The 212,053-nt window shown below is 42.1% G+C and overlaps 10 protein-coding genes and 1 long non-coding RNA gene across 31 annotated transcripts; 6 read left to right on the top strand and 5 right to left on the bottom strand.

Moving 5' to 3' along the window:
* Positions 1 to 4,884: 4,884 nt before the first annotated feature.
* Positions 4,885 to 63,428, bottom strand: IMPG2 (interphotoreceptor matrix proteoglycan 2; the record flags this gene model as incomplete). Its single annotated transcript, XM_083500628.1, has 22 exons — positions 4,885 to 5,215; positions 6,780 to 6,847; positions 7,399 to 7,478; positions 7,725 to 7,923; positions 9,144 to 9,332; positions 9,726 to 9,936; positions 11,422 to 11,641; positions 12,189 to 13,522; positions 13,778 to 14,105; positions 16,603 to 16,667; positions 17,799 to 18,043; positions 18,388 to 18,405; positions 19,555 to 19,613; positions 23,177 to 23,335; positions 25,205 to 25,290; positions 25,779 to 25,828; positions 40,377 to 40,400; positions 40,508 to 40,539; positions 50,123 to 50,289; positions 59,414 to 59,674; positions 61,427 to 61,484; positions 63,351 to 63,428. 21 exons carry the CDS (start codon positions 63,426 to 63,428, stop codon positions 6,805 to 6,807), a joined length of 3,906 nt encoding a protein of 1,301 aa, XP_083356754.1. The 3' UTR covers positions 4,885 to 5,215; positions 6,780 to 6,804.
* A 1,028-nt stretch (positions 63,429 to 64,456) lies between these two features.
* SENP7 (SUMO specific peptidase 7) lies at positions 64,457 to 102,922 on the bottom strand. 10 transcript variants are annotated; one of them, XM_083500722.1, is made up of 25 exons: positions 102,646 to 102,909; positions 102,091 to 102,208; positions 99,264 to 99,313; positions 97,866 to 97,964; positions 95,768 to 95,865; positions 90,915 to 91,106; positions 89,141 to 89,335; positions 83,905 to 84,008; positions 82,880 to 83,058; positions 80,742 to 81,090; positions 80,492 to 80,664; positions 79,864 to 80,001; positions 79,138 to 79,171; positions 77,672 to 77,848; positions 76,287 to 76,549; positions 72,917 to 73,050; positions 71,935 to 72,051; positions 71,647 to 71,766; positions 71,321 to 71,413; positions 70,592 to 70,809; positions 70,009 to 70,061; positions 69,690 to 69,730; positions 69,433 to 69,501; positions 68,392 to 68,539; positions 64,457 to 67,219 (listed from the first exon to the last, which is right to left on the bottom strand). In XM_083500722.1, exons 2-25 carry the CDS (start codon positions 102,095 to 102,097, stop codon positions 67,082 to 67,084), a joined length of 3,189 nt encoding a protein of 1,062 aa, XP_083356848.1. In that variant the 5' UTR covers positions 102,098 to 102,208; positions 102,646 to 102,909; the 3' UTR covers positions 64,457 to 67,081. The 10 variants fall into 10 exon arrangements, 9 of the variants coding, with proteins under 9 accessions (XP_083356848.1, XP_083356845.1, XP_083356843.1 ...); XM_083500719.1 differs by having other exon boundaries at positions 99,264 to 99,315; positions 102,047 to 102,208; positions 102,646 to 102,730; XR_014525507.1 differs by lacking the exon at positions 102,091 to 102,208 and having other exon boundaries at positions 69,471 to 69,501.
* Positions 93,762 to 106,951, top strand: LOC310705876 (putative protein ARB2BP; the record flags this gene model as incomplete). Of its 10 annotated transcripts, none has more annotated exons than XM_083500736.1 (4): positions 93,762 to 94,315; positions 97,999 to 98,155; positions 105,296 to 105,360; positions 105,902 to 106,951. In XM_083500736.1, exons 3-4 carry the CDS (start codon positions 105,355 to 105,357, stop codon positions 106,949 to 106,951), a joined length of 1,056 nt encoding a protein of 351 aa, XP_083356862.1. In that variant the 5' UTR covers positions 93,762 to 94,315; positions 97,999 to 98,155; positions 105,296 to 105,354. The 10 variants fall into 10 exon arrangements, with proteins under 10 accessions (XP_083356862.1, XP_083356860.1, XP_083356866.1 ...); XM_083500734.1 differs by having other exon boundaries at positions 93,762 to 94,512; XM_083500740.1 differs by lacking the exon at positions 93,762 to 94,315 and having other exon boundaries at positions 98,054 to 98,072.
* On the bottom strand, positions 105,956 to 111,585 carry TXNL4B (thioredoxin like 4B). Its single transcript, XM_083500743.1, has 3 exons — positions 111,367 to 111,585; positions 110,506 to 110,657; positions 105,956 to 108,060 (listed from the first exon to the last, which is right to left on the bottom strand). The coding sequence occupies exons 1-3, from the start codon at positions 111,565 to 111,567 to the stop codon at positions 107,895 to 107,897; spliced, it is 519 nt and encodes a 172-aa protein (XP_083356869.1). The 5' UTR covers positions 111,568 to 111,585; the 3' UTR covers positions 105,956 to 107,894.
* A 143-nt stretch (positions 111,586 to 111,728) lies between these two features.
* TRMT10C (tRNA methyltransferase 10C, mitochondrial RNase P subunit) lies at positions 111,729 to 117,923 on the top strand. Of its 2 annotated transcripts, none has more exons than XM_083500730.1 (3): positions 111,729 to 111,826; positions 114,403 to 114,458; positions 115,890 to 117,923. In XM_083500730.1, exon 3 carries the CDS (start codon positions 115,933 to 115,935, stop codon positions 117,217 to 117,219), a length of 1,287 nt encoding a protein of 428 aa, XP_083356856.1. In that variant the 5' UTR covers positions 111,729 to 111,826; positions 114,403 to 114,458; positions 115,890 to 115,932; the 3' UTR covers positions 117,220 to 117,923. The 2 variants fall into 2 exon arrangements, with proteins under 2 accessions (XP_083356856.1, XP_083356857.1); XM_083500731.1 differs by having other exon boundaries at positions 111,800 to 111,966.
* Positions 117,924 to 118,788: 865 nt separating this feature from the next.
* PCNP (PEST proteolytic signal containing nuclear protein) lies at positions 118,789 to 127,249 on the top strand. Its single transcript, XM_083500742.1, has 6 exons — positions 118,789 to 118,985; positions 121,420 to 121,640; positions 123,120 to 123,194; positions 124,165 to 124,220; positions 124,981 to 126,038; positions 126,077 to 127,249. Exons 1-5 carry the CDS (start codon positions 118,931 to 118,933, stop codon positions 125,105 to 125,107), a joined length of 534 nt encoding a protein of 177 aa, XP_083356868.1. The 5' UTR covers positions 118,789 to 118,930; the 3' UTR covers positions 125,108 to 126,038; positions 126,077 to 127,249.
* A 4,454-nt stretch (positions 127,250 to 131,703) lies between these two features.
* ZBTB11 (zinc finger and BTB domain containing 11) lies at positions 131,704 to 150,362 on the bottom strand. 2 transcript variants are annotated; one of them, XM_083500726.1, is made up of 11 exons: positions 149,253 to 150,362; positions 146,206 to 146,441; positions 145,825 to 146,056; positions 143,522 to 144,390; positions 141,668 to 141,847; positions 140,237 to 140,470; positions 138,697 to 138,841; positions 137,244 to 137,361; positions 135,538 to 135,696; positions 134,999 to 135,174; positions 131,704 to 134,074 (listed from the first exon to the last, which is right to left on the bottom strand). In XM_083500726.1, exons 1-11 carry the CDS (start codon positions 149,560 to 149,562, stop codon positions 133,566 to 133,568), a joined length of 3,168 nt encoding a protein of 1,055 aa, XP_083356852.1. In that variant the 5' UTR covers positions 149,563 to 150,362; the 3' UTR covers positions 131,704 to 133,565. The 2 variants fall into 2 exon arrangements, with proteins under 2 accessions (XP_083356852.1, XP_083356853.1); XM_083500727.1 differs by lacking the exon at positions 149,253 to 150,362 and adding an exon at positions 148,247 to 148,421.
* Positions 150,363 to 151,872: 1,510 nt separating this feature from the next.
* Positions 151,873 to 158,120, bottom strand: RPL24 (ribosomal protein L24). The gene is made up of 6 exons (XM_083500744.1): positions 158,054 to 158,120; positions 157,848 to 157,923; positions 157,044 to 157,154; positions 155,835 to 155,971; positions 152,893 to 152,956; positions 151,873 to 152,000 (listed from the first exon to the last, which is right to left on the bottom strand). The coding sequence occupies exons 1-6, from the start codon at positions 158,056 to 158,058 to the stop codon at positions 151,920 to 151,922; spliced, it is 474 nt and encodes a 157-aa protein (XP_083356870.1). The 5' UTR covers positions 158,059 to 158,120; the 3' UTR covers positions 151,873 to 151,919.
* Positions 152,968 to 154,329, top strand: LOC310705880. Its single transcript, XR_014525508.1, has 2 exons — positions 152,968 to 153,987; positions 154,058 to 154,329. It is a non-coding gene; the product is annotated as an uncharacterized lncRNA (long non-coding RNA).
* A 193-nt stretch (positions 158,121 to 158,313) lies between the features above and the next one.
* On the top strand, positions 158,314 to 170,866 carry CEP97 (centrosomal protein 97). The gene is made up of 11 exons (XM_083500728.1): positions 158,314 to 158,446; positions 160,052 to 160,194; positions 160,940 to 161,098; positions 161,935 to 162,036; positions 162,579 to 162,692; positions 164,278 to 164,444; positions 165,928 to 166,092; positions 166,357 to 166,490; positions 168,133 to 168,910; positions 169,369 to 169,444; positions 169,769 to 170,866. Exons 1-11 carry the CDS (start codon positions 158,380 to 158,382, stop codon positions 170,486 to 170,488), a joined length of 2,625 nt encoding a protein of 874 aa, XP_083356854.1. The 5' UTR covers positions 158,314 to 158,379; the 3' UTR covers positions 170,489 to 170,866.
* A 4,149-nt stretch (positions 170,867 to 175,015) lies between these two features.
* On the top strand, positions 175,016 to 197,385 carry NXPE3 (neurexophilin and PC-esterase domain family member 3). Its single transcript, XM_083500729.1, has 8 exons — positions 175,016 to 175,593; positions 179,300 to 179,486; positions 179,880 to 179,997; positions 180,970 to 181,192; positions 183,012 to 183,763; positions 190,493 to 190,566; positions 191,949 to 192,155; positions 193,907 to 197,385. The coding sequence occupies exons 4-8, from the start codon at positions 181,100 to 181,102 to the stop codon at positions 194,506 to 194,508; spliced, it is 1,728 nt and encodes a 575-aa protein (XP_083356855.1). The 5' UTR covers positions 175,016 to 175,593; positions 179,300 to 179,486; positions 179,880 to 179,997; positions 180,970 to 181,099; the 3' UTR covers positions 194,509 to 197,385.
* Positions 197,386 to 212,053: the final 14,668 nt, after the last annotated feature.

Raw genomic sequence — 212,053 nt, 5'->3', positions numbered from 1 at the left:
AACAAACTTCTCTAGGAAATGTTCATGCGCGTGTCCAAGTGAAATAAATAAGAGCTCAGCATCTACTGCACTTTTGATCAATTATGGCTTCTCTGAAAGAACTTCCTGGTTGGAATGGAGAGGAAACTCAATTCACTTCACATTTAAAGATGAACCTCCTTAAGTCACACTTTGGGAACCAATATGTGGACTGAAACACTGCTATCCATTGAAATTCGCATTTCTCTGAATTTTACGTTGCAATTTTCCTGCCAGGTAATGTGTACAAAAATGCCTGCACTAGGGTGACATGTGCATATTAGTGAAAATAACATCTGGAAATGCATTATATTGGGGAAAATTGCTTTGCAAAAATATGTAAGGTAGGCAAAATTGCATACACAAAGATGCATATTAGAAGAGGTTTGCACTAAAATCCAGTGAGGACTTTAAAACATAATACTTCACAAACTTATGTGGAAATGTGGGAGACCTAAACTTAAAATTGGGGAAAAGGAGAAACTGAGGAAAAAAACGAAACTGAAAAATTAATGCACCCCTGATGGATTGTGTTAACCGTGTTCTCCATTGGATCTTGGGGTGTAAACTTCTAAAGTTCTAGACATATAACATATTTTTAATGGAAGTAATATTACTGGTCACAGTATGACTTTTGAATGAATGCATATAGGTGCTGGTGCGATCAGTTTTTCTCAACTTTAGTCCATAGAATAGTCTTTTTATTTTTAGGTGTGTTAGCTTTGATGTCTTGAGTGTACTTTGGAGTTATATATAAACATTCCTGTTTAGTCATATAAACCTATTAGCGTTATCTCTCTTTCTGGAAAGAGCAGAATGGAAGAATGGAGGTGCTCACTTCCTCAACAAATGATTATAGATGGATGCAATGTGTAGCAGGAAACCACTACCTGCAGGTCAAACAAGGAAAAGCCCCTTCATTTAGTCCTTTGCGAGGCTTGAGCTGCCTCAGGAAGTGCTCTGTGGTGCCCTCTTTCTCTGCAAGACGCCACTAATCTTTTGCAATATTCTTTCAGCTAATCCTCTTTCATCCAAGCTGAGAGGGCTCTTTTGTAACTGCCTCTGCGAGACTGTGCTGCTATAAGACTGCAGGACCTTTAACATGGACTGGGCATTTGCCCATATTGAGCACATTCCGCAGTCCCCTTTCACAGTCGCATTCCTCCAGTTTTACACATAGTAGAACTAGCTGCTGCTGCCTTGGTGCATTTAGCTCAGAATACCACACTTGGTCTACTATAATCTGTCTTTCAAACAGTGCATCAAGCTGAACAGGTCTTTGACTCTCGTGATTTGGACTATTTTTCTCCTTTTTTCAATTAATTGCAGCCATGGAGAGTGGGGGGTGGGTATCGTGATCAGTGCCCCAACTGGTGTGAGTGGGTGAGTTAACCCTTTCCTCCCACTGGTGGAGGAAGGGGGATGTGGTCAGTGCGGTCTGCCCTGGGTGTCATTCTTGAGGGGGTGACATCACCAAGGGCAGCGCCCCCTGGGATGCTCACCCTGCCCCCACAGGTGGCTAGCCCTGCCCCTGGGGGCCAGAGCAGCTAGCTCTGCCTCTGTTTCCTCCCATACTGTTTTCCTGCTGAAAATTCCCTCTCCCAAGCCACGGACAGTAGCAAATAGCAGCTTCATATACGCAAATAATAGCTTCACTTCAGAGGCAATGTTCAGTAAATGGTGCAGGGGCTCCTAGATTTTGCTGCGTGCTATTAACACTTATTAGCTGACCCCAAGTTATACCTGGTCAACACCCTCTCCCCCAATTCTGCCAAATTAGATGGACTCCACTTGTAATGTTGGATCCAACACTGTCGTTGGAAGCTCAAGTGGCCTCAGCGGCACAGTGTCTCTTCTACCAGCTTTGACTGGTTGCCCAGCTGCAACCCTAACTGGATGGAGAAAGCATGGCTTCAGTTGGCTAGACTACTCCAATGCACTGCACATGGGGCTGTCTTTCATGAGTGCAGAATGTGATGGCTCGATTAACTGGGACAAGAAGACATGAACATGTAGCACTGGTTCTGGCCTGACTGCACTGGCTACCAAATTGTTTTCAGGCCAATTTCCAAGTCCTGTTTTTGACTTTTCAAGCCTTACATAGTTCAGGAACCCTAAACCTAAAGGAGCAGCTTCCCATATGAACCTGTCCAGACCCTGTGACCCTTCACTGGGTGACATCTATGAGAGAGGTTTGGAGGGCTGTGGTGAAAGAATGAGCCTTTTCTGTGATAGCACCCCCTCTATAGAATGCTCTCCTGAGAAAGGCTCATCTTGTGTTAGCTTTGTCATCATTTTGATGCCAGGCAAAGGTATCTTTGTTTCCCCCAACATCTGAATAGCACCTGTTGGATGTTAGATATTGGATGTTTTTACTCTGGTTACATTTTTAATATGTGCTTGTATTTTCAGCTGTATTTTTTTGTATTTTATTTTTGTAAATCACTTCGGAACTCTCTGTTGTGTGAAGCAATTCAGAAATTCAGTCAGCTAAATTAACTAACCTACAAGCCTTTAGGGCTTCTCAACAATTATACTGTTGCATCATTGCTATATAAATGATAAATAATAATCTTGGGAATTCTTGAAACAACAAAAAAGTTTTATTGCAGTGAAAAATAAACAGATAATATTATGTACAATAAGAAAAACATTTCCTGTATACACAATGAAATATTCATTTTTAGCATGACCAGAACCTCTTCAAGGCTAGCATTCAAGAAATCAGAAGCTGTTGTTGAAGGATGTGCACAGAGCCACATCACACAGAGTTTGCCTACACGCTAGAGAGTTTTCTCTCAGACTACATGATATATTACTTGTCAATCTCTAATGACAACTAAAATATTATTCATTTCTATAACGGAAGCTGTGTCTGCACTGCAGATTAGTTTGCTTGCTTTAGTTTTCATTGCTTTCGGCACATTTGCCTATGCAGTATCTCTTTTCCTGTGAACCCATTAATTAAATTTCCTTTCTCCACATGTTTTCATTAATTATATTGCGTTGTTGTAACTGAGCTGTGTTTTAAGACTGGAGGATTATCGCAAGGATTTCTTCACAAGCGCACACGTAGCAATAGCAAAAGTCATATGAAAAGCTGCTAATTAGACAAAAGTGTGCACTCAGCTCCACCCAACTGTGACAACCTTGACGACAGTGTTTTGTTCAGATGACGTAATATGGCCCCTTTTTATACTGGGATGATTTTTAAGTAAGATTAACTAGTGCCTCGACTCCAGCTGTGCTCCCTGCAGATGCCGCAGGGAAAAGGCACTTCGGATTCACCCCAAGAGAACATTTGTGTGCAGCAAAGCAGCAGTGCAGACCAGCCCTAAATGGCAAATTATTGGTAGAGTATGAAGGCAGGAAAGAAGCATGAAGAGGTTGGTTCCTCTTGCACCATGTTACACAGCAATGCATTTCAGAGCTAGATCCTAGGATGTACCTCCAGCTGCAAAGAAATGGAAGCTGGAGGATCGAGCCTTTCACTTATTGGACCTCTGCTCCTCAAATGGATTGCAATGGCCTTGGGAATCCCAAACTTTGCATAAATTGCATGGAGGAATGTTAAGGCTGCAGGGTAGCATTGTACATGTGGAGACAATGAATACTGATCACAGTTAAAACAGGCTGCTTCTGGGAGAGGGGGCAAGCATATGGGTTGGAGAAATAGTTTTGGATTTGCCTTGATCCTCCAGAAGGAACAGAATTACTAGAATCAACAGTATGACTCAAACTAGAGGAGTAACATGGTGTGCTGGATTTCAGCCAGCATTGTCTTTAGCACAGCCCCCCCCCCCAAATCCTGGGGTCATCACCTCTAAACCATGCAAAACTGCATCAAAACTGCGAATATCTGTCACTAAGAAAAGCTAAGCACCAGAGAGAGACACACAAATTGTGTATGTGAATTCACATGAGAAATATTTATCCCCTATTGCTATTTATTAAGAGTTACCCAAACAAGGCAATTCCAGGAATTACCTACTACCCAAAAGTATTCATTCTTGCCTTGTTAGGGGCAAGACAAAAATTATTCTTCAGTTCAGAATGATCTCAGCCAAGAAGAGACAGTATGCAGATACAGCCAAGAAATAGTGGGGAGGGCAAATCCATAGCAATTCCAAAGAATTAAGAACTTGACTGGTATCTCTCTAGTGGGATATTTGAACCCAGTACAAATCATAGCATACAAAACCATTATCATGAATCCATTAATGAGAAAAAAACAAGATGCACAGAAAATACACTAAATTAAAACAAAACATTTTTTTAATTAAAAAAATCAGCAACAACAACCATACACTTAATCAAGCTTCTGACAAAGGGGAACCCCTATTAGTTTAAAAAATCCTTTATTTAACTGTAGCCCTTCTTGCCTTCAGTAACATGTGCCTGTGATATATGTAAAAAAAAAAAACGAGTACACAGCCACTCGTATTTCTTTTGGTGGAGAGATAACTTCCTAGATGATTCAGGCCATCTTATCTAATAAGTGTAGCATGAAAGCCAACAGTCAGGACAACTTTGAAAATATGAGGAAACTTGCAATCTGAAATTCTTCATTTGAAAGGCTAAATATGCCTTACGTGCAAAACAGCTAGATAACTCTCTTTTACCTTGTTCCTGTCAATGGACTAAATAGTTCCTTTTTAAAAAAAAATGCTTGTGGAGAAACAGTCGTTACCTATAAACCTGTCACATGCAACACAGCATTTTTTCTCCCTACTAACACTTTTTCAACAGCAAAAATTAGCCCTCCAAAGCAGGGGACGCCATCACTTTATTTTATTTTTTATTTATATAGCCCCTCCCCACCAAAAAGAAGATGTGAGAAAAAAGATTTACAAAACAAGAAAAGAATCATGTGTACAGTGGCCAGTAGCCCATTTAATTAAAACCCGCCCCTTTTTGCAAATAAATCAAACTAACTTTCATGGTTGTTACAGCTTTGAGTCATCTTCAGTGATATCCATTGCATTTGAAAATCCAAGGATAAAGAGCCTTTCTTACATTTTTTTTTCATTGATTTCAAGGTCAAAGGAATCCATTCATGAACCATGAATATCCATATGCGTCACTGAAAAGACTATAAGAAATTCTGAAGCCACATCAGTGCCTCGTTCCTGTAGCAACACCATCCATCTTCATCTTATGTGATTCTTGTACTGGATCCACTTTTAAGAGCAAATTCCTGAAAACAAAAAAAGAGAAGTCTGCCATAATTATGTAAGTTCTTATCAAAGGTTGTGTACAGATTACAAAAACACCTGGAGCACAGGTTGTTCTTACTCATAGCACCAAATTCATGTTTTATGCCCTGCCATTTTAAAAAGTTTTTCAGGAAGCATCCTGGAATCGTGGGGATGAGCCCCCAGAAAACAACAATGTTAACTAATGCAAAATTTTGATGTGATTGGAATGTGATTGACACAACTCCAATAAAGACAAAGTAAATTTTTGAAGTAGTTTAAAACATATGTGTGGTTCTTTTTTCTTTAAAAAAAACATTGTGTTTTAATTGGAAAAAGGATGGTTGCATATCTACACATACACTCATGTAGGCCTGTACAATTTTTACAAAAGTTCATTTTCCTTTTGGAACAAAATTGACTAGACCAGCCCCATAATTTCTTCCAAATTAATGAAACTGTACAATGTGGCTACAATGAGAAACTAGGAAGACAAAGAGACTTCATCACTTGCAGAGAGGCTCTTCCTTTTCCATTCCTTTAATTTAGTTATCATGGTTACTTGGTTGCTGAAGAATGGACACCCTGAATGTGCTCAGGGGTAACCTGTAGTATTTCCCCCTAATGTTTCAGAAGCAATAAGGAGTCTCAAAGACTAACACATTTATTATGGCATGATCTTCCATAGACTAGCATTCACTTCATCAAATGCATTGAATATGATGGCTAAAGTATTTAAAATGATAGTCTTCAAAATGCTACAAGAACCCTTTCTGTTTCTGCTGAAAAAAACAGTCTGAGACTTCTGGCATTAATAACATGTTCTGGGACAGAGCAACAGTACACAGCACCTGTGAAACATCATCCTAAACTGAGGAAACACATGAGCTGTATCCATTCCAAATAAATAAAATATTTATTTCTTGTAAATAAAAATGTTTTATGTAACAAAATCTTCCTTGTGTATGACATTCATGTCTTAACTCCAAGAACACTGGTTAGTGCGGCTTATGTTAGAGAAAGGCATTTAAAATAAAATAAGCACTGTGGATTTTCGGTTGCTGCCTTTTGCTAAATACTAACATAGAATAGATTTGAATGCTACAGTTTTCCTTGCCCTGCTAGATATGCCAATAGATGTCATGACGACTGACCATATACCCAGTTAAATTATCTACCTAATTTGGCTTCTTCAAGTTGAGAGCAGCAATAGACAATTAATGTTTTACATTGCACTTTAATGTCCCTTCTAGTATATGAAAAGTAGTTTGAGCAACTCAGAAAGTTTGCAGACAAAACCTTATGGTCTAATATAATAGAACAATCAGAATCAATTCTACATAATTTCCATCAAAGATGCCAAATATGGTTGAGCTTCAGGCACCAGCTGACACAACCTTTGTAATTATATAAATGATATAAATGATATTACGAACAAGCTTTGTAATGACAACTTAGCATGATAAGTTTGCAATCTCATGGAACCCACAGTAGCAGACATTACATTCTACTAATGTTCTTAGTCTACATATTCTACTAATAACTACTAATATTCTTAGTCATTACCTTGTTGAATGTGTAGAACTCAGGACTAACTTGTAGTAGGATTTGTGCTTCTGACAGTTTTCAAACTCCTATTTTAAAGGGGAAGAAACTATTGAATATTATCTGGTCTTAAACAAAGATACCGAAAATAATCTCTCTCTCATATCCATTTGATTCTGCTTAACCTTAAGCTTTTCAGCAGTGAATAATGGTTCTAGACTGGCTCACTTTTACTACCTCCTAAACATTTAACTGCTTTTGTAATATGTTGAGATAAAGTAACAATAATTTGAAGTTGCAATGGCACTGAAATTGCAGTTGTCCTTACAATATGGGATTTAGAGTTACAGTATTAATTTTCCATTATGAAATATAAATAACTGGGGAACAGCGAGGAATTCAATTTTAATAATTAGGGAAATAAATGCTATTGACCTAAGGCTAATAATTAGCTCTTTTGAACAGTTTTATACTTTCAATATGCTGTATAATCATGAAGGTTTTGTATCTACTTTCTTCCTTGCACCCTACAATATGATAATTTAGCTGATCACTGAATGAATCAACTGTTGCTTGAACACAACGAGTGGGTTCAATGAAAAAAAAATCTACAGAAGTAGTTAAGAAACATTTAACTCACATTTGATGCTGCCTTACAAATTCCGCAAACTGCCGATCTTTGGCATAGAGTTCCAGAATCCTAATTCTGTCTTGAATTTCCTGGAACGTTAGAAAATAATACATTACACAATTGTCCTATATAAAACACAACAGTTCCAAACGAAGGTGTTCTGTACTTAGTACAATACAGAGCAGCATAATGTACAAATGTTATATTTTCAGTACTTTTGACTATGCTTTCATCAAATTAGTCTTCCATATTTAGCACTGAAATTGCACACTGATGTGCTATTAGCAAGTCATTCTGATGCGATAGAGGTCACATCAAAACAAGTAGTTACCCACCTCCTTAGTTAGCTCGCTGTGTTCATAAATATGCCTGATTTCTTCACTGCTGTACTCAGTGGATGTCTCATTGCTTGTTGAACTATAGGAAGTAAGCTGTGGATATCTCCGATAATAGTGGCTGTGTCCAGTAGCGTCACTTTCATACATTGGGTTGTATTTCACTGCATTTTCAATAGATGAAAGGCTGTCTCCTTGCCTGTAAAGAAAGTAAAAAGAACTTATGTCAAACACAGGAGTCTTCTCTTTGCAAAATATTTTCCAAAGATAAGCTGACAATGTTGTCTGACATTCCAGGGAATAAGCTAGACGATGACCAATGTTCATGCTGCAAAGTGGAGCAACACCTCCAACAGGTAACTGACAGTTGTGCACTTCCAGAAGCTGTGTTCAACTCTTATTGGGGATACTTGTCTAACATGAATAGAGCTTCCATGTCTGAACCGCCTGAGGGGGTTGACTTTAAAGCTAAAGGTAAAGGGACCCCTGACCATTAGGTCCAGTTGTGACCGACTCTGGGGTTGCAGCGCTCATCTCGCTTTATTGGCCGAGGGAGCCGGTGTACAGCTTCCGGGTCATGTGGCCAGCATGACTAAGCCGCTTCTGGTGAACCAGAGCAGCGCACGGAAACGCTGTTTACCTTCCCACAGGAGTGGTACCTATTTATCTACTTGCACTTTGACGTGCTTTCAAACTGCTAGGTTGGCAGGAGCAGGGGCCAAGCAATGGGAGCTCACCCCGTCACGGGGATTCGAACCGCCAACCTTCTGATCAGCAAGTCCTACCTAGGCTCTGTGGTTTAACCCACAGCGCCACCCGCGTCCCTGGAGTTGACTTTAGATCTTTTCAATAGGCTATCACTTTGCAGCAGTCACAATGTATGTGCTCATTCCTCTTCAGGCTCCTATGCTTCCCTCCCATGACCAGGTTGATATTGCCTATTGCTGCTTCCAGCTCCCACTTATCAAGCTAAAGTTACCCACTAGGATTTTTTTGGCATTTAGTAACAAGAAGCAAACTGAAAGTCAATTCAAAAAAGAACTGAATTTAAGATTGGAAAAATGAGATACTGAGAGAAACCAAAAATCAACAGATTTGTTCATCTCTAGTATTTGTCTGTTATCTGGCTCCCCTTCAATGCTAATGGAGTCTCCAAGATTAAATAATAAATAAATTGCTGATATTGTTATTATAAAGAACGCAATGTTGGGAGGACGTGAGGAGGTCTAATTGATAGTGACTTATGGAAAGATGATTTGAAACATATCTAATTTTTTCTTTTTTTTACTTTTGTTTATTTCTAAAATCTGTTTCTTGTTTCCTGCTTCGTAGCTGAATCTGTGAACCTATGGAAAGAAACGCAATAAAAAATTTATAAAAAAAAACAACAAGATTAAATAACCTACAAGTTATAGTTACCCTAACGAGTCTTCAATTTCGCTCTTTGTGTACTGATCACGAAGAGTTCTAGCCAGGAAGAAAATAACAGCAGATGCTACGAGAAGGAAGCCAGCTACCGAAGCAATTGCGATACCCACGACTAATGGCTCCGAGACGTACTCTTCGCAGTGCTCTCCTCTGTACCACCAGTTCTCACCCACACGACATCTGTGATCCACCCATGTCAAAAGGGAAGTGATAAAGAAAATAGTTATTCTATTGTCAACATGAAATGGCTGGAGCTCGTATTGGATGCTAATCTTCACCCGTCTAAGATAGCAGCTGAGTGAAATGCTAAAATATTCTGCAATGGGTCAAATTGAATTATGTGAGAAGAGGCATGGAAGAAGCTAGTAGAGACATTTAAGGCACAAAGTTTGAGCAGGGAAAAAGTCTGTATAGCTGCACCTCTTCCTGATCTTGGGAGGGTCACTCTTCAGGGAAGTATTCTAGGTTTCTTTTGTTTTGAAACCAGATTCAATGTTAAAACTGGATTATCACATAAATAGGCCTATGCCTCTGATCTTCTGCATTTGAAATGTTTCACAAATGTTCACTTACCTGCATATTGCCCCTTGCCCTGGGATTATATCACATTTGCCATCATTTTGACAGAAGTCAGGCTGTAGATCACAAATGCTATTACAAGGCAATCCTTCAATGCTTAGATAGCCAGGATAACAGACACATTCCGCCTCTCCACTCCACTGGTTCACAAGGCATTCAGAGAACTCATTGCATGCTTGGAACTTGCAAGGATCAGCTTGATCTCCTGGAGGCACCAGCAAAAAGAGAACTTTTACTGCAGTGGCACCAGCATTTGGGGAAACTATTCCTATAGAATTCAGACAGACACCTACAGTTTGTATATTTCTTCCCCTCCTGAAAACATTTTTGTTTCACCAAGCATTTCTAGAGAATTAATTTGATTCAATGGCAGTCATTTGTTTGGCATTCGCTCAATCTCCTGGGCACAGGAATCACCTACACCCACTGCCTCCATCTTCCCAGGGTTCAGATACCGTTTATCTGGACTCATCCAGTTCACTATTGTGCCCAGACAATGATCCAGATATTGCACAGCCCCTTCCAACATCAATATTATGGAGAAATAGAGATATGGAGAAACAGAGCTGTGTGTCTTGCTGGATGAGGCCAAAGGCCTTCTGTTATCACAGTGGCCAACCAGATTAGCAGGACAGGATTGCAACAGCACTCTCCCCACTTGTGATTCCTAGCAGTAAAGGCACAGCTTATTCACCATGGCTAGCAGCCATGGGTAGTCATATCCTCCATGAATTTGTCTAACCCTTTTTTAAAAGCCATTTAAGTTGGTGGCCATTACTGCATCTTGCAAAAGCAAATTCCATGGTTTAACTATGTGCTTTGTGAAGAAGTGCTGTATTTTGTCTGTCTCAAATCTTCCAACATTATGTTCAACTGGCCATGAGCAGGAGTAGCTCACTGGGTGAGACAGTCACTATTTTCCCCATAGATGGCTCATTTTTGCTTACACCAGTGGAGAGGAGGAGGGGGAAGATAGAGGGGAGGCTCCACAGTGCAAACACACCACTGGAAACAGCCAAGTGCTCCTACTCCTAAATTTGTACCATGCTGACCTGCCACCACCTTGCCCTCTATCCCCCCAATAAACAGCAACTCATCTGCCTGGAAGCAAACATAGCAGCTCTGCTCCCCACCTAGTGAGCCACTTCCAGCCACAAGAAAAACCTATCCCTATCTACTCTCTTCACACCAAGCATAATTGTACACGGGTGGCGCTGTGGTCTAAACCACAGAGCCTAGGGCTTGCCGATCAGAAGGTCGGCAGTTCAAATCCCCGTGATGGGGTGAGCTCCCGTTGCTCGGTCCCTGCTCCTGCCCACCTAGCAGTTCAAAAGCACGTCAAAGTGCAAGTAGATACATAGGTACCACTCCAGCGGGAAGGTAAACAGTGTTTCCATGCGCTGCTCTGATTCGCCAGAAGTGGCTTAGTCATGCTGGCCACATGACCCGGAAGATGTACACCGGCTCCCTCAGCCAATAAAGCGAAATGAGTGCCGCAACCCCAGAGTCATTCACGACTGGACTTAACGGTCAGGGGTCCCTTTACCATTACCTTCTTTGTGTGTGTGTAGCCTTCAAAATGATTCTGGGTGTTTTAGCTCGTGAAATTAACTGATTCGTCACTTCAGTGAGAATAAGACTTTACTCCTGACTCACTGACCAAGCAGCAAATACTCCTTCCTTATCATACCTGATTCCACATCGAGGGAGTACTTGTCAATAGCCAGGTTCATGGTCTGGTAGGCAGTGTTGCAAAAGTCTTCGAGAATCATGTATACAGCATTAGTAACGTTGCGAGGCACAGGTCTTGCAAACTTCATTCGGCTGTTCACCACAATGCTACCATTTCTGAAGTTCAGAATTTCCAAATTCTGGAAGCCTGTTAGATTGGACTGTAGATAAGGAACCAGCTACAAAACAGGAGAAATAATATAACAAGATTATATCTATTTTTCTGTGTTTGTGTGCCTATCCATCTATATGTCTGCACTTGTATGCACATAAACCTAGTTGTCTAATTTAGCTGGGTTTAATTCTGAGTAAACAGGCATAAGATATGTGATGTTAATTCTGTTGAACTCATTTGAACCTGAAGTTTGAATTTTCCTGTGTATGCCTTAATGTTTAGTTAGCATGCAAGCGGAATGAAGCTTGCAACTCTGCCATTAGTATGGGCAGGAATAAGTATTCTTAACAATTTCATTTGATATTTTGTTTTGCCACATAGGTGTAGTCTAAAAGAGGAAATAATAGATCTGAATAGAAGTATCTGAATGCAAACTATCACAGCAGATCAAGGTGCATTTTAGTCACTGTAGTAAACAAAAATATAATGTGATGTGACTGGCTTGTAATCATTTGTGCAAAAAGTGTTTCGAACAACCCTGCGCCTCTGGGCTGCTGCTCACATACTAAATGCGCCCTGGCAAAAAAACTCAGTTTGAGACTATATCTTACCAGCTCTAAGAATCTCTGTTCCAGGGCTTTATATTCAGGGGAATTTTTATTAAACAAGTCCTCTGAAAACATCATGTTGGTAACTCGAAGACTAAAGAATACCACTAATGCACGTGCAGGGACAGTAACGTTGCTGAGGTTTTCATGAGTTGCCCCAGCTACACTGGCCATCTCTGTGGAATGGGCACTTGTAGAAAGCTCCACATGACTTTCAGTCATATGTCTTCCTTGGTCCTGTTCTGTAACTTCCAGATCTTTTGCAATCAAATCTTTTTCCAATTCTGCTAGGATAACTGTGGATTGAACTACAGTTGGCTGTGTGGTGGGCTTGTCAGAGAGGGCATGGACAGAATACTCTGTAAGAGTCAGAGTTGAGGAAGAGCTTACTTCACTGTCAAAACTGCTAGGAGGAGTATTAGTGATTAGGACTGTTCCAAACTCTCCAGTGAAGTCACTGGGGCCAGTTGTCATGTCTTTTAAATAAGGTACCAAGGTTGAAATTTCAAAATCAGTTGATGCTATTGAACTTGTGACTTCAGCTGCAGGCTGATGGGTAGAACTTTCAGCAGAAGGAGTAACAACAGGCTTCAGAGCAATTGATCCAGAGGCCTCTTGAGCCGTTGTGTCAGGGATCTGCTGTTCTACTATAAAATTATCCAACACTGGGCTTTCCCCAGAAGGTTTTGCTGTTAAAATTATTTCTGGTTTATCTAGCGCACTCCATGGAGAGAAGCTATCAGGTGGTGTTATTGTAATGGTTATAGGTGGATAGTCTGTTGGTGACAGTTCTGTTATGCTTTGGTCTTGAATTCCAGTTATTTCAGAAACGATTTCACGATCTTCACTGGAATCTTCCAGTTGTATTATGCTGTAGGTCTCAGTCAATGTTGCCATAACACTTTCTACTGTAGGGCCTTCTATTTCAAGAGGTGACAGAGATATGACTTCATCTGGGAGGTCTTTAGATGTGTAGTCCTTTAAGGAAGGCAATATATAATCTGTTTCCTTGTAGTCATATACACCCGATCCCTCTGTCTCCAATGTAGGTCTATACCAAGGCCATATGCTTGTTTGTGGTTCTTGTCCTGAACCAGAAGCATAGTCATCTACGTGGTCTTCTATATATACAGTGGGTTGCAGAGTTTCCTTTTCTACAAAAATTGTTGGTAATGGTTCTTTAGTGCTAGGCTCTATGGCTGATACAGAGGCCACTGGTGACAGAGAAGCAAGAGGAGTCACAGAATCACTTGTGGGTGGGATGTCACTTGGCACAATGTGAGGGGCAGGACTTGAAGGCAAAAGGAGCTCTTCCAACTCTTTAGAATCCTCAAGCCCTACAAATAAACATATGCAAAGTTAAGTAGTTCTTATAAATTAAGCTTATTGGATTTTATTTACTCAAATTCTCTCCCCCACCCCACCCGGGCAGATTATTATTATATGCTTTCTCCAGTAAATGCCACCATCTCTTCAGGTTACAATGACTCTTGCTTACACAGGGAGGGGGCCCTGGAAAGGAAGTAACTCCCCAAGCTTTCTAAGATCAGACATGTAACTCTGCTGCTACCAAGCAAGACAAAATAACATACCATCTTCTAATGAAGACAAATCAGAAATGCTTTCTAAGTCCACAAGTGAGTCAATCTCTAATGCTGTTGGCGTGACAGGATGCAATTTCTGCTTTTCATCCACAAAGAGCAGATCGTCTGGGGGAATGGTGATATCAGATTTTGAGAGGAAAGTATCTTTTGGTGTTGAACTGAAGTTGCCCAGAAATCCATCTGGTCTTAACCAGATTTCATTGCCATTGAACTGCTCGATATCAAAGATGAAACCTGGCTTGGTAAAATCAAGTGGCAAGATGTTGCTTACAGTTGACTCATCCGCAGAGGGCCATTCAGATACCACAACACGATCCTAAAATTCAGATCCATAATGGTTATAAGCCATTATGATTGCCCATATTACCTTACAAATCACAGTGCATAAACCCCAAGGCTTAGTCCCACATTCCACCACATCAATAAGCTACACACCAAGACCATAAGTGACCTATGAAGTTTACCACACAATAATTTCAAAATTACTGATCAGAAGTTGTATCTAACATTAGTCTTACTCAGAGTAGACTCACTGAAATTAATGGACACGACTAATTTATATCCATTAAAATCAATGGGTCTAGTCTATGAATGTAGCCACCATCTATAAATTTGTGTTGTCCCATCTGGAGAACCAGGTGTGGCAGGCAACTGATTAGAGGCACACTGTGTCTAATTACCATTCTGTTCATTTATATCCATCCATCTCCATGTAGCCTTTAGTTGAATGCCATTGAGCATTGTTGATGCAGTATTAGAAGGAGAAAGTGCTAGATTCTCCAAGCTTAGAGATGGGAGCAGAATATACTTCTGATCAGGGGTGGAGGAAAGGGGGCAGTGGGGACGGGACGCCCTGGGTGTCATCACTGAGGGGGGTGACATTCGGCGTGATGCCTGCCCGCGACTCCCAAGCCTACCCTGAGCCATCAGGGGAAAGGGGGGAGCTGCGCCGCTTTGCCGGCGGCCTTCCCCCCTTCATTTTCACAGCTCAGGGGAGACTTGGGAGTTGCGGGTAGGCAGTGTGCCATTGTCCCCTGCTCCCAGATTGCTTCCGGGGGGGGGCTCCCCCAAGCTGTCAAATGGGAGAGGGAAGGGAGAAAGGCTGCTGGCAAAGAAGCATAGCTCCCTCCCCCCGCCCAGGAAGCAGTCTGAATGGGCAGCTCACTCCACACACACCCCACGGGTGGTTCACTCCGCCCCCATGAGTGTCTTGCCCCCGGGACGCTCGCTGCAGCACCCCCTGGCCCCGTCCCTGGGTGCACAACATGTGTGCCACTCTGGGTGCTGGAGCAGCTAGCTCCACCTCTGCTTCTGATCTGCATGTGGTTAAATCAATCTCCCATTTTCAACAACCTGTGCTGTCTTAGTGGCAGAGATGTCACACAGTAATCAGACAAAGCTCCAACAGCTCTTTTTTGTAAAGTGCTCTCCAGAAGCAACCACAGTGTGCAGAGAAGTTACAGGAAGTTGCTTAACCCTTTCCCTACCCACAATTGCTCCAGCTCAAATTGCTCATTTTCCGTGATTAGAAAAAGTCTATAGATGCATGTTTACCTTCAATCATGCACCCGGAGCTCTGTGGGGTGGGAAAGCAGCTGGGGAAATTCAGAGAATAAAATAGCCAGTGGGGAAAAGGTTCAGCACCTACACACACTCCTCTACTCAGAACTTCCCAATCATATCACTGCTCTTCATTGAAAAAGCTGTGGGGCTTCACTGTAGAAGACAGAAGATGATCTGTCTTAATGCCTGACTCCCACCCTTCTCCCAGTCTTCATTGGCTGTCATATGAGTAACTAACATTTTAAAGGAATGTGAGCAAAACCATGAAAAGATAATACTATGTAACCTAGAGAAATGTACACAAGTAGCAAAATAAACACAAAGACTGGGAGCAATTACTTTTCAATAGAAACATTTGCAGCATTTGCATATGTCTGCCAGGAATTAAACTTCATCACTTACTTAAATTCAGAGAGATGTTCCTGTGGCATCTAATATTATTCAACAATTCTCAGAATGGTACACTACATTAAGAAATGCAATATGATGCTGGCAAGTTTGGATTTTTATGCACAAGCTATTTGAAGAATCTACAAAATATGATAGAAATACCACCCTGCAAAAACAAATTGTTTTCCAAAGCTTTCTGCCAGCAAGACAGCATATTCAGTCTAATATTGTACCTGTTTCATGGATATATCCAAATTGATTTAAATGACTAAGAAAGGACTAAACCCTGTATGAAGTACTTATTGTTACATGAAGGATTTGAGAATATTTTGATTCCCCCCCCCCCAAAGAAAATATTTGAGTTTTACCTTATTGTACTTGAATTATTCAGTTAACTTCATAAGTGGCTAAAGGGCAAAGAACTGCTAGAACAAAAATGGCTTAGTGCAAATGGCTGAGCCTCTTGGCTTTCTGAAGAGAGATTGTACCTCCTTTGACCCTCCCCAGTTATTTTGCTGCTGCACCACATTGAACTTAGCCATAGTTTGGTCCAGCATATCAACCCAATTCCTGTTCATGCTTTAACTGTTTACAGACGAACCACGAGTTGTAATCAAGGTTCGTCCTATGGTTTATGTCATGTGGTTTTTACAGGAGAGTTAAACCATGAGCTCAGGTTTAAACTAACTGTTAGGCCAAACTACAGATTAGCTCAGCACAGGCTGCAGCAAAGTGACTGGGGAAGAGCAAAGGGGATGTGGTCTCCTCTTCGGCAGCCAGCATGCTTGTATGTTTGCACGAAGCCAAGGTTTGGCTTAGCATGATGTTTGAACCAGGCCAATACAAGAAAACGAACTTACATCATCAATGGGCCTAGCAGTAATTCGAGTCGGGTCTTCTGTTACAGAAGAGAACACTTCCTTTACTGTGAAAACAAGTAACAAGGAAGACAGTCATGTATCTTATATAGAGTTCTAAATTGCTTGTGATCTTAAGTGCACTGATTTCATTTCCTATCTCACTGAAGAAACACGCATGCTTCTAAGCAACAATACTGCTAGTAGGAGTTCGGAGAATGGCAAATGTGCACAACTCAGCTTGCTCTCTGGGGCAAGTGCACGACTAAACTCTACTCTACTTGAAGAGTACTCCATGTACATTTTGTACTCTCTAAATTGATGATCACACAAAACAGTTACAGAATATGATTGCCCAGTTTTACTTTTCTTGAGATTGTGGTCTCCTCTGGCAAAGCATTAGGTTATTTTCAGAACAAAGGTTCATAAAGGTTCTGAATATTTCCTGAGACTTAACGTGTAGTACTTTCTCCAGAAATGCTAGAGTAATGCCCAAGTTGTGGCTGCAGCAAACAGAATAGATACATCCACTGGCATGAAGAGACTGAGGAAAGCAGCCACAGGATGCAAATTAGCTTGTTTCCCAGGATCCACTGTGGTTTCAAATTATACTAGAACACATTTGGTTCATTTGCAACCTTCACTGGAATGAGTTGCCTAAAAGCCAAACTAGAAGTGATGTTAAATGTGTATTTGCATCTAAAGTGTGTTTCTATGAGTGTGTCAACTGAGGGATCCATCAACTGAGAGGACTGATTAATTATCAGGATGTTTGCAGTTTTAAAAACCAGGAAATGGAAAGAAACATTTAATGTCATATACAGATTGGTTCTAAGGGCAGTGGCTGCAGTGAAAAGCAACACATGTTAGGCTTCTCTGCAGTGCTGTAGAAGATTCTTTAATGAATAATTTTGCTTGCATCCTGAATTCATTTCCCTTGCTCAGTTTTTTATTCTGTAGCTCACTTCTCAGCCACCCATCCTCATAATCTATGGACTGCATATAATGGGAACATGGGCAAGGACTACGTGGCCATAAATTCAAATACATGAGGCTTGATCTAGAGAGACAAAATAGTGGCTTTGGTTTAAGAGCTTGAAGAGGAAACCCATAACAAGTCACAATCCATTAAATTCCTGGGGGCAGACGTTGCACATTTTTAAAGTGGACAGAAATGACATTTCTTATTTAATACACACCATTAATGAGCTGGAGAGAGTCAGGATCCAAGTTCAAGGAGGCATTCTCAAGTAAAGCATTCTTATGAAGGATTTCAGCAATATAATTTCTGAAGTCACTGACTGTGTAAACAACGGTGGGATTATCTTCCATCTCTAGAAAGGCGTTGTCTTCCACTTTGTTGGACTGGAGGTTAATCAGGTCCCAGGTGGCATTGCTGATGGCTTCCCCATCAAAAACCACAGTGTACAGAACTTCCACACCACTAAATGTTTAAGAAAGGAGCTGTTAGAGAGAAGGATGAATGGTACTACTGTTCTATTCTTTCAAAGATTCCATACCCAAGTCACAAATTATATTTCATTCTGATCTTTCTCTCCAAATCTGATAATGGCTAAATAGTTGGGAACTGAACTTTCACAGGCTAAGTGGATTTGTTCACATGAACAAACATAAAGAACCTTGAAATGCATTGATCTCAACAGCTTTCAAACAATATCCTGCTGCTATAGTTTGGCTCCATCTTTTCACTGGAAAGGGATGCTACTGCATATAAGGCAGGAAATTAATTAGCTATCACACAAGTAAGCATTTGAAGGTTTTGTGTACCTTTCATCCTGAGAAGATCTAAAAGTGAGGGGAGAAGGGAAGACAAGAAGTTAAAATGAAGTGAGGAGGGGAAAAATATTTCATATGTAAGCATTACTATTCAGTGCACCTCCCTAGCCCCTGATAAGCTAAAGAACACATATTTGAAAATATTTGTTCCTGGTTCATCATTATTCTACTTCCATACTGCAGCAAACTTGAATTAAAATACATCTCAGTTCATTTTTATCGGTTTATATGAAGTCAGAATTATGCCCTTGCCTACAGTATGTTGTGTTATACAGAACATTTTGAATTTAGACTGTGTACAGTATGCTCAGTGCAGCCCTGAAACTCTCAGCGTGGCGTTTGGATATCTCCCAAACTAACAAGCTGATTGTGGAGAAGGCACAACATCATACAAATGTGAATTATTATTACTATATTCCCCCCTTCACCAGAAGATTCCAGGCCACGTCACAGCAGTGTAAAATAAAACATTAAAAACAGTTTAAAACAGTTTACAACCACAACCAGTCCTAAAAACAATGTAACACAGTATCAAAGGCCAGAGCAATTGATCATGAGAATGATTCGTTCTGCTGTAGACAGAATTATGTCATCCACTAACATTTTTATAATTTTTAAAAGGAGGAGAGAGAAATAAAGCAATGGACTTGCATGATTTAAAGCACATGACTTTCCTCAAAGAATTCTAGGAACTATTGGTTGTTAAGGGTGTAGTATAGCTCTGAGAGGGGTAAGCGACTGTTCCCAGAATTCTTTGAGGGAAGCCATGTGCTTCCCACATGATGTGCATGCAGCCTATCGTTGGTCCACTTAAGTGCATTTAGGTCCACATAATGCTGTGCTCGATAGTGGCCAGTGGAGGATTGTGTAAATAATTAGAATTACTGTACTGAAATCTGTACCAGTCTGAAGAAAGGCCACATTTCCCTCATATAAAAATTGTGGGTTTTTAAAAATGACATAAATGGGGTGTCACTTTTCTACACGTTGGAAAATGTAACATATGAAGACACCTTCAGTCTAACAAAGGAAACCAAACTAACTCATAACGCAAAACAAATTAGTAAGTCAGCAGCGGCAGTATAAATGTGAAGTTTTGTACCAGCAACTTTGGCAACATTAATAGAAGAAAAATGTTTTTATTACATGATATCATACCTGAACTCAGTTACATGGATATTCTTGTATCCAGGCAGCCCTTCATATGCATTTTGAATCTATTTGAAAGACAAGACAGAGATTATAGATCCTTTCCACTGCCCAAACCCTTTGTTGTTCCATCTAAATATTCACTTATTGCTCATTGTAGTGCAGGTTCTGGAGGCTAAGTCTCTAGGAATAGTTGCATGAAAGATATCATTTTCCCTTTTGCAGTGTGTCCTCCTTTATGTGAGGGCTGGAGTATACATCTGCCCCTTTTTTTCTTTTCTTTTTTAAGCAGCAAATGACTGTAACCTCTGCAATAAAGGATAATGTATAAACTGTGTGAAGGGATATCAAGCTACCAGTTGGTCTTCAATACGCTAAAATACTGGGATGTATTCAATGTCGTGCAACCAAACAATTCCCCCTTCTCCTCCCCCCATGAGCCCCCCAAATGTGTTCCAAGGACTCCCCAACTCTCCAGAGCAGATTTAGAGGGGGTACAGGATGTGCATAGGGGTGCACCGGGGGAGGAGAGGGGGAAATTCCCTTGCACTAATCCTTGTGCTAGTGCAAAAATGCCGTTTAATACTAGCCAATGCTATTTCTTCCCTATGTACATAGTGTTGTAAGTTTGCAGAGGGCAGCTAGGCTGATTCCCTTCTAATTGCTGAATCCAACAAGAATTCAATTGTTAGAGTAGCCAGGCAAGTTTCTTGGTAATAAGCTAAGTATGGGTCGTCAAAGTAACAAAGGAAGTATCTCTGTGCCAGAGGAAAAATGGGTGGGGCCTGCTCTGTCAAGTGTCAGTTAGAAAGACAAAAGGCAAAGCTGAGGTGTGTGAGCTAGAAGCAGGAAGCAGGCTGGGCAGCTGAGAGGCAGAGCCAATACCTGATTCCTGCTGAGATCCAAGGTCATGGCCATGGGAGAAGTAAAACCTTCTTGGGGTGTTAATGCTGTGAGCCCCTCCATTGTAGGTTTGGGTTGTATATATGTGCAAATAAACAATATCTCATAAGACACCACAGTCTCCGCTGCCCCTCATTCTGAGGAAACCGAACCCTGGAAATCCTTAGTCATTATACATGACTAAGCCATTTTTCACCTTCTCACCCCTTGCCTTTTCCTGTAAGACCTATTACAGTCGTTAACAGTCGTCAACAGGCTCATCTCAGCTATCTGCCAATCTCCCATTCCCACCACCCTTCTGAGTAATACCCCTCCCCACCATCTCACTATATAGAAGGATCTGGCAACTTCTGTTTCAGTGTATCTGAAGAAGTGTGCATGCACACGAAAGCTCATACCAAGAACTAACTTAGTTGATCTTTAAGGTGCTACTGGAATGATTTTTTTTATCCTGGAAATCCTGCACCACTAGATTTGAGAGGTGTGCAACAATATAGTACAGTTTAGAAAAAAGGCAGGTTTACTTAAATAGAATGTAGGTTATGCACAGCTATGAATCCTAAAAGCAAAGTCTGCTAAGGTTTAGAAACGAAAAGCAAAGGAAGTGTAGAAATGCATTCCACGCCTCGAAGAACAAGGAAAAGGCTGCTTCATGTGCATTCACAATAAAGCAGAAAGGCAATTTGATCCTTCATCTCAACAGAATAATTCCTTTCCATTTTAAAAAAAATCTTCTTTTGAAACACACTTTGCCCAGAATCAAAACCATCCAAGTGCTGCAAAATAGGAAGGGTGTCTTTGTCCAAGCACAGAAAGAACTAGGCAAAGGATGAAAGGGCCATTCAGATGCCAAGTGGCCTTTGTCCGATCAGACATTTCTTTCGTTTATAGTATGGCACCGTTACTTGGCCACGTATGTAGGAAAATCAAGACGTCTCTCCTAATCTGGCCATGTATAACAGTTGCAGTGGTTCTCTTTGGCTGTGGGATAGAATTTATCTATTCCCCATATGATACAGTATCTGTCAGAAGATGAGTCCCAGCATATCGAATTCAAAAGGGTTTGCCAAGGCATGATCCAGGTGAGTTCGGGGGGGGGGGGTGTACTGTAATTGTTACTGTTATTTCACAGATCTCACAATAACAGCTGGGCCAAGGTGGTTAGAGAGGCAGTGGGGATCAAAAGCACTATTGGCAATTTAAGGCAGGTCCAAGCGAAAGAGACATTTGGAAGGTGGCCAGTCGTGCATGTGAGCGCCTTAAAATGATCCTGTCACCCAGACCAACATGCTTTTATAAGGAGGGAAAGATCAAAACCGATCATTCATGTCGCTTATAATATAAACAGATGTTAGGTTATGAGAAAGGGCAACAATTGTGAGATGAGGAAGGTTTGGTTTCAGTAATAATATGAGGTCACAAAGAACACACCAGCATCTGTGAGCTCAGATCCTGTGAGAGCAGGGGAAGTCAGGAAGATTTCCAGATTCCAGAGGGTTTGTTTTCCTCCAGTGCCAACCTCTCTCAGCAAGGATGCCAGATGCAGAGAAAAACAAGTCTCAGCTCACAGAACTTCCTTCACTGGAAGGTAGAAGAAAGGGATGAGAGACCTTTCTGTGGTTGGTATGTGGATGGGTGTGACAGAGAAAGAGTGGGGCAAAGCTCAGGGGCAGAGCGTCTCCTTTGTAGGCACAAGGTCTCAGGTTAAATCCCCAGCATCTCCAGGAAGAGACAATTGCCTGAAATCCTGGAGAGCTACTGCCAGTGTAGACAGTACAGATCAAGATGCACCAATGGTCTCACTCAATATAAGGCAGCTTTCTATGTTACTAAAGGTTTCAGTACTGAAGAGCTGGAAGGATTAGAATAGAATCATAGAATCATAGAGTTGGAAGAGACCACAAGGGCCATCGAGTCCAACCCCCTGCCAAGCAGGAAACACCATCAGAGCACTCCTGACATATGGTTGTCAAGCCTCTGCTTAAAGACCTCCAAAGTAGGAGACTCCACCACACTCCTTGGCAGCAAATTCCACTGTCAAACAGCTCTTACTGTCAGGAAGTTCTTCCTAATGTTTAGGTGGAATCTTCTTTCTTGTAGTTTGGATCCATTGCTCCGTGTCCGCTTCTCTGGAGCAGCAGAAAACAACTTTTCTCTCTCCTCTATGTGACATCCTTTTATATATTTGAACATGGCTAGTCTGCTCCTGGTGCATGCCACATTCCTAAGTCCCCTTTCCACTCTATTTCCTCATGAATACAAAAATTCGTAAACATGTACATACATACATATTTACATATATCAGTGTATGCATTTCTAAATGTATTTCATTGTAATATATTGTACATTTTAGTACTTTTCTGAGTTTAAAATTAAACTGCAAAAATTTTGAGAAGTGTAGTCTGTAGTGTATATTTCAATCCATATATTGGACTATGTACACACTAAGCCCGTAGTTCCCAACGTGGGGCACATGCCCCACAGGGGGGCAATTTGATTTTTCAGGAGGGCAATTTGAGAATGAGTTATTTACAGTTAATGGCCTTTTAGGCTTCCTCCACGTGAATAGGAGTTTAATTTCTGAATAATAAAAATTAGGTGGGGCATGGCCAAAAAAAGGTTGGGGACCACTGTACTAAAGCATTAAAGCACATTCAAAGCACATTTCCCTTCTCAAAGAATTCTGGGCATATACAGCATATCAAAAAAGTACAAGTAATGCAATTACTTCAGAAATAAACTGCAGTGAGAGTTGCTGGGATTCTTCAGTAAAGGGGTCGCTCAGCTCATTTGTGTATTTCTCCTCAGGAAGAAGAATGCTGAACTCAACCATCTGTTCATGAGCTGGGGTCACCAGTTTCTCATCTCTCTTTATCTCATTATTGATCTGATGAAAAAGAAATTAATTTTACTTAGCGAATTGTGGTTAGAAACCATCCTTTCACCAGTACAGGTTAAACACCAACTTAAATTAGTAGGAAGGGGGCTATTCCTCCATTATACATGCAAAGGGTTGCTCATGCGATTACTGGGCAGCAAGGCTGAATTGCTGGCTCCGCCTTCAAGGCTGGGTGGCTTCCACCAGCTCCAGCCCCAACTTTCCATGTTAGGCTTTTCACCTGCACATAGATCTCTACGCTAGTAGGCTTCACAAGGACCTGAACCCCTGGGAAACCAGGATTCAACTTCCTGGGGAAGCATACTTACATAGACGGTCCTTCAGCAGAGGTCCCCACCTATTTCAGTGATGTTAGTGGAGAGAAAGTCATGTGATCTTGGGAGTGGAGCCAGCAGGGCAGTAATTAAGTGAGGACCCTTTCACATAGGAAGGCACTATTGTGCCACTTGTTTCTGGTGCAATGCTTTTCAAATTTCTATCTCTTAGGCATAGGAATGTGGTTGAAGATAAGACTCCACTGCACCTCGACTAGAAACAAAACAATTGTTTCTTAAAAAGAGTCAAAGGTGCTATGGAAGTGTCATAGTCTCCTATAATGTACTTACTCATTTATTTCATTCAGCTGTCATTGCTAGTCAAACACTTCTTATATGTTTTTGAAACAATGCAAAACTTTGCAAAACCTGCTTACCAGAATAGAAAGTGAGGCAAGGAAGATATTGGGGAGTGGCGATGTCAGGACATATTGGGGAGTAGGAATCAGGAGAGATGGGGCTAAATCAAGGGAGGGAGGTGGGGTTAGGAGAGCAGAAAGAAAATGTATTTGTATCTCTTATTTGTCTTGTAGGCGTAAGGACCAACCAATTTGGATGACTTTTGTCTCCCTTCTAGACTTTTAAGCCTATGAAATACTATCAAACACTGAATAGAAATAGAATTCTTTTGCTGCATTTTCAAAAGTGTCAGCCTTCAAGGATTTGGAAATAAAAACATATGTTACACATCATCTTGGTTACACTTCTGTCATCATCATTGTGATCCCACCTTTCCCTCTCCTCAACAGAGACTCAAGGTTACAAGCTAAAATAGAAACAGCTTCGAAACATATAAAAAGCAACCACTCCCCCCCACACACAATGATCACATAAGATAATTACAATAAAATCACCACAGCACCAACTCTTGCCTTAAAAGCAGTCAGTTTCCCAAAGCCTGTTGGAACAAGGAACACAACAAGGAGCCAGTCTTACTCCTCTAGGTAGGGAGGAAGTTCCAAATTATGGGAGCAGCCACCAAGAAGGCCCTCTCCGAGGTCCCTACCAAGTGTGCCTGTGAGGGTGGTGGGATAGAGAGAGGAACCTCCCCGAAGGTCTCAGAGCCCAGGCAGGTTTGTATTAGGCAATACAGTCTTTCAGATAGCCTTGACCTAAGCCATAAAGGGCTCCATAGGTCATAACCAGCACTTTGAATTGTGCTTGGAAACAAACTGATAGCCATTGGAGAAGTTGTAACAAGGGAGTCATATGCTCACTATAATTTCTAGAGCAGGCTTCCTCAACCTCGGCCCTCCAGATGTTTTGAGACTACAATTCCCATCATCCCTTACCAATAGTCCTGCTAGCTGGGGGCCTGAGGTTGAGAAAGCCTGTTCTAGAGAGTGCCTTAAACATGAAAGACATTTTTACTAAGAAGCATTTTTATTGGTTGGAGTTATTTACTTATTTGTTTTGTTATTTCAGTTTGTGTGCTGTTCTTCCACATAAACTGCTTGACAAATCTAGAAAGGAAAAGTGAATGAAAAGTGAATACAATTTCTTATCCCCAGAACCAGTCTAACAAGGAGCTCATTACACATACTTCTGTGTCTTCAATTTTGTCAGTGGTACTCTCTGAAGGACTCTCAATTGAGACCACATCAGGTGGTGGAACATTGGCAGCTGCATCTAAGGTGGAAAACATGCAATATATACCCTTAGTCAATTAATTCATTGGTAGACGGTATAAACAAAGTTGGAAAAAATGAAATCTGCCAACCTGGGGGGAAAAATGTCTTGAAATGCTCGCAAAATTTAAAAATGGTGTCACTGTGATTCAGTAAAGCTACATCAGACATTTTGTGTTATTTTTATGGCTTGCTTCATGGCAATGTGGCAGGAATAACACTGACTCGAACCTGAGCCACAACAACACAAATACTGACTTGCCCTACTGCAGCTTAATCATAGCTTTCTGGACACACGCAAATATGCCCCTTCTAATTTCTGATATGGCTAGAGCAGCTCAGTGTCAACATGTACCCACAAGACACCAAAGAAAGGAAAGTGATGAGACCCTGCAATCCTATGAATAAGGATGTCCATCACTAATTGAAAGCCTCAAGTCTTCTTACTCATTTACTGCAAAATTAACATATGAATAAAGGAAAACAGACCTCTCAATGTGGTAGCATCCCCAGTCGGAGAAGGTGTTGGCAGCCCAAAACTGAGAACCAAAGACAACAAAAGGATTAAGTGTAAAAATTGGATTAAGTTTTCTTTCAAAAACAATCTTGCCCTTAACATGTGTAAGCCTCAGGGACCTTTTAACAAGCTGAGGAGAACTGCTGAATAAAATCCTCACAAAACTTTGCTGGTTCAGGTTGTGTGTGGGGGTATATGTGCATCACTGGTAGGTTGTATTCAGTGGACCCCATAAAACACGAGAGATGCGTGCAGATAAAATATGAGGAGTGCGGAGTTTGGCAATCTCCCACAATGTTTCTGGTACTTTTCCAGCCCCAAAACTTAAGTGTGAAAGAGGCAGTGGCCTCTCACTATCCTAGTGTAATAATATCTCACCAGCCACCATTCCATGGTGAGGTGTACTCTGCAACTTGTTCTTGACATAATAATAATAATAATGATAATAATAATAATAATAATAATAATAATGCATTAGTGGTGGATTTATTCTGCTTGAATTGATTATGTGATGCTTCCCCAATGCTACCCACATTATTACTGCCCAGAGAGGCTATCGTACAACATAAACAGGTCAAAAATGAACCAGAACATCTATGTTATGAAAAGTTATGGGATTTCAGAAGGGAGTTACAGGATACGAACTGACTGGAAGGAAATGAAGCAATGTGATTGTCCCAAAACTTTTGTAGGTGCAAACTTTATTGACAGCAAGACCGCACATGACCACTCTGGCAGCATGTGAATAGGGAATAACAACCAGACGTTTGGAGGGGCCCATAGTTCTTTGAATTAATCATAAGAAAGAATTCACTAGCAACAGAAACCCAGTTAAGATTCTCACATTGGGACTATAAATCCCACCTCTTTGTAAGATGGGGTACGGTCCTTTTCCCACGCTGAACACCACACGTACAGAATAACATGATGCATTTTGTCCATGCAATAAATATGCTTGATAGAGATGGCTGCCACAATATTTCCCTCTAGCAACAGGAATTGACCATATTGTCTCCTGACATCTTTAAGTAATAATAATAATAATAATAATAATAATAATAATAATAATAATTTATTATTTATACCCCGCCCATCTGGCTGGGCCTCCCCAGCCACTCTAGGCGGCTTCCATAAAATCCAAAAATACAATAAAATATCACACGTTAAAAACTTCCCTGAACAGGGCTGCCTTAAGATGTCTCCTGAATGTCAGGTAGTTGTTTATCGCTTTGACATCTGCTGGAAGGGCGTTCCACAGGGCGGGCGCCACTACCGAGAAGGCCCTCTGCCTGGTTCCCTGTAGCTTTGCTTCTCGCAATGAGGGAACCGCCAGAAGGCCCTCGGCGCTGGACCTCAGCGTCCGGGCAGAATGATGGGGGTGGAGACACTCCTTCAGGTATACTGGACCGAGGCCGTTTAGGGCTTTAAAGGTCAGCACCAACACTTTGAATTGTGCTCGGAAACGTACTGGGAGCCAATGCAGGTCTTTCAAGACCTGCAGGTCTTTCAAGGCGGCTTCCATAAAATCCAAAAATACAATAAAATATCACACGTTAAAAACTTCCCTGAACAGGGCTGCCTTAACGTAAGTCTACGTTACAGTTCTGCATATATATTGTCATGGCCAATCCCACTTAGTGCAAATGATGGTTAGATTTGCCAACATGTAAGCCAACTCCAGGAATAAATTTATGGAATGTCATGTATAGTCATCATGGAATTTTGGACTTGGAGAAAACTGTTTGAATTTAGGAATCCAGTACTAAAACCACTCCCCATAAATGTTTATCTGGCACCTTCTTCCAGCAAATACATTGCACAACTCCAAGAACAGAGGAAGCTGTGTCGTATTATTTGTCCATCTAGTCCAATACTCTCTGACTGCCAGTGACTCTCTAACATCTCAGGCAAATGTCATTCCTGCTGCCTTATCATCTTTTAACTGGAGGTTTCAGGAACTGAACCTGAGATTTTATACAGCATATTCTGTACCATTGAGTTGTGATCCCTCCCTCTTTAAGGGAACTTTTCTGTTGTTGAATTCCTAATAGAAATAGGACCTATTTCCATATTACTGTATTAGATTAAATCTAAACAGCCATAATTTAAGCACATTTATTTCATGAGTTTTTAAAATAGCATAAGAATATAATAGCTGTTGGGCCATTTCTTAATGGCAGCCCCGTAATTCTTTTTTCTTTGTCAGCAATAAATTAAGCAAATATTCAACCAATTCCTAGAAGGAGAATTAAGAAATATGGCAAACAAACCAGTCTTGTTTGTGGTTTATCCAGGTTGGATGCTAAAGAACAGCTTTGCGGCAAGATGCACAAATTTAGGACATGTTGATACATGAGACAGTATGATACAGCTTATGGGAACACCAAGATAGGTTAAGTGAGATGTGCTTTCTCCAAATAAAGGAACACCTTTCACATTTTACTGTGAGGAGAGATGAGTGGTTTTTTACTTCATACATTATAAAGGAATGCAGAGCGGAAATGCAAGGGATCAGTACTTCCTCTGTCTCTCCTAAAACCAACCAAGGCACTCCTGATTGAGCTGTGATTTTGAATGGTGTTGTTCTTGTCTAAATCAAACACTATCTTCATCTCTGCACCACACTATATGTGGTTCAAGCAGGACCAGAACAGGCTAAAAGACAAGAAGACACAGCTATTACAAAGTTCACAGGCTGTCATATTGCTGCTGTTTATACATTAGCTTTGATTATTATGTCATTGCAAAACCTAATCATTTATTCTAGCGACCTATTTTCTATTTAAAGAATAGTTTTGATCAAATTACAGCCTTCTCTCTATTAGCAATTTCACTATTAGTTATATAGATGAATGTTGGATAGGAAAAGATTATGACAGCAATTGAAGACTCATTAATAGTTTGGAAAAGCTTTTCCTAGAAGAAATGGTAAAATACCCTCTAAATACAGGAGCATGTAATCATGCCTACACCTACTAAATAACAAAGTATAATTTCCAGTGTGACAGAGTAGGGCCAGCCATTAGGCAAAAAGAGGTAGACCAGTTCAGAGTTTGGAGAACCACTAAAAGGCAGCAAATTGTCACTTGTTATATTTTTACTACCATGGAAGCCATTTGGATTTTCAAATCTAGATAGAAATTTTGAACTAATTTCACCATGCCTCTGACCCAAGAGGATTCTTCATATTTTTAGACATCTTTTTCTTTCTTCCACATGATTATAGCCTTGTGGTTAAAAAAATAAATGCACACCACCACTTTCTCAGAGAGAAAAACCATAATTCACCACTAGCTACTTCTCATCTTTAAATGATAGTATTAGAAGCTATGTATGGTTCTTGAAAGAATGATAATAGCTATATTACTAGGAACTTTTTTAATGCAGCAGTCAAGCAGGAAGAGCTTGATAGTAGCCTTAGTTAGGATGTCATTGCATAAACAGTAACCCTTTTTGAGGGAGGAAATAGTTACGTTTGCACAAAATGAACCACCACAGTGTGCATTCTCTCCTGCCATTTGTTTCCTGTTTTCCCGAAGTTTCAAATTTATGGAGGTTTTAGAGTATCCCCAGCTTGCTAAGACCCCTAGATGCACGAGCTGGATCCATGATGCAGAGAGGGAAGACCAAAAATGGTGAATACTGGGCAGAGAGGGGAGAAGGGAAACAGCAACCCTGCCACGGAAGTAGGTTCGCCCAGTCAGCCATCTTTTGTTGGCAGAGGGAGTGAGACTCTCTCACTAGGAGGCCTAAAATTATTCTCCTGGTCCTGAGTGAGGCCTCCTCGTGAGTAGTGGCCTGCTTGTGATTGAAGTAATAAAGACAGGGAATTGACAGGACAGACACATATAAAATAAAAAGGAAGGGGAAAGCATAGAAGGAACACCCTCCATGTCGCCTCATGGCCAGAGAGGGAACCAGGAATCTCAGAGAAGAAATTGAGTGATGATAACTTCCCTGCTACTGAAGCAAATGGGGCCTGAGCCTTGTTCTACACTTCCTTTCCTCACAATATGTAAAAGACAAATTACGTAAAATGAAATCCAGTTTGGGAGGTAACTTATGCTAAGGGCATTTTCTGAACTCTTGCTAAAAAGGTATTTTAATGTTGATGAAATATTTTAAATATTCCTATCCCACCTTTCCAAATAAAATTTCCAAGGTGGCTTTCAATATAGTTTTAAACAAATAACAATTTATTACAACTGCAGCTGCTGAAGGAACAACACCACCTTTTCCCAATAGCAATGGATCCCACATAAACCATTTAACAACCACCAAATCACTGAAAGCCACTGAAACCATAGGAAAACACTTTTTTTTTAACCTGCTGCCCCCCACCCCACATCATTAAAGGTGTTACTATGCAAACTGATTGGTACAACTAAGGTACCAGCACTGAGAAGACCTGATTAGCCATCCCATCTCTCCACAGAAAATAATATAGAAAAACAAATGTTTACAGTCAAATAGTCTTCTTTGTTTTAATTCACAATGAAGGAGAAGAGAGCTGTAGGGTTTTAAAAAATCAACAACAAAATAACAACTAGAAGTGTTTATGTAACTTTTAGTATTACGCAATGTAATGTTGTTATATTTAAAGTAAAAAAAATGTTAAGGGGGAAATCACATGGAATGTAAGAGGTAACAAATTTATCCCTAAATGCATCCTGAAGCCAGTGACGTAATTTCTGGACAGAACCTGGTCTATTTACCGTAATTGCCTAATTTCTCTCTTTAGAGTTCAATTATATTACAAAATTAAACAGTGGTGCTTTATTGGTTCAGAGGGGACATAACACACCACAAACTTTTATAACTCTTGCAGAATGGGAATTCTTTTGAAAGCTCAGATCAAGGTATAGGGTCCCCAGATATTGAAAATGAAATATCTACTACCTGTTTAAATTAAAATATGGATAAACATATATTTTCTTTTTCCTTTGTTCTACCCTTGCTGCAGAACACAGAACTGGTGAGGTGGATTTCACCTTCAGTTATGTTTGTCCAACCCAACAACTTCAGTGAGAAAAATTTGGTCCATGGAGTTCCTATCATAACTTACTTATAGATAAAATGATAAATAACAATACTATAATATCTATTGCCTACCTGCATAAATGAAGCTCTGGATCAGCTTGGCTGAGTATTAAGCAAAATATTAAAAATGTATTAAATGTATAAGCAGATTTTTGTAAACAATAGAGACCTAAGTACAGAGAACAGAGAACTTCAGTCACCTAGGCGTATGCAACACTGTTAAGGTTTGGAGCTCAGGCAACCTCACCAATATACAAATTCCATAGTAAGTGTAGCCATGCTTCTACTGAAAACCTGAAGGAATCTGCATGTTGATTTTTATAGAGATTTCCAGTTATGAGGTAAAAATATTCTCTTCAAAAAGGAAACAGGCAAACTGTCCTGCAATGTCATTGTACCCCATTTACTTTACCAAGGGTGAAACAACTCAGGTAAATGCATAGTTTGGACTATTAGCATGCTTAATATTTCTATTTTACATACCACCTTGAGGGGAACTAATTGGGACTGGGACCTTCATGAGGGCAGAGTGGTCTTCTAACACTTCAACACCATAGCAAAATCCTGACAAATATCCTACCTCCAATAGCTGCTATTTGTGTTGGCAGCTTCCCTCACAACACAAAAAGCAGCTTTTGAAGAGGGATTTTCCTTACGATCACATCATGAAGGTAAAGGTTTTTGTTTTGTTTCTAAAATCTCCTTCATCATGACTCCACCTTGATTTTTCTCCTGCTGCTATTTAAAGTAGAGAAATTTAGCATGAAAGTTATACTCTGCTCAACAATTATTTTCAGAGTAGATAATTGTTTTATTTTTATGATATGCCAGTCAGGTCAGCAAGGGCTGTTTCCCACACTGGCCCTAATTTATCCAAAACTAGGCTGCAATCCTAAGAACACATGTGCTTGGGAGTAAGTTCCATTGAACTCAGTGGGACTTACTTCTGAGTAAGACGCGCACAAGATTGCTCTGTCAGTCTAAAATTTTGCTTGCCACTGATTGTCCGTTGAGATTCCTGCATTGCAGGGAGTTGGACTGGTTTGGTCCTCAGGGTCCCATCCAACTCTACAATTCTGTGATTCTAAAAGGGGAATGTACTGTACCATGAAAAAACACAAGTATTTAAGCTAGAAGCATATTTTGGATCTGTACTGAAGTCTCCTGGGGTAAACACTGTACAGTAAGATTAAACACATGTGATAGAGCTTCAAGGTTCTAACTTTAGGTGGATCAGAGCCACAGTGTAATATTTTTGGGAAGCCACAGAAAGGCTTCACACCTTTGTTTTCTAGAAAGGCATTTCTAGGCTGTTTCTGGATTCTCATGGAGAAAACAGCTGTCAAAAGCATAGGGGAAGGGCCAGGGCTCAGTGGCAGCTGCTCTGCATGTAGAAGGTTCCAGATTCAATCCCTAGTATTTCCAGATAGGCTGGGAGAAAGCCCTGCCTGAAATCCTGGACAGTCGTTGCCACTCAGTGTAAAGCAGATTCCTATATTCCTTAGCTCCCAGACTGCTGGAAAATATAAATTCAGTTGGTTCAGTGCTGCAGGGTTACTAATTGCTCTGGATTACTGGCATTGTCGGGGTTACTGACAATGTGTGATGCACATTGTCAGACAGAAGACATGGGATCATTATTGAACCCCACCCTATCAGCAGAAGGCCTGTACAAGGACTGCCACTTGTGCAACAGGGCTTTTCCCACTCTCCTTCCCCTGTACCCCCAAAATTGGCAGGGCGGGGTGGGAGACCCCTCAGAACAGTGAGGAGGTTAGCTGAGGGGAATTGTTTCATTGGGCAACCTGCAATGCTTGTGCAGACGAAGCATTCATCATAGCACAATGTTTAATTTTACCTTTAGCCTTTGTATCTCCTATTATCAAAAAGTGGTAAGATACTTTGAATTTGCAATGTAAGGTGCATTCCAGGTTGCCATATTTCCAAAAAACTGGCTTGCCATACATCTGGATTTCCCCAGACATTTTTTTGGCGATCGGACACTGCTTCTGACTACAGTATTCTGAGTATGTCCAGGAAATTCCAGCCATATGACAATCCTTAAAGCACCTGATATCCTTTGTAATTAAATGAATGGGAAATAACTCATTTTTGCATTGGGCTTATCAACTATTAAACATTACCTTTCAAAAATCTGAGATATAAATAAAAGAGCCCCCAGCCCCTCTTTTAAGATTAGACAATACTTCTCTTAAGTTTACATTCAATTATAATAAGGGATATCCAGTGTTAGTTGGCATTTAGGTCTGAGTATTGACTAACTCTGGATTCCACACACTTAGCCATTTATATTCCATTTTAATCCAATGAATTTACAAGGTGGATTGCAATCAAAGAAAACAATTATAAATCAATGAAAGAACATGCAAAGTTCCAAGTAAAACAACTACAACCAATAACATGAGCAGCATCAACAAAACACCAAATAAAACAACAGCAGAAGCAGTATATTCATTAAAATCTGACGTGAATAAAGCCGTTTTAGGCTTGCCAAAACCTCAAAAGAGTGGGCACTAGTCAGGCCATGGTACAGCTATCTGGTAACGTATCTTGCATGCTGTTTTCGCCGTGTGTTGCATGTGGGGCTGCCCTTGAATACAGTTCAGAAATAGAGTTAGCAGTTAGCACACAACTCCTAAATTAATAACCAAGGCCAGATGTACAGAGCACATCTAGCCAGACTTGGAACAGCAGTTCTAGCTCCTAATCCTTTCCCAGGCCTAAGTTAAGGTGCTAGTTTTTATCTTTAAAAGGACTATACAATATTAACTGCCCTTCTCCCACATGATTCTGCCAAATAATGGATTTCTTCTGCAGAGACATTTCTTCAGTTTTCCCCACCTACTGTGGTAAGAAGGTTGGTGCAAGGTGCTCTCCATATTTACCCAAGCTTTTATGCTGTGGAGTCTTGCATTGTTTCAATATTATTCTTGCCTTCTGTTTTTTTACCTCTACTGCTATTGGTTTTTTATGCCGGTTTATATGGTTTTTATGTATTTATTGTAATATTTTGTTTTTGTTTTTGTTAGCTGCCCTGAAAAACTGACATAGAAATAGTACAAAAATAACCATGAGCGTAGAAGCTAGCCATTTTATTATCTGCTTAAATTCTATAATATAATCATAAGGGCAAAATTTGAAAAGCTATGTGTTGGAGCATAAAGTCAAAAATACCTCAGCATATACACATTAAACACACATCAACAACAATAATAGATGAAAATCCTCAACTGCTATTTCAAGATCCCCAAGAAAATCGGAGGCTGCAAACAGTAAGTTAAGGAACTATTTGCCATTTGCGAGTAAGCCACTAGTACTCTAGGTTACTTCAAAGGGAAACAGCCATAGCTCAACGGTAGAGCAAATTCTTAGAATGCAGAAAATTGTTGGTTCAACCCCTGACGTATACATGTGGGGCTGAGAAAGATGCCTGTCTGAAACCCCAATGAGTTGGTTGGGATGTAGACAATACAGTGGTACCTCAGGTTACATACGCTTCAGGTTACATACGCTTCAGGTTACAGACTCCGCTAACCCAGAAATAGTACCTCAGGTTAAGAACTTTGCTTCAGGGTGAGAACAGAAATTGTGCAGCGGCGGCGCAGCAGCAGCAGCAGGAGGCCCCATTAGCTAAAGTGGTGCTTCAGGTTAAGAACAGTTTCAGGTGAAGAACAGACCTCCAGAAGAAATTAAGTTCTTAACCTGAGGTACCACTGTACTGAACTAGGTCTGGACCACTGGTCTGAGTCAGTATAAGGCACTTCCTATGTTTTGCAAATCAGGAAAGAATGAATGTTTGTTGATGTTTGTTTGGCTTATGTGGTGTGAGAACCAGGACACTGAATTGTCCAAGGGAAGGCCCAATTTTAACCTTCGCCTCCCAAAGTTTCATAGTATTTGTTCTGAAACAAATGTACCCTCCTAGCATTTATTACCCATACATAACATTCTAAAATCCCACACCTGATTTTTCTAATTATAATTGCAGAGGGTGGGGTTGTATTTAATAGAATTCTTCCATTCTGGCCACAATCACAATTTTGCGACATTACGCAACATTTAGAGGGCTAACAACCTATGTTTCCCACGCTTTGCAAATGCTGCATAGATCTGTGTTTTAAATACGCCTGTTTTGGTTAAATAGTGAGTCAAGATCTATATGCCTTTCTGAATTCAGGCAGTCAGCTGTTTTTTGTTTGTTTTTTGTTTTGTAGTTCCTTACATAGGTAGGATTTTGGGGTTAATTGGCATTCCCCAATTATTTCCCAATGACATCTACAATCTCCTATAGTGCAAATCCATTTCAGAACAAAGAAGTCATAATCAGCTGCCCATGTTGTTATTTATTTAAGCATCTTCAATGTGCATGGTGTTTCATACAGTATAAAAGGGCAGATCCCTGCCCCAAGGAGCTTATAACAAGAAATGTCAGAGCAGTCTTGCTGGATTAGACCAAAGTTCCATCTAGTTGGTGATCACAGTGGCTAACCAAATGCCTGCAGGAAACCCACAGGAAGACATGAGCTAAATAGCACTCTTCATCTAAAATTCAACACAGAGTAAACAACAAAGGAGGAAAGGGGAGGCTGGACCTTCCTAGGTAGGGCATTCTAGGTGGAATGTGCCACTGCAGAGAAAACCCTGCTCTTCATCACAGACAGCAGCAGAGATGCTCTGAGGATCTTAACTGAAGAGGAAGCAGGTTTTCTTTCAAGAAGGGCTGGACCAAGACATTTTGGTGCTTGAGGCAAAGCACAAAATGGTCCTCCCTCCCCACTAGGGAAGAAGGGATGAGTGAAGAGATACATCAGGAACAACGGATGGGGGAGAGAAAGATCTCCATTGGGATCTGCTGCCCCTGTGGATTTTGCTGCCTGAGGTAGTAACCTCACCTTGCCTCACAGGTGGGCCAGCCCTGCCTTCAAGTATCTCAGGGCCAGATCGGTTAGAAGCTAGACAACCATCATATGAGTCAGCACTCTTGATCTTTGGAGTAAAAACAAAAATTAAGTCAATTGCTTCCCACTCCCCACAAGAATCCACAGGTGCTTATTTGATTTCAATAACAATTTCGAGCTTTCATTATGACATAGATTATATATCAAGGTATGAAGGCAAAGTTTATGATTTGGTGTGCAGTACTGAATATATTGCCATTTTTTCTTTTAAGTTTAAGGCTTTTTTTTACCCTGAACACCATTTCCCATTTAAATTATACATGTGTATAGAAGGATACAAAGCCTAATTAAAAATAATAATAATCAATACTGATTTAAGGACTTGGTCTTCTACAACTTTTAAAGAGCCAAGTCTCTTTCTACATTCATGAAACATCAGTTATATTGGAACATACTTTCATCCCAGTGTTGCGTAATAGTCAGTAAAACCAACCGAGCTATTCCTGGAAGTAAGTTATGCAATAAAAACAAAACATCTTCATTTTCTAGCTACTCCAAAACTATCCAGTACACAATAATTAGCTGAAATCACCTATGCACAACTATTTTCCCAAGTCCGGGTGAGATTTTATGAGGTGCTAAGGGAGACATAGCCAAAGCTGTAGTTTTATAACATTGTGCCAGACTTTTTTTTTTTTTGTAGAACAACTGTTTTAAGATTATGAAAACAAGGTGAAAACAAAGGCTTTCCACAAAGCATTTTAAGTTGATTTGCCACCTTAATTTATATGTCCTTTAAGTTTGAACCCTTCCCTTTGATCTCTAGAAGTTAAATATTTGAGTGGCAGGTTGGGTACCTCTCAACTCTCATGCACAAGGCAAAGTGAAGTGGCTACTTTAAACAGGAGACACTGGTGTGTGGCAGCAAGGAGTCGAAGGACAGATCTGTGAGTGCCCCACACAACCTGACCCTTCTAACCCTTCCCATGGCTCTCAGGTGCAGAGGAGGATGCTGTCTGGCCACCAGTGTTGAACTAAAATTCAACTGCCATTGAAAGGGGGGGGGGTGCACCATCTTGTCCTTTGAATCGGGCATAAAAATATCTTGGGCCTGCCCTGCTCATTCATGTATGTCATGGCTGGGCAACCTTTTTGAAATTGAGGACTGCATTGTGTCAGGGGGAAAGTCGTTGAGGCCATTTAGAAATGGTGAGCAGAGCCAAAGTGCATGTGAATAACTGATTTCCCTCCTTATCTCCCTCTGAGACATCACCCACCCATTCAGAGAGACACAAAAGCACACAAGCAAGATCCATCCATTCAGGCACATAACCCATTCATCCATTCTCTCTCCCATTCTTCTTTCTCTCTCACACACACAGCCACCAGGCCTGTGTGGGGTGGGGGCAGCCAGTTACACTTGCCCCGAGCCTTGGAGGGCTAAGCTGGCTGGGGATGAGCACCAGGAGCCTGCCAGACTTACACTATCATGCAAAGAACACCCTGGGCCTTCCAGCCGACTGGGGACATCTGCCTCAGGCAAGCTCTGTATGGGCCTGTCCTCATCCCTTCACAGAAACACAAAATACCAAGCCAACTTGCCCATGCACAAGATCCTCACTTTCCAAATCTGAAGCCAGCCTGAGAGCTCTGCCAGCATATTTCAGGTCACTAGTCCAACCACCATGTTGCCACTGGAGAAAGAGAAGAGCAGGCAGGCAATGCAGGACCTCTTCCCTTTGTCCTCTCCATAGTCTGCCCTCTGAGAGTGGTAAGGGAGCAATCAGTCTTGAAATGTTCATAGTATTTAAGAGTGCAGTTGGCCATCTCTGCTCTGTGGTCGGCATTCTTGAGCATGGCTGTTGGAGCATCTCTTTGGCACCTGCACTCAAAGGGCAGAAAAAGGAGTGTGCACAATACCTAGACACCTTCTCTTTGTAACCCCCATATTTTAGTTAAATATTCTCATTGGAAAACTTCTAAATGCATTCATGTGGACATCAAATGCCAGTGAACTGCTTCCTTTCCATTCCATCTCCCCAATGGCCTATCCACATAGGATTGTATCCAATGGTATCACTGTTGACAATCAGAACAGCAGAACAGGGTCAGAGTCAGCAGAACAGGGGGTGAATAAATTTCCAGCTGTTCTGTTTTCCCCAAGCTTCCCAAATGTGCTCTTCAGGGTCCTCCAACCATCTAGAACAGATTCAAGGGTGTTAGGGAGCTTCAGTGGGGAGGGGTATCTAAAAAAATGGCCTCTTTCCCCATTCTGCTGACTGTCAGCTGAGCAACACTGTTGGATACACCCGAAAGTAAATTCTTGTGGAAATTGCATCAGTTGTGAAATTATAAATATTCTTAAGGGGTTCCTTGCCCCAAAGGAAACTGATATATTGTAGTCAGTGGCTTCAAAAGCCACTACAGGACAGGCTACTGCTGAGTAAATACATCAGAGTAAGGTAAGACAGGAAATGAAGCTTTTTGTGAAAATAGATGTGTTACAAGCACACCAAGTGCATCTCTGTTTTCTTCAATGAAATGTTGGAGAGTATGGTAGCCACATTTGGCACCTGCCTAGCATCTGGTGTAAGAAGTGAAAACAACACATCTGCTAACACTTGCACATGCTTGGAGATGCATGCATCCCCTTCACACTTGGTGCATGTTGGACACATAATACAGCTGCCACACAGCATGTGAATCTGCTGCGATCTCAATTATTGGAATGGCAACTATACTGAAGTTAATTCTACTTCAGACATATTTGTTTTCTTCTCTTAGCTGCTCTTTGAAAAAGAGCAGCTTTTCCTGTCATGTTTAATAGAAAGCAGCATGATTTCTTGACATCTAAATGCAGTTCTGATTCCTTAGTTACAATGCCAGTTTATTGCTCCATGGAATGTCTGGACTTGGAAGCCATCCCTGGCTGCCTCCTGATTTTTGGGGGGTGGGGATGGACCAAGTATTGGAATTTCAGCCTTGCAAACAGAGTCCAACCTCTCAGCACTTGAGTACACATGTCCCAGTACTTCAAAAAATAATGACACTATAAAAATTCCTTTAAAAATTAGTTAAAGTTGTTTCTCACACAAGAAAAATAGCTGGTTTCAAACAACTCAGTGTTTGAAGTGCTCTTGTTCTCTCCAGGACAGGCCTCAACTTAGACAGATCTTTTGTGGTCAAGATTTAAAAGCACATCCAAAGACACGCCAGGTTTATATAAAACAATGCAGTGTTGAAATGCACAGTGCAGAAAATTCTGTTCAAAATTAAAGACACTAGTGCCATATAGAATCAGAAGAAATCTAAAATAAAGGAGTTTTGGATCTCAAAACTTGATATGTCCAAACCTGGACTTGGAGACAGATGTTGCATGCAACTGTAATTACTCTTCCAAAAAACCCCCACACAAACCCAGATTTTGTTCATGCGGAATTCCACAACTGTGGTCAAACCCCAGCCTTGCTATTTAAACCTTTTACATGGACAGCATAGTCAAGAAGGTATCTCAGTAGTTGTGGTGATTTGGGGGGGGGGGGAGTAAATGGTCTCTGGATATTTAAATACCAAAAACATTATAGGTAATAAAGCACACAGCACTTTTATCTATGGCCCTTTGAATGTTGTTGGACCACAGCTACCACAGTCCCTTAACACTGGCCATGCTGGCTGGGAGTCCAATAACCACTGAAGGACCACAGGTTTACTATCCCTGGTTTAGAACCTAAACTAGTCAAACTCTTAGAATGTCATTTTTTTTATTTTAAAAAAGTGCTATTGTAGTTATGCAGTCATTTTATAAGAGCATTTATATTCTGTTTAAGAGTATTTTATGTTATCTTTCCAGTGAGTGCATTGCTTACATTTGCATTCCCAAATCTACCTGCAGAATTTATTTGTAATGATGGCCAACGGCAGCCACACAGCTAGTTCTAGCCCTTACACACAGTATCTACACAGGAAACCAAATAGTTCCTTGGACCCACCTAGCCCAGGAGGGTTTTTAAAATGCTTTTCTTCGAATAGCAGGCCTCCGTACCACATCACAAACTGCTTTTGAAAATCGCCTGCACTTTTGTCACATGGGATGAGCGGCTGCTATTCCAGAAGCACAACTGCAAAACTCCCTTGAGTGTGAGGAAACAGTTGCACACAGTTCTTTGATTAACAAATTGAATCATTTCGTTATCTTATCTTTTAGAACCCTGGGTATCAGAAAAGTGCTTTAGGGTTTGAATGTCAACCCTTCATAGGTATGAAATTGCTAGGCTACAAGCCAATGTCAACAAGTTCATTTCTAGCTATTCTAATTAACACATACATTTTCATGTGGCAGCATGAAGCCTGGCATAATGTCTGAGAAGGCGCATATATATATATATATATATATATATATATATATATATATATATGAATGACACATGCCAAACATTGGGTCGTGAGTCTGCTTTGAGGTTTACACATGGGACCTTCAGTCTGTTTAAGCCTCTAGTGCCACTTTTTGATATTTATATGAAGCATATTCTTACGATGCTTTCATAAAACTGAACACCAGGCAGAGCGGGAAAGGGAGTAGACTAAAGCTTTAAAATTGTATAAGTGACTTACCCACACGCCCAGTCGCTGCAGGGGCTGACAAGAAACCAAAATTTTAAAAGAAGCACAAATGGTTGAAATGCTACTTCATATGTCTAATGATATACACTATTTGTAAAATGCAGGGTAATGTTGATACTCACCCACCCATTGCGTCTTTAGCATAGGACAGCTTCTAGAAAAATAGAAAACCAAATTCCGGGTAAGTACTTCCATTTTGCAAATTTAAAATTTATATTTTTGCACCCTCTGTGATCCCATTCCCATTCTTGTCTAGCACAGGTGAGACTACAGAGAGAAAGCCCCTTGCGAAGATCCTTGGCTACATCTATTCAGGTGAACAGGAAAACTTCAGATGGATTACTCAAATCAAATGACCACATTGCTAGGTTTTTTTGTGTATATTAAATGATGCTTTGCCACATTGCCTACTGTATATTATATTCAGAAAATTCAAGGGGGGAAGGGAAAGGTTAAATAGAAATCCACTTTCTTTATGTTGCTTCAGAAAACATATGTGGTCTTGTTAATGTGATCAAACTCCATTCAAGCTTTCTGAGAACCACCAGCAAAACTGAACGCAAACAACTGGAGGGATCTGACTGGGTAACTGTTGAACAGCTATGCAGAAAGCCATCCACAATTAGTGTGGCATACATCACTACAGTTCTCTAGAACCATTATAATACAGGCAAATTCAGAATAATAGAATGACAGATTTTGGTTGCTCTGTGTGCATGTGTGTGTGTAAGCAATATCATTTTGTGTTTTTAATGTATTATATGTTTGGTGTTAGCCGCCCTGAGCCCGGTCTTGGCTGGGGAGGGTGGGGTATAATTCTTTTTTTTTTTTTAGAAACTATTATTATTATTATTATTAAAGGGGCAGCATAAAAGCAAGCTATCAAGGGAGTGACAAGTGTACAATACAAAATTGTACTTTTATCATAGGCATGTGTACAGGCTTAAAAAAGTACCAAAAAGTTTATGCCTCATTTTTTAAGTTTTTATTTTTAAAGTAACATAGTTGGAATTTTTTTAGTAAATTTTAGTTTCTTTGTTTGATGAACAAAAATTAATGTCCTTTTTAATTATGTGTTCAATAAATGTTCACTTTTAAAATAAATGAATAAAATTCGCTGAGTGCACGCCCTCATGAAATTTTGCGCAAATGCCTATGACTTCGCTAATAAAATCCAATAAAAGGTTAAAATCAGGAATATCCCTTGAATGAAGGACACTTTAAAAGTGTTTGTCTGACTTCATAACACCTTAGTCCTATGATTCTGGATGACCAGAGAATATTATTACAATAAATTGCTGCATTCTGGACACCTTTCTAAAACCACCAATAAGGCAAAGCATCAGTAGTCCATATGCTCCCTGAATAACAACCAGGAATGATCCTTTTTCCCGCTCCATGGCCATACAATTCCTCTAAGTAGTAAACTTGAATAAGGAAAATAACTATTTCCCCAAAACACATCTCTCTCTAAATTGCTTAGGCAGGTGACCCGGTCAAGACCAGCAGGCTTAAAATAACACTTACCAGAAGTGTTTCGGTTTGATGGCACATGTAAGCGTGCTGTCACCCTGGATATTGTGGGATTAGGCACTCACTCCTGCTGTCTGGGCTTAGGACTCTGGGCAGGTGGCTTTGAAAGAATGCACGAAACACACTGCACGGGATCAGAAATACTGGTGCTCCTCCCTTGGCTTTATTTTATTCTATTTATTAAATTTATGTCCTACCCACAGGAGCCCAAGGTGGCAAACATCAAAATGTTAAAACAATACAATTTAAAATATGAACAACGGCAGACAACTGCTGTGTCTGGAGACAGGCAGGCAGGTTGTGTACTCACAGCAGCGACCAGATGAGGAATAACCATTGAGAAGAGCACAGAGAGAAGAAATACTGTGGTGCCCCAGCGGCAACAAAACATGTCTCTCCCGCATCACTCTCTACAGCCACAGCAAGTGCTGCAACCTTCCAACCGTTTGCCTTCACCCCCTAAGTCTCACTCCTCCACTGTCTCCCGAGATGGACGGATGCCAAGAGCATACCAGTTAGAAATGAATTGTATTATGTCTGCCTTCCAAAAGTTTCCTTCAAGTCGAGCAATTTCCATTGCTCCCTCAGTGCATGAGTTTCAGGCAAACTCGGGATTTCGTATCTAAGGGCATTTTCCCAGCACAGTAACAAAATGCTTTGTGCTCCCTTCCTTGGCCCAAGATGCACAGAGAGCTTCCTTGCCTGCAAGGAATTCCCAATTCAGTGGTGGGAGCAGATGCATGCAAAGGCTTATGTGTGTGTGGAGGACCTGCTCTGCCTTTAGGCTGAGTGAGGCAGCTGCCTTAGGCAGTGAGAGAGCATGGAATATTAGTGAGGTGTTAGAGAAGAAAGCTTGAGGCCTTGCCACTATACCCTCTAAGCTAGCCTGTTGCCCTCAAGCGCAGTCAAGGATGGTGTTCTGCTGCCGTATTTAGATTAAAACTCAATTGCCAGTCTGATTGGTTTCTGGCTGTGGGTGTGTGATGGGGTAAATGTAAAGGGACCCCTGACCATTAGGTCCAGTCGTGACTGACTCTGGGGTTACGCCGCTTATCTCAATTTATTGGCCGAGGGAGCCAGCGTACAGCTTCTGGGTCATGTGGCCAGCATGACTAAGCCGCTTCTGGTGAACCAGAGCAGTGCACGGAAACGCCGTTTACCTTCCCGCCGGAACGGTATCTACTTGCACTTTGAGGTGCTTTCAAACTGCTAGGTTGGCAGGAGCAGGGAATGAGCAATGGGAGCTCACCCTGTCGTGGGGATTCGAACCACCGACCTTCTGATCGGCAAGCCCTAGGCTCTGTGGTTTAACCCACAGCGCCACCCGCGTCCCTTGTAATGGAGTAGGGGTGACTAATTCTCTCTTGTCTAAGGCAATCCTATGTCTCTGTGTGTGAAGCTTCCTTTTCCACTGAAAAGATTCCGGTTGGCTGAGTTCTTAGTGTGCTTCTCAGAGGCTCTGAATTGGCAGCGAGAATACTAAAGTAAGCTTGCAACTACTTCACTGGACCTGCCAGTGCCTTGTGTCTAATTCCATAAAATATACAGGGTCACAGTCTAAACAGGCCTGTTAAAATCATAATCAATCCCTCTTCACAGGGAACTGCTATCATTCCTGTATTGCAGAGGGCTGGACTAGACAATCCTATGGGTGCCTTCCAACTCTCCAACACATATAAAAACCATTCTGAAAATGCTTTTAAAAAAAAGATTAAAAAAATACATTGGATTTTCCATATGGTTCACCATCACTATCTAGTGTCACATTGTGTATTGCATTTAAAACATACTTAAAATGTTTTATTTGCAGCTGTATAGCTGAGTCCTATGACTCCCCTAAAAGAAAGGGAAGGCTGTCTATGCTTTTCAATATTAAAAAAAACCAAGTAACATAAAGTGCTTCACTAATAAACAAGTAACAGATAATGCTACATGATTATTACGCATGCAGTAAGTACATAAACTAATATGTTTCAACCATAAGCTGTAACAAAACTGGACAGGGTTTACTAGTAAAAGTGAAAAAGACATATCTAGAAAACCTGTGTCTGCATAATATAGTACTAAGTGCCTGGCTGAAAACTAGAGTTGCAAGTTGAGGCAAATTAAGCTGCTTGGGTTGATGAATCCCAAGTAAATATAACTGTGAATAAACAACAAGACATCTGCACATGTTGTTAGTTAAAAAGAGGGAAAGGATAAAGTCGTGCTTGTTCATATCTAACTTGAGCCTTGGCATACTTGTCTGAAAGTCTTTGCCAAAGACTTCCAAAAGAAGCCACTTGCAATACTAATGTGATAACAAGCTCAAAGTTATAGGGAAATGTCTGGAAAATCTTGGGCCTCTGCTCCAAAGTCTGGAATTAAAGATAATCTTGAAGTGCACACAAATGTGCCTTAAAAACAGGAATCATTGTTTTTCTCTCTTCCACAGAGCAAGCACCACTTCTCCCCTCTATTTTACAATTTTTATTTGACAGAGGTAGTAGGCACTATGCTTCAGGCTACTTCTGTTTTTTAAAGAATTGCTTGTATGTTTGTTCATTTGTTCATCTGGAGCCTTCTTTATTTACTTTTAGCACACACGCACACAAAATTGAAAAACTGTTCCCAGGGTGATGGGAAGATGGGTTTGTGACATCATGAGCCTCCAACCAATCAGCACTGTGCTCTGCCAGTTTCTGACCCAATTACACATAGTTTTCTCTGAGGTTGATCCTGTGTGCAGTGACTGGAGTACATTAGAGACATTTCCTTACAATAAACATTATGGAGAGAGTTTAGAGATGACCCCTTTCGAATGGTGTGAAGGTGGATTTGAAGAAACTCCAGCAGAAAACTGGCTGTTGTTTTCTGCTAATTAATAAAACCACCATGTTAATTCTTGTCTCAAGATATTGAACCCAAACTTATTGTACTGAGTATGAATAAAATGCAGTGAGTGTGCATCACTAGGCAGAGAGTGGACAAGCCAGGAAAGCAAACATTCTTGAAAGAGGCACAATAAAACCCAAGAAACCATATGGAATGGAGAAGAAAAGCCATTTCATTTGCTTATTTCAAGTTCTGGTGGAACTGTACGTAACTAAGGATAGAACTATACATTACAAAAAAATGCAAAACCGCCACTGCCAACTCTACGTTGCATTCTCCACATCTCTATTTGAAATGTCTAATTCAATGTACCATATACTCTGACATCACTACAATGTTTGTTTCTCTTCCCCCAGTTTTCTCCATAGGCTTCTGTAGGGACACACTCAGCATAATGATACCAGAACATAAGGGAAATTGAACTCAATAGAAGGTAGGCAAAGGAGGGAACAAGAAAGAGGGCTGCCATTTCCTACAGCAGTCATTTGGGTAATACCCCTACCGGAACTACATATTAATAATCAAGGGTTAAATTCCAAACACTAACATTAATTTAGTTTGAGCTTTACTTAAAACTGCCACACCAAAGGGGTTTGAAATTAGAAGGGACCCTGAGGGTCGTCTAGTTCAACCTTCCGCAATGCAGGAATCTCAACTAAATCATCCATGATGGCCATCCAGCCTCTGCTTCAAAACTGCCAATGAAGGAGAGTCAAACACCTTCCAAGCTTGCTGCATCTTCCTTGCGACAGACCTTTAGATATTTGAAGATGACTATCATGCCCCCTCCCAGCCTCCGCTTCTCCAGGTGAAACATACCCAACTCCCTCAACTGTTCCTTAGAAAACTTGGTTTCCAGAACCTTGCAGAACCATATTGGTTGTTCTCCTCTGCACACATTCCAGCTTGTTAATATCCTTCTTAAAGATGCTGAACAACAAGGGGCCCAGGACAGAACCCTGCAGCACCTCACTTGTCACTTTTTTCCAGGATCATGAGGAACCATTAGTGAGAACACTTTGGGTTTGGGTCAGTCAACTAGCTACAAATCCACTTAACAGGTAACTCGTCCATTCCACATTTTACCAGTTCATCTGCAAGAATATCATGGGGGACTTTGTCAAAAGCCTTAATGAAATTAAGATATACTACATCCACAGTATTCCCCTGATCCCCTCATCCTCCAAAGCTTGTAACTCTATTAAAAATAATAAAGAAAGAAATGAGATTCATTTTGCATTACTTGTTTTTGAGAAATCCATGCTGGGTCTTAATAACCACAGCATCCTTTTCGAAGAGCTCACATACCATCCATTAAATTATCTGTTCTAGGTCCTTTCCTGGTATGGACATCAAGCTGACCACTCAGGAGTTACCCGGGTCTTCTTTTTTCTCCTTTTTGAAGATGGGCACAACATTTGCCTGCCTCCGGTTTGCAGGGACCTCACCTGTTCTCCAAGAATTCTCAAAGATTATAGAGGCTTTGAGATTACATCCACAAGCTCCTTTAGTATCCTTGGGTGCAGCTCATCAGGCCCTGGAGATTTGAATTCATTTAACGTAGCTAAGTGTTCCTTTACTACCCACTTTTCCTATATTGGGCTGCAGTAACCAACAGGTTGGGCACTGTTTTCCTATTGGGTGAAGACAGAGGCAAAGTAGGTGTTGAGCAATTCCCCCTTCTCTCTGTCACCCAATAGCATTTCTCTGTCTTCTCTATACAGAGAACCTATCACCTGCTTGTTCTTTCTCTTGCTTTGAAAATAACCAAATAAACCTTTTAAAATTATTTTTAACCTCTCTTGCATGTCTGAGCTCATTCTCAGCTTTGGTTCACCTGACCTTCTCCCTATAACTGTTGGCAACTTGTCATTGTCTTCCTTTGTGATTTCCCCTTTCTTCCATTTCTTTTACATGCCCTTCCTAAATCTCAGCTCATCTGTAAGCTCTTTAGGCAGTCACACTGGCTTCTTTAGATGCCTTCCACTTTTCTTTATTGTTGGAATTTTCTGCCTTCGTAGCTACAATATTACACCTTTAAGAAATTCCCATCTATCTTACACTCCTTCCTCTTTGAGTACAGTGGTACCTCGGTTTAAGAACAGCCCTGTTTACGAATGATTCGATTTACGAACTCTGCAAAATCGGAAATAGTGTCCCAGTTTTCAAACTTTACCTTGGTATAAGAACAGAAGCCGAACAGTGGAAGGGCACCGGCGGCGGCAGGCCTCATTAGGGAAAGCGCGCCTTGGTTTAAGAATGGTTTCAGTTTAAGAACGGACTTCCAGAACGGATTAAGTTCGTAAACCGAGGTACCACTTTATTTCTGACCATCACCCAGTAGTTCCTTAAGCTTTTTGAAATCAGCCTTATTAAAGTCCAGAGTGCATGTCTGACTACACTCAACTTTCCCTTGCCTCTGTATCATGAAGCCCAAGAGTACATAATCACTTCCTCCCAAGTTTCCCAGTACTTCCACTTCGTCGATCAGTTCCTCCCTGTTGGTGAGGATAGATAGATAATCCCCTTGTTGGTTCTTCTACCTTCTGGGAAATGAAATTGTCGGCCAGGCAGTAGGGTGTCACCTACCACCACATTTCTCTTCCTCCTAGGGGAGTAGCAGGAATCATTCTGTACATTGTACCTTCCACAGCCACCTGGGTATATTCTGAGGTCTACAACCACTGTCCTTGCTCCATTGGCCCAGAATCAGTGTCTGGGGTGAGGGCATGGAATCGATTCTGCAGCTCCAGTAACATGGCTCCCAACAGTCCTGCTTTGGTGTGCCACATTCCTCCGAGGATTTATCTCTTGCAATGGGTTATCTCCCTCCTCTCTAGGGGCACCCCACGTGCATTGCAGTTTCAGGACAGTCCACTCTGCTCTATCACTAATTTCCTCGTCTTGCCCAGCAGCTCAAAGTGTGGGTAGGTGGACCTCAAGTTGCCGTACTTTCTCTTCCAAGAAGGCTTGCACTTACTGCAGGTGTGGATTTGTGTACTCTCACACAGGAAGACAAACATGGTACAGATGTTGCAAGTCACTGAAGCTGCTCCCTCGCCATCCATGTCTCTTGGTCCTAGGTACACCACGAGACAGCACTCTGGGCCTCCCCTTCAAAACACCCCAGCAAAAACCCCTATTTACAAGTCCTGGTCACAAGCTCCCGGAGGCTGCAATCAGCTAAATAGAACTGCTGGCTGCTAACTCCTCCTGCAATATGTTCTTTGACAATAAATCCTCTAAGGATTAGGGAAACCCCCTTTCTGATCCCGTATTACTTTAATCTTGCGCATCTGAACATTGAAGATACGTGATTAAATATTTCTATGAGCTACAAATATCCAAGGAGCTGTAATATACATACCGATCATGCTATTAAAAATATTAACTGTTTTCAAAATGCAAAAAAACCCAAAAAACTTCAGTAGTTAGTGATGTGTTATCATAATAATGAATATTTCTATTTAATATAATGCCCACATGCTCATATCTTAGTTTGGTGCTGAGATCTTTGGCTAGGTAGCCCTCCACCCCTCCCTACCCAGTTTCATTCCTGGGCTCTGTGTTAGCCGAAATAACATTAGAACATCACCAAAATGTTCCCATTGAAAAAAGCACCAGTCTTCTCCCCCCCCCCCGCCCAGTTTATGCATGCCATGTCCCACACCCACCCAGTGCTAGCTCAGCCAATGATTGGGTGGTGGACAGAAGCAAGTTTTGCATTGGCTGATGAGAAAGTGGGCTGGTTAGTATAGCCCTTTGGAAGAACTTCAAATCACTGCCAAATATTACTAATTCTTTGGTTAGGCTTTTGGACACATGCAAAAATGATTAAAAAATACCCCCCTTTGCATGCCATGCTATCACTTTGCAAATCCGGATAATGCCATAACATTATTTTTCTTACAAATGTAGCTGACTGGAAGGTAAGCTTTACCTTTTCTTTACTTCCTTGCCACACAAGGCACTTAGAATTATTGTTTTTTGAGCACTAAGAAGAAAGTGGAAAAACTTAGTGGAATAACAAAAGCATGGAATCAGAGTTGGAAGCAACCACAAAACCTGTTAAGTTTGAACCTTTGTCTAAATGCCAGGACCAACAATCCCTAAACCAATTTGTCTCTATTCCCCATAGATCAACCCAAGCATGCTATGCCAGAAAACAAGAATAGCTTATTGTCTGAAGGTGCCTGAAAGGCAAATTAGGTACAGATGATTCAAACCAGCTTGGATTATTTATCCCCACCCAGGTTCACACATAGTGCTAAGCCAGTACGTTTCCGAGCACAATTCAAAGTGTTGGTGTTGACCTTTAAAGCCCTAAACGGCCTTGGCCCAGTATACCTGAAGGAGCGTCTCCACCCCCATCATTCTGCCTGGACACTGAGGTCCAGCACCAAGGGCCTTCCGGTGGTTCCCTCACTGTGAGAAGCAAATCTACAGGCAACCAGGCAGAGGGCCTTTTTGGTAGCGGCGCCCACCCTGTGGAACACCCTCCCATCAGATGTCAAAGAGATAAACAACTACCTGACATTTAGAAGACATCTGAAGGCAGCCCTGTTCAGGGAAGTTTTTAAAGTTTTTAATCTTTGTTAGAAGCTGCCCAGAGTGGCAAACAAATCAGTGTACTGACTGTGAACATCACTCAGGTGGTCCCCTGCATGGCTGAAGATGGTTGAAGATGGGAGCACATCCATTGCATTAAATACTCATATTTATTTTAATTGCACTTTATTGCTTTTACTTCTTATGCTGTATGACAATGTGAATTCTATGGAATTCAAATTGTAATGCAATAAAATACAATATACAAGCAACATTGAATTCTACCCAGTATCTCCAAAATCTTCATTAGATGGCTTAGGCTCCTTCACCCCCATAATTGGGGATCTTCTCCTTTGCTTTGGTTATGTATCTTTTGGCAACAATAATTTTTAATACATAAATCAATATTGAAACAGCAAAAAAATAACAAAAATCAATATAAAAACATTGGGGAATGGAAACAGACCAGTTTGCGGATTGTTAGTCCTGGCATTTGTGAAGCCAGTTTTTTTGGGGGGGGGGATTTGTGTATAGGGAGGTATACTACTACTACTACTACTACTACTAATAATAATAATAATAATAATAAGCAATAAGCTAAAGAGGAAAGACATCTTTGTAAAACTTCAGAAAGCTAAGCAAGCGTTACTGGAATTTAATTGTGTGAACTACTTCCATTTCAAGGCGTTTAATAAAAGTCGAACCAGCAAAATAACATTTTGGTCTTTCTTACTAGTCAAAGGCTTCTGGCTGAGAGATTTTTAATCTGTTCCCTTACCTACCTTCATTATGAGGCTTTGATGCTCCTCAGACTGGCTGAAGTTGGTGCCCATCTCAAATATACTCATAGTTTCTTCTTCACAGAGATGCAGCCAATTTTGGTACTCTTCGTGTCCTGGGAGCCTATCCCAGAATGTTTTGAAGACTTCCCATACTGCTTCCTGGCACACTGCAAAAGAAAAAATTAAAAGTATTATTATTGTGCACTACCATCACAGGTTGTCATGCAGACAATGAAACAGACTTGAACTTGGTTGCTCTGGGAGGCAAGAATGGCCCCAATGAGCAGAAACTGCGAGGAAACAGTTCACCCAAACGTTAGGAGAAAGTTCCTAATGGTAAAAACTGTTCAGCAATGAAACAGACAGCCTTGAGAGGTAGCGATCACTCGTTCACTGGAGGTATTTAAGCAGATGCTGGGGAACCACCTCTCAGGGATAACATAAGTCCCATAATGCATTGCAGATCCTGCACTGAGCAGGGCTGGACAAGAAGACGTCTAAGATTTCTCCCAACTCCCAATTCTATGATTGATCTGCTTGATCAGACCACTCATCTAGTCTCACATCCTGTTTTCAGCTGGGGGGGGGATGTCCAGGGGTAAAATCCATTGTCTTTTACTGCAAGAAGTGGGAAAGCAGACACTGCTGTGCAATATATGTTTGTTGTGCAAGCAGAAGTAGCATAGCAGTACAAAACAGTGCATGATCGGTTAAAACAGCAGAACACTTCAGCTGGCCCAAGCTGCCTGTTGGATCCAGCTATAGCCCTATAGGACGTGGGTGGCGCTGTAGTCTAAACCACTGAGCCTCTTGGGCTTGCCGATCAGGAGGTCGGTGATTTGAATCCGCATGACAGCGTGAGCTCCCATTGCTCTGTCCCAGCTCCTGCCAACCTAGCAGTTCGAAAGCACGCCAATGCAAGTAGATAAATAGGTACCGCTGTGGCGGGAAGGTAAACAGCATTTCTGTGCACTCTGGTTCCTGTTACACCAGAAGTGGTTTAGTCATGCTGGCCACATGACCTGGAAAGCTGTCTGTGGACAAACACCAGCTCCCTCAGCCTGAAAGTGAGATGAGCGCTGCAACCCCATAGTCGCCTTTGACTGGACTTAACCGTCAGGGTCCTTTACCTTTTTTATTTTATTGCCCTGTGCTAGAACAGGGCTCTTCCTAGCAGTGTAGCTGCTGCGCTGGTGGGTTGCCACAGTTAAATCCCACTCCAGGTCTTACACCTCTTCATTCATTGAATTGTTAACTTTTATTATAAAAAAATCATTTCGGAGCAGCAGTATACTGCCTCTGAGCATAGAGACCATGCTTCAAATCCAATGGTGGGTTGGATCACTTTTGTGAGGGGGGTAAACCTGGTTTTTAGTGGTTCCACCTTCCTGATACAGCCTCACTACTACTTCCTGCCATTCTAATCTAGAAGGTCGCTCAGCCCCTGGAAATGGGGGGCTGCAAAGTTGTTTTCTCACGTTAACAACTGCTAGCATCAGGACCTATATTCAGTGTGCGGGATTTGGATTGGGGAGCACAGATCGTCTAAGTCAGAGCTTGGGCCAGTCCACCACATTTCTGCCTAACTTACCTAGTAGAACTGTTGCAAGGATAAAAAGGGGTGGCCCCCATGAATGCTTCCTACATGCCTTTCTGGAGAGGGAGGACAGAATTACTCTAGAGAGTCCAGGTACAGCCATTGAAATATTCCTCTTGCACTTCTCAGCAGAATGGATCGGAGTTGTCCAGTGGCTACAGGAGCGTAGTGAGAAGGGAATGAAACTGCAGCAGCACTCAGCACTGAAATGCTCTCTTAGCAGGCTCTTGTTAGCTCTGCGGTTTGTAACCGCAAAGCTCTCTCTCCCCCACCTCTACCTACCCCTTCCGCCATTCATCTGAGCACATTATAGTTGGTCGCATTATGCTCTGCAACCTAAGATTAAAAAAAGAAAGAGGAAGGTTCTTTCTTGTTGCTTAGAGGAAAGAGGGGGAGAAATTGGAAGGGTGGGGAGAATGAAGAGGATTTAGCCTACAAAAATCAAGTACAGTGGTACCTCGGGTTACAGACGCTTCAGGTTACAGATGCTTCAGTTACAGACTCTGCTAACCCAGAAATAGTACCTCGGGTTAAGAACTTTGCTTCAGGATGAGAACAGAAATCACGCGGTGGCAGTGGGAGGCCCTGTTAGCTAAAGTGGTACCTCAGGTTAAGAAGTTTCAGGTTAAGAACGGACCTCCAGAACGAATTAAGTTCTTAACCCGAGGTACCACTGTACTGTACCAACATTCCAGCATGCTAGCCACAACCTTGTTCCGAGGTTACACAGAGAAGGGAGGACAAGTGGGATGGGGTTTGTTTCAGTGAAAGTCTTAAGAGGCAGAAGCAGGCCCTGGCAGAAAAGGATGACCTTGAACTAGTCTCAGGAAAGTGGTTTTCGTCAATCAGCTTAGAAAGGTGGGGGTTGGGACAACTCTATGCTGGATACTCCCTGGACTTAATTTCAAAGACAGTGCAAGCCTTTATAGTATCAACGACCATAAAACCCAAATTTTATTCAACACAAAAAATTATACCGCCTATATTTTTATGTTCATTTACATCAATTGTGCTTTTCCTTCCTATTTTCCCTAAAGATAAGGAGCTTTTGAAATTAGCTTATACCATTTTATTTTAAATAAACATAGACATTTACATTACATCTTTACTGTCTGCATCAAGTCAGTCATGTATTAGTAATTTATTATTGTTATTTCTGTAATCTTTGGTATGTGCTAAATGTAGCTCACATAACGATGAGTCGATAAATGCCGCACTCTTCTTCCTTATTAAGCAGTTATAAACAGACTGCTTTCATTAACTTGACCTCCAGACAGATAACTTGGGCCTGTTGTAGATGGGTTTGGCAACTGCAATAAATTTCCTGTAGGAGGTTATAGATTGAAGTAGTGTTTGAAATAGGCGCTGTAAGGTATCTGCCTCTTTATATTGGCATTTGAGGAGGGACTGTGGCTTCCTATTTGAAAGCTATATTTTTGTCGCACTGAGACTGATACATCACAGGCAAATTTGAGTTGCAATAGCTGAAGAGTAGAACTGAAATACAACTTCAAAATCTGGCATTTCAGAAACTGGAGGTTTTTCATTTTAAACACTTATTTTAAAAAAACTTGTTTTTGGGATTTAACTTCACGGGACACTGTTCAAAAATTACTCTTGTGGCTGAACTCTGTGGCAATATGAAACCACAGAAACCAAACCTTAATAAAATCATTATTACCCCCCCCCCCATATATATATATCCCTCAAACCAATAATATCATTAATGGTAGAGGAGAATACAAATGCAACAGTTTGCAAGTAACATGCTCAGGAACATTTTGATATTCTCTAAAATTTCTTTCAGCGCTAATGCTGATGCAATGATACCATCAGGGCCAGACTTTGGGGCTGAAGGCCAAGGAAGGGGAGAGCAAGCGGCATAATGAGGCACCTCCTAAAATAATGTCATCCACTACACAAATCCTAAAAAGTACAGGGGCTCTGATCTCCTCACCTTCACAGCGGAAGTAGCGCTACCTTCAAGAAATAGTCTTGCTCAACACCAGCACCTCCTTTCCAAGGTGTCTCATGTTTGGTTCTATACTGAACGGCGGCAATTTTCAATCATCGGGGGGGGGGTATGTTGTGACAATAATTAAAGAAAGACAGGTAGAGAACAGGGCTTCAGTGTGTGGGAATAGTCCACCAGAAAAGTTTGGGAAACCAAGGCTTTAAACACACCCCTGTTTACTCTGCATCAAGTGCACTCTGACTTCTGTTTTGGGAAGCGATGTACGCATGACATTAGCCACAATCCACATCCATCTAATATCTATCCTCTTGCTTCTTATGAAATACTCCATTTTGATGGGCTTTCCCCCAAAACAGCTTTGATCCAAATTGAGAAAAAGAACAACAAAATGCATTTTACGGCAGTAATGTGCATGCAGCCCAAAGCTCATCTAACAAGAACAGAAATTACTACAGTATATGAGTGCTCACTGAGTGCTCACAGGAAGGACAGATCCTGAAGTTGAAGCTCCAATACTTTGGCCACCTCATGAGAAGAGAAGACTCCCAGGAAAAGACCCTGATGTTGGGAAAGATGGAAGGCACAAAGAGAAGGGGACGACAGAGGACGAGATGGTTGGACAGTGTTCTCGAAGCTACCAGCATGAGTTTGACCAAACTGCGGGAGGCAGTGGAAGACAGGAGTGCCTGGTGTGGCTCTGGTCCATGGGGTCACGAAGAGTCAGACACGACTAAACAACAACAACATGTCTTATATGGCTGTTTCTTTGTATATATTTTAATTTTTTTGTATATGGATGCTTTAAGGTGGTTTATATCTGCAATGCCTAATAAAGGTTTGGAGAAAGAACAATATAAGAACACTAAATAATATTTGGCTTCATCTGTTTACAATTCTAGCAAGTGATCCAGTTCGTCTTACGGGGAGGGAGCAATATGGACAAACAGGGCACTGAGTGCAGGAAAAAGGGAATGATATGGAGGTGAAGAGAAGACTGTGGTAAAGGACTGGTGTCTGCTTCTGCTAAGTTTTCAAATGCCAGTAGACAATGGTCTGGCTACTCTGACACTTGCAGTAATTGCAAATGTTAATTAATGGCAATTTTATTTAACACAGACCAATTTTCTTGCTAAGGACCCCTGTTGTTTTCTTTAATAGTTTCATGCTCCTAGTCCTCTTGATTACGATGCCTCATCCCCTTTTAATTGAGGTTTCATTTAAAAAATGAATTAGGCAAGGCTACGGTATCTGAATGCAAGCTGTTCTTCCTTTTAACTGCCTCAATCAGCTCTTGCTAGCTTAGGGATTTAATATCCGTCCTTCCAGTTAGTTAGTGTGACAGCAGCCACCCCACTGAGTCCAGTCTCAAAAGCTCGGCACCATCTGTAGGTTCTTATTGCATTAGCCAAACATGAACTTAGCAAGGTATGTCCTCTCTGGTGGACAGAAAGGATAAAGCTTCAGGAAGTCAGTGCACCTTCTGCTGTGCCAGGGAAACCCACAAAAACCAGACTTATATGCTTCCACCACACGGGAAAACGAAACACGTTATCGATAGAAATTCTTATTGTGCACACTGAGCAATACTGAAATATGAAAGAGAATCTTATTACTCTAAGGATGTTTAAAGCATTAGCATGGTTGAAAGAGGTGCAATTAGCCACTTCCCTGCTTACCAGCAGTCTGTGATTTTGCAAACCACTGAACCCCACCTTAAAGAGAGTTGTGTGGTATCATGAAAACCACAACCAGTTCAACACAGAAGCATATTTTGAACCTAAGCTGCTGAGTAAACTTCTGTAGCATTCTACTCGGGTGGTTGGACATACAGCGGACTTAATTCATTCTTAACCTGAAACTGTTCTTAATCTGAAGCACCACTTTAGCTTATGGGGCCTCCTGCTGCTGCCACCGTGCCACTAGAGCACGATTTCTGTTCTCATCCTGAAGCAAAGTTCTTAAACGGAGGTAGTATTTCTGGGTTAGCGGAGTCTGTAACCTGAAGCGTATGTAACCTGAGGTACCACTGTATATAGTCAACAAGAGGTAGGTATCAATTAGCACTATCAGCTGTTGAAATAAAACATACTGGTGCCTGAGTAGGGCCTCCAGGCCACAGAATGCATTTGAGCAGCTCTGAGGGGAAAACCGGTGGGTTTCAGTGGGTCAGGGGCTCAAGCCTAGCTCATACTCTTTCTGTGCACCTAAAGCAGGGTTTGGGAGATTGTGACCCTCCAAATGCCGTTAGACTCCAGCTTCCATCACCCCTGACCGCCGGCCATAGTGGCTGGGGTTGATGTGAGTTGAAGTCCAACAATATTTGGAGAGGCCTTGGATTCCTCATTTCTGATGTAAAGCTTGAAAAACAGCAGAGGAAGAAAAGGAGCTGGCTTTGCATCTTCCTCTGTCAGCAGCTGGTCCAAAAGCAACACCCGCACCACCCACACATGCACAAACCCTGGCCAGGATTAGTAAACCCTAAAGCTGATTTTGCAGCAACTTGTCTCACATATTGGCTAATAATGGATAGCTAAAGCATCTATTGCAGCTGGATCCCTTTGAACAGCCTAGATTGTCAGTATTTATTTATCTCTTTAACAAAATTTATATACTGCTTGATTGTAATAAGACCTCAAAGCAGTTTACAAAAAAGTTAGCAATGCAAAAGTTAACATGTTGGTACAAGCTATATAAATTGACTTTGTTGGGCTGAAATACACAGTCTAAAGTCTACTGTACATCTACTACAGTAGATGAGGACTTTCACATGGGAAATGTGAAGTTGTTTTTCATTGGCATGACAAGCTTCTGTTTCAGATACTACATTTTGCCCATTACTCAAACCTCAGTATAGTCAATAGGAAAATATGATTTTTTCCCCCAGCTATTAAGGCAATCAAAAATTGGAGTACTATTTGAAATATGTTTCTGCAAGAATCACAAGCACCTATTGGACAGTGCCCATGACACTCACCAAGGATGTATAATACAACTCCCTCTCATCGATCCTGAACTCTTCTGTGACCTGTTCTTTTTCATCTTTACATCTATGAGTACCTTATTTGAGAATAGTTTTCTGTTATAAATATTGTTGTTTCTACCAAATGCTTTTATCACATTCTCTTTCTGAAACTGTACGACTGATTTTGTTTCTTACAAGAGGCATGATTGTTTTCAGGAAGCGCTCGTTTGGCATGGGTTTTATTGTTCCAAGAGCTATTTATCTTTCCCAGCAGTAAGAGTGATTTAGCCTATTACGTCTCATTCTATAGAAAGGGATTTGCTAGGTTAACTGGAGGGACAGCACATGACAGGTATGGGATGCTTACATGGGGGGTGGCGTAGCTTGCTTGGTCATTTGTGTAAATGAGCAGTGCTCAGATGTAATCCAGCCATAATCCCATTTGTACTTCTTAAGGGTTGAATCATGTACGGCAACTAGTAGTATATTGACTCAGGCAAACTATCTTCTTTTAAAACCCCACAGACAAATGTGCAATTGTTGGTTACTCAAGAGGGTAGTGAAAAAATTAATGCGGGATGCCTCTACAATTGCCAGCTTTAAGGGGGTGGGTTGCTTAAATTAGAAATTTTAAACCAATAAGATTAACTTTTCTGGCAGCACATATGAATCCTCTAGCTCTTGACTGCGTGTGTGGGTGGATGTTAAAGAATGCTGGGAACTGTAACTCTGTGAGGGGTAGACAACAGTGCCTGGAATTCTTTGAGGGAAAGAATGAGAGATACTTTAAAGGTACAGAGTGTACGCAGAAGGAGAAGGGGGTGGAATAATTCACCTAAGATGAAAAGTTAAGTTAAGAGGAGTGCATAAACGGTTTTTACTCCCTCTTAGTTCTAGAACATGAGGGCATCGAGTGAAACTGAATGCTGTAAGATTTCAGTCAGACAAAATAAAGCACCGCATCATACAGTGCAAAACTAGAACTATGGAATTTGCTCCCATAAAGTGGTAGTGCCAGCCACCAGCTAGGATGGCTTTAAAAGAGGAATAGGCGAATTAATGGGAGGGTACGGCTGTCAATGGCTGCTAGCCACATTGGCTACATTCTACCTCCAATATCAGATGCCGTACCAGTTGCCTGGTACTCACAAGTGAGGAGAATGCTGCTCTGCTCAGGTCTTGCTTGCAGGCTTCCCACAGGCATCTTGATTGGTCACTGTGAGAACAAGATGCTGGACTAAATGGGCTTTAGGCCTGATGCAGAAAGGCTCTTAAAGGAGCCTCCCTCTAACCTTCCCCACCCATAGCAAGGCATTCCTCTACGCAAGAAAGGAAAACCTTGTCAGCATCCTTAAGCTTATCTAATAGTAGTGGCAGAGAAAGAGGACTGGTAGGAGGTGAAAGGTGCATAGTTCAAATGCTAGACTATACAATCCTCCTTCGATTAAAAACCCAATGTTGAGTGAGGAACTTTGTTCAATATACTTTCCTACAATCATAATGATTCCTTGTGGTTTAGTTTATGTTACCCATTTTGAATGCATTCCCCACAAAATACGCATTTTTCAAAACATGAATTTTAAAGCACATTTTGGTATGCTTTTTGTGTCAAGAACTGCACTGCAAAATCTAGAGAAGCATGGGATCTCATGAATACATCCCAATGTATGAGGGCAGGAGGTTTAGATCATGCCATTTCATACCAGAATTTTGCAAAGAACACATATCTTAAACATGCTAACCGTAAGTACATGGGAGTGTCCATAATTTGATATCCGAAATGTTAGAGGGAAATAACCCTGCAAATAGGGGCTCTTGACAAATAATGTTATGTGGCCTGAAATTCAAGAGCAAATGGATTCCCCCCCCCCATGCTCCTCTCTAAATGGTACCCCTTGCTGTGTGTTGTCCAGTGCTCTGCTTCTGTGGGGAGACTGACAAGAGATTTGCAAATTGGTTCCAGCTGTGAGGCTACCAGGGAACAAATATTTAGAGCAAAGGCCAATTTCACACAGGCAGGCACAGAAGACCAATTGTCACTGAGATGTGAGCTAAAATAAACCTTGTTGAGGTCAGTTCTCATATTTCAATGTGTACTCAATTGCATTTTACCCTCTCAACAGCTGGCAGTGCATTATGGGTTGCCTCTGAAACTTCTCTGATCTGTACAAGTGACATATTGGGCGGCATGGTGAGGGGTTTGATTTTAGCGAAGGGAACTTCAAAAGTGCTGTTGCATGCCTGACGTTTGCCACGTAAAGACAGCTTTCTTAGTCTTGCAAAGGCCTTTCACAGTGGACCCTGACATTTTGTACACTTTACAGCAACAGTATGATCACAAACCACCTCCAAACTGGTTACACCTCTAGCCGTAGCAGACATGTTAACCTTAAACACCCACATAAAGACTTTGAGCCTAGTCTGAACATTTCCAATGCTTGTACAGTTTCAGTCTGTATCTACGATCTTTTCTATCTCCATCTTCTCCTTGCAGGGATGGGTCTAAACTCACTATCTCTACATATTTTATGACATCATTTCCTTGATAAGCATGCATGGGCCTCTTTTAGTAAGCTTACAATTCCCGGAGACAATAGGTTTGCACATGTATCTAATTGATCAGAAGTCTCAAGAAACTTCTTGAAACTTTTAATTCAGTTTTTTGATCAGTTATTCACCAGACATCTAGGGTTCGCCTCCCTACTAAATGCACTGATTTGCAAGAAAGTTGGTCTCCACCTTACAACACTCACTTACCTCTGAGTTTGAAGTATTTCAGATGGTTAGCAATAGCCTGCTCAACAGACTCATCTGGACACACTTTAACTCCAGTAGGAAAGAAAATTGATCTCTTTCTTCGCAACAAGCGTCTGCTGAATTTCTCAGATTCCCTGAAATCAAGAAGATGCTTAGAATCTGGAAACTGGGGAAAGCTTCTAACTGATCGCCAGCCATTTGGTGGAAGATCTGATGTAGGCTCCTTGGCTTCTATGTCCTCTGTAGCTGAATAGGTTTCTTCTGCAAAATTACATCACAAACAAATCTCTTTAAGTAGCTGCACATATATTGCACAATACCACTGAGTTTCAGTTAAATAAATAGATGCAGAGATGGATCTAGACTAAAGTTGTTAAGCATACTCAAAATCAGACCCATTTAGATTAATGGGTCTACTCTGAGTATGATGAACATTGGACATCATCCTCAATAAGTTGAACTAAAGTCCCATTGAAATTAATGGCACAAATCAATCCTGACTCAGCTTAAGCCCCAATAATTTAAATAGACCTAAGTTCAATTAACTTTGTATGGATCTGATCCATAACATTTAACCAAACTAATTTGTTTTGTGTATGCTTATTTCTATATTCATTCAAGTAACATAGGTGCTAATAAAGACAGAAGGTTCTGGCTCCTGCCCTTCCTGTTTGGTGCTATATTTTAATAACTATCCAACATGCACCATTATTCTCTTGTTCTTACTATGTCACTCTAAGGTGGTTGCAAATAAAAAAGTAAATCTTCAGTGTAAGCCTAGCTAAAGAAATCTAACTCGTTCGTTATTGTTTTCACTTAGCACACCAATATAATGGACAACACCAAATAATGGTCTATATTTCAAAGGAGGCTATCTTCACTAAGTTTGTTTTCTACATTTCCCCCAAATATATTTTAAGGTTATATTGGTTGTATTGAGTGAATGCTACACCAGGAAAGTATAAATGCAACTGCTTTACCCTATTGCAAAGACATTATATCATTGCTTAGGTGTAGATACATCATGTTCTGCCAAGTCCTTTCTCACAGAGACATGGACTAGTGTAGAAGTCTTCAACTTTTGCAGACCCAGGAGGACCCACCTTTAATATATTTGATGGGCCATTTCTTTTTTTCTTTACTATATATTGGTAAGTTGGTAGCACAGCTGCTGTGACCCATCTTAGATCAGGCTGTGACTCTGAAGTGGGTCCCAACCCAACAGTTGAAGACCAGTGATCAAGTGTCACATCTCACACATTGTAAGACAAAATTACTCCATGTTACAGGGCTTGCAGCAATTTATTTTAAACCCGTTTACAACATCCTGCGACTGACAAAAGACAAAAACACATTAAACCTGCCACCATTTTTGTATCTGATTTCACAAAGGAGTTATTATCAAGTGGACGGCTGATGTGTTCAAGTCATGTTGTATTAAATTTTGTATCTGGGAACCAATCACATTTTTTTCCATTCATGTGATGCACCTCAAATGACTTCCTTCTACAAGTGCAGGAATAATCATTTTAACTTGGAAAATTAGATGGGGGGGGGGTATCTAAACAGTTGAACAGTCCAGTAACTGAAAGACAGCAGCTACGGCCAATATAAAAGTGTTATGTGATATCAAACTGAATAGATAACTGTAACTGCTTAAAAGACCATATAGCAGCCTCGTGGGTGAAAATCTATAGGCAGATGGTATGGGAGATGGGAAACATTATTAATTGTAGAGTGAAGCCCTATTGCCACAAAAGTTGCTACATTAACATTAATGCAAAACAGATACTCAGTTTTTCAATTACCTCAGCATGTATATATTTCAGTGAAATATGCTAGATGTGGACATATAATGGCCCATTACTAATTTCCAGCTACAAACCTTGTTGAAATTGGTCTGACTCTGTATACATGTAACCCTATTTTCTCTCACTCTAAAACATTTTTTTTTGTAAACATAAGATTCAAAGACAGTTCAGAGGATGGCAGAAAACAGGAGTATTTTCTTACCTGCAAATGCTTGAAATTCCCCTTCAATCAATATGAATATCCAGACTCCTAAGTAGATCTTCCAAGAAAAGTCACACATATTTCTTTCGGAATTTTTTTTTAAAGGCAAAGGGAAAATAACCAAGTTCCTTTTTAGCAGTGCTAGCTGACCGGAACGTGTTAACCATCCAGTAACAGTCTGTTCTTAGAGAAGGTCTGGTGTCTCTGGTAATTGTCTTGGATTAAAAAAAGGATTGATTTCTGCAACAAAAGTGAGTCCCAAATGTCTACAATTGTTTTGTTAAAAGAAATTATTCCATTTTCATTTTGGGAATCACAAGAGGCGGCGAAGAAGAGGCTCCTTGATGTTAGCCAATAGACCAGAGGGATAATTTTTCAGTTTTAAGCTGGCCAGCTAAGCCAGATTTACCAGAGCTTGTCATGTCGTTAACTGGCAGTCCACACAAGGACAGTACCTTTCACACTTAATTAAGAACAATTTTCATTGACTGTCTTAAAAGAAAAGCAGCAGCAGCTTGCTGTCCAAACAATAACTTATGTTAGCATCATGGTCATTGCTTGGAGATTCTCTTTCGAGGGTGCTTTTGCTATTGTCATAAGAGACCACAACTGATCCATTTTAGCCATGTGACAACCCTCAGGTATGCTGATGCAAGGTCCTGTCTATTGTTCTTCCTGGCAATTTCTCCACCCCTACCCGTTTTGAGGAGACAGGGCAAAAAGAATACACCCTCCCATCAGGTGTCAAACAGATAAACAACTATATGACTTAGAAGACATCTGAAGGCAGCCCTGTACTGGGAAGTTTTTAATGTTTGAGGTTTCGTTGAGTTTTTATGATTTTGTTGGGAGCTGCCCAGAGTGGCTGGGGAAACCCAGTCAGATGGGCAACATATAAATAATAAAATTATTGTTGCTGTATTAGGTAGTAGAAACTGATTCTCATCCTTTCCGTTTTGCATAATCGCACTAAACAAAAACATGTATTTTATACATGCACATATTGTGCATACAAGCGGCAACTATTTGGCGGGGGGTTCCACGGGTCAGCAGAGCACATATAAGCATGGCCTGCCCCACTTCTGTTGTGCCCTCGTCCGGGTCCCAAAGGGCCTGCATATCAATTGGATGTGCCTAAAATGGTTGCTGCCTATACTGGAAATGAAAACTAACTAGAACACAGAATACACAGCATACGAAATTGCACAATACCAGGGATAGACAATGTAATGCTTATGGGCCCCATTGAATCCAGCTAGAATAGTAGCCAACATGGTGCATTTTAGATGGAGTTGGAATCCCAGCTCCCATCAGCCTCAGCCAAAATTGTCAGTGGTCACGGATGATAGGAGTCAATAGTCCAACATTAGGAAGGCACTGTGTTGGCTATTCTTGACCTAGAATACCTCCCACCAAACTCACACCCTGGAACTACCAGCACAAAAGATATCACAGGTTGGAGAGAAAGTCCAGCCTTTATATTGCCCAACCTCTGCATTTTGTTACAGGAAAGGCATTGGCACAGCTCTCTAGCACTGGTTAGCCATGAAGGCAGAGGCTGAGTGGTGTAGTGGTTCAGAGCGGTGGACTCATAATCTGGTGAACAGGGTTCGCTTCCCTGCTCCTCCACATGCAGCTGCTGGGTGACCTTGGGCTAGTCACACTTCTCTGAAGTCTCTCAGCCCCACTCACCTCACAGAGTGTTTGTTGTGGGGGAGGAAGGGAAAGGATAATGTTAGCCGCTTTGAGACTCCTTGGGGTAGTGATAAAGCAGGATATCAAATCCAAACTCTTCCTTCTTCTTCTTGTAACAAAAGCAACTGTACAACCGAATAGCAAATAAAAATCTATATTCTGCACAGGAAACACCTATTTAATATACTCTCCACAAGGGCTCCTAAACTAGTGGCTGTACACTTCTTACCATCAGCTTGTAGCCTTTAGGACACTGAATGATTTTGGGGAAGGGACATGATTTGCATGGAAGAGATCCCCAGTTCATATCCCGACATTTCCAGGTAAGGCTAGGAAAGATTCCCACCTGAAACTCTGGAGAGCTGCTGCCTGTCCATACAATCCTTATAGACCAGGGGTCTGCAACCCGCGGTTCCGGAGCCGCATGTGGCTCTTTTACACCTTTGCTGCGGCTCCGGGGTGGATACTAGCGAGGGGAGGAGGTGCATTGTGCGCCCCGACACTCCCCACTGTGGTGGGCGCTGTACTGGCTGTGACGTCGCATGGGGGCGGTGCGTGCGTTAGTCACACACCATCCCAACGTCACCTTCCCGCCCGCCCGCTACATTGTAAGGGGCATGTACGCTGGTCACTGCATTGAAAGGGGGCATGTATGCTGGTCACTGTTTTGAAGGGGAGTGAAGAACACACACACAAAAAAAGGTAACTTGTTAATTTAACGTTTATTTCTATGAGGAGGAGTAATTCTGAGGGGTCAAACAAAGTAATAAAAAAAAAGTGACAAAAAAGTTATTTTTATAATGACGAGTTTTGCGGCTCCCAGTTTTTTTTTCTTCGGAAACGGGTCCAAGTGGCTCTTTTTGTCTTAAAGGTTGCAGACCCCTGTTCTAGACAATTGCATGCAGAACTTTAAAGTTTGCATACTGATGTGGAAAATGGGGCAAACTGAACTTAAAACTGAAAAAAAAAACCCTTAACTGTATGCATGTAAGATATGTGGCCAATATGGTATAATGTCTTGGTAGACATGCATCAGAACAACCGCACGCCTTCATCTGCCCCAGCTGTAACAAAGCATGCCTCTCTTGTACTGGTCTCAACAGCCACAGCAGGCGCTGTAACTCTCCAACAGTTGGTCTTCATCCCTGAAGGCACACTCTTCCATTGTCTCACGAGACAAACAACTGGACAGCCAGGGACACCAAAGTTTAGTCATGTGAAGCTGGCCAAATTATTACCTCACAGGATTGTTGTGAAGATAAGAGAGGAGGTAGGGAACCCGGTATATGATCCTGAGCAAATGGAAGGGTAAAAAAAATGCAACAAACAATTATGTTCTAACAAAGTTGCTGCTTCTTTTAATTTGGAAAAAAAAACCCATACAAATGAACTCAAGATCCAAAACAGGCAGGTAATTTTATGGAAGAAACTTAAAACAGACGTTACAATTTATAAGAATTAAACACCCATCCACTCCAATATGCCATTCAATATAAACAATGTGACCATTCTTAATTAATAAATAAGTTTGGAGGCATTTATTGCTGCTGGGTTCTTACTGAGATGCTTTAGATTCTGGGGGAAGACAGCCCTGCAAGCTTTATCACCTTGTGCTCTAGAGATACTAGGGCTGAGATGGTTCTTCTTTCCTCTGGTATTCTCATCGATATGAGAGACAGACAGTGTGGAGCTCATATGAGAAAGAATGAAGATCTGGCTGAACACGAAACATGTAAGCCCCATGAAAGTTACACCAAGACGATTCACATTCGAATGGCAAAGGACATGGGAGTATTTTCAACAGAAATGTGAGCAGAAAATCCAATTAAACAGCCATAGGCCAAGAAATATATGTGTCAAGTGCCCCTGCTAGGAACCCCTGGCTGTAGTGAAAATACTTAGCAAAGTAATTTCTAAGCAACTTTTTCTTCTTTCTGTGACACTTGTTTTGGCTCAGTGCCACACTTCACACATACTTAAAAATAAGGGGGGGGGGAAGATAGTTATTATGTGCATACAGAAAATGTACATTTGAGGGCAACATCAAATGTCTATTTTGCTGTGATTCCAGATATTTTGAAACAAAATTTCCAATACATGTAATCAGAGCAAAGTACACAATCTTACCATGTTCACAACTGGCAGTGTATGTAGTCTCTCCCTTGCCCCTCTTATCTCATGCAGGAAAAAGGGTATGCGACGCGAGTCTTCAAAAGTATTTGTACTTGATAGCCATTACAATTTCAGTAGTCAATGCAAAGAAACAAGTATTTCTGTGCTTAAAAGAAATTTTCACTTCAAGTTTCCGGGCTTCGTCTTGTTTGTCCCAAGTCATTAGTGGTGGTTCTAGTTTATAATATAGGAATTCTGGGTCGCTGTTGTTTGAAACACAATTTTCAAACACAGTAATGATATACAACCCCTTCTCTAACAGGTCTCTTATTCCTTCTGTTATGAATTATGGCAGAAGCATGTCCGTGAGAAAACTCACATCTTTCTGAAAAAAGGAACTATACTTATTCAGTCAGTGCTTGTAGCTTATCAAATACATGATCAATCCAGATTTAAATATTTGACAATGTAACACAAATGACTTTTACTTCAGCTGAACCTCTTGCATGATTAGCTCTTCCTACAAGTATAGGTACTTGGGGGAATCACAAGCATTCAGTTTTTCAAAGTATATTATGTCTCTATAATAACTGAGCCAGTGCCTGTTTTAAAAACAGCAGTTTCCCCTTCCATAGAATTTGGTTACATTATTCACAACGTAACCCTGCGCATGCTTACCTGGTTCTAAGTCCCATTGTGTTCTGTGGGACTTAACTTGCAGGTAAGGGTGACAACCAGTGGTGCCCACCTGATTGTGCAATGGAAATGCAGCGGGGCTTCCGGTTTCTCTTCTCCTTCAGTTCCTGCCACCCACATACCACAAATTCTGCCAAAGAGTCCCAGAGTGGGCGGCTGGGGAAGCAGAAGAGGGAGAAGCCCCTTTGCACAAGCAAATGCCTGCTCATGCTACATGGGCTTCACCCTAAGTGAAAACAGGATTTTAGCCCAAGTGATTAACAATCACATTTCTCTCCCCACTCCCCACAAACAAATACAATTACTGAAACACTAAAACAACTCTTGCCAGGGTGATGCCCTGTCAGATGTAAGCTACAACTGTATCCAGTACAGCAAAGACCATATGGCCTTATATATATATAGTGAAATACATAGTATTCATAGCATTCGTTTAACTGCTGCACAGCAGAGAACGATTACAGCTCTGAATCTGGTTTAAGTGATCAAGTCAGACACAGAAAGAAAAAAAAGAACACCTCTTTCTAAATTTCAGGAATGGTTTTACATTCCACTCTTGAATTCCAAAAATGTAACAGAGCAAGGTTTTAGGCATGTCAACTTCTAAAAAAGAGCAAGGTATGTCAGAATAATAATAAAAAACAAAAAACACTGAGACCAGTAGCATTTGTGACCTATTCAAAGCAACCAGAATAAACATCTGTTCAACAATACCATTTTTGACATGGGAGAGATGTCTGCAAGAGCATACACTATGACTTTAAGACATCACATGGGTAGAATTCCTACCTAAAATGGGTTGTTAATGTTTCCCTTTCGTGTAGTTTCACACAGTTCCAGATGTATCTGGAAACTAGGAATGAACCCTTTAGGGCTAAAATGTTTTCCCATCTCTGCAGCACATTCCAGTTATGCTGCTTCTATATTCCAAATAAAATTGGTCGATGTCACAAATATTTACTTTAAGTTACATAATTGCTATTTTGTAGTTCCATTTTCTCACAATGACCTACAGATCAACTTGGATATAAAATGCACACAATTTTATCTGCAGTTTTTCTTCTCTGCAAGAATAGAGGCACAAACGCTGCCGATCGGATTTCCAGTACGCCTGGGACAAAGTTCTTTTGCAAAATCGGAAGGAAATTCAGGCTAGCTTTTGGTGCCACTCTGCTGCTGCAAGTGAAGCTGCAAGACTAAGTCTCTAATTTCTTCCCGCTTGCTTCTCACCATCTGGCGAGGGAACCACCGCTCCAGGTGCATTGGAAGTTCAAAGTTAACAATAGGATTCTGGTGATTAAAAAAGAGAGAGAAAAGGGTAGTGTTACATTAATTTAAAAAGGCACAAAGACACAAAATATCCTGCTCTCCTGGCAAAAAATCCCACTTCGTATTAAACAAGCTATAATTAAGACAAACATACGTTGTCAATGAGTTGGAGCAAAAAAAGGGAGGGGGTGCGTGGAATGAGTTTGTGCATTGTTGCTCTCCCGAGAACTATTGCACGATGCTGGATAGAACTGCACTTTCAGGAGCTGCCTAGAACAGGCATAGGCAAACTCGGCCCTCCAGATGTTTTGGCACTACAACTCCCATCATCCCTGACCACTGGTCCTGTTAGCTAGGGGTGATGGGAGTTGTAGTCCCAAAACATCTGGAGGGCCGAGTTTGCCTATGCCTGGCCTAGAGCAAGAGCAAGCCCAGATTGGTAGGTCATGGGGTGAGATGTCCACACCCATCCAACTACTGCTAAACATTATGGATACTTAAAGTTCTGTTTATGCTCTGCCTCTTAAGATTCCCCAAGCCTTGTCCTCTTATTGTAATATGAACCTAATAAAAACCTGGGTGCAAACGCCTGTGTTGATTACTTCCTTGATTTCCTTTCGTTGTTGTTTTAGTGTTATGACACTAAAATATGATAATTTCTATTACTGTTCTTTTTTTTATTCTTAAGCCTCTTTGGATCCTTTTGGAATCTATATCCATATCCATACAGATAAGTATTTAAAGTAAGATGAATAAATGAAAAGGGTTGCTCGCTCAGAGTTTTCGCATAGAATGCCAGGACTGCAGACCAGGAAGGGGATTCAGAATAATCAGAGTCCCCTGCAAAGAGACAGGGAATCACAAAACCCCACACATATTCCTGAAACAGGAATAAACTTATGTTATTTGCAAATTTAATCAAAGGTTAAATCTTTCTGCAAGCAGAATAGTTACTACCAAGTAGATAGGTCATCCTGCACCAGATACCGAACATAAACTAAATCCAGAAGCAGTAACAAAAATACCTAAGAATGAAAACACTACACACACACACACACACACCCTGCCCCAAGCAGGCACCGGAAGCTATCAAATCGGCCTTCCCATTCCTCAAGTTGCCTATGGAAGGATTTGAAAGTTCTATCCAGAAAATTTAAAACAGCATCCCAAAGGACCACTGAAATGCTTTGCACCTGGAAAAAAGTTTCCACGTATTGGAGTAAATATACTCCACAGTCGCTATTGTTATGCTGCTTGGGGACTCTCGGACAGAAATCCACCATTGTTGATTTGTCGAACACACGAAATGTGCGTTTTGCTTCACACTCTGCTTCTAGATATCTGAAATAAAAACAGAGAAAGATATGGTGGGTGGATGCAGGTTAAGACTGCAATCCTAAACATGTCTACGCTAAAGTAAGCCCTAAAGGTTCCAACGGGGATTACTTCCTGGTACGTTGTAACCTAAGTTAGCTGCATTTATATCCTCTTGTCAATGTGGAAAGCTAACCATCGTTGATTTGAGTTACACTGATTTTAATATTGGGGCAGTATCTTTATTAGGTCTAACTAAATACAGTATCACAAAATAGTACGCAAGCTACTGAGTTCTCCAGAACTCTTCTTTAGGTTAGATGGCAAACAGAGCTATGTAGGGGGCAGAGAGGGAAAAACCTGACTGACGTTGAAGCCATGGAGTCTCCATCTGGCCACGGTCTTAAGATGGATCCTATTTGTTATCAGACTCCATGAGCTTCCCACCCACCTTTCCATCTGGCTTGATGGAACTTGAAAGCTAGCACACTATTTATTACGTGATATTCTGGGGGCTACCCAGGTCTTTGGGTCTACTCAGTGTTGGTTCTGGAGCAGATTGTGTTGGCTGTCCACTGCTGCTTATTGGCAACGTAATTTTCAGTTGAAATGCGCAACTTAAAATGTTCAAAACATGCAGTCTCTCATCTTGATTTACAAAGCAAAATTACATGCAAACATTTATTGATTCGGTTGCAGGGATCTATAAGAGTAAGGCTATAAGAAATAGAAATGAACATACTAAAATATTAGAGCAACACTCTGTATTACATACCGTTTTAATAGCATATCCTTCCTTCAAAATACAAGAGCACCAGGTTGCTCACAGTATATACAATAAAAACAGACTTAGAGCAACATCACTTTAAACACAATTATCCGTTAAAAAGCAGAATCAAATGAAACACAGCTTTACTCACTCTCTCAAGACCTGAACTGTATTCTGCACAGAACTTGCCTTTAGGGAATCTAAGATGAGGATACATGGCCTATACAAAAGAAAAATTATGTTCATTTTCCATTATGCAAAGGATCAATGCTTGTTTTAAGAATTTCAGGAGAAATTTCAATAGAATAGTTTCGTACCACTAGGAAAAACTAATGACTATTATTAGTATGTGTAGAAAAAGTGAATATGGCCCCATATTGTAGTATTATTACAAATGTAAATGCCCACCTTTTGCAAATTTTCTTCATTTTAGAAGTGCTTGAGGAGCTCTGAAAAACACATTCACAAACTATGATCAGAAGAAGCAAGACCAAATAAGCAAATATGACCCTTACCCAATATATTAGCAGTTAAACAAAAGCACTTCTTGTTCAGTTTAATTAATGTATATCCTGCCTTTCCAAACCACAGTTCACTGTAAACTTCCTGCTTTCACTGGTCACATTGCCAAGAAAGGAGGGAGCTGCAGGTGTGAGCAAAAGGCTCATTTACATCACAGCTTGTTAAGCTGAGATATGATCATCCAAACATGGCCAAAGTCACTTACTTTGAGAGCTTTGTGATCCAATCCTGGGGACACAGTTGCTTGCGGAACATTATCTAATACGCCAAAGACAACAGAATATAGTTTAAAATAACAATGACATTGGAGGAAGGGGGTTTATACTGAAAATGTGTGGCATGCAAAAGCCCTGGTCATAAGCTGAAGCAAATCATCTGCTGCAAGGTAATTCTCAGTGACAGAATAATATGTAAAAGAATATTATTTCATCTTTGCCAGCTGGTTACCAACACTTCCACTACATTAACTCAAGCGCTCGGTTAAAATGAAACATTTTTTCAGAGCTACTTCTACCATTGCAGCATTGATGAGCAAGTGCTGAGACTGTACGCCTTGTGTTGACATTCAGAGATAATTTTATCAGTGAGCGATTCATAGAACACTGGTGTACTCTTAAATTTGTTAACTTGCTGATGTTAACTGTTGTTAACTTGCATGGGTAAGTAGTCTACAAATTGTTCTCTGGAGCCAATTAGCTTACCTGCAAATTCATTCGTCCAAGAGGTTTGTATATAATTATATTTCTAAACCATATATCATCATCTAGCATATGTTCTTAAAACATTACCTTTGGGCTGTAGGTTGCTATTTAAGTCTTGCTGCTCTTTATCACTCCTGGTATCATTAAAGACCAAAACTGACTGTGTTCTAATAGTGCCATGTTTAATTTCTGGCTGACGTGGAGATTGCTGGGCGCATGACTGCAGTGAACCTTGATCTGGACAATCCTCATATACAACTTCTTCCAGCCAAGGGAAGCAAATAACTGCAATGTACCAATGAGACCTGGAAAGGAAGAGAAAGTCAGTAACTGATACTTTAAAAGAAGAGAGAGAGAGAGAGAGAGAGAGAATTGAGACTATGAGTGCCTTTTCCCACTGTGATATCCATTAAGATCTGATAACAACTATGCTCAATACAATCAAAAGAGTGCTTCCCTCTTTCTGCATCGTGCCTAAATAAAAACTAAATTACAATAGAGGATGAATGCAGACATTAAGCAATTTCAGGGTTTATACGCACTTTTAGAAACACCTACCCAAGCTCTAGATATCAACTGCACATACACCAAGTACGTAGACCATTTCTATTTTAAATCTGTAAGCAACATCATAATTTCCCCAATAGCAAACTTGGGCAACTGAGTGCTTATCAGTTAGGAAACTAAACAGATATAGGCTTCTATATACACAGGCAACTCTTTGAGTGTGCAGAGTATAAATGCAAGCTAAATGTTCTGCAATTGAAGTTACAAGTTGAGAAAAGACTTAGATTTCAATTAATGCAGCAAACTTACTCTTCATTCACAGGCACAAAAATGTAGTCTTTACTAAAAATGTTTACATGTCGAGTCCATCTTTTTACTCTTCCGTGTCTTCTTTGTGCTATCCTGTGTGGATAACAAACCAGTTAATTCTGTCTGTCAGAACCAGAAGAAGCATTTTCTTCAGTCCCTCCAAATCCAGCAAAGGAGGATATAAATTGTTCATATTGATCCTTAATATGCAAAATAGGCAAATCCATTATAGAGTATTAGTTGGCCCACGCCACGTATTAGGAAACACCTTTTTCCAGAAGGATGTGACTGCAAGGCAGACCAGAAAACACTGAATGATAACTTACGAAAGATTTGGGTTTTCTTCAGTGCTTGCCTCTGTCCTTGTCAGGCACTTATAGAAGAAGCTGCTAAATATATGGGACCGCTCAGCAAGTTCTTTGGGGGCTTTTTCCAACAACAGATACCTACCAAAAACGCAAAAGATGTGCAAATATTATGCATGTGTAAATTTATCTTGCATTCATTCATGTACAAAGGGAGGGGTGAAAATGAGTCTCCCCCCAGGCGTTAGCACCACGTAACCAGAGTGGAACATATTATATACTATACTTATTTTACTCTACTACACTTACTTAAGGTAGAAGTCAATGATCACATCATTGAGGAATTCTCCATACTCTAAACACTCCAAATCTTCTCTTGTGACACCCAGTCCCCCTTTGGCAGGTGGGGGAGGGTAAACGATCAAGCTAGAAAGCAAAAGAGACATTAAATACCTTCTGATAATTCAATGAAAAGCAGATCTAGTTCTTATTAAGTTATAATGAATGACAGGAGAGTACAACAAGCTGTTTTCTCATTTATCTATAAAGGTGGACAAGAGATAAATGGCTCTGTTCACAAGTAACACCAAGCTAAGCCATAACATAGCATGTGCTAAGCCATAGAACAAATCTTGGCTATACCTCATGCTTTGTCTGGGGATAAAACCATGAACAAAGGTTTGGATGACCTGCTCAGCCAAACCACAGCTTAGCTCACAGCAGCACCACGGCAACAGGCCACAGGAGCAAAGCAGCCACAATCTCCTCTCTGGGAGCCCATGTATTCATGCTAAGCCACTGCTGACTCAGCATTCCATGCTAACCAAAAATCAAACGAACTCAAAAGACCATCATTTATCTCCTGCTTTGTCTACAATGCTTTCCTGGTTTGGAGCTAGAATGATGAATGAAGAAACACGTCTTCACCAACAACTTTATATTTCTGCAATGTATTTCATTTCAGTCTTTCAAGGTAATTCTTAACAACTAATGAAGCCAGTGGGTGTTTCCCTACACAGTGGTACCTCGGGTTATATATGCTTCAGGTTACACACTCCACTAAGCCAGAAATAGTGCTTTAGGTTAAGAACTTTGCTTCAGGATGAGAACAGAAATTGTGCTCCGGCGGCGCAGCAGCAGCAGGAGGCCCCATTAGCTAAAGTGGTGCTTCAGGTTAAGAACAGTTTCAGGTTAAGAACAGACCTCCAGAACGAATTAAGTACTTAACCCGAGGTACCACTGTATAATTTCCTTCTGGACATGTCAGTATCATGTAACCAACCATACATACTTCCGAACGGGTCCAGTCGCTTGCAACTCTTTCCACTCGTTCTTCTGCACGGAAGTGATGGAAAAGGAATAATGACCATTATTTGGCTTCTGCAGTAGCATGTAACTGGGCTTATTGAGGCTTGGTTTTGATTCCTGCCAGAGAGAAAGGCAAAATCATCTTTCTTTGTCTTTGTTAAAGGCTCCAATAAGGATAAGAAAGTTGCAAGTATGTCAGGGTTAAAGGCTGAAACTTGAAAGTTGGCTTCAAGAAATCACATATGGTGACTTAAAATGCACTTTCCCATCCCCCCTCACTAAATCTATTATTTGGCATGTAAGTTATAGGAAACTGTCAATTCAGAATCGAAATCTCCTTAGAAAACTTTATCCTGCGTACAGTGGTGCCTCGCAAGACGAAAAGAATTCATTCCGCGAGTCTTTTTGTCTTGCGATGTTTTTCGTCTTGTGAAGCACGGTCCGTCGCAACTGCGCCTCTTCAAGCGGCTTAAAAAAAAAAAAGCACAAGACGTTTTCATCTTGCAAAGCAAGCCCATAGGGAAATTCGTCTAGCGAAGCAACGCAAAACCGAAAAACCCTTTCGTCTAGCGAGTTTTTCGTCTTGCGAGGCATTCGTCTTGCGGGGCACCACTGTATAGGGACAACGTCTACACAGAAAAGACCTTCTCCTTCAGCACCTTGAAATGTTACCCTATTCCTATTGAAGTATATTCAACATAGAATTGTTACAAGAGCAATATCAGACAGAGTTAGAATATGTTCCATTAAATACATATTCAAGGGACAGGTTCTAAACTAATGATGCCTACTTGTTACATAAAAGCTGATTCCAGTCAAACAAAATTTTTACACAAAGACTGAGAAACCCCATAAGGATATAGGTTCTTGCCTTTACATGGCACTTCCTCTTGGGAATGTTTTATAAAGGTTGCTGCCTTGACCAGCCACCCAATGGAGATGGTTATCATCATCAATTTACAGAAAATGGAACAGAGGTGCACAAGGATGAACTGCCAAGTGTTAGGGCCCCAAACAGCTTGCATAGAAGCTGTGGGTACTTCGTACCACGGAAAACCTGGCCTCTAGAGACATGCCTGGGGACAAAGAGTCCGTGTTAGAGATAAAAGCATAGTTGGGAGTTCCTAGTGCCCAGCATCACATTCAAATGAAACCAATGTCCAGATATCTCATTGACTGGAATATGCCACCCCTAAACAAATGATATAATCCATAAAAATACTTTTATTGCATACATTTCTCTCAATATTATATTGGGACCAGTTAATTATGTGAGTATACCACACCAAGTTACACTAACTTCCCTTGTTCCTGGTCAATGTGAAATTTTTTTTGGCTGCTGCAGTGACCAGCTGAGAAATCTAACCCCTGCTCCCTCTCTCCTGATACTGGAAGCAGAAGCTGGTCTGCAACAGGGAGGCAGGGCAGATGATACAGTATTGGTCTCTAGGAGCTGACATCAAGGGAGCGAGCTATGGATGTTTATCTCACTTTGATTATGGTGAACTCCACCTGGGGGAACCCTTGAATTGCCAACAAGCAAGAAAGAGGGCTCTCTCTTCAAATCAGCTCTAGACCCAGGAACTAATCCTATAATTCTGAAAAATATGAATGCCCCAAGGCCAGTGAGACCCTCACATTTTGCACAATATAGAAGGGAATGGTAAAATAGAGCGGGGAAGTGGCCATTGCCCATATAGGGAGTTGCTGGAGATGAGAAGAACACATAAACGCAAAGCTTGGCAACCCGGAAGTGCAGAAATGGCTTAGAAGATACCCTAGTAGCTGGAAGATAAAACAGCGGCTGGTGGCAAAGGAGGTGCCGGTGGCGTCCTGGACAGGAAAGGGAGGGAGAGAGCATCCAGGAAGGACTAACAAGAGTAAGGGAGTGAATGAAAGAAGGTGTCGAAGCAAGTGTCTGAGTTGGCGAGAGGAAAAGCAGCCTGGAGGGAAGTGAGTTGGCGTGCGAATACTTGAGAGAATAGGGCTGGGCAAATGACAGAGCAAATGGAGGGGAGGGGAAGGGCAAATGAGTGGGGGGAGTAGAGGAAAGACGAGGGATGCAATGAAGCACCTGCAGCTCAAAGGAATGGCTAATGAGAAAGTTTGGTAGATTCTGCCTAGAAGGAAATCTGTAGAGAGGTAACACGGTCAGGTCTGTTGTTCTGTCTCACCGGTGGAAAGTCAAGGGAACATCAACAAAACAGTGCAATTACGGAAGAACGTACAGGGTATGCTGGATGGCAACACCCCTGACTCTAAACTGATGTGTCTGATCATAGTAAGAGCTCTGAACTGGTGCTCTGAAGATATACGGGTGCCTAGGTATAGAAGGCAGGGGAGGGTTAAAGACCTTATAGCAATAGTAAAGGCTTCATAAAGGGAGCCAGTGTGGTGTAGTGGTTAAGAGTGGTGGACTCGTAATCTGGTGAACCGGGTTCGCTTCCCCGCTCCTCCACCTGCAGCTGCTGGGTGACCTTGGGCCAGTCACACTTCTTTGAAGTCTCTTAGCCCCACTCACCTCACAGAGTGTTTGTTGTGGGGGAGGAAGGGAAAGGAGAATGTAAGCCGCTTTGAGACTTCTTCGGGTAGTGATAAAGCAGGATATCAAATCCAAACTCTTCTTCTTCTTCATAATATGTGATAATATATGACAATCCTATATGGTCTAGTGGAGATTCCTGCAGGCCCGTGCAGAGGGTGAGGGGCGGCAGTCAGGTACAATTGCCCCGGGCCTCTGAGGGAACAGCTAGCTGGGCGGGGCGGGGGGGCTCCACCAGGGACCAGCTGCTTTTTTGTTTGGGTTTATAACTTTAACAAGACTCCTACCCAAGGCCTCAGATGACCTCTGTATGGGCCTGGATTCCTGCACTGCAGTGTGGTTCTAGAATCAGCGGTTCTCAACCTGTGGGTCTCCAGATGTTGTTGGACTACAACTCCCACCATCCCTGAGCTCTGGCCTTGCTAGCTAGGGATGATGGGAGTTGTAGTTCAACAACATCTGGGGACCCACAGGTTGAGAACCGCTGGACTAGATGATCCTGAGGGTCCCTTCCAACTCTACAATTCTGTCATTTGTGGGTGGGGGGGAGCATGCATGAGGCTGCAGTGGGGAGGAGAGGATGATGAAGTCTTCTCAAGCGTCTCTGGATTCCACTCTCAGTCTTTCAAGGTGCCGCAAGATTCTGTTGTTTCTACTGCAGAAGACTTAACACAGCTACACCTCTGGAAAGTGTTAAAATTAATGGTAAAGGTTCTGAGCTTTAAATGCACTGTGTTCTCTCCTGGAAACTGTTGTTTTCCTTCCCAGCTCTGGTAACTCCAAATAAATCATTTGAGAATAACTGATTTACCCGAGGGGGTGGTTCCATCAGAACTGAAGTGCTGTCCTTCTGCAAGTGCTGCTGGGATGCTTCATAGCACTGATCAAGAAAGGCGTTTTCTTCACGTGGGATTTCTTTAAGAAACTCAACAGCGTCCTCCCACAGTAAGTAGTCACAGAGGTCTGGAGAGGCATTCTTCTTGCTCACTTCCACAATTATTTTTTTCAGTATGACCTGATCATCTTCTGTGAGCAGCTGAGGCAGCTTAATAAAAATGAACTCAACACTCTTAGCTGTAAGAGATGAAAAAGCAGTGTGTTAGCAGCGACTTACAGGAGGCACTATGGAGCTGCAATTATTCACTTATCTATGCAATTCAGTCAGTAGCTTAGGCAGAAGGGAGAGCAGAAAGAATACAAAACAAGTCTGTGAGACAAAATCTAATTAATTTAAAGGTGTGCCCACTTTCCCTCTTCACAAAAATGAGTCGATCAAAGCAGCTTGCAAACAGAAGTGCAAACATGACAACAACAACAACATATTGCGATGTCTTTTTAAACTGTTATCTTCCACTGAAACAGTAGATTTAAAATATTTTCTTTCTTTGCCTATTCATCTGTTTAATACTGCTCTCTGCGGGGGAATCAACAACAAAAATTAAGAACAGAACAAAAAGAAAACTGAAAATATACAAGTAGCAGATGCAAACAGGACATAAAAGCATTGCAGGTGAAAAGAAGAGCAACCAAGTGGCAGAAGTTCTGAGAGCATTAAGAAGTTCTGAGAGCATAAAAAGATATCCGACTGATGCACGAGGGTGACTGCTATGAGGCCATCCACAAATTGGGATTACAGCTGGTTGCCATCAGTTGCCACCTACTGAACTTGGGCTCGGTGGTGGTGGTGATGGGGTTGCTCTCCCAACACTGTAGCTTACACGGATGGGAAGTGGGAGTAGGGGCGTCAAGGTTGTGGATATGCACTTCAGCATGATTCTTTGCTCCCATGGAGGACCTGGTTCACACTGGAAGCTGTCTACAGGTGACTCCCCACTTATTTGGGGGTTACGTTCCGGTGCTCCGCAAGTGTTAAGGGAAAAGCACCCCCTAAGCGCCATTTAAATGCCCTCTCTGCGGCTCTCCAATCCAGATCAAAAATACTGTACCAAAAATATCCACAGCTGGAATAGAAGCTCTGGGACCGGCTGGAGGCTGCACAGAGAGGCAATGGCAGTGGCTGTTGCGCCACCATGCACATCAGCTATTAGATGGGGAGCCTGAGCAGCTGAACAAAGCCCCACTGCATCTTCAGTCCCTTCTCCGCTCTCGCCAACGTCCTCTTCGGGCTCACGAGCCACAAGCTCTCTCCCTCCATTTCTGAGTATGAATCAAATTATTTAATTATTTCCCAACTACCTTGCTTGTTTAATATAAGTGTTCCAATTTGTTTTTCAATCTGCTCCACATAATCCGATGAGAGCCAAAGAAAAATGGTATTGCAGCTCCTTGAAGTTGAAGAATCTTTATTCATCCACAGCCCCAACTTTCTTAAGTGCACGGAATCCACTGACAGTTCAATCTTCTTATGAGCCACTGCAGGGAAAAGAATTTGAAATACACAGGATGATATACAGGATTGACTTGCACCAGCAACCACAGCTTCACATTACCATTTTTCAAGGAAATAATCACTAAGCAAGATGCAAAACCATGATTCTCAAGAACATGAAAGGATTTCTGAAAAATGTGAACAGTCATTCATTCAAAACTTGTCATGCTTCTGGTATATCAGATATCCTAAGCTTGACTCATTATCTCTAGCAGTCAACACTTATTTCCAAAACAACCTATTATGTGAAATTGAAGGGAGACTGACTTATACCAGGTCAATTTCTTTGTCCGTTTAATTCAGTACTGTCCATTCTGACTGGAAGCAGGGTCTTTAAGGCAGAGTTCTTACAGTTCATATTTTTAAAACTGGAGATGTTTTAAACCTGAACCTGGGTTACTCTACTACTCTTTTCGCTGGAATTGTGAATTGTATTCAAAATTGCCATCCTGCCCCAATACATGTAGATACTAGACACTTCTGAAAAAGCTGAGGGGGTATTAGACGTTATTATTATTATTAGCAATAGGCAATGCCCTGGCTCCTGCCCAAGACGAAACCACTGGTGTGTTTACTTGTAAGTAACAAAGTGGACATTTATTACAGCAGTCTAACAGTACAAATTCAGTGGTCAGCAAAGAGCAGAATCTAGTCCAGGTGTTTCTGCAAGGCAAAAGAATAGCAAAAATAGAGGCCTACAGGAAGGGCCAAAGTTCAGGAGTCCAAGATTTTTCACTAAGTTGCAAGACTGGATGGGAGCTGTGAAGTTGTTCAAACAAGTTCCTCTGCTGGCCTGCCTAGCTGTTAAGCAGAGACAGAGAAAGCTTAACTACTGGCAAGAATCCCTATGTCTGTAGGAATTCCTGACCTGAAGTCAGGAACTTCTTCCAGGGCGACAAGACTCTAATCTTCTCTTGAAGCATCATCTCTCCGCAAGAGAGATCGCTGGGCGAACCTCCTCCTCTGAACTCTCCCACTCTGTCCCAGCTTATTGTGCCTCTGAACCCTGTTCATCGTCCACAGCCTGGGAAGGGACAGCCCCTGGGACTCCCACCATGTCAGTTGGGGGTTAATTGGTGGCCAGGGGGGTGGGTTATCAAGAAGGCTCACTCCCCTTTCCTCATATTCTGAGCTCTTGTCCTCACTCCTGGTCTAAATAAGAGAGAACCGTGATATGCAACACTGTAAAAACATAGCGTACTTCAATCTTCTAAACATAACTGTTATTTATATAAATGGCTGACCAAACTGCAATAAAATATCATAGACTTACCTTCAAATGGGATCTGAATGTAGCTGACGGTAAACTTAAAAAGAAAACAGAGAAAAAAAGTATTTTCAACAGTACTGTTTGGAAACACATTCTGCTAATACATTAGAAATTAAATCAGAGGAAAGTAAATAACTGAGTGTTTTGACCAAACTTTATGTTGCAAATTTTGAATTTAAAATTAACACTTGCCTGGCAATCTTAAGTGCATTCACCTCACAGTATGTTCTACTCAAAAGGTGAACATTTAATAAACTTATTTTTAAGAAAGTAGCTTATTTTTAAGGTAAATAGCAGCATCCCTACTTCGTGTCACAAACCCTTTTTTAAACTGAGGGACTTTCAAAATAAGATGGCATTAACATACAATGAAGCAAGCTAATGTATAACACTTAGGCTGCAGTTTTTGCACCTTTTTTCCAGCATGTCTACATCTCAGCAGGATATATATACTTGCAATTGAAGGCTGGATGCTGGCCAGAGACAAAGCTCATGAGCCAAAGAGCTGCTTAGGCACACATTAGGGGCTACTATTGGAAGCTCAGTGGAATCTTTTCACTTTTTTCCTTTGGATACCAGACTTCAGTGCTATATTCAAAAAATTATTCTGATGCCTTCTGCCCCCAGTTTCTGACTCAGAATGAGGGGAGGATGTTGTTCAAGAAAGGCAAGTTCAAGAGCTTTATGGAAAAGCTCCCGACCACCATGGATCAGTAGCATTAAACTTACTCTGGCACAACCTGTTGCTTTTCCTTTGTATTTTCCAATATAAATTATTTCAAAATTTATATCTAAGGCAAGACCCATCTGATCGCCGAAGGTGCTATGATCTGCAGAGGAGCACGGTTTAAGTGGTTCAGCTGAAACCTATAAAATAAGCAACACACACATGTTGAGGCTGTCTCCTCTCCCCTCTCCTCCAAATTTCAAACTTCTAAGAATGTTTTTTTTAAAAAAAAAAAAAAGTAAAGAGTTTTTAAAGTAGACATTCCATATCCCCAGTTTTACATGTGTCATGCACAGATAATGATAACAATCAAGTTTCTACTGCTTGAAGCAAATGATAAGGTACCATACTGAATGTACCAGGCTGATAATGTACTGAATCCCTGGTAATCATTTTTTGCCACACGGTGGTGCCATTTATGCAGCTATTACCAAAGGAATAGAATTCACTGTGAGGCCGTAATTCTAAGAAGAGCTTTGAGAAGTAAGCTCCACTGAAAATCTGGTTAGAAGTGCTGTGCACTATCCTTTTGATATCTATGGGGATGACCAGATCATACAGGAGTGATACATGATATGGCTTCTAGCATGATAAGGGGAGGGAAAAGCTCCTATAGAGCTGATTGTTTACCTGTTCTGTTTCACCTTCAGCTGCAACCTGTGATAGCTGCCCTTCTGACAAAGGTAACACAGCTTCTTGTTCTGTTTCCTTCTTCTCAGGTCTGAGGCTTTTCCCAGTCCGCAGGTCTCCCTCTGGATCTTCTGTCTCTGCGTGTCCCTCTTCTTCATCACTAGAAAGCACAACTAAAGCAAAATGAAAGTGGTGTAAGGCTCTAACTCCAAGTGACTGGAAACAAGGGAAGGGAGTTACAGTTACATACTTGGTTCAGCTGAATCAGCCGACTTTTTATTCCTTTCAGATCTATTCAATGGCTCTTTGGGAGGTAGAGTTGTATTCGCTTGCTTCTTCTGAGCAGAGCCGAGGAGTGGGGAAACCGGCTCATCCTTGCTGGTGACAGAAGGCTGCTTTCTCTTGGGAGAAGAGTAGGACCATTTTTCCCCTGGACAGTGAGCAGCAGTGTTCTCATGAGTGCTGGCAAATGCTTCACTACAGTCCGTTTCCAATGGTTGGGGAATATTTTCCTGCTGAGGGCTGTGCGTATGACTCTGGCAATTCTCACCTGAGCTCCTGCAGCCAGGTGACTGAATTGGTTCTGTTCTCTGTTCTTTCTGCAAAATTAAAATGAAATGAAAAAATCAGGATGACTCTGGGCAGTAAAAGTGAAGTTTCTTCACATGTGGAAATTTACGAATAAGCTTTCAATTAAGTCCACCACTGTGTGAACTCAAAGGAACAGTGGGAAGAACCCGATTAAGGTTAGGAGTGGGAAAAGTTGCACGGAAGCACCTGAGCCTCAGATTGCCTCGAATGAGACCACAGAGACAGTCGCTGCTACGGGCCTCCTAGCTGTTCTCCTCCTCATAAAATCAAGTATCTCCTTCCTGCAAAACCTGCCACTCTGATCGAGTAAACCCGGACCGCTATGGGAGGAACATGAGCTCCACCAGAGGTGGGAAGCTCAGAAACATCTAGATCTCTCTTTTTTAATAATTTTTATTAATCACATTATCACATTGATTCCAAATTATACAGCCAAATTTTAAATTTTGTTGGGGGTACCCATACATCAAGCTCAGCTCGAGTCCAAAACAGCATCACTTATCTTACTGCATTAATTAGACAGTTTCTCTCCGGAAAGTCCTTTGTTACTTCTTTTCTCTTCTTGTTGTTATCATAAATTCCTTTCTTTGCGATCTCTGATGATTTTCACAAGCAGGTTAACAGCTGGCATTCTATGTGGATTTTGTACTTTTCCAAAAATCCTATCGATCTGGGACAGCCTCTGTACAACGCTTCCATAAACAAAATTAATCTGTGATCTGTCTTTTATTTTTCTCAGGCTTACCAAATAACAAATGGGTCTGGGGGTTCTGTCAGGTCAAAGTTACATTCCAGCATTCCTTCTCTTTCAAACAATCCTGATTCTCCTCCCCCAGTCCTTCTTCCTCGGTAAACCTGTCATGGTGGGACGCCATTTTTTAACTGCGTCATAAAAAAAATTTTCTTTTCCCACCGTTCTGCAGTCTTCTTTCCTTATACTCCGTCCCACATAGTTCTTAAAATCCTGCCTGTGATTCATAGAAACGCGACGATCTTGTTTCTATCTGGGGTGAAGGGTTATTAATATCACATCATGCAAAGAAAAAAAGAGTTTTTTCCTCCACCACCCCCCTCGTTCCAAACATACAGTCTCCTTATGGTGATTCATCAGAAGATATACTTATCCATCCGTCACTCCTGGTCGCAGAGATCCATTAATCAACAGTCTTATCTTCGAGCTTTACTTGATGTATGTGCTTTCAGCTTCGTTTCCAATCGTATGTTTCCAATTATAATTCCAAGCTGAAGCAACCAGCACGCGCTAATTGGAATCGGCGTCAGGAAGATCTGACTTCACTGAGGGCCTTTTGCCAAGTGTTCGGCACCCCCATCACTCGTTTCAGGGGGTGCATTGTGAACACCGCTGGCAGGGCAGTTCTCCTCCACATCCTGGAGGAGTTCAGGAAGGCTGCAAACTTCCCATAGCAGCCCCTTAGTACCTCGTATGGGTCAGAGAGATGTTATTGTCGGCCATCTTCCAACGCGCCACCTGGTGGCCCTCAGAAACATCTAGATCTCAACATGGCCTTGAGCCTAGAGGCCTCTGGAAAATCTAGATTCTTCTAAACCCTTTACAACCCCATTTTTGAGTGCAAAGCTTTTCACATAAGACTCGAAACCAGATCGCCTTGCTTATGTATCTAAGCCTTTTTATTTTCAGAGCTTGGTACAAACACTATAGGGATTTATATCTTACTTTATACTGACGTATGTATGCATTAAATGTAAAATGACTTATAAGCCACTGGCACAATTTCTCAATCTTTACTGCTACCAAAACATGCAAAAGTTACTTACACTTGGTAGTGGTGATTTCGGTGAGGAATATATGTTCCATTGATTTGAGAAAACATCACTCCTTCTTTTTCTGCTCTCATTGATTTGAAAGGATGCTTCCCTCAATCTCGGATAGAGATTCTTGGAATCTTTTCTTGTTTTCTGTGGCCAATCTCTTTCTTTATTCTTTATGTTACAGTCTTTTTTAAAAAATAAAGGAATTAGCAAATTAATATAGGCATACTCTTAGCCATGCATGCTTGTTTTACTGCTTTAGACATAAGCAGAAAACCTTACATTAAAGGGGATATTAACAGAGGAACCCTATGCATGTTGCTCAGAGATAAGACTTACTGTGTCTGCTAAGCCTCGATAAGACTGGAGTCCAAACTTTTCTGCAACCTCACATGTTCCAAGCTAAATTCTGACTCTGAAAACTATTCCTCCCTCTCTTTATATATATGTTCTCTATGTTTCACAATCATGGTAAGAAATATTTAAAACTTGCCTTGTTCCTCTAAAAAAAACACCTTTTATCCCTTATTGAAGAATCTAAGCATCTGAAATAATTGGCACCTTCTGTATTCAGTTATTCAACAAATTGGAATTACCACTCATTCATATATACAGGAAAAATATATCCATGCTATATCATTCATTAACTGAATTTATGAAGGAGTAGTTAACTGTGCTAAACATTAGGGCAAACTTGAATTTCCAAGGCCCTAACCCTAAACTCGTTACACAGAAATAAGTTTCATCAAGTTTAATGGAATTAGCATGCTTACAAAATTTGCATTAAGGCACAAAACACATTTCATGCCCTGAAATCTGTCGAACTTATTTCAAGGATGAAATGATCAAAGAGCTTGGATTTCTATTTTGTGGAGATAAGAAAACTTTCATAAGCTGTACTGCATAAAGTTTCAGAGATGGAGAACCATGTCTTAAGTTTGGACGAAGGAGAACCCTATCTCACAAACCCCATTAGTTCAAATGCCATATCCAAATATTAAAATATATTACATAATTTCTAAAATACTAACCTTCTAGAACCACGTCACATCTTTTTAAAGGCAAAAAAGTGCTATGAGTTTCTGCATCTTTATATGGTTTCTGGTCATTCAGCCTTCGTTGAGATGTCCCATGCCTGTGGAAAAAAATACACCAAAACATTAATCACCCATATGTTTTCAAGAACAATGAGCACTGTTTAGGTATATTTCACGATGCTACAACTGCTTACCTGGTTTATAACCTTCACAATGGTCACTAAAAATAAAACCAATTCATGCTCCTTCAAACAGATCTCAACAAGACTCATAGTCCATCTCTGGCAAATAATCTTAGCCTAAGTCCTTTTGTCATGTCATATCTGTGACAACGTATGGTTTCAAGTTAGGCTCACTCTGTCCCTCCTTCCTTCTATACTATAAGAAGGGAGGAAAAGGAAAGTTGGGGAAAAGAAACATGTTCCATTTCCCCTGATATATGTAATCAGAAATATGTTTATGTACACAGGGGCTGCAATCCTACCTTCCTAAATGCACTTAATAGGTTGTAAGCCCTACTGCACACAATGGAACTTACTCCTGGGTAAAACCATGTACAAGATTGTGCTGTTATTAAACAAGTTAACTAGACTTATGTATCAAGTAATGGGTGTTACATGCAGGCATATTAAAAAATACAAATATAAATGATGTATATACCAGAGGTCGGGAGGGAGGGAAGTCAGGACTCAGCAGAGTCAAAGGGATTATAATGTGACAATAAGGATTGTTGGAAAAAGAATTACATGTTGAAAACAATAAAAAATTATTTTGGAAAAAAATACAAATATAATAAATTGCTCTTGATTTAGCATATCAATCAGAAAGAAGCCAGCAGACAATCTCACTATGTTTTCACTGCTTTAGCAAATTAAAGGAATATAAATGAGATCTATCTATCCATCTCCATCTCCTGTGATTATATTTCCATTAACAGTAATAACTAGTTGGACATAGCCAATCCTGATTTTCCACTAGCACAGCAGACTTCTGCTTGCAGAATGGAACTTTCTCTTCTTCTCCCCCACAGCCCCTCGAACCCTCACAATCTGCTTCAAAGGGTGAGCAGGGAGAGAAGACATTCTGTTGTGTGAGTGTTAGACCCACATGCACAGCGTTAGACATAGCCCACAGAAAAAGAAATACAGAAATCAACAGATATTGCTCAAGGATCACAATTTTACTATATATTCTATATATTTACTATATATATTCCTATGATGCATTTTCCTGTGATATAAATATACCGTACCTTAAAGTACTTTGAGACTTCCCTTTGACTGAGAAAGTAATGTATAGTCGTACCTTCCCTTATGTATCCCTCTGGATACGTAAACTTTGGGGTGCAAGCGCAGCAAACCTGGAAGCATTTTTCTGGGTTTCACTACACCGCACGCATGCGCAGAAGTGCTAAACCGCGCCATGCGCATGCGCAGAAGCAGTCCTCCAGTTGCGAATTCCTTGGGATGCGGCCAGACCTCCGGAACAGATCCCGTTCGCAACCGGAGGTACCACTGTATTTATTTAGAAATACTCAGGAAAAGACTTCCAGTTAATATGAAATTATTATTTTTCCTTGTACCCATAAATGTCTGTTTGGCCAGTTAGAACAAAACCCCTCACCTTTCCTAACCATCCTTTTACAGATGGTATTTTCTGTAACCTCCGTTCTTTAGCATACAGTGTTCTGCTGCTCAAGGCGGCGTACGTAGTTCTCCCCCCTCGCCCCTCTTTAATGCCCACAAGAACCCTGTGAGGTAGTATCATGGGAATTGGGGTTGCTTGTGTGTAAACCTCCAGCCGTTCCAAACTGCTTGGGGTGGTTGCGTCTTTCTGTGGCTGAGCAGCCCTTTTGCGCTGCTGCTCAGTCGCTGGCAGAATCCGTCAGTGGGTGGCTCCTAAATTTCCTCCAGCATAAGAATTCCTTAACGGACAACCTTCGCCTCGCCTCTCTGCGCGGAAGCCTTCTGCGCAGAGTGGGCGTGCCAAGCGGTGGTCCTCCACCCTCCTCACTGACTTCACTGGAAGAGTCTCGGAGCCTCCCCTCCGAAGTGCTCTCTGCCTCTCCCTTCTTCCTGCTGTCACCTGGACTTCTTTCCCCAGAGGACGTTCTCTCTCTTCCCTTACTAGTTCCCTCTCCTGCAGAATCTGGGAGCCTAGCCTCTCCACTCTGCTCCGTTGTCAGTTCCCTGACAGGTAGGTTAGCCTGAGAGGCAGTGACTGGCCCAAGATCACCCAGTGAGCTTTGTGGCCACCTGGGATTTTAAACCCAGGTCTCCCACCACACCACATTGGCTCTCATATTCTTATGTCCAAAGCTTGTGCCAAGGAAATGAACTCATTGACAAACAACAACACTTTGAAATGTGGCCAAAAATTTTTTTATTGGATCTGACTTGCTGGGATATTTTCAGTGAAATAAAAGAAAGAAATAGGAAATAATCTGTTATGTTGATTCAACTCAAACACACTGAATTTTGAAAGTTAAACCAAGTGCAAGTATCAAAGACCCACATTTCCCCTCTATCATCTCCGGTATCAGTCTTCACACATTTCGCAAGAGTGTAAAATGCAAAAACTACTGATATAGTAATTTTTAAAGTTGGTTACTTGTACAGTGGTACCTCGGGTTAAGAACTTAATTCATTCCAAAGGTGCGTTCTTAACCTGAAACTGCTCTTAACATGAAGCACCACTTTAGCTAATGGGGCCTCCCGCTGCCTCTGCACCACCACTGCGCGATTTCTGTTCTCATCCTGAAGCAAAGTTCTTAACCCGAGGTACTATTTCTGGGTTAGCAGTGTCTGTAACCTGAAGCGTCTGTAACCCGAGGTACCACTGTACTTACTCCCTATAAAGCTTAATATGTTGGTTTTCAATACCCAGAAGTCCCCCATTTCAAGCAATCACACACAAATATTTCAAGTGCTATATACAGGCATACTTCATTTTGCTGTGCTCTGCAGATATTGTTCCTCACAAGGATGCGGGTACAGCTGCAGGCAGCCAAGCCCCCACGGCCCCTCTTCTGGCCTCTGAAGTGGAGCTGGCTAGGGCTGAAGCTGGGTTTTCCCCCTCCTGCCCCTTCAGCCAGGGGGGGCCTGGCTTAATAGACCACAGTATAGTGTAAACATAACTTCTATATGCACTGGGAAACACTATAAATCATGTGACTCCCTTTATTGCGGCATTTGCTTGATTGCAGTGGTCTGGAACTGAACCCGGAATATCTCTGAGGTACGCCTGTATTCTGAAGACGCAATAACAAATACTGTCTGTTCCCTCTATTATTGTTTGTCCCCCCCTTCTGTTTTCTAGTAAAGGAAATGCCAAATAACCCATACTGAGTTTGAGTGTTTCTGCTTCAAAGTAAACCATATTTTTCCTCCATCTTAAAATAACTGCTGGCCCGTTTGCATAGCACCGGCTTGCCACATACTATGCCATAAACTTATGGATTTCCAGTAGCCGTACCCCACCCTTCCATAGTCAAGATGGCTTACAAAAACCAAATGTACATTTAGTGTAACATTATTGAAATAAGCAAAGCAAAGCAAAGCAGAATCGGAAGCAGCAGTAGCTGCAAATTAATCTAGTACCCCACAAAAAGTCTGCTGAAATAAGTGAGTCTTTGCCACCTGGGATGGAAACTCCCTAGGAAAGTTGTCCTAAATTCTGAACACTCCTGCAGAGCAGACCGTCTGATGTACAAACTCATCACACATCTGACAACAGAGGAACCTGAAGAAAGGCCTCTTAAAGTGGCCCATATGAGCTGCCATCTTCTTTTGGAGGAGGGGAGAGAGGACTCTTAAGAAAACTGTTTACAACTTTCAAGGGCAAAGCTAGCACCTTGAATAAAGGTTGAAAACAGATAGCCAGCTTAGATAAAACATGATTGTGGTGATGTGCTCCAATTTACCAGTTCCAGTCAGCATCCTAGCAGTCACATTTTGTACCAAATTCATTGCCACTTCAAAGGCATCCCACATAAAGTGAGGAGGCAAGTAATGGGACTGCAGAGACCCCATCATGTACATCCTTCTGCTGCCCAGCTAATAAGCACAAGGAATAGCTAGAGAGCCCCTCTCTGTTAGAAACTCAGATATATAAGCACCTGAAACCTAGGCTACGGTTGCCACAACCGATGGTCTAGTCGCCATTTCTTTTTTACAATGGAGCTTCTTAACGTTATTATTATTATTCATTTCATTTTATGCCACTTTACATTTTAAAGAAAAAAATGGCCAAGTGGTTTACAACACATTAAAATATCAAGTAAAACAATCCAGAATAAAACAGCGACAAGACATCACGGATTGGCTGACTGGCTGACAGCAGTGTATTTTGTTGCTGGGGTGCATGCAGCAGCAGCAAACGCTGCTGCGTGCCAGCCAGGTGGTGGAGATGTCAGTCGCAAAACCTGGCAACAAGACATCTTCGCTTGGTCACAGTTGGATTCGCGCCAATCCCAAAAGGTGCCTGGGGGATTTTGAACACTATCTCTATGGCTAAACAGCTGGGCAGCAGAGGTGGGGGGAATCGGTTGGGAAGAGAGGCCTGAGGGCTGCCCAGAAGTTGACCACTGCTGGAAGTGGGCTGCCCAGATGCACAACTTCTGCACTAGCTTAACACAAAGGGACGAAATGAGTTCCAGGTCTTTAGTATGACAGCTCCAGCATATAGCTACAATTTTATATTAAGTGCTATGATGGAAAGAGTTGAATTCCAAATACACTATAGCTTCCATCATGCTTTAAAAAGAACCTCTAAGCTTCAAGTTTTATATTTTAGGTAGTATGTAGGGATATTATGCTGGCTTCTGATTTATTTCCATGTTGGCAGACTAAAAATTATGAAAAAATGCTTTCTTCCATAAAAGTCTTTTTGGAGGAATAGAGGTGAAAGGCATTATTCTACAGGTAGTGTTACCTCCATGGCAATCATTGCAAATCATGTCTATGAATGAAAACAAAACATAAGCTTGCACAAAAACAAAGGGTCAAAGTTATTCAAAATCCTACTGATTTCAATTAGTGAATTAAGCATGTGCGTAGCTCTCCAGCTGAAATCAATGGCATTTAAAAGTAATTAACTTTGACCAGATTGTGACCAATGGCGATTACGTACATTCCTGTATGTATTGTTTTCAACCAAATCATAGTTTTAGTGATAAAGTAAGGACCAAAAAATAAATTAAAAAAAATCAATAAATTGCTGAATGACGTACCTTTTAGGTAAAATACGGCTTTCTTGAGAGCTTATTTTTTGACATGACTCTAGGCTGGCAATGGTTGAGGAGGTCTGTTCATCTGATTGCAACTTGTTAGCATCAGATAGACTAGGATCAGTTAAAAGGTGCCTTTGAATGTATTTTCTTCCTGTTTTCGTCCTCAGAACATCTGTCAAGGTAACTTTGGGTTGCCTGCCATACATATAATAATTAGCATTCTGAAACCCATCAAATGAATGTTTGGTTGAATTATTGTATTGAAACTGTTTAAGTAATCCCGAGTTTTATTAAACATAACTATCAAGACGTTTACATTAAAAGTGAAGAAAAACAGATGATGGCAAATAAGTGAAGGGTCCCAAAGGACAGATTCAGATAAGATCTATCAGAAGAAGTGTTACCGATAATTTTAAGCTCCTGTTGGCGTCTTGGCACTGTTTTATTAAATGTCATGCAAAAAATGTAAATCCACTCTCAACAGAAGAAAAAATGATCAACTATAGCAGATCTTACTGTTTAAATAGCTATAAGCTGACAAACTACATATACAAAAGTGAATGACAAAACCCTGATTAATTGTGGTCTTTTGCCATCATTTCAGAAGCCACTGGCTGATATTCTTGGATGTGCCAGTCATATCTGCTGACACTGAAGAGAAGGAGCAGCAAAAATAGACCTATAGATGGCTATCTGTTCAAAAGTACAAGACTATTGCAAAATTATTTTTCAACCAACTTTGTATGCATGAGTAATGGTGCAAACTATGAACATGCTACTGAATATGGCAGGCACTGCCTTCCTATGGTGATGATCCAGGCTAGATCTTTTAAAACTTTATTGTATTATAGTTGAGATGGCTCCAATTTGTCTACTTTTTTATGTCACTGCATCTTATGTTATGGCCTGCATGCAGGCTTCTGATTTAAAATTCAATTCCTTCTGCATTCTAATGCATCTGTAGCAAATGAAGAGAAGGGGAAAGTGTAGCTTTGCTAATCATCCAGTAGACACTACAGTACTAGGTTTCTTGCTTACATCTTGCAAGTCACTGACACATAAGTCAACCAGAATACTACAATTCGGGGATGAATGCTTTTTTCTTGATGTTCAGTATAGCTGCACTGAACTATAGGTAAAGTTAAACTATTACCTCTCCACGTGCCTTATCTATCAATCAATTATTTTTCATGTCAAAGGGTATTTTCAATGCAAAACACAGTGTTTGGTTGGGAGGAGTATAAAAGTCCTATGGGAAAGCCAAGGGGCTCACAAAGGAATGGACAAGTTGCTATTGGTAACATAATTATGTTTTCATTGCAAAGAGAAGGACTGAGAAAATAGTCCAAAGAAGATTCAGCATGTGCAGGGGTGGGGTGGGGAGGGGAATAGAGGAAAAACTGCAACTCACTCTTTTCTGAGGGGGAGGAAGAGGCAAGAATGAAAATTCATGTCTCCTGCAGATGTTAATGATGCTAAACAAAAGTTAAGCATTACGAGAATAACTCACTATTGAATAATCCAAATAGCGTAGCTAGAATTAGTCCCACTGTTAGAAAGCAACTAGCTGAAGTTTTACAAGAGACATATGTAGACATATTTAATCTCATTCTAAACAATCCCAAAATGGAAGTCACAAGGGTGCTTCATAATGATGCATTGAAAAGTGAGAAATGGCTAACGTAACAGGGAATACAATCGCATGCAATTTATTTTAATAATATGTAGGCAAAGCTGTATTATGTCTAAGACAGCCAGACTTAACAAAACATACCTTCTAGATATAAAAAGGTTTTGCTGAAGAAGACTTAATATTTCCCGTATCTCTACACTGTCAACAGATGGTGAGGTTTGTTGATCTGACTGCAACTGGACACCATGAGTTATATCAGTTATAAGCTGTGTCTTTATGTATTTTCTTCCTATTTCCGTCTTCAGGACATTCGTCAAGATAACTTTGGGTTGCCTGTCATACATATAATAATAATGATGATGATAAATAAGGTAACTAAAGTCTAAATAAGATACACGAGTTCAACTAAGATTCTTCGGAGGATGTAATAATCCCAACATTGTATTTTCATTTTAGATGCCCTCAGCCAAGAATGTATATTGTATTTTATTTTAGAGAGATGGAAGTAAATGTTCTTTCCACACCTAATCTTTTTACATATTCTTCATTGAAAAAGCTTTGCTTTACTATATATTGTGTGCTTGGCCACTGAAGCCTTCTTTAAAGTGAACCTAGTGAATCATGCCTTAAAAGTTTACCAACGCTTGTTTCAGAGGCACCTGCAGTGCGCTAATTTATGTCTTCAGAAGTGACAAATGAAAATTAGATGACTTCACTGAAAGATCATGAATGGCAATGTAAAACTCTGCAAAAGCCAAGGTTGGAAATTTTCTGATACAGAATAATCCTAAGGAAGCCAGAGAAATCAGGACTTCAACCTAGAAAAGAAATTGCTGTACTAGAAGAGAACCAGCCAATTCAAAATCCTGGCTAGAAGTGCCTCACAGCTGTGTAACGTCTTCCACTGGGTTCAGAGATGCCAGGAAATTGGAGCAGTCGCTTCTTGTTCCTTCCGAGGTCACTTCAGAAAATCAGCTGGCGTCCAGGACTGTTTAGCAGTGTTGAAATGTCTTTTTTTTAAAAAGAAACTCTAGAACTGTACAAACCAGCAGCTGCTACGCTGGCCAACCATAAACCAAAGAAGAGACATGAACTCTGCACAGAACAATAAAGAGGCTTCCCTGGAGACTATCATGCCTTTATCGCAAACACAGCATGTAAACATGGCCTCAGAGAGATTATATATGGCTGCTCCGGATTCAAGTCTGCACAGAGAAAACTGTCACATGCTAATGTATTCAAGATACTTCTTAGATATTTTCCACAAATGTGTGCCTATATAAAACACAAGCACCAAATAAAGGAAGTTGCATTTACTTTAGTTTACTTAAAGTCACAGCTACATGCATTTTTAAACAAATTGCATCTCCCACAGAACAGCTGCTAGTTCTGTTGCCTGAGAAACGCTAATAGTCACAGTGATGTAGACATGTATTCACTTCACATTTAAGAACCGGCCTGTTTCTTTTACTACTGCTGGCAACAGAGACAATGGTATCTATTTTATAAGATTATTGACTCAAGCCTAAAGTGAAAGTAAAATGAAAGCAGTGCAAGCTGGGCTGCACAAAATAAAATCAGTACATTTATGGAAACATTCTTTGCGTAGTTATACCTATGATCTACATAACTGGCCATTAAAAATAATATCTGCTTTGTCACAGGCTTTGAAGGCTCCACTGCACCGACTTGAAGTCAAGAAGCAGAACCCTGAGCAAATCTTCAAGGGTCCCCAATTACATACTGAAGGGGACAGGTTAGGACAGGTTAGGTTACCCAAAAACCTGTGTAGTCACCCCCCCCCAACCAGGCCTCAATTACTTTCTCTGAAGAGTCAATAGCTAGAGAAGCATTAGCTAGCATTAGCTTCGCTGTAACAAAAAGGCTGAGAAAACAATGCTTTATTTTCCCCAGGTCTCCAGTGGCCTTGCCAGCGCGCATCCAGCTTATCTTACCCAGTTGCAACAAATCTTGGACACGCTGACGCGCAGGCTTCTCAACCCCCTTTTCCTCGGAAGGGCGCCAGGAGTCCCAAGACAGGAGTTTCTGTTCATGCTCAGGGAAACTCATGAGGAAGGGCTCCTGGGTCGGGGGGGGGGGCTGGAGGGAATATATGCTGTGTGCAATGGCTGTAAAAGTTGTACTTGCTTGTGAATTATCACGCAGGTTCCTTCTGCTACCCGGATGGCAGAATAAAAGCTCTTTCTCTGAATTAACCCCTCGGTGTCTGTACTGGCTCCTTCTTCCTTCCCCGGGAGCAATGCTCTTCCCACCCGTAGGCAAGGCCTGAAAGGCTACAATACAAGTCCTCTCCTCAGCTTCCCTTACCCCTCATAATTCTAGGCATAGCACCAGCCAGGTAGAATAATTTCTATAACAACCAAGAAGCATCATTATATAAGGATGAAGCACCAAAGCCAACCTTTTTTTAGCCTCTAAGAGTTGTTCCATGGGTAAAATGAGACAAATATATACTGTAACGTGTACTGAGTCCATGAGACACAGCAGGGTGGGAATCTAAAACAGTCCCGTCCTAAAACCCACTGCTCCAGCACATAATTGCTTGCCATGGGGCATATCAACAGTCAAACCAGTGCAATCCCAAATAACGTTTGTTTGTCACCTTTTAGAGCTGGGGTGGGGAACTTGAGCTCCCCCCATCCCACACCAGAAACTTCTTTGAATTCTGTGGTTTTAAATATCAGGACATAATAACAATCATCTGTTCCTTAGCAGGTCTTAAAATTAGGTTAATACAACCTCAGATGAACAGAAACACATGACATATTACACTGTGTCATGTGAATGACAGAATTCAAATGAGGCTGTGCTTTCTTTTTCCCATGACTGTGTGTGTGTACACCCACACACCAAGAACAAAAAAATACTGGGGAATTAATAATAATAATAATAATAATAATAATAATAATAATAATAATAATAATAATAAATTGTTTGTTTGTTTATACCCTGCTCATCTGGCTGGGTTCCCCCAGCCATTCTGGGCAGCTTCCAACAAAATATAAAAAATACAATAAAACTTCAAACATTAAAAACTTCCCTAAACAGGGCTGCCTTCAGATGCCATCTAAAAGTCAGATAGTTGTTTATTTCCTTGACATCTAATGGGAAGGTGTTCCACAGGGCGGGCGCCACTACCGAGAAGGTCCTCTGCCTGGTTCCCTGTAACTTCGCTTCTCGCAGTGAGAGAACCGCCAGAAGGCCTCGGAGCTGGACCTCCAGTATCACAGTAGTGATGGGTGAGCTGGTATGCTTGGCAAAACTGCTAGTATCTGCTGTGTTGTGATAGAGATGGACCAGGGATTCCTTCCATTGCCTTCCTGTGCTGAGAGGCAGCAGTAGAGGTTAGAGTGCTGTAGCCAACATTGTACAGGGACATGATGGCTGGGGATATTGTTGCTCCTACTGATGTCAGCAACCTGCATCAATGCTGGCACATCTATCCAACATAGCAACAATACACTTTCACATCTCTGACTGTGGCAGCATCACCACCCTCCACTGCTATGCAGTGTTGAAATGTAAGGGCAAAGTTCCCCTCCACCTTCTGTTGCCACGTGGTTGACCACTGGTAGTTTTGCCTAGCATACAGCCTCACGGCTCGCCACTCCATTTGAACTAATGGAAATCAAGGTAGTACCCACAATGAACTCTCTGAGGTGTCCAACCATCAGCCTGATTTTACTAAGAGAGACAAGAAATATTCATATAACAATATGTAAGAGAAATAACAGAAAATCTGGAATAATCCTTTAGCAAATAGCAGGACCAGGCATCTGCTTCCACCCATTATGGTCTAATAATTGGTATAAGATTTTCATTGCATTCTATATTATAATATGGAATAATCATTTTTACTGTCATATAAATTGTTACGGGTCTGTCTAAGCAATACATAGAACTTATGATTATATTTATGCTTAGACCATGTATATGTGGAAACTCACCTGAAAATCATTTGGATATCCATGTAAATATGCTTGATATTGAGGTTTTAGATGTGCAACAAGCCATTAAAAGTTTATAACATTCAAGGTTGTGTGAATCGTTACAAACACAACTTACAAATAACTTGACTATGAATGTATGTCAGTATTAGTTATTGTAATAATCTATCTCCCACGAGTATAATCTCAGGTATGTTCCTATATAAATTAGAAGTCACCCCTTGCCTTGAGAGCAAACAGAGGAGCACTCTCAGTGGATTATTCAATGACATACAGTCATGGTATTCTCCTCTTGGAGATTCATCAAAGTGAGCCAATAATTTCCCACAAGTGTTGCAAGATTTGTTTCTTTGTACTGGCATTCAAACCCAAACTGGTGGAGATTAAACTTCTATGAATATTTTTGTTGTGGTATAGACAATTTTATATTTTGCTGGTTTCATTGCTTATTTTTAATACTGATCACCACAAGGTTGGTGAGGTTAGAAGCCTAAATCCCCTAAAAATTCAACTTTGAAGACTAAGGCTTCCTAGTCAGGCTGTCTTCTGATTAAAGATGCTTGAACAATCCTATGACTTGCAGGCTGCAATTCCACTTCCCTGGAAGTTACCGTAAGTCCCAATGACCTACTCTGAGCAGACAGATACAGGATTCAACTACATTCTACTAGATTAAATCTGCATACATTTGCATATGAATAAAAACTCTCTTTCTTTTTCTTTGTTTCTAGATCGCACACACAGTACCATAGCAGGAATCACCTTAGAAAATATACTCGTTTCTATGTGAAAGAAAACAGAATTCTTCTAGGAAGGCACTTGCCATCTAGCTTTGATAATTTACAAAAAAAATTAAAAAACTACTACCAGATTAATCAGGAGCACTATTTTAATTTTTCCCCTTAATTGATCAATCTAACTAACTAACTGTTTAATAAGCTAAACACTGCTGTCCTACATCATAGGCTGGCAGTACCCAGAATACTTGGCACTGTGGCCTTCAGTTCTGAAGCATCCTCCACTTACCCAAATGTTGGTCCTTCATCATCGATGTAACGTTTCTCAAAAGGTCTTTTTCTTCCCCAGTTTGCGTTAAAATTTTTATTTTTAGACCTTGATGTCCACTGAAGTTGAGAGTCAGACGGCAGAGTGTTTGAACAAGGGGGGGGGGTGTGAAAAGAGGACAGAAAAAAATGAAGGAAAGCCACTGCCAGCAAGTATTGACAATAATGGGCTAGATGGACCAATGGTCAGATGCAATATAAAGCAGATACCTAAACAATTTCATTTATTTCAATTACAGTCTTGAGTCTGTGGTCCTTCTCACTCCTTAGACTTTACCCAAAGGGCTGCACAAGCATTCAGCAAATGAACCCAGTTTCACAGTGGATGGAACTCCTAACTCTCTTATCTCGCTATTATAACAAGTAATTCAATCTGCTCCATGTCCCACAAATCTATGGAAATTATGGAAATGGAATGCTATACAGGCAGACCCTCCCCCACCTACACACTTTCAATATGTTTGCGACCATGTAAACACAAATTGCTCCAAACCAGGAAGTGACATGGAATCATAATAAAGACGTCGCTGAAACATCTCTGAAAGGATGGAATTGGGGCAGGGGTGGAGCGGGGTATTTGCAATTTTTTTCAATGGATTCCAATTATGCGCAATTTGGCATATTGCATCCCTGAAAACTAGAAATCTGCACGTGTAGCCAAAGGCTGTGATCTCAGACCTTGCATGCATAGTGCAGGGTGCAGAATGATCTCTTTTAAGGATAGCCTCCCTTCTCCCACCAGGTCTCTGTGCTTAGTGTACCACCAAAAACACTGTGGAAGCTTGGCATACCTGCCCTTCCCAATAAAGGATTGGAAAACTATGACCCTCCAGATATTGTTGGACTGTTAACTTCCATCACCTCTGACCACTGGTCATACTCTGTAGGGTTGATGGGAGCCCTGTAACTCTGGAAGACCACAGGTTCCCCACCTCTGCTCTAAGTGGAGGCCTCTCCTTATAGCAGTAGGTTCCTTAGTCAAGCCTCCAGCGCACAGATGCTCCCAGCAGAAGCAAAGTCATGCATGTGAGGAGGAGCAGGCTGCTGTATGAGCCAAGGCATCCTCCAGTCCATGGGCTGGATGCAGCCAGCAGGCCTCTCCCCATGCCACCCCCTCTCTCAGGCTCTTTTGTCCTGCTGGTTCCCTCTGATCAGCTGAGCATGGCAGAGAGGGGGGACAAGATTGCAGGGTGGGGAGGTTTCCCTTGTACAATTTGCCACCACCACAAGTAGGGAACAGCTCAGCAGCAGGGAAGAGGAAGCATGACTGAGTCCTGCTATTCTTTCGCAAGGGCAGTTTATTGCCTTTCTGTGGCGTACACTGAGAAAGGAAACCCCCTTTCAGTACGTAGCACCGAGATGCTCTCTTTCTCTCTGGACACTTGCTGCCTTTTTGTCTGTGTCTGAATGAGAGAGAAAGGGGTGTGTATGAGATGTCTGTCTGTGTTTCTGTCTCTCTGCTTCAGACCTGCCCATTTAAATGGATGGGCTTGCTGAGATGCAGTGTTCTTGCAACAAGCACATGGGAAAGAGAGGACATAAGGGCTTCTTATGAGAGACCCCTCCTCCGTATCTTGCTTTTATTGCATAGAAAACTGCAGTCAAAATGAAGAAATGAAAGGTGTTAAATAGTTTCGTCCTTCTTCATTTTTCATAAAGTGTCAGCTCAATGTGTTATTTATCATAAAGTGCAAAACTAGATATTTAAATACAGTGGTACCTCGGGTTACATACGCTTCAGGTTACTGACGCCACTAACCCAAAAGTAGTACCTTGGGTTAAGAACTTGGCTTCAGGATGAGAACAGAAATCGCGCGGCAGCAGCGGGAGGCCCCATTAGCTAAAGTGGTGCTACAGGTTAAGAACAGTTTCAGGTTAAGAACGGACCTCCAGAATGAATTAAGTTCTTAACCCGAGGTACCACTGTAGCACACAACATCTTGTGGGATACCACTGTAATTACAGAATATTTAATTTTCAAAACATGAATAATGCTTGCCCTAAAATAGCTCTTCCCAAGCCCTTCATAGCAGTGCAGAAAACAATAAACTTCTGTTTACCTTTTGCAATGTGCGATCCCACGGGTGGGAAAGTCTAGACAGTGGGGACTGAACATGGACATCATCTGACTGTGAGGATTTCTTCTTTGGTATTCGAAACTGGAATGAAACATTGCATTTGCATTTTTTGCAGCAAAAGAATGGAAAAGAAAACAACAAAACAACATTGAACTCCCCACACTAACATTCAAGGAAAAAAGAGTTAAGGTACAGAAACTAGTAAATCATGATATTCGCATTTGGAATTCTGGGCACTGAACTTGTGAGACTTCCAGTGAAGATGGCAACAAGTAAGGCTACTTATCTGTGAACTCTGCAGACTGTTCTGGTTTTAGTTTGCTTTTATTCTGAATACTGTTAAAGACAGCATGTTCAGCAGCATTTAACAACAACAACAACAACAACAATTAAATTTGTATACCGCCCTTCATCCAAAGATCACAGGGCGGTTCATGACATAAAAATATAAAATGAGAACACAAAATACATAATACAGCAAAAACCAATAACCCTTCCCCCACAAACACATTTAACAGAATGTTAATCAGGCCTACTCAAAGAGGAACATATTCACCTGGTGCCTAGATGGGTAGAGAAGGCATCAGGCAAGCATTCCACAAGAAGAGGAGGAGTTTGGATTTGATATCCCGCTTTATCACTACCCGAAGGAGTCTCAAAGCGGCTAACATTCTCCTTTCCCTTCCTCCCCCACAACAAACACTCTGTGAGGTGAGTGGGGCTGAGAGACTTCAGAGAAGTGTGACTGGCCCAAGGTCACCCAGCAGCTGCATGTGGAGGAGCGGAGATGTGAACCCGGTTCACCAGATTACAAGTCTACCGCTCACAGAAAAGGGCCACTCTTGTATTGCCACCCTCCTCATGGAGGAGACACAAGAAGAAGGGGCTTAGATGATGTTCACAAGGTCTGGGTTGGTTCATGAGAGCCATTTAAGGCTTTTTAAGTCTAAACCAGCACTGTGAATTTGGCTAGGAAACTAACTGGTAATCAGTGCAGTTGGACCAGGATCAGTGCAATATGTTCACACCGTCTTGTCCAGGTGACAAACCTGACCACCAAATTATGCACTAGCTGAAGTTTCCAAACTGTCTTCAGATGCAGCCCCATGTATAATGCAGTAACAGTACAAACATGTATCAATGTTACGTAAATCAAAGCAATGTTCCTTATACGTAAGAATTTTAATTTGCCAAACAGGTCAGTCTTATGGTCATTGTAGTTATGCTCATGTATTTTTCATTTCTAAGAGTGTGGCATACATTTGTTTATTCACATGCAAATGTTATTCCGATCCATCCAAATGGTGACATTTTAGAAAAGCTACCAAATATTATGAGCTACACTCCCAAAATAATGGATGTAGATCAAGGACAACTTACTTTAGGCTGACTTGATGGTGAATTTTTTCCATGTCCCTCCATAGTTGCTGCTGTAAAAGGCAGACAGAAAGTAGCAGTATTGTGAATCATGTTATAATCAGCATTTCCAAAAGTAGCTAATTAAAGTATCATCAGGAGGCAATGCATATTTCCCAGATGTTAAAGGTAGGCACATCCCGGGTGAATAAAAATGTTTCTCTGGTGATTGCTTTCTCCAAAATCTGTATACAGCTCCAAGGTAACTGCTGAACCCAAGAACGTCAAATCATAAGGAGGCGGCATTAACGACATGCCTATTGTTTTCATTTCTGCTACTGCCAAGGACATTAACTGATAAAAAGCTGGTCTGTGCAGTTTCATTTGGCAGGTTCCAAGTTGATTGGGAAACAGAACATCCACCAATCCAGGAGCCTTTTCTATGCTAAGCGCTACTTTGAAAGAAAAGGGTCTAATTGGTACGGCATCTTCTGCATCACAGATTTAGACTATTAAAACAATTCTGACACAGGCCTTGTACAGATGTAATGGTACAATGGAGAGGAAACTGAAAATGCCCCATGGACTGGCATGTTCCTCCCTCTTCTTCCTCCTCCGGACATGTTCCTTCCTTTCCCCCTTTATTCCGCACCCCTTTCTGCACTAGCTATATTGAACATTATGTGTAAATGAGTCTAAATTTCTGAGTGGCTTTTGGCAGATTTGACTACAACATCAATAGCCCAGATCAAATAGGTACTGTGTTCTGTCTGGATTTTGAGTCGTGCTCCTCTTTATAATTGGTGCACACTCAGTGAATCACTAGTAATGTTAGCATATCTCCTTGTGGGATGACATGTAGTGCAGTGTTTCCCAACCGGTGTTCCGCGGCACACTAGTGTGCCGCGAGATGTTGCCTGGTGTGCCGTGGGAGGGAGGCAGGCGAGTCGGGCGGTGAGAGGCGGGGCGGCGGCGGCAAGGAGAGGCCGCCCAGCGCGGGGCTCTCGCCGTCTGCCTGCCTGGCTGCCTGCGTGGCGCTGACGTCACGGGGCTGTAACGTGCCCCACATAGGCACACGCGGGGCGGCGAGCGAGCTCCCTCCCACATCCCATCGCCGCTCGCTTCGGCCGGCCTACTGGGCTGTCGCAGGCGGAAGGCCTGCGCATGCGCGAGGTTTTCGCGCCTTCGGGATTCCCTTCACGCCTTCCTCCTCCCGGGTCCTTGAGAGCGCGGGAAGCGGCAGCGCGAGACCGGCGTTGAGCCTGGTAGGTATTGCGCTTGCCAAGGCAGTCATTTGGGAAATGAAAACTTGCAAAGCAAGCAACCAGTTCAATCTGAAGTACGTGTATGCTTAATATCCTGTATCTGAAACCTGTTCTGCCCCCTCCCCCACACTTGGTGCCATTTTCATCTACACATGCAGCAGAGTAAGTTGACCCAGAATAGTACCAATTCAGATGGCAGATGGGAGAATGACAGTGCTGAATGCTTTCCCATGTAGAACAGTCCCTGCAAATAAAAACCTAGCATATTTGGAAGAGGGATGCTAGCCTAACCATTACCTTCTATGCTGTTACTATTTTTTTATTTTTTTTTTACATAAGTAAAAAGTGACCTTTCCCCATCTGGCATGGTGGTGTGCCTCGAGATTTTTTTCATGAAACAAGTGTGCCTTTGCCCAAAAAAGGTTGGGAAACACTGATGTAGTGGTCCATAAGGCTTGGTTTGGAAAGAGATGCTGGGAAAGTGGTAGTGTGAGACATCATCTACAGCAGGGTTGGGGAACCTATTTTTTAGCGTGAGTCACATTCTCTCCTGGGAAACCTTCAGAGAGGCCAGCGATAGGCTGACCACACAGAGCAACAAGGGTAAATGTTATGTCTGTAAAAGAAGCGAGTTCCTACACACACACACATATCTCTCTCCCTGTCCTTCATCCAGTTAAGCAAGAGGCATTATCAGAGTTCAAGGACACATCCCAACCAAGCAAAAATATGCAATGTGCAAAGCAGAGCCAGCTGGAATGCAGCATTGGAAGTGTTCTAAAGGCCAGTCAGTGATGCCTGGAAGGAGCCACGTTTTGACACATACACACACTGCCCAAGTTAGTGCTAGTTAACTATTAGTGTTGCATTTCTAATTGGGAGAGTAAAAATGATACATCTCCCCCTATAACACATACACGTGTGTGAAGCAGAGATATTAACCCACCATGACAGCAACAAGAACACAATACAATACAGTGGTACCTCGGGATGCGAACGGGATCCGTTCCAGAGCCCCGTTCGCATCCCGAATAGAATGTAAGACGCGACAGTGTGTCTGCGCATGTCACGTTTCGCCACTTCCGCACATGCGCGTGATGTCATTTCGACCGTCTGCGCATGCACGAGTGGCGAAACCTGGAAGTAACGCATTCCGTTACTTCCAGGTCGCTGCGGAGCGCAACCTGAAAGCGCTCAACCTGAAGCGTATTTCTCCCGAGGTATGACTGTATCAATGAACAATTTGGGGGGGGGGGGGACAAAAACCAAAAGCTTCATGTTACTGTAAAAAAGGTTGTTCTCTAAAAATCACCTGACAGCAAGAGTCTCACCCTTCTTTCAGCAAGACTTTTGTAATTAACAGCTAGATGCTTGACATGACAAAATGCCACAGTCAAACCTTTTCTTGGTCTGGAGACGAAGTAATAAGAAAAGCTTCATAGCTAAATCAATGTCTTTTTGTGAACTTGAACCTTCCAAGGAAACATCTGTACATCTAGACTGCATCTTTTGCATTGCCTCAATGTTTACAGTATTTTATCTATTCCTGTTATTATTAATGACTGGGTGAACCGGGGATAACACACCATGCATCTGATGAAATGGCCCGAGCCCCCAAATGCTGATGGCATAAAAATCCGTTAATTTCCAAGGCAATAAAAGGCTCTCGGTTGTTTTCGCTGCGGCAGCAACAAGGACTCTTTTCTGTAAGACAGGTGGGCAAGGGCTTCGTTGTTGTTGTTTAGTCGTTTAGGTCGGACACTTCGCGATATGCATAATATAAAAAACCTGGGGATTTACAACCCCCTGTGTACGTTTAACTAGGACGTGGACGCCAACCGAAAGCAGCCCGGCTTCCTTCCGAGCAAGCATGCACATGGGAGTAAGAAAGGCACACTGGCAAAAGAGCTACGCCGTCAACTCCTATTAAAAACACAGATGAGCCTCCCGGATCCCACCCGCTCGCCTCTGATGGGACAAACAGCACATTATTTATGGTGCCTGGGAGTATTTAAAATGCAATCACGACCGCAGGACCAGCATCCCTCAGAAAGGAAGCGGATCCGGGCGTGTTCCGGGGAAACGAAAACAAACCCGGGGTAGGTCCGGCCCCTTCACCACCCGCCCCTCTCTCCTCTCACCTGGCCACGGAAACACCACGGCACCCTTCCGAGCGCGCTCGGCTTTGTTGATCCGGAGTGGCGCCGGGACTCGCTTGGTCTGCCCTGCGCACTTCCGGCACAGGCACCGCCCCGCCGCTTTCTCTTCGGTGGGGAAGCCGAGCCAGGCGGCCACGTGCTGGGCGTTGCGCATCAGCCTCCTCGGGTTTCGGGCCTCTCTCCGCCCTGCTTTGCCTCTCCGGGGCTGGCTGAGGAGGCCCTCCCCTCGCATGCACTCACGCCCCCCCCCCCACTGCAACGGGAAAACAAAGCTTTAAAAAGTTAACATGTGGGGTGGTTGCGTTGGTTCATTTAAAGGAAGAAAAATAGTAAGCCACTCTTGAGTGAGCTTTGCAGCGCGCTTGCCTGCCTTTTCACACAGTGGGTGTTGCGCAAGCGAAGGGAGAAAAAGGTTACTGGTTTGCCCCTTGGAAAAAACGGAATACAGTAGGAGAGATGAAGTGACGCCCTGCAAGATGTCTTTCTGGGCTGGGTTCCAGCCACCTGTTTCCTGTTGCTTGCCCTTTTGTGCTAATTAAGCATAGCTCTAACTGCTTTCATGTTTTCCTTTCATTTTCTCTTCCTAAAGATGCACTCTCACCCATTTCAACTACAGTATTGTTCATATGACTTGGCTTACACTTTCTTTCTGTTTGGAGGTGTAGACACAGTCGTGCTCAATCCCAGCAATATTAAAATCTTCACTTCTGTCTCTAGAAACAGCTAGGCATGAGGAGATTACTGTTATATGAATTTTAAGGTATTTTTATATCTATCTATACACACACACACACAGTCATACCTCGGGTTACAGATGCTTCAGGTTGCATTTCTTCGGTTACGGACCTGCCGAAACCTGGAAGTACCGGAACGGGTTACTTCCAGGTTTTGGTGGTCGCGCATGTGCAGAAGCAGCGAATCGCAAGCTGCGCGTGTGCAGATGCGCAGCTGCGGGTTGTGAACGTGCATCCAGCACGGCCCACGTTCGCAACCCAAGCGTCCAAGCTTTAATAAAGATCAGGCTTCCTAGTTGCTTTTATTCTCGATATTCTCTGGTTGGTCTGTTATTTTCTCCTACCAATAGAGAACCTACAAAAGGACTCTATATGGGCTCTTGGGTACCCCATAAGGGAAAAGGAGCAGTTTTTTTCTCATCTTGTGGGCTTTTTTTATTGATAATTTATATACTACTTAATTACAATAATCTCTAAGTAACTGAATACAAGAGAGATAAAAATCAGTTAAAACTATAAAATTAGAATACAGTTAAACTGTCTGCTGGGATAAAAAAATGTCTTAAGCATTCACCAGAAATTCAAAAGAGGGTGTAGAATCTTAGAAATGTATTTCTATTCTGTATGTAACATAACTACAGTCATACCTCGGGTTACAGATGCTCCAGGTTGCGTTTTTTGGGGTTATGGATGCACCAAAACCCAGAAGTACTGGAACGGGTTACTTCCGGGTTCCGGCAGTCGCGCATGCGCAGAAGCGCTAAATCTCACTTTGCTCAAAAGTACTGAATCTCAACCCGCACATGCACAGACGTGGCACTATGGGTTGCGAACGCTGCAGGTTGCGAACGTGCCTGCCGCACGGATCACGTTTGCAACCCGAGCGTCCACTGTAATGCCATTTGCTTCTGTAAACAGAAATGCTTGCTGAAAGATATTGCCTGCTTTTTCATATGTGTCAAAGGAAGTTAGTGGAAAGTTTTCAGATACCCTTTGAAGCTCCTCCCTGTTTTTGTATCCTGCAATCCATCAAGTGCTTGAAGTAATTCAGTCCCTGCTTTGTTTCGCCACTAATGGCCTTTTCTTTCTGTGCTCGGCCAAAGGAATGTAACAGATAAGGGGCCTGAATTATAAGAAGGTGTGAAGGAGTTTCCCTATGTCTGTTTTTTTCAGGTCTTGATAATAGCCAGGAGGCTCCTGAGAAGGAGGGAGGAGGAGGAGGAGGAAAGATGGGAGGAGGAAAGGCAGGGACAGGGTCTACATTTATCTGGGAGTTCCATAAAATTGGAAACCTGAGTTTGCTGCTTCCTCTTCTGCGTGTGTGTATATGATTTTGGTTATATCTTTCTGCATGTAATTTTCTTAATATAAATAAATAAGGGTGCAGTCCTATAATGCTTCTTTGAAAATAACTTCTGTTGAATAGTAGAAATTGTGACGCACAAGTAGATGTTTAGATGTGTATTGTGGGCATATGTAGGTTTACAACCCCCTAGGTATCAAGGTTAGTTTCATACATCACATTCATAAGGAGTAGGCATACAATATTCTACACAGTGCACATTTCAAGTTGTGTGGATTGCATAGGTATAATGTTGTGTGTGTTTTGGCCATATAGGGCACGTATGGCAGTTTTAACTTGGGAGCAATTTAAGAATTCAGTATGGTGTTTACAGAATTAAAGAACTGGATGAAATGCACAGAACAAGGAAATCTCAATACAACAACGATTAGGAAGCACTTCCCCACATGATCAGTTTTCATGCCTATTTTTAGCATGTGGTGCACAACTGAGTTTGTAATTTTTTTGCCCTTAAATTTGGCACCATAGCTATACTTGATTAGGAAACAATAAGCCCTGAACTACAACATCTTAATAGTTGACTCTGTTCAGACAGATCTCTGAAGCAAAATATCCAGAACTGTCTAGAAGCCTTTGCTGTTATTCTCAAGCAACATGAATGTAAGTATGTTCTGTATTTAGGGGTGTCTGTGCAGGGGGCATAAGGGGAGAGGAGATGGAGGGGAAAGACTGCTTCACAGCCAGAAGTCTTGGCACCAATAGAACTACTTCACTGGATACTGGCAAAAGTCAAGTAGAAGTATACTAGAAATATATCCTGGGTTTAAACTGATCTACTTTTTATCTGTTACTACAGTGGTGGCTGATATTACCCAGTTTAAAGAATGATCTGAAGGTATCTACTAAAGTTTTACACTGAAGTTTAGTGGGTTTGGGCCTCACCAGTACTTTAAAACATCTAATAAACCTCTCATCATTCTGTGCTACTTTGAAAATGGAACAGGATACAAATGCAACAAACAGAAATATTTGTCACTTTTTAAGTTGCACTGATTTAAGTTAAAGTTATTTTTACTGCTGTCCCCACCTGAACAGTGATATTTTAAGATTTTCTACAATATTTTTACAAGAACTTGAATACAGTTGTTTAAGAAATGTATGGTTTTTTGTTTATGTCATGATCTGTCTGTTTTATTTGTAGTGGTCACAGATGAATGAAGACTTGAGCTTCAGAAAACTAATAAATAGTTCAGAATGTCCAGAAACTCTCAAATATGACTTTAATAAAAATGGAGAGCTTAGGCATATGGATACCAATGAACCTTTTGTTTATGATTATCAAGATTCAGATAATGCTAATCACCAACATTATCAATTTCTTGGATACTTAATTACGCAGTATGTTTTCAAGCTCCTGGAAAAGACATGCGAACTGCAAAAGGTTTACATCCCAACAGATGCTCCAGACAATGAACGTTGCAGTTTTTTTTTCATGAGTGAGGATGCCTTAACTAATTGCTCAACTCTAGTCGTCCTCCTTCAAGACAAGGGACCTTTTCGTGCAGGTCAGTGGGGACGAAAAGTCATAGTTCATGAAGGCCTCCAACATGGATCTCAAATACCATTCATCATAAAGGCTCTGCAGTGCTCTTGGGGAGTGATTGTTTTAAATCCCAATGATAACTTCATTGAACTGAAGACAGAACAAGAATGCTTAAGCCCGTCTGAGAAAAAAGACTCCACATGTCCACTACAATTACCCTTGACAGTCCCAAAGAGAGAGAGCAGTAGTCCTGAAGAGCATACAAGTTACGTTTGGGACCATTTCATTTCAAAGAGTGCAGCGGAAAAGGTGGCTTTCATTGCCCATGGCTATGGAGGTTTGGTTTTCATCAACCTCCTCATGCAGAGAACTTCGGAGGTAATGAACAAAGTAGGTGCTGTTGCACTTATTGACTCCGCACACAACACACCGCACCAGACACAAGGCATTTCCCAGGTGCAGGCCTGGATATGGAAACATTGCCGAGAGTGGGTATCACACAGTGAACCTTTAGATAAGTCAATAGGCTTTATGGTGAAAGTGGATTGCCCTACAGTCTCCACAGGAACTGAAAATTATAGCCTGGCTCCTTCCTCTAGTCTACAGTCCATTTTCAATTATCTTAAGAATGCACTGAAAATCTTCACCAAACAACCGTTCAGTCGTTCACCTATTCTTACAAGGAGCAAATCAATGAAAACAAGTTAAGCATCTGTTATTCATACCCATTTTTTCTTCTAATAGAAGTTTTGTACTAGCTTCGATGCTTAAGCTTATCGTTGAGGTAAAAGTACTTTATCTAAATATGGAGCATACCATTACCAGTCTAATATCTGTTGTCCCATTTCCATTTCTGAAGCTTTATGTGAATGTAAATGTAACAACTGTTCCTTGTTTCTGGCAAAACTTCCCTCCTTCCTTTGAAAAGTCTGGGGTTTAATCTGAATAAATCACTGTATACATTGCAATTTTGAGTGGAAACTTCAGTGCATAGCAAAAAGAATGAGAAAACTTTGCTTGAAAGATGGGTTTACTTATGTTGCATCATCATACTTTGACACAATACAGTTGAGTTTAATTCTTAAAATCTTAAAATATTTATTTTTTAAATAAACCAATTTTAACTTTTAAACTCCCACCCTCCGTCCTTTTCCAAAAGAGAATTTCCCATTTTGGGTTGTGAAACTAGAAAAACCTTATATTTCTGAAGATGTAGTGTCCAGGTGATGGCTGGGAAGTTAGGACAGATAGTGGGAGCAGTTATAACATTTCAGAATAAAAACCCAGTCACTACTTTTACCTTTTCTTCAGGATGCTTCTACAGGACATGGCAGCTCTAGAATGATTCTTGTTAATTATATCCTTATATAACCCGAAAGCATTTATTTAGAACAAGAACATATAACTCTACTGCAGCTTCTTTGACATATTAGAATTAAATAAGTCACAGCCTAAGCAATTCCAGTCAATTCCATTGAAAAATGAATTAATGAAAGTCTGTCTCTGAGGCTGACCAATATGATCCTGTGTACAAAAAAGACCAGTCTCAGCTCCTTTCTTCCATTCACTTTCAAAATGCAATTGGCATACATTTGGAGAAGACGTGGAATCATCAGCTTTAAGCAGTTCATATTCCTCTCCCAGTGGGGCATTAAATGCCTTGATACAGAAGGTCATACTTGGGAATATTCTTTGGATCAATTGGGCTTCGTACGATTAGTTTTCCACGCATTGCTCCACGGTAAATCACCTCAATCAAATCTATGAAGTCTTGTTTTGTTTTGAAACTTCCCACAAATTTAGTGTGATCTGGAGATCTAAGTAGGAAAGCAAAAGGGAACAAAGTAAATGAAAGCTGGAACAACAACATACAAGCTTAAATTCTGAAACAGTTATAGTTCCAAGTCTGAACCCTAAAAAAACTCATGCCACAAATCTGCTAGTCTTTAAAGCAGGGATGAGAAACCTCAGGCTTAGGGGCCAAATGTAGCTTTTTGAGACTCTACCTCAGGCTTTGAGACTCTTAGTCAAGTACTTTGGCCAGGCTGGAACATGTTCTTAACTGTGATGTTGCATTTGGCTTACCTGGATGGAGAGATGCAAACCACTTAAAGCAGGCTGGGGAACCCTATGGGCCCACTCCCATGGAGCAATTTTGACAGGTGGGCTGGATAGTTTTGCATGAAACAGCCTGGCTGACCAAATAAGGAGGCCTGGTGGGCCAGAGGCTCCCTAGCCCTGGCTTAGAGGCTTTGATGATTAAAAGGTATATATATCCTGTTAAATGTGGTATACAGTGGTACCTCGGGTTAAGAACTTAATTCGTTCTGGAGGTCTATTCTTAACCTGAAACTGTTCTTAACCTGAAGCACCACTTTAACTAATGGGGCCTCCTGCGCCGCTGCTGCACGATTTCTGTTCTCATCCTGAAGCAAAGTTCTTAACCCGAAGTAATACTTCTGGGTTAGCAGAGTCTGTAACCTGAAGCGTATGTAAACCTGAAGGGTATGTAACCCGAGGTACCACTGTAGAAACCTTTGGTTTTTGTGTGGTTGAAATGTAGCTTATTACACAAACGTAAGAGCTGCATCCTTCACTTCCACTTTTGCTTGTCTCTGCCCATGAGGTTGTCCATGACAAACTGCAACTTTCCTGCGAAACAAAGTTCCCAGCTCCTGCTTCAAAGTGACAGAATGCATACATGAACCTTGCTGGATCAGATCAAAGATCAACGTAGTCCAGCATTCTGTTTTCCAGAGAGATGGTTCCAGGAAGCCCACAAGGAATTCAAGGCAGCAGCTTCAAGGTCAGGCCTCCTCTGAACATGGATGTTTTATCCAGCTGCAATTGTTTTCTCCTTGAACTTTGTCTCATCCCCCTTTAAAGCAACCTGAGCCTGTGGCTGTTACCTTTGCTGTGGCTCTTGCGGGTTGTATCCAATGTTAAAACAGTATTCACACCAAACACATTAATGGACATGAATAATTTAGGTCCATTGATTTCAGTGAGTCTACTCTGAGTAAAATATAGTTGGCTACATTTGGAATTAAGGAGTAAATTCTTTGCAACTCTAGATTTGATATGACTTCTGTGCACAGAAAGTCTTTACAGAGGCTGGTGAACACAGCCCATGATATCATGGGATGTCCCCTGAGCCTTCTAGATGACATTGCAAGGGATCAATGCCTTAGGAGAACGAGAAAAATTCTCAGGGACGATTCACACCCTGGCCAGCACCTCTTTAATCTTCTACCCTTGGGCAGGAGATATAGAAGTATAATCAGGCGTACCAACAGGCTAAAAAAAGTTTCTATCTGTGGGCTGTTAGGCTGCTGAACGGAAAATAATATAGTGCAACCAACTTTTGGGGCTAGTGTGTTGTGCGACAAGCACACAGAGTACAATGAGATTGAGTGTTTGTGGTGGGGGGAGGGAGGCTCTGTTAATTTCATTGTACACAGGTTGTATATTGACAATAAAGGTATTATTATTATTATTATTATTATTATTATTATTATTATTATTATTATTATTAATGGTTTTACCTCTCAGAATAGACACTTCTCAATGTCTTGTTGCCTCCAATATTAACAAATAGGTTCTATAGACAAGATACCAAATTTGATTTTTATCCCATCTGGCTATATACGCACACATTTGTTTACATATGAATGCTCTGTGCTCCAGTGTCAAAGCAAAACTAAGAATTAAAAAATGTTAGGCCTTTATTAAAGAGATCCTGATTCGTAGTAATGGGAATTCTCATAGTGCATTTGATACATGCATTTAAAAATCTATGTTGCAATTAAGCAGCCACTCTCCTTAGTGTTAAATAAATACCTATATTGTTAATAGATTTCTGTACCACTTTTCATTTACAAAGAAAATACCAATTATGTTCACAGTAATAAAACAAAACAATATTCAGTAAAATATTTATCAATAAAATCAATTAATGACCAAGGACCTTGGAAGCCAGTATTAATAATATTAAGGGTTAGGGAAAGACTATAGTTGTTTAAAATTATTGGGGGGGGGAGTAGTGTCTTGTGGCACCCACACTAATTTCTACAGTAATGTAGAAGGATGGAGTAAAAATCAGAACATAAAATGAACATAAGGACTTGGTCATATTATGATAAATCTGACAATAATACAGTATTAGGTCTTTTGTGCATTGTTGATGCTTGCTAACATCACAGATGGTCACAAATATCATTCCAAGAATAGCTTGTACTTGGGTTACATGCAAACCAACTTACCCATAATCCACTTTCATATGCTGCCCGTTGAAAAAGAAGACAGTTGATGGAATATAGCTGATGTCAAAATATTGGGTGTACACTGGCACTTTGTTTACATCCACCAAGTAAATTGCAGCCATTTTACTTAAGTCATGAGATGTTTTTGCAAGCTGTAGAGAAAAGGTTATAAAAAGTTATACTGTCCAATATGAGAGGGCAAGAAATAAAGTCTTGAATTAAATTTAACACATTTTGAGAACAGATTGATAATTGAAGCACCAGTGCATGTGGGTTGTTGTTTTTTGCGGGGGTGTGAGTGGGTGGGAATGACATGAAGGAGTAACTAATGTCCATTTACTTCTGGGGCCAACACCAGCACAACTATGTGCTGTCAAAATATCAGTAGGGCTGAAGTGTTGGTAATCTGGGTTAGGACCAGGATACGAAAGCACTCTCTCTTGCCATACAGTTCTATGTAATGTAAATGTTTTAAAGGGGAAAGTAAAATAAACCAGTAAAAATGAAATTTAAGAGTCTTCCAGAGTGGCTGATATTTTTACCCCCGTCTCCTTTTCCCTCCCCTGCCCTCCTGAGTTCCCTTTCTATATTTTTATACTTAAGCCTCTGCATGGGACCCGTTCTTTGTAAAGCACAACGTACGCAGATGCTGCTTTATTAATAAAACTTTTATTATTAAATTACTTATTAACACGGAATACTTTCATATGAATTCTGGCAGTAAAATGTCCTGTTTTGTTTTGTTCACAGCGGTGGGTGTGGGGGGAAACTGTGTCTGACTTGGTTGCCCCAGACAACAAATTCCTACTGGGAGTGCGGGGGAAAAAATGCGATTGCAAGGAGCAAAATTCGCCTGCTCACAATATCGTCCAGCTGCATGCAGACGAGATCGTCATCTCTGCCAAAGCGAAGGACCAGGACTTTCTCGGCCACGCTCTTGATTGCCTCATCCACCTCCTTTTTGCTGCCGAGCTTGGGAAGCAAGAAGCTCATGGCGACTGAGAGAGGTGGGAGGCTCAGACAAGCTGCTGCAGCGCGGCCACCGACCCATGCGGAGCGCATGCGCACAAGCTTCTTTCGCGCAGAAAGAGGGCAGTCTCGAAGCTCTTCTTGGAGCTCCCCGTGATTGGCTCGGAAACTGGCCAACCAGTGGCAACGATTGCTCAGCTCCTTCCGAAATGGATGAATGGCCTAGTGACGTTAGCGGAACTATTCGAAGGGGGGAGAAGGGAGCATCCGCATACCCACTTCCGGCGGGAAAGTGATTGGAGCCGGACCGGGCATGTGCAGAGGAGTGGAGCGCGCGGAGCTTCAGTTTGAGGTGATTGTTTAGGATGACGCCGAAAATATTTTCTGAGCGGGTGTAGTGCTGGGATAGCAGAATGTGAACGGCATTACGGACCTTCAAATATATAAAATTGCGTTGGCGCATGTTGGATTTCTGGGTGTACCTACTCAGAAGTAAGTCCCCTCGAGTCCAGCTAAGAGTTATTCCTAGGTAAACCAGTATGCCAGGCATGGCCAAACTTGGCCCTCCAGCTGTTTTGGGACTACAATTCCCATCACCCCTGACCACTGGTCCTGTTAGCTAGGGATGATGGGAGTTGTAGTCCCAAAACAGCTGGAGGGCCAAGTTTGGCCATGCCTGCTGTATCCTATAGGTTTGTAGCCTCCATCTGGTTGAAACTAATGGGCTTAAGTGCACTTAGCTATCTTTTACTGTGGCTGCTGTGAGGAAGACACTTGAACGAATGTGTGTGGAGCTGGAAGATGGGTGTTAAAAGTGCACAAGGCAGTGAATGTTGATTCCATAGAGCAGCCTTTCTCAATCTGTGAGTCCTCAGATGTTGTTGATCTACAACTCCCACCACCCCTAGCTAGCAAGGCCACAGCTCAGGGATGATGGGAGTTGTAGTCAAACAACATTTGGGGACCCACAGGTTGAGAACCGCTGCCATGGAGAAACAGATAGCTCCCTCTTTTTCCTGCTTCTCCTTTTATAAAAAAGGCAACTGATTTCCTTGTCTGGAGTTAAAAGATCATAGGAAGCTGCTTTATACCAAGCTAGATCAGCGGTCCATCTGTTTTAGAATTTTCTGCAGCTCTCTTAGGGTTTCAAACAGGAAAGCCTACCTGGAGATTGAATCTGGGACAGTCTGCACAGTGCTCCACAACTGAACTATGGCTCTTCGGTTTCTCTTCCCCAGTGGTGTAGATGGCGAAAGGGAGGTGTCCTGATAAAGGACAACACAGGGGTGAGAAGACTGACCTGGGGGAAAAAAACCCTTAAAAGAGTTATCTGAAGTCTTCAAAAAAGTTCTATATGACATGTAGCTTTTGTGCAGCTTAGAGCAGTGTTTCCCAACCACTGTTCCGCGGCACACTAGTGTGCCGCGATATGTTGCCTGGTGTGCCGCGGGAAAAATTAAAAAAATCGAATTTTTTTTTTTAAAAGTCAAATTTTCGATTGGGGCACCGTCACTAGATGACCCCTGGGGTTCCCTCCCTCCCTCCTGCTCTGCGCCTCCCTCCTCCTCCTCCTCCTCCTCCGAGGCCCTTCCTGGCTCTCGGCCAAGGCTTGGCGGCTGCCACTCACTCGCTCGCCCACCCGTCCCTCCATCCCTGCACCCGGCCTCTCCCCCTCTGTCCCCGGCGCGGGGGCTGCCGGGATCCGTAGTCCCCTCGCCCTTGGGCTCCGCGCCTGCGCGGGGTGCGCAAACTACGTTTCCCAGCGTGGCCTGGCGGGCCGGGGGTTTTGTTTGAAGCGCTCTTCTCCCGGCCATGGAATGAGCGCAGCGGCGGCGGCCGGGCGGGCAGGGGCTCTTCCGCGCAGACCCCGCGCAGCCTGCCTGCGCCCCTGCGGAGATCGGGCGGCAGGATGGAGCCCGGGGATCCCCGCGGAGGCGGAGCGGTGGAGGCTGCCCCCCAGGTAGGGCTGCGTCGGGGGTTTTTTATTTTTGCAATGCTGCATCCGCGCCGGAGGGGACGCATCGGACCGCGGGGAGACCCCTTGGTGGGCGTGCAAGGCAATGCATGCGTGCAGGCGTTGCATGGAGTGCAGTGCAATGCAATGGCAACGCGGCGCCCTGCATGCATGCATGCAACTTCCACCAGCGCTCCGGACTTGGCAGGTGAGGGGGGTCCCCAGTGGGCGGCAGAGAGAGCTGGGAGGGCGAAGGGGAGCCGGGGGGAGCAGCGCTGCTCCCCGAGCCCGGGGGGAAACTTCGGCGTCGTTGCGCCGGGTGTTGGAAGCGGAGGCTGGTGGGGGCCCCTCACCTGCAAAACCTGGTCGCCTCTCATATATTTCGTGCATTGCATTCATCGCCCGCTTTCTCCTCCAAGGAGCTCCCGGGGGCGCGTGTGGTTCTCCCCGTGTTATCCTCGCAACAACAGCCCTGCGAGGTGGGTCAGGCGAGTGGCCCAAGGGAGCACCCAGGGATTGTCCTGGCCAGGTGGGGTGATTTGAACCCTGCTCTCTGCCCGGTCTTCATCCTCATTTAGCCCCCACATGTGCATGACTGTGCATGACTGAGGTTTTCCCCCCTTGTCTTGGCTATGGTGTGAGTCTGTGCTGTTAATTAATGGGGTTCTGCCTTCAGAGATGAGCCAGCCCTCAAGGAGGTGATTATGTAATTTGCTAGCAATTCATGTCCCTCCCGGCGTGACGCTGCGCGCTGACGTCACGGGACTGTAATGGTGGTGTGCCTCAAGATTTTTTTCATGAAACAAGTGTGCCTTTGCCCAAAAAAGGTTGGGAAACACTGGCTTAGAGAACAATTCCATATGATGATGTAGCTGATCATTGGTGGAGGAAAGTTGTCAAACTTCTTATTTCTTAAAGCACTTTAACTATGTGGAAACCAGTTTTAATATTCTCAAACCTATGTTTTCTTCCAGAACCTGTGGGCTTCAAAGCATAGTAGCAAGTAACTGCATACTTGACAAAAGGAAAGGTAACTTAATATTTCTATAAAATCAATCTTCTTATTTCATAGATATTTCTGGCCCGAGGCCCAATTGCTCCTAGTCCTCTTTTTAGGAATGCAAATTGTGTTTATTGAATTTGGCCACCAGCAATAAAATTAGTTATATATAAAGTTATTTTGAATCAAGGTGGTAAAGCAGATGGAGCTCATTTGAAAGCTTTACTGAAATTAGTGGCGCCCATGTACTGTAATTAAAGATGGGCATATCAAAAGGTTTTCTGGTCACATAAAATTTCTGTGAGATTTTCACATGAGTTCATTTACAAGTCTTGTACATGCTGTTTCCACATTACATTCCACATACTTGGGTTTTTAAAAATGCATTTTGAATGTATTTTCTCATATGAATTTCTAAACATTTTATTTCAAAATATTGAGTTTTTAATAAATGTCTGATGTAAAGTGCATAACCTATTTCCCCCAGTTAGGAAGACTTTTGCATTATGCTTTGAAATTGGATAATGACTTTGTTGCTGATGTAAGCGAAGGACCTATGAGGGTGAAAGGAGAAAAGGCTGATAATTCTATTGGTTCTTCAGTGTTATTTGTTGTTAAAATATCAATGCATGGAGCTATGATAGAGGGCAGGGTTATTGAACTGAGGAACTCTGATGCTCCTTCTTAAATCCATACACTGAGTTTTCCAATAAGTTCTGCATATGACACAAACTTATCCCTCCCTTTGAAGCATCCCACAGCTTTGTCCCACCCCAGCTCTTCCTTTTATGTCCAGCCTTTTATTTCTCAGTATCTATCACATTCATTTCTCCAACTGGCATTTTCAGTTGCCTAAAGTCTCTTAATTTTCACAATACAATCCTATTCATCAGGCCTCGGGAGCTTGTTTTAGTTTTAGGGTTGCATTCCCTTATGAGGAGACTTCCAGAGGCTGTATGCAAGTGGAGGGCAGAGTCAGGGGCAAAAGAGGGTGGAGCAGTGGATTGTAGCCACCCGAAAACCAGCCATTCTACAATACCCCTCCTCCTCTTCTAGGAAGTAAATGACATTATTACAGTTCAGCGACACATTCCAGGTACACTCAAGCAGGGCATGAAGGAGGGCTAGTGAGGGGGTGTGGCATTGCATAGCAAGGGTCCTGTCGGTCAGAAGAAACACTCAGAAGGCTGCCTTTTGGCCATGGTTCCCCCACTCCTCATTTAAATCTTTACCCTGAAGAAAGTCCCATTGAGTTTACTTCTAGGTAAAGAGGTACAGAACGGCACCTTTAGACAGCTTCATCAATTCTCCCTTGCTCTATTACGAGACTAGAATGCATGTTTTTACTGACATACAAAGTGAGCAGTATACATATTAATGGTATTTTAAGATAGTTAAGATTAGGAGCAGCTTCAGCTTGCTAATACTGAATTATCTTCTGTTTTCTCTGTATAATTGCAGATAACAGCCGAACATCACATTTCCAATTACAAACTTCTAAAATATGCATCTATTTAATATTATTAGAAGATCTGTCTTCCAATTAGCAGCATCAGATGGGACAAAAAGGAGATTATTTTTAATAATGCCCAGCAGAATCATAACTTGTAGAACTTTGGTTTTGTCGGCTTGGTTAAACAAGGACTCCTCCCCGAGTGCTACTGAGAAACTAGATTTGGATGGATGGAAACATGTAATGCGGTCTGCGCAGCAAGAAGAAGCCACTGAAAGAACATCACAGAGTGAAGAAGATTCTCCTTTAGCGGTTACTAGGGAACTTATTGAGATGTGGAGACTATCGGGCAGACTTGTTCCAGAAAATATTAGCGAAGAAGATTTCAAGACTTTAAATGAATGTCCCACCAAGAGTTCCATAAGGAAGTACTTAAAATTCTTGGCTATAAAAGAAAACAGGAAGAAAGCTGACAGAGAAAAGAAAGAAAGACGAAACGAAGCAAAAAAGGAACGAATGCTAAACACTCAGGAAAATGCTGGTGATGAGCTACCAAATACATTTCTCCCTAAGTTTTGGACTAGGTCACAGGATGCCATGTACAACTGGAGAGCAGCCCAGTCTATGATCTTTGGTCAGCCTCTGGTGTATGATATGAACTATGAAAATTATATGTCACGCAGAGAAATGGAGAATACAGTGAAACAGCTGATGGAATGTGAAGGGGCCAATCGTAGAGCTTTGGACCCATTTCACTTGCATTATTGTAATCTCAAAGCAGGTGGTCCGTATCACAAAGAATTTGTCAAACGTTACGGAGAAGCATGGGACAAGTTGTTTGTGACTGTGACAGAAAAGTCTTATGTTGAAGTCTTTCCAAAAGATCAACTTGTCTACTTAACTGCTGATTCTCCCAATGTGATGAAAACATTTGAGCATGATAAGATCTATATAATTGGATCAATAGTTGATAAATCAATGAAGACTGGACTCTCCCTTGCTAATGCAAAACGGCTGGACTTGGCAACAGCACGCCTTCCTTTGGATAGGTGCTTGCAATGGGCGGAGGGTGCCAAAAATCTCACTCTGGATCAAATGATGCGCATCTTATTAACACTGAAAGATACTGGGAATTGGAAGGAAGCTCTGCAGTTTGTTCCACAAAGAAAACACGAAGGCTTTGTGGATACTTCTTCCTGGTCAAAGCAGCAAATTGACACATGGAAGAACACAAAGTTGCATGAAAAAATGGCTGGTCAAAGAAAGGCACACAAGCAGTTTGCACAAAATTTCTCCAGGCGGCAAACACAGAAAAACTGGTGGGAAGATGTGTCCTAATAGCATGTTAGCCACCCAGTGTTTGACTGATTGTAAGTTTGAATTAAATCAAGATTTAACCTTAAGATTTTAACTGCTTAAACTTTTCTCTAGCTCTTGAGTTGCATGGGTGTGTCAGCCAAAGTGACACAAGGACATGCTTTTCTACAAAAATGAATGTGACATATTTATTGCCTGTTATTCAATATTCAGTCATAAGTTCCAGAAGCCCAATAATATCGAAATTTGACAGTGCATGTTGTAACCTTCACTCCTTCACTACCCTATTCTAGTAAGGGAATTGGCTTTCAAGCTGTGGATGCCAAATGAACTTCCCTCACAATACTTAACTATAAGATGAGGTCATGAAGGTTTATATCATTAACAAGCACCCTTGGCTTCTAAAGGTCCACAGATGATTATGTCCAGGGTGTCAGTGCCGATACTTGGTAAAGCAGAATAGATTTCTTCAGCCCCCACTGGTTAGCTCAGACCTGAAGCAACTGAGAGTTCAGCAGCATGCTGCTGTTGCTGTACTAGGAACAATTTCTGAATGCTAGGGCAGCACAATGAATTTTACCTGCTTTATAAAGTTGTTGGACAAGAAGGAACCTACATTTTCTGGTAAATTGCAAATATGACCATTGTATTCAGGTATTACGTAGATGTATGTAAATACGAGCTTAGCTGTGGTAGCATTGAAAAATAAATGGAAATTTATTTGATTTATGTTAGTTATGTGGCCTTTTTTTTTTACAAGGAAAAAGCTAGATATTTAATGTTAATAACAAATAGGATCCATCATCATCATTGTGGCTTATGTGGTGCTTTTTGGCCCAAGGGCCACCCAAGCATTGAACAACTGATAATTACAGCAAAAGATACAGTAGAAAAAACAATTCTAAGAACATAAGAAGATCCTGCAGGATCAGATTCATGACCCATCAATAGTCAAGTACATGTCTATGGAAAGCCCAAAAACAGAATATGAATGCAGCTCTCCCCATTCATGTTCCCTAGTATCTGGTGTTCAGAGGCATACAGAGGTAGTATACATCCACCTGACTAGCCACCATTAATACAGTGGTACCTCAGGTTACAGACACTTCAGGTTACAGACTGCCAACCCAGAAATAGTACCTTGGGTTAAGAACTTTGCTTCAGGATGAGAACAGAAATTGTGCGGCGGCAGCAGGAGGCCCCATTAGCTAAAGTGGTACCTCAGGTTAAGAACAGTTTCAGGTTAAGAACGGACCTCCAGAACGAATTAAGTTCTTAACCAGAGGTACCACTGTGGCCTTTAACCTCAGGGCTTGAGCCCCGCAGCGGGCAAAAAAAGATTCCTGCATTGCAGGGAGTTGGACTAGATGACCCTCGTGCTCCCTTCCAACGACGATTCTCCGAAAATGACAGCGCTCCTCAGACCTGAACGATGGAGCGTGGCTGGGTGCGGGGGGGGGGGAGCGAAGCGCGAGGGACGACGTCACGACCAATCAACAGGCGTTCGAGGAACACCAATCCCCTTGCGTCGACTGCTAGAAAAGAAGCGGCCGCTCCAAGCCGGAAGTTGCGACCACTTCCGCCCGGAAGCGGAGCGAGCCGAGAGAACGCAGGAGCCTCTCTAGCCGCCGCTTCTCTGCTCCCGCTGACGGCGCGAGGCGTGGGCGGGCTTGAGCGGCGCCGCTGCGCATAGTCCGTGGACGCAGCCGCGGGGAGGAGGAGGTGGGGCAAAATGGCGGACGGCAAAGGAGGCGACGTGAAGCTGAAGCGGCCGCTTCTTGACGGAGGTAAACACGCTGCGTTGCTATGCGAGGCTGTGGTCGGGAATGTGGGGGGGGGGGCGCGCTTGTGGCTGGGTTTGGGCGGGAGAGGGTCGAGGGCTGGTTTCGGAGGGGGGAGCGGCGGCTCCAGGTACCACCTTCTTCCCTCAAGAGCCCTTGAGAGATTTGGCTGCTTACCGGAGGCGAGTTCGCTGCCTCTGAAGGGAGCCAAGTCGCAGCCTCGTCTTTCGCGCGGCTTCTGACGCCCCGTGGCTTCCGTGGGTGAAGGTCGTTCTGCAGACTCACCAAAATCCCCCCCCCCCCGGGCTGCCTGAATGCTGCATTTCCCGGTGCCTCGGCTTTCTGTATCCTTCACAATTCCGCTTCTTCCCCGTCCCTGTGGCTGGGCGGCTCGTGGAAGACGTCGTAGTGCCTAATATACAAGTATATCACGCCCTGTGGCAGGGCAAGGACTTCAAAGAGCCGCTTGGCCTGAAACATTGCGCTGCTGAAGTGCAGCTGTTTCGTAAAGCAGATGGGCGCCCGTGTAAATAATCCCAGTCCCTTCAAAATTTAGCGCAACATTGGCCCAAGGCTGCAGTCCTCTATAGACGCCACACTGGACTCTCAGACATGGGCAGGGTTTGACTACAAACACACACTATTCCTTTACAGCGATAATGCTACAGTAGTTGCTTTCTTCTGAAACTTCGCCGTGTCAATTTTAGGACTAAAAGTTACGTTTCCAACTAAATGTTTTCAACCATATGCCCATATTCTCAATTTGGCATTACAGTTTTCAGTATTTTTAAGGATGTTTATTGACTTTCATATTTTTTTTAAAATGTCAGATGAGTGTACCATAAAATAACAATGAATCCAGTAAAATTACGCAATGAACAGAGGCATGTTTGCATACAGTTGATATCAATGTTCTGAAAAATGCCTGGGGAGACAAAACAGTGTTAAGCAGGTGTTAAAAACCATCTTCTCTATGTATCGTTATAACTTTTAATGTCTTAAGAATATAAAAGAGCCCTGCTGGATCAGTCCAAAGGCCCATCTAGTCCAGTATCCTAGTCTCTCAATGACTATCCAGATGCTTATGAGAAGACTGTAAGCAGGACCTGAATGCAACAGTGCTCTGACCACCTGCAATTCCCAGTAACTGATATTCAGAGGCATGTTGCTTCCAAGTGTTGTGGAAGAACATAGCCATTGTGGCTAGTAGCATTCATAACCTTCCATGAATTTGTCTAATCCTTTTCTAAGAATGTAGGAAGGTGCCCTGTTAATCTGTATAAAGTTAGCCAGTGCACATGAAGAGATGCAATATTGGTGCTACCCACCTGCAGTATTATACAATTCCCACTCTAGACTAGGCCAGGTAACATTTTGGGATTAACTAAGTATAATGAATGAATTGAATAGAATAATAAGAGATGGACAGACTTCCTTTTTTTTTGCTGGTTAAAACAACTCTAATTTGAGTAACGATCCCTGTAATTTGAGTACAGTTGCACACTGGTTGTGAATTTGTCAAGGACTGCAGCCATTTCCTCTTCTTTTTCCCTGCCCTCAGCATCAAAACGTAAGCCATGTGTCATTTTAGACTTTTTATGGTGGTCACATATTTTTAATCCTGATTTCCTTCTTTGAACCCACAAAGTGCTATATAAATACAAGTGCTATATTCTTAAAAGATGTCAAGCTTTTTTCACTGAACTTCTTAAAGTCAAAGGATGGAATTCAATTAGGGCCTTTGCACTTGCAGAAGGGCTTTTGTTCCAGCAGATGCCTCTGCAAATTAGAGGGGAGGCATTTCTTGCTGATTTCTTCCTGTACCACCTTCCTTGCTATTCAGCAGGACTCCCAATTCTCTGTGTCCAGTTTTTCTGGGCACTGTTGTAGGGAGAAACAATGGACACTGTTGTTCCTTAGCAGAGGCACCTGTGATCTGCTAGATCAAAAGCTGTTCCATGAGTGCAAATACATCAATTAGATTCCACCTTAAGAACTTTATTGTGATGTAAGCATTTGTGCTTTAAATATCAATGTTACAACTATAATCTAAGATGGATACAGTAATGAGTATAAATGGGGGCTGTTCAAAGCAAGACCTCTAAAATTATTCAATAAAGACGTGTGCTTTAATAACTTGCTGTACCTTGATCTGAATTGCCCTTGGCAGTAGTAATAGTGGTGCCCTGTGGCTTTAAAGACTTATTTTGATTTATTTTTGTGTAACTGAAGAATTTTGTTCTGCATTAGTCACGTGATTGGAGCTCCCTTCACTATATGTCTATGTTCTTACAGTGTGCTCTGTATAAACAGTTGTGGAGGTGCTGACACTGTAAGTGCAAAAGTCTCCTCTGCATAACAGTGCTTTATGAGGTTGCTGCTCCCATCAGTCCACTCAGTAAAAATAGCTCATCTTGGTAAGTTGTTTCGACTTCACCAGGACCTGAAGAAGAGGCAGAAAAACCTGTGAAAACTAAGACTGTTTCTTCCAGTAATGGAGGGGAAAGTTCGAGTCACAGTGTGGAGAAGCCGGCAACTGATGAAGAAACTGACGACCCCGACACAAAGCCTGCTCCTGCCAAAATGTCCAAGTTTGGGTTTGCCATTGGCACACAGGTTGCAAAGAAACCACCTGCAATATCCATCAAGCTTGGAGCAAATGTAAGTTATTGGAATGTTTTATTGTGAATTATAAAGTTGCAGTGTCTTTTTTGTGGTAGCATGCTAGTCAAGAAGTAAAAAAACAAATTAAAGCTTTTTATTTCATTATTCATTGATCAATAAACATTTAAAATATTGTAACTGTTACAAACTATGTATCTGAACCCACATGCATGTCCAGCATGCACGTGTATTCATACACACACTGCCAAGTGTTTTAGGATCTTTTGCTAGAGTTATGGTGTACATCTGTTATGACTATGTGTCTACACTTAATCTTCTGCCCAAAGGAAGTTCTTACACAAAAGGATTAAAGAAAGCTTGGTTTATTATATGAAATGAAGGTGACAGAATAGATATACAGGCAGCAAATCCTACAATACCGACACACTTTAATCTAAAGAGTGAAAGAATCCCTAACTAGTCTCAAAAATCTACAGAAACTGAGTGTGGCAATTTCGCCACAGAACCCACACTACTAGCAAGTCAAGAAATGGAAGCAGGGTAGATTATGCCTGTCCAGGTATACACAATTGGAGCATGTGTTGGCTCTTTAAGAACGCTGAGTAAGTTCTTGGTTGGGGCTTCAAAAGCTAACTAACAATTGGAAATCTAGGGGTTTTGTATTAATTTTAGGCAGTGAATTCTAATGGAGGAGGAAGGTGGGCTTTGAGATAAGCATTTCCTATAATTCCAATCTTTCTAATGTGCTAATGAATTTATCCTAGTTTCCTGTCTATTTCCTATTTTGCTTATTTGCTTAATAATATTTTCATTAGATTTACATATGATGATCTTTACACGAGGAATTAGGAGCGCTGTATGTCTCCTAATGCTTTCCAGGACACATTTGAGATGAGGTTATGCTAACCTTCTTACGCATGCCATGATCAACAGTAATAAATTGTAGAAAAAGTTCAGATTGACATACACCTATTCACAATTTCTTGTGAATTATAAAGTTGTATAAAGGTGTTTTTTGGGGTAGGATGCTAGTTAGGCATAAAAAATAATAAAGCTATTTATTTCAATATTAATTGATCCATAAACATTTATAATAATACACTGCTGCAAGGGAATGAAATTCTGGAAGCTATTGGTGGGTGTGGTGTTTGCTTGAAAAAAATATTTTGAAGTTGGTGATTTTTGTTCTGACTTAGGTGTTATGCAGTACTGAGTACATAGCAAAATACTGGTGGTATTGTTTAGCTACTCTGGTAAAAGATAGCTACACTAATATATTCTTATATCAATAAATATAATGCATGAACCTTAAAGGTACAACTATCCATTGACAAGCATCTAAAGAACTTAAGGGGCTTATTGCTGTTTTCTAAACTATTCCACCTTTCAGTGGCTAATGGGGATTTCCAGGTAGATTTGGGAAATACCACAAGAACCACAAATACGTATAACAACAAAAAAAAAAACCCTCACAACACAGGACAAAAAACAAGTGCTGTCTTTGTTCTCTTTCAGAAACCTAAAGAGCCTACTCCAACCCTAGCTCCAAAAACGCTTTCTGTAGCAGCAATCTTCAACGAAGATGAAGATGTAAGTAAATATATTTTCTTAGAATAGAGAAAATGGTGTTCTCTGACCAGGACAAGTATGGGTACAGGAAAGAGAAAGTATCATATACTACTAGTCCAATACAACAAACACATGGGATTCTGCTAAAATCTGAAATCTGTAAATGCCCTTTGAAATTTGAATTTCAAATAATTTAAACACTTTGGCATGAGGTCCAGTATTGTGTCAGTGATTTCCCCTTCTTCTTGAAGCCCTGCCCCACCTCCTGTTTGCTCTGGAGGGGACACATTATGGTACACAGCAGGGGCCTTGCAGAGAAGAGAAGGGGCAAGCCCATTTGTGAGAGCAGAAGCCAGCTGTGCCAGCAGGCACCATAGTTGGGTATCACTCTTTGTTGCCTGTCTTTAAAATTTGACAGTTTGACATTTTCCCCATTTCTGCACAAGGCTGATATACGGTACAAATCTAAAGTATTTTTCCAGCCTTCGCTTTTTTCAGACTTGGAGTGGTTTTTTTATTCCTGTGTTTCTAAAACACATTACTACTGCCCCCTGGTGTGTGAAACCAATCGTCCCTTTGACTTGAATTTGAGTCTGTTATCTTTGCTTCTTAATAGAACTGGCAGTAGGCAGATGAGAGAAATGTAAATGCTATGTGCTCTTTGGGTGGGGAACTTGGATCTGTTTTGGTTTTTGTCTTTGGCAGTATTGGTGATAGAACCTTGAATTTTAATTTCAGAATAAAAAAAGGTTCATGGAAGGGGGCATGTGTCAGAAAAATGTGCATACTTCTCCCTGGCTCAGATCTGATCCCTCTAGATATAGAGCTGCAACTGCCTGCTTTGTTCTGAATATAAATATAAAGTTATTAAGTGTAAACATGAATTTAGAAGAGGCTTGTAATGTGCTCGTTATTTCATATGCCACAATTGTACCCCTACTGATTAGAATTTGTAACTATTTTCTTATGTTCATCTTTTCTTTGAAAATAGAGTGAACCTGAAGAGATGCCACCAGAAGCTAAAATGCGCATGAAGAACATTGGAAGGTAGAGTTGCACTTGCTTGTTATTTTAGGAAAATGTGGGGTGACAGAAAGATGTTCTACATAGTAGCTTTTGTAGTTTTGCTTTCTGCAACAACATCATTTCAAAACCTTTCACAGTTTTTCTTGTTATGGCCAAAACTATACGAGATCTTCTCATCCCATCCTGTCTTGTCTCTTCTGTCTCATACCCACTTTTCACCCCGCTCAGGTTATGTCTTTCAGTACAATATTTTTGAAAGTTATGTAATATCCCTGAATCATAATGACCCAAAACCTGAGAGTTTATGGAAGCTAATCTGGAAAAAGTATCTTAGCACACTGAACAGTCTGTGACTGTTCATTATGCAGATACATCTTTTATTATAAACTGACTCTAAGGTCATGGTCCATCTAGCTCTAGGCAGACAAGCAATATTAATATATTGGGGTTTTAATATTCAACATATTCAAAGTGTGTGTGCGTATGCACACTGCATAGTATTCCCAGGTTCAATATTGTGGGCATTGTCACTAACTGCTGCTTTGTAGCTGCATAGAAGACATTTCTACATTATATTTTTTCCATTGTGTGAGAGTAGTTCTAGAGAGGCATCTTTCATTGCCTCACAATGAAAGAGATGACGGTGTTAAATTTTTCTGAACAGCAAACTTAAGAAGGTACCTACTGCATGTTAGCAGGTTAGCATGTGCACCTGGACTTCTAAACTATTAATATGAAACTGATAAAGTTGGCTACATGCTTTTTTTTCCTGTTCTCACAGGGATACTCCAACTTCAGCAGGACCAAATTCTTTCAACAAAGGAAAGCATGGGTTTTCTGACAACCAGAAGTTATGGGAACGGAACATGAAATCTCACCTTGGAAATGTCCGTGAACATGATGACTAGCTGTGTATTGAGATCTGAGAGTTGGGAGAAATGGGAGGGTATGATATTAAAGGAACAGTTTCCTTTTTTAGAGTGGTGTATGGCTATTTTGGGTGCCACTTTTAAAAGTTTCTAAGTGGTGCACAAAAAAACTGAGTTTAAAAGTAGAGGTAATTTATGTTTTGTATACAGATTTCAAAGCATTTGCTAATTTTGTAGCTTCGTGCAATTAATTTCACAAGGTTATGGAAAATAAAGACATTGGAAGTGGTACCTTTTTAAGAATTTTCTTTTACAACTATTCTTATATGAAGACAGAGGAAAGGTTACTGTCTCTTTAATCCATTTAAATTAAATGCTGCTGCGCTCAAGAATTCCAGCTCCTACTTTGTAATAGATTGCTTGTCTCCTTAAGGCTACTTTTATAGAAGGGGAGTAACTTGCTATACATTGAGTTTGATAGACTCTGGCTTTCTGGTCAGCATAGAACCTGAAAAGACTACTGCAAAAAGTCATTTAGTATTTTAAACATCCATAAACTCAGACTTCTGGCTGTGTTAGTTTAGCTCTAAAGTCCTGTTTAGAAGCTTTGTGTAATTTCTCTGTGGCCTATTCCACTCTTAGACATCAGTCTTACATGTGTATAAATATTAGGAAAAAGGTAAATCAGTATTTTGATTGTTTTCTTAATCATGAGTCTTGACCAGTGCTTGTTAATGTTCCTTTGTCAATTTGAGACCGATAAAGAATATCAGCAGAAAAAGGCATTACCAAAATGATGATTGTACTTTTATCCTGCTTTAGTTTTGTTTTCAATATTTCCCATAATCCCTTAAGAGGAAAAGAAAGCCACACACAGACCAACCGGTAGAAGCATGTATCCATATTTTGGTTTAAAGCTTTACTTTAAATGCTAGAAGACCTTCATCTTGTATTTTTAAGTAAGGGACATGTGGGAAAATGATTGCTTGTACATAAGAGCATGAGCAGAGTTCTTGGATTTTCAGACAGCATTTTAATCCACTTTAGTTTTGTCATTAAAGCAATCTGTAGAAAATACACTTTTATCCCCAGCCGTTTTACATTTAGTATTGCTGGAGCACTGTTGAGACTTAATTTCTTTTAGCAATAGAGTTTCCTGTCAGTTCTTATTTCCATAATCTACCTGGACACTTGAAACACTTGAGGACTTTTCAGCAGGATTTAAGTTGTGTAAGTAGTCTGGGGTTAGGTAATACCAGCAGTCACAATTGACCGGCGTAGCTGAAATAGATATAGCATTTCAGAAGCAGTATATGGGTCTAAATTACTAGTTTTCATATGTAGTGTGAATATCATGATCATATTATAGATCACCTACTGTATGTTAGTCACTCTCACTTCAGCACAACAAGATTATCTGGTGGGGGAAATATGCATCCAAGTTTTCTTTTTACAATTTAGAAGAGCTTTGACCATGTAGACATCTGTGTGTAAGATCTAAGCAGTTTTGTATTTGTATGTGAATTTTTGTTTGCAGTTAAAAATCTGTAACGTATATTTTCTTTAAAGGCTTTGTTATAAACATAAGAGATGTAAACAAGTTATTTCTTAGAGCTGCAGTTGTTGAATTACTTGTGAAAGTTCAAGACTTTAAAAAAAGATGATTTATCTTGGCTCCTTATTATTGAAGCCAATGGCACAATTAGCCCTTAACTAACCATTAATCAGGGAAAAGGAAAGATGGCACTTTTAACCATTTATGTACCTAAACTCACCACACACACACACACAGCCCTTCAATTTATTAATTCATTTATAGCCTTTGGGTGACTAATGCCATGGTCAGCTTTAGCCCAATTCTAAATAATAATCTTAATGTGTGCTTGTTTTCAATACCCTTCCCACCATCAAAGCAATGAAAAAGTACACAAATCCTTTACCTCTGGCCTATGATATGCTAACCTCTTGAAGTTTCACAAGAACTCTTTGAAGGAGGAAGGAAAAGTCTGGAGTATTTGTCATGATTTATTTCCAAGTTGGGGAAGAAATGGTGGGAACCAAAAGCTGTAACTTATTCTTCTTTGAGCTTTGCTTGTGCTGATGCTGTATAATCTTTAGCCATGGACTCTAGCTGCTGAGGCTAGTGTTTTTAAGTATAAAAACTTGTCAAGTAAAACTAAATTCCATGTCAATTTCATGTATTATAAACAAAGGAAATGGTATATATGCTTAAATTTACCAAGGCAAGTATGAACGCAACCTTCTTTTTTTACAAAAACCCTTGGCTAATGTCACTGTCTTATTTGTGTGTACAAAATTTTTTCTCCCTGCTACATCTGACTAGCCAAACTTCTCGAAGTGGAGAATTTATTTAAGATAAAGATTTCCAGATTAAAGGAGCTTCTCAAGGCCACCATGAATTTCAACAAATTATGAATCAGACTTGGAAACTATTTTGAAGAGAGCAAGATATAAGATGTGCTCCAGTTAATAATTTACCACCCTTTAATGAAGCACCTGTAAGTAGTTTGTTTAGCTTAAGTTATCAGCCCTTCATTTTTCTGATTTGGAATACTGACCACTGAAGTGACTGCATTACTTCTACAAAAGGCAGGGGTTGCTTTTTCAATTTGTTTTCTTATCACAGATTTCTTTTGGTGTAGAAAAGAATTTTTCAAAGTGGGTTCTCATGATTCCTAGGATTTCCCAGTGAGATCAGTAGTGACAAATGTACTTGGAAAAACTGCATGTTTTCTGTTGATGATCTTTAGTCTGTGCAGCCATTGGAGAAGTCTGGGGGCACTTTCATTTCTGGTGATGATGCACAACAGGCATGGCTACTACCCTCCATAAACTCGGTGTAAACCTTTTCCAGTCTCCTGCTGCTCTGCGGGTTCCATGATGGGTTTGGACAGGGCTTTGTGAAGATCTGAAAGCCACTTAGAGGATTTGATATGTTTGCATGCTAACCTCTCTGCAAACAAAATATTTGTCATTGCTTGTTTGTCAAATAGAGGTCAGGAATGGGTGTCTAGAGCATTAACCCTGTTTTTCAGGATGCTTTTTAAAAAAGCAGCTTGCTGCCAACTGCCTTTTTCAGGAATCTCAGTGTGCTATTCCTGCTCCTTTGCTTTGTCTGCTTATCTCCAGATCGGAACTGGGGTACATGCTGCCAGCTCAGCAGCCTTCACCTTGATTTAGTACTCTTTAGCAGGCTGAATTTGGCAAAAATTCAAGTTATGGTAATAAAGCTGCACTCACGGAGGTTTCTGAATCTGCCCTAATAGTGAAATGGTATCTAGGCAGAATTAGTAATTGGAGAGAAGAATATGGAATATTTGTTTAACAGCTAACAAGTTGCTATAAACTTGCTGCTCAATTCCAGCAATTGGAACTAAATTAAAACTGCTGTATTGCCAAAATGTTGGTCTGCTTATACAGAAGTAAAATGTGAAATAAACAGCAGAGGGCCAGAACATTTGTGTGTACATATATAGAGCTCAGTATAAAATATGAAGCATTACAAATAAGCATGTGACCAGGCTGTTACTCTATAAATCTAGCACTATCATACTATAGTTGGTATTATACAATAAGGCTGGTATTGCCCCCAAAGTCAAATGTCAAAAGTGTGAGGCAAGAACACAAATCTAACCAGCCTCTTTTTGCTGAACTAAGTAGTAGTGAGTACTTCATCTTGGTGTTTGCTGTTGTTTTATTGTTTGGGATACATTAACAAGAGTATTAAAATTGTACTTTTAAATGGGTGGCAAGAGGTTACCAAGCTGAGAGGGCTCCTGTATTTCTAAGAGCCGCTCAGAAAATGATTTCACCTAAAGCTATCCTTTCATGTACATGCAGTTGCAGTGACAAGAAATGCTGTGCAGATGAAAATTTTGGTTTGAATGAACTTTAAAGGGATAGGAGCATCACTAAGAGCTGGACCTACCATCCCTACCAACAAAAAGAAAGCACACTGTTTTCTTCTACCCATCCCATTTCTAGTTTCATGAGATCACTTACAGTATTTAACTTAGCTCGACTGAAACTGAAGTACAAAACACAAATTCCTCACTACACGCAAATTGTGAGCATGTTCTACAATAGTCCCATCTCCTGGCACAATATTTTTATGTGGCTCAAGATATGTAAAATTCCTAAGTGCCAGCTGCTGGTTTCCAGGCATTGGCGCAGTTCCAGTTCATGCACCTGTGGCAAGCCAGTTAGAAGTACTTCAATTCTGTTGATTTTAATTAAAATGCGTCATCACAGGTGTAACGATTGGAGCGTAGCAACATGTTTATTACACTATTTAATAAAATTACAGGTAGTATTTCAAAATCGGGAGCAAGCTTAAGTTCCCTAGAACATACACTATCATACTTTCGCCACCTTTGCTTAATATCTGGCTTGCAAGAGTTCTGGGAAACTCAAAAGCTTGCATACTGTTTTGTGCCAGCACTATTGAATCCTAAAAAATGTTTTTTAAAAAAGTTCAATATTGTATACACATCTCAGAAGCTGTCAAAATGAATCAAATCAACTGCAAGAAATAAGAGCAGGTGCTGACTTTTAAGACATACCAGTGCATCTTTACAATTGTGGAGCTCCTTTTTCGGAGGACCCACATTGTGGTTTCAGGAAGAATGAAAATATATCAGGGAATCTGTTGCTGTTTAAGTTTTGTTGTCATTTGTATATTTATGTGCCACTAAGCTGGTTTGAGGCCTTTTGTTAGAATAGCAGTAAACCTATTTTAATGAATTATAGAAAAACGTTGAGACGATGCAGCAATACGTAAACCATTTTGAAAAGATAATGTAAAACAGGCACTAGGAAATTAGGGGTGCAGGGAACAATATCAGTCATTACTGCTTCTTTCTTGGTTCAAGAGAATGTCTTGTAATTGGGCATTTCAGGGTGACGAGTTTTGCTTACAGAGTGGGTTGTAAGGCATTGTGATATTTTCCAGAGCTGCTTGGAGTATGGGCCAACAGATCCTAGCTTCTAATACCCCACCACTACCACTGGGTACCAGTATGGGTGTCTGGGATGAGGTTTTTAACCCAGCAGAGGAAGACTACTGGTTGCAAGATTTCCGCTCTAGTTGAAACTCCCTATTAACTTCAGTAGCTGTCAAAGCCTATGATGAACCTGGGTTTGTCCAGTGGAAGATATCTGTCAGGCATGACACCAATTGCTAGTGCTACTCTTGCCATTGTAAGTGGTATAGTTAAGAAGGGAGTACAGCTTCGGGAGTATTAGAGCAATAGTGATGTCATCTGCTGCAGCACCAGGGTAATGGATGGTTCCTCTTTGCTCTGAGGAGTTAATTTTTTGACAATACCTTAGCCTCCAATACTATACTGCAACCTTCCCCAACCCTTCAGATGTTCTGGACTGCAGCTCTCATCATGGCCGACGCTTAAGAGATTATGGGAGCTGTAGTCCAAAAATCTGAAGGGTACCTGCATGCAAGAAGGTTGCTTTCCTGTAACCAAGCCAGTTGCATATTCAAGCCTGTTTATCCTTCCATTTCTCTCTCCTTCTGCGTTGTTGGCATCTGTCTCGAGAGACAATGGAATGCACCTCCAGGAGTGAAGTCAAATCACTGCTTTAGCAGCACTGAAGTGACCGCCTTGGGGCTCAAGTCTGGGCAGTGTGTATGGAGGTTCTGAGCTGCCTAGACATTACAAGACCCCTTGCTGATGTGGTTCAAAGGAAAGCAGAGCTTGGCTGCAGGAGTTGCTGGAAGGAGGCATTCAGGGTGCCATCCAACCATCTTAGGGACTCCACTCTTGAGGGTTTACTCCTTAGCCTTTTCTTCTCCTACAGATATCCTACAGGGCAGCAGAGGTTTAAAATCATTTTCCTTCTCCTAGATGGGCTACCTTCCCAGGTTGACAAGCGCCATCTGCCCCTCACGTCTGTCCACAGCACGCGCAGAAACCACCACTTTGACTATTAGACCCACTATTGGTCTTGTCCACTAAATCTGCCAGAGCCTGTATTCACATGCAGGGGAAGCCCCAACCTTACTGAGGGTTTGAGACCCATCACCAACCCTCACCTGGTTTAGCTGGCCAGTTGAAGCCATTTCCAAGGGTATGGTCACTGTTTCAGGCTGACAGCTTCTAGTAGCCACTGGTGAGAGCTGAGTGCAGGGTGGGGACCAAAGGTGGAGAAATTACTACAGAAAGAGCATAAGAGGTCCTACCCCTTCCAGTTCATTACCTACAATGTAACCACTTTGTGAAAGAATAGCCTCTCCTATCCTTTGAACAGAGAAATTACATCCCAGTAGCTCTCTTCTCTTTTTCTTGCTTGTAAGTCCCTTGCTGTAGATACCTTCTTTATATAGTACCATGTACATGCATACTAATATAGCAGTACAGGAATACTTTTCCAGTTTTAAACAAGCACTGGTTTGTTTTTACTATTAAAATTTGTGTTTAGATTTAAGGTCAAGACTAAAATACCTATACTGTAGATTGATATAATCCTGAGAATTTAAATTTCTGCAATAGTAGGGCTTCTTGCCGTCACTGGAGGAAGCAATGTTTTAAATACATCACGACTGAACAACAAACAACTTCACATCTCTTCTCACACCAACTAGCAACATAACACAACAGTATTCTTTAACTGGCTATCCTTTGTTTAATGAAAACAGAGTGAGACAGATGAAAACTTGGACCCCTGTAAGTTAACTACTGTTGCCAGGTATCAGAATTTCAACTGGAATTTCATGATTCTTTTAAGATAGGTGAAAGCCTGAACTAGTTATGTGTACAGTAAACAATTTAGAATGTTTAGAAGCAGACATCATTACTGACACTATAATATTTTAAACAACTTTTGAGATGAAGCCGCGTTGCCACTGACACAGATGTTGCCATACTGGATCCACATGGTGGTGCTTATACCCATTCAATCGCTGGCTTGACTGTATTTTTAAAGTAGCGGGGGGGGGGGGGGACTAGAACCTGTAGCCAAGTCTGCTCCCATTACACGTCCCTTGCCTTCATGTTTCACATGGTTACATTTTTTTTTAACAAGCATACTGAGTTCTATAGTCCTTGTGAATAGTTTTCTTGAATATATGACTAATCAAGGTATACATAATTTACAGACACTAAACAATTTTGCTTTCTGCTTCAGTAAATTGTTACTGGTAGCTTTACAAGAGACAATCACCACTTACAATCTGCAGAAAACAAAGACTCAATATCCCCATTATGGGAGGAGATGCTGTACTTCATATAAGGCATTGGTTCTGTTGGTCTGTTTTTACAGAGAACAGGTAACAGCTTAGCTCCTAATTGATTCAGAAATTAATTTCTTTACAAATACAAACTTCAAGCCTCTATAATAAATAGTAATTGGCTTGATTAGAGTTTACCGACAGTAGCTCAATATCACTGCTATGGATATAGATTTCATCCGTTATGGTTTGATAAACAACTCAATTGGAACCCAATGGTGCTCTTTTGCATCTAACTCTTAATGGGTCAAGTTTTTCTTTTTAAAATTATTAATCTTGGCAACTAGGCTTTACTTCCTTACCTCTCAAAACTGCATATACAAAAGTTAGGTTTCATGGATGTTGAAATGTACAACAAAATAAAATAACCACTCTTGGCTTTCATATACACAGCACATTCCTTAGTTTTTCTTTGTTTACAGTGCTCTTAATGAAGCATAATTGCACCAGCATATATATATATAAAGTATACAAATATGTTTGCTAGTTGTAGGACATGCAATCTTAAAAGTACTTTTACAGGTTATGCAAGAGACAAAACTGAAAAAGTGCAGGAATGTACAATGCAGCAGAGATTTGCCCCAACATACACACTGGAGTACAACTCACCACCTCAGTCCTTCCCATGATCAGAATATCCATCTATAGCAATAACAGGTTCATAGGTAAACTTGCAGATCAAACTCCTATCCTGCTTTTCAGTGAACTTCAAACATAGCTGAGTTTTTAAGTGATTGGCACAACTCCGTAGCATACCAAACTGCCCAACAAAGCCAAAACAGCAGTATACAGTGGTACCTCTGGTTACAGACGCTTCAGGTTACAGACTCCGCTAACCCAGAAATAGTACCTCGGGTTAAGAACTTAGCCCCATTAGCTAAAGTGGACCTCCAGAATGAATTAAGTTCTTAACCCATGGTACCACTGTAAAAGCAAACTGCAGAGGGGAAAACAAAAACTACAACATACCTAACACTACCACACCAATGACTTTATTTTTGAGATTTTACTAAGTGATTACAACTGATCAGTAGTCTTAGTACATGTCCATGGCTTATATGGAAAGTCTTTGATTTTGTGTTTTATTACAGAGGTTGGTATTACACATTCAAGAAACTCTGAGCAGTGTTCTGGAGCTATTACTGTAAAAATCCAACCAGTACGATGGTTAATACTTTGATAATTGCATGCCGCTTCACCCAGGTCACCTTCCTTATTCGTGAACTTTTGTATTCAGTCTGGATCAGAAACATGTTCTACCTCCACTTCTACAGTTTGAATGGCTTCTGTGACCTCAGTCATTTTCTGTCCTTGTTGTGCCAACACATAATTGACGACCTGCATGATACTTTGGTCAGAAAGTGTGGAAACTGTTGTACAGTCTTCAGCAGTTGCACCTGTTTCCAGTGTTTCTTCAGTCACTACTACTGTTTCAATCTCTTCACTGCAAACCTCTGTTTCTTGTTCTGGCACATCAGATGTTAGAATGCTGATGGCATGTTCTACTTGGGTTCCCTGATTATGAAACTGAAGTGTGTCCTTTTCCAGCATAATTTTACAAGGTACATAATCCCTGTGGAACTTGGTCATGTGCTTCCTTAAGGTACGGGCATCTATGTAGGCTTCATTGCATACTGGACAAACGTAAGGCCTCTCTCCAGTGTGTGACCGTACGTGGCGCTTTAAAGAACGTGCATCAGCCCAAGCCACTCCACAGGTCAGACATTCAAAGGGTTTAACACCTATTTAACAAAATAAGAAAGAAAGGAGGTAACGTTTGAAAGACTAAGGAAAACCTACTGGTTACCAAAAGGGTAATTAAGAAATACTCCTGTATCAATTAGTTCAGACCCCCAAATTACAATAGAGCACTCACTCTTTTTTCATCTGCCCATGTTACAATATATTGCTACCAGCCATTTGGAGCGTTTTCTGCATTTGAACCTTTGTTGAAATAGTGTTTTTATTAACATTACAATACTTTCCTTAACGATTTACTGCATGGGTGGACGATTGGATCTGGCCAGTGGATCAAATGGTTACCCTCCCGTATTGTGGGCAAACTTTGGCACATGACACCCAATCACCTTTTGCCCCCAGGTGTCTTCAGGAGCCCCTTTCAAAGTGCTCTTGCACAATGCTTTGAAAGGTGCTGCTGAAGAGCCAACAATCAGCTGACTGATACATTACTCAGTGCTTTGCTTAAGGCTTTCCATGCAACACTGATCAGCTGCTTGGTCTGCAAACGCCCTTTCAGCTGAGCAAGGTTTCTTCCTGCCCCACACCTGAAGACATTGGGCATGTCCAAAATGGCATTGCAGGCCCAATGGGGAGCCCTAGTGGGTCTAATCAGGTCCATGGGCTGGTTTCATAAAGCATACTTGAAAGTCACTGAAGTCCTCTACAAAGATGTATGTAGAAAAATTATACAGAGCTAAGAAAATCATGGCAGTCTGGCTACTGCATGATAGTCTCATTTGTTCATTAATTTTTCGTCATTTCATAAATGTACCATTTATTTATACCCAGTCCATTATTTTTAGCCCATCTGAAAGCAGTGCTGACTGGAACCATTTCCCCCTTAAATTTAATGTTTTCTAAGTCCCAATTTTTGTTCATTTATTGAAACATGGCATTATTCTTAAAATTAAACTTGTCAGATTTACCCTCATGGTTGTTCATGTGTCTTCTGTACTCCCGAAGCTGGGTGAATTTTCTCCCACAGTGCTCACAAATACGTTCCAAATTTTGCTTTGCTCTTCCTTTTTTCCCATGAGTTGCTTTCTTAACATGCCTTCTGTACAAAGCTTTCTCATAGAATTCTTTGCCACACACATTGCACCTAAAAAATGAGAGAAGACAATTAGAGCAGGATAGAAAAGTCCTAAAAGTATTTATAACTCTTACAATAATAAGTGTTTGGGCTGGGAAGTCATTTTTATCCCAATCAGATTACTTGGTGAGTACAAAGCTGCCTTTTAACATATTAAGAAACTTTAAGGAGCTGTAGGAAGTGTAAGCTGAGGCGATAATCAAAATATTTTATATTAATCATTCCTGATGGCTATGACACAGAATTTTAAAATATGCATCCAAAAGTCATTCCATTATGCACAAGCAGAATTACGAAGTACACACTGACTTGGCTACAGGTCTTTATCATCTGAGTATTTATTCAAAGCTTAGACTAGTTTACTTGATTTACCTGTAAGGCTCAGTAACAGAATGGGACTTCACATGAGAATACCAATCTTTTTTCCAACTATAGCACTTTCCACAGGATTGGCACTGGAATGGTTTCACCCCAAGATGCTTGTTCATGTGCTGTCGGAGATCTCGGGGTTCATAGAAACTTTTCTCACATCTGAAACAGTACACAATTGTACACATTTGGTTAAAGGAACTTACTGGGAAAGGTATTTGAGGTACAGCTGTAAGCTGCATGTCCAACTAGACTGTTATTTCATGTTAATGTAACTATGGGCTGGATCTGGAGAGTTGCTTATTTTTATTTATTAGATTTCTGTCCTGCTTTTCCTCCCAAGGGAGCCCAGGGTGGCAGGTTAGAATAGATACACTGAAATTAATGTTAGTAAAAAAAATTAAAACCTATAAAAATAATCCCCATTAACAGGCGTCTAATACTTCACAAAAGTATGGCCCAACTTGCTATGCTACAAAAGTCTGATGACGGGCTAATCCTCTACCCTTATAGAAAACAGTTTGACTCCCTCCCCCCTCCCTTTTTATTCACTTTCTTTTTTTTCTTGACAAGCAAGCTTGTTTGATTTATAGCGGTCTTAGCTACAAAGTGTAATATAACATAATTTTTTTTGTAAAAAAGAAAAGAGTCTGATTTTGAAGCCCAAATTTTCTACTGAAAAATTGTTCCCATGCCTTTTAAAGACAAATCAACTTTCCTTCCCTAAGAAACCCACAGCCACTCACTCACCCCTATGCTATCACAAGCTACATTGTACTGGGTGAGTCTTTTAAAAGATGCCCCGTGGAGCATGTGTACTCTGTATCCACGGGGCCTCTTTTAAAGGACTCGCCCTGTACAAGTCATAAGAAAGGAAGTGTGATAAGAGCAAAACTCTGCTTTCACATTAAACCACATATAATGTATACCAGGGGTGGAGAACAGTTTTGGTCAGGTGGGCCAGGCCTTCATCTCCCAACCACCACTGTAACCCACCTTGGACAGATGGGCAGGACCAACCACGTGTCTGAAATCAAAGTGGCTTTGAGCAATTGACACCTGTAAAAGTTGGTCCACGGGGGAGAAGCAGTTTGAAGGGCTTGTTCAGCCTTGTGTGCCACCCTTCCCAAACACCTGACAACCAGCTAATTGTCAGATGTTTGGAAAGAGCTGCCTGCGCACAGCGAGCAAGCTTTGGAAACCCGGCACTCAGTGCTTGGGAAGCGCCAAGCACAAGGTTTGCAAAGCACTCGGTGCAGCGCTTCCCAAATGCCTCACAGTGAGCTGGTTGTTGGGCACTTGAGAAGTGATGTGCAGAAAGCACTTGCAAAATGCAAAGTACTTTGTATGGCACTTCTGATGCGCCCAACAGCCAGCTGGTTGCTATAGAATTGTTGAGTTGGAAAGGGACCACAGGGATTATATAGTCCAAACCCTCCTGCAATACAGGATCCACAACCCTGAGATTAAGAGTCTCATGCTCTACCAACTGCTCTACCAACAATGTCAGGTGTCTGGGAAGCAGGGAGCCAAGCCTCACCCTTATCTACCCCACACATGACATCATATTTTGTGGAGCAGGCATGGCTTGCCTGAAACAGCCTGGCAGATTTCTGTAAAAGTAACACGGGAATTCATTTTGATACCCACTGAAATTGGCAAAAATATACTTAAAACATTTAAAGGCTTGCAATTCTTTTCATACTTACTGAGTACACTGATATCCCCGAATTTCAGGTTTTGGCTGGTGTTTCTTTATATGCTTGCTAAGTCCTGAAGCTCTATGGAAGGACTTTCCACAGTGTGAGCAAAAGTATTTTGATTCTCCTGACAAAATAATAGCGGCAATGGCTTTAATAGATGCTATCGTATTCAACTTAAGGCAAAAAAACAAAATTATTTTTAACATTAAAAATGCTTTTGAAATGCATTTCCTTGCATGGTTTTGCCTAAAATATGAGAGAAGACAATGCGAGCAAATATAACAGGAAGGAGGTTAGCTGAGGAAAATAGATACTTTGCTCTCAGAGATAATAGCAGCTAGAGACCATCAGTGGAAGAAGTGAGCTGTTCATCTGGCCCTCCTCCACAGCTGCTGGAATTCCTCCTCTTCAGGAAGCCAGCCTTTTTTTTTTTTTTTTTTTTTTTTTTGCATCTTTGGTCCTCAGAAGGAATCCTTTCCCACTCCAGTCTCTGCTGACTGACTGACTGACGGAGAGCCCAACTAGGCTCCATCTACCAGGGAGTGTAGGCTATAACAAGACCGGAGTTTTGGAGTCCATTGTCAGCAAAATGCTATGTTTTTTAATTATGTATTTTTTGTTCTTGTTTTCTTTTTTTATGCTGTGTACTGCACTGTGATCTTCAGGTGAAAGGTGGTATACAAGTTTAACAAAGAAGAAAAAGAAGAATATTCACTAGAAAAGGGAGTAGAGGCAGCAAATGGGATGAAAGAAAGTTGAGAGTAGGTAGATATGTTGTTGACAATTATGGCACAGGGGCAGCTAAGGCATGTTGCACCACCCTCCAGTCTTTTTACACATGTAGGAAAAATATTTAGGCATTGAATAATTGACTAACAATTCAACTGACCAATAATTCAAACATTCTTTAGAAGAAGCCAGCTAAGGCAGAAGAAAGGAATGAGTACAACAGGGCCAAGAAGGCATCAGAATTGTAGAGAAATTTGTAGAGATATGGTTCTGTGGAAATGGAAGAAGCTCACAGGAGATGATGAACAGTCAGGCAGTGGCTACAGAAAAGAGACTGCGGTACTACAAAGAAGACAAAGGGAAAAGCCTCACCCTGTACTACAGACAAATGGGAGATAAGTTGTGGTAAGGGATGTGGAGAAAATAATTTCATTCCCCTTTTTTAGCTGATTCAACTGTTAACACCATGAATCAGCAACAATGTTCATAAAATAAGCAATTAATATAAAATAAAGCTGAATTTAATATACCGATTCAAAGCTGCCAGTTGAAAATTGAAACAGGAGAGCTCTAGTCTCTCAGCTCCCTCATCACTTATGGCTGGAATGCTGAACTGAACTGAAACCACTAGCTAAATATTTGTGGTTTGAGTGCATTCAGTTTATACACCCATGAAAGCATAGTGCAGGTGTTACTTTTTCCTTAATAAGAAAGGGTCTCTCTCATTTACCTGTGTGAATGCTTATATGCTCCTGAAGACTTCTTTTTGTGACAAAAGACTTATCACACAATTCACATTTAAACTGCTTCTGTGCCTCATGGAGCGCGAGGTGCATCTTTAAACCGTGTTTGTAAGTAAACGACTTTCCACAAATCTGCAAGAGATCAAATTGTCAGCAAATGTTACCATCCCTCCAAACAGACAGCAACTACCTACGATAAAGGAAGCATTAGATGGTAAAGTAAGAGTAGTTTTATGGCATAACTAGGAGACAAGAAGACAAAGGGATTTAGTATCCAACTAAACAGATCCACTAGTGCAACTACCTTTGGCTGCTGAAGGGACTTCATCTCCCTCTCCTCTCCTCTTCCTGTGCCCCCTTAAATCTGTTCTGGGGGGCTTCCCAATCCTCTGGAGCAGATTTGGGGAGTGCGGAATGGACATGTGGGAGAAGAGAGGGTGGCAAACCTCCCATGTGAAAGCAGAAATCCTTGTGCTAGCAGATCTACTTAGTTGGATACAGCCCACAATTTGTACGTGCAGAAGTAGTTTAGCATTTCAGTGATGAAGAAAAAACTTATTCCAGTAAAACTCAAAGCTCCAGAGAGACAGAGAGCACTTGAGAAATCTTTTTTAGGTAATGCATACCCTTTAATGACAGTGCAAACTGAGATAGTAATTGATGATCTTAGAAACCTAGCATGAACAATTCAAATTTCAATCCTGAAAATTGCAAAACAGAAAATAAACGTAGCAAGTCTGCCTACTAAACTCCCAACACCTATGGTACACCTGCAAATGTAATTAGATGTTTTTATAATCAATGAAATCAATCGCTACTGTTCTGCTCACATAATAGCTTTTGATCCAGTGGAGGCATCAGCTAAAATAAGAAAAGGTGATTTTCTTCCATGTCCATTCCCTCTGCAGCCCTCACAACCCTCCAGTGGGTTGTTGGGAGGTCTTGAAGTGCCTGTGCCTGTCTGTACACCACTGCTGGATCAAAAGCTGTTCTGCCAGTGGAATGGCAGCATTGGATTTCACCCAATACATATGAAGGCCAAAGTAGCTGGGTGATATCAATATTAGTCGCAGAGCAGACACAATGAAATCAATAGGCTTCAGTAACTTACCTCAATTGATTTCAACTCTACTCTGTAGATGTCTACTCTGAGTATGACTTAGCTAAATATTATTTAGGTATCAATGGAGCCAATGCAAGTTCAAACTGAAATCTAGGCCTTTAGGATTAAGTAAATGAAGCATGGTGGCCATAGCATCCACCTTTTTGAAGTATTGCAGAATCAAGATTTTAACTATGGTTTATAATTCATGAAAGGTTTCACAGCCTAATACTGAGGTTTTTCAAGGCTATATTAAAACTTAACACAAAGTTCCCATCCACTTTTCCTTCATTTCAGCAGTATTCATTGTTATGAATTCTGTTACTTTCAGATAGCAATTGAACTTCATATAAGCTTTAAGCCACATGGCTAAAATATCGCAAGAAATACATCAAAAATGTGAGACCATAAAGCATTACTTTTACCTTACATGCATGTGGCTTTACACCTGTATGTTTCAACATATGGATTCTCAGAGAGTAGAGTTTAGGCAAACTTCTTCCACATATATCACAGATAAACTCCCGTTTAGTTCTGCCCTTCATAGCTGCACCACTCTCCTCTATACTGGCAGTTGCAACAGTCACTTCGTTTTTTCGGGTATGGCGAACAAGGTGGGCTCGCAGCGAGGCACCATACTGAAACTCTTTTTTGCACAGCTGAGAAACATAAAATTGTTTTGATATGTCACATGAAATCTTAACACTAAGAATCAGAGATCAACATTCGTACCAGTTTTGTAGCTGGAAGAGTTCTCTCCATCTACTAGATAAGGGACTTACTTCCAGGTTTGCATACCTTACAGATAAAAGTAATGTATAAATAGCAATGCATAGATCTGACTAAGAGATCTGTGACAACTCATTCTAAAAGTCTGTTCAACTTTATGCATATTACAAATTGCAGACAGGAATGGCGACAACATTTGCCTTGTAACACTCCAAGACTATGAATCTAAGCTATCTGACTGGAGAGCTGAAACATATTTAAGAGCAGCGATGAGAGTTTAAGTTGGAATTGTTATCTTTTGAGAAACTACGCTGGGAGATTATTGCAATGTTAAATGCCAAATCAAAGGGAAGTGGTAGGCTGTACACAACTCAATTAATCTAGCATTTAAAGAATAGAGAGATGTTGGACATGAAATGAGAACTGATGAATGGAAATGCTTATGTACTCATTCCCTAGCCAGGCTAATTTCAGCAAATTTAAAGGGAAATTTTAAAATCTAATAGCAATGGAATTTAACACCATACACATTAAACCTGATTTATAGAAAAGGACAGGACAATTGCTGGAGCTGTGGGATGACACAGGCAGATATTTTTGCACATATATTGGGAATTTCCTATCTTTCAGAACTTTTGTAATATAATCAGTTACAAAAACACTTGGGTAACCTAAGCTTTGGTATCCTAAGATACTACTGGGGTTATCTAAAAAACACAGTTCCATATGTCAATTTGCTAGAGGAAACCAAACAATTTTAGCAAAAAACAACATGGGGAAACAATGCTCCTCTAACAATACTGTATATTGGTTTGAGAAATTATGGTTTACTGAGAGACTGTTTAAATTAATATATTCTAGGACAACACAGATTAACAAAACCAACAGATTTATTGAAAGATCTATATTTCTTAAATTATTGAATGACAAATCTCAGGGAACGTTCAATCGCATGATGCTTTTAATTTATTGTTAACATTTACATAACATTTGAGCCGTTTTTAAACTCTGTATTAAATGGTAGTTTGTACAATTTTAAAAATAAAAAAATAAAGTTAAGTAATAAATGCATGAACAAGCATTGCTACATAAGTGCCAGTTTAGAGTAATTTTAAGGGGAAACTTACTGGACATTTAAAATTCTTTGTCCTTTCATGCTTCAGCGTGTGCATTATAAGAGCATAACGCCTCTGAAAAACCATTCCACATTCACCACACTTGTGCTGAGCTTCTGTCTCACTGTGCTCTGAAGTGTCTCTCTTGGGCTGCTTCATCTTCTTGCCTCTTTGCACTAGCTTCATGGCAACCTAATTGAAAAGGATTGGTTACAATTAACATTACATAGGGGGAGGGAGGGACTGTAAAATCAACAACCCAAATAGCAAAGGAAGTTTTCTTTTAGAATATCTCAGCAATTTTAGCGAAGGGACATGAGGAAGATATATGTGATATTCCCCATAAAACCTACATGCTCGTATTAGCTCAGAATTCCACAACATGTGAACCCTCTTCAGACATGTGAGCCCTCTCCACAGGAGCAGAAGCGTACCAGGTTATTCCAGCACCTGTTTTCTGTGTGTACAGCACCAATGTATGTTAGCACCAAAGCGTTTGTGTGTACAGCTAGAATTCTACATGATTGGGGACCCAGGTCACACTCAAGTCTTCACATGTACAGCTGTATGTCTGCCATATCCTTTGCTACAGATGTTCATGCTGTACATGTAGACTCCAAGGAGCGACGCTTTTTGGTGCATGCTCACCTCTATATAGAGCAACATAGGAGCTGCAATGACCAAAGTGTTCAATAATGGAGCACAAATCTAGTTTTGAATTAAGAGGCATGTCATGGTGAAGCTGTGATTACAGTTTTCTGCTTACACATTACCAAACCACTCTACAGTGGTACCTCGGGTTAAGTACTTAATTTGTTCCAGGAGTCCATTCTTAACCTGAAACTGTTCTTAACCTGAAGCACCACTTTAGCTAATGGGGCCTCCTACTGCCGCCGTGCCACCAGAGCACTATTTCTGTTCTCATCCTGAAGCTAAATTCTTAACCTGGGGTACTATTTCTGGGTTAGCAGAGTCTATAAACTGAAGCGTATGTAACCTGAAGCGTATGTAACCCGAGGTACCACTGTACAAGTAGTTTACATATAGGCTGTGCTTACTCAAGGCTTCTACACATTAATTCATAGGTTCTCAAATGTTGCAATAAGCCTCCTGAAAGGAAGGAACAAGTTAGGGCATATTCACAGTGAAATCATCATCATTTATTAAATTTGTCTGTCGCTTTATCTCGCCCAGGCCAAAGCAACTTACAACCAAACAAATAGACAATAAACCCCACACAGATATATTTCAATGAAGAGGAAACAGAAATATATTAAAAACATCCCAACCACTTCTAAAAGGCCAAAGATAGCTGAAGGCAAAGTCCTGGTTATAAAGGAAAGGTTTTGTTTGCTTGGTGCCTAAAGATATATAATGATGGCAACAGGCTAGCCTCCCTGGGGGGGAGCATTCTACAAACAAGGAGTCACCAGAGAAAAGGCCTGTACTCAGGTTGCCACCCTCTAGGCCTTGATATGGGGAAAAGCGGTCCTTGAATATCTCCTGCATATCTTTCTAGTGAATTCACATGCTCTGGCAAGGCCCTGTTATGTCTGCCCCTGATATTAAGGGTACAGCAGGAAGCAGCGAGATCGCAAACGGACAGTGGAACTGGAATTGTTTTCTTGTACTGTTGAATTTACTTTTGTTGACTGTTTTAATCATTACATCTGATGATGTTTCGATTTTGTATACATTACATCTTTTAAAATTAAATTTTATTGTAAACCACCTTGGAAGCCTTGCTGGGATTGAAATGCAAGAAAGGGAAGCAAAGATATATCCTTATTACTACGAACAAACGAACAAGCAAACAAATAGCTCAGTGGACACAAAGTTTTTTGGGCGGTAAGATTTTGAGCATACCTGCTGAATGGCTGATTTGGCTGCCGGCTTTCTATTTTGTAGTTTTTTCTCAATGCCCTTGTGCAACTTGATATAGCCTCCCTCACTCACAGAACGCTGACGTAGCTTGCTTTTGTAGGTGTCATCTTGACCGGAAACTGAGGTCTCTGACTGAGACTGAGGAGTGCTCTGCATTTTACATGGCCTGCCACGTTTTCGCTTAAGTCCTTCCCGATTATCTTCAGAGGCAGCATCTGCATTTGCTTCGCTGATCACATTTTGTTCACTTCCATCGTTCTGATCGGTATCGCTTTCTGCCCGAGTGCTGATAATGACTTGTTCTGCTGCTGGAGGCTCTGACTGCACTACAGAAACAGTCTGACTTGTGGTACATTCTACAATTTGGGTTTTTTCTTCAGTTTCGGTCATTTCTACACAAGTAGATTGCACTAGAGGCTCTGGAGGATTGTCCACGAGAGGCTCTGAAGCAGTTTGCGGCGCAGCCTCAGGCGTAGCCATTTCCTCCACATCAGTACTCGAACATGTTCCATTCACAGTTGCTGCAGCATCTTCTGTAGGTAAAGGCTGCTCCACGCTGTCTGCTGGGTTCAATGGGCTTTCGTTTTGCTCTGAAAGATTCTGAGCTACCTCACTTTCGTTCTGCTCTAAAAGAGTTTGCGCTACCTCGACTATCTGAACATCTCCTTTTTGGTACACTGTGATTTGTTTATCTTCCATTTGCTTGTGCACATTTTCACAGATTTCCAGGACTTCTGTCATGACGAGATGTTGGGCCAGCTCAGCTACTGCTGCCATATTGCAGAAATCAAACGTCAACTCTGAGGTGTAAGCAAATTCTAGCAAAGGGAGGAAGCTGGCCTTGCGAAAGCCTGCAACAAATAAGGAAGAAGGTGACAAAAGGGTTTTAAGAGATGATCACTATTTAGAAATAAATTGCTGGTTCTGTTCATTACCAGCTAACTATAATAACAGCCTCAAACCATATGAACAAAGTCCTCAGGGATAATTTTTGATTTGTATGACCACATTCTTGGAGTTCTGAAGAGAAAATGAATACTGCCAGGACAAATTAGGCAAATTTGGGAGGAATACCTTAGAAGTGCAGCTGAAGGATTTTAGAAATCACACACTGTGTGGCCTATCCATATGACAGTCCCAGAAGCTCTCTCAAAGTGAAGGTTGCCTGCTCTGGTCTCTATTGAATAGGAACCCCTAACATATTTTCTGGGGAAACTATACAAGCTGAAAGAGAGAGGTTCCATTTGTCTGAAACATGCTTAAGAGGCTTTTCTGCAGCAAAATGTAACACTCTCTAGTTTCTTTAAGTTCACTTTGTTTTAATGTCTTATGTTTCTGGATGCGTGATTTCTAAATATGGCCAGTACAGCAGTATATTATTCCCTGTATTTGGGATCTAATGCAACTTCTCCCATACACTCTGGACAGCAGAGACCTAACTTCCTTACTCACATATCAGCAGCAGTAGTTCTGTGTCCCTGGCATCTCTGTCCTCTACTACCACACCCTGTTAGCTCCTCCTGTTTGTGCATATGAAATGCCAGCAGAAACAAAGAAACTCTGGGACTTAGTTCTGGAGACAGCATATCATACTGAATGGTATGCATGTCTTGAAGGGCAGCCCTGCTGGATCAGGCCATGTATATAGCCCTGCATCCTGCTCACAAACAGCTTTCTGGCCTTCCATCGAGGTCGATCATTCATATGTATAATTTCTATACCACCCTTCATCCAAAGATCACAGGACGGTTTATAATATGGCAAGCCTCAAACAGGCTCTTTTCAGCGGTGACCCAATATCTTGTGGAATTTTCTCTGTAGGGAAGTATGTATGGCCTTGTTGCTATCTGCCTTTCAGCATATCTTTAAAAACTTCTGTTTTGTTCAGAGTTTTATTGATTTTTAATGTGTGTCACTGCTCTCTGCTGCTTTTATCTGGTTATTTCAGTATTTTTGATCTGTAATTAATATACTTAATAAAGAATTACTCTAAGCCTTGGGGGAGTTTCTTGTCCTGAAAGGGCAGGGTAAAGATCTATTAAATAAATAAACCAGCTGGGGAAATTTGTCTGACTAAATCAACTACCTATCAATCTAAGCAGAGTGTGCAAACAGACAAAATGAAATCATTCACTCCTCTTTGATGGTGTTGGGGGGATGGGACAAGACACTCTACAGGTTTTCAACATCTTTTCTATTTGACCAAACAAATTCTGAATAGCCCCCCCCCAAAAAAAAACCACCCCATTATTTATGGGTTGTTGTTTTTGCTTAGATCAGTTTACCTGAAAGATCCACCACAGCTTCATGACTGGAAATAGCTCCTTTTTCGATGAAAAGTTCTCTGAAGTACTCACTGTTGGCTGCCAATATAGATTTGTGTGCTTTGTGCACTTCACCTTCAATAAGCAAAGTAACATCACAAAACTGACTGGAAAGCCGCTGCTGATTCAGTTGGTTTAAGACTGACAGAGAATGCTTTGGAGAAGTTTGTTTCACAAGACCTTTACTATCAACCTGGGATTTTTTTAAAAAAGAAAAAGTAACAAGCAGTGTGTTTAAACTTTGTTCACTTGTAAATCCTAGCTTAAATCTTTTATTTACATCATTAAGTAATACAAATATAAAATAAACCTTGGTACCAGATTGTATAAAAAGTTACTTACAAAAACAAGCTCATGTTTGGCTATTGGCTTCTTTTTCACAGGTTTTGGCAAAGCTGCTGGAAGCGACGCTGAGTTACTTAATTCATCATCTGTTTCATTACTATCTTCGTGAGATATTGTGTCTAAACCTAGTTCTTCCAGCATTTCAGAAGGATCAGACAAAGATCTGGAACGATCCAATTTTTCCTGGCATTTGCTACATTCCTTAATATAATCTTTAACTTGCTTCAGAATACCTAAAGAAAGGCATGCCAAAAAATTAAAATAAATCATTGTAAATATTATCTCATTGATGCAAAAAAGGATGCATTCACCTTTGTCCTTTCAGGTAATATTCAGCATGTAATTCTAGAAAATAATATTTGTCTTTCATTTTGATGATAATTCCACTCAGACTGTATGGAAACAGAATCAACAAGAATCAACAATTCTACCTTCTACCAGACCTCCTTGTGTGACTTAGTGCAAATCAGAGTTGCATGCATCAATTCAAGACATCCACTCCTTCAAGCTGCATCTCCATGTTGCTTACTTGACCCTTCCTCCTGATCCATGTGCCAAATCATGGTAATGATGCACTTGCTGAAAGCTGCACACATTTCCATGCAACATGGGCCTGCCCACCGCTTTTTTTCTTTTGCAATCCCCATACTTTGGAACCAACAGCACAGGAAGTTCCTCAGCAGATATGTCTTTGTTAGACCGATTGCCAAGTCACATTATTTGACCCTCTGAGAAATGCTCCTGGTTCACAAGCAAGCCTGTGCATAATGCTGCTAAAGGTTTTTTTTTGTCCTTTGTAGACAATGTTTAGAGTCTACAATCCCTACCAAGTTGGTCCTCTGCCTACACAGCAGTGAGTTGCTAGTCTTGTTTCTGTGTGGTTCTCCCATTACAGGCTTTTAAAAACAAACCCCAAATAAGATTTTTTGCACTTGGGCAAAAAAAAAATAATGAGAGGCACAAATACAAGATGGGTGACACCTGGCTTGAGAGCAGTACATGTGAAAAGGATCTAGGGGTCTTGGTTGACCACAAACTTGACATGAGCCAACAGTGTGACGCGGCAGCTAAAAAAGCCAATGCAAATCTGGGCCTCATCAATAGGAGTATAGCATCTAGATCAAGGGAAGTAATAGTGCCACTGTATTCTGCTCTGGTCAGACCTCACCTGGAGTACTGTGTCCAGTTCTGGGCACCACAGTTCAAGAAGGACACTGACAAACTGGAACGTGTCCAGAGGAGGGCGACCAAAATGGTCAAAGGCCTGGAAACGATGCCTTATGAGGAACGGCTAAGGGAGCTGGGCATGTTTAGCCTGGAGAAGAGGAGGTTAAGGGGTGATATGATAGCCATGTTCAAATATATAAAAGGATGTCACATAGAGGAGGGAGAAAGGTTGTTTTCTGCTGCTCCAGAGAAGTGGACATGGAGCAATGGATCCAAACTACAAGAAAGAAGATTCCACCTAAACATTAGGAAGAACTTCCTGACAGTAAGAGCTGTTCAGCAGTGGAATTTGCTGCCAAGGAGTGTGGTGGAGTCTCTTTCTTTGGAGGTCTTTTAGCAGAGGCTTGACAACCATATGTCAGGAGTGCTCTGATGGTGTTTCCTGCTTGGCAGGGGGTTGGACTCGATGGCCCTTGTGGTCTCTTCCAACTCTATGATTCTATGATTCTATTCTAAGATACTGTGCTAGATATACAGGAAAACCTCATATTTTGAATTAAAATATTCTTAATAATTGTTTTTAAACCATTAATGTCTCTGCAGGTCCACTGTATTAGATCTTCTCTGAAACAGTTATATTATCTAATGAACACATTAGCACATTCTATACAGCTGAACTATCCACTTAACCATGTTAATGTCTGCTCTCATTTTTGCTCTTTATAGTTATGCAAAAAAAGAAAGAAAAAACCTTGCAAAAACGAAGTGCGCTTCCAAGATTAAAAAACAACAACTTGCAGTCAACCCGTTTACTCAAAAATTAATCCAGTTGGTTGGAATAGATTTTTTTCATCTGGAAATAGGAACTTACTTGAAGATCTGCTGAAATCAGCAGAACTTGTTTCCCAATGAGCAGAGTTGAAACTAGACTTCCCATCTAGGCATACTACTGACCACTTGACTATTATAATACAGTACTTAGTAAGATAGTGCTTGCCACACCAAGCCAAATCATGGCTTAGAACAAACATGAAGGCTCCTGGAGAGGAGACCTCAGCCACCGTCTTGCTCCTAAATCATGGTTTAGGTCTCCCAGTCAAATCATGATATTGCTTGGTCACAGGATAAACCTTGGACAGAGCCAAACCGTGAGCCTTGGGTTTGACCAACATGCTAAGCCAAAGTATGGCTTAGTTCAACATGACAAATAGGAAAACAAACAGGGAGGACAAGTGGCTGGGGTGTCTTAGTTGAGAGTCTCCTTGTGAGAACCAGATCAGGGCAAAGCCCTCTGAACACAGGTGATCTATGTAAAATGATAAACGTTAAAACAAAAAGGAGGCATCTACCTAAGTTTCAAAATGTATTGGGGGGACGGACACTGAGCTGAAGACACCTGAAAATCGGGTTAGCGACTGATTCACCTTTTTCACTTTAAGACTCGGTGCCACAGCCAAAATCCACAAAGCAGCCCACCACTCTTCTTGTCAACATCGCCCTCTGACTGCAAGGGATGCTGCATTGGGGCCGGACAGGCGAGCACACGCTCACTAAGGAACGAGGCTCGGGTGCATTCGGTGGGTGATTATTTGTGTGTGTGTGTGTGTGTGTGTGTGTGTGTGTTTAAGCGGAACCCCTCCTCCTTCGAGTTCGTCCTAGGACACAGCCAACCCCTCGCTCTCCTCCGACCCGTCTTGCAGCAGCTCCGAGGAGGAGGTGGCGAGCTCCGTCCGCCTAGACCAGGGGCGGCGCTCCTCGCTCCAAGCCCGGAGCAGGAGGTGTGGCGGGCGAGTGGCGCGCGTGTCGCTTGGCTCGCTCGGGCCCGGAGACCCGTCGCTTCCCCGCTCTCCCCCCCTCTTTCCCCGCCGTCCGCTCACCTCGCCACCAGTAGCGCTTGGAGAGGCGCTGCCAGGTCTGCAGGCGCGTCCGGTGGGCGCCGTCGGGCTCCAGATGCGCCGCCCGGATGAGCCGGGCGCGTCGCTCGGCCTGCAGCACCACCTCGAGCTCGGCGAAGCGCTGCTGGTCCCGCTGCCGGCGCTGGTAGTAGAGGGTCCCGCCGCGCACCACGTAGCAGGCGGCCGCCTTGCGGATCTTGCGCTTGGCGTTGCCCTCGGTGCCCGGCGCGTAAGGCTCGCGCTCGTTGGTCAGGTAGCGCAGGATGGCCAGGTAGCTCTCCTCGCTCGACATGGCCGGGCGCGCGAGGGAGGGACGCCCGCCCGGACCTTGCCCTCCTCCTCCTCACTCGCTTTCCCGAGGCTCGCTTCTTCCTCTAGCCCCCACGGCGGCGGAGGGAGGATCGGGACAGCCGAGCCTTCTGAGGGAAGTGGGGTGCGCACTTGGGGTCCCTCGGAGCCGAAGGAGGACGGGGAGGCTGGGGTGGGGGAAGCGTCTCCTGTCACAGGTTGCCACGAAGGAGACGGAACCAGGCTGAATGGGTGGGAAAAGCAAGAACGGGGAGCAGGGGGGTGGCGGCGAGAGTGGTCGGGGGGGAAAGCAAGTTGCCTGGCGGGGTAAAAAGCAAGCCGTCGGGTCTAGACTAGAGTCAGGCCCCAGGGGGTGGAACTGGAGTTTCGCGGTCCGCGGCGACGGGTGGGAGGAAGAAGCTCGGGCAGCAGGATCAACGGAAAGACAAAATGGCTGCTGCACAAGCGGAAGTGAGGTCAGGGATAGATGTCGCCTAGCCCTCAACGGAGATGAGGGAAGGGGTTTGGGGGCGGGGGAAATGCCGCCATGTTTGGAGCGGGCAAGTGATGCCTGCTTCGGCTCGGGTTAGTGGCTGCTTAAGCGCAAGCGATACTAGAGCCCGGTGTTTCGGCTGCCGCCGCCATCTTTAAAGCAGGCAAAATATCCCATCCAAACGTTCCAGTGTACTTAACTGTTTGTTCTTTTTACTCGTATGGCTGCATAATAAATTGTGAACTCAATGTAAAATAATTTATTGAAAGGACAATAGCTAATTTATTAAATTGCCTCGTTTGAAGATTGCTTAATCTTTGGTTTTAGATTTCTTGTTCTATTCTATGATACAACTCTGAAGTCATTACATAGGGACAACTTTGGAGCGTCTACCTCAGTTTCGTCTACTTACAAACGACTCCAGTCCTATGTTAAAAAATTTGAATGCCCGGCATGTGCTTTACCGCTGCTCTTCAGAACTTTCTCTCCACTCCTTAAAATAAGGCCAAACAATGAATATGGAAAATGAAATTACCTTTCTGTACTGTATGTCATTGATATACAGTATAAAATCTAGTAACATGCCAGTCAAGTGCCTGTCTCAGATTTCTGTGAAATCTTAGTACTATTAAGGTTCTGCTCATATGCAGATAAACAGAACAGCAAAATCCTATACATTTTTTATTCAGCTCTCAAATTTTGATGCAACTTCTTTGTGTATGCATAGAATTGTCTCTTATAAACCCATCTAGTATCAGGCTATATGGTTTTATCAGGCAGGATCACCTAATGGAATCAGTCAAGGTAGTGGGTAGGGTGCAGTGTGTCTGGAATATAGGCTTGCAGTAATAGACTGCAATCCTAAACATACTTGCCTGGGTTTAAGTCCCTTTCAACTCAATGAGCCTGATTTCTGAATAGTTGAGAAAAACTGTGTATAGGAATCTTAACACCAGCCCTGAAAGACCTACATTGGTTCCCAGTATGTTTCCAAGCACTGAAATCTGAAAAGTGTTGGTGCTGACCTTGAAAGCCCTAAACAGCCTCGGCCCTGTATACCTAAAGGAGCATCTCCAACCCATCATTCAGCACCTTCTGGTGGTTCCCTCACTGCAAGAAGTGAACCTTGCACACCCCGTCTTCAAGGCGCCAGGGAGCTCCAAGATGGGGTTTCTCCAGGGGAGCCTGCTCTCCTGCTGTTTCCAGTCCAGGCTGCCTGTCAGCTCCACCATGCGCTCCAGGCTCAAGGGGATCCTCTACCAGTACTCCCACCACTTGAGAGGTTGTCTGTTTTTAGAATACTTGTTTTGTGGTCAAATTTGCACCATTGTTTAGAAAACATATGAAGCAGTATGGACAGCAAATCTGAGTTAAATTTATCAATTCTGCAGTGGATTTTAGATTCACATGAAACACTGATAACAGGGAGAACGTAAAGTGGAGTAGAATTTAAGGTGAATCAATCAAGGTGTGTTTGAATACAAATGGAATGTTACTTGTTTTCTTTTTAGCTACCATTGGATTTTACTCATCTTTTAAATGTTTTTAAATAGCAGTTATTAAATTGATAATTTAAACGTTTTTATTTTATTTTTCTTAAATAAATGTTCCCCAACATCTTTTTGCATTGTAACGAAATAAACACTAGCATTTCTTAACTGTCTTACAAAAGGCATTTTTAGTTTTCCCCCACAAAAATCCTTGCCTATCATTCTAGCCATTATGCCCACCTTTCTAGTCATTAATGACGTATAAATAACTTTTAATATTTAAGGTAAGAAAATTACACAAAATCCCCAGAAGTGACCAAGAAACAGACAGTTTACATGTCAAATGTTTATTTCATGTAACCAAAGCAGTCAAAAAAGTTAGCGTTTTCCACCAACACGAGGAGCAGAAACTTTTACCGGCTTCATGATTTTTTGCTTTGGAGCAGCCTTTGTAGGTGCCTATGAACAGAAAAAAAGAATGAATGAGAATATGCTACTTGGTTATTTATCACTGTAAATCAGGTCAATAATTGTGAATGCACAAAGGGAAATATCAGGTTTAAAGTGAAAATACAAATTCATGCTTGCTATTTAACAGGGACAATAAAGGAAGACAACCCCACACTATTATATTATTCCCAACCAATGGAAGTAACATAGGAGAATGTGAGCTATACCCCTTGAATAAACTGGCAGACCTGAGGATCAACCAGACAACAGTTCACTTTAATTCTTTTAAAGCTTACTGTGGCTGTTCCCTGTATGGAAAGGATCACTCAAGTGTTGACTTTGCATAGCTAGAGATAGGAATGAGACTCATGTGCTACCAATACTCATGGCTATATGACACTTACCTGCTTCACAGCAATTAATGAACTACTATTTTTCGATTATGTTTGTGCCCTGATAGACATGATACAGGACAATTACAAATATGCTTAATAAATAAATTTAGGTAAAAATAGGACAGCCAAATGGTTTCTTAATAGTCTGCTCCTATGCATGTTTACACGGAACAGAGCCCCAACATGATGTAATGGTTAGAATTCTGGGCTTAGAAGGACTACTTGTGTCATCTTTTGCGCCTTAGCTAACAGGGCTTCTCAAAGGATAACAGAAGGAACCCCAATGTACAAAATCCTGAAAGGCAGGAAATAATAAAAAACGGGATGGTGTAAGGGATTCAGCAAATTAATTGGAACAGATATTTTCATGGGATTATTATGCAACACAGAAAAATGCTAAATTTAAAGGTCATATCTTGCTTTTGGAGTTTTAAAGAACTATTAGGAGGAAACTCAGAAAGCATATACAACTTCTCATCTTTAGCCATTCTTTGGGTAAACATTACCTTTGTTGTGGAGGGTACAGTTTTCTTAGTAGCCTGCTTAGCCTTCTTTGCTTCCTTGGCAGCTCTATAAATGATATTTACAGGAACAGACTTTGTGTTAAGAATAAATGCACAATTCACAATTCAAAGTGTTGGTGCTGACCTTTAAAGCCCTAAACGGCATGGGTCCTTTATACCTGAAGGAGCATCTCCACCCCCATCATCCAGCCTGGACACTGAGGTCCAGTGCCGAGGGCCTTCTGGCGGTTCCCTTGCTGCGAAAAGTGAGGTTATAGGAAACCAGGCAGAGGGCCTTCTCGGTAGTGGCCCCTGCCCTGTGGAATGCCCTCCCATCAGATGTCAAGGCAATAAGCAAGTATTTTACTTTTAAAAGACAACTGAAGGCAGCCCTGTTTAGGGAAATTTTTGATGTTTGCTGCTGTATTGTTTTTAATATTCGGTTGGAAGCCGCCCAGAGTGGCTGGGGAAACCCAGCCAGATGGGCGGGGTATAAATAAATAAATTTATATTATTATTATTCATTGCTTTCACATTCCAGAATGGATTAAGAAATAGGCTTCGTCTTCAAATACAGCAGAATGAGGTGACAGTATTGGCCAGTGGTTTTCAACCAGTATGCCGTGGCACCCTGGGGTGCCTTGAAGGGTGTTCAGGCATGCCATGAGGAACACTGGCCTCTGTCCCTCTTTCCTTCCCTTCCTCCTCTGATGCCCTCTTGTGTCTCTGCCTCCCCAAGGCTTAGATGGCTGACTGTTGCAGCAGCCCTGGCTACAATCTCCCCAGGCAAATGATGCCTCTGGGTCTGGCCAGGGGATGCTGGTTGCTAGGAGCAAGCCCAGCCAGCCCTTGCTGTTGGGAATGTTGGAAGGCCAGGCAGGTTCCACACTAGCTTTTCTTGTGCTTGCTGTGTGCAAGGCCTGCCTGGGAGCTGAGTGCCCAGTGCTGAAGGGGAGCCTTTCCGCCATGCAGGTCTGGCAGCCCCCACTAGCCTCACATTCACCTCTGGCCAGTCTCCATTGGGCCACAAAGGCTGAGGGCATCCTCTTCCCCAGGCCCTTGTGAGGCAGTGTGAGGAAGCACCTCTCTTTGGGCGGTGTGTGTGTGTATGTGTTCAGAGACCAGGGGCTGCAGCAGCGGCTGCCCAGAGGACTCTCAAGGAGAGGAGGCTAAAGGAACACTCCACAAGGGAGGGTGTTCGAAAAAGGTTGAGAGCCTGCCAGCTCTGCAGGCAAGGGGTGACATAACTGGGCTCCTGAGCCCCACAGGGGTGCTGCAGAAAGAAGGTAGTTGGGTAAGGGAGCCATGGACTCAAAGGTGGAAAACCTCTGGGCAAGACTATTCCTGACTATAGGTAGGCAACCCCATTTTTGAGCACTTCCTTGCAAACTGAGGAAATAAACTTTCCCAGCTCTGTTTAGCTCTCTTTACAGTTTCTTTTTTTTTTTAAAAAAAGTGTAGCATTGAAATCTGAAACTGCCTACCCCATCTCCTAAATGCAAAGACCAGGTCATAAAATGCATTACTTCTTATTGTACCATTTTACACAAAGCATAATAACTGCTTTGAATTATTTTTCTTACCATCAGTAAGTATATTCATTTTATAAAATAAATACACCAAAATTAAAACAAGGCTAATTACTTCACTGCACTACTTTTACATCTGACACTCGAAAATGATATAAATGGCTTTGGGGATTATCCAAGACCCTAAACTTGGGAGGAGAACTAAAGATAGCCTGTGTTGCATTGTCCATTGTGAGGGCTCCAAATGTTTTGAAACTGGTGTAGAATGGATGAACCTCAGCCCTGCTCTTGAGGTTGGGGCAAGGAATTGGGAATGTCTCCATATGGTATTGAAGACAAGTACTCATCATTAGGGAGTGGACAAGATCCTGGCAATCACATTTTTTTAATGCAGGCTAACCAATATTTAACCCAACTATCAAAAATGGATATTCTACGAGGTGTCACCTGTTTACATTCAAACAATGATCACAATGAAAACAGAAAATAAGTTTTTTGGCTGAATTCGCTGGTGGTTTAATTGCCTTTAATTGTGTCAGTGAACTTGTTTTAATATTGCATGGTTTGTTTATCTTTTGTTTCCACCCCATCCCCACAAAATACCTATGTACAGTGGTGCCTCGCAAGACGAAATTAATTCGTTCCGCAAGTTTTTTCTTCTTGCGAGTTTTTCGTCTTGCGAAGCACGGCTTCCCATAGGAATGCACTGAAAATCAATCAATGCGTTCCTATGGAAACCGTCTTCAGACCAGGTCCGGGGACAGTCTGTCCCCCGACCTCTTCTGAAGGCTGGGGGGGGGGGACAAGGGCTTTTCTTCCCACCCCCAGCATTTTAAAAAACCCCGGGACAGCGGAGGACTTCTCCGCTGTCCGGGGCGATTTAAAAGCCCCTGGGAAGGCAGGCAGGGGGGACAAAGACTTTCGCCCCCCGCCCGCCTTCAGAAGAGGTCCAGGACCTCTTCTGAAGGCCGGCGGGGGGCAAAAGTCTTTGCTCCCCCCCCGCCTGCCTTCAAAAGCCGTCCGGGATAGCGGGAAGCGCTTCCCTGCTATCCCGGACTGCTTTTAAAATGCTGGCGGTGGGGAGCAAAGCCTTTCGGCCCCCGCCGGCCTTCCTGGACCTCTTCTGAAGGCCGGAGGGGGGGGAGGCTTTGCTCCCCACCGCCAGCATTTAAAAGAGGTCCCCGGAGATTTCCCTATGGGCTTTCTTCTTGCGAAGCAAGCCCATAGGGAAATTCGTCTTGCGAAGCAACTCGCAAACGGAAAACCCTTTCGTCTTGCGGGTTTTCCGTCTTGTGAGGCATTCGTCTTGCGGGGCACCACTGTATTAACAGCATACTTTTTAAGTAAAATAAACAAATTTTAGAATAATGGCATTCCTGTAAAAATAGAAACCAAAAAAATGTTATAATTACTCACCTAATGGCCTGTTCCCTTTGGGCTTTTCGCACTTCAGGCTTTTGATTTCTCTTGGCCATTATTTCAGCCAAAGAGGCACCTGTAATTGCCCTATGGCACTTGACAGCACGGCGGGTACGTTTCTTTTGTACCTCTTCCTACGCAATGAAGAAAGAGAAATACAGTAAGAGCCTGCAACTTGTGCACATTCAGCTTTACACACTTGGCAAAAAAGAGGGGCGTCCTATCTGGGAACTTTGGCAATCCCACCCGCCGTTACACCCAAAATTGAGGGCTTAATCTACTAAAAAAATCTATTCACTATTGGGAACACACCTTTTTCATAAACCTCTGAAGAGCCTGATAACGTAAGTCCATACACTACACTTCTAAATAACTGCTACGATTTCATTGCTATTAGTCATTGACATATTTTGACCTATTCTCTCCCAGTTTAAGCTTCAAATGCATCCACCTCTAAAAAAAGTACAGCTTGTGGAATCAATCATTTGAACTCAGGGTATTGATGTTGCAATTCATTTTTATATGGCATCATTTCTATTCTGTTGCTATATTTGTTATCCAACTTGAAAGGCAAGGCACAAATTGAAAATTCACATTGAATTTTTCTAGATTTAAGGTCTATTTCACGTTCCCAGAGGAGTGCTTAATGGACACTGCTTTATCATCTAATTATTTCAGACAAAATATGGATATATCAAAGGGTGATTCCAATATAAATCTGTCACAAAGAATGCATAAAAGCTCACATATTCTCTAAATAACACCGAGTCAATGTTATGTTGGTTATTTTTCTCTGACTTTAAGACTGAACATACTTCAGAATATATATGTACAGGATTGTGCTACCAAGCAGTTCTCTGCTTTTTCAATGAACTAGCCACAAGAGTTCATTATTGAAAACATTTGCTACAGGAGGCAAAAAACTTAAAAAGAACCATTTCCAACCCTAGTCACCAACTTCAATTAATAGATCAGCCTCTTTCCTCTAAAGCAATGTCCTAATACTGTATTATTTTTTATCACCATCTATCTCAAAACAATATTCACTTTTCAGTCATCACAAAAGAGCTCTTATGTGAAAACCAGACACTACCACAAAACACCGTAGACTAACTGAACAGATCATGCGACATGCTAAGCTGCTACATAAGTGTATTTAAATATATATATAACCCCTTGTCCATTTATGAGGCACAACATATTTACCGACTGTCCTTTCTTGTGCTTCCGCCTGTACAAAACAGTCCAGTTGATCTGACGGGGGTTTCTCTTGGAAAGGAATGCAGACTCACATTTTGCATTCAAAAACTGGAAAACCTGAAACATTGAGTTCATTTTAAGTGTTTACTTTACATGCCACACATACAGTACTATGTACCAGATGTAGGCTCACAAGCTTTCCAAACTTTTCATGTTGGTGACACACTTTTTAGACGTGCATGATTTCATGAAACAGTAATTCAGTTTTAATAGCAAATTGTAGGTTAAATTAACCCCTTTCCAGACCTTCTCAGCCCTACTGAGCGAATAGAAATATACGATACTGCTATGTACTATTTATCCTATTCAAATGCTAAACCACCAACATTTTAACTACCGTAAGGTGTAAAAAGTCACACACATACTGGCCAAATGGACTCAATTCTATTTATAACATCGCCAAATACTTTCACGCAAACAGAATGAATCAGATTATTATTTGGACTTTAGTTGTTCTTGTTATTTATTCTTATTTATTATCCAATTTCACTTCAGGAATAGAAAAAGGAAACTTACAGCATTTAGAAACCATTATAATCCCCCCGTAACACAAAAATATCAGTCTCGTAGGTTAAGACAGTTTTAGATCAGTTTGCAAGTCCTCGAGTCAACAGCAGCTCCTCTCCCTCATGAAATATCACATTATACCATAAAGAATCTGGGACACCATTAGTTCCCACTTGGCTACTTTCAGGGTTTAGCCAAGCCCGCTGCTACTCCCAATTCCTCTGCCCCTTATTTCCTCTTTACCTTGCCGTCCGTACGCGCATAGCGACGGCCGTGGCCTGGGTAGATCTTGTACCCGCTGAAGCTGCACAACTCGACCCTGCATTGCGAGAAAGAGAACGCGAAACGGGAAAAAAGATTAGCGAGGCCAGCATCCCCCGCCACCCAACCCTCTCCAAGCGCTCCAAGCGAAGGATGGCACCGGATTAGAGCCGGGCACCGGTCCTTACTTCATAATGGCGGCTGCAGGAGCTCCCTCACAGGCAACTCCAGCGGCGAAGAGAAGGAGAGGATCATGGGAAACCGGATTCTATACTCGCGCGGGGCACCCTGGGAGCTGCGCCGGTGCATGATGGGAAGCGGTGCGCTTTCTCCGGAGGCTCGTCTATTTCCTAAAATGCTCGAAAAAATCACTCTTCGCGACGCCGCGGCCCCTTCAGAGCCTTCTATTGCCACCTGCTATTTCTGAAAATTGTTTTTTCCCTCAGTGGTTTTCACCGTCCAATCAGCGTCCAGAGCCCGCCCGGTTGCCTAGCGTTGCGAGCAAGCGGGAAGTATGGCGGCGGCACCAGCGGCGGCGGCGAAAACGGAGGCGGCTAAGCCAGCCATGGGCGTCAGGGAAGGTACGGAGCGGGTCGCGGTGCCTAAAGGCGTCCCCTGTCCCTCCCCCCTCATTATGTGTATTTTATCCAAGTTGGGAAGACTCGGCGAGAGCTCTATTCAAGGCTTGGACCGTTGCGGGGCTGCCGCGCGGTGCCTTGTGGGGGGCGTAGTTTTTTCCTCGCCGCGTATCTTTGTTAACGTCCCGAGTCTGTTTTGCCTTGGACTCTAAATCCCAGAGGGCCCTGCGTAACACAGTTCTCTTTTTCTCTATTGTGGGGAGTGGGTGCTTTTTGAAACCTTGCAGGGCCGGTCAGAGGAGAGGCTAGAAGCTCTGCTGTCCCTTCGTTGGCACGAAAACCTGCAGAAGGGAAAGGGACGCGCGTCCAAACCTATCTTCTCCTATTCCCGATCCATAAGCAGGCGCCTAATGGGCAGGTGCAGCCTGCCATATAAAACACACAGGACAATGGTTGGCATGCAGGGTGCTGCTGTCATGGAATAATCCCATGTTATCTGGCTAGCATTTTGAAGGGTGCTCTGGTATTAGTTGCCAGCATTGCTCAGAGTCAGGGAATGGTTCCACCGTGAAAGAGTTTGCTGAAAATCAGATTCCCGAGTTACATTATAAGGCTTTCTCAGGAAAAAACAACAACTAGCTATAATAACATGAGACATTTTTATCACACAAGGAAAGGGATTAACATACTATTGTTTTAAGTTTGCAGAAATACCCTGTAATTAGAAGGAGGATTGTTTTGCTGGATAAGACCTCACATTGCGCACCAGAAATTAACATATGTAGAATGTATCTTATTAGCAAGCTGATTCCTGGCACATTTTGAACATATAAGTCCTCCTTGGGAAGTGGGACTTCACATTCAAAACAGCCCTTTAGTAGGATGTATTTTCTAGATTCCACCCAAGCAGATTGGCCTTACGGAAATGCAGCTGAATGAATGAGGCAGACGGCCCACACCCATTTAAGTGGTGGCTTTCCATAGCAGCCTTTGTATACTGATAAAACTTGATTTTTGGTGCTAATTCTCTGTTTCAAAAATTAATTGGATAAAGATTCATCTTCTTTCTATTATCACCTTTACATTTAAATATAAATATACAGAATTGAGAGAGAATTCACAGTGGCTTCTAAGATTAGAGTATTTTGACATTATTTTAAATATGTTGCTTATGGTGAACGTTCTTTTAAACCTTTTTCCAAATATAAAAAAATGAATTTCCAAGCTTTAGCTGGTTTGTGCATCACATCAAATCATACTTTAAACTATGACTTAATGCAAACAAGCAGTGTGCCTGTACAATGTACTTGTTCATGAGTCAATACTCTCCCACTTTGGTTGCCACTGCCTCCACATCACCTTCGCTTCCCAATAATAGAAGGAAATGAACCTGAAACATTGGTTTGCATGTAACAGGAAGCCGGCCTCTGGTGGGCTTCCTCTCTAGTGGCAGCATCAGGAATGGGGAGGGGTAAAGAATGTGCTCACATGAAACTGCAGTTTAATTTTAAACACTTGTTTAAAATGAAATTAAAACCTGACTACTATGTACCTTTCCCCAGTTCTGCATTTTTTAAAACTTCCATTTCCTCCTCCCTTTTCTCTTAGGTTCATTAATTAATTGGTCAGGCCAGGGTTTACAGAAATTGGGTTCAACTTTGGCTTGTGATGCAGATATACATACTTTGATTTTGGATAAAAACCAGCTAATTAAATTGGAGCACTTGGAGAGCTGCAAGAACCTGATGCAGGTTAGTTCCATATGTCTGTGATACAGTGCTGTGCTTATTAGGTTATCCTTGCTTTATACTTAAAGGAAAAAGCATAGGAAAATAATTTTGGGTGAAGTTAAATATATATTTAAAATCCATTCTCTTCTGTTTAGCTTCAGAGCACTATGCAACTTCTTCTCCAACCATATACACTTGGTGCTACCTTTACTCTCTCAAGCAACAAAAGAGGTCTGTCCTCTGATGCCTTTAGTGGCTTGGGAGGTGGTTATTTAATGAACCTCCTGAACTTCCACGAACCTGGCTGCCAGCTAACATCTGCTTTAAAGGCCCTGTTCTGAGGACCTGGCCTACTGACATTATGGGTAGCTCTCGGAGATGAGGTCCTGTGGAACATCCTCTCCAGACATTTAAACCTGATACTGCCTTTATTCTTCAAGGAAGCAGGGGAGGTCCTTCCTCTCATGCCTTAAATGACTTTTAACCCCTTTTCATTGCTTTTTATATTGTTTCTGTAAATTCTTCTGTGTTCTTTCATTGTTTTTAATTTGAACTTTCTAAGGCTTACATGCGAAAAGTATAGAAAAGATTGTAATTAGACTGTGAAGTCAGAACCCATATCATTACTGTCTTACATTCTGCTGACTGAATAGCTCAATCCTATATGCAGAACTAAGCTGCTTTGAGTTTGATGGGCCTTCCTCCCAGGAAAATATTTTAGGAGTCCTACCTCAGTGAGGCCTTTCTTTACTCTGTTATTTTGCAGTTGTCAGTAGCCAACAATCGGTTGGTACGGATGATGGGTGTAGCAAAGCTGACTCAGCTTCGAGTATTAAACTTGCCTCACAACAGTATTGGCTGTGTAGAGGGACTGAAGGATCTGGTGCATTTGGAATGGCTGAACCTGGCTGGAAATAACTTGAAGGTAAACTTAATACCATAATTCTGAAGAACCGCTTCCTCTTATGAGTTTCCCACCACACTAAGAGGTCCTCCTGTCAGTTCTGAACTCACATTTCAGTGGAAAAGGGGAAGTGACCTTTTCTGCTGTCACACCCAGACTTTGGATTTTTTTCATTTTCTCCCGCAATCTTCTTTGGTTCTCCTTCTCATTAACCACCTGCTGCGATGTAAAAAGTTTTCATTTTCAAAAGACCTTTAAAGGCCTAACTATTACCAGGCATATATGCTGCTCTTGGAAAGGGGAGGGCTTTTATGGGGGGGGGTTATATGAAATTTCATTGTTACCGTCTTAACTGTTTTTAATCTCTTGGCTTGCTATTTTGTTTAGTTACTATGTTTTATCTTTAATTTTTCTGATATATTATGGTTCTTGTTGTGAACCACCTTGAACATTTATAGGGAAAAGCAAGGTGCAAATGTTTTAAATAGGTGTCATATTTTAAAACCAGAATGTGTTTGCTTCCCTAAAAAAACGTAAAATGTGTTGCCTTTCAGTGGTTTCAAAAACTAAATGTTGTCTTTCTGCTTTTGGCAGAGCAGTCTGCATCACATCCTCATCCTACCTTTGTGTCCCTTTTACTTTATTTCTCTCTACTTCTCCTGCCCCCATAGCCATCACATTTCTCCTCCTTTATTGCCCCAATCCTGCTTTAAAAAATAGGTGTTAGTTTAAGATAGTGTTAAATTTGGGGAGAAAGTTCTATGGCTGATGCAATCGCTTTCTGTGGATGGTTTGTTCAGAAACATGCATAATTTATGATGTTTCATAATGCTATAAAATATTTTCTCTTCCTGTAGACTATAGACCAGATCAATACCTGCACATCTCTTCAACATCTAGATTTGTCGGACAACAATATATCCCAGATAGGAGATATCTCCAAGCTATTATTGTTAAAGGTGAATGCTGTTCAGTTGCTGGTTGGATTGAATTATTTTATTTGCTGAGAGGAGAGGGCTGTTTTTCATTAAGGCTGCAGTCCTATAACCACTTGTCTGGGATTGAGTTCCACTGAATTCAGTGGGATTTACTTCTGGGTAAACATGAACAGGATTGTGCTGTACAGCTCTTTCAAGTGTAATGCTGAAGTTCTGGGCTATCAATCCCTTTAAAACTGAAGGAAGTTAGTCACATTTTAGACCCACTGAAATTAAGGGAAAGTCATGGCTAATTTGTCAGTTAGTTTCACTAGAATTAAGGTGTAAACTAGCTTCCACTTAAACCAAAGGCAAATGCCTTTTTGCTAAAACATTTCCTTTAATATTTTTAAAGCCTATATTGCCAGTCATTTTAAATTTTATGTTTGCACTATTTAACAAAGGCATGTTTAGTAATGATGATGATATTACACAGACCTTTTTGAGTGTTTGAAGGAATTCTTATATGTTATTTAAACAAATGAGTACATATTGCATTTTTCTCCCTTCTGCTGTCTCTTAAGACTCTGTTACTGCATGGAAATATCATAACATCCTTGCGTACAGCACCTGCTTGCTTGCCTCAAAGTCTGGGTATTCTTTCATTAGCAGAAAATGAAATCAGAGACTTGAATGAGGTAAGAATACCATTTGTCAACAAAACTGAATACTGTACATATTTTGAGAATGCTTTACTTGCAACTTTGTCTTATATTCAGCTAAGTTTTCTTCACTACATTTTTAGTTTCCTACTTGTATCCATAAGAATATGGGACTCAGTACAAAGCAGCTGGTGGTAGCGCAGTGTCAGCTACTAAAGCAAATAAACAATAATGATTAGCCATTATTAAACATTTACTCCAGAAAGGCAAGAGGCATTATGAGGGACAGAGTCTCTTTTGGTAGTAGTTCACATTAAGTTTCTTTGTTGTACAGCAGGCATAGGCAAACTCGGCCCTCCAGATGTTTTTTTGAGACTACAATTCCCATCATCCCTGACCACTGGTCCTGTTAGCTAGGGATGATGGGAGTTGTAGTCCCAATACATTTGGAGGCCCAAGTTTGCCTGTGCCTGTTGTACAGTGTCCCTGCCTGAATCTGTTGATAACAACAACAAAAAATCAGTGTTAAAGTACATAAAATGTATAAAGCACTGTACAAAGACTAAAAAGCTCCTGTCTGCAGGCTGAAAGCCAAATAGATCCAACCCAAAAGCAAAGGAGGAGGTGAAATGGTAGAGGCCCCATTTCCTAACATTAGATAGCTCTCATAATTGGCAGCGTGAATGCAAATGGTTCAGGTAGGAAAGGACCCAAATGGCAGCCAGTCTCCCAGGTGAATAGATCAAGTGAACCTTTCTGTTCCACTTCTCCCTCCATGTGATTTCTGGCATCCGTCTGTCTGGAGAGACAGTGGAGAGCACCTCCAGGGGTAAAGTCAAACCATGGGAGAATCACAGCGCCTGCTGTGGCTGCAGAGACCAGTAACTCATAACTGCCTCCTACAACTGAAAGATGATGATTTGAGGGTAAGACGTGTCAAACAGCAGTTGGACCCTGCTGTCCCTTATTAATTATTGCTCTCCTGCAACAGCAACCAGGTGGAATGCTAACTTCCTGAATCTCCTCATTATCTGAAACCATCACCTGTCCTTATGAAAATATTTAAACCTTTTTCTCTCTCTCCAAATATTTTTCATGCCCTCTCCCCTTAACCAATTTCAGGTCTAGACAAGGGTTGTCAGTGTCTGAATTCTAAAGTACTCTGAAATTTGGATTCCTATATATTGTGAATGTTTTGTAATTAATCAAAATCATTTATGCTTTGGGACGTCAATATGATTATGACCATGCATAGTCCCATTCAATAGCTTTGATAGGTATCTATTGAGAAAATCTTAGGTACGTGCTATTCTGTTTGAGGACAGGGAATTGAACTAGATTAGGGCTGTAGGTTGCATATTGGTGAGTAGTAGCATTAATTTATTTCTCTGAAAAAAATCCATTACAAACAATGTAAGTTTTGATATACACACAGACAAAAAGAAAAGAGCTGCTCTGAATGGAAAGAAGCAAGTCATTTTTTTCTTCTTTCTTCCCTCAAATAGCTCATTGTGTATGAAAAATGTGGCTGAATGTGACATGCTGTTGTTTATCCCATGAAAGCAAATTGCTGAACACAGGAAAATTTCAATTAATCAACAAAGCTATTGTTTGCTTTCAGATTTCGTTCTTGGCTTCCTTTACTGAGCTAGAGCAACTGTCAATAATGAACAATCCCTGTGTGATGGCCACACCTTCTATCCCAGGATTTGATTATAGGCCTTATATTGTCAGTTGGTGTCTCAATCTTAAAGTCCTTGATGGCTATGTGATATCTCAGAAAGAAAGGTAAGAAACTGAAGGTCACTGGATTGAAGCTGACTAAACGGAAGTAGCATACTATTCTGTATGTTTGTATTTTATTAAATTTAATTGCATTACTGGCTACTTTTGCTTACAGTGTATAAACATCTGCTATTGCTGTTACTTTATTCCACCACCATTGCATCTACAGTCATCCAGCAGAGTTATTCTGAGTCTATTTTGAGTTGGATTACCCATCTGCCTGCTGTGTCAACTTTGTTAGACACTTTGAGAATAAAATCACTACAGTGGTGCCCCGCAAGACGAATGCCTCGCGAGACGGAAAACCCGCTAGATGAAAGGGTTTTCCGTTTTTGAGCTGCTTCGCAAGACGATTTCCCCTATGGGCTTGCTTTGCAAGACGAAAACGTCTTGCGAGTGTTCCGATTTTTTTTCGCTCCCCCCCCTTTTTCTAAGCCGCTAATAGCCTTTTAGCCGCTAATCCGCTAAGCCTTTAATAGCCGCTAAACCGCTAATAGCGATAATCCGCTAAGCCGCTAATAGGGTTGCTTCGCAAGACGAAAAAACCGCTAGACGAAGAGACTCGCGGAACGGATTAATTTCGTCTTGCGAGGCACCACTGTACCATCCATTCTGTCTTAGATGTCAGTGGAATAGCAGATCCTAGTGATGTAGCTTTGGTATCTCCTGTTTTGATAAATTTATACAACCCCAGAATGTAGACAACATCTTTGTAGTATTCTGTGAACTGCCTTGAGACCCCTGGCTATAGCGTGGTATATAAATTCAAATAATAATAATAATATAATATAATAATAATAATAAATTAGTAAGAAATTGTCCACTAGTCCACTGGATCTTTGCCCACCTTGATTGATTAAAGAAGCCAGATGAGGTCTGGTTGGGAGTGTAAGAGTGTAAATGGCTTATTGGAGTACGGAGTGATTACCATCCAGACTTAGAATAGCTGTTGTGGGACCTTGGTCAGGGTAGGGGGACCCCCTCTGGATCCCACTGGATAATTTCCTCCAAGACTCCAATATGCCATTCTTGGGCAAGGTTCTTAAGTGTGTGGTGGCTTCTTAGCTCCAGGGGTCCTTGGAGGAAATGGATTACATAGGCTTCAATTTTACATAGGTTCAATCCAGTTTTGGACCAGGAGTTGAAACTGAGACAGCTTGGATCACTTTGGCAGGCAACTGCTGTTCAAGGAGACAGAAAAGGGGAGTAGTTTTTCCTTGGTTCTGCTAAACCTCTCTGTGGCGATTGATACCATCATTCTGGGCTGCCAGACACTGTTTTGTGGTGGTTCCAGTCCATTCACAAGGGTCAATTTCAGAAAGTGATGTTGTGAGACTCTGTTTTGGCACCCTGATCATTTGGGCATGGTGTTTCTTATCAATTTTGGTTAAACTCTTTATTTTTATTGCCCAGTGTTTTGTGCAAAAGCATTTTATAAATGTTCACCAAGAATATTTCTTTTCAAGATGATTGTTCTTCCTTTTAGCTTGAAAGCAGAATGGCTTTACAGTCAAGGAAAGGGAAGATCGTTTCGGCCAGGCCAGCACATTCAGTTAGTACAGTATCTTGCCAGTGTTTGTCCTCTTACTAGTATGTTTGGGCTCCAAACTGCAGAGGATGCTAAACTGGAAAAAATACTACATAAGCAAAGGTAAGAACATTATTTTTTGTCAACAGTTGGGAATTTTAACAAAGTAATTGTTATTTTGTGGCAGAAAGAATAAAAGGATAACCAGTTAATCTTGACGGCTTCAGACCCAGCACTATCAACACTAATTGTTGTTGTTTTGGACTCAGAGGAACTGGTTTGCAGAAAGACTTGTGCACCAGGCTCTTGGCTGATATTTTGCTGTTGGTTTAGAGCCACTCTGGCATTGATGCTTTAACAAAACCAGTCTCAACTCCTTGTCTTTAGGTTGCACCAGAGGCAACTGATGTACCAAAGCCAAGCTGATGAGCCACCTGTATCTTCAACTTTGCATAAAGGGCAGCCTGCTACCAGTGAGCCAAACAGCCCTGTTCACAGGCCACAAATAATGACTGAAAGTGGTAAGATTCATGGGTTTCTGTAATACTGTTTGTGATGATGAGCCCATTGTCTAATATACTGATAATCCAGCAGGAGCTGGTGGAGAGAGAGGATGGCAGAACCTTATGACTTGAAATAATGAAACTAGGGAAGCAGAGATGGAGTTGAAATTGAAAGGGAAAACGGTTCTAAAGACTGGGACTCTGGGTTAGACAGAGATAGTGTTTATGATATCACACCTTGACCAATGCGATCAGCAGAGCATGCTCGGCTCCAGCAGGGTAGTCCTGCAGAGCATTGGAGTCTTCTTGCTCTCCTGTTGTCAGCCTTTCCAGAGTGTAGAGTCTTTATTGTATCAAGATACAAGATAAGTCAAACACACTAGCTACATAAACTTAAGAGATCCTAGTGCATCATCAACTATTATTTGATCTTAGAGGTTAAACTGTAGAGATCCAAAGAGACAGAGAGATCCATTCACTTACTTCAGCTCAATACTACAGTGGTACCTCTGATTACAGACGCTTCAGGTTATGCGTTTTCTGGTTGCGCATCGCGCCAAACCCGGAAGTACTGGAACGGGTTACTTCCGGGTTTCAGTGCATGCGCAGAAGCGCTAAATTACACAGAATTGCGACCCGTGTGTGTGCAGACGCCATGCTGCAGGTTGTGAACACTGCGGGTTGCTAACGTGCCTCCCGCAATGATCACATTTGCAACCCAAAGTTCCACTGTATACAGTTCTGTTCTGCAGCTATGCGGTAATAAGTAACTCCTAACTCCTTCCTGCTTAATGCAGCCTTGGCTTTATACCCACCAATGCATGGGTATTCTCCATGCATTCTCCACACATTTGTTGGAGAAAGGTAGGGTGGATGAATTTTAATTTCATTGGCAACCATGCATTTTTACCAGTGAAAGCCTAAAGAACGACATTCAAAGACACCTCTTGAGATGAGAGTTTAGCCTATTCCAGAGGCCGGCAACCTAAGGGGCCCATAAGGGTCGCTTAACCAGCACATGAGCCGCCCCCAAACTAAGCTTCCCATTTGGCGAGTCCCCGCATGCTGCGCTAAACCGGTGCGGCGCCGGGACTTTCTTCTGTAGCTCTGGAAATCGCATCTGCGCATGTCTGCGGTGCCGGAAATCACTTCTGCACATGCCCAGACACCAAAAATCGCTTCTGCGCAGGCTCAATTTCCAGCGTCACGCTGCACCGGCCCGGCCCACAGAGGTTTTCCACAGGAGTGATCCAGCCCATGCCCGGTAAGCCTTGCCAACCCCTGGCCTATTCCTTGGCGGCCCTAGCCATTTCACCAAGCCTGTTGATTTATATGGCTGTTGGTAATATTAATGTGTAGTGGCATGTTGGAAGAAGGCTTCCAAGATGTTCTATTGCCCATATGCACAAGAGAAGACTCCCATCAGACAGTGTTAAGCTCTTTCCCCACTCTGCATCCCTGAAGATGCACATGATACTGACAATTCCACCTTTCATCCAGTTAATGGAATGGACAGACATGTTGCGTACTAAGGTGATGGCTAGCGGGGGGGGGGGGGGTCACTCAGTCATGCTCTACAGAGGTTCCTCAGGTGTACAGGGGAGACCTAAATGGTTATGTTACTGCCTAGTTAAGTGTTTGTCTTCTTACCCTTTTCCAGAACCTGTTATCAAAAAGAATACATGGGTAGCAACAAAGTCAAATGATGATCATTCCTATGCAGTTAAAAATGTTTTCCCCTCATCACCACAAACTGAAATAAGTATTTCTAGAGATCTCTACCTGGATGACATGCAAACTGACGAGGACAAGTTGAACAGTAGTCTTCTATCCTCAGAGTCTACTTTTATGCCTGTTGCGTCTGGCCTCTCCCCAGTGTCTCCTACTACTGCAGAACTGAGACTTCACAGAATTAATATTGAGACAGAAGGTATGGAGGATGCTGACGTTGAATTTATAAAAGAAGTTAATAAACAAGGAACGCAGGAAACGACTTCTGTGATTCTTGGGGAATGTGCCATCAGATCAGCAGAGGCTGTGGAAACTCAAAAGGAAGATCAAGAGGAAGGAATATCGTCCACTTCTAGTTTGTCAGCAGCCACCGCTGCTCTTTCTGCTAGCATTAGCAGTTGTCAGATATCCTCTGAAGACCATGTTGAGCACAGTGACCTCAAGCGATCACATACTCCAGAAGATGGTGTTATCAAAACTGTTTTCCCTGCCAAATATCCAGAAGAATTGCCTGCTAGCGCAACTGCTACTTTAATCCAAAAGTCAGATATGCTTGAAGAAATGAACAGAGCAGCCACCAAGATTCAAGCCTGTTGGAGAGGATTTTACACAAGGAACTACCATACCAGAGCCAAGGAAGTGCGTTATGAAATTCGACTCGGTAGAATGCAGGAACACATTATACATTTAACTGAAGAAGTAGACAAGTAAGTTAGCAGTCATTTTCAAACTGGAAGTAATTACAATTTTGAGGCTAAATAGAAATATTGACTTATCTAACTGCTAACGATGTAACAAGCACAGTAGGAGTGTTTAGGAGGTGTTGATGGGGACTCTAATTCTCTAATGTCTCTAATTCTGTGTTTGGAGCAAGGTGGGAGAAAACTGAATAACCCATCAGCTTCAGAAGGTCTTGGAAGTAATAGAAGGTACAATCTGTTCTGAAGAATTACATTAATATAATTATATACAGAAAGAGTCATTCTCTTCAAAAATTATTAGTAAAAAATAAGGGTTTTACTGTGGTCAGAAGACTGTGAAGTTCACCCATACAGATCCAATGCAGAGTCCACCAAACTGCTGATAAAATGCATAATAAGTACTGCAGCAAATTGTTTAACTTTATTTATAAAATCATATATATTTATATGTTTACCATATGTAGATTAAGAAAGGAAAAAGATGAGGAGAAACTTCAAAGACTTGTGCAAGAGGAAGCTGTAAAATTCCTTTGGGACCAGGTAAAAATCTCATTTCTAAATCATTTTCTGACTTTGTGTTAATAAAAACCATGGCTCACTAAGCAAATAAGCTTAAGAGATATATGTACCATGTTGGGTAGTTTAGGTGATTTATAGTGCCTATCTACTCAGAAGCAAGTTTTGTTGAGTTTAGTGGGACTTATTCTCAAGGAAGTGTCAATAGGATTGTAGCTTAAGGGTCACCTCACACAGGATGCAGTTATTAATATTGCTCTTTCATATGAAACTATAAATATGGTGGCACATGACGTGCATATATGTCTAATTGAAATGATAACATTTCCTTTTGCGTGGTATTTGCAGGTTAGATGCATCCAGGAGTGGCAACTTTCAGTGAACTCACATCTCACTACTTTCCGGCAGCAGAATACTCCTTCATCAAGCATTTTGGGTCCCTTCAAGGTCCATATAGACTCGCCTGGTCGAAACCAAGTACCTTCTCCTGTCGGCAGTTCAACCTGGTTCGTTTCAGCTACTGAGGCTTGTCATCAGAAATGCTTGCCAGAATTTCCTGACTCGGGGTTCCATTCCTGTGTGACTGACCAGAACTGCCTTCAGGAATCTCAGTGCTGTGGAGAAAACGTGGCAGAAGTAAATGGTGACGGCTCTCTAGAGAGTTCTTTCAAAACGGTCAAACCATGTGAAGATTCTCTTTCCGAGTGCCCTTTAGCAGCTGAGGAGATTGAACTGGACCACGAGGAATGTTGTAAAGAGAGTTTCAACAGTGAGCAAGACAGCAGTAGTCTTATCCAGCAGTATTTAAAATCGGTTGAGCAGCTAGATAATGATGACAAGACAAGTTGCAGCAATGGAACAGGCAGTTGCAGGCCGAATACAGCTGCCTCATCAGAAGACCCGGATGTGTTATGCAATGCTACATCAGGCTCCCAAGAGGTGCTTGCATCGGGACAAGGTGGAACTGGTCAGCCAGAAATCTGCAATTTGAATGCAGAAAGGGCAGAAGGAAAACAGACAGACTGTGACTCTTCTTTCCAGGCACTTCCTGTTAGCATAACCGTGTAGCAGGTATTCCGTTAGAAAAGCCACATTAATATGTTTTTGTTATTGTTGTTTGTATGAGATTTTTATACATTTTTGGAGACTTGTGCTCCTGTGCTGTTAAAGCATCTTAGGTTGTGAATAGTTTTGCTAATAATCTAACCTCTGACTGACACTGTGTTAATCTGTAACAAGTATGTTTCACTACAGTGGACATGATGCACTTAACTTTTTATGTGATCTGAACAGGTTTTTATGAAATATAATTTTGAAGACTCTAACTACTTTTCTTATTACCTTACTACGTGAACTAAGCAGTTCTCTTTTCCCAAAATACTAAGCATACATGTGTGTTATTATCTTCATTTTAATAAACGAATGGGAGTAATTGAAATAGTTAAATTGAGTACTTATAATTTGATGGCTATACAAGGTTAAGACATTCACTGTCAATAATTTTTAAGTATTTTGACCAACAGTTTGAAAATGTATGCATAAACTCAGGTACTAAGCCATAGCTTGGATATTTTATTCACCAGCCTTTTTTCATTTATAAGTCATCTTTTTTTAAAAAAAGAAAGATGAAATAGTTGAATATCAGTTTAGAAACATGGCTGCTTGAGGTCCATTTATCACAGAGTCCTTTATCATAGGGGTCTTTTATCTAAGAGGATTTGCCATGATGGGGAGTTTCTGTATGATACCATAGAGCTTGCTAGGAGCTTTCAAGGGCTACAGTATTCTTGGAAAGGAAGTTGCAGTGCTTCTAGCAGTGCATTCCGAAGGTCAAAATAACAGAATTGTTCCTCTTTCACCAGTGCACATTATGGGGAATTTCTTAAATAAAGGTGGCTGAGACATTCTTTTTAACATGTGAGGGTTATATGACCATGGTTATTAACTGTTTATAGGATACTATAGCTATTTTAGCACAAACATGTCTTGGTGCTGCAACATCTGAAGTTTAGGGTTTGCCACTTTATCTTAGGAGGTGTCTTTGTTCAAATCATTATCTGCACCCTAGCTGGGACCTAAGACATTGGTGGTTGGGACGTAAGAAACCAGTGGTTGGAATTGTTCACTGCTGAAGGGGAATTGGCTACATGGGATCTAGGAGTTTCCTGCATTAATGGAGACTTGGAAACTCTCCCTTTTCCAGTTGCAACTGTCAAGAGATTGACAGCTCTTCTCCCCACACAGATCTTACTGGTTTCTACAGGTGTAAACTCCTTGACAGGTTTTCAAAATTATTATGAATAGTTACTGCCATGAGTGGTAAATAGGTATTTTTATTCATAAGACTTGGAAGAATTCAGATGAGATAGTGATTTGTACCATCACTACCCAAGCAATATTGTTTAATTCCTAAACAAAGATTGTGCATAGGGGTGGGGAACCTCTGGTCTGTGAGCCTAAGGAGGCCTGGTATGGCCCCCTAATTTGGCCTATGAGACTGTTCCCTCCCACAAAACCACACCTACCTGATCCACATCTGATGGTAGGAACACTTGAGAACATTCCCAATTGTTCCTTGGTAAGTGGACAGTGCTAATCAGGTGATGGGTGCTAAAAGACAGTCCCACTTCGTCTGTTTGTAGGCGTGGTTTGGATTCAAATCGATAACTTTGATGATGTCATCTGATGTCGTCATGATGACTGGTGACTGACTGGTGCACAGCTGTGCTGACCTGTCAGAGTGGCCCATGGGTGAGGTCAGGATCCAGTATGCCACTCCTGCTATAGGCTGTCTGAAAAATGATGTCAACTTCAAAAATGGAGGAATTATTTTGCCACGTACATATGGATAGACATTTTATAAAAGTGAATGCCTATCACTTCAAGGTGAACCATCATGTATTTTAGAATGCAAGAATGGAGTGATACGCAATGTAAGATCTAATAGATTTCATTTGAGCATTTGCTTAAGGGGTCTTGAACTGACATCACAGCCACATAACTGCTTTTCATTTTATAACTCGCCCCCCCATAGGAATTTATATTGTCTGTTTTGATTATAGGCACAGGACCAAGGCATCACTTAAGAAGGGCTGCAGGCAAGTAGTTAATTGGCTAAATGCCTGTTCTGTGCAAGAGAGAGAGAAAGAGAGGTCTAAAAACACTAGGCACAATTCAGATAAGTTATGTATTTTAGGTCCCCTTAGTTTTAATGGGAGAATTTTAAGCATACACTTGAATTTTGCCCTTTGAAATCAGTTAGCTTAATTTTGAACATTTTAAACTGACTATCTTTGTGAATTATAATATCTGCATATTATAATGACTAAAGGAATAAAGCGCATATGCCTTCCAGCTGGCTTAATGAAATCTGTCTTCCATTAGAAAGCTGCAAGTGTTGAATGACTCAACACTTGAGAAGCTTGGAGTGTTACAACCTTGGCCCAGTTAAGTAAAAATTCTCACAGAACATTGCAGTATACCTAGAATTTTTAAACTATTTCCTGCTATGTCCAAAAAAAATCCATGAGATGTGCTGGAATGACCCCCATCTCTCTCAAAAGAGAATGTTAAATTAAAAAAGCATGTATCTGAAAAGCAAAGGTGAAATCAAATGCCACTTCAGCAGACTTCACCTGTAAAATACAGCTTTCTCTTCTCCTATGCCCACCTGATCTGTCCCAGAGGACCTCCAGACCTCTGGAGCAGGTTGGGGGGGGGCTGCAGGGGGGAAGAGAGAAAAAAGTAAGCCCCACCTCATAATGGGTTGAAGTCCGTTCTGCTTGCACATGGACAGCACTGGTTGCTGCCCAAAGCTATTTTGATCACTTACTAAAGTCTGGCCTGTGTCATGACATTTTGACAAGTGCCTCACTGGCTGCCCAATAGTTACACTGGAGTGCTTTCATGCTACAATGGAATATTGTCTGGATGCAATCTAACGGTCTCATTGACAGTGAAATGGGTTGGCCGTGTCCAGCTTGAAACATGAGAACTCTTTCTCTGCTTGTAATCTGGTGAAATGCCTGACCAGACTGGGTCGCGACAGGCTGTTCAAAAGCATCCTGAGGAAGACAATACATTTTGTAGGTGCAAAATGCAAGGTACATTTTGTAAGAGAGCTGATGCCACAGAAAATCACATTTTCAGAGAATCCTCAGAATTTTGATAGTTTATCTATGACAGTAGAGTTTGAAAATCATATGCACAAACACTTTTCAGTTAACTGGATTAAATACATTTAGATTTAATTTTGCTTGTATGTTGATGTTGACATGTAACAATGGAAAGGCTTTTAGCATGTAAAGACATTCACAGTATATACCAGTGTGTAAACTTTCAGAGCTTTGTCATACTGAACAATTTATACCAGTATGTTTTGCTTACACAGAGCATAAAAGCTAATTATGAGCATTTGGGGCAGGGGGACTAGTCTGCAGGGTTATGGGTCCTTTGGAATATATATATATATATATATATATATATATGCAGAAAAATTGTGGCATTATGTAGACTAAACAGGATCACAAAACTTGTTTTGTTATGGGGAAGGAAGAGTAAGTGTTAAAAGTACTCAAATTTACATAACAATCTGGTTCCTTTTCTATCACTGCATCCTTAAAAGATGTGTTACATTTATATGAACAGCTGTCAAATATGTAAAAGCCTGAGTTAAACTTTAATAAAGTCAAATGCCATCTTTGCATTAGCTGGTTCACTTAATTGTGAGGCTGGTTATGTCAGTGTGGTGTTTGTTGCAGGATGTCAGACTGAGAAGTGGGAGATGAAACAGGAAGAGCAACTTGTTTCTAGTTCTGCAGCTGCTCTGCTTTCTTGTGAATTACTATAATTGTAAAGGAGGAAAAGGGAATTGTGATGCACAGCAGCTGAAAGGAAGCTAGTAGTACAACTGGTGAAGGAGAGAATCTGAGAATATGGCCTATTGGTAATCATAGGTCAGTCATAAACAAAGTAGGTTATATCCACCTCTGCTGTTCCACTTGTACAACAGACATCCTCCAAAATCTATTCCATTGTGTTGGGGGACCCTTTGGAGATATTGGGGGCAAGCGAGGAGAGGAAGGTTGAAGCCATGCTATGGAACTCTGCTTGTACAGTACAGCATTGGATACAAGCCTGCAATCTTGAGAGCGCGTGGTCGAACACTGCTCTAAAACGAATGAAGGTTGTATCCAAGCTGCTGTTCCACTAATGCAAGAGACAGATGCTAAGACAATGGAACTTTCCCCCACCCTTGCAAGCTCTCTGTGCAGCCTCAAAAATCTGCTCCAGATCCACTCCAATTTGTCTTCCAACTCTACAATGTGATTCTAGGAATAACGATTACACTCCTCGGCTCCTCTAGCCAAACTCTGGGCAAATATAATCCGATTAAAATACAATTCAATTTTAACAGCGCTTTTAAATTACAGGAAGCAGCAGTCTCGTACATTTAATTTAATTCTAACGGGGAGTGTGCTTAGCGCACTTCGCTTCCCTGCTCCCAAATTGCGAGCGCTTTCCGCTCGTCACGTTGCTTCCTAGTGACCTGACGGCGTCGAAGGGACCCCGCCCCAGATTCTCCCAGAAAACCAACCCACCCCGAGCCCCAGGCCGTTGCCTGGGAGAAGCAAAGCAACACAGCGAGCGGGGTGCGAAAGAACCGCAGCAGGCCAGGCAACAGAGGCAGGAGACAGGCGCCGAGGCCAGACCGCAGTGCGGGGAGTGCACCGCCCCGCACAGCGAGGATGCAGCAAAGATAAGATACGCTGCTGCTCGCCAGATGCCAGTCTCCCTGCGCGCGCACAGGAGCCGAGGCAAGGCGGGCAGGTGTCCAACGCGCCAAGCCAGCAAAAGGAACCTCGCCGCCCGCCGCGGTCGGGGCTGGGCGGACGACTTTCCTCCCGGGCGCGAGGAGGGGAGCGCGTCGCTATCTGCCAGCGATCCCCGCGAAGCAGCGGGCGGAGGCGGCGCCGGCGCTTCGTGAGGAATTCCCCTTTCCGCGGTGGTCTCGCCCGCCGAACCCTCCTCCGAGCGGAGGGCAGCCAATGGGCAGCTGCTGAGCACCCGAAAGAGGAGGTGGGCGACGCGGGAGGGGAGGCTTCCCTCGCAGTCGCCTCCCGTCGCTTAGGAGGGTCGGAGGGGCTGGGTCGCCGCGAGGCACGAGGGCCCTGGTGAGTGGGGAGCCGAGTCGCCCCGGCGCGGGAGGCTTTTCCTATTTGGGGATGGGTGGGGGGTGTCGCGAAGGACTCAGAGCTGCTGTGACCCCGAAACCTCTCTTGCTCGGGGCTCTCTATTTCGCGAGGGAAGAGCGCTTTGCGTATGCTCTCCGAGGGGTTGCTTCGCTTGCTAAGGAGGGTCGGTTTCTGCTCGCTGACTGAGCTTGGAGGGGAAGGTAGTCCCTGCATGGGAGAAGCTTGGGTCCAGCGTCGGTGTAACATATTCGGGCCAGCGGCGCGGGAAGGGAAGGAGGCACTTTATCACTTCGGGCGGTACCGTTAGTCGGGCTGCAGCGTTAGGATTTATTGAAAGCTTTATAGCCCTATCCCAAGGTGTCAGCTTTATATAGCAAATAGATCATCTTTTTTTTTTATTACCCTCCCGTCATTCCTGCAAGAGAGTGCTTCCCTCCCCCTCCCTTGTTATTGTCTTACTGACATTTCCAGATAACATCTAAAATAGTAGGAACTTGCAATGCATTAAAATGAAGAAGGAAAGGAATTGATGCAATGACTTGGCTAAAGCTTCATGGCTGAGCTGGGATTTGAACCTGATAACTGAAGGTTCAGCGATATATGGCTGCAGGTTCTCTCTTTCCCCCGAGTTCACCTTTTCTGTTTTAGATCTTGTTGACGCGCAAAGGATTTTTTGTACAGCTTCTGGAATTTGATCTATTCCTTCACAAGTAAGAGCTGTTCGACAGTGGAATTTGCTGCCAAGGAGTGTGGTGGAGTCTCCTTCTTTGGAGGTCTTTAAGCAGAGGCTTGACAACCATATGTCAGGAGTGCTCTGATGGTGTTTCCTGCTTGGCAGGGGGTTGGACTCGATGGCCCTTGTGGTCTCTTCCAACTCTATGATTCTATGATTCTATTCTAAGTTCTTGAATGGTCTAGGGCACCTTCCATGGGAATCACTTATTGGATCCACTCACACCTTTCTGTTTTGCCCTTTCACGTAGGCCTTTTGGGGGCTCTGAACTTCTGGTCCTGGGGTCTTTAGCTCTTCCTCTATGCTACCCCCTCCTAGCAGCTGTAACCCATAAGGCTGTGGTGGTCGTGGGATACAGAGGGTATGTGTATCCTTGTTGCAGACCCTGTTTTTTAATGTCCCCAGGTGGATACACAAAGATTGTAAAGAGGATTCAAAAGGTTTGGGGGCTATAGTACTCTTCATTTTATATCAGCTTCTTCTGCAGCTAAATCCTGGCTAAGGAAGACCCTGAGAGAATCTTGCTTGATCTAGCCCAGTGTCTCTTTCCCACAGCTGTCACTCAGATGCCTATGAGAGGCTCACCAAGCAGAGTATGAAGGCTATAGCTGTCCTTCAACAGCAATTAGTATTCAGAGCCATGGTGTCTCTGGTGCTGGAGGTAGTAAAAAAAGAAGAAGGTAAAGGACCCCATGAGGGTTAAGTCCAGTCAAAGGCGACTATGGGGTGTGGCACTCATCTCGCTTTCAGGCCGAGGGAGTTGGCGTTTGTCCACAGACAGCTTTTCGGGTCATGTGGCCAGTCTGACTAAACTGCTTCTGGCACAACTGGACACTGTGATGAGTGCCAGAGCGCACAGAAACAAAGTTTACCTTCCTGCAGCAGCGGTACCTATTTACTTGCACTGGCGTGCTTTCAAACTGCTAGGTTGGCAGGAGCTGGGATAGAGCAATGGGAACTCACTCCATCACGGGATTCAAACTACCAACCTTCTGATCAGCAAGCCCAAGAGGCTCAATAGTTTAGACCACAGCGCCACCCATGTGGAGGTAGTATAGCTATGATGGTGAGGAGTTGCTGATAGCCTTCATGAGTTTGTCCAGCCCCCTTTAAAACCACCTAAACTAGGGGTCATCACCAGATCTTGTGGTAGTGAATGCCATGGTATAACTGTGTGTGTGCTTCAGTACTTCATTTTGGCTGTCCTGAATCCCTCACTTTTCAGCTTCATAAGAAAGGGAGAAAACCTCATGTCTCTCCACTATCTCCATACCTTGAGTAATTTTCTACACCTTTATTATGACCCCTACCCTACCCTTTTCCCACTCGCTCTATCCCCTTATCAGTTTGGCTGCATCTTTTAAAATTCTGCAATATCTCTTTTTTTGAAATACAGTACAGCAACCAGAACTGTAAATGGTATTCCAAGTGTGGTCGCACCATAGATTTGGATAAAGGCATTATGATATTTGCAGTTCTGTTTTTGATCCCTTTGCTAATGATCTCTCACAGGGAAATTGCGTTTTTCATAGCTGGCACATACTGTCTTTGCATTTCATGGTAAGCCATAGTTTATGGCTTACGGTGATTGAATAGAACCTATGATGAAGAACCTATAGTATCTGCGTAAGAATAGTAAAGCATGTGGGGTCCAGCTATGGCATCATTTGGACTTGTTTTCAGAAACCTGCCGGCCTGGGTAGATTTGGCCACTCCTTTTTACGCTGGATCTTGCAAATTCTGACTAGAATCTGTAGCTCTGGGGTTCACTGAAGAGTTGTTGTTTTTTCCTGCTAGCAGATCCTAATTATTTATTTCTACTCCAAATTAGGAACTGCATTTAGATAGAGCTCTTAGAATGCTATATCCCAAGAGCAGGTCTTGAGGACCCCACTTCAAATGCTTTATATGGGGCTCTTTCTAGCTTCAGCCTCATTCTTCAGACTGCTAATTTAACTGGCATTTTAGGCATGCAGAGTTGTTATTGAAAATGCAGAACTATCCCATTTGGATTCCCACAGAGTTAAAGGCATCCAAAACTATAGGCAATTCAGAAAAGAAACCCGCCGAAAAGATTGTTTTTAATTTCTCTCTGCTAATTCTGTACTGATGGTAGTTTGCTGGTTGGAACTTAGAAAGTTACTAAGGGTTGGATCCATGGAAATTTATGAACTTAAGTAGTCAGTGGGATTACTCCATGGAGTAGCCATAAGGCAATATCTGTACGTGGTTCTCAGTATTCACACACAACTAGATCAGAACCATGGTAGAATATGAAAATCCACATACAGTGGATACTAGCCTAGTAACTTCAGAGTCCAAGGGGACGTAGCAAGTTGGAGGTTTCTGAATCCGCCTCCAAGGAAAAGTCTTGGCTTCTTCCCCCCAACCCCTCAAACAAGCACTTTGAGAATTGGAATTTTGCTTTAAGACTTGAGGCCTTTGAGGGTGGAGTGTTTAGTATCACTTGCTAATTTGAAACCCACCCATTGGAAAGTTAGGTTTACTGGTTGGCTCCAAATCTGGGGTTCCCAAATTGTGGTTGGCAGTTAGATGCTCCTGGCTACTTGTGATTTGTAAAAAATGCAATTAAAAACAACAGAACATCTAACACGGTGCATTACAATTGCTACAACAGGCAAAAGAAAAGAAAATTAAGTGAGCCATCCTCATAAATATTTATGTGGGACACAGGCTGTTCGTATGTGGAAACCACTGCTCTAAATAAACCAGACATTTTTTAAAGGGTGGGGGCAGAGGAGGGAGCATGTTCCAATAAAAGGGTTTTGCCACAGTGAAAACCCTATCTGCCTCTGGATGATAGTAGAAAGTAGGTCATGTTGTCTGAGTGCAGGAGGCCCCTGTGGAAAGATTCCACTAAGTGGTCTTTAATACAGACTGGCCTTGCACTATTTGACATAAATCTGAAGCAAGGCATTATGTGTTTTGCAGGAGGGAAGAAGAAGAAAGCCAGCTGCAGATGGAACAAATAGCACCTGTAGTGGCGTGCTGTTCCTGGCTACCTTTGTTTTTGTTCTTGCACAGCAGTTTGAACACATCTCTATAACCAAGAGTGCCTGGATCTGAAATGATCACCCTTCTTGGACCTTGCAGCTTGTTTATTCATACAAATAAAACAGTAGGATTTTCCCTTTTACTCTTATTAATCTATTCTCAAGCATGTGTTCCCCCTTATAATGTGGAGTCATCTTTCAGAATTTCATATGATCTCTGTAATCCCTTTATATAATCTTAACACGTGGTCTCTGCACTGCAGGAGCACGGATTATTTTTAAATATGTATCTGTGTGGCCATGTTCTGCTTCATAGCATTAATTTTCTAAGTGCTTACTATGTTATTAGGATTCACTAGCTAATTAGAATTCATTCTCTTACATAATGGAATGAAGTGAAAGCACATTAACAGAAACCCATCCTTACTGGAATAGTTAACAAAATGCAGCTTGTTTCATAATGCGTCCCTGGAATGGTTTTCTGGAGCATAAACAGGAATAATTGAATCAATTTACAGACCCGGAAAGAAGGCAAAGGTCAATGGAAGCAGCAGCCTTCGGATGATCATTGTTAAATATTCAGTGCCGTATAATGCAAGCACCGACTGAGTCTTAAAACTGCAAAGTTTATTCAGAGTAAGTCTCTCTCTTTTATTTATTTCAGTATATTCTTAAATAGAATTTCACAACCATCTTCCTCTGAGTAGATTCTGTATTGCCTAACTAGCAATATATTGTATGTGTTGGGCTGCATTACCAACTGTAGTGTTCAGAAAGAACCGAGAGAGGAAAAAGAATAATTCAGTTTAGCATTAGGATGTTTCCTAAATTAAATCTAGGATCTTGAAATTCATGTAGCTTTCTTAAAACAGGAGATTTCAAAGTGATGCTGAAAGGCTAAGAATTGCGTGCTGTTGGCCATCCATTAGCTGAGCTGTACTGACGTTCTAGTATGCTCACAGATATTATAACTGCTCTGGCAAACTCAGCAATTAGTTTATTGCCTGTTTAGCTACAGAAAGGGAAGTGAAATGTTAGTTTGAGTCTTAACACATCTTTCGATAGGGCTTAAGGACAAGAGAGGCTATCAGCAGGGAGGTGGAAAAGAAGAAATGGGGATGTCAGGCAGTTGGGAAGTGCAGGGAAGATGGATGAGAAGAAGGCTGAGGTGTAGAGCATTGGGCTGAGGGAAAACTATGAAAAGAGTGAAGAAAAGGAGGAAATAAAAATAGGTCTTCTGGTATTATGTCCGTATACTGTAAACCACTTGCTGAATTAGCGGCTTTCTAGAGAAGAAATATCCCACCCCTGTCATGGACAAAGGCACCATAGGGTGGAATGGAGAGGCCCTTAATCTGGTAGTGTTCTCAGGACTGCTGTACTCTGAAAAAACCCATTCAGGTAAATGAATATATATTATATCTCAGCTGAGATATAATGAGGATTTGCCATGCCATTATCTGTTTTTCTTTCCGGTTCCTTTTTTTAAATTTTAAATTGCTTAATTTATGCTTCTAACGCTCCTAAATGTCATGTGGGAAACCCATTTTTTATTACTTTAGCTGTATTTTAAGATCTAACTGGAAGCTTTTAAAAATGCATTTGCAGGAAGAGGAAATGCAGCAGAAACCTCCGGATGAGATTTCCTGTGTAATACTGAGTAACAATGACACTGGCGCCTGTGGGATATGGGCAACATGGCAGCATCTTACGTGGGTGAGAGAGAGATGAAGGGATCATGTGGCCCAATTTTTCCAAAATACAGATTTTGTGCCTCATTCTGGCAGTGTTGGCGATTCTGGCTTTACTACACAACTTTTACGAATTAGAGGTGAGTGACTCACCTCCTTCTGGGGCAGGGCAAGTAAGTTGGGCAGCATTCTTCCTGTTCACCAGAGCTTTCCCCATGCCAGATTATATACATGTGACTGCACCGTATTTTCTTCTTAGGTACATCGTGAAAAGGGCATACCAATAAAATAGCATGGAAGGGTGGGGATAGGGTGGGAGGAATGTGTATGACAGGAATGTGGCCCTCAGCAGGGGGGGGGGGTGGAGATCCTTAGTCCTGTGTTAAAAGATGGAAGAAGGATTTAGACCTATATCCAAAAAAACCTGGAATGTGTTCATTTTGGAATGTGCTCTTTCATACCTTAATTTTACATCTGTCTGTAGTAGAGAGCTATCCTTTAAACTCTGGTACACAGGTAGCAGCACAAACTGACTTGCATGTGCAACCAACATGTGCAACATATCACTGGGAAATGCATGGCAGAGTGTGGTCGTATTTATTGTTGCTGGGATTGCCCCAGGCATCAGTGATTTTCGAATATAATATTAGTCCACTTCTTAAAAAAAACGCACCTTGGTCCATCTTTATCACCAGAGGCTCTGGTGGCCTCAGTAGCTTGGAGTACCAGCTGTATTGCCAGCCACAGCCATTCCTGGAAAGTGATAGATAGCCATGTAATCTGTGTGCTAGTCACCTTCCATGGGAAATTTGCTTGGAGATGGTTTGGAAGCTGCAGCTTATGTAGAATACAGCTGTCAGGGTCTTCACTGATTTAACCAGGTGAAATCCTATTACAGTACGGTATGTTGATTCAGAAGGGTTTGCACTGGTTGCTTATATACTACTTTATCAATTCAATATCTTGCCCTTAACTTTGAAAGCCCTAAATGAGTTGGGGCCTTCTTCTTGGGCCCCTTCTGTTTTTGTTTTTTAAAAAGGCTTACAAATAGTTAAAACAAGCATCTCATGCAGAGTTTTATTATCATTAAAAAACCATCCAGCTGAACTCCCAGTATTGCTTCCATTTGAAAATTCTACTGTATTAGAGCCTCATCTTGGGCAGAACTTTCTACACTATTTTTTTATTTATTAAAATATTTATGAACTCCTCTGTGTTGGTAGTATACAATAATAAAGGAATTCTTGAACACCCAAAGCCACAAAAACGTAAAGGAAGTATCCCTAAATTTTACTTAGAGTAAACCTACTGAATTTTAACGAACCTAAGCAATTCATGTACATTAATTGCAATGTGTCTTCTCTAAGTAGGGCTAACACTGAATACAACCCGTAATAACCATGTTCAGCATAAAATCTTCAATAATGCCAACAAACAGGTCAGATACTGAACTACCCTCAACATGCCCAAATGCCTAAGTAAAAAGCCAGGTTTTAAATTGACACCATACTATAGCCAACATGGTTGCCTGCCAGGCGCCTATGACGGGCAGGACATTCCAGGGCATCACAATGGAATACTTTCTCATGCACATCTGCATCATGCAACCCCATGTATTCTTGCAGTTTAATGGGAACTTTCTGCATTCAGAAGGTCCCAAATTCAGTCCACAGCAGCTCCAGGTACTGCTGGGAAATACCTCCTGATCTGAAATACTCCAGCCCTGCTGTCAGTCACTGTACACCATGCTGAGCTTGACAGCTCAAGGGTCTGACTCTCTGTATGAGGAAGCTTGTTACATTTTGCTGTTCTGGGGATCTTTATTATCATGCTTTTCGTTGGCTGCAAACCGCTTGTGTAGCCCATGAGTGGTATATAAACGCTGTTAGAAAGAACACTTCAAATCTCTTTATTTGTGCTGTGAATAGGCCTACTTCTAATAGCTTCCTTCTATTGCAGAATCTGAACGAAGCAGGTTTAAAGTGGTTGGTAGAAGATGATGACCAACAGCCATCGTTACAGATGACTAAAATACCCAGAAAGCTGTACTGTGGATATGAGCGCCAAGTCTTGTCCAAGAGAGAGCAAGGGGAAGAGGAGTCCTTATTTGCTGCTATACAGTGGCCCAAACCTCCGGAGGACAAAACCCCATTTGTGAGGAGCACTGACCCCTCCCATAGCAACTTTGTGATCCTGAACACCCGTACACATTTCAAGGTTGGCGATCAGCTGGAGGTGCTGGTCCACATGAAAGACTATGAAGGCAAGCCAAAGCGTTACGGTGGGGACTACCTTCAGACAAGAATCCACTCTGCTCACCTGAAGGCTGGAGCCACAGGAAGAGTTGTAGATTACCAGAATGGATCTTACAGAGTTTTTTTCACTTTACTCTGGCCAGGGGAGGTCACAGTATCTGTGGCGCTGGTCCACCCTAGCGAAGGGATCCAAGTACTTCAGCGTTTACGAGAAGAGAGACCAGACAGGGTCTATTTTAAAAGCCTATTCAAATCAGGGAGAATTTCAGAAACGACTGTGTGCAATGTCTGTTTGCCAGGAGATATGCCGGTGTGTAACTTTACGGATCTTTACACCGGTGAGCCATGGTTTTGCTACAAGCCAAGAAAGCTCTCTTGCGCCACGAGGATCAGCCATTACAAAGGGGGGTATCAAAAGGGCCTTCTGACCTCAGAAGAGAGTCGCCTTTTCCAAAGGTACATGCTCTCTCATACCCCACTGTTGCTTCTGTTTGGGACTGCTTTATGTTGGTTCTCTGATATTTTCATTTCATTTTAAATTACTTGTATTGTTGAGGAAAGGTCCATAGTTTTCAGGGACCCCTTACCTTGGGACTTCTGTCCAATATGTATATTGGGACCAATATGTATATTGGGACCAATATGTATGTCAATATGTACAGTCAAACCTCGGTTGCCAAAAGTAATCCATTCCGGAAGACGGTTCGACTTCCGAAACGTTCGACAACCGAGGTGCAGCTTCTGATTGGTTTGGTTGCAAGAGTTTCTTGCACTCAAGTGGAAGCCGCGTCGGATGTTCGGGTTCCGGGTTTACTTCCAGCTTTTTGGTATTCAGGAGCTGAAACATTAAAAAACAGAGCCATTCAAGAACTGAGGTTTGACTGTGTATGTTCTGGCCATAACCCCTAGTAATATATACATTTTTCAGAGAAGAGTTACCATTAGTATATTAATGGCACAGTTAAGCCCTCTTTTGACTGTGGATGTGCATCTCTATGTAGGGATTTCCTACATATGTCGACTGCGATAATTTAATGTGCCAGAACTGTTTTTAAAAAAGCCAAGTTGGGATCAGGTCCACAACAAACAGGGAGAGGAATTTTACCTGTTTCATCCTCTTGCTGCAATCCTCCCTTTTGCGTCGGGAGGGAAGATTCCATTTATACCAGTTGGAGCTTCCCTCCAAGTGTAAATAGCAACTTTTAAAAACTGGGGTGGGGGATTTTTTGTCAAGACCTGTGATGGGATGATGAGCTGCTTGTGCGTAAAATGCAAGTCCCTCAGAGTTTGATCAGGTTTTCAAACCTCTGCCTGTGACGGAGCCCCTCCGGCATGGCTGCGTCAATCGCTAGTAGAATCCGAAAGTGGTTGTTTTCGGAAACGTTTCCAACATAAGAGCTCTTTCACGGAAACACGTCTTCTGGACTCTCTGCGTGACAGTTTCCGGCGAGGAGTGGGTGTCCCTATAGGAGGTCCTGAAACCTCTCCACTGTTTTCGCTGGAAACGTCTCTGAGCCATCCCTCCGACTCACTTTCCCTGGAAGTTCCTGCTCGCCCCCTACTGGTTCCCTCTTCAGCTGCTACGTCTCTTTCAACCTCAGGGAGCCTTTGCACCTCCTGTCCTTCCGATGGCAGTTCCCTGACATCCACCTCCCCTCCAGGGCCCCCTTCACCCCCTCCCGTCTCCTCCCCTCCGGGCTGGGAGGAAGTAAAACCCCTGAAAGAACCTTCATCATCGTCCGAAGTTTCGAACACTTCCCTCCACCTGCTACTGTCCCTCGTCTCTCGATACTCCTCGTCATCGGAGTCTATTCCCTCTTCCAAATCCGACTCCGCGAATCCTTCCATTTCCTGTTCCTCGTCGGTGGTGCCAAAGTACTCCCTCCTAAACCTTTCTACCGGCTGTGGTTTCCTAGGGAATCTTCGGTGGAACGTTTCTGTTAAAACCTCGTCATTGACCTCCCCTGCAGTCACCCAGGTGTTTTCCGACTCCGGTTCCCCTTCCCACGCCACCAAATACTCTACCTGATTTCCCTTCCACCTGGAATCGAGAATTTCCGCTACATGGTTGCTGCGTTCCCTTTCTTCCAAGGCTGGTCCCCTGGCGTGCTCCCCTGCACGCCCCCCCCTGTATGGTGACAGTAACGACCTGTGGAACACTGGGTGCAATTTCATGTGGTTGGGTAACCGGAGTTTGAAAGCCACTGGGTTGACCTGCTGAATGACCTCGAAGGGTCCCAATCTTTTGGGCCTCAATTTCTTACAGCCCCCTTTGAACGGCAACCCTTGGGTTGACAGCCACACCTGATCGCCCACCCTTATGGTTTCACCTTCCCTCCTGTTCTTGTCTGCCTGCTTCTTATATTGTGCCTTGGCCCTTTCTAAGTTGAGCTGGAGCTGCTGATGGATCGCTTCCATCTCTTCTACAAAATGCTCGGCCGCTGGGACGCTCCATCTCTCCCCTCCCTCCCCTGGAAAAGCCCTGGGGTGACACCCGTAATTAGCCAAAAAGGGGCTCATCCCTGTGGACACATTCTCCGCATTATTGTAGGCAAATTCTGCCAGCGCCAACTTTTCGGCCCAATCGTTCTCTCTGTCATTGACATAACACCTCAGATATTGTTGGAGTATGCCATTTGCTCTTTCCGCCTGCCCGTTGGTTTCTGGGTGCCGGGCAGTCGAAAAATTGACTTCCACATGCAGCAAGCTCATGAGCTTCCTCCAGAACCTGGAAGTAAATTGTTTGCCGCGGTCTGAGATCACCCTCAAGGGGGCGCCGTGCAACCTAAAGATGTGTTCTACAAACAACTTCGCTGTTTCTTCCGCTGTGACTGCATGTGAGCATGCCACAAAGTGGCACATCTTAGTTAACAGGTCTACTACTACCATGATGGCTGTTTTCCCCTTGGATTTCGGCAGATCCGTCATAAAATCTATTGATACCGCTTCCCAAGGCCGTTCTGGTGTGGGTAATGGTTCTAATAACCCTGCCGGTGCCCTTCTTTCCCCTTTGGCTCGCTGACATTGGTCACACCCTCTTACATACTCCTTTACATCTTCCCTCACCTTGGGCCACCAAAATTCCCGGGTCACCAACCACATGGTCTTGTGTTGCCCAAAATGTCCCGCCGTGGGGCTATCGTGCAACTGCTTGAGTATTCTTCCCCTCAATTCACCTTCGGGTATATACAGTGCCCCTTTGTAATACAATGCCCCATTTCTTTCCTCAAAACCTCCGGGGCTCTCGCCCTCCCCCCTGAGACCTCTGAGCTTATCCTGGGCATATTCATCATTTTCCGTTTCCTGTACCAGTTCACGTTGCCCCACCATCACCGCCCCACACACCCAGCGGTCCTCAGGGATGACATGTCTCTCTTCGATTGCCCCCTCCCCCTCCAAATACTCTGGTTTGCGTGAGAGGGCATCTGCCCTGACGTTTTCTGGGCCTGGCACATAACAAATTTCAAAGTGGAATTTGGAAAATTCCTGGGCCCATCTGACTTGTCGTTGGTTGAGTACTCGAGCTGTTCTCCAATACTCTAAATTCTTGTGGTCGGTGCACACTTGCACCTTGTGTTGTGCCCCAATCAATAAATGTCTCCACCTCCGGAACGCTTCGTGGATGGCGAGTAGTTCCCTGTCATACACCGTGTAGTTCCTCTCGGATTTATTCAGCTTCCTCGAGAAGAAGGCACAAGGTCTCCACTCCAACGTACTCCTCCCGGGTTGAAGAAGTACTGCTCCGATAGCCCGGTCGGACGCATCGGTTTCCACTCTCATGGGTTTTCGTAAGTCCACATGCAGAAGTTGTTCTTCCGAGGCGAAAGCCCTTTTTAGTTCTTCAAATGCTCGCTCCGCCTCTGCCGTCCAAACAAATTTCTTCTTGCTGCTGAGGCAGTCGGTGATGGGCGCCGTCAAATGTGCAAAGTTCTTGATGAACTTCCTATAAAAGTTCCCAAACCCCAGGAATCTTTGCACATCCTTCTTGGTCTTCGGTGTCTTCCATTCCAGTACCGCTTGGACCTTGCCTGGGTCCATGGCCAATCCCTTGTCTGACAAGCGGTACCCCAGGAATTCCACCTCCTTGGTATGAAACTGGCACTTCTCCAGTTTCACCCACAGCTGGTTGGCTTGCAGCTTGCCCAACACTTCTCGAACGTCCTTCACGTGCTGCTCCTCATCCTCCGAATACACCAACACGTCGTCTAAAAAGGCCACACAATTCTTGTAGAGCAAAGGTCCCAGGACGTGGTTCATAAAAGCTTGAAAGCACGCTGAGCCTGCTTGTAGACCGAAGGGCATAACGAGGTATTCAAAGGCCCCCAAAGGGGTGAACATGGTGGTCTTCCATTCATCCCCCTTCCTTATGCGTATCAGATTGTACGCCCCCCGCAGGTCCAGCTTTGTAAAAATTTTCCCCTTCCTCACCCGGGTCAAAAGGTCATCAATTCGGGGCATCGGAAAAGCCAGGGGTTCCGACACGGCATTGAGGGCCCTAAAGTCCACAACCAATCTCGGCTTATCGGTGTTTTTTTTGTCCACAAAAAACACTGGGCTGCCCCCCACCGCTCGTGACTCTCTGATGAAACCTCGCTTCAGGTTCTTGTCAATGAACTCCCTCAACTCCTGCATCTCCCTGTCAGACATGGCGTACAGCTTGCCCACTGGGAGTTGAGCCCCAGGGAGTAGGTTGATTTGACAGTCAAAGGGTCTATGCGGCGGCAGCTTGTCTGCTTCCCTTTCGCTGAATACGTTGCTCAGATCTGCGTATTGTGGGGGCACTTTCCCTTTATCCATTACTTCCATCCCGGCTAGGGTGACGCCAGCTCCTCCCGGAACCTTCCCCTGCTTGCAGTGTTCTAGGCAATACGCTGACCCAAATGAGACCACCCTCTGATGCCAGCCCACTAGCGGGTCATGTAGCGCCAGCCAGCTCATCCCCAAAATGATGGGCGCTCCTCCCAAGGTGGCCACATTAAATGCTATTGGTTCAGTGTGCCTTGCCACCCTCATTATCATTGGGACCGTCTGTTGGCTAACTTCTCCTCCCAACAGCTCTCTGCCGTCAATCGTGGTCACCTGCAAGGGGTTACTTAAAGGGATGGTCTGTATCTGGTGCTCAGCTGCAAACTCCTTACTCATAAAATTACAGGAGCTGCCTGAATCCAAAAGCGCCTTGACCTGTAGTGGGTGTCCATTTTGCAGCTCTAGTGACACTTCTATCACTAAAGCAGGTCTGGGTGGTTCTGGCGTGGGCACTTTCACTGCTCTTTGGCCTGGCTGCTGTGCCCCAACGGTGGCAGCCAGGCGTTGGCTTTTACTTGCTCCTTGCTTTCTTCCTCCCTCTCCCCAACAGCTCCTGCCATCCCTTGCCATTCCTTTCTTTGTGGGCAGACTCTGGCAAAGTGCCCTGGCTGTTGGCAGAGATAACATTTCTTGGCGCTCTTTCCCTCCTTCTTCCGCCCTTCACTGGGATTTGAAACTGCGCGCGCCCGCGCTGTTCCAACTTCCATCGGCTCTGCCGGCGGGAAAGGTGGCTCTGGAATGTCTGGAATGCGCAGTTCCCTCCAACGTTCTCCTTTCCCTTCCCGCCTTTCCAAAGCCCTCGCTTCCTGGCGCGCTCCTATGGCCAGCGCTGATTTGGTCAGCTGATCCATAGACTCGGCCCTTGGCCCCCGGGACAATTCATCTTTAACGGCCGAAGAAAGCCCCTCTTCGAAAAGCATCTGGATGGGTTCCGCCGATAGGTCCCACCCCAATTTGTGAATCAACATAGTAAACTCAGTCCAGTACTCACGGACAGATCGACTCCCCTGTTTGCAAGCCATTAACTGCCTTCGCACCACTCCCTGCTCAATGTCGCTGGAAAACATCAGGTCCATGGCACGAAAAAACTTCCTCGTGTCCTTTAGGATCTCATTATTCACTGCCATCAGGGGTCGAACCCAATCCTTCGCCCCCCCTTCGAGATGGCCAATTACAAAAGCCACTCGCGATTCCTCGTCGGGGAAGTCATCATACTGCAGGTTGAGAGCGTATTGCATCTCAGTTCTAAAGGCATGATAGTTTCTGGGATCCCCCCCGAATTTCTGCACCAATCCTGGCACCTTTCTGGCGATCGAGGTGGTTTTCTCCTTTCCCTTTTCTGCATCCTGAGCCCTCCTCTCCTCAAGCCTCGCCGTTTGCATGGCAAGCTGGATCTCCAACGCCCTGTACCTTTCTTCCAGGCTTGGACCTCCTCCAGCTGCTCCTGCTCCTCCGGTTCCGGCTGGGTCGCTCATGATGCCGCTGCTTGCACAAGCTGGCTTTCAGGGACTTTCGGATTGCTGTGATGGGATGATGAGCTGCTTGTGCGTAAAATGCAAGTCCCTCAGAGTTTGATCAGGTTTTCAAACCTCTGCCTGTGACGGAGCCCCTCCGGCATGGCTGCGTCAATCGCTAGTAGAATCCGAAAGTGGTTGTTTTCGGAAACGTTTCCAACATAAGAGCTCTTTCACGGAAACACGTCTTCTGGACTCTCTGCGTGACAGTTTCCGGCGAGGAGTGGGTGTCCCTATAGGAGGTCCTGAAACCTCTCCACTGTTTTCGCTGGAAACGTCTCTGAGCCATCCCTCCGACTCACTTTCCCTGGAAGTTCCTGCTCGCCCCCTACTGGTTCCCTCTTCAGCTGCTACGTCTCTTTCAACCTCAGGGAGCCTTTGCACCTCCTGTCCTTCCGATGGCAGTTCCCTGACAAGACCATAGCAAGATGGGAAATAGTTAAACTCTCCCTCCTAGCCTTCCATGACCCCAATCCTGAATGCCTCCCCTTTTTTTGTTTTTAAAAAGCAGTCACATTAAATTCAATAACACATTTCGCAGACCTGTAATTCACCACCTGTGTTCCTCAAAGTGTAATAAGCTGAAGTTTGAGGAATAGGGAAAGAGGCTGGAGGGGGGGGGATCCCTGTATTCTGCTTTGTAGTCCACATACACCCACCCACTTGCAAATAAGAGACTTCTGGGGACACAGTGTGCCTGAACTAATAATAGCTGGGGAATCAACATTGACATGCAGAGCTAAAATCAAAAGAGGAGTGTTATAACTATGACAGTGATGTACCAGTTTGGCCTTGGGTATTTGACCTTAGGCAAATGTGACTTTTTATCACTGAATTTCGTTTTGTTTTGTTTTTGTTTATTTAGTGATGTGAATATCAAAGTGCCAATATCCTCCAGTGGCCCTGATACTGTGCTCGTAAGGCCCTTAAGGCATGCAGGTAAAGTTAAACATTTGAAAGACTTTGTTTCAAACCACAAAAAGCCTTAATTTTTTTTTACACCACAAAAGTCTTTTGCACATGTTAGATTTAATCGTAGGAAACTGTGAATGCATCCGGCAAGTGACAGTTTGATTCAGTGTGGCAATGTATTGCTGATCAGAAGCTGTGTGAGAATTTTTATTAGTGGCAGTAACATATCACTTTAGAGTGAAAAGTGCTTCGTGTACATTATCTTGGTAATTCTTCCAACAATCCTGTACTGTAGGTCCGAATTGTTACCCTTACACTGCTGATGAGGAGGCTGAGTGAATCATGACTTTGTGGCTGAAATGAGTTTTGAACCAAGGACTGCCAAGCATACATTATTGACAACAATGTTAAACGCAAGCACTCAGTGCCTGCCAAATTAAATTAGATAAACACCAACTCAGCCAGTCATATGGATTTGCTCAGACGTCATGTTAAGTTCCCGTGCTTTTGTGGTGCACCTACGTAAATTTAAGAATCCGTTGTTTTTGTAAAAAGTCACAAAATGGTACCGGTCATGAGGAAAGTATGTAGCTCCTTACAAATGATCTCCATGGGCATGAGCCAGTACAGTGGTACCTCGGTTTAAGAACAGTCCGGTTTAAGAACGATTCGGTTTACAAACTCTGCAAAACCAGAAATAGTGTCCCGATTTGAGAACTTTACCTCAGTCTAAGAACAGAATCCAAATGGTGGAAGGGCACCGGTGGCGGGAGGCCTCATTAGGGAAAGCGCGCCTTGGTTTAAGAACAATTTCGGTTTAAGAACAGACTTCCAGAACAGATTAAGTTCGTGAACCAAGGTACCACTGTAGTTGCCTTTTCACTCCCCACAACCATGATTTGCATTAGGCATGCAGGTGGAAAGGAATACTGGATTATCCTAGCAACAAAATATCGATCACAATCCAACAGAAAAGTGAGTGCTGTGTGCTTTAGTTTTCATTCGACTGTGGCCATTGATTGCTGGAGAAATGCAATCTACCTACAACAAAAATACTTCCTTGAAGAAAGATATCTAGAATCTCCATGATAGGCAAGTAATAAGAGCTTATTCTCTCTCTTGCACACACACATGCTTGGAAAAGCCTTGGGTCTCTGAAATTTTGTTGGGGGATTCACCTGCAGATAAAAGGATTTGTCTACCAAAGTGAATGTCATTGATTGCTTTGCAAAATATGGAAACTTAGCACAGTGTGCTTGTTAAATCTCAGTTATTAAATGTTTTCAAACTTCATGAACTTAATTACCAGCATTTTAGCAGGCTTGATGTTATGCTCCTATTTGATTTACTCATATAATTATAACACATGAATTTTCAGTTCTAACTAGCAATTCAAAATTCTCTTTCAGAGATGGACAATCTGGAAAGATCTCAAAGCCCTGATGTATTTCCTTCTGGTTACTATTATGAAGATGAATGGCGAGCAAGAACACAGTGGATTCGGCATTTTAACAAGTCATCAGATATTACCGAATGTTTACAAGGGAAACTTATCCACTTGTTTGGAGACTCTACAATCAGGCAGTGGTTTGAATATCTGACAACATTTGTTCCAGGTCACTATTTTTGCCTTGCCTTTGCAGGTGTTTCAAATATATATACAGAAATATGAGAAAATGTTAATGCTTATACTCTTGATGTAGAGATTGTGGGATATCGGTCATCACTTTGTAAGTGATTTTAATTTCGCTGATTGTGTTTCTGGGATTTGGAAGAGCTAGAACTGCAAAGTTTTGGCATTTACTTTAAATCTCTTAATTCTGTGTCACCCTAAGAGTTGGTTAAGAATGCCCTTTTCAGGATTACTCTTTCAAGCCTCACCCCTCCCTCACCAAAATGGTTCTTTTTAGGAAATAAAGTGCCCTTCTCTTTCATACGGCATATGTTAATAGTGGTGGGAGAGCTATTGCTAAAGAAAAGAAGAAAATAGGAGAAGCAGTAATAATGGGATGGACATGTGCAAATACACACATTTATGCTTGCATTGGTAGTGAGGAATCCAGGATTGAGCCGAAAGTCTTATAGAAGAGATGGATATTTGAGCAGCGATGGAAAAGAATAGAGTTCTGCAACATTACCGGATGATCTAATAGGGAATATGCATGTCTCTCTGTGTGTGATTTGCAAAGGAGAAGTTGAGAGGTGATGCAAGGGCATGGAAAGATTTCTGAAGGAGTCATTTGTTAAGGGTGTAGAAAGCGATGGGATAACAGCGTTGGATGTGGAAGAAGGGGAATTGGATGACCTGAGCAGGGCAACTCTACCATTAGCAGCAGTTGTTGGGGTAGTTGTCGGCTATTCCTCCTGAGCCCCCAGTTGCTCCCCTCTGGGAGGACAGAATTGTGTAAGCCTGTCTTGGGCCCCTAAAGTAAGCTGCTGCTTCAGATAGAATGGAGGATGCAATACTTTTGAAGTAAGATTCACTTGCGAGTCCAATCAGTTTTTTTATATATTGACCGGGTGGCGAGTGCTTGCATGTGCCATTTTGTCATTTTCCTCAGGCACCAAAACGTTGTGCTCCAGCTCTGGGTTCGATTGACAAGAAAAGAAGTCAAATTACCTTGGTTGCAGAGCTGTGGACAGAGATAGGATAGCTCAGGAGTAGCACAGGAAAGGCAGGAGGAAAGAGGCGATAACACAGGTGGAGGATGAACAGGAAGTGATTTTGTGATGTAGTGAAAGGAAGGGGTAGATGTTTGGAAACAGTGTATAGCAAGAAAAGGTAATGATTTGGTGGCAGATTAAATAAGGGGAACAAAAGAGAGGCACCAACCCTGAGCACAGGGCCAAATGAGGGTTACCTGTTTAGATGGTTCAATTAATGTAACAGACTTTCCCTTCTGCAATGAAGGCGTTTCTAGTTGAGTATATTTGTCAAACACTGTTTTAAGATATGGGCCCAGTTCATTACTGCAGGCTACACGAAGCTGGGAGCGAGTCAGGCTGAATGCTGTTCCTCGACCCTTTTCTCCTTCCTCACACCTTGCTTATTTTCTTGGTTTTATTAGCTGACATTAGGGCAATTCTGACTCAATACAAGGCATTATCTTCTTGCCAAAGTGCACTGGGATGGGTAAGAGGAGAAGCATTTGTCCCTGATGCTTCTTCCTGGCTTCATATTGATCCTCCAAGCTGTGCCGGTTGAAATGGTTGGAATTGATACTCATGAAAACTATTGTGTGTTTGCTTTTCCCCCTGTCCTGTGTGAATGTTATATAGAGGACCCTAACAATTATTGTTTTCCTTTACAGAGAGTGGCAACAGGCAGTCACTCGGTGATTCTTTTTTGTTTGCTTGTTTGTTTCAGATCTCGTGGAATTAAACCTTGGCAGCCCTAAAAATGTTGGGCCCTTCATGGCTGTGGACTCGGTGCATAACATCCTACTAAACTTCCGCTGCCACGGGCCCCCTATTCGCTTCTCCACCGTGTTTAGCAGTGAGCTGCATTACATTGCCAACGAACTGAATCGCATTGTAGGCGGGAGGAACACTGTGATAGCCATAACTATTTGGTCTCACTTCAGCACTTTCCCTGTAGAAGTGTACATCAGGAGACTGAGGAACATTCGCAAGTCCATCGTACGGCTTCTGGATCGGAGTCCCAAGACACGGATAGTCATCAAAACCGCCAACGTTCAGGAGCTGGGGCCGGAGGTTAGCCTTTTCAACAGCGACTGGTATTCGTATCAGCTTGACACAATCATGAGGAAGATGTTCTCAGGAATTGGAGTGCACTTTGTGGATGCTTGGGAGATGTCGCTGGCACACCATTTGCCACACAAATTGCACCCAGAAGATGTTATTGTCAAAAACCAGTTAGATGCTTTCTTGTCTTTTGTGTGTCCGGTGGAAACTCACTACAGCCTCGTAAAAGGAATCCATAATCAATTGTGGTCTCTGTTTCTGTAGTTCACTTACGGACACGTTCTGCACTAGTTGTTTGTTGCTGATTTGGGGTGCCCCTAACCTGCATCTGATTCTCCAAGCCTGCACTGTAGCATACATAATTCATACTTGGAATGTCTGGGGACTGGTTGTTTTAGTTTTTTAAAAAGTAAGACTATATGTGTGGATACCTCTTTACAATGCACACCTGAGAATGAAGGTGTCCACAACTCCACTTGCCATTCTCACTACAATAAATGTTCTGCCACCATCTGGTAAGATAATGAAAGTATTTGCAGCAGCAGACGCCTCCTTCAGCTTGGAGCTAGGGAGAGAGGCCACAGCACAATGCCAGAGCACATGTTCGAGATACTGAAAATTCCAGGTTCAGTTGTCAACATTTTCATAATAAGAATACTAATAATAATAATAATAATAATAGTTTATTATTTATACCCCGCCCATCTGGCTGGGCTTCCCCAGCCACTCTGGGCGGCTTCCAAAAAAATACTAAAACACTGCAATACATCAAACATTAAAAGCTTCCCTAAACAGAGCTGCCTTCAGATGTCTTCTAAAAGTCTGGTAGTTGTTGTTCTCTTTGACATCTGGTGGGAGGGCATTCCACAGGGAGGGCGCCACTACTGAGAAGGCCCTCTGCCTGGTCCCCTGTAACTTCGCTTCTCTCAGTGAGGGAACTGCCAGAAGGCCCTCGGTGCTGGACCTCCGTGTCCAGGTTGAACGATGGGAGTGGAGATGCTCCTTCAGATATACTGGTTAAAAGAATGCCGTGAATGTCTAGCTTGTGGGTCCCCCTGTATTACTATTGTTATAAATTTATTCATACCCCTGATGGGACTCAAGGCAACTTACAGGTATATATAGATATGGACCTGCCAAAAGCAGGAAAACAACAAACTGGTTGGCCACTGTGAGAACAGGGTGATGGACTAAATGGCCATTTGGCTAGCTCCAGCAGAGTTTTTCTCACGTAGCAGAGCTGGAGGAAAACCTTTCCTGAGACCTTAAGAGAGAACTGTTTCAAGTCACACAATACTGCCCTAGATAGTTTGATTTAGGCTATGTACACAGGCAGCCTCTGAAATGCGCAGGAGTTGTTTTTACAGTGTACACACACCTACGCACAATAACAGCATCTAAACCAGCAGCTACTACGAGGGATGTCTGTACACACAGGTGGGCTTATTTTCAAACTAGTACACAATCGTGTTCTCCATTGCCTTCCATTCAGTTAGTGGTTCCGCTGAGTTTTTGCAAAACAATATATATATACTGCAATCTTTCCAAAGCCCAGCAGAATGGGCTTTAATTGGACAAATAGTGTGGAGCAGGGACAACATGGGGTGATGTCATTTGTCCAGCACTCCCCAAAGGTGCTTACATCCTGCACTGAATGCACAACATACATAAGAAGAGGCTTCTGGGTAAGGCCAGTGGCCCATTAGTCCAGCATCCTGTTCTCTCAGAGGGTGAACAGTTGCTTGTGGGAAACTAGCAAGCAGGATATGAGCACAGGAGCATTCTCTCCTCCAGTGGGTTCCAGCAACTGACATTCAGAAGCAGTACTTTCCTCCAACTGCGAAGGCAGAGCATAGCAATTGCGACTAGTAGACATTGATAGCCTTACCCTCATGAATTTGTATAATCCATCTAAGTTGGTGGCCGCCACTGCCCCCTGCAAGATTGAGTTCCATAGTTTAACTCTGCGTGGCATGAAGAAGTGTGTGCATGCCCTTAATGCACATTTACATCCATATTTGCTAGCTCTGCTGCTTGAAATTCTTTTAACTGGAGATGCTGGGGATTGAACCTGAAGACAATTATTTCCAAAAAATAATCATAATTGAAATATGAAAAAAGGGAGGAACTAAATCCAAATTAACTGAAGACTAATGAAAGTTTTACAAAAGAAAGGAACTACCAAAATATTTGTAAATCTAAAAGAAGAAAAGTAACCATTTTCTCGGTGCACGCCCCTACCACCCCATCTCTTTATCTCCCCCTGTTTTGGTGCCCAAGACATCTGCATGCAGGACACCCACTTTACTAATAGTTGGAGTGTTTTAATAAATTAAACATTTTGTATGGCTCGGTGGCTACCTCCTGAGTTACTTGATACTTTCCAAGGGAAAAATTTAAATGTCACCTACACTGGTATAAGTTTTAAGATCTTAAGACTGATTAGCTTTCTCTGTGAACTGCATGTTTTCAAGGGGCTTTTCGGTAGCTGACATCTGAACTGCAGGTAGCAAAAAATGATGCTTGAGATCGCAACAAACAAATCTGAAATGTCATTGATTCCTGATTTTTTTTCCTTTTTAAATAAAAGTCTGTAAGAGCTGTTTTGAAGACAAACTGTTGCTATTTAACATTTTGGTTCACTTCAGTGATGTGCCTGGGTACAGAAGGCAGACTTGACATGGTCCTCACCTAGAGGGGACTTGTAGATTACAGTAGATGGAACAAGACATGGATTTGGATGAAGCCAAAGACGTATTGGCAGTAGGCCAGGGGAGAGATGGAGGGGCAGGAAAGTAAAGTTGGTTTGAGTAAGGGGTGGGATGGTTCAAGGGAACCTGTCTTGCAGGAGATAGAGGTTTGATCAGAAGAAGGCATGGCATCAGGCATAAGAGATGGGAAGGAGGCTAAAAGACGTTTGGGAAACAAGCATGTCTACCCGTTGTCTAAGCTCCTGCAAGCCCACAAAGAATGTACAGAAATTATCCAGTCCTTTAAAAACTGTTGCGTGTAAAGCAGGCCCAGAACATCTTACCCGTTGAACCATAAAGAAACTGAATTTCGTTTACTCTGAACCTGTTTCTGTTGATATTAAATAAGTCTACACCAATACCTGCGATTAAACTATTTCTCTATCCACAATCCCTTCTTGTGTGTATGTTTGGTGCTGTTATTGTGACAGCTTTTTAAAATCACCAAATCTATCACCACCTCTTTCTTTTCATGGCCAGCTGAAAGGATGGCAGTATATAAAGGATGGCAGACTATAAAGAAGGGAAGGACTTGACTGTTGGATTTGTCACCTTTGATGTTTCTGTTGTTTGTTCATCCTACTTCTGATACTGACAAGTGGCATCTATTTACAATTTCCCAACATTTCATCTCACACTCTGACTAACAGTTTCAAGCATCCACATAGGCTGGTGTTTGGACCAAGACTATACTACTACAGTACAAGTAAAATGCAACTGCGTGGTCAGGCATCTAGGAAACTTGGGACATGATTAGCTGTTTACTATGACACCTTCCAATCAGCGGTGCCCAAACTTTTTTCAAAGAGGGCCAGATTTGATGAAGTGAACATGTGTGAGGGCCGACCATTTTGCTTGACGTTCTTTGAACCATTAAAATTAAATGTAAGTTATATGCAAAGTAATTCAAATACAAATTAACTATTTTATGCAAAGTTCATTGCAAACGACATACTTTTCATTTCGTCACATGGATGACAAATCTAAACAGGTGTTAAATCACTCTGCCTTTCATATCTGAAGGCCAGATAAAAAAAACAAAACCAGGAAGCTGAAATATATGTCAGGAAGATTGTAAAGTGGAATACATATTATTGGTAATAAAGGTTGTCAACTTTTAAGTTCAAAAAATATGAACAGCAACATAACACCAGATACACATATTGTGTCCAAATATATTTATACCTGATTTAGACCAACTGACATTAACTGAGATTTGACAATGTATTCCTCTCAATTCAAAACAAAGCAAAACTTGCCTGCACTAGTGTGAAGGGTGAAACAGAGATTTGGACTGCAGCACATAGGCTAGGTCTGGTTCAAAGGTAGTAGTTTTGATTCGCAAAATGTCACGCAGGTGAGAGCCACTTAGTCTTGTCCTCACACGGTTCTTGTTAAATTCTTTATAAACAGCCACAGTCTCTTGGCATATCAGACAACAGTGATTCCATATTTCAGTGAAGAAATATTCCACTCCACCTGTCCTGGAAGCAGCAGCCCTCACTGTCAACTTTCCTTCTCTTATTTACAGTCGCCATTTTAAAAATTGACCAGAAGGGAAGAGATCATGTGAGCGCAGTGCCAGAGGTTTTGGTCCAAGTGTGCTCGCCCAAGCTCAAATGAATCCTCAATAAAACATTTGCCAACAGATTTGGCCAGCTCATTCCCACCAGGTAGAAAATATTTGCCCTGCAAATGAAAGAAGAAGGTCTCAGGAGTTGATTTGTCAGCATAGATCTTTTCCACAGTCGACAGCTTGAGGAGGCTGCATGGATAGGACTGCTATTTTCCCTGATGGCACAACGAAACCAGATGTTATCTGTGTTAGAACAACCAAAGGTACCATGTGCTGGCACCTATTGCACCAAACAGCTACAGCTCCCAAAATACATATGAGGAAATAGCTATTGAACCCACAAGTTTGCAAGAAATGCAAATGTAGGCTTTCAGAAATCTATGGGACTTCATGTTCAGGAAGATGGGGTTATGAAACAAAGACTGCTATCCCAGCGTTATCCATCCACCCATCTTTCCATTTTTGTCCCACCTGTCTCCAAGGAGCTCAAGGCAGTCTATGTGGATCTTCTCCCCTCCCCTCACTTCAACTCTCACAGCAGCCCTGTGAGGTGGGTTAGGCTGGGGGAAAGTGACTTCCCCCTAAACCACAGCAGTGAGTTTTAAGTAAGAGTGGCAATTTGAAGCTGGTTCTCCCCCCAGGCCTCTAACCACTTCATCACAATGGCTTTCAAACTTCTGAAAGGAAGGAAGATATGAGTAGGGAATGTGTGTGTGTGTACACACACAAACACATGCGGTGGGAAAGAACATTTGAATACTATAAATATGCACACAATTGGGCGTTTCGCAGCATAAAAACACAATATAAAAACACAACGCATAATGAAAATAGAAATAAAAACGAGCAACCCAATCATTCCACCACACATTTTAAAAGCACCCACTGCAAGAGCAGCATCAGCCAAGCGACCAATCATGCAGCGCCACTGCCGAAGATGCACCAATCGCAGCCCGCCTTGCCTGCCTCTAACCTTCCTTGGTGGAGCGTTGGCTCCAGGGGAGAGCAAGCAGAGCAGCAGGCGCTCAGGGGCCGCAACAGATTGATTTCTCCAAATTGCCTGTGGGGCCATTTTAAACTGGGCCGCAATTGGCCTGCGGGCCAGACTTTGGACATGGCTTACAATGTTTCTGGCTGGGCGCTGGCAAATGTATTCAGGACCGAAATGCCAATTTTGGTTGTTGTCGACGGACAACAGTAAGGAATTCCATGCTAAAAATAGGTTCTTAAATGTAGATTTATTGAGCTTACTCAATTTTATACATAAAATTTGGCAATTCCAACCAAATCATGCTTTACCCACATCAGCCAGACACTTGCATTGAGCACACAGGTGCATTGACAACCTTTTTTTTATTAAAAAAAGGAAGCCTGATTTATTATATGCAAAAACTATGTACAATATACTTATAAAAGAGTCAAGTCCCATTAGTTGCTCTATTTCCGTAGCATAATTTTATAAATTAATATACAAGTATACTGCATTTTTATACAACTTTATGCATTGATATATGTATCTGTTTATCTGCTGGTCACTTTAGGAAACTTGGAGTGTACAGTATATACATATAATATGTGTATATTAAATGTATAAGATGCAGTAATGATTTTTACTTTTAGCAGAACCAGTAAAAAGTATCTGCATTTTGTGAAGATCAAGATTTTCAGAAAATTCCATTTCTAAGTAGAAACTAGAAAAAACCAGAGTTGGCTCAAAGGCAATATAAATTTGAAAATTTTAAATCACAGCAAGGATCCAATGAAAACATATATACTCAGTAATAACTGAACTAGTAAGAATGAAAGGAATGTATAAATGAAATATAAAATGGCAGCATAAAAATAAATTGTAAAAAAGAATTTGAGACAACATATGGGTAGCTATGGATATGTGGAAAAAATCCTGTAAATAAAGAAACAATATAATACAAAGGAGATACAAGACAGCAGAAATTCACACAAGAACAATTAGCTAACAGAACCAGTCTGATAACTTCCAATAGAGCACATTTATTTCTGATCGCTAAATTGCTTCATTTCTCTAAAATTCTCACTAGTCTAAACTGTTGTGTTTTTTTTAAATCATGGAAGTTTCCTACCTATTCAGCAATTTAATTTAATGATTAAACAGGTGAGGGAAAGAATTATAGCTATCAATCGAAAGCTGGGATCCGAGGAATAGGTTTCTGTGGATTTAGGGTGGAAAGCAAGAGAGATGAATCCAGGAGGAGCCAAATGGAAAATTAGTTCAGGTAGTAATAGAGAGGACATAACTAAAATGGGAGAGTCTGAGTCTCACAAGGTGATAAAGGAAAAATTAAATATCTAGCATGAGTCATAGAAACAGCCCAAATGGGAAAGTATCAAACATGCACACAGTTGATCCCACTTCTCCAAATAGTCTGTAAACAGTAATCTGGACATCATCCATGAAAAATTTACTAGAAGACGCCATAGCATGATACTGTAAAATCTGGAGGTAGAGCTTCCCTTTTTGTAAAATACTGTAATAACCAAATAGTGACCCAGAAATAAGTCTGCAGTACTTAAACAACTGGGAACCACTGCCTTATATCCCTTATATGAATTTTATTGCTATATTTCTGTTGGCCACCTCAATCTACAAAAGCAGATTATAAATACTTTAAAGATATTAAAAAACAAACTTTATAGGAGTCCTATGCAGTTTTGATGTGGCCACCCCACTTCAGAAGTCTGAGTAGAGATTCTAGGCTCTTAAGGAGAAAACAACTAGATTTTTTATTCATTAGTTCTCCAGCCAAAGGCCTAGACACAGAAATCAAGATGTCCAAAGGCATGACAATATCTTGAACTGGGGTCAATGTTAGCAGTCTGAATATTCTTTGGAAATGAGATATAAGAACAATATAGAAGTTAAAAAAATGTACACAAATGAACATAAGTTATGCAGGCAAAGAATTAAAAGGTTGAAATCGGAAGGCTATTATTTTTTTCTCTTAACATGTAGATTTACTTTACAAGGTTTGCTGTAAAAATGGAACCCCTTTTTTGAAAGAAAACTCTCAGTATTGCTTTGGGCATAGTTTAAGATCTAGCCTCAATGTGGATATCAAGCAATTACCTGCAATCTTTACTACCCCTCCAGATTCACCATACCATAATTTTACAATGCTTAATATTGCAAGAGACACACCTTGTTCTCCTCTCCATTGATTACCAGGATGCAGAACACCACAGTCCCTAGCAATTAACTTGTTTTGAAAGTTTGATCATTTGCTGAAAGTGATTCCCGTAACCAGAAAGGTGAGTGATGCAAATTTCAAAAGCGGCAGAGCGATCAAATCATTGCCTTCCAATTTTGTAAGCAAGGGTTTGGCCCTGAATACTCTTGGACGTTTTAATCTGATACCGTGTAATACTCTATATCTGAAGGAGCGTCTCCACCCCATCGTTCTACCCAGACACTGAGGTCCAGCGCCGAGGGCCTTCTGTTGGTTCCCTCACTGCAAGAAACCAAGTTACAGGGAACCAGACAGATGGCCTTCTCGGAGTGGCACCCGCCCTGTGGACATCAGATGTCAAGGAGAACTACCAGACTTTTAGAAGACAACTGGAGGCAGCCCTGTTTAGGGAAGCTTTTAATGTTTGATGTATTACGGTATTTTAATATTTTGTTGGAAGCCACCCAGAGTGGCTGGGGAAGCCCAGCCAGATGGGCGGGGTATAAATAATAAATTATTATATTATTACAATCACTTAAACCAGAGGTTATCAACCTTTTTGGGTCCACGGCTCCCTTGACCAACTACATTCTTTCTGCAGCTCCCTTGTGGGTCTCAGGAGCCCAGTTATGTCACCCCTTGCCTGCAGAGCTGGCAGCCTCACGCTTTTTCAAACACCCTCCCTTGGGGAGTGTTCCCTCAGTCTCCTCAGTGTTCCCTCAGTCTGTGTCCAGTTCTGGGCACTGTGTCCAGTTCTGGGCACCACAGTTCAAGAAGGACACTGACAAACTGGAACGTGTCCAGAGGAGGGCAACCAAATTGGTCAAAGGCCTGGAAACGATGCCTTATGAGGAATGGCTAAGGGAGCTGGGCATGTTTAGCCTGGAGAAGTGGAGGTTAAGGGGTGATATGATAGACATGTTCAAATATATAAAAGGATGTCACATAGAGGAGGGAGAAAGGTTGTTTTCTGCTGCTCCAGAGAAGCGGACACGGAGCAATGGATCCAAACTACAAGAAAGAAGATTCCACCTAAACATTAGGAAGAACTTCCTGACAGTAAGAGCTGTTCGACAGTGGAATTTGCTGCCAAGGAGTGTGGTGGAGTCTCCTACTTTGGAGGTCTTTAAGCAGAGGCTTGACAACCATATGTCAGGAGTGCTGTGATGGTGTTTCCTGCTTGGCAGGGGGTTGGACTCGATGGCCCTTGTGGTCTCTTCCAACTCTATGATTCCTCTCCTCTTCATTCTCTTTGGGAGTCCTCTAGGCAGCCACTGCTGCCACCCCTCGTCTCTGAGCTGCACCCCCTGCCCCAAAGAGAGGTCCCTCCTCACACTGCCCCACAGGGGCCTGGGATTTATCTGTCCATTCCCAACAGCAAGGGCTGGAGGGCTGGCTGGCTGGGCTCCCTCACCCATTTGCTTGCTTATTCTGAAGCACCTCAGCTGCTGGCAACCAGCACCCCCTGACAAGCCCCACAGTCGCCATTTGACAGCTGAGCTTGTAGCCAGGGCTGCTGCAACAAACAGCTGTGACAGCCTTTGGGTAGCAGACATGCAAAAAGGCATCAGAGGAGGGAGGGAAGGAAAGGATACAGGCCAGTGTTGTCTGTTGCATCCCTGACCATCATTCAAGGCAACCCAGGGGGCCACGGCACACTGATTGAAAACCATTAATTTAAACCATTACAGTGGTACCTCGGGTTACATATGCTTCAGGTTACATATGCTTCAGGTTACAGACTCCGCTAACCCAGAAAGAGTGCTTCAGCTTAAGAACTTTGCTTCAGGATGAGAACAGAAATCGTGCTTTGGCGGCGCTGCGGCAGCAGGAGGCCCCATTAGCTAAAGTGGTGCTTCAGGTTAAGAACAGTTTCAGGTTAAGTACGGACCTGCGGAATGAATTAAGTACTTAACTGAGGTACCACTGTACATTTATTCAAGTGCTGTTTGTCTTCAAATTTCCCATGTTTATGTTTGGTTTCGCCTGTGCCCTCCTGCTTCTCTCCCTCCTCCAGCACAATATATGATGCTCATACCCAGATATGCTTGTTTTCTACCTGGCTTGTCGTGATGGTGATAACAATGATTGCACTTTCTTCTTTATGGCTGTGCATCTGTGTACCATACAGCCTGCTGAGACACAATTTTTTGTGGCTCTAAGATAGTACAAAAGAAGATATGCATGAATGAAAAATGATGATGAAAGGAACTGACACATAGCTGTCAACGTTTTCCCTTTTTTAAGGGAAATTCCTTTATTCCGAATAGGATTTCCCTTAAAAAAAGGAAAAAGTTGACAGCTCTGAACTGATAGGAAAAGAAAAACGTGGGTGGAGCTGTGGGTTAAACCACAGAGCCTAGGGCTTGCCGATCAGAAGGTCGGCGGCTCGAATCCCCGTGAAAGGGTGATCTCCCGTTGCTCGGTCCCTGCTCCTGCCAACCTAGCATTTCGAAAGCATGTCAAAGTGCAAGTAGATAATAGGTACTGCTCCAGCGGGAAGGTAAACGGCGTTTCCGTGTGCTGCTCTGGTTCGCCAGAAGTGCCTCAGTCATGCTGGCCACATGTACGCCGGCTCCCTTGGCCAATAAAGCGAGATGATCGCCGCAACACCAGAGTCGGCCATGACTGGACCTAATGGTCAGGGGTCCCTTTACCTTTACCTAAGACAGTACAAAAGAAGATATGCATGAATGAAAAATGATGATTAAAGGAACTGACACATAGCTGTCAACGTTTTCCCTTTTTAAAGGGAAATTCCCTTATTTCGAATAGGATTTCCCTTAAAAAAAGAAAAAAGTTGACAGCTATGAACTGACAGGAAAAGCTTTCAGGAAGTTCTATACAGGTTGCACGCACACTATATCTTCAAACCACATTCAGAGTTATTTATTTGTGTGTGTTTTTGTTTGCTTAATATACTGCCCTATACCCAGAGGTCTCAAGGCAGTTCACAAAATAAAATCAAAATATAAAACTGCAAAATACATAATCAAAATAAAAACAATACCCCCCCCAAAAAAACCCCCCCACACATTTTAAATTGCCATAGGATGTAAATCAGAACAACCAAAGGCCTGGTTAAAAAGGAACATTTTTGCCGGGAGCCTAAAGGTGTATAATGAAGGCACCAGGCGAACTTCCCTGGGGAGAGCATTCGCCAGATGGGGAGCCACTGCAGAGAAGGCCTGTTCTCGTGTTGCCACCCTCCAGACCTTTTGTGGAGGAGGCACACAAAGTAGAGCCTCAGAAGATGATCTCAGGGTCTGGGTAGGTTCATATGGAAAGAGGCAGTCCTTGAGGTATTGTGGTCCTTCAATGGATTTCCCTTGAAGAATTCTAGACATTATAGTTCCCCCTTCACAGAGCTCCAAGCAAGGAGGAGGAAAAAAAAATGTCTCAAAAGTACTTGCAATACCTAAAATTAGCCACTAGATGGTGTGGTACGGCAATCTTTTTTTATTTCTTGGTGCTTTCTTGACAACATTATTGTACTGTTTAGATAAAATCAAACCTATATTCATTTAAGAGTCACCCAGCAATCAGTCGGTGATGAAAGAAAGTGCCCAAAGTTTGAAGGATATAGTATTTCCAATTTACACCTCCCTGTCAATCCTGACATTTGCAAACCAAAGTTATACAGGCTGATCAATGAGGATAACGCTTGTATACGTTTGATGAAATGGACTCTAGTCTATGAAAGTTTATCCTATAACACATTTCTTAGTCTTTAGGGAGCTTCAAGGCTTGTTGTTGTTGTTGCTGCTGCTGCTGCAGAGTAATGCTGCTACCCCTCTAGAATATTTTAAGAATCCTTCCTCGGATCAGGCTGAATCCAGACAATATTGATTTCAGCAGGAACTAACTTTTCACAAGGTGATTTATTTTCAACCGCCTTAGGTTGTAATGATATACATGCATACTTGTAAGTCCCATTGAACTCATTGGGGCTTAATTATGAGTAAAGATGCGTTGTTAGTCAAGTTCTAACCCATTACATGTTGCTCTGATTCTTTTTGAAGACCACTTTTGTTTTACAAAAGGAAGCTACTGAATCTGAAATTTGTATGTTTGTATGGCAAGGGGGCGGGAGGGGGGAGGCTCTTAACTTTTCCCCATCAGGTGTGTCAACAGAACTTCCAATGCTCAGTACACAATATGTGGATGGGACCCTCCACTCTATTAACAAAAGAGGATCCAATCTTCAATCAATCAATCAATCAATCAATCAATCAATCAATGCATACAGCATGTCTTATGCAGATGTGTATCCTCTTTTGCAGATGATGTGGAGGGTCCAAAAATAAATCAGGGGCCACACACAAGTAATAAAAAGTCTGACAGAGTTTTATTAACAGGTGACACTTTCCTCATAATCTAGAAAATAGAAACGTGAGAAGACTGCTGGTTCAGGCCCAAAGCCCATCTAATCCAGTTTCCTGTTCTTTACAACAACCAACTAGATGCTCATGGGAAGCCCGCAAGCAGAACATGAGTGCAACAGCACCCTCTCCACCTGTGAGAAAAACTTTCATGAGTCATGAGTCTCATGAATCACAAACCAGTTATGTTACTGTAGGTCTTTTATTGATTGATCTTAGGCTGGCAGTACTACATTCAGTGCACTACCGAGAGTAGTATTTCTGCTTATGAGGTGTGTGTGTGAGGGGGGTGAGGGCTCCCAAGAGATTTAAGATTTACAGCAACCAAACCTGGGATGCCCATGAGTGGATAAATCCAAGATAAACCTTGTTAAAAAGCAAGCAGTATATTCCAGCAACATTTGTTGTGTGGTTCTCCTAATAACTGCAGCAATATTATCATCACAGGTCAAACAACATTCCCTTTCCTCCTTCTGTTTTGGATTTGAACCACTGACATGAATACACAGTATTATGCATTCATTTTTAGGGCTCGTTCATATCTGGTTGAGCTTAAATTGGCTTTAAGTAGTTAGCGCCAAGTAGAAAGTTTTGCATGTCTGAACTTGGCAGAACATCGCCCTCGCACCCACTCATCTAATCCCAACTATCTCTGTTCTAAATTTCTTCATCAGCGTGAATCATCCTTGTCTTTTGCATGCCCTTTCTTTCTGCCTGGTTCAGCTTTAGGAAGAGAAATTAGCTGCTGGTCTTCTCTCTCCCCCTCCCAGTTTCTGTCATTTTTTCCTGACTGGTGCTTTCCACACACAAGCTCTTGCGCTATTTTCATTATGTTTCTCTTGGCACTAGAAGTGTGAAAGCAGAAAGTATAAGTAATTTTGAAGCAGCCGTTCACAGAAATGAAGTATGAAGGATTTTAAAAAGTGTCAATTAGGAGGCATAAATGGGTAACTCTTATACAGTACATACACATTGACAGGCAGAAGAGAAATCCAGAAAGATTAGCAACGTTCCCACCACTCTTGCCAAATTTTGCAGCTACGTATGAAAGGTGCTTTTGTCTTACAGGTCAGGTACTTTGTCATACTTAACAAATTCTTACCACTTGAAATAAGGAAGGTTTTTCCACTGCTGCAAGCACTCAGGTTGAGTTGGATCGAGGAGTTATGGCTCTGCCACTGTGCTGCTTTCATGACTTTGAGTGTGCTCTTTCCCCTCAGTTCTTCCTCAAGATCTTTCCGTAGAAAGCATAATTCCAAATAGTTTTGCCACCTTGTGCTGCAATTCTGCCTCCTGCTTAGCATAGAGTAGAGCAGTTAACATGGTGCCCTTCAGATGTGGGTGGACTACAAGTCCCAATCATCCCTGGCCATTGGCCATGCTAGCTGGTACTGATGGGAGTTGGGAGTCTAGCAACATATATGGAGGGCACCATATTGGCTACCCGTGGAGCAGAGTGAAGTTTTTTTTAAGACTGCAATCCTATGGACACTTAACTTGGGTGTGGTAAAGGTAAAGGGACCCCTGACCATTAGGTCCAGTCGTGACCGACTCTGGGGTTGCGGCGCTCATCTCGCTTTATTGGCCGAGAGAGCCAGCGTACAGCTTCTGGGTCTTTGGCCAGCATGACTAAGCCGCTTCTGGCGAACCAGAGCAGTGCACAGAAACGGCGTTTACCTTCCCGCCAAAGCGGTACCTATTTATCTACTTGCACTTTGACATGCTTTCGAAATGCTAGGTTGGCAGGAGCAGGACTGAGCCACGGGAGCTTACCCCGTTGCAGGGATTTGAACCGCCGACCTTCTGATCGGCAAGTCTTAGGCTCTGTGGTTTAACCCACAGCGCCACCTGCATCCCTTCTTGGGTGTGAGTTGCACTGAAATTGGTGGGCCTTAGTACTCAGTAAAACATAACACATGGAGTCACATCGTCGGTCCATTGAGTGAGCACAATACTATTGCCTACTATTACAACTGACAGCAGCTCTTCAGACAGAGGCCTTCCCACCCCTGATCCTAAAGCTCCTTTGAATCCGAGATACCTGGGACCTTCTGCATATAAGGTATCTGCAAGACCCCTAAGCTATGTCCTCTCCCTAGCATTTTAACTTCACAGAGCATGAGGCAGGGACCTGAGTTTGAAGGCTGACAGCTAAAATGCTAATGAGAGCACCAAGGCTAAGCTATGAAACCAGACAGCTGAGGCAAGGGCTGTATCATTTGACACTGTGGACTGTTGCTACTCCACCACAGATAATGGCAGGCTGGGCAACCTGTGCTTCCTCAGGTGTTGTTGAGATGTCATCTCCCATTGCCCATACTGGCTGGGGCTGATGGGAGGAGAAAAGGAGAACACTACTTGCCCGTGTTCATCTTTGAAATCCAATGCGTACAAATGCTAACATGATAGCCAGTTTTCTCAATGCATTTAAAAGCAAGATTCTGTTGTGCATTACCTTTGGTGCCTCTGGATATGCCAGGGCAAATGCATACAACAAAATGACTGTTTTGATAGATTTGGGAATTTTGAGGTGCCTCCAGACTGTCAGGTTTTTTGCAGGAGGGATTCAAGTGCATACCAACATATTTAGGCTTGCACAATTAAAGTGGATTAAAGTGCCCTGTTGCTTTAGCTCAGTTTTTTTTTTTTAACTAGAGCTTTTATGGTTTTGAAAGGAACAGCAAAACGCATTCAAAAGTGTGGAATGAACGAAAGATTAATGCAAGTCAGCAAGTCAGCATGCTTGAGCATAATAAATGCTCATTGTTATACAACTTCCCAGAAGACGTATCAGAATGAATAGTCAATCACAACCATATTCAATCAAACCTTGTGCAAGCATGTGATGAATGCTCAATAAACAGAACACCTGGAGGAGCCCTTAACTGGTTTGGAACTGCCCAACTGGGCACATTGTGTTCTGCTCTCAGAATTTGATTCACAGTCCCCCAACACATATTCTTCCCAGTCACTGTATTGATCAATACTCAGTGGGTAGTCATTTTAGATCCTTCCTGGCTCATAAGAATGTAAGGAGATCCTGCTGGATCAGGCCAATGGCCCATCTAGTCCAGCATCCTGTTCTCACAGCGGCCAACCAGAAGCCGATGGAAAGCTCACAAGCAGGACATGCGCACAAGAGCCCTATCCTCTCCTGTGGTTTCTAGCAACTGGTATTCAGAAGCATTGATGCCTCTTACCATGGAGGCAGCCGTCATGGCAAATAGTCATTGATAGTCTTATCCTCCCTGAATTCGTCTAATCCCCCTTTAAAGCCATCCAAATTGGTGGCCATAGCAAACGCACTTATTTCAGGATCTGCCTTTAACATGTGTAATGTACTCTTGTAGTCTAATCCTTTCTGTATTTCCTTACTGAGCTCGAAGCTTACTCCCACAACAATGTGTGCAGGATTGTCTTGAACATTTTAATCCTGCGTAGAGCAAGGCATCCCTAAGGCAGCTGACTTCAGTGGACAGGCACACCTAGCTGCATAGGACTGGACTGCAAATGATGAAATGTATCTGCTCCTTGGAACAAGTAGCTTAAAGCGATTAAGGCCGGCGGTGTTGTGCGTCGACACAATCCGATGATGTAATTATATAGCATCTCTCGAGAGAACGGGAAGGCTTCACCCACTCAACGTTTCCTGGCTACGTGGAAAGTTTCAAAACGATCATCTTTGCGAAGGGGTAGCAGCAATCTTGGGCATCTTTCCGCTTACTCAGGCAGGAGAGGGCAGAGGTTCACACATGCTTGCTTCATGCCCACAGTATCTGCTGTAGGCAGTGCTGAGGCAGGAGGTGGAGGGAAGTCCCAGGGAAGAGGCTCCACAATGAATTCATGCATCTGCCTCTGGCACCTGGCGTTGGCGCTCATTCTGCAAAAACAGGCTCAGGAGATGTATTCAAGCCTGTGTAGATGCTAGTAGGCTGTAAAATTCTGTGGCTGCTGCTTACGTATGGTACACCCTAACGTAAGTGTGATTATGCACACGTATACCCCAGTTGCCATGGATATTTTATCCAGTAAGCTTTGAAGACCATGTTGCTGGAAATCTTCATACTTTTAACTCTAGCTTTAATGTAAACTGGTTGAAGATTTCGGCCACTGGCAAGTGCTTGGTTGAGTAAGTCTAATTCTAATACAATGATACCTTAGGTTAATAACTTAATTTGTTCCGGAGGTCCGTTCTTAACCTGAAACCGTTCTTAACCTGAGGTACCACTTTAGCTAATGGGGCCTCCCATGGCCGCTGCACGATTTCTGTTCTCATCCTGAAGCAAAGTTCTTAACCCAAGGTACTATTTCTGCGTTAGTGGAGTCTGTAACCTGAAGTGTCTGTAACCCGAGGTACCACTGTATGCCAATCCTTTCCCTACTGCTTAAACCCATCTTGAAACGACATATGATGGATAAGGTGAGATATAAATATACTTAATAAATAAAATTAAATGAGTGTATCCATTGCCCTAGCTCTCTAGCACACGCATCTGACATTTTCATCCATTCAAACCTACTGGCTCCAATCCAGCGCTCATGAATATCTTCCCAGAGGTACAGAACTGCTGATGGAAATGTAGGCAGACCTGGCCTCCCTGGGGCAGAACATCCTGCTTGGTAACTGCTCTGGAATCTAGAGATAGATTTGTGATATCCACCAACTCAAAATGAGTCAGATCCCCTAAGCCATGCAGGTGCCTTCAACGGCTGAACTTTTAAGAAAGGGCTCGTGTTTCTTGCGCTGTTTATCTGAGCCCTGTGACGTGAAAGGCCTTTATGGTTGCCCGCATGTCACTGTCCGGTTGAGAGAAGTGAGCAAAGCACCCCAGGACATCATTGCTGCTGTACTGAGATTGGGGATGACCGTCAGTCCTCAGTCAGCGGATGAGTAGGGCTGGGCCTGAGTCTTGCGGTACAGGAACTGGGCCCATTCACACCTGTCCCTCTTCCTGTTTTGGTAGTAACTTCATAGTGCATTGGTCTTTCCCACATGTCCTCATCCCCAGTCCTGGCTGGCTATCTGTCAGCTTCTGTACAAGGCTTCTCAGTGTTACGAACCCTTAAGGGAGAGAGGGGGACTGCTTAAATCAAAAGCCCAGTGGGTCGTAGAGATGTGCTGAATTTTATACAGAAGTGTAAAGGTACGAATGAGAGAGCACCATATATCGCAAGGTATTCCAAAGCAATACTTGACCACACTACACCTAGGTGGCTTTAGATCAGTGTTTCCCAACCTTGGTTCTCCAGCTGCTTTTGGACTACAGTTCTCATCATCCCTGACCACTGGTCTTGCTAGCTAGGGGTGATGGGAGTTGTAGTCCAAAAACAGCTGGAAACCCAAGGTTGGGAAACACTGCTTTAGATAGATAGATAGATAGATAGATAGATAGATAGAGGCAATTGCCCTGAAGAAAATGATCGCAACTTTATTTTATCCCCTGTTGGGCCAGGTTTTGTCACTGCCAAGGTCAGAGTTACCTGTACTTTATTTTAGTTTCAAAAATCAAACAGACTATTTATAGGATATTTACTCCTTGCTCTGGAAGCATATTCTCAAAACCAGTAAATGCACTCGCTTCCCTTGTTTTGATCACTCTGACCAGCCTATTGACCATGTTGACAACCTTGGCTGGAGAGGAGAGACTAAACATTCCTAAAGACACAGTGGATCCTTGCTGACACACACACACACACACACACACACACACACACACACACACACACACACACACACACGCCTGGCCTAGGAAAGTTACCATTCCCACAGAAAGCAAAAGTCCATCCAAAACGGAAAGCGAAAGGACTCCGGTTTTCATAAAGAACTTCGTGCAGGTCTCTAAAAACAAACAGATCTTTTGACTGCCCTTAACGAACGGTGTGCAGCGCTATTTGCAT

This window comes from Podarcis liolepis (assembly GCF_965112155.1).
Source record: "Podarcis liolepis genome assembly, chromosome: 4".
Classification (NCBI taxonomy): Eukaryota; Metazoa; Chordata; class Lepidosauria; order Squamata; family Lacertidae; genus Podarcis; species Podarcis liolepis.
This window is presented reverse-complemented; position numbering and strand designations above follow the sequence as displayed.

Coding starts and splice junctions, on each gene's coding strand:
- SENP7 (XM_083500717.1), bottom strand. CDS start 102,895: ATGCGAGGGGAGGGCCTCCTCAGCCAGCCCCGGAGAGGCAAAGCAGGG. Junction 73,051..76,286: donor TGATGGAACCACCCCCTCGG/GTAAATCAGTTA, acceptor TCTCTCTGGCAG/GAATCAAAACCAAGCCTCAA. Junction 70,810..71,320: donor TTTGTGCCTGTGAATGAAGA/GTAAGTTTGCTG, acceptor CTTCCTTTCCAG/GTCTCATTGGTACATTGCAG.
- TXNL4B (XM_083500743.1), bottom strand. CDS start 111,567: ATGCGCTCCGCATGGGTCGGTGGCCGCGCTGCAGCAGCTTGTCTGAGC. Junction 110,658..111,366: donor GCATGCAGCTGGACGATATT/GTGAGCAGGCGA, acceptor TTTTCTCTACAG/CTTGCAAAAACATCTCATGA. Junction 108,061..110,505: donor CATATGAAAGTGGATTATGG/GTAAGTTGGTTT, acceptor TTTCCTACTTAG/ATCTCCAGATCACACTAAAT.
- TRMT10C (XM_083500730.1), top strand. CDS start 115,933: ATGCATCTATTTAATATTATTAGAAGATCTGTCTTCCAATTAGCAGCA.
- PCNP (XM_083500742.1), top strand. CDS start 118,931: ATGGCGGACGGCAAAGGAGGCGACGTGAAGCTGAAGCGGCCGCTTCTT. Junction 118,986..121,419: donor GCGGCCGCTTCTTGACGGAG/GTAAACACGCTG, acceptor CGACTTCACCAG/GACCTGAAGAAGAGGCAGAA. Junction 124,221..124,980: donor CGCATGAAGAACATTGGAAG/GTAGAGTTGCAC, acceptor CTGTTCTCACAG/GGATACTCCAACTTCAGCAG.
- ZBTB11 (XM_083500726.1), bottom strand. CDS start 149,562: ATGTCGAGCGAGGAGAGCTACCTGGCCATCCTGCGCTACCTGACCAAC. Junction 144,391..145,824: donor AGCTGTGGTGGATCTTTCAG/GTAAACTGATCT, acceptor TATTTGTTGCAG/GCTTTCGCAAGGCCAGCTTC. Junction 141,848..143,521: donor CCAAATCAGCCATTCAGCAG/GTATGCTCAAAA, acceptor CTTTTCAATTAG/GTTGCCATGAAGCTAGTGCA.
- RPL24 (XM_083500744.1), bottom strand. Junction 155,972..157,043: donor AGCACAAGAAAGGACAGTCG/GTAAATATGTTG, acceptor TTCATTGCGTAG/GAAGAGGTACAAAAGAAACG. Junction 152,957..155,834: donor CAAAGGGAACAGGCCATTAG/GTGAGTAATTAT, acceptor TATCATTTATAG/AGCTGCCAAGGAAGCAAAGA.
- CEP97 (XM_083500728.1), top strand. CDS start 158,380: ATGGCGGCGGCACCAGCGGCGGCGGCGAAAACGGAGGCGGCTAAGCCA. Junction 162,037..162,578: donor CCAAGCTATTATTGTTAAAG/GTGAATGCTGTT, acceptor CTGTCTCTTAAG/ACTCTGTTACTGCATGGAAA. Junction 166,491..168,132: donor ACAAATAATGACTGAAAGTG/GTAAGATTCATG, acceptor ACCCTTTTCCAG/AACCTGTTATCAAAAAGAAT.
- NXPE3 (XM_083500729.1), top strand. CDS start 181,100: ATGTGGCCCAATTTTTCCAAAATACAGATTTTGTGCCTCATTCTGGCA. Junction 181,193..183,011: donor ACAACTTTTACGAATTAGAG/GTGAGTGACTCA, acceptor CTTCTATTGCAG/AATCTGAACGAAGCAGGTTT. Junction 183,764..190,492: donor GAGAGTCGCCTTTTCCAAAG/GTACATGCTCTC, acceptor TTGTTTATTTAG/TGATGTGAATATCAAAGTGC.